Here is a 273,971-nt window from a genome sequence, read left to right as displayed (position 1 = left end):
CACCCCTGGGGCAGCCAATACCCTGCATTCAATTCTTCCTGCTTATATACTTGATATTTATATGGAGAGAGAGAGAACACATATACATTTTGACCCTTGAACAATGAGGGCTGCTGAACCCCTGCACAGTTGAAAATCTGCATATACCTTTTGACTCCTCTAAATCTTAACTACTAATAGCCAACTGTTGACTGGATAACACTTACTGGTAAGATAAACAGTCAATTAACACATATTTTGTGTGTTCTATGTATGATACACTGTATTCGTACAATAAAGTAAGCTAGAGAAAAGAAAATGTTATTAAGAAAATCACAAGCAGGGGCGCCTGGGTGGCTCAGTCGTTAAGCATCTGCCTTCAGCTCGGGTCGTGATCCCAGGGTCCTGGGATGGAGCCCTGCATCAGGCTCCCCGCTTGGTGGGAGGCCTGCTTCTCCCTCTCCCACTCCTCCTGCTTGTGTTCCTGCTCTCTCTCTCTCTCTCTCTCTCTCTGTCAAATGAATAAATAAAATAAAAAAAAGCAACAAACTTCAAAAAAAAAAAAAGAAAAGAAAATCACAAGCAGGGGCACCTGGGTGGCTCAGTCATTAAGCGTCTGCCTTTGGCTCAGGCCATGATCCCAGGGTCCTGGGATTGAGCCCCACATCGAGCTCTCTGCTCATCGGGGAGTTTGCTTCTCCCTCTCCCTCTGCCCCTTCCCCCTGTTCATGCTCTCTCTCTCTCTCAAATAAATAAAATCTTAAAAAAAAATCACAAGGAAGAGAAAATACATGTATAGGGTGCCTGCGTGTTGGTTAAGTGTCTGCCTTCAGCTCAGGTAATGATCCTGGAGTCCCAGGATCCAGTCCTGCACCGGACTCCCTCCTCAGCTGCTTCTCCCTCTGACCCTCCCTCTTCTCGTGCTCTCTCTCTCAAATACATAAATAAAATCTTTAAAAAAGAAAGAAAAGAAAATACATTTATAGTACTGTACTGTAAAAAACCCACGTTGCCTCTCATGGTTCAAACCCATGTTGTTCAAGGGTCAACTGTGTATGTGTGTGTGTGTGTGTGTGTGTGTGTGTGTGTGTGTGTGTGTGTGTGTAGTTATGTTTCCTTGTGGACTCTAGCGCAGGGTGCTACTTCTAGTAATGCAGTTTAAGATTGTAAACAGATGTGGGGGCTGGCACTTAAAATACCAGCTGCTGGGGCGCCTGGGTGGCTCAGTGGTTAAGCGTCTGCCTTCAGCTCAGGTCCTGATCTCAGGGTCCTGGGATCGAGCCTCGCATCGGGCTCCCCGCTCAGCGGGAAGCCTGCTTCTCCCTCTCCCACTCCCCCTGCTTGTGTCCCCCCCCTTAAAATAAATAAATAAATAAAATCTTTAAAAATAAAATAAGGTAAGATACCAGCTGCTGTTATATCTCTTTCTGTGTATTTTCCACATGTAATGCTCAAACAACTCCTCTGTGGGAGGTACCCATTTTGTGCAAGAGGAAACAGGCTGAGGAGTGATTTGGCTGAGCCCAGATTTGGGTGAGTGGCTGTTCCAAAGCCTTAACCATCAGACCAGTGTCCTACTCACCGGCAGGTAAGACCCCAGGTCCCATTGCTTTTCCAGCATTTTCCTGCTGGGTTTCTGGGACCTGAGTGGAGTTCTCTCTGAGGGACTCCTAGTTCCTGAAAAAGACCATTCAAGAGCTCTGTTTTACACTCAGTCACTGGCTCAGCATCTTTATTTTTCAAACGTTCCTGGGAACCTCTTTTCAGAGATTTGACAATGGGTGAACTCAGCACCAATTCTATAAATATCATTTTCTATAAATATTAATTCCATGAAGGCACCTGCTTCAGAATGACAACCACCTTGCTGAGAACAGCAAGTTTCGGGGTTATGGTTTATTCCCGTCTCTAATTACAGCTGAGGTGGGATTTCTTTCTTTCTTTTCTTTTGTATTTGTAGCCCCAAGGGAAATGTGGAAGCCAGGATGCTGACCCTACAAAGTCTGTAAGGTTTTTGCAATGAAAGAAAGAAAACCCGTGCAAAAGTGATGGTCTTAAAAAGCCAGCACAGATTTTTCTAATTGTCTCAGCGCATGCATAGCTGAGCTACTGTGGTCAATGTCAAGGTCTCCAAACTGCTTCTTGGTGGGGGCACTCAGACCCCTGAGGTCAGAGTGCCTGGGTTCAACTAGTAGGCCTACCATGTTCTAGCTGTGTAAACTTGGGGGGTGAATTCCGTTCCCTCATCCATGTTGGGGGTTAGTGACAGGGCCGCTCTGGCTGACGTGAGAATTAGCTGAGAAAATAGCTGTACAACGCTTAGTATGGTGGCTGGCACACAACCAGGAGGAAGACGTTGCTCTTACTAATACTACATAATATAGTTACTATATAACCTACGTGCTATGTAACTGCCGCTACTGATACTATGTGCTACTGCCTCTATATATTGTATAATTTGTCTACCTGGCATGGTGGGGGGGCCCCAAAGAGGCAATACTACGATATAGCAGGGGGTCGCACACACACTAATTTCTGTCCGTTGCCCATTTCCAATAACAGATTAAAAAACTTATTTGTGAGGTCACCTGGGTGGCTCAGTTGGTTAAACCTCTGCCCTGGGCTCAGGTCATGATCTGAGGGTCTTGAGATCTAGCCCTGCATTGGGCTCCCTGCTCAGCAGTGAGTTGGCTTCTCCCTCTCCCTCTGTGATCTCTCTCGCTCTTACCCTGTCTCAAATAAATAAATAAAATCTTAAAAAAAAAAAAACTACTTGTGTACTGTCTTAAATCCCCTCCTTCCTGGCTGACCCCCTTCTTTTCCCCTGCTTAATATTATAGGGATGGATCTGTCCAATGCTGGTCACCCCCCCCCCACCCCTTTCCTGAAATACCACCTTTCCTGGGCTTCTTTCTCACTCTGGAAAATCCTTCTCCATCCACTTCACTGGCTCCTTTTCCCTTAAGTGCTAGTCATTTTGGAGGCTCTGCTATAGACCTTCTTCTTTTACCTAAGCATCCTCCCTGGGCCAACTCAAACACCCCTGGTCTGATTACTCCCCACCCAATAGACTCATAGCTTCCAGATCTGCACCTCCGACCCGGTCTCTGTCCTGTCTCAGACCTGTGGTTCTGCTGGTCTCCACTTTGATGTCCCATGACCAACTCAAATGCCACCTGTCCCAAACTGGACTCATTTCCTCCACCTGCCCCACTATTCAGCCCCAAGCCCAAGAACCTTCCTTCACTCTTTTAAAAAAACCTCATTAAACATTTTTTTAAGAGGGCGCCTGGGTGACTCAGATGGTTAAGCGTCTGCCTTCACCTCAGGTCATGATCCCAGAGTCCTGGGATCGAGTCCTGCAGTGGGCTCCCTGCTCCTTGGGAGCCTGCTTCTCCCTCTGCCTCTCTCTCTCTCTGTCTTTCACGAATAAATAAATAAAAATCTTAAAAAAACACATTTTTTAAGAGTACAATTCAGTGATTTTTCATATTCACAAATTGTGCAACCAGGAAGTGAAAACCTGAATGTCCATGAGCTGATTGATAGATACACAAAATGTGGTCTAACCATGCAATGAAATATTATTCAGCCATTAAAAGGAATGAGTCACAGATTCATTCTATAACATGGAGGAAACTTGAAAACATTATGCTAAATGAAAGAAGCCATAAAAGACCAAATGGTAGGATTCTATCTGTATGAAACATCCAGAATAGGCAAATCCATTAGAGACAGGAGGTAGATTTGTGACTGCGTGGGGATGGAGAAGGTGGCAGGGAATAGAGAGTGACCACTGGTGAAAATTCTGGAACATTGGCTATATGAACAATACTGCTGTGGACATTCACTTGCTAGTTTTTATGTAGACGTAGGTTTTCATTTCTCTTGGGTATATTCCCAGGACTGGAATTGCTGGGTCATATGTTTAACATTTTGAGGAACTGCCAAACCATTTTCCCAAGTAGCTACAGTATTTCACATTCCCACCAGCAGGGGATGAGGGTTCTAGTGTCTTCACAGCCTCAGCAGCACTTGTTACTGTCTTTTTAATTTTAGTTGTTTTAGTGAGTGTGGAGGGGTATCTCATTGCAGTTTTGATTTGCATTTCTGTAATGACTAATCTTACTGAGCATCTTTTCATGTGTTTGTTAGTCATTTGTATATCTTCTTTAGATAGATATGTATTCAAATCCTTTGACCATTTTTAGTATATGCGCTGCCGAAGGGAGCACTGCCTGTTTTTAAATTGGGTTAGGGGCACCTGGGTGGCTCAGTCGGTTAAGTGTCTGACTCTTGATTTTGGTTCAGATCATGATCTCAGGGTCGTGAGATCAAGTTCTGCATCTAATCCTGTGTGGAGACCTATGCTGAGCCCCCTGTCGAGCCCGGGGTCAGGCTCTGTGCTGAGCATGGAGCCTGCTTGGGATTCTCTCTCTCTTTCTCCCTCTGCCTCTTTCCCCACTTGGGCTCTCTCTCTCTCAAAAAACAATAAAAATAGATTGGGTTACTTGTCTTTTTGTTGTTGTTGTTGTTGTAAGAGTTCTTTTTTTTTTTTAAAGATTTATTTGACAGAGAGAGATAGCAAAAGCAGGAACACAAGCAGGGGGAGTCGGAGAGGGAGAAGGAGGCTTCCCGCGGAGCAGGGAGCCCGATGCGGGGCTCGATCCCAGGACCCTGGGATCATGACCTGAGCCGAAGGCAGATGCTTAACGACTGAGTCACCCAGGTGCCCTGGTTGTAAAAGTTCTTTATATATCCTGGATCCTTATCAGATATATGATTTGCATGTACTTTCTCCTATTCTATGCATTGTCTTCTCACTTTCTTGATGGTGCCTCTGAATCACAAAATTTTTTGTTTGGCGAGTCCAATTTATCTAATTTTTTTCTTTTGTTGCTTCTGCTTTTTGCATCATAGCTAAGAAATAATTGCTTAATCCAAAGTCATGTTTCCTTCTAAGAGCAGTTCTTAGAAGATCCATTTTGAGGGGCTCCTGGGTGGCTCAGATGGTTAAGCATCTGCCTTCTGCTCAGGTCGTGATCTCAGGGTCCTGGAATCAAGCCCCAGGTTGGGCTCCCTGCTCAGTGGGGAACCTACTTCTTCCTCTCCCTCTGCCCCTCCTCCCACTCATGCTCACTCTCTCTCAAATGAATAAATAAAATCTTTTAAAAAAAGGAAGATCCATTTTGGTTCAATTTTTTGTATATGGTGTGAGGTAGGGTCTGACTTCATTCTTTTGCATTTGCTATCAAGTTGTTCCAGCACCATTGTTAAAAGGGCCATTCTTTCACCATGGAATGATGTTGGCACCGTTGTTGAAAATCAATCGACCAGGGGTGCCCAGGTGGCTCAATTGATTAAGCGGCAGACTCTTGATTTCAGCTCAGATCATGATCTCAGGGTCCTGGGATTGAGCCCCACAGCTGTGCTCAGAGGGGAGTCTGCTTGAGGATTCTCTCTCTCTGCCAATTCCCCTCCCCCTCTCTCAAATAAATACATAAATCTTAAAAAAAGAAAAAGAAAAGCAATTGATCATAAATGTAAGTTTATTTCTGGACTCTCAATGGTACTCCCTTGATCTGTATGTTTATCTTTCTGCAGATTTCCCCTTCCTTGGCCTTTCCCTCTCCTTCGTCCTCCATCCATCCACTCAAAGGCAGTACACTCTGCATCTGTCTGGGATTGGTGTTGTGTTTGGACATGGGCCTACAATGGTAAGCCAGGCAGACACTGTCCCTGCCATTACAGACCTGATATTCTTCTGAGAGCAGATGCACAATATGCAAGTAAAGAGATAAATGAAAAAGATGATTTCAGACAGTGATTACTGCCATGGAAACCAAAAGGAGGTCATGTGATAGAGAATGACCAGTGGACATTACAGAGGGTCCTCTTTCAATTGGGGTGCTGGGGAAAGCCTCTCTGAGGCTAACACTGGAGGTCTGGATGAGAGGTCAGCTCTGCAGTGCTTGGGGCAGGCTGTGCCAGGCAGAGGGGCAGAGTTTGCATGAGAAGCAGAAACTGATGCACAAGGAAGAAAACTTGAGCATCAGAAACAGTGAGAAAGGGGCACCTGGGTGGCTCAGATGGTTAGGCGTCTGCCTTCGGCTCAGGTCATGATCCCGGGGTCCTGGGATCGAGCCCCACATCGGGCTCCTGGCTCAGCGGGGAGCCTGCTTCTCCCTCTGCCTCTCTCCCTGCTCATGCTCTGGCTCTCTCTCTCTCTGTCTCTCTCTCTCTCTGTATCTCAAATGAATAAAAAAAAATCTTAAAAAAAAAAAGAAACAGTGAGAAAGACAGAGGGGAAACCCTGATCATGACATGCCTGAAGCCCCCTTAGCTCTGGGCTTTTCAGTCTCTGAGCTATTACTTGCCCTCCACTGTGGAAGCCTATTTGAATAGAATTTTCCGTTGTTAATAAGCAATAGTGTTCATACTGAAGGGACTGTTTGTTCTCCTACTAGACTGTAAGCCCCATGAGGGCCATGGGAGCGTTTGTCTAGCTCAGATTTGCACATAGGGAGCTCTTGTATGTAACATCTCTATTGTCAAAGTTTAAGAATCAAGAGTTTTCATAAAGAGGTCCAGATGTTTTTCTTTTCTTTTCTTTTTTAAGATTTATTTATTTATTTGAGAGAGAGGGAAAATGAGCAGGCAGGGAGCGGCACAGGGAGAGGGAGAGAGAGTGTCTTAAGCAGACTCCGCACTGACCTTGGAGCCTGACTCGAGGCTCGATCCCACAACCCTGAGATCATGACCTGAGCTGAAACCAAGAATCAGACACCCAACTGACTGCGCCACCCAGATGCCCCTGGTTTGCTTTTCTTAGACAACTGGAGGGCTTGGCACCACCAAGCTAAGATTCCTTCATGGCAATGAGGGCAGAGCTGAAGACCAGTGGTCCCCTTTTGATGTCAGCTCCGAGGATGAAACTGACAGCCAGAGGAAGGCGGAATAGAGGATCACCTTCTCCAGAAAAATTTTCCTTATGGAGTGCATCTTAGCTCATTTACATTACGTGCCTGCCCCCTGCAGGTAAGTGAGTTTGTGATCCCCTTGGACACATAATAGGCCCAGTGCCAAGAATGAATGAATGAATCAATGAACGAATGAATGAATGAATTTATAACACTCCCTCAATTCTTGACACTGTACATTACACAAAGTGTCAAAAATGTTTATTTGATTTCTAAAGAAACATGAATTAGATTGCTTTTCATATTGTGTGGATTTCGATTTAAACCAATATTGACAGGCATTTAGTTCCGGTGTGAAGTTTCATTTTCTGCCTTAGCTGGGCAAGTTGACCTCAGGGCGCTCAGAATCACCTTCCCTTGAAAACCAACCCTTTACATTTTCCGTCCAGTAGGGGGCGACAGCAGCAATGAATAGAAGGAACACAACGTTAAAAGGCGAAATCCAGGCAAGGTCCCCTCTCCAGTGATGCTGAGCTGTGGAATCATATTCAGGATGGGGGCCACCTTTGCGAGGGACTGGGGGGGGCTTTACTTAATATGTTCTGAATAGATAATGCATTCACATGGTTCCGGAATAGAATGGAATAAATCGGTTGGCATTCGGTGAAATCTCCCTTCTATCCCCTTCCCCTTCTGCCTCATTTCCAAGCTCACCTGTACCACAGGTACAACGGTTACTTTTCTCTTGTGGGCTCTTCCAAAGGTTTCTATGCATGCATAAACAAATAGAAATATCTATTTACACCCCCAACTTTAACCAAAATGTAGCAACACCAAAAGGTATGCCGAACATATTGGTCTGTACCTTGCTTTGCCTGCTCCTGATGTATCTGCAGGACGTTCCACATCAGTCCACAGAGACGGTCGCAGCCCCCCCCCAACCTCCCTTCCCCCATCTCTCTTTCACAGCTGCCTTGGTTCTCCCTGGCAGACCTGTGTCATTTCTATTTGTCCAAGCCCCCTATTGATGGGCCCTCAGGTTGCTCCTAACTTCCTGCTACTGGAAATAAAGCTCAGTGAATAACCTTGAAAAGAATTACACACATGTGAGTGTGAGTATAGCAGTGGTTACAACCCCGCTGTGCATGAGAATCACGGGAGTGATCCCCACCCCAGTCCCTTTAAATATCCAGAACCTTAGATCAATTACCTCAGAATCTGAGTGTGGGACCCAGGGCATCACAGAAACCCCAGCATACAGCCAGCCCAGGGCACCCTGACCTCTAGGGGAATTTGATGGGTCAAGACCACAGAGAATCGCAAATTTGGTAGATACTGCCAAGTGGCCTCTGTTGGGAGTTATGTCCACATGCACTCCCACAGGCATGAAAGGGCCTAGGTCTTCCTAGCCTCACCGCAAAGCAGGCTTGTCGAACTTTGACCTTTGATGACCTGCTCGTTTATTTATTTATTTATTAAGATTTTATTTATTTGACACAGAGAGAGAGCACGAGCAAGCAGGGCAGCAGGCAGAGGGAGAGGGAGAAACAGACTCCCCGCTGAGCAGGGACCCCCCCCCCCACAGGGCTCCATCCCAGGACCCTGGGGTCATGACCCGAGCCAAGCCAAAGGCAGCTGATCAACCAACTGAGCCCCCCCCAGGTTCCCAGCTGCTAATTTATTTTGAAGGTATCTCAGTCCCGCCTTAATTTGGGCTGAGAGTCAGCATATGTTTAAGAGCCATAGGTCTGTCTGGGGGTGGCCTTTGCCCGTTCCGTTTTTGTTTTTGTTTAGATTGGCTTCTTTATATATAGACAAGAGGAATTCTTTGTTATGTGGGTTGCAAATACTTATGCACTGCTTCGTCTTTTGTTTTTACACGTTGCATGAGACACCATGGTTTTTTTTTCCCTTGAAGACTTTTTATATATTTGAATGTACCCATCTTTTGTTCTAGCTTCTGGACTTGGCTGAAGGACCCTTCCCACTCCAGACTTGTGAATACACCTTCCCATGCTTTTCTTCTGCAACTTCTGTGGTTTCCTTTATTCACATTTAAATCTTTGATGCTTTTAGATTTATCTCGATCAATGGTGTGAGGTAGGAATCCATCCTTGTTTTTCTTTCCAAAGGCCACTTGTATCTTTACCTTCATCAAGGAGTAAGATAGGAAATGCTTTGGGCTACTTCAAACTGGAATTTGTTTTTGTCTTTTTTTTTTTTAGAATTTGTTTTTGTCTTTTTTTTTTTTAAGATTTATTTATTTATTTATTTATTTATTTGAGAGAGAGAATGAGATAGAGAGAGAGAACATGAGAGGGGGGAGGGTAAGAGGGAGAAGCCGACTCCCTGCCGAGCGGGGAGCCCGATGCGGGACTCGATCCCGGGACTCCAGGATCATGACCTGAGCCGAAGGCAGTCGCTTAACCAACTGAGCCACCCAGGCGCCCTTGTCTTTTTATTTACAGCAACACTGGCTCCTATTTTTCTCAAAATGTGGTCCTATCCACTCACCCATTTACCCACCCACTGATTGATTCTTCTTGTTTGCCACTGAGAATTTTATTAATTGGACATCATCCCTGACTTTTTGGATTTCTATTTAGGATTTATCTTAATTACTTAATAACCAACAACAACGACCTTTTATTGAATATCTAATATATATGTTTTTATGTATGTTTCCATTAAACCATAGACAAACCCATAATGTTAGTACTATTATCATCATCCCATTTGAGGAAGGTAGTCTCAGAGCGTCCGAGGCTTGCCCAAGGGCCCACAGTAAGAAAGTGGCAGCGCTGGATATAATTCAAAAGCCTGGTTTCCAGGGTCCGACCTTTTTACCTGCCTCGACACTGTAACTGGTCTTTGCGGAATGGCAGGATGAGGAATGAATGAGTGAGTCAGTGAGGGAGTGAGGAAGACGGAATGAGTCAGCTCTCGCACTCAGAGGAACCCAAAGGGGGAGATTAGACGTGAATGCAAATAACCGGAATACAAAGTAAACAGTGATCCCACCAGCATTTTGGAAGCAATCCACTTTCTATCCCCTCCTATTTGAAATGCTTAATTCTTTCCAATTCCTCCCCACCTAGAAACCAAAGAGCCAAACACCGGGGTGGGAGCTGACTCCTTTGGCTCGCTGCATTAAGTCACCCACTTGGAGGCTCCCTTCGGAGGCAAGGAGCTCTGCAGCCCTGCAGCCTGGGTGGTGGGGGAAGGGAGGAGGGGGGAAGGGCGGAGGGGGGAAAGGGAGGAGGGGGAAGGGCGGAGGGGGAAGGGAGGAGGGGGAAGGGAGGACGGGGAAGGGAGGAGGGGGAAGGGAGGAGGGGGAAAGGGAGGAGGGGGAAGGGAGGAGGGGGAAGGGAGGAGGGGGAAGGGAGGAGGGGGAAGGGAGGAGGGGGAAAGGGAGGAGGGGGAAGGGAGGAGGGGGAAGGGAGGAGGGGGAAGGGAGGACGAGGAAGGGAGGAGGGGGGAAGGGAGGAGGGGGAAGGGAGGAGGGGAGGAACAGGCCTTGAGGAGGAGCGGACAGGGAGGAAGAAGACTGGCTTGGTGTTGGGGACGATGGGGAGGGGAAAAAAGGAAGAGGGAAGGGAGAGGAGATAAAAGAAGAGGAGGCAGAGGGGCTAGGGAAGTGGGAGGAGCAAGGAGGGGGAGGAGAGGAGAGGTCTACGGAAGGAATAAAGAGGGGGAGACACAAGTAAGGGGAGGGGAGGAGGCAGAGGGAGGAGAGAAGGGTGAAGGAAAGGAGAAAGAGGGATTGGGGAGGAGGAAATGCGGGGAGTACGAGGGGGAGTGGGAGACCACGAAGGGGGTTGGTAGGAGCACAAAGCCCCTCCTCCAGCCCCCGCCACGGAGTTGCGCAACCCGCCCGGACTGGGATTGGTCGCAGGCAAGTCAAGACGCCCCGCCCCCGCGGTCAGGCAGCCAATGGCCGGGGGGGGGCGTGGCGGAGCCGCCCGGGTCCCGGCGCGCGCTCGACGCGCCTTCGGAGCCTCCGCCGCGCTCGCAGCTCGCCGCTCGCGCCCCGCGTCGCTGTCGCCGCCGCCACTGCCGCCCGCCCTCCGCGCGTCCCCGCCGCGCTCCGATCCCTGCGGCCAGCCCGGGGGGCGCTCGGTCGCTCCGGGCGGAGTGTTCCCGCTGCGGCCCTGCGGCCATGGCCACCAAGATCGACAAGGAGGCTTGCCGGGCGGCGTACAACCTGGTGCGCGACGACGGCTCGGCAGTCATCTGGTGAGGAACTTGCCATTGCTCTCCAAGCCCCGCTCCCCGAGCTCGCGAGGGGCCTGGTGCACTGAGCCGTCTTCCAGACGGGACGGATTAAGGGTCATCCCGAGCTGTCTCTCGCAGCCTTAACTCAGGACAGCGTGGAAGGCCAGCGCTGGCTTCCCCCTAGCCAGAGCATCTTTTGCGTTGTCCTGCTGGAAGCTCGGCGCCGTGCAGCTACTACCGTCGCTCATGTGTGTGTGTGTTTTTCTTCTCCCAATCCAAAGGGTGACTTTTAAGTATGACGGCTCCACCATCGTCCCCGGCGAGCAGGGAGCGGAATATCAGGACTTCATCCAAGAGTGCACAGGTAGGGAAGCGCGCCTTCTGGGGGAATTCCTGATCTTTTGGGAAACTGTCAACGCGGGGGCAGGAGGGGGGAGGAGCTGCAGAGGCCAAACCGGGAGGAGCTTGGCCACCCCGGGTGCCTCTGGCGCTGGAGGAACCAGATTTGAGATTTTTAAAGCCTCAGAAAGCGTGCTCCTCTCTGGACATCCAGAGCCACAGAGGTGGCCGCCTGGCTCGTTGCTCCCCGCAGTACCCGGTCCAGAAGAGACAGCTCCTTTGCCCCTGCGGGTCACTGGCTTTTCAAGGGTCAACTCAGTGTGGTTCTAACCTCGCGTTTCGCTCTCCCCACCATCCCCTTTCATTGGTCAGTAAGCCAAAATAAAAACACAATCCTGGAGCTTATTGTAGGAGAAAGAAACTGTCAGCTATATCCTCCCTTCTCCCAAGCTCATTGTCAGTGTGCTGGTGACATGTGTGTGTGTTATTTGTAGAATATAGACCAAGATATGACTCCCTATGATGCCACTTACATGAAACTGTAGAAAAGGCAAAGCGAATCCGTGGTGTGAAGAGTCAGAATAGTGGTCACCTTTTGGAGTAGATAGCCACTGACCGGTGTGGGGGGCACACAGAAGGCTCTGGGGTGTTGGAGATGTCTCATATTTCCATCTGGGAGGTGGGTACACACGTAGGTAGGAAATCATCAAGCAAAATATTTACGATTTGTAAACTTCTTCCATTTCCCTGGGGGTGTTTAATCCATTGAAAGAAAGGAACACATGGTGTATGGAACCACAGACCCCTCAGTAGTGGCAAAAGGCTCAGCCTCCTTGGTAATAGGACCCTTCCGGGCGGAGAGTGGAGAATGAACTCTTTCCGGGTCTCTGGTCCTTAGCTTTGAAACAGAGGTGCAGACAAAGGCAGTGTAGCTTGGAGGTTAGGCAGGAACCCTGAGCTAGCAAGTTGGGTTTGAATCACTGTGTGGCCACTTCCTAGCAGTGTGATTTTGGTAAGTTACTTAACCTCTCAGGCCTTGGTTTCCTTACCTGTAATCTTGGAAGGCTGTTGTGAGGATCGGTGAGTGGAAGATGCTCAGGACAGTGCCAATACAAAACTACGTGGTCATTTGTGAAATAAAGAAAAAGTACGAAATTGTGTCATGGATCACATGTCAGGTCCTTTCCTTAACTGTTTCCTTAACCGAGTGTTAGTTTGCATTTAGTCTAATTGAAAGAATATTTATGAAGTGTCTGCTCTGGGCTGGGTGGTACGAAGGTTTTGTTTTGTTTTTTAATGTTCTCCCAATTCAAATGTCTTCCTGAGAGCTGCCTCTAAATCATCACTCGTTGCTTTTGTAAAGGTTTGGTTTAAAATATAAGATGTGTAAAGTACTGTAACAACTCACGTTTAATAAGGCATCTAGGGCCTCTTGTGGAGAGTCAGTGGGTCAGGATTTGAACTCAGCCCCCTGACTCAGGAGCCCTGTCTCTCTGCCACCTCTACACTTCCTCCCTGGTGGTGGTGGCGAATGCTTTTGCAAGTAGACTAAGTGCAAACTCTTGGCTTTCCCCCAATGTGGTGCACATCTAGGAGATTCAGCAGTATTTTTTGCCTTGTCGGATCTGAGGCTTTGTCTCACAGGCCAGCCTCCCTCCTCGCTGACCTCAAGAACAGAAAACTAGCAGTTTCTTTCCTCCTGCTGACCATCCATCACCCGCCCCCCCCCCATCAGACTGGGTTTTGCTCCTGAAGCTATTGTTCTCCCCACCAAGTAGGAGAAGGTGACCCAGGGATGAAAGAGCATCCTGTCAATAGAATAGATTCTGAACAGATGCTCTGGGCCATTGGGCGAAGCTGGAAGGGCTTGGTGCGGTCAGAGAACACTTCCTTCCTCCCTTGGGCTTTGCAGGGGGTGGGGAGGGCCGTGTTACCCTGACCCTTCCCCCAACCAGCAGGGAGGCAGGGCTGGGAGTGCCTTGCCAGGGACTAAAAATGCTTCCCCTGCTGCTTGTTGATCTTATGAATGGGCTGTGGGATCTGAAGGCTCCGTCTGCTTTGGCTGGAAATCTGCCTGTCTTCCCCGGCCATCTGTTGGAGAAATGTATAGGCGAGTTACGGTGGCTGTGTCTGCTTTGGTTCGTCTTGGAAAAACACGTTCCTTCCCCCAGCCGTGTCCTCATAACCCACGACAAAGGACTCAGAATGCGGACTAGTAACTTTATACATGCAAGTCGCCGCCCTCGACGTGCCTTGTCTCCATGACTGAGATTGTCTCCCTTCCACAGATGAGTACAGCAAGACCCAGAGAAGTTAAGTGACTTGCCTGCAGTCACATAGTTAGGACTTGGCAGAGCTGGGACTTGAACCCAAGCAGACTGGCTCAAAGGCCCATAGTCTTGGCCTCATCTCTCCAAGGAAGTGGGTTTAGATTAAAAAAAAAAAATGTATTTTATATGTATTGAAGTAATCTCTATACCCCATGTGGGGCTCAAACTCATGACCCTGAGATCAAGCGTTGCTCGCACTTCTGAACAAGTCAGCCAGGCACCCCGGAAGTGGTTTACGGTCTCACCTCCCAGCCGTGAGGCTTCTCCAGTGCGGTAGGTTCTGGTCAGGCACCTTGAAATTGTTTGCAGGTTACAGGAGACATGCTTGCCCGCTTACGTGAGGCAGGGAAGGCTCTCTGGGGCCCTAATTCCCAGGCAGGTGTCCCGGCAAGCCCGAGGGGCCCATGCTATGAGGACAGGCTCCCCTTCTGGCCCAGCCTTCCTGTTTCCAAACCTCTAACAAGGTGCTCGGAGGACTTGGAAGCCAGAACCAGCACGTGGTCTCTCCCTCCATCTGCGCCGGGGGGTCGGGGGTGGGGCAGGGATTTCCTTCTGGGCTTTCTCTCCTCCCTGACAGCCCCTCTTCCGGCATTCTCTCTGATGCACCCTTCTTTCCCTGCCTGTGCCCTGCCTGTTCCACTTCTCATCTCTCCTCGCCCCCGGGTCTGGCCTCTCCTTGTCCACTGCAGCTGTTTTCTGGAAGGGTCTCTCGTCTTCTTGTTTCTGCTGGCAGGGTTTGGAGCTCTCTGTGCTGTTGCACGGGCCTCCCTGGCGCTGGACGCACCTGGCCCCCTCCTTCGGCACTAACCGTCCATCATCGCCTCCGCTCTTGGCTTCTTGCCCCGCACCTCAGTCCCCTGAGAGCTTGCAGGTGCAGAGAGAGAAACCTCACGCAGATTAGCTTAAGCCAGATGTCAGTCTGTCACTTCCATTCCTGGAAGGCCCGGGGAGGTACTTGCTGCAGGTAAGGCTGCCCAAACTCAGAACCCCCTCCCTGCTCCATCCCCCAGCTCTGCATTTCTCCTTTATTACTCTTCTTGGGGACAGGAGGTCCTGTTCTCCCTGAGTGGTGATATAGATGGCCACCAGCCGGCCCGGCTTCCAGGCCTTGGGCAGAGCCATCCCTGTGGGGAGAGGGACACCCTTGGCCAATGACTTCATTGGAAGTTTCCAGACTGGCGCACACTCCTTGCCCTGGCTGGGTTCATGTGCCCATCGTGGACCAGTCGGACTCTGGCTGGCTAGGCCTGAGTCAGTGCCCACCCCTGGAGTGGGGGAGGGGCAGCCCCACCCAGACCAGGAGACCAAGTCTCGGGGAGGGTGGCTTCTTAAGGGAAGAGTGGCAGTGTGTGTGTCGGGAGGCAGGCTGTTTCCAGAAGAGGGGCAAACCAAACACAGGTCCATTGCTCCTCACCTCCTGGCCCTTACTGCAACAATCTCTTAGCCCTTGGTCTTTCTTGTCTTATATCCATTCTAGTCCCATTGCTGGAGTAAATCTTCCTAAAGCTCATCTCTAACCAAGTTGCTCTGCTGTTTCTTAACCTTCTCTGGCCCCCTTCTGCCCATGGAATTTGGCACAGGCTGTCTGCTTGAAGGTCCAGTCAGTTTGTCCCCACCCACCTCTCCTGCCCACACCTTTGTTTGTGCACCTGCAGCCCGATACTTTTGGACCTTTGATTTTGGAAGGTCCCTCCAGGCAGAATTCCTCTTCCCCATCTCTGCCCGCAACGAGGCCAGTGTGATGTCTTCTTTATTTCAACAGCCCAGAGTTAGAAAGGCTCTTGAGTCACATCCCAACTGTGTCTCTTGCTTGCTGTGTAACCTTGGGCAAGGACATCCCTTTCTCTGTGCCTCAGTGTTCTAGTCTGTAAAATGGGGATCCTGGCAGTGCCTACCTCTGACAGTGACTGGGAGTGTGAGCTGAAATAACACATTTAAAACAGGAGCATAGGCCCCTGATGCACGTGGCTGTGGTTACTGTTACTTTTTATTATTTTTCCTCTTGTAGCTCTTAGGATGATACCGTGCTTTCAGTGCATGCCCCGGCTCAGTGCTCAGTAGGCACACAGCTCCTGATTAGCCCTAGTAGGTGCTCAACCCCAGGCTGGCAAGCAGTAGACATTCAGCCCCATGTGGACATGGGTTAGACCTTTGGCCTGGGTCTGCATGCAGTACGTGCTCGGTACATAAGCACCTATTGTCCGGTGGTTAAAGGTTTAGGCTGCGTTGGATGGCCTGGGTTCCAAGTCTAGTCAGTCGTGTGACTTGGGGCAGGTGAGTGACCCACCTGCTCACCCTTTGCTATAACGTGGTCATTAGGAGGATTAAGGAAGCAGTTCCACAGTGGCGAGGATATAGTAAGTTCTCCTTAAGTGTTAGTTACAGTGATTGTCCTCTTGTTGCTGGAATTTAATTGATGTGGAAGTAGACTGTGCTGGTCTGAGAGCACCAGAAATGTGGGAGGGTAAAGAGATGATGGGAGGAAACGGGCATGGAGCTGCATCCGAGGGCCAGTGGTACCCCTGACAGAGCCTTTGGGAGTCAGGAGGAGCCAGGAGGAGCCATTTGCCAGGCTGCCTGGACCCGTGATCTCTTGGATTGTGGCAGAAAGGGCTCGCAGATCATGGATATGTGACCAGCAGTGGCTCGCGCTGTCTCTGAAATCACTTTTTGCACCTTACAAATAACACGTGTTCCTAGTAGAATGTTGAAAAAGTACGACTAAGTGAAAAGAAGAGAAGAGAAACTAGGAAACTAGTTTTTGAAACTAGTTCGGATAAAGTTTTACCACTCAGAAATGGGCTCATTAATTCATTTGCTCAGTCTTTCATTCAGCCTCCTTCCCTCTTTCCTCTCATGTATATGAGTGGCTCCTCTGCAGGGTACTTTTCTAAGCACTGAGGATAAATAGAGAAACAGAGAAAGTTCCTGTCCTCAGGGAGCTGATGTTTTATTGTCATTGCTGGGCCTTTCCAATGGCTACATAATGTTCTCTCATATGAATGTAACATTGTTTAGTCAATTCTTTGTTGATGGACCTCAAAGTTCTCTGCTGCAAGCAGTTTTATTTTGGAACGAATCCAAGCACCTGGGAATGAATCCAGTTTTCTGTTGGTATATATTGCAGAGTCGATCGGTTACGAGCATCCCTGGTCGAGCCAGGGTATCTTGCCTTGACTCAGAGTCTTGATGCGCTGTGTGACCTTGGGCAAGTCTCCCAGATTTTGTTTCCTCCTCTGTAAGATGGGGATAATGATGGCACGTCACGCACGGCGTTGTTGTGAGGATAAGTTGACATGATATGTATTAAGCTCGTGGGGCAGCCTCTGGTAAAGAGTCAGTGCTCAAAACTATGGTTATTGTTAACAGAGTGCCTTCTTGAGGTGTTGCCCATCAGTGGATAGGTTGAAATAAACTTGGTGTGTGGGCTGGTTACCAAAAATGTGCGTTCATGGAGGGCAGTGTCAGCATGGAGCTTGATGGGGATAGATGCCCTGGGATGTCGGCTAGATGATGCTCTGGGTGCAGATGATATTCCCACGATGCTTTCTCGGGCCTGGGGTCTTCCACTCAAAATATCACTCACAGAGAAAAGTGGGGCTTGATATTTTTGTCTGTCCAGCATCCCATCCCAAAGTTGAGACCTAGTTGAAAAAGAGCTCAGAAGACCAGATTCGAATTTGGTCAAGGACGGACTCTTGGCCGTCACCAAAAGAACAGGGATGGGATGCAAACTGAGAAGTCCACTTGTCTGTGGCCTCTGTATGTGTGGCTATACAACACACACAGAGTTGGCGGTTGATTTCTCATGCTGTTCTGCCCTTGGGTTTTCTTCACCCTAGCGGCCCACAAACATACAGATTTCAGAAATTTGAGAGAGAAGGTGAGCAGCAGAGATATTGTCTAGTAGAGTCGAAGGGACTATGAGGTCGAAAGGAAGCCTGAAATATGTTGACCGTGCTTTGAACTTTGTAAAGTACTAAGCAGTCTATCAGTCCGTGCATTCAACACACATTGATAGAGCATCTCTTTTGTTCCAGGGACAATGCTGGGTTATGATTTTTAAGTGGCACCCTAAGGCTACTGAGCCATTACCTTCATAGTTTTCTGCAATATTCAGTGTCTCCTTGCCTTCTTTTCCCACACATTTATTGCTGGGAGGTTTCGAGCCACATTGCATTGTTTCTGTGTCATAAGATGCGTGGGCTTTGTGATAGCTCGTTTGGATTTGCCTCCTGGGTGATATTGGTGCTTGCTTTTGAGTTTGGGGTCTTCTCCTTCCCTGGGGAAGGCTGTTACATGTCCATCTTCCTGATCAGTAGGGTGTCCCTTATTCAGAAAGCGTGTTCACTTCATTGAATTCATTTGAGTTTTTGCTCCATGCAAACTTTTTGGAAGTATTGCTTGGGGATCGAATCCAGGTGTTCCCTCCACCCCCTCAAATCCCCTCGCTTTTTCACCTTGTTACATTCTGGTGCCCCCCCCAACACCTAGAGCACGGAAGCCCGTCCACCCCCCACCCCACCCCCCCGCATGGGTCTTTGGTAATCCGGTTACCAAAATTAGTGGTCATTTCTTTGTCTTTTTCCCACTTATGCCCCCCCAGCATTTGTCGGTGAGCACAACTTACTGAAAACACACTTTCCCCTCCCTGTGTTTCCCCTGCAAACTCAATACTTCTCCTTTTACGCCCCTCATCTCTCTTGTTCTCACTTCCTACTGCTGCTTCTCCTTTCCCTTCCTGCCCTCTAAGTGTGGGTGTTTCCCATGACTCCACCCTTGATCATGGCTTTTCCTTCTCCGGGAGATGTGGCGAGCGCCTACTGGGTGCCGAGGCCCCTTGCCGAACGCCGAGTGAGCCTGTAGCCCAGGCCAGAGGCAGCTTTCTAAACCTCACATCAGGTGGCATCAACTCTTCTCCCTTTGGAACATTTGGTGGGTTTTGCCCATAAGGTCCAAATGCTTAGAGATGATACGGAGTGCCCCTTATGAGCCCTCCAGTGCCCGTCCCCAACACGCAGGGTTCTGACCTCATGGATGCCCAGATGCCCACGTAGGCACTTTGCATGTAATGTTAGCACAGCTCATGCTTCTTATCTTTGACGGATGCGTATGAAAGGAGTAAGGAGGAGTTATCCCCTTTTACTGATGAGGAATCTGACCGTTTCCTTGGAGAGTCAAAAGTTGCTTGCTCAAGACGGCGTGGTAAGTGGACAAACTGGGCTTTGAACCCAGATCTGTGTCCGAGCCCCCCAGCTTCCCGCTGCCTTGCCCTCCCTCTTCCCTATGGCTTGTGGACAGCCCCCCCTGTTCCTGCACTCTCCTCATCCACTTTGCCTTCCTGGAGGACTTCTATACATCCTTCAAGGCCCAGTGTAAGTGTCCCCTCCATTCAGATGCCCTCCTTGCCTTTGTGATGCTCACCACATTGTGTGGCGGTTCTGTGTGTCTGTTTCTTCAGTTCCATGGCGAGGCCCTGGAGAGAGGGACTCTGGCTCTGGTGGTGGCCTCCTTGGTGGTGAACCGCCCCCCCCACCCATCATGGTTAGCCAGCCCCAATCCCTTTTTCTCCAGGGGTGTGTCGCTCCCTCGTGTGGGCCCGTGAGGGGCTACCGCGCTTAGCGCTTCCTCGAGTCATGTCTGTCGTCTGACTCTCCTGCTGGAGTCTGAGCTCCTCGGCCGCCATCCTGGTCTGTCAGGTTCTGGGCCGTACCTTCAGCACCTCGAACAGCACCTGACATTCTCCCCAGATGCTGGGTGAATAGATGAATGGATGACCGTCCCCTGAGAGGTTTGAGAGCTGGGCTCGCCCCTGGAAGGCATGCTATCCCCCTGCCCACGGAGCAGCCCAGTGACCCATACAGACGTCTGCAGGTGCCAAGGCTTCCTGGCGGCTGCCCCTGCCCGAGCTGGCCTCTGGCCAGGGTTTCCTGCCCCAGGGCCCCTGCAGAGCTGCATTCCTCGCCCACCTAACTTTATGTGTTTGGCTTTTCAGATTCAGCTCCTTGGCCTCAGCAGGGGCAGGTCCCCAGAGGCCTGTGTCTGACCTGATGGCAGGGCTATTCCCTCAGCATTTCATCAGTGCATTTTGAAATCAACTTTTCTTCCATCCTGATTTGGTTCTGGACTTAGTTTATGGTCACCTATCTCATTTTTCCTGTGCCTTCTGTAACAGATTCCCACAAACTTAGTGGCTTGAGATGATGTAATTTTATCATCTTGCAGTCCTGGAGGTCAGAAGTCCAAAATCTGTCTCACGGAGCTAAAGTCAAGGTGTCAGCAGGGCCATGTTCTTTCTGGAGGCTCCAGGGGGAGAATCCATTTTCTGGCCTTCTCCAGCTTCTAGAGGTACCCGTGGCCCTTGGCTCATGGCCCCTCTTCCACCTTCAAGGCCACCAAGAGTGGGTCGAGTCCTTCTCATGATGCCATCTCTCTGGTTCTGATTCTCTTCCTGATGTGAGGATGCTTGTGATTACCGTGGGCCCACCTGGATCATCCAGGGTGATCTTCCCACATCCAGATCCTTAACAATCACATCCACAAAGGCCCTTTTGCCCTATCAGCTCACACCGTCACAGGTTCTAGAGATTAGGACGTGGACATCTTCGGGGGCCGCTGTTTTGCCAGCCACCATGATCTAATGATTTCATTTAATCTACACCGTGGACCAGCTTGATCGGCCCTGTTGTAATTTCCGCTCCATAGATGGCACAACGGAGGCTCAGAGATGTGCAGACACTGGCCCAGGGTTGCACAGAGGCCCAGCTCTTCTCCTGTTCTAGTGCCTGCCTCCCTGGCCACCACTCCCGGCACCCGGCTGCTTCCCTACACTTGCCACTGAAATTCTTTTAAAACAAGGAGGGAAGACCACAAGCAGGCTCTTTTCTTTCCCCACCCCCAGCTTTATCGGGAGATAACTGACATACATCACTACCCGTGTGAGGCCTACAGCATGATGGTTTGATTTACATGTACCGTGAAATGACCGCCACAGTAGGTTTCCCGCACATCCATCATCTGATGTAGATGGAATAAAGAGAAAGAAAAGAAATCTCTCCTTGTGATGAGGACTCTCAGGATCCACACTCATAAATAGCTTTCCACAAGCTCTTGAACGCTAAGGGACGGACCTGAGGCCCATGTCTCTGGCTGGTGGCACACTTGTGGGAATACGCAGCTCTGAGGTAATTTTTCTGCTTTCCTTGAAGTGGCAAACCTGGGGTGGCCTCTGAGGAGCAGCTCCGTGATTCAAATGCCTCTATCCTTCCCAGGGTAAAATTCTGACTTGACGACTTTTGTCTGAAAGGATGTGCCTGGGAGGTCATCTGATCTGACCCGGAAGTAGTTTCTTCCCTTTTTGGGCTGTAGTTCTACCCCGACTATAGACTGGAGTGTATTATTCACAGTTGGCAAGCAAAGGAAGGTGACGCCTCAGGCAGGCCAGGGTCCCCTCTGGGTCACTCTGGGCTTGTGGGGAGGAGTGAGCAGAGCCGGGCTCCGGGCAGCCCCTGTGCGAGCCCCCTGCCCAAAAGAGGTGGGCCTGTGTTCACCCCCACGGGCCACACGACCCTGAGCGGGATGCCACTTGCCCTGTTTTCAATTTAGCGAAACCCACTGGCATATGTCCAACTCTGAGAAAGTAGCTTACTCTCTTCTAAGGCGGCTCGTCATTACTCACCCACCCAACAAATACACATCGAGGACCTGCTAAGTGTGGCCTCTCTGGGTGCTGGGGAAATTGAGGGATCTAAATCACAGGGCTAGCATTGTTTGGGGAGTGCAGGGGCGGATAATAGACAGGCTGGCAAATTGAACCACTCAGAATGGGATGCGTGCCATAAAGAAAATAAAATGAAGCCACGGCCTGGACACAGACCACAGGGGGGCCTGAAGGGGAGGGGAGCCTGAGGCAAGACCTGAGTGAGAAGGAGGTGGACTCTTGGGCACCTGGGTGAGGAGTGGGCCCAGCAAACCGGAAGGGCCTCAAATCATACGTTATCTGATCATATGTCCAGAATATATAAAGAGCTCTTATAACTCAACAAGAACAAGATAAACAACCCAATTAAAAAATGGGCAAGGGATTTGAACAGATATTTCCCCCAAGAAGACCTACAGATGGCTAATAAATGAAAAGATGCTCACCATCATTAGTTATCAGGGAGATGCACATCAAACCATTATGAGATAGCACTTCCCCCACACTAGGAGGCTGTGGTGAGGGTGTAGAGAATCGGAACCCTCGTGCGCTGCTGGTGGGGAAGGAAAATGGTGGCAACACTGTGAAGGACAGTTTGGCAGTTCCTAAAAAGTTTAAGCCTAGCAAGTCCACTCCTTAGTATTTACCCAAGAGAAATGAAAACACACGTCCCCACGAAAACCTGTATATGAACGTTCCCAGCAGCATTATTGGAAACCACCCAAATGACCATCGTCTGATGAAGGACAGACAAGGTGTGTCTCTCCATATGGTGGGCTATTATTCAGCCATAAAAAGGATGGAGTACCTTTTGAGATATGAATTACCATGTTACCCGGACGAACCTTGGAGACGTTATGCCAAGACACAAGAGGCTCATATCGTATGAGTGCATGTGTTCGGAGTTTCCAGAACAAGTAAGCCCGTGGAGATAGAAAGCAGATGAGTGGTTTCCAGGGTGGGGACAGGGCAGGAAGAGTGACCACTTAGTGGGCATGAAATCTCTTTTTGGGGATGATGAAATGTTTTGGGATTAGACCTTGTGATCATACTAAAAACCAGTGAACTATACACTGAAAAGGGTGTGTACCTTTTTATGGTATGTAAATGATATCTCCGTCTTCACAACGTGTAGAAGAAAGGGGGTGAGCAGGAGAACAGAAATCCAGCAGGGCTGTGGCAGCAAGCCTGTAGGGAGGTGGGGTCCAGGGCGGGCAGGGTCCGGAGCGTGGCAGGCCTCGTGGGTCACGGTGACAACTCTGGGTTTTGCTTGAGCGTTTTATTCCTATAGCTTCAGTTCTACAACCTTCTAGCATTTTGCCTTGGTCCTTTTTGTGGCGAACTCCCTGGTCAGTATGTTTAGCTCTGTTTCAGACCTGTTCCCTCTGTTTCAGACCTGCCCGTCCCCTTGGCGACCCTCTACCCCAAGAGCCCCTCAGATGCACTCAGCGCTGTGGGCCCCTCCACCCGCCATGGGCATTTGATCTCCTGGGTTTCCAGTCTCCTTGCCACTTCCATTCGCTCCGTGATAGTTGACCTTTTTTCATCACTGTCTAGCATTTTTTACCGCCAGCTCTGCACCAGGCCTCCTTCTGAGGGCGTTAGCTATCACTTCTGATGAGGATTGATATCCAGAGACACAGCACCCACGGCTGGGTCCTCATCTCCCCCGATCCAGGACCCGGCACCGGGCTGGTGCCGACAATCTGTTTGTTTCATTGCCTGAAACCCTGGCGTCGGAAATGAGCGCTTAAAGAAAAGAGGAGGTTCTGTCTTGGATATTCGGAAGGGGTAATAAATAAGTGAATGACTAAAAGTAAAGCGAGTCAGCTGTAAGTGTGCTGGCAGACTTGAAGGCTGGGATGTTAACAGCCATGTGGATAAAATCCGTTTGTGAGTTCTGCGCCCACCACCCAGGGGTTCCGAGGCAGCGGTGGGAAATCCACGCCCCAGCCCAGAGAACTGGGGATCCGTGGGGGAGGCCACTGGGCCATGGTCACTCCACGGAAAGAGGCGGAGCCGGTACACTAGCCTGGGTGTCCTTGCCCCCCCCCCCGCCCCAGGCTGGTGAGGTTTAGAGCTTGCTTTGCTCGCCTGTGGCAGCATCCTTGGTGACATGAACATGAAAGGTAGGGAAGACCCCATGTTATGCGTCTCTCGATAATTCTAGCAACATCATGCTGGTCTGCTTTTCCCACGTGCTTTTATTTAAAGGGCACATTTGTTCAGACCAGTCAGTCAGCTGCTATCTGTCTGTCCACATCGGATCATTTCTGCCTGTCTGTTCACTCCTGCTCCCTGGGGGCGGAAGCCACGCTTTTAAAATCCAGGAAGGGGATTGGTTTTATTTTTCTAAAATGGCATCTCCACTGAACTGAATGCAGCCGAAAACGGGGGACTGGAAAGCTTTCTAGCGGCCACAGAAGAGGGGACAAGGGCTCTTCGAGTACTCAGGGGATCTTTATTGAGCATGCACAGTGTGACTGGCACTGTCCTGGGTATTTGATAGAGTAGGCGACAGGACTCCTGCCCTCCTGCAGTGTAGGGATGAGCCAACTGTAGGAGCCTTCAGGAGAGCCATCCGGAGCCTTTAAATGCTGATTTTACATGCAGTAATAATAAGCCAGTTATATGCTCCTCTCGCCTGTGGCAAGTCAGAGACAGAGAGAAGGGCTTGTAGAGGAAGGCATCTGGACTTGCCCCCAGAAGCTGTTGCTCTTGCCTGTGGAGTTCTGTCAGGATCTCTCCCCTGAGTTGTTAACATGAGCCCTTTTGTCCTTATCTTGTTAGCTGGATGAACTCTAGGTTGTCCTTCAAGACCCAGATCAAACGTCACCTCCTCTGTGAAGCCTGCCTTGATTACCACTCCCCAGGCAGAATGAGTTTCCTTCTTTCTTTGATGTTCCCATTCGCCTTGTGACAGCTTGTTGCTAGGGCACTGACTCCATTGTGTAATTACACTTTGTCTTTGTTTGCCAGGCTAGACTGGGTATCTTTTGAGGGTAGGGACTGTGTCTCATTCAGCAAAGTCCCCACCTCACAGATTGTTAGTGTCTGTCAAATGACAGACTGATGGCCGTGGAGGACCCTGCAGCAACATGAATGCAGAGCCAAGCACGACAGAGGAGTTTTGCGCTGGGACAGACACTTCAGTGTCCCCAGGGTGTCCCGCTGCAGGGGCCGGAGACATGGGCTCCGTCTGGGGGAACTAGTTATGGCCTCTGTTCTCTAAGCCAGAAGGTAGAGTCCGGTGTAACACACTGACTTCCATTTAAGGAAGTAAAAGCAACCATTAAAAAAAAAAAAATCTGGTGCCTTGTCATTGGGGGAGAGCCTTCAGCTACCCAGGTAATTTGGGTATCCAGATCAGTCCAGTCCCGGAGGGTCCTACCGAAGTAATCAGCTTGCTTTTCCTCTGGCTATCCTGTACTCCATTTTCTCGTGTTCTCCGGCAAAGTAGGAAGCTGGGTCATTCGCATTTAATGAAAACGCAGTGAGTAAGGAATCACTGGAGAAGTCTCCCGCTTCGAGGAACGGGGTCACCAACATCCACCTGCACACGCACCGTGGCCTCAGATGTGGAGACGGTGTGTGCATCCACGTGCGCACACGCGGTACAGAGCTCGTAAACAAATAAAATCTCCATTCATGCTCTCTGAGCAGTGAACACAGCGGGGTTGTATTCCTAGGATAATGGGCTTTCTTTATTTTTTTTTCTTGTGCTTCGTGTTTTCTAAACATTTTTTGAGTGGGACAGGAGGGGTTTTTTTGTTGTTTGTTTTACCAATCAGGGCAAACAATAAAAATCACCTTGAAAAAGAAAGAGTGAGTAATTGGGGCTTTTCAGGAATGATAGGTCTCCTCCCTTTGAGGGAGGAACTGGGTCCTGTCACCCCCAGGCCTCAGTCCCCTCTCGGGGCACCCACCAAACCCTCTGTCCCCGGAGTGCCAGGGAGAACGCTTAGATTTCCCAGGCCCTGGTCTGTGACTGCTCCCCCCCCCACCCCGTGAGCAGCCCGCTGGGAGGGAGGGCTGCTGCAGCTCTTGTCCACGGTCTCAGCCCCTCGCCCTGGGCAGCAGGATGTTAGAATTCTTTCCCATTTCCTCTCGTCCTCGCTCCAGGGAGCTCACCCGGTAGAAGCTGACAGCTCAGCTTTTTGGTGTGTGGGTTGTTTTCTTCCTTACTGAATCTTGTTTGCATAACTTCTTAGGGAGTCTATATAAGGTAAGGTCAGCTTTAGAGCAAGCTGCAATCATGTCGTGCTCTGGGGCAATTTCCTCCCTGCTTCTCCTTCCCCTTTCTTTTGTCTTGCTCTGAAGCTCACTGTTGGGTGGAAATTATGAAATGAGGTAGTCTCTCTGTCTCTCTGTCGGCCGGCAGATGTGTAGTGGGCCTACTATGTGCCTGGCGCTGGGGGATGTAACAGCGACTGGACAGATATGAAAGGAGCTAAATAGATCCACAGGACATACACCAGAGTGGTTACTTAGGTGGTTAGACCCTTATTTTTGCTTATTTGTACAGATTTGCGGATTATTCTCCACTTTTGTGTTCTGGGTGAAATGAAAAAAAAAATTGTTCAGGGCATTTGTAAACAATTCTCAGGCTCTGGGTTTTGTCCCTTTCCAGCCAGGGCTGGCTTCGAGGAGAGGCAGAGGGAAAGACTAAGGTCCCTTTCGGGAGAAGGTGGGGGTCCTCGGTCCGTGCAGACCTTGCACCAGGGTCACCCTGGTGAGAATGCTGGGTGGCATGGTCAGAATCTGCCTCTCAGTGATGACCTGAGCCGAGGGGGACTTCACATTGGGGTGGGAGGGGTGGGGGAGTCCTTGAGAGCTTGGTGGAGATTCTGTGCCATTCGCAGTTTTGGGGAAAATACGGGGCGGCTCATCCTGGTGGCCACAGTGATTCCAGTGAAGTCTGACTCCTCCTTCTTTCCTTGCTCTCTTCCCACGCCCTGTGTGGTCGTCTCGGTCTTCGCCCCTCCCGCACCCGCCTTGTCCCAAGCGCTTAGCATCACCCCCTGGTCCTCCTGCCGTCCCCTCTCTCGCTTCTGAATCCCTCCTGCTAGTCCAGCCCCAGACAGAGCCGAGGAGGAGGTGGTGAGGGGTAAAGGTGGCCATCGGGAGAGAAGGAAGGGAAACGCAGGGTGGAGAGAAAGGCGTGAAAGGAGAGCCCGAGGCGGGGAGGGGCTGTGGAGGAGAGAGCGCACAGTGACCACAGTGACTATCTGGGTGCTTACTTGGTGCCAGGCCGCGCCTGCAAACGTGGCAGTGGCGGCCTCATGTTGTGTATTAACTTGCTTAGTAAATGAAGGCAAGGACCTTGCAGAGAGAAATAGGACGTGGAACCAGGTGGACACTGTCCGGCGTCTCTCGGTCCTGAGCTGGCCGGGCCGGGGGGCTGTGGGAGCTCTCTCGCACCGCGAGGCCTCACAGACCGCCCAGAAGGTCAAGTTCTTGTGCGAGTGGGACTTATGCACGCCATGTGAGGGCCATCTTCCCATGACTGAGACTCTGGCTGGGTGGCAAGGGGCAGGTGTCCACAGCCCTCCCTCAGGGACGAGGCCTGATGTGCAGTCAGCCTGGCCTCTGAGCTCTCGGCGCTAGCCAGGAGGCAACGGGTGGTGGCACTGACGGTCCTCAAGGATGGCGCTCTTGGCCTTGCTTTGTTGCAGGTTGGCGTCTCCTCCGAGACGGGGCTCTATGTGATCTCGTGATGCATTTGTGACTCCTTGTCAGTGGTGGCTCATGTCTAATGGGCGATCTGGAGGGGTGGGACCCCCGCACCCCATGCCGCGGCTCAGTAGCTCTGTTCCTAAAGACGGCTCTTCTCTTCCTTGGACTGTGGGATTTGAGCCAGGGAGAGTCTTGGGGGAACCATCCTGATGGTCTTTGGTGCTGAGGTACTCAGGAGTCCTGCCTAGATGCCTCTGTGTCTGTAAATTCTGATGTTGAGAAGCCAGGCCATACAGGAAGCTCCTTTTCATGATCACTTCCTCAAAATAAAAGAAGTGTGGGTGGGAAGGAAGGGGGTGGGTTGAACTTGGGGCTCTTCAGCTTTTCTGCCCTTGAGCCCTTCTGTCTCCCCCCTCTCCTGCCAGGGCTTGTGCAGGTTCTCTTCCCCTCCCCTGCTTTCTCTAGGTCAGTGCTTCTCAAGCTTTGAAGGCACCCGATTCCCCCAGGGGCGCGGCTTCCCAGAGCTTGTGAATCAGCAAGTCTGGGGTGGACCCTGAGCAGCCACGTTCCCATGGTTTCCTGGGGGATGCTGACGCTGCTGGTCCGGGGGCCCCTGCTCTGGGAACGGCTCTCAACCGGTGCTCCAGCGGGCAGGGAAAGTGGTGTCTCGCTGCTTACCACGTCAGCATTCTGAGCCTCAGTTTCTTCAGTTGTAAAATGGGCCTGGGAGCAGAGCTGACCGCACAGAGAGCTTGGGATAAAGAAATGTGCCAGCTCGTGTCTGCACTTCGAATGATGCCCGGCAAGTCGTCGGCGCTCCGTAAACGGCTTCTGTTATCCTTAGCATGCTCGTTTGTCTAATCTGCCTGCCACTGTGCTCGGCACCTAGTGGGCCCGCGAGTAGCGCTCGCCAAGCAATGGCTGAAGACTGTGTGCCTGGGAACGCCCCTGCTTTGACGCTCAGAGGAGCGAGTGTAAGTGGGGGGGGGGGGCGCAGAAAGCCAGTGGGGAGGGAGAGGCAGGAAGGCCACGGTTGGGTCTGGCGGGTTGGAGGCACTGAGGCCCCCGGGGCAGTTTTAGCGGAGAGGTGGGGACCCAGGAGCCATGCCCGGCGCGTAGCCTGTTTCCTGTCATCCTCACAGCCGCGTCAGGACTATGCAGTTGGGGGACACTGAGGTTTAGAGCCGCAGGTGCATCTGGTGCAGGTCACAGAGCTGGCATGAAGGTGGGGGAGCTTCTAATGATTTCCGGAACTTGGGCTGTTAACCTGGGTGCTGGGGAGCAGAAGGTGAACGGCTGAGGCGGCAGCCGGTGTAGACAGCTGTGCAGAAGTCTCTATAGAAGGCAGGGAGCTCAGGGGTCTGTCTGTAACCCCACCGGGGTTACCTGGAGCTGCACCCTCAGCTCCTGAGCCTCAGGCTGGAAAGATGTGCCATTGGCCCTCTGGGGACTGAGCGGCACTATGAAGGTGACGGCCGTCTCAAGGACCCACGTCCTCCCAGCCAGATTCCATCATAGTGCGCACACACGGGTGTGCACACACACATGCAGGAGCACGCATTATCCACGTGTACGATGTGGCTTAGCTCTGCCTTTCCGTTGGTACACCCACGTTTTCCTGTGTGTGAGCCGGGTACCAGCAGGAGAAAAGGGAGGGGAGGGCTCTTTGTCACTCAGATGCCATGCTGTGGCCCCGTTTGTCCAGAAGAGGGAAGGTGGCCCAAGTCATGACTAAGGTCAAGAACTTCTCCCTGCACCAGCCGGCTGGAGGTCAGAACAGGCTCAGAGCCTCCTTCAGGGTGAGTGGGATAGAGAGGCTTCAGGTCTGAGTGGGCAGCTGCAACAAGGTCGCTTGGACAAACCGACTTTCCCTTGCAGACTCAGCTGACTTTGCAGGTCGGGCCAAATCTGGGGCCGCAAACATTTGTAAGCATAACGTGACCCTTGGATTTTCAAAAACGTCAGCAATCTCGTTGGCCAAAGCATTGTCAGATAAGCCCCAGCAGCCACCCAGGAAAACTGTCCCTTTGCCATTAGAATGTAAATGACATTGGGGAAGGTCCACGGCTGCCAGGTTCCCCATGCCCTTGCGGGGGGAGGCGGGGGGGGCTGACTCACTTCTTGTGCGTCTGTCTCACACCCGGTCCCAGGCTGGTACGTGGGGCACACGGTTTGCAACTTTCCCACCTGGAGGCTTTGGCCATTGATGGGGCGCTGGGGGTCCAGCAGCGCTCACGGGCACCCAAGCCTCCAGGTTTCCAAGGTGGGGCTGGGAGACACAGAGTGGTTCCCATGGAAACGGGCTGCTGTGCTTTTGCTTGCATTGCCTTGGCATGAGCATGTCGGGAGGCGCCCGACGTGCAGCCCTGCCTCCCCCTCAGATCAAGGCAGCGATTTCATTAAATGCCTGCCACGGCATCTCGGTTTCCTCCACTACGGCTGCTTGGCTGCTCAGAGGAGCGTGCTGGCTTCCCACGCGCAGCTCCGGAACCGGGGGGCCTCCCCCAACGCCGTCCGCACCAGCCTTGCATGGCTGCGTACATTCAGTTCCTCTGTCCCACCACCCTGTTTCCTGTGCTCACTGCCCACCTGGCAGCTCACGGAGACGTTCCCACCGTGGTGGGCCTGGCGGGTTGCACGCTGTTCCTATTTAATCCTTGTGGCTGACTGATGAGGGAGGTGCACAATCACCCCGATTGGGAGACCTCCCAGACATGCATCAGCGGGTGAATGAATGAGGAGAAGGTGGCATATCCATAACCTAGAATATTATTTGGCCATAGAGGGAATGAGGGACTGATGATGCCACAGTTTGGATGAACCTTGCCAATGTGCTGAGTGAAAGAGGGCCACAGATTGTGTGCTTCCATCTATGTGAAATGTCCAGAGTAGGCAGATCCAGAGGCAGAAAGCAGATTAGTGTTGCTTCAGGCTGGGCAGAGGGGCAGGGGAAGGACTATAATGGGTAGGGGTTGGGTGGCACAGCACTGTGAATGTACTCAATGTCACTGAATCGTACCCTGTAAAGTAGTTACAATGGTGAATTTTATGTTTTGTGACTTCTACCTTTTACTGTGACTTTTTCTTTTTTTAGAAAAAAAAAAAAGGACCAAAAAATATCACCCCATTTTACAGATGAGGCAGCTAGCTGAGCCTCCAGGCTTGGAGATTAAGTCAGAGCCCTTGAGGATATAAGAGATGGAGCCCTTGCCCCCACGTGGGAGTCCCTGGACTCCTGCTTCCTTCCCTCCCATGGCCAGTCTGCCACCAAGCCCTGTTGATTTGGCCCGTGAGATGTCCCTGAGACTGTCCTTCTCTGTCCCCACTGACCCCCATGGTCCATTCCCACAACGGGTGTCCACCAGACTCCTGTGGCTGGGTGGGGGCAGTTCCCCCAAGGAAGGGGGCTGGGCAGACACACCCAGGCCACTCAGGCCACGCAGGCCTCGGCTTACCGTCACGTGTCACCTCGGGCACATCCCATGACCTCTGAGCCTCATCTGTCACAGGGTGAAGTGCATGTTGGTGAAGGCAACAGTGCTGTCCCCTCCTCACCCATGGCCCACCTCACAGCATCATTATAAAGACCACCTGAGATGGTAAAACATCAACGTGTTTTATAAACTGTGACTGGGTGATTATGACCTGTTCCCTTTAAGACATCGACGCCGTGGAGCCACCTGGCCTGGACCGTAGGGTCTGAATCAGGAGTCTGTAGGGTCTGAATCAGGAGTCTGTGGTCAGCTGAGAACCATTTTCCTTGGCTTCCCTGGCCACCCATGAGACAGCACCCCTTGTAGGCCAGCATGTGCTCAGGCTCTGATGTCCTAACCAGGCAGCAAACTTGACCGGCTCCAGAAGATCTCCTTTATATGCAGAGGGCGTGGGGCCTTGGGTCTTGGTGTAAACCTATACGCTGTGTGGGATTCAGCAGGGAGGCCCTGGGAAGTCTAAGGAGGAAGAGACCTTGATTTACAAAAAAATGAAAATACAGAAAAGCTCCCATGTGGTCCTTTGACCCATAGCATCAGCATCACCTGGGAGCCACTTAGAAAGTGCAGGCCCCGAGGCCCCATCCGAGGTCTGTGGACTCTGAATGTGCATTTTAACGAGATCCCCAAGTGATTCAGATACACACGAACACTTGAGAAGCACAGCTCTCAGGGGCACCTGGGTGGCTCAGTCGGTTAAGGGTCTGCCTTCGGCTCAGGTCATGGCCCCAGGGTCCTGGGATCGAGCCCCGCACCCGCATCGGGCTCCCTGCTCGGCGGGAAGCCTGCTTCCCCCTCTCCCACTCCCCCTGCTTGTGTTCCCTCTCTCACCATCTCTCTCCGTCAAATAAATAAATAAAATCTTTAAATAAAAAAGAGGCATAGCCCTCCACTCGCTTTGGGGACTGAGAAATCCTAAAGCCAGCAGCTGGATGCCCTTTGAGAATGGAAGAGCTGAGCCGAGCAGCTAGCCAGAGGTGAACACCCTGAAGCCGGTACTGGGTCGCCATCTCCAGTAAGGGACAGTGATGAGCTCTCCCCGATAATCGCAATTAAAATATGGACTATTTAGGAACTAAGCTGAGTAAGGATATATGATTTCCTCAAAGAAAAGCACAGAATGTTGGTGGAAGACAAGAGGGTCTTGATTCAGTGAGGACACAAACTGCCCAGTTCATTCTCAGCTGGGGGCAGTTCTGCCTCCAAAAGGACACGGGGCAATGTCTGGCCACGTTTTTGGTTGTTATAACTGGGGCGCGGGAGATGTGATATTGGCATCTAGTGGGTGGGGGGCCAGGGATGCCGCTCAGCACCCTGCCTTGCCCAGGATAGTCCCCACCACTAAGAGTGATCCAGCCCCAAGAATCAGGAGTGCCAAGGTGGAGAAACCGCAGCTCATCCTAGTGGGAAACACGCACACACACACGGGTCACTCTAAAAACTCAGGACTGTCGCAAATATTTTGGTAATGCATAGCAACGGCGGGCTATCTGAAGGGACAATGATGAAAAAAAGCATGGTAATGAAACAAAAGGTAGATAGATGTGGACCAGTGGAACAAACCCCCTCCCCGCCCAGAGGCCTTTTAATAACAACAGATCTGTAACGTATAACCAACAGGACAGGCCCAGCGGTCCTAGAGCCATACCCCACGCCAAGATCGGGGCTACTCTGTCCCCCCACCCCTCCTCCCCCCTCCCCCCTTAGTTCCCATTCTGAGCGGCACCTCGGGGGTTAAGAGGGCTTGAGGAAGGTTTCACTAAATCAGATCCAGAATCTGAGCCTTCCTTGACCATGTGAGGCATGCAGGGTGGGGTGGGGTGGGGGTGGGGGTGTCTCTGGCTGCTAAGCCTGTGTTTCCATGCCAGTATGGCCTTGAACTGCCCCCACGGCCTTGGGAGTGTCACGTGCCCCTCCGTTCCTAGCTGTGAACTGGGTCTCAGAGCCTGCGGGGCCGTTGCTGGGTTACAGGAGGGGATGTTGGCCAAGGTCAGCGTCAGGCTCCTGCTGTGCTGCTCTGGGAGCATTCTGGCTCACAGCTCCTCCTCAGGAGCAAAGTCTTGGGACATTTTCATTGAGCACCATGCCCTGTTTTTGCTGTTGACGACAGATGATGTCCGGTTGTTCGCCTTCGTGCGCTTCACCACCGGGGATGCCATGAGCAAGAGATCCAAGTTTGCCCTCATCACGTGGATTGGCGAGAATGTCAGTGGGCTGCAGCGAGCCAAAACCGGGACGGACAAGACCCTGGTGAAGGAGGTCGTGCAGGTAATTGGTCTGGGTTCTTCCTGGGTCTGGGGCGGGGGCGGGGGGGGCACGTCCCACAGAGGATCACCATCCCCAGGGACGGGGGGGCTGGGTTTGTCTCCTAGGATGTAAAGCAAACTTCGCCACATCTCTGGACCCCCAGAGCCATGGAGGAAATGTTCCCAGAGTTGTTTGCGGGGCGCGGGCTGTGGGCAGGTAGCCAGGTTTGTGACTGTGACCACCACATAATGGAAACGTGGCAGCTGAGGGCCTGCCTTTGAGATGGGGCAGGTGGTTCATGAAGAAGGGGGCTGGAAGGGTGATCAAAATGGTAGCCACTGTCTACTTGGATCATGGGTGATCGTGGTTGACTTCCAGTGGTGGCCATGAGGACCCAATGGGAGACTTCATGCATGGCCTCTAAGCTGCCTGGCATGCGGTGGGTGCTCAGGAATAATACTTATTCCCCAGTCCTTGCTAGGTTAGTAGGAAGAGGGGTTTTGTCCCTGAGATCCTGAAGTTTTAGTTAGAGAGCTCTCTATTTCCAGGTGTTTCTCTGGTCCAGATGTAACCAAAATTGGTACTGTTGGAAACTTCCAAGGTGGTTCAGGTGGGGCGAGGGCTTGGGGTCACGCCGAGAAGAGAAAATCTGATTTCCAGAAAGATAAACCAGGGGAAAGGGGAGGTGATGGAGAGTTCTCTCCTTACCAAAGGGTTCTCTCTTTTACAAAAGGGTTTCTCAAAGCCCACGATCAGGAGATGATAGCTCACAGGTATGGGCTTGCTTTCTCAGCGGATGACGATATTCTTGAATTGACTACGGTGATGGTTGCACATATCTGTGACTATGTGAAAAACCATTGAATTGTAAAAACCAAAAACAGAACAAACACAAAAATAGGCTATATAGAACATGGTATCGTGGATTGGATCCTGGAACAGAAAAACCGGTGAAATTGGAATGAGTTCTGGAGTTTAGTTAACAGTAATGTTTCAGCGTCAGCTTCTCAGTTGTGACCAACTTAGTGCAGGAACGTAAGATGTTAGCCCTCATGCACATGGAGTGTGGGGTATGTGGGAACTCTCGTACTGTCTCTCCGTAGCTTTTCTGTAAGTCTAAAATTATCCCGCAAATAAAACTTTGACTTAAGAAATAATGTTAGGAAAGAAAAAAGAGTTCTCATCCTTGCATTATCGCGGCCTGTCTTTTCTGTTCTCCCTGCCAGCTCTGGGGGCGAGCGCGTCTCAGCCTGCAAGGCGCGCTCTAGGTGGGCATCCCCCCCGCCACGACTGCCAACCTAATTTCATAAATGATGCGGCTGCAGTCTTTGTAATGAGCGTTTTTCTGGTGGCTGAGTTTGGTGCTATTTGGTATACAAGTGCACCGTTATGTACTAAATGTTCCCCTGGTTGTTGGCCTATTGGGTTGCTTCCCGTTTTTATTTTTATAAATAATGTTCCAACCCACATTTTAATACATACAGTTCCTTTGTCTCTCCCACTGAGTTATTTCTTTAGGATACATTTTCAGGAGGTGGGGTTCCAGAGTTAACGGATGTGAAAATCATTTTTAAAAGGTCTGAGTTGTCAGATGATCTTCTCTGAGCACGTTAGTACCAGGTCTGGGACCCAGTAAGTGTTTATTTAATAAATGTCATTGAGTTCACATCCTAGTGAGCATCACCGGCTAACACTGCTCTGCACCCTGCTCAGCACTGACACCCTTGCTCTGGAAAGCCCCCTACTCAACCCCACGGGCTATTTTTCTCCAGGTCCCTTTGGGGTTTAGTGGTTGCCCAGCTTTCAGGGGTCTCCTTTGTGGCAGGAGAATGAAAAATGACAGAATGCCTGTTCTGTGGCCAAAGGTCACCTGCTGAATTCCACCTTCCACGCGTGTTCCTCTTCTGTTGGCCGGCCCGGACCTGTGTGGCCAGCAGGGGAGGGCGTGTGGGGAGAGAACGCCTGCCAGTGGGGCGGTCTTTTGAATCTTGCAGGGCTCCTTTTTTCTTTCCATTTAAAAAATTGTGGTAAAATGCAGTAACATAAAATTGCTCATTTTGCCCATTTTAAAGCATATGACTCAGTGGTGTTAAAGCACATTCACTGTTGGGCAACCACCATCCCTGTCTAGTTCCAGAACTCTTCCGTCACCTCCAAAGGAAACCCCGTCCCCATGAGCAGGCTACAGAGTTCCTTTCAGGTCTAGAACTCGGCTCAGTTTGGTTGAGTGAGCCAGGGGCCGAGGGTGATTTTTCGGGAAATAGAATTCTTCGGTGTGAAGTTTCACTTGGAACTGTTGGTCATAATCCATTTGTTTGCGAGCTCAAAGACCTTGAAGCAGAAAGGGGAATTGCCTGGCTCTCTAAACTGGGAAGTGCAGGGTTTCCGGCCTTCAGGTGTGGCTGGATCCAGGGGTCCAGCAGTAGCTTCCTCTCATCTCTCTTTTCTCTGGGTTTGGCCTCAGGTGGCCTCTGTACAGCAGCAACGGGCCAGGCTAGGGTGCTTCTTCTGGGTCTTGATCCCAGGGGAAGAGGGAGCCCTCAGTGTCAATCATTCCCTTAAAAGGACCCTGATTGGCTCAACTTAGGTCACATGCACATCCCAGGGCTTCATGATTGGCAGCTCAGGCATGTTCCCAGGTGTTAAAGGAATGCTGGTAGATGGAAAGACCCCCTTGTCCACTGTGGTGGGGGAGCTGGGATGCCCTCTCGAACTGCAGGTGCAGTGTAACATTTTGACCATTACCTTTTGCCTTTTTCACTTCTGCGTTTAAAAGGGTTTATTATCTGAAGCTATCACAATACCTCACATTTATGCTACAGTTGCAAATACAGCCATTTAAGTTACAAAGGGTCAATTATGCTGGCACAATGTGTCTTTCCACAGTCACTAAAATCCCGCTGATCCTGGCGCACCAGCCAGTTTCCCCTCTGTTTAATAGGGACTCAGAACAGATGTTCTCTAAGGGACCTTCCCAATGGGCCATTCTGGATTCTGTGTCTTGTGGACTGTGGCACTTCTCCACATGCCTCTTGCCATGAAGTCCATGTGAAAAATAAGTGGATTGACTATAAGATTGCTGATAAACCCTTGGGTTTTATTGTAATGAAAGTAATAGACCCACATCCTTGTACTTTGCCTGAAATGTAGACAATGTAAAAGGACATAAGAGACGCTAGAATCAAGAAAGGCTGATCTTTGCGCCCCGTGCCTGGCCATGGCCAAATCTCTTTCCTTCCCGGGCTGTAGTTTCCTTACTTAGAAAATGAAGAGTTGAGTGGGTTGACTTGCTAGGTCCCGTTCCGCTTTGAAACATTTTCATTTAAAAAGTGTGGCACTTTGTTTAGGGCATCATTCCTTTAAAGGAACCTCATTTTACTGTGTTGGGCAGAGGGGCATTGCAGTGCTGTGGTCTGCAGTGGAGCTCTTTGAACCAGATGGTGTGGGCTCAGATTTCAGCTCCAGCACTTGCTGTGCAGCCTTGGGTGCGTTGCTTACCTTCTCTGGGCCTCAGTCGTCTGAAGTCCAAAACAGGGGTAATACAGTATCTGACTCTTAGGGTTGAGCAAATAGAGGGCAATGCTTAGAAGCATGTCTGGGAAAGACCTGGCTGTGGTGGCTGCTTATTCCTAGCTTCCCCCTTTTTGACAAGACCCGTGAGGCACAGCTTTCTATCCTCCTCATGCATTATTTCCGTAGAAGATGCTCAGTCTGAGGCTGAGCCACATTGCCTCATTGTCCTGCACATGGCTCGGACCAGAGTCCCCGCCATCAGCAGCACCAGAGGTCCCGCCCGGCCTTGCCCACCCTTGCCGGTGCTGACGTCAGCCAGTTCATCCCTCCCCCGGAGCCTGCTGCGTAGGTGCATTAACAGGTGGGGAAACTGGGCCCAGGGCAGTGCTAGGACTTGCCCCAAAGCCCTGGCTCGCAAGCAGCAGACCCAGGCCGGAGCAGAGAGGAGTTCAAAATCAGCAGGTTTGACCTGGGGTCTCTAGTCTGTGCTCAGTGCCAGGCTGAGAAACTGAGACAGGTCTGTGCCCAGGGGAAAGCGAGCGAGACAAAACAAGACAGGCTCCCGGGCAAGTCGGACTGGACGGTGGTGACTCCCGGACTGGGGTCGGAGGGCTCGGCCGGACGGACAGCATGCCTGGCTGCCCCGCCCCGGCTGTCGTCTGCCACACAGAAGGGCCCGGCTGGTGCCGGGGACAGAACACCCGGGCCATTGTCCGGCGCCTGTGCGGGATTACGGGGACAAGGCAGGCCCCACTGTCAGGGGCCTGCTGTCCGGGTTGGCCCAGGCTGGCTTGATTTAGAGCAGACTCAGTCTGTGATGCATCGTGCTTGCCTTGCAGAATGGCTTTATTCATGTGATCCTTTCATTTATTTGTTTATTTATTTTAAAGATTTTATTTATTTATTTGACAGAGACACAGTAAGAGAGGGAACACAAGCAGGGGGAACAGGAGGGGGAGAAGCAGGCTTCCCGCTGAGCAGGGAGCCCGATGCGGGGCTCGATCCCAGGACCCTGGGACCATGACCTGAGCCGAAGGCAGACATTTGACTGAGCCACCCAGGCGCCCCCCTTTTATTTATTTTTTAACATCCTATAAATGTTCATGGCGTGGAGTGACAAAGGTCCATCTCCGCTTTCAGCCTTGGGAAAGTAGGGCAGTCCTGTGCCCCCAAGGAGCAGTGAGGACCGCATCTGTGTACCCCTGTGCTAATAACATGCCTAATGATGGTTTTATTGTGTTCCGCTGTGTGCTTGGCATTTTGAAGGACTTTCCCCATATTGAAATCATTAATTTTTTGCCACAAGCCTGGTTCTTTCCCTCTCCCCATTTTATAGATGAGGGACTGGGGGCCCAGGGAAGCCGAGTCACTTGCTCAGGGTCCCCAGTGCCTGGACATGGTGGAGCCCTGCTTGGCGCCCAGACCGCCTGGCCCCAGAGCCCCGATGCAGTCACCTGGCCCTGCTGCCCGTTTCCAAAGTCCTCAGCACCAAGAAAATGTTCTGAGGCCACATGCGGTTTGGAAACCCTACTTCTGTCGATTTGCATGGCCCATTAAAGGCTCTGAGAAGTTGTGCGGGAAATAAACCTCTTAGATTTATTTTTAAACTTAGTCTTCTTGATGGTAGAGCCTTTAAAATAAAAACTGGAAACGGAATATCATTGCTCAGCACTTGTTTGAAAAAAAAATAATGCTGCTGTGTCAAATGGGAAAGAGCATGGGCTTAAGGGGATATGAGACCCAAGTTGATATTCCAGCTCCGTCAACTCTTTGCTTCAGGACCTCAGGCAAGTAACTTTGTCTTTCGAATCTGTGAAAAAGATGTTATAAAAAAGAGAATGTAAATTTCCGTGGTGCTGTTGGAAGGATTAAAGAACTGCAAAGGGAAAAGGGTTTCTCTATTTTGGTGACCCATGAACTTCTATTCATCCTTCAAAACCTTCCTTCTTTATGCCATTCTCCTACCAGCCTCCATCAGAATTAATTGCTCCTTCCTCTGTGTTTCTACTATGATCCCATGAATTATAGATTCCATGAATTATAAATAAATGACCCTAGATGGTAATCTTGAGGGCAGGGACCATGGCAACGTTATTACAGAGCTAGGAAAACAGGTGTTAAAAAGTGAAGAAACAAATCTGTTCACACAGGCCTCAGACCGTGTCTTACTTTTTGCATATTCCTAGAACAGAGGAAGAACATTCCTAAATGTTCAATAACTGGTCTCAGGATTGCATTAAATTGTGGAAGCCAGTTACACTCAGGGAGGGAATTGGGGGTGGACTGGAATTTCCAAACACTCTGCTTTTGTTTCCGTAGCAAGCAGAGGTGCGAGCTGGCGGGGTCGGCCGGGAGAACCCACACTCGTCCGTGTCATGAGATTTATGGGGCTGCTGCCGCCCTCACTCTGGGGACCCGGCTCTCTGGGGACCGACTGTGGCTGCTTCAAGGCTCTCCAGACGGTGTCAGCTGTTTGTTTTCATGGAATGTTGATGCTTCTTCAGGCTCGTGGTTTTATGGAAAGGCCCTTTATTCTCCGAACCAGAAAGGGCCTTCTGTGCTCATGCATTTCACCTGGGCCTGGGCTCAGGCAAAAGGGGGCTTTTTGTTGCTTGTGTCCTATGTTTAAGACACAAACGACCTGATCAGAAATACAAAGCCCCAAGCAGCCTGTGAAGGGCGGTGTGGGTATCACGGATGGGGGCCAGGCTTAGTCATCATGGACCAGGTGCTGTTACTACCCCCATTACTCAGATGTGGAGGCTGAGGCTCGGATGCATGCGTCCTTGAGCCAAGGCAGAAGCAGCTGATGGAGGATCAGAGGCCACTTTCACGGTGGGGAGCCATGGGACCTAGTCTGTGCTCCTGCTACCAAGAAGTTACAGCTCTTAGGAGAGAGAGGAGGATGCCCCACATCCTGAGCGTGGCACATAACTGGCCGGTGCTTGCATAAGCCAAGAGCTCTGCCTGGCGGACTGGGGCCTGGGTGCCCCTCGCTAAGCCCCAGATGGGTCCCAGCCCTCGGCCAGCCGGTGGTGGCACGGCCACTGGCATACGGTTTCCCCACAGCAGGGACCTAGCTAGAACACGGGGAGGTCTTCACCAAAGGAGCCCAGAGCACTGAGACCAGTCCCCTCCTCTTCACGGGTGACATGAATGTATCCCACGATCTTGTTGGGCTGGAGTTGCCTGTGCTTTTTGCAGCTTGTGTCCTTTGGATTTTTCCTGTTTCTTGTCCCTTCTGTGGACCACACCTCACTTTTGTAAAGACCTTGGCATGGGCTTCATTGTGGGGTCCAGGCCCAGCCCACCACTCAGCAGGTGTCACCTTTTGCTGACTACTTACTTTGTTTCCCTGAACTTGAGCTTCCTCCTCTGAAAAATTGGGATGATAATATCTAACTCATGGGATTATAAAAATTAAATAAAATATGGCATAAAATTCCTGATGTATATGAAGTGTTCGGTGCAGATACTATTTACTTATTCAAGTTTTGTTGAAATGGGGAAACAATCTGGTGTTTACTGACAATGAACATCTGTGAGTATATATTATAATTACAAAAAAAAAAAAAGTCTGTTGAATTATTTCCTGGGAAAAATTCTCCAAGTGGGTGTGGCTGAGAAGAAAGGCTGGGCACAATTTTGACCAGGCGGAAATTGAAAACGTCAGCCTGGATTTAACTGTGCTTGTCAGTCGATCAATAGCAGGGGCTCTGGGTTAAGAAGGCTTCTGATGCTGGGGCACCTGGGTGGCTCAGTCGTTAAGCGTCTGCCTTTAGCTCGGGTTGTGATCCCAGAGTCCTAGGATCGAGCCCCGCATCAGGCTCCCTGTTCGGCGGCAGGCCTGCTTCTCCCTCTCCCACTCCCCCTGCTTGTGTTCCCTCTCTCACTGTCTCTCTTTCTGTCAGATAAGTAAGTAAAATCTTAAAAAAAAAAAAAGAAGGCTTCTGATGCTAAGTCTGGACTTGTGAGAAAAGTGCCCTGATTGATGATGATGTCTGCTGTGGATGCAGGAGGAGTAAAGCATGTTTCCCACATTCCTGCCATTCCACATCTAGATGTAGCCATAGTCAGACATCAGCAGAGGGGTGTCGGGGCTTCTGTAGATGTCCACGGTCAGGAGAGCAGGGGTCAGACTCCAGGCAGTCACCCAAATGATGAAGAGGTAGGTGGCCCTGCAGGGGTCAGGATTCGAGGCATATGGACAACTGCCCCTGTTTGGTGTTGGCCCAACCCTATGCACAGCATGCTCCAAGATGTCGTGCCTCCTTGCCACCTGCTTTGGAAGATTGGACAATTCCCTGGTGCCCCCCTGAAATGTGACCGAATGCCTCTCCCTTGTCCTCTGTTTTCTCCCTAGTGAAGTAGGGTCATGTCATTCATGAGCTGTGTGGGTGACGCAGGGGCCTTTGTTCCCGAATCTGCCAAACACTAGACGGTGCCATTTTGCTATTTGTTTTTTCCCTTTTCTATGATGACTCATGCCTGTTACAAGAACCTGTTCTTTTTGAGTAAATTACACCTTGCTGGAAGGATTTTGAAAACCTGGGTCTTTGAAGCCCATTAGAATGATTGTAGGAGGTCAAGTGTGGGGGGCCCAGGAGGGGTTGGCAGCTGAACACCCAGCGGGCTTGGCGCTGTGCATTTTCATCTTGCACTTGTTTCTCGGAGGTGTCCTTTCTCCTAGCATGATGTAGGCTGCAGGACACTGACTGCTTTCCTTAGCATACTGAGGTCTTTGGCTTATAATTAATCTTCACCCACTTGGGGAAAAGATACATTATTGCGGCCAGCATGTGTCTTGTCCACCCCCTGCCCCAGCTCACACACATTGGAGGAGAGATTCTATTGCCCACACTTCTCTGCAGGGGTTGGGGATGGACCTGAAGCTAGTACACGTCTTCCCTTTGAAAGCCAGTCTCTGATCCTATAGTTGACTTTCCTGTGCCAGTTTTCCCCACTGCCTCAGATTCTGGCACCTGAGGTGGAATTGTGCCCCATGTGCTCCAGGGGCTCAGGTGCAAAGCCACAGATGGCTGGTGGGAAGGTGCCAGGAGAAGCTGTTGTGTCTCCCTCTTCTATCACGGAGATAGAGACCAGGGCCCAGAGCCATTGACTGCTTCCCTCGAGGCGTTTTAGAGCCCCCCTGGTTCTCTTCCTGTGCTCTCAGACTCTCAAAGAGAGCCCGAAGCACCAGACTTCTGCCTTCCCAGGACCTAGGAGAATGTCTGGTATACAACAGGTGCTTACTAAGCATGTGTTTGCTGGAAGAATGCATGACATTAGTTCTCCTTCTCTTTGGATGCAATGAAAGTCACCTCTCTTCCCTCGTCCCACTTTGTAGAAACGTGCATTGCTGACATCACAAACTTAACTGCCAAAGACTCCACACTCGGTTTCTCTTCCCAGACCTTTCTCTGCACCCACATTCTCTGCATAGGTTACTGACCCACCCTAGTCCTAGTGTTCTGGGTAGGATACCCGACGCTTCTACCCCAACAGGCTTCCTGCCTATCCTGTGGCTAACCCTGTGCCCAGCTTTTGGGTGTGCAGCTGGATTTGCTGTCTTCTCTCTGCAAGAGCCGGGAGATGCCGATGTTGCTGCCTTGGTTATGCTAAGGAATCGCCTGGACTTTCCTTCATTAAAATAAATGGCAGGGATGAAGAAACCATTGTGGGTGAGAGAAGAGGAACCAGCTGCTCCCTGTGCCTTCACTCTTGAGTGTTTCAGGAAACTTTCCATCTCAGATTCCCCTGACAATCTTGAGAACAAAGGTGAACCCAGGATCACTTAAAATATCACCTCCTCATTCTTGGGAACCCTCATCGAGTGTCCAAACCTTATGCACACTCATCAATCAGCTCCTCCTGACAGCCCCAGGATGTAGGTCTTATTGTCCTCATTTGCACATGAGGAGACTGAGTTGTGGGGGTGGAGTGTGGGGGTGGTGGAGTGTGGGGGGTGGAGGGGTAGTAAGTCCCAGGGTGGCAGGGGAGAATACCCTGGGGAGGGCCAGCTGCCTGAGATGCAAATGAGATGCAAATGGACAACTGTTCCTGTTTGTGTTTGGACCAAACCCACGCCCAGCACACTTCAGGACTGAAGCTGGGGTTTAAACCCAGGCAGTTGGGAGCCATTTAAAAGTGAGATGGTTTAGGGGCACCTGGGTGGCTCAGTCAGTGAAGTGCCCAACTCTTGATCTTAGCTCAGGTATCGATCTCAGGTTGTGAGTTCAAGCCCCACATTGGACTCCACACTGGGTGTGGAGCCTACTTAAAAAAAAAAAAAAAGTTGGGGCACCTGGGTGGCTCAGTTGGTTAAATGTCTGCCTTGGGCTCAGGTCCTGGGATCGAGCCCCGCATGGGGTTCCCTGCTCAGCAGGGAGCCTGCTTCTCCCTCTCCCTCTGCCTGCCACTACCCCTGCTTGCGTGCTCTCTCTCTCTCTCTCTCTGTCAAATAAATAAATAAACAAAATCTTAAAAAAAAAGTGAGATGGTTTAAAACGAAAGACAGGCAAATATTTAAGCACTTTTTAAACCAGCCTCACAAATAGATTCTGGACTAAGTACAGAGCCTGGTTCTAACCTGTCCTTCTCTAGAGTTGTCTTCCTAGGGACAGACCATTGGAAGCTTCTAACGGAAGCAATGTCTGTCTTACATCTTTGAAATATGAACATATATGCACTTGAGAAAAGTCACAGGGACAAATGTGTCCTGAACTTGGTATTGCATGTCTCCAGGCCATCCTGGAGTCAGGTTTAGACGCATGGGCCTCTTCCATGGAAAAGAGGGAGGAGTGACCCTTTCTGGAAGCTATCAGCCAGGGACAGAGTGTTCCTAGATATGACAGAGAAGATCTTTCTAGAACCACAGGTGACTTTGCCTCCAGAGCGGCACCTTTTGCTTTGGGAAGCCATTGCCATGTGGCTTTGGTGGCCTTGAGGGTATGACAGAGGCTGTGGTGGGAGGGAGGGGCGGTCTGGAGCAGAGGAAGGGAGAGGACAGAACAGACCAGGGTCAGAACCTGCCCCACGGGGCCGCTGCCATGAGCTGCTGTGTGCCCCGGGAGGAATGCCTCTCTTGCTGCTTTTCAGTCAAATGAGGGGGTGAATGTCAGAGTTTTAAGGGCTTTTTTTTTTTTAAGTTCTGGATCAAGATATGGCACATTTCCAGGCCTCCAAAAGCTCCCCCTCCTCTACTCATATCAGCTGAGCTATTTTATGATTAATGATTCTCCTTGACTGAGCACATTATTCTTTCAGACTCTTTCCTGTTCTGTCTAGACCCGCCCTGTCACCAGCCACACGTGGCTGGTCAGCACTTGATGTTTGGCCCGTCTGCACTGCTTTGTGCCGTACGTGGTAAAATGTGCACTGGGTTTCGAAAACTTCCTACGCAGAAAAGAACGTGGAAGGTCCCATTAATGATTTTGTATGTTGGTTACATGTTAAAATGGCAGCATTTTGGATCTGTAAAGTTAGATAAAAATCCTATGAAAATTGATATCACCAGGTTCTTTTTTACTTTTTTCACCGTGGTTGCTAGAAAATGAAAAATTCCCTATGTGTTAGCACTGCTCTGGGCCCTGTCTCCTTCTGACAACTGCGGCCTTCAGTGTTACCTGCCTCTGCCCTGTAGGCATTTGGTGACAGGGGGAAGGTGCTAGGGACAGTGGTTAAGGGTAGAGGTGTGAGCAAAGGGGGGTGGTGGTCATGCCCTGCTCAGATGTGCTCTTTGTGGTTCTCAGCTGTGGGCTAGTCCTTAGGTAGGCTCCTTCCTGTCTGGTGTGTTGCTCCCAGGTTGGGTTTCCGGCTGCCTACAGAGCTGGTTTTGCTGTTTCTGCCTCTTTTTGAAATGTCACAATGAAGCCCACTCCCTGGGGGCACTGGTGTTCACCCTGCCAAGTGGAAGGTACCTTCTGAGGATTGCTGGAAGGAACCGAGATGGGGAAGGGAGAGGTCGAGGTTGAGCTGGGTTTTGGCTGACTCAGACCTTTTGGGGACTTTTTGTAGCATCCACACCCTGAGGGGAAGTGTCAGTTCACCTTCGAAGCCTCTGGGGGTGCTGAGCATCCTGTGTGGGGGAGGCCCCTCCCCATGTCTCCACCCCCTCCCACTCCTTTGGCCCCCTGGAGGGCAGATGCTGCTCCCATAGTGCAAGCAGGTGAGGTTGCCTCTCTGTGTACTTTTTTTGATATAATCATTTTTTACCTCACCTTTTGGTTTTTAAATCATGTCTCTGGTATCTAGCATAGAGTTTGGGGGGTTGTTTTTTGATAGTCTAAGACATAGCTGTTTTAGGGGGCAATTTTGCTCATTTACATTTATTATGTTACGTTTTTATTAGATTCTGTTATTCTGGATTGCTCCTTATTTTGGCTGTGATTTGATTTCCCATATGCTCGTGGTTTTCAGCTGGACTCTGCATAGCTCCGTGCACAGTTTCACTGCAGATTTCTTAGTGCCTTATCAAACTTCTTGTTAATCTAAATCTCCTAATGGCTAACAGACATGAGCAGGAGTGTTCTTACTTCTTTTGTCTCCATATATAGCTATCACACGGCAGGGGAACTTTGCACTTCCTGCTAGAGGCATCTCGAGCTGTTCGCTTCCTCCTCCTCTGCTCTCTGCCCCTCCCCCCACCGCCACTGGGGCTCAGGTTGAGAAACACGTTAATTCTCGGTTCCCCTTCCTGGCGCATACGTCCAACTTGTGTTCACTCACTATACTGAAGACAGACACCGATGCTTAAAAGCACAGGATGGTGGATGGGAATAGAAAGGGTCGGAAGGATGTTTAGTCATTCTGGGCTAGTTACACAATCTCTTCAAGGCCAACCCCGTGGGTCTTATCTTAAAAAAAAAAAAAAAGCTAATATACTGAGGGAGGATTAAATGAGAAGATGTATGAGGCTGCACCTGGCACATATTAGTTGCTTGACAAATATTAACCTTCCCCTCTCCCCTCCCTGTTAGTATCTTAGTGGCTTGGTATGGCAAACGGTTTGTCTTTATACTGTGAAACTTGACCTTGAGTGTTCTCTTGGTTTACTCATTCTTCTTGGAGGCATGGTGACTTTGTGTGTGTGTGTGTGTGTGTTTTTTAATTGAAGTGAAATTCACATAACATAAAATTAGCCATTTTATTTTATTTTATTTATTTTTTAAAAATTTTATTTATTTATTTGACAGAGAGACACAGCCAGAGAGGGAACACAAGCAGGGGGAGTGGGAGAGGGAGAAGCAGGCTTCCCGCCGAGCGGGGAGCCCGATGCGGGGCTCGATCCCAGAACCCTGGGATCACGACCTGGGCCGAAGGCAGACGCTTAACGACTGAGCCACCCAGGCGCCCCAAATTAGCCATTTTAAATTATATGATTCATTGGCCTTTGGTACATTCACAGTGTTGTGCAACCACCTTCCCAAACATTTTCATCCCCCCTCCCCAGGAGAAACCCCGTCCTCATTAGAACTCACCCCCTATTCCCCATCCAGTCCCTGGAAACCACAAATCTACTTCCTGTCCCTGTGGATTTACCTTTTCCAGACATTTCATATAAATGGAATCATACAGTACGTGGTCTTATGTCTGGCTTCTTTCACTCAGCACAATGGTCTTGAGACTCATCCATGATATTGTGTATCAACACCTCATTCCTTTTTATGGCTGAGTAATATTCCATCGTGTGGACAGACCATAATTTATTGACCCGCTCTTCTGTCCACAGACATCTGGGTGGTTTCCACTTTTGGGCTGTTATGAATAATGCCCCTGTGAATATTCATGTACAAGTGTTTGTGGGGATGTGTGCTTTCATTTCCCTTGCGTAGATCTCTAGGGGCAGAGTTGCTGGGTCATCTTAAAGGGTTTTAAGAATTAAGTTTGCCAATGTATGACTGTGTCTGGTACCCATAGGTGCTTAATAAAAGGTGGTCATTGTTTACACTATTTCCTTGTGGATTTCGTGTGTGTGTGTGTGTGTGTGTGTGTGTATGGATGATTTTCTGACCTTCAGACTTGTTATTCGTATTTTCGTAAATTTCTGTGTTTTCTTCTCTTTCACCATTCTTGTTTGGTGAAGTCTCGTGATCCACATATCAAAATAACTGTTGATTCTCCGTGGCTCGGAGTTCTCAGATAAGCCAGATCACCTCCCTCACACGTTCACGCCACAGGCATTTATTGAGTACCTCACATGGGCCAGGCCCGTGGGGACTTATCGTTGAAGTCTGTGTGCTCTGAGGGCGGACAGTGGCTGCACCGGTTCAGCTCATCACTGTGGCTGAAACCCACCTTGGTGCAAATGTTCACACCATGGAAATGAGCACAAGCTTCCGTTCAGGACTCGCCCCCACCCCTTGTTTTGGACAGCCTGATATTAAACCCTTCCCAGCACACCAGCCTGTTTTCCAAGCCCCTCTCCTATTATTCTGACAGGTTGGTCTTTCACAGACCAGGAAACTAAGGCACAGAGAGTTGAAGGAACTTGCCCAAGGTCACAAAGCCAGAAAATGACAGCGCCAGCATTCGAACCCGGTCTGACCTTGGTCGGGACTACACCGTACCCTGACTTCACCATTTCCTGATCTCCAGTCACGGTTTTTCCTCTTCTTGCCAAACCACGCTGCCACCAAATTTTCATTTTGATCGTTTCTTAGTATTTTGGGTGCCAGGACTTTCTGGTGTGTTTTCTGAGCAACACTTTGAATCTGTCCCTTCACGGGAACTCTGTGTTTTATTTTGTTCTTGCAGAATTTTGCTAAAGAGTTTGTGATCAGCGATCGGAAGGAGCTGGAGGAAGATTTCATCAAGAGTGAGCTCAAGAAGGCGGGGGGCGCCAATTACGACGCACAGACGGAGTAACCCCAGCCCTTCCCCTGCCCCTTGCAATGTCATCCGCCTGCTCCCCGGGGAAGGGGACCGCGGCCTCAGCCACCAGCCCGCCAGCCCACCAGGGACAGGAGACGCCGTGCGAGGCCATGCGCGCCACCCTGTCTGCGGCTCATCTCCCCTTCCCTGCTTCCCTCCTGAGCCCCCCTGCGCCCTATCTCCCGAAGCTCATGGAACATCTTTCTTTCATCTCTTTTTCCTTTTCCGCCTCTTGCTTGTTCTAAGGAAAAATCATTTTGATGCCAAGGCCACACACATCACCAAGATCTGAGGCTCCTGTGGTGACCCCTTTTTCTGGCATTCTCTTACACTGCATCCCGCCTGGCCTCTCCCGCCACCAGCTCGTGTTGCCTGGGGGTCTGGGCCACCGTCTGGTGACCGTGGTGCCCGCCTGCTTGGTGGAGGAGGCCGCTGTGCCCGTTGGGGGGCCACCTTCGCCGGCACACACGTCGATCCCATGCATCAGGCTCAGACCACCCCCACCCCCGAGTGTGCTCTGGGGTCCCTCACCCCCTGATTCAGAGTTGCCTAAGCTACGCATCCGTCCGATGGGGATGGTGCTCGGCAGTGAGACACTCAGGCCTGACTCCGACCCAACGGAAGAGAGAAAATTTGCCTTAACAGTTGCCCAGCTGCGGCTTGGGCACACGGTCTGGAGTGGCTCATTCCTACCCTTGGGCTTGAGGTCTCATCGTGGCATGGAGTGGGGGCATGGGGCCGAGGCCAGCGGGGACGAGGAGTCTTTCAGAGTTCCCTTCAGGGGCTCCCCCAGTGAGGACGCCTGGGAGGGAGGCCAGGGTGCACGGCGGGAATTCAGGTAGAACTGGGGGCTGATTCCTTGCTTTCGGGGTGGCCCTCTGTGCCGGGGGTGGGGGCAGCTCTGCCACTAAGCAGGTCCCCGCCCTCGTGGCACGAGAAGGTCTGTGGTGTTCCTCCCGGGTGGACACCACGCGTTCAAAAGGATTTTTTTTTTTTTCCAGAGAAAGATGAGATTGGCTTGGTTCTTCATGAGCACAGTTTGTGTTGTTCTTTTTCTTCTTTTCCTTGCTCATTTCATTTGGGGGTAGGAAATCTGTGCTGTCTTGGGGTCGTGAAGAACATCTGCCCTCAAACAGTTTACAGAAATAAATTTTTTTTTGTTTTTCAAAAAACAGGTTTGTCTGGCGTCTGTGAAGATGCTGCTTTCTTGACTGAGCGCACGAAGGCCGTTGTCATATTCAAATCTAACAGACATTCGTGGCACCATTAGGGGCGAGGCACATTCATATTCTGTTGCTTATTTAATTTTTCACAACAACCTGAAGAAAAGGGTGCCGCTTGTGTCCCTGTTTTATGGAAACTGAGGCTCACTCAGACAGAGTGAGTCTCCTGAGGCTGCCCAGCTAGCAAGTGCAGAGCTGGGATTCGAACCCAGGTCTCCCCGTGCCCCTGGTGCTGTAGCTGGGATGGTGACGGGGTGCGGGACTGTGGGATCTCCTGAGTGGCTAGAATCCTCCACTCCATCTTCAGGAAAAGCTGAGAGAAAGCCGCTTTTCAGAGGTTGTTCTAGAGCTCAGAGGCTGGACTTGCAGCACTCCAGCCCCGGTGGAAACCCAGAATCAGGCTGGAGGAGTCTCAGACATACGGACGACCGGGTGTGAGGAGCTGAGTGTGGGGTGGGGACGGGGCAGAGCCTGAAATCAGAGTGGGAAGGAGCCCTGCCAGGTGTGGGCGAGGCCGCCCTCCAGCCCGCCCCCAGCCATGATTGGGGGCCAATACCTCCCCCTCCCTCTGCTTGCAGCTCTGTGGCTTCAGGCAAGTGAGTTAACCTCTCTGGGCCTCGGGTTTCTCATCTGCAAAATCAGCAGCAATGGTACCTGCTGGGATGGGTTGCAAGGCCCAAGGGGCAACAAGGATCAGGAAGATGTCCTGCAGGGGCTCGGGTCTCCTTACGTCAGGCCCACCACTAGGTCTTAGCTCTGCGTGCCCCAGATTTTTCCTACACCCAGAACAGAGGGAGCCAAACTAGGTCTCCGGCTTTGTAGCATGTGGGTTTTAGCTCTGGTCAGAGAACTTGGGACGATTACAGATAAGGATAAGCCCCTTCTGGAAGAAAAGCCAGGCTCTGGGAGGGAACATTGTAAAGACACTGGGCTTGGTCAGAGGCATCAAGGAGGGCTTCCCTGAGGAGGTGACACCACCGGGGAACTGAAGGAGAGGAGCAGTGAGGTGGGCAAAGGGGGTGGGGGTGGGGGGACAAGGGAAGTGTGGACAAAGGCTCCATGGGGATGTTTGCTCCGGGCAAGAGCAAAGAAGGTGAAGCTGGGTTTATGTGTCAAGGAGCTGGGTTTGAATCTAAAGTAGCAGCTCAGGCCTTTGCTGGGATTTCAGAGGGCACCTGATGGGATTGTGAGGTCTTTGAGGGCAGAGCGGCCCTGCCTCTACATGTCTTTATCCCTATAACCAGCACCAGGTATCGGGTAACAGCGTAGAACTACCTCCACCTGCTGCCCTCTGGGCCCGCCCTGAGCCCTGAGCCCTGATGGAGGGGTTGGGGATGGAGCTCTGCGGACTCAAGTCTCTGCTTAGATGTGTTCTGAATTACTTTACCTGGTCATTCAACACGTGCTCCAGATTACCCCAAATCAAATGATGTACAACAACCACCATCTTATTTTCCCCTTGATTTTGTGAGGCAGGAATTTAGGAAGCGCTCAGTGAGGTGGTTCTCACTGGCAGGGGTCTCGTTTGGTTGAGGTCAGATCCACTGGTCGGACGTCCTGGTGGCTGGCATCTGATGCGGGTGGTTGTCCAGGAGCTCAGCGGGGCGTGGATCTGAGCGCCCAGCATGGCCTCCCCCGCTCTGGCCCTGCGGAGTCAGGGTTGTGGACCTCTTCCCCCAGAGCAAGCGTCCTCGAGGACCAGGGGGAGGCCTTTGAGCCTCAGAAGTCCCATGGCAGCATTTCCACGAGACCCTACTGGGGAAGGGGTCATGAGCTCCCCAAGTTCGAGGGGAGGGGACACTGATCTCACCTTTCAGTGGGAGGAGTGCCAAGGCATGTGTGACCTTGTTTGTGGCCAGGCATGCTGCCAGGCCTGGGGCACCCTCCTGCTCAGGGGCTGACATAGGTGGGGGTGGGACAGAGGCGACCCCGATTGTTGCCCTTGTGTTTCTGTGCCCTCCCGGGAGGTCGCAGCTCCTAGCTGATTGATCCTTGGGGGAGGCTTCTGTTTCTCCGCTTTCCCCGGGCTCCCGATGGCTGTTGACTCTCCAGGGGGCTTTGCGAGGCTGGAAGGAGCTCAGCCCCGGGTGCCACCCTGCTGGGAGCAGGCCTCCTGCTGCCCCCGTCCCAGGACAGGTGGTCCTCATCACAGTCACTTGCCGCTTCCTGGTCCCCATTTGTCAGTGAGCTGCAGAAGAGAGGCCAAAACAGGAACCGAAAGGTCCCCTGCAAAGAGGGGACCACCTCGGCCAGGAGGCAGCTCTATGCTCAGGCCGAGCTGGGTTGGAGGTGGCCGGTTCCCTCACCCTCTGAGCTCCAGTCTCCTCCTCTCAAAGCCGGGACTGTGACCACGGTACTTCTCTGGCTTAGCCGGACTGCTCCGCACAATACTGCGGCCCGAACGCTTAGGAACAGCAGAGGTTTACTTCTTCGAGTCTGGAGGCCGCGAGTCCAAGGTAGGGGCACCAGCGAGGTCGGCTGAGGGCCCTCTCCTGGTTCTCGTAGTGTCCGCACCTGGAAGGAGCGAGGGAGCTCCGTGGGGTCTCCTTTACAAGGATGAGTCCCATGCCTGAGGGCTCTACAGTCACGACCCTTTCACCGCCCCCCCCGAGGTCCCACCTCCTAATGCCATCACACTAGGCCTTAAGATTCCACCATGTGCATCTGGGGGACACACACATTCAGACCACACTGTTCCCTCACACATTTCTAGGACAACAAATGAGATGGACCGCGCCAACAACGCAGCACGAGGATATTCTCTACGTATTACGATGGCCACTCTTTAAGTGGTTCCAGAAGACCATCCTTGCTCTGGGGAAGGGCTGGGCTGTGAGCCGCTTCCAGCCTGACACCAAGGCAGTGACAGAGCATCTAGATCCTTCTATGCCTGCTGGTCGGTGCCACTGTCCAGAGTCCCACCATTATAGCTCTGGGTCTGGCGTGGAAGAGAACACAAATGCCTCCTGTGGTGGTGTGTTTTACCAGAGCAGGCTGACACCTGGATGGGGCTTGAGAGGGGCTCTCAGCCGTCCCGCTGGGGGGAGGGGCTCTCAGCCGCCTGATGTGGGGAGGGGCTGGCGCTGGGAGCCAGCACGAGGTGAAGTGGGAGGGTTCCAATCCCAGCTCCACGACTTAGAGGCTGTGTGATCTTAGGCAGGGCGCTTCACCTCTTTTTTTTTTATTTAAGATTTTATTTATTCACTTGAGACACAGATACAGAGAGGGAGAGAGAGCATGAGCAGGGAGAGAGGCAGAGGGAGAGGGAGAAGCAGGCTCCCCACTGAGCCAGGAGCCCGATGTGGGGCTCGATCCCTGAACCCTGGGATCATGACCTGAGCCGAAGGCAGATGCTTAACCATCTGAGCCACCCAGGCGCCCCGACACTTCACCTCCCTATGGAGTAGCCAGGGCAAGGCGTATGGCTAGGCTGAAGTTCAGTGGGGCAGGGATATATCATCCAATATTTGTGAACAGAAATACAGTCTGCCACATACCCCTAGTAAGTGAGGCAGGATTTGAACCCAGGGAGTCCATTTTTTAAAAAGATTTATTTATTGAGAGAGCACGAGAGCGAGCAGGGGGTGGGGCAGAGGGAGAGGGAGAGAGAATCCCAAGCAGGCTCCATGTCCAGCTTAGGGCCCGATGCGATGCAGGGCTCCATCTCACGACCCTGAGGTCACAACCCTGAGATCATGACCCTGAGATCATTGGACACTTAACCGACTGAGCCACCCAGGCGCCCCAGGTTGTCTTAAGCAGCTCCTCATTAGCCCCTGCTGTGGGTCTGCCACTCAGGAATGAATGAGTGAGCACCAACCTTCTGCTCCATAGAAAGTGACTGGTTGGCCTCACCTGGCTCCGCAGAACCTCACAGGACAGAGGCCGCAGGACACAGGGGAGGAATCCCACCACACCTGTGCTCGCTCGAGACGTGGAGGAACCTCGTGTGTAAGCCTGCCTGGCACCTGCTGTTGCCCTCAGCACTCATGTGCCTCCCAGCCCGGAGCGGCCCAGGCGCCTCCAAGACTCGCTTTATGTTTGAGTGTAAGTTCTTAAGTCATAAAACTAAGAGAAAGACATTTTTAGAACTTATTTCTTTCCAACATTATGCTTCAGTTTCAGGGCTTTTCTTGCCCATCAGAAAAGCTCATCCTAAATTTAGAAGAGAATTTCACTCCCCAGACTGCAGCTCCAGATCAGCCCTTTGCTAACATCCCCCCACCCCCGCACCCAGGAGTGCCTCCTGGCCCTGGGGTCAAGTCTAAGCTTCCAGGGAACGGGGCCAGGAGGCCTTGTTGGTTTCTCAGGCCAGGCCTCTGTGCACTTCCCTCCCCGGACCCCTGATCCAGTTGTCCTTCCTTCGCTCCCTCCCTCTAGGCAGCGACTGGTCTCTGCTCTGATCTGCTTCTTCTAGAAGGTCCCCCCACACTCGGTCGTGGGCTGAATGGCGGTCCCCAAAGGTACATCCGTGTTTGGCCGTAAGGTCTTTGAGATGAAATTAAGTTAAAGGATCTTCAGATGAGATCATCCTGGATTTAGGATGGGCCCTGAATGCAATGGCAGGTGGTCCTCGTAAGAGAAAGCAGAGGGAGACTTGAGACAGAGGCACAGAGGAGGAGGCCGGATGAAGACGGAGGCAGGGATCGGAGGAGGGATGCCTGAAGCCCCAGCAGCTGGGGGACGGACCAGCAGTGTCCTCCCCAGAGCTGCCCGCGTCTGGAGCTTGGGCCACACCTTGATTTCAGACCTCTGGACTCCAGAGCTGTAAGAGGAGACATTTCTCTTGTTTTCAGCCTTATAGGAGCCCAGGATACTTCCTTATGTTATTTGCTTCTCCCCGTCCCCCACTAACCGTGACCCTGTCCAGGGCAGGGACGGTCTCCCCGGTGCCTCTCACATAGTAGGTGCTCAGTCAACAGTCGGTGTTCAGTGCACTGGAGCAGGGTGGGCCCCACCCTGCTTTCCAAGCCACAGAACCCAGACCTGCTCCCACTCAGTCAGATCTGTTCTGCACCCAGCTGGGCAAAGAGGCCGGGGCGGGGGGTGGTGTCCCGGCTTCCTCACCCTGGGAACTGGCTCCCTCCCGCCTCTGGCTCTGTCCCTGGTCGGCCCCTGGAGGACAAGCACATATCTTATGTATCTGTCTACCTATCTGGTGCACCCGTCCAGGTCGGCCTCCAAGGGCTTCCAACCATCCCCTGTGTTCCTCTCTTTTAATTCTCTGGAGGGGCCTTAAGATACCACTAGAGAGACGAGTGCACCCCAGAGCTGGGGCAGGTGGGGGACCTCGGCTCCCTCTGGGTGGGGCAGAAGGGGCAGGTGCAGCAGATATGCCCTGAGGCCAAGAGCCCTACCAGTCATTCCGTAGAGACTTGCAGACTAGGAGCCTGGGGAGGAGGCTGGCTGAGACCTGGAGCGGGGGGCTCCATTCCTGGTCTGGGGGTGGAGGAGAGGTGCTACCCTGCAGTTGGAGGATGTGGGAGGAAAGAGTCCCCTTTGAACGGAGCGCTAACTCGGCCATGGGTTATTTTGTCAATTCGAGAGAGCTAGGGCAGACCCCGACATGTTCTTGGGTTGTGGCTTATCCTAGCCGTTCCTGAGTGTGAGGTCACTGCCGAGGATCTGCCAAGCCGTGGTGGCGTGCACAGGCAAGGTGTAATGGGATTATGCCCATAAATCCCAAAGCATCAAGGTGGGTGTAAAAGGCAATTTGCGAAATGATAAGGCTGTGGGATGATTACACCGGAGCTAAATTTTCAGTGAGATGATATATTGGTTTTGAATACATACGAGCAAAAGTACCTCGAGTGCTGGTAGAAGGGGTGCTGAGTCCCAGGGAGCGAGGTGGCGTCGGAGTGAGACTCTAGCTGCATGTCTTTGGTTTCATCTATTTTTAAAAGAGTTGAAGAAAATACGATAAAAGGTAGGCATCTGTGTTACAGGCGGGTGGGGATTTGTTAGATTATTTTTTTCTATTTTCCTGTCTGGAATACAGACGTTGAGACAGATTTTAAAACAAAGAATTCACAGAGCACACCCAGCAAGCTGGGGAAGACGTGTCAGACTTCTCACCTTCAGCAGGTGACTTTAGCTGAAATAGAACTGACGGCAAAGTCCGGGGAAGTGAAGGGACAAAGCGAGAAGCCTGTTGACAGAGGTCTAACCAGGAGCCAAGCAGGCGGATTGCTGCCCAGTGGCATGAGTTTTGAGTTTGAAGGTCCAAACACCAACTGAAAGGAGGCTGGATGCTGTTGAGACCCACGCTGTTGGTCTGAAAGATCGAGAGGGAGCATGTCTCCAGAGGCTCCCAGCACCCTCTGCCGGGCTGCCTCTCCCAACTCTGGGGGTGCTTGCTGCTTCTGGCTCTGCCCCATGTCACCTCCAGAAGGCAGAGGCTTGTCTCTGCAGCTGTCCCGGTCTGCCGGCTCCTGGCACAGTGCCTGGCATACAGTTGGAGCCCAGTGACTACTCAGCAAATGGGTGCCACCTAAAAGGGCTTGTACCTCAAAGGGTGTCCCCAGACAGGCCACGGCAAAACCACCCGGCATATTTGCTAAAAGGCAGATAAAATTCCCATACCCCACTCACCCACCCAGTGGGCCATGATTTGGGGGATTATCCTAGAACCTGTATTTTTTTTTAAAAGATTTTTATTATTTATTTATTTATTTGAGAGAGCGAGAATGAGAGAGAGAGCACATGAGAGGGGGGAGGGTCAGAGGGAGAAGCAGACTCCCTGCTGAGCAGGAAGCCCGATGCGGGACTCGATCCCGAGACTCCAGGATCATGACCTGAGCCGAAGGCAGTCGCTTAACCAACTGAGCCACCCAGGTGCCCACCTGTATTTTTTTTTTTAAAGATTTTATTTATTTATTTGAGAGAGAGAGAGCGAGCGAGCACAAGCAGGGGGAGTGGGAGAGGGAGAAGCAGATTCCCCATTGAGCAGGGAGCCCGATGAGGGACTCAGTCCTGGGACCCTGGGATCATGACCTGCCTGAGCTGAAGGCAGACGCTTAACCAACTGAGCCACCCAGGCGCCCCTAGAATCTGTATTTTTAGCAAGTTTGCCAAGTGATTCTTAGCTACTCTAATGAGAAAGTCTTTGCTGAGGTAGAACCTAATGATGGCTTTTCCTGGTGGTTCATAATGTGTAGGGTCCGGGCCTGCATTAGCATCACCTGGAAGTGTGGTGAAGGCAAATTCCACGAGCCCGGTCCCTGGGCGGTGGAGTCACAGGTGGAGGGTGGGCAGGAAGTCTTCGTCCAAACACTCAGGGCAATGTGGATGCACATTTGGGTTTGGGGACCACTATTTGTGACCATAAAAAGAAACTTTGATTGCATTTCAGAAGAATTTTTGAAATAAACTAAAAACATTTTCCATTTTGTAAGTATTACTTGCCATCATCAAAATATTTAGAGAACAGAGATTAAGAAGACAAAGATCGGGGGCGCCTGGGTGGCTCAGATGGTTGAGCATCTGCCTTCAGCTTGGGTTGTGATCTTAGGGTCCTGGGATCGAGCCCCGCGTCAGGCTCCCTGCTCGGCGGGAAGCCTGCTTCTCTTTTTCCCTCCCCCACCCCCCCTGCTTGTGCTCTCTTGCTCTCTCTGTCAAATAAATAAATAAAATAAAAAAAAAAAGACAAAGATCAAAATCTGATCTTCCACCTCCCAGAGGTAACTGTTGTCACATTTAGGGGTATAGTCTTTCACTTTAACTGAGAATACACATTTTATTTTCAAAAACTGAGATTGTATCCTGTTGATGTTTTTGTAACCTGCTCTTTCCACCTACTAATATATGGTGAGGGCTTTTTCACGTTCGTGAAAACTAGAGTCATGGCGTTTGTCTTCTCCTGGACGGTTGTACGATCATTACTTTGGTCAGACATCTATGGCTGGATATTTAGAGTTGGGATTGGCAAGCTGGCCACCCACCAGCCAGACTTGGCCCCTCTGTCACAACTGGACCGCTCAGTTGGCCAGTGCACAACTGCAGAGAGCACTGTCCCCTTGAATTTACACAAGACGGGTGACCCCAGAGCAGTGCACGACCTGCACAACAGTACTCAGAAGCCCCACCCCAAATTTTGAGTTGGCTATCAATGCCTAAAAATGGAAAGATTTCACATAAAAACCCAGCTCTTGACTGTTTTTGACAAATCCAGAGACCATCTATAACACTGGGATCACATTCTCGCTGGGCTGGGAGGGGCTGGGACTAACATGAGTGCCCATACGAATTGGGGGCAGGTGCACTTTCCAGGGTCCTACAGCCCCCAATGTTTGGTTAATCCCCTGCTACCCTTTTACGAAAACTCCTCGATGTTAACAGTCTGATTCCCGTAAGCATCTGAGTTTGCCACCCCAGGATGCCACTCTTAAGTATTTGTTGAATAAATGAAGGAATCCCTCTTCAAAGCCACAATAGGCTGGAAGCAAAAGATGCTTCCTATATTTCATTGAAATAGCCCAGATGGGGAGTTGCTATGGCAACCCCGGGACCATATTGCAGGTTGCTTCAAGAGCGATCACAGAGCATCCTCCAAGAAGCAGCACCCCCCCACCTCCCCGACCCCATGGGTAGTCACTTTCAGCTCAGCGAAGGTTCCAGCTGCTGTGTAATAGGGGAAGCAAGCTTGCTTTCAGAACAGAATGCTAGCTCTGAAAGGGAGCCCCAGGGATCTTTAGTTCTGTAGATTCTGGCTCCTCCCCGACAAAGGATTCCTTTTATTGTTTATGGCCCCGTGCAACCCATATTTTGGAACAATTGTCTGCCAAACAAACTGCATTTAGAAAGCACAGATTTGTTTTCTCCTTTAAAAAGAAAATCAAAGATGAAGTGTGGTAGCTCCAACGTCGCATCGTTAATTAAATGTCATGTGGTTAAATAAATGGGTTCTTAATCCTGTCTCTGCCATTCACTTGCTGTGTGACCTCGGGCAAGTTACAAGACTCCTCTGGGCCTCTGTTTCATCACCTTTTAAATAATACCACAGTCCCCATCCTTTAAGTTTGCTGTAAAGTATCTGATACATGGTGATGCATGAAACACTCAGCACAGAGCTTGGCTAATAATGGCAGCCCCTGGATACAGAATGACCGATACAGCTTGGATGATCAACGATAATCAGAGTGTGAGCTTAGCAGGAGTTAATCTTTGTAGCCACACCAAGGCTAAAGCAGAGAGACCTGAATCCCACCACTATACTTAAGGACCCCTGGGGTCATCTAAGAAACCTAAACTGGGGGCCGTGGCGAAGTTCTTGCCACTGAGGCTGGGAACCTTACTCCCAGGGCCCTGGCTGGATCCTTGACCTCCTGCGGCATGTTGTCACCCCTCCTGGCTAAGGATCCTTGGAGTCAGCACAAGTTCTAACTTCGTTGAAAAGTTAAAAATGAATTCCCCAAACTCTCTTGCCATAGGGTTCTGGTGTGCCAGTTAGATGTGCTCACGTGAGATTTGGAAGGTGGGGGGACATGGAGCTGTGTCTCTTTGGCCTGTTTCCTCTTGGCCCCAAGGTCATCGGGATGCTGGTATTGGGTTTCCAACTCTATGGGCGTCTCAAGGGAGGTGCAGGGCAGCCGTGGGGGCTCTCAGCCCCGGGCTGCAGGTTTAAGGGTGTGTCCTTGACTCGATGGTCTCTTCCACAGCTTTCTGATGCTCAGTCCTCAAGTGTGGCAGTTCCCGTGGCAGCTCCCCGGGCAGGTCAGTCCTGTGGCATCTGGGGGTCCTGAATGTGGCCATCACTTCTATAAGCACCTAATACCTTGTACCCAACTTTCTGCCAGAAATACTTAGAATCTTTTCTACTTCCTGCACTGAGCCTGACTCATGTCACCTCCCGGGGTCCCCCATCCCTGCCGGCCACCTGGTGTGTGTACACCTGCCCTGAGCTTCCAGGAGTAGCTTGGTCTTGCCTCTCAGCCTGACTCTGATCTCCGGCTGCTGGTCACCTCCAGTGTAGACAACCCACTTTAGCCTGCCACCCACCTGCACAGAGGCATTTGGTCCCTGCTCCTGGAGAAGAACACTGTGCCGGGGGAATGGTTCCAGGTTCTCACCACACTGATTTCTGGAATCTCTCACTTAGCAATGAATAAGTTCAGGAGTCACTAAGGAGTAGTTCAAAGCTAAAAAGAAAGAGCCTGGTTTGAAAAGGATGCCCAGGGTCATCACATCAAAGGGCCTGTAGGGGTGGACCAGTTTTCCTTTATGTGCCTTAAAAATGTGGAAATTAAACTAGTGACTACGTCGTGAGCTTTTTCTTAATGCTTTAATCTTTTTTAACTACAAAAGTAACAGATATCCCATGTAACGAATTCTAGTAGTTCAGAAGTTTATAAAATAAGAAGAAAAAAGTCTGGAAGGATATAGACCAGACTATAAATGGTGGGCTGCTCAACACCTGTATTCTTCCAGACTTTGTGTACACATGCACGCGCGCGCGCACACACACACACACACACACACACACAAACACACGGGCATGCTTAGATATAATTTTCTTGATAAAATGAAATTATGTGTAAGTGAAATGGTACACATCTGTGAAATTTTATTTTTATGTATATATATGTCTAGTTCTGCAATGTGCCTTTGCTGCATCACGGGAAACGTTCACCAACAGTTTGCATAGATAGATCTCCTTTTATTTAAAATCTCCTTTGTGGGCGCCTGGGTGGCTCAGTTGTTAAGCATCTGCCTTCGGCTCAGGTCATGATCCCAGAGTCCTGGGATCGAGCCCCGCATCGGGCTCCCTGCGCCTTGGGAGCCTGCTTCTCCCTCTGCTTCTCTCTCTCTCTTTCTCTCTTTCATGAATAAATAAATAAAATCTTTAAAAATAAATAAATAAATTCTCCTTTGTGTTTGAGATCGTGGAGGTATCCTAGTTGACTGAAGAAGTCCCTCATCGATGGACACGGTGCCAGGCAGAATTCTCTGACGACCTCCAGTGACCCACTGGGGTGTCCCTTGCCCTTGAGTGTGGAGGAATGACCAATAGGAAGGGGTCTCACTCCTGGGCCTGGGGCCTGTTTCACATAATGATTTTAAGAAAGGGACCTTATCCTCAGTGGGCCTGACCTGAAAGGGATGGGGCCTCCCTGGCGGGGACATTCAGAGTGTGAGAGGGTTTGGTGTGAGGGAAATGCTCCATCACTTGGGGGGGGGGGGTTGGGCAGGCGGCTGAGAGAGGCTCCTGGCCTATGGGCAGCAAGAAGGTGAGGATCTCAGTTATAAAGCCACGAGGAAGCGCACCCTGGGGAAGCCCTGTGCTTGCCTGCACGCCCCCTTTCCCCACACCACCCCCCAGCCCTGGAGAGGATGCCTTTTTTTAATTGAGATAAAATACACATAACATAAAATCTACCATTTTAACCATTTTAAAGTGAACAATTCAGTGGCATTACACACATTCACAACAGTATGCAACAACCAGCACTGTCTAGTTCCAGAACTTTCCATCACCCCAAATAACACCTCCTACCCCTTAAGCAGCCTCTCTCTACCCCCACTGTCTGCGCCCCCCCTCCCCCGCCCAGCGCAAGGCAGCCAACTCTGCTTTCTCACTCTTATGAATCCTTTTGCTTTTTTGCAGGTCAGATATGCAAACGGGTATTTATTTCAACTGCTCTGAGGCAGGATACGCACGTGGAAGGAATCACAGGCTGTCTGCTCCTCAAGCTCCAACTTGTGTTGAGGGGCTCAACAAACAGCAGATGAGTGCATCCCTGACCCTCCGAGCCCTCCCTGCCTTCCTCGTTCCGCGGTCCGTGGCTCCTAACGGGGAGAGCCGCCTGCTTCTCGTCGGGCCCTCCTGTGCCATCTCCGGGCAGGGGGCAGCACGGGAGAGGTGGGCACTGTGGCCAGGGAAGAGGTCGTGCCCTGCTTCAGAGGGCAGCTCTCGTCCCACATGGTGGTGGCCCTGTGTTCTCAGACCCTTTGATTTTAAAAGAGGCCCCAGATTTGGATATCTAAGGAAGAGGCACTGACATCTTTTCCAGAAAGCACATTCTAGTTGTTCTGGACAGCGTGGAGAGGCGGGGGCGGTGGGGGGCAGGGAGCCATTTTGCCCCACAGGCTGGCTCCTTTGCCAAGGGAACAAGGGGTGCAGGAACGCCCCAGACAGACACCCCCAGCTCGGTCTCCAGGCCCAGCTCGCTCCTGCCAGGTTCTTTAGAGATTCCAGAACATTCTCTTTGGCTGCCTGTGTCACTGGCTGTTACCATAGCACTGCAGAGCATCTAAGGAAAAGCAAGCCTGTGTGTATTGCTTTCCCCGAGGAGCAGCTCGAGGCCCCCTTTGGGCCCAGCACCCCCACCCCGCGTGACATGGAGATGCCCCCCTCCCCCTCAGGGGATTGTTCGCTGGATTTATGCTCACCAGGAGCAGATGCTGTGGGAGGGCTCTGACCTCCCCAGCCTGGTGCATTGTGCTGAGTTGGCCTTGGGGGCTGGGGCTGTTCCTGGGCTGAAAGAGGGAGCGAAAAACCCCACCCACCCGGCCAGGCCTTTGGGAGCAGGCTGGGGACACGACAGCTGTCAGGGAGCAGGGAGGGGTCCACCCGCCGCCAGGGGAGTGCTGGAGAGTTGGGGGGGGCTGCCCTCCCTAGGGCTGCCTGGCTGTGGGGGAAAATGCTGGCTTTAACAAGCCCACAGGGGCCTTAAAACCTGGCTCGGGCTTGAAAGTTTTTCTAAAAGGCTCTTCTTGACAATGGCCATTAGGCCCGAAAGTCTGCAGTCACATTAACTTAGGCTCTCAGGCTTCATTTCTGTGTGGGAAAGCGCTAGCTCGGGGCCTCCCATGCAGCCTGGCTGCCGCCAAACCTCCATGCTGACAGGGGAAACTCTGGGGGCGGGGGTTGGGGAAGGGGAGTGAGAAGCCTTCCCATGCAGGAGTGGCTACCATTTTAATCGAGGGCCTACGATGTTTGTGATAAGCATACACCGTGCTCATCTGTGAGGGCGGCAGGATTGGAAAATACGGAGGCTCAGAAGCTATTTGCCTGCGATCCCAAAGCTGAGTGATGAAGCCTGGACTTGAACACAAGTCTGTCGGCAAAGGCCCTTCATCAGAGAGGCCTGCCTGACTCCTGTTCTGAGGCCGCACCCTGGGTTCTTCTCGAGGCACTGGGCCTGGGTCACATTTCCTAGCCTGAATCACCACCTGAGAACGGAGGGGTCTGCCTGCCTGCCTGCCCCCCCCCCACCGCCGTCTGCCTCCCTGTTCACCGCTGGCTTCCCTTCTCTGTTCCCGGGACCAGGGAGGGCACCTGGGCCATAGTGGGTGCCCCGTAAACAGGGATTACTGTCTTTGTCCTAAAATACTGGCAGTATGACAAGCACTGGGAGAGAATGGGAAAATACTGAAACCTTGTGTTGATGATGCCTGTGACATAAACACTGGAGGAAATTGAGAAGGGTTGTGCATACTCTCCAGAGGTCCCTGGGACATCACCAGTTATGTGCATTGCAGCGAGAAAAACCTTCCCTAATGTGAAAGGGGAGGGTCGGGATGGCAGGGGAGTGGGTGCTGGGTCAGGAGGAAGAAGGTACAGATGCTGCTTGGGATAAATGTTCCCTCCTAGGAACCCTTGGCGGTGAGGACCCGATCTTGGGGACCCCTGGCGGTGATGATCCACATCTCCACATTCCGCAAATGGAAACCCCGGGGAACCCATTGTAAAGACAGGACAAGATTGCTATTTAATTATTTATGATGCGCCCTTTCCACTGAAAAAGGAACAGCTCACTCCAGAGGCCACTTTCACGGTGCCCTGAGGTTCCACTCTGAAACGCTGCTTCTAGGCTCCTGTTTCAGGGTTTCTGATTTCCACCCTGGGATGGCCTGAGGGCCCCTTCCCCTGGGGCCCTGGCTGGCCAAGGGAGGAGGCCCCATGACTCCATCTGCCGACTGAGGGCCGCACGCAGGGGACGGCCAGCCCGTCTGCCCAGGTCACGCTGTGTAGCCTTGAGGTTGTCCCTTCGCTTCTCTGGCACTCAGCGTCCCCTTGGGATGAGGTCAGTCTTCCTAAACGTGATGGATATGAGACTGGCGACTTGGGGCAGTGACGTCAGGGCACAAGGAGGAACAATTGTTATGTTAATTGCTACATAGTCACTGGAATGTATTAAAACATATGCAGACCGAAGCTCACACTTCCCTCAGCACTTCTGACACCTGAGCATGCACAGAACCACCTGCAGGGCATGTTACAATGCAGATGGCTGGGCCACCCCCAGCATTTCTGACCCAGGGGGCCCGAGGATCTGCATTGCTAACAAGGCCTCAGGTGGTCTGGGACTGCACTTTACACCACCGACTAACAGAACACTCGGGCGGGGGGGGGGGGGGGGGGGGCTCTGCGCTCAGTGGTGTGCTGGAGCCGGCTAGAATCGGTTTACACGATCCAGCAGTGCTCACCCCCTCCCAACTCCACGTTTGGTGACCTCACATTGTAGCTTGCAACCAGCCATGATGGAGGTATTTGCACCAGGGACACTGGGCAACAGCAAACATCAGGGCTTCCCTCACAGGCAGCTGAAAAGCACCTTGGCCAGCATACCTCTGCGTGCCCAGAGCTATTCTAAGTTCTTTACAGGGATTAACTCATTTACTCCTTCCAACCGCCCTGCACAGTAGCTGCTATGATGGTTCGGTCCCATTCTACAGATGTGGAAAGGGAGATCCGGGAAGTGTGAGTAACTCGCCCCGAATCGCACAGGGGTATTGGACCCAGGCTTTCAACCTAGACATTCTGAATGCACTGTCTGCCTTGTTCATCACTGAACTACACAGCTTGTCAATACCCAAATGTCATGCATTTTTCCTAAAGCTAAGAAGAGACCAGCTACTGGAGGCTGATTTTTTAAAATATGAACTAAATAATAGTACTGCTGTGTTGCAGAAAATAGTGTTAGCTCAGATGGGCTTCCCTGGGTTTACTTACATGGGAAGGGTATGCCCTCCTTTGGAGAAAAGATTCCAAAGCACCTCGCAGTGTAGAGGTTCATACCAGTGGGGGAGCTGGGGCTGGTGTCCACAAGCAGGGGACTCTGGGAAATCAGCGTATTTATACGGTATTTTTAGATGTCCGAGTTGCATATTCTGGCTTTGACTTTTAAAACAATGATGCCAGCTCAAATTCATCCTCAAATTTGGATCTATGCACATGCCTTCAAGATCTTATTGATAGGTAAATAGAAAACAAGGAGATTGAAAAATCCACCCTAGGTTGTGCCTGGAAATGAGAAAATCTGTCAGGGTGGCCTTGGATGGGAGGTCTGTGAGATGCATGGGCTCACTGGGCCGTCCAGCTCTGCTGGTTTACAAAGCTCCAGCTGCAGCTTCCCCACGGTGGTTGAGGGGGGGAGTGAAGGCAGGCCCAGAACCAGGGTTGATTGCACCCCTCAGATGTGCGGGGCTAAATTGCTGACATCACGTCACATCATAGGGCCAGCCTGCTGACTGAGGCTCGGGGAAATTGACAAGAGAGAAATTACAGGGAAATCCTCCAACTCCACACCCTGACCTCAAATTTCTGAAAAGTCCCCTGTGGAGGATAAAGTTTAGGCTGAAATCGCAAGGCTGAGGAGGCGTCCTCCAGGGAAGACGGCATTTGGGGGAGAACTGTGATCCGCTGAATAATGGCCCCTAAGACTTCCAGGCCTGATCCCTGACACCGTGAATGTTATTTTTCTCTGCCCAAAGGGACTCCGGGTGTGAGTGAGACTCTTGACATCCCCATGTCCGGCTGGGACCTAGTGTAACCCATTCTCCTAGTCCCCCATTCTCCAGGTGGGGAGGCCTAGTGTACCCACAAGGGTCCTTGTAACAGGGAGGCAGAGGGATATGCAGCTTTGGAGGGGGAACTGTAGGGATGGAGGAATGTGGCCGTGAGCCGAGGAATGTTGGCACCTCTAGGAGTCAGAAAGGCGGGGGTGGCTTCTCCCCTGGAGCCTCCGAAGGAACCAGCCCTGCCGACACCTTAATTTTGGCCCCATAAGATTCTTTCCAAACTTCTGACTCCAGTGTAAGTGTTAATCCACTCTGTGTGTGGTTATTTGTGAGAACCCAGCAAAGGTTTATCCTTGACCAAATTGGCTTTTGTCCTGGGAGGTGACCTTAACACCCTCAGAATGTTCTGCTTGATAAGAGAGTCTTTATCGAGAGCCTGGGGCCACAGTGTATAATTTATGCAAAAATGTGATTTATTGTTGGAGGGTGCACAGTATCCACTGGAGACCTCTGCGGGGGCCGGAGACTCAGGTTAGCCGGGCAGGTGGTCAGCCATGCCTCCGGTCACCGAGCCCCAGTAAAGCTGGACATCAAGGCTCGGGTGAGCATCTCTGGCAATAGTCCCAGCATGTTGTTGCCTATTAGTGCTGGGAGAAATACGTGCTCTCCACACAGCTCCTTTCAGAGGGGACGAGTGGATGCTCGGCCCTATGCAACTCTTCCCTCTGCTGATTTTCGTCTGTATCTTTTCATTGTAGGCAACGGTAATGGTATGAGTATAATGGCTTTTCTGAGTCCTAGCAAATTATCAAATCTGAGGGTGATCTTGGGGGGCCCCCAAACACTTGCAGTTGGTATCAGAAGTGAGGAGGCCTTGGGACTCCCGAACTTTGCAAGCAGCAATAGGAAAGCGCTACGTTATGCAAAGGCCCTGTGGTACAAAGGCAGGCTCTGCACTGGGAGCTTCCACTGGGCCAGTGTAGCCAGGATAGAGAGTGATGGAGGGTGGGGTGAAGTGCTAGCCACTGAGACACCTGCAGTGCCTCCACCACTCTGATGTTTAGTTTCCCCCCAGCAGCTATCCCTCACTGGAGGGGGAGAACTCAGGCGTCCAGCGCTGAGCTATTGAACACAGATCGCCCGCCTCTGCCTGGCTCTTTCCCTGAGATCCAGGAACTATTCCAGGCTGTTCTGTCAGAACTCTGCTTCTGCAGTGGTCGTCGGAAAATATTCACATGGAGTCCATTTCAGACAGCTTGTCCGCCAGGCCTTCCTCACCTGGAAGGAGGCCCGGCTCTGTCTGGTGGGTACGTCCTCTTGTGTGCCAGGCAAGCACGAGCCTGAGCCCCCAGGCATCTGCCCCTCGTGGTGCTGACAGTCTCACTGTGAGACTGGGTGGCGGGCGGGGGGGGGAGGGTGTCCTCATGTCTGGGTAGAGGAGATGCCAGTAACATCAGTGGGAACGCCCCCGCTTGGCCTCCCAACCACGCTGTGGGGCCAGTGAGGGGTATTCCCATTTCACAGATGAGGGGCCTGAGGCTCAGAGGGGCAGTAATGGACCCTGGCAAGTGACAGAGACGTGCTGGAGTCCAGGTCTGACTCTGGGCCCATGGGTGCCGCCTCTCAGCCAGCAGGAAGACTTCACATACGTCGGGAAACCCGCTACTTCGCGGATTTGCTCAAAAAGGCTTTCCCGGGTGCCCCTCCGCATGCTGGGGATTGCGCGGTTGGCTTAATTTGGGTTCCCAAACCAACAGAACCCAAGGCAAGGACTCTGTGCAAGGGGGTTATCTGGGAAGTGGTCCAAGATATATGAGCAGGAGAGCCGAGGTGAGACAGGGGGGAAGGAGTTGTGATGGGAGGGTTGTGACCACCATAGACAGTAGGCACTCAGTCCTGCAGGGGACCCTGGAGGCCACCCTGTGTGTCTTTTTCCCCCAAGGTCAAGGCAGCGGCTGCCGGCCCTCTGTTCCCTCAGACCGGCTCACGGCTGCTCTCAGGAGCACCGGGCCTCCGCACTTCCTTCCCTTACAGGTGGGCACAGCAGGTTGTTAGGGGTGGAGAGCAGGTGGGGGCACCACCTGCAACGGGGTCAGGGGCTAGAGTGGCAAAAGAATGGGGGGCGGTGTATGATCAACATATTGTTAACATATCATTAACAGGGGGTCCCCCAAACTCCAATTCCAGAGCCAGACAGGGAGTACAAATGAGCAAATGGTCTGGGTGGGGACAAGGGTCACCAACCGCCCAGGTTTGGCCTTAGGGCTATCTGGTTTTAAAAAACTGAAAGACCCACATCCCAGGCAATTCAGAATGCTTGGTCCCTCCTGTGTAGACTGTAGTGCTATGCAGAGCCGGTGCTCCCTCCAAAGTGACAGCCACCACCTAGCTCAGCAAACTTCACCGTGTTAGGGGTGAGCCTCCATTTCGCCAGATCATCCAATATTTCAAGAAGAGTCAGAAACCTGGATCCTATGTGAAATTTACCAATTTTAATTGGAATGAATCCACATCTAAAAAGCTCTAGGTGGGTCCAAGGCTTTGCGTCCAGGGAATGATGGAGACAGCTTCCCTGGTAAATGGTCAGAAGTAACGGCTTTAGTGAGCAAGAGGCACCACGGAGGACTGGGACAGAGCTCTTAGTCCTTCGCTCTTTTGTTTTCTTGGCTGTATTGCATGTGAGGGGGTCCACGGCCATCTGTGGGTGCCCAGGAGGGAGCCCTCAGGCAAGGATGGACCCTCTCTGGATCTACAAAGCCCCCACAGAAGGGAGCTGAACATACCTGAGTCCAGCGCATTTCACCAAAAAGGCCCAGAGACAGGAGAATCTTGTCTAAGGCCACACAGCAACTATGCACTACCATGGTTCACTCCTCCCTGCTTCTCTCTGACCCCTGCCCTCATAGCCCAACCCAAACACAAGTGGCCTCTTCAGTCTAGCCACTCCTTCCAGAGTTTCTATCTATTACAGAATCTGTTTCTTTTTTGATGGCGAGAGCCTCAGAGAGAAAAGTAACAAGATCTTTCGACAAATGGGAAGGGCTGAGGAACATGTTGCTCTCGTGATTTTGTTGGGGAGATCTGCCCAATTAAAGAGGGGCTGGTTGATTTTTTTTTTTTCTTTTTAAAGGAGGCTATTAAATGCTGTCTTTAGGACGAGGGATAAATATGCCCCTTCCCGGTCTATTTCTCAAGATTCCTGTTAATGCCTAGAAGCCAGATCTCCTCTGATGTTGCTTTAACACACAATCACTTTGAATTACAGAAGTGTGGGGTTTCCTGCAGCCTAGACCATTAGTTCTGGACGCTTTCAAATTAAAGTCACCTACTTCGTGCTAACCTGGGAAGTGTGGTGCAGTTGTTAACGTTGTTAGGGACCACCTTGCCTGCTGAAGGGGAAAGGGGAGACTTAATGGAAAGATGCATATGGGGCATTCCCACTGACCAAGGGCAGCAGGGCCTCGGGAAGGAGTGAGAGCCAGATGGAAGGCCCTCAGAGACCCTTCTCCGTCTTCCGTCACTGCCAATCTGCTCACTCCCCATCCAGGAGGCAGATGGCTGCCCTCAGCACCTAAATTGATGCGCCGCAAATCCAGGACCCAGCATGGAGGAGGCACGTGCTAAGGGCAAGCGTCTGATTGGCCCAGGTTGAGTCAGGTGACCACCCTTGGTCTAATCAGCGGCAGCCAGAGCAGCTGACTTGCAAGGTGCACCTCCAGGGGCCGAGGTCCGCTCCTGTGGGACCGGGGGGCACAGCCACCGGGAGGTAGGCTGGGTGGGCTCGAGGACTGAGCCCCCGCCCATGCTGTCTATCATCTGGTGATTCAGAAAATGCCCAAGGACAAAAGTCGGCTGCCGAGGTAAGACAGCAACGGGAGAGGAGCAGGTTTTATTCCTTATGACTGCATTCATATGAATTTGTGAAGTAGCAACTATGCACTGGACCCATGTTTAAATTCTGTTCGCTGAAGGATTGGCAGAACCCTCGCCAGGACCCCACCTACAGCCTGAAGTTGGGGAGAGGGCGCCTCAGGCGGCTCGCTCCATCCCTTAGCCACCAGGCTCCCTGCCCGTGTCCTCAAGGATCCCTTCCTGCTCTGACCCAGGAGAGGAAAGAGCTTGCCTGGCCAGCTCTTTACATGACCCCTCTGAGCTGGAATGGTCCCCGCAAAGCCAGGAGGCAGGGAGGACCCCCTTGTTGTTTCTGCATCCTAAAGCAGGTTGTGGGGGGCAGGGAGGAACCAGGAAGGAAGGCCTCCCCTCGGGCCACAAGAGGCTCAGCGTGTGGATCTGTCAGCAGATCCTTTACCTCCTCGTTCACTCTCACCCCACCTGCTCTCCCGGCCTTTACTTGGTCCACCTGTGTATTCTTTTTTTTAAATTCAATTAACATATAATGTATTATTGGTTTCAGAGGTACAGGTCTGTGATTCATCAGTCTTATATAACCCCCAGTGCTCGGTCCATCACTTGTTAATGCCCATCCCCCTGTTACCCCATCGCCCACCCCCTCCCCTCCCCTCCAGCAACCCTCAGTTAGTTTCCTATGCTTAAGAGTCTCTAATGGTTTGTCTCCCTCTCTGATTTCATCTTGTTTTATTTTTCCCTCCCTCCCCCTATGCTCCTCTCTTCTGTTTCTTAAATTCCACGTATGAGTGAGATCACATGATCATTGTCTTTCTCGGATTGACTTGTTTGGCTTTGCATAATACCCTCTAGTTCCATCCACGTTGTCGCAAATGGCAAGATTTCATTCTTTTTGATGGCTGAGTAGTATTCCATTATAGATTCCTTCTGGCAGGTTCCGACTGAGCCCACACTCCAGTACCGGGTGCTGGGTGGAGAATACTCTGCTCCTGCCCTTGACATGCTCACGAGGGACACAGGGGCTACCAGAGCCCAGGGAGGGGCAGGCAGAAGCTCCAGAGGGGAGGTGCCCTTTGAGCTGGCCTTGAAAGAGGCATGTGTTCAGTCACCACTGCAGACCTTATCAGTGCCGAGGATCCACCGGGGAGGTAAGCAGCAAGGTCCTGCCCTCCTAGAGCTCGGGGCTGGGGAACCGAGTTCCCCAGGGAGGGAGGGTGAAGCAGCTTGTCAGCGTCTGGGCCAACGACACTCAGCTGTGAGACAGGCTGAGAACCACCAGGCCGGGGCCAGCCCCGTGGGCAATGGTGAGACCTCCTCCTCCCTGGCATTTATTGAGCACCTACTGCATGGCAGGCACTATGCTTAGTGCCTTACCTGATTTTCTTCTCCCATCCCCATGACCTTCCTCCTGCACAGGCACTCCCGTCACCCACACTGTGCAGATAAGGAAACTGAGGCTTGGCCAGAGGAAGCAACTTGAACCCTCTTCGCATCTGGGTAGCTTGCTCTCTCTCCTGCGTGCCCAGGACGTTTGTGCGCCACGCCACCCTTGTTCACTGTCCATCTCCGGAGGGCAAGGATTGCACCCAAGCACAGAAAGTGCGTGATCCGTGTTCGTGGAGGGGACTAGAGCCTTCCCTGCTCGCCGCTGTCCTGTTCTTCCCTGACCCCTACCTTCAGATCTCAGGTGTCTAGCTGTCTATGAGGGCTCTTCCTCCCACCTTGGAGAACCTGCGGACAGCGTTTCCACAGCGAGGTGCCAAGGACTGATAGTAACAAAGCAGGGCCCTTCTGGGGGAAGAGCCAAGGCCGCAGGGATGGAAACTTCCGTGGTGGGATGGCAGGCATCAGGTAGGTGCGAAAACTCGAAGCCCCGCTTGCTTTGCTCCCAGAAGTCACCCCCGGGAAACTGGTTGCAGGAAGAGGGCCCAGGTTGTGGAGGGAGCTGAACCCCAGATTTTCCATTTCTGTGTTGCTGTGATCCACTGGCCTCCATGAATGGCCCCAGGTCTCCTGGATCTTGGGAAGGGTACCCAGGGCTTCTGCTCTCAGCCGCCGTCACCTTTCTGCTTAGAACTCACCCTGGGGGGCCAGTTGCTTTAAAAATGAGAGAAAAATCGAGAGCAGCACGACTTGAAACAATGCCCTGTCCCTGGCCGTGTTCAGAATTAGCCCCCAGAGGGGAAGGGCCAGCTGGTCCCCATCGCTGTGGCCGTAGAAAGACTTCAGCGTCAGCTTGAAGGTGACTTTTCCTCCCTCCAGCCCAAATGACATTAACCTGCATGGGAAGATGGCCTGAAGGCCCTGAAATTGGGTTTCAGCCACTGCTCTGTCCCCCATGTGGCTGTGTGGCCTCAGCCAAACCGCATCCTCTCTCCAAGCCCCAAGCCCTGGCTTCTGCTCCTGGGAAGTGACAGCCTGCAGACACAGGTGCCAGGGAGGTGGTGCTTGGGCTAAGTAAGCCCTGGGGCGGCGGCCCACAGCCAGCCTCCCCTAGCCTCCCCTTACCACTGGGAACAAATGAAGGTTCGGGTTTCTAGAACATCGGATTTTTTGAAAGAAACCACAACTTTGGATTTTTTTTTTAAAGATTTTATTTATTTGACACAGAGAGCACAAGCAGAGGGAGAGAGAGGGGGAAGCAGGCTCCCTGCTGAGCAAGGAGCCCCATGTGGGACTCGATCCCAGGATCCTGGGATCATGACCCGGGCCAAAGGCAGCCGCTTAACCGACTGAGCCACCCAGGCGTCCCTGGATTTTTTTTTTTTAATGTTAAGATTTTTTATCATACTGGCTTTTGTCATTTTGAGGTTTTTAAAGTACAACATTCATGCCCAAAAAAGGTGTTCAAATGCACCTTATCCCCAGCCATCACTGTCGCCCCAACCCCCACTCCCCCCCAGCCAGGTCCCAACCTCTAGTGCTCACGGTGGCTTTGACAGTTACGCTGACACCTTGCACGCAGGGTGCACCCTTGTGTCTGGTTTCTTGCCCCCCACCCCTGCATTCTAGCTGAAACTCAAACAGGTGTTGGGCGTAGTTGTAAATCATTCACAGTCAGCTTCTGTACCGTAGTTCATGGTGTGAAGACACCACGTATATTCAGTCTTTCTACCTTGATGGGTGTTGGGTGGTCTCTTGGGGTGGGGGGCTGGAATGGGTAGGGCTGCCCTGAGGACTCTAGCCCACACCTTTTGGGGGGCACGCATGCACATTTCTACTGAATCTACCCCAGTGGTGGGACTCCCGGGTCAGCAAGGCAAGTATTCCGAGAAACATGGATTTTTATCTGAAATCTCCCTATTTTCCAGTGACAGAAAGCAATGAATATCTGTTTAAACAAGGATTCAGTTGGGGTGGCTGGCTGGCTTAGTATAGAGCATGTGACTCTTGATCTTAGGGCTGTGCGTTCGAGCCCCAGTGTTAGGTATAGAGATTACTTAAAAGTAAAATCTTAAGGGGCGCCTGGGTGGCTCAGTCGGTTAAGCGTCTGACTCTTGGTTTTGGTTCAGGTCATGACCTTGGGGTCCTGGGATCGAGCCCTGCATAGGGCTCTGCGCTCAGTGGGGAGCCTGCTTAAGATTCTCTCCCTCCACCCCTCCCCTGACTCGTGCACGTGTGCATTCGCTCTCTCAAATGAATAAATCTTTAAAAAAATAAAAGCTTAATGAATTAATAAATACACCAGGATTCAGCCAAGTGGTGAATCCTGTCTGGGCTGGGTTGGACTTGACCTCCCTTATCCCTCATAGCTTCCAATCAGCCTCATTTGTGCTTTATCATCTTAAATGTGTGTAACTTTTTTCATTATAAAAGAATTATAACTGTTATAGAACATTCAGAAAACAGAACAGAAAGACACATCTCGGGGAGTTCAGCGCCTGAGAACGAGCACCTCGGTAGCCTTGTAGATCATGTTAGCGCTCCCCTCCGTGTGTGTACGGGTTTCTTATAGATTTGCAATACCGCTGTACATAAATTAGGCTGCCTTTTTGACTTAATCCTGAGCGTTTGCATGTTATTACACAGTCTTCCTATCCAGCTACGATTGGTTTTAGCTTCATTTGATTTTTCGGGGCGGGGGTCTTTTTGTCCTGTAATAATAAGGCATAGAGGAAAGTGATTTTGTTTTTTGTTTTGTTTTTAAAGATTTTATTTATTTAACAGAAAGAGACCGCGAGAGAGGGAACATAAGCAGGGGGAGTGGGAGAGGGAGAAGCAGGCCTCCCACTGAGCAGAGAGCCCGACGCGGGGCTCGATCCCAGGACCCTGGGATCATGACCTGAGCCGAAGGCAGATGCCCAATGACCGAGCCACCCAGGTGCCCCTATTTTTTTTTTTTTAAGATTTTATTTATTTGAGAGAGAGAGCACAAGCAGGGGGAGGGGCAGAGGGAGAAGGAGAAGCAGACTGCCTGCTGAGCAAGGAGGCCGATTCAGGGCTCAGTCCAGGACCCTGGGATCATGACCTGAGCCAAAGGCAGACGCTTCACCGACTGAGTCACCCAGGAGCCCCAGAAAGGGCATGAAGTCTGTGGCCACACCACCTGGATTCAGAATCCAGCACAGCTGGACCTCTCCAGGCCTCACTTAACTTCATCTGGAAAATGGGGATAATACATCGCACCTGCCTCAGAGGTTGTGCAAGGGTTTGTGCTTCTATAATATGCATGTGTGTATCCCCAGAACTCAAGGTCATGCACGACAAGGGGGTTGTTTTGTGAACTGTTTCTCGGTGACCCCCCAGTTTCTCTGTCATTTTTGGGGCACAGTTCTCCATGGCTCTCTCAGGTGTCTGGATGTCTGGCAAGCAGAAGCACCCACTCTCTTTTTAAGGATGTTTGTGTAGCAAAAGGCTTTGTTAGATGTAGTGTCTTCCTCCGAGCCAAAGGCAACGTGGTTTTCTGCCCACTATGACACAAGAGTCTCACTCCAGGACAGAGGTCAGGCAGGCTTCCTGCTCAGCAGAAGAGGCCTGGGTTTCCTGAGCTCAGGGTTACTCTGTGGGGAGGAGCATGCTGGGCCGCTTCTCATCGCCCCCCAGGGGCCTGGGGCGAAGGGGACAGATGCAGACCTGAAGCTCGGGTTGCTGCGGGGGTGTGAGTCACGAACCCCTCCTCTGACCCAGAGGGCTCGTGTCTTCCGCCCGCAGCCTTGGAACTGGTAGGCTAGCTCATTGGCTGGCACGCGGGGTAGTCTCTGCTTGTCCGCGGTCCCTGGGCCACTCCGAGGTCCTCCCCAGCTTTACTCCAGTGACCGCGCAACATTCCCTCATTTTGCTTTTCTGTCCCTCTTTGGACCAGTCTTCCATTGTCAGAAATACAGGTTATTTCTGATGTTTTCACTATTTATCCAATGCTGCAATGAGCAGTCTTGGAGCTAAACTTTGCTCTCGTGTGACTGTTTGCATGCCATAAGTCGGAGGGAAGTAGAGCAACAGGACCCCTGGTATTGGCTCATCATGATCCCATCACAGATTGAGGCCTGATGGATCTGAGCTGCTGGGGTACTGCCCACCCCGTTCCCCACTGGCCCCTAGAACCGTGCCGGCCTTCCCATCTTCCCGAATCCCTCTGGGGAGCACCTAACACACTGAACTCTACAGGAAGAGTCATCCCTCTGCCGGTCACCAGACCCCGAGCTCTTCGAGGACAGAGATTCCTTATCTTTGTGTCCATAGGACCTGGCACATAGTAGGTGCTCATCTAATGTGGCTGAACCTCTCCGGGGGCCATGAATCAAACCAAGACGATGCCGAGACACTGTACCTCCCAGTATTGAACCCGCTGTCTCTTCCCCTTATTGCACGTTAAGAGGTGTTCTGAGGGTCATGAAATCACATCTAGTGTGAGGACCAAACAGGAGACAAAGGAAAGCTAGGACCTCGAGGGCTGCCCTGAGTCAGCCCCTTGACCCCCTAAGTCATCCCCCCGGTGGGCCCCTGGGAAAGGCTGTTACATTTTACTTTTACTTTCTGTTGATAGAATATACACGGAGCAGCGCGTATGTCCGCACCAAACACAACCACGTCGTTGGCATTGAGCTCGACGTTACCAGCCCCCCAGCCCCACCTCATGCCCCCCCCCCGAGTCCCCCTGCAGCGGTAAGCATTATCCTGACTTCTAAAAGTGTGGACTCATTGTCCTGTTTTGGATGCAGACCACACACATGCACGTGCTCACACCGCGTGCTCTTTTGTGTCCTGTTCTCCTGACTCGGCGTGACGTTCGTGAGACCCAGCCCTGTTGCCCTGTGCACTTGTCAGCTCTCCTTTGTGCTGGGTGGTTTTCTGTGCTATGGATAGACCACATTTTTTTCCCCTCACCATTCTGTCGTTGATGGGCATTGGGGTCATTTCCAGGGTGAGTCGTGCTGCTAAGAACATTCCAGGACAAGTCCTTACACGTGTACCCATCCTGCTGGGTGTGCCCTGAGGAGTGGAATGGCTCGTGTGCATCTGAGTTTGGCTGTACTAGATAATGCCACAGGGTCAGGAGCTGTTTATCCAATGAACGACTTGCTGGAATCAAAGAATCCGGGGCGGGGGGGGGGGGGGGACAGATCAAGAGAAAGCACGGCCAACAGTCAGGGCTGGTGTCTCGGTGGGTACTTGGCCCCCTGCTGGGGTTTAATTCCTGGTGGGATTTAATTCTCTGCGGCAGCTATCTTGAAAGTCTTGATGATTTTAATCTTTGCCTTTGTGTTTTGTAAGTGAAATGCAATGGGGACAGTGGAGCACGGGTGGAGGGCTTGGTGGCCCTGCCTGCCGCCACCTCCCTGCCTCCCCGCCCCCCACTGCAACCGCCAGCTCCCTGGCCCTCCCCGGTGATCACTGCTGCTCTCCACCGACTTGTCTGAGAGCATCCTGTGCCCCCAGGAGCGCGTCATTAAATAATAAATGAAAAACACCGCGACAGGTGGCGGGGGGGTGCTGCAGAAGAAAGGAGAAAGGTTTTTTCCTGCCTTTGAACGAGGAGGCACAGAGTTTCCCTTTGCCCTGGCGGCTGCTGGCCAGAGTTCATCCCACACTTGCTGTGGCCCGGGCCCTCTGCCAAGCACTCCGCACACGTGACTGCATTTAGCCTCTCAGCCCCCCTGGGAGCTCAGCCTTATTGTCATCATCCCCCTCTGCAGACAAGGAGACAGGCGGGTTGCGGGGAAGTCACCCTCCCGAGGGGTAGCCAGGAAGTGGGCACTGGGCGGGTTTGAAAGCCTGTGCTCATTATCTCTTCAGGGTGCCTGGCCTTCCTGCAGGGCAGGGTCCCCTTGCCCAGGGCGATCATCCAGGGGAAGCAGAAGAATGTCATGAAGAAGGCTCCCCCCGCCCCCCCCCTCCGGCCTGGATGACAGCCAGGGTGGCCTTAGCAGGAGGCCTGGCTGCATTTATGGCGGGGGGTTGGCAGTCCCCCGGGGCTGGAGAGGGGGCCGTGGGTAGGACGGCAGTCTGGAGGCACCCAGGGGTGTCCTGCGGCCCACGGCCCGAGGATGGCAGTGGCCACTGCGGAGCCTGGAAAGCTTTGTGAAATGATCATGAGGTCATGACTCGTAATGCAGAAGAGGTCGGGTGGGGGGCGCCTCGCTGGACACTGGGCTTTTGTTCCGGCAAGGACTGCTGGAGCACTTTGCTCATAATCCTCTCCGAGAGGAAGGAAGTGAAGAAGATTTATCTCCCAGAGGCTAATCTACTTCCTTTGGAGAGGCCTCTATCTGTCCCGCACAGAACTCTGAATGCCCCCCAGAGAATGCTTTGCAATGAGTTACTAAGGATCAGACATTGAAGGGCCAGGGATCTAGAGCTTGCTGAGAGTCTTAGGAAGCGCACATTCGTGTGTGTGTGTGGGGGGGGGGGTGGGCACGCTCGTGCGTACTCAAGCGAGAGTGCATGTGAGGCTTCTTTCCAAATAGCATTTTCACAAACACCTGTATAGTTCATTCTCCCAGCCTGCTTGTGAGCTTTTGCTTGCTCAGTTTGGTTGGTTGGTTTTTAAACAAGAGAAGGAAAATGACAAGAGGCCGTAGGATTTTTCCTAAATCAGTAGCTCAACTGGAAAGGGACTGAAGGTTGAGTTGAGGACCTCGCTCTGGGAGGGGAGGCTCTCAGTGGGGAGGGATGGGCAGGAAATGGTTAAGCAGTGTGCCGCGGGCTGCCCCTGCAGCCAAGGGGCTATGGAATGTGTCTGGCTGCAAGTTTCAAGGCAGGCTTGTTCTTTGCCAACTGCTGACTCTGGTTTCTGCTTCGGCACGGGAGCTGGGTTGGTGCTGCGGGACCCTGACCCCTCAGCCAGACCCGGTTGCACCAGGACTGGATGCCTGACCCAAGCCGGGCCAGTCAGTGTCTGTCCCTGGAAATTGCTGGCGGGACAGATCCTGAAACAGAGGAGATGAAATCTTAGGTGAGGCCAGCGACCCTGTGTCTCCCTTGAGGAGGCGGGTAGGGGCCTCCTGGGCTCCTTGGAGTTCTTAAAAATGTTCGAACGAGAGGATGCACCGTTTCCTTTTGCCCTGAACCCCACCCATTATGTAGCTGGTCCTTCGTAAAGCCATTCAGGAAATTCGAATTACCAAAGGAGATTTATTGGAAGGACCAGGGGGTGTGTCAGAGAACCCAAAGACAAGACTGTGGTCGGGCCTCACGCGGCTGGAAGCAGGGCTCGGAAAACTAAGAGGAGTGACAGCAGAGCCCCGGGGCCCCATGTGCCTAGCCAGGTTACGCACTCCTGATGGAGACGAGCCTTTGTTACCTGCAACTAAAGGAACCTGAGGAAGACAGACCTCGTTGGAAAGGTGGTCTTCCCTTTCAAAGGAAGGGGGTTTCAGAATCCTCCTAGAACTTCAGGGGCCAGGGGAACCACAGAGGACAGGAAAAGTCCAGGATGATTACAAGGAGGAAAAGGCATCCCCGGGGGCAGATGTCTGGCAGAGAGCACCCCGCCCCCAGGCTGGGGGGGGCGGGGTTGGTGGGAACTGGGAGCAAACTCCCATACATGCCATGTTACTAGGACGTGTGCAGACAGAGCCCCGGGGTCCAGGGAGGAGTGCTCTAGGGCAGAGCACTGCAGCCCAAGAACCCCAAAGGGGGTGACTATAGGTGCCTGACAGGGAAGAGTTGGGTCTGGACCCGATCAGAGCAAAAGAGAAGGTTCTCTTCTCTTCACCCAGGGCAGCCAAGGGGCCCCATCAGCAGCACACACAGAAGGGTCACAAAGCACCCTTGGTACCTCTCAGTAAGGTTTCTGCACGGCTGCCTTTTGGTGCCGATTGTTGTGTTTGGAAAAACTGTGGAACCAACTGAACCCTGTTCTTTCTCCATCAGGAGTTCATATATTCCCATCCCCCCCTGAACCCCCAAAGACCCCTATCTCCAAGCACAGGGACGGGGGTAGGGCTTCAACAGATGCACTTTGAGGGGACACAAACATTCAGTTGGAAACACTCTTATCTGTGGGTTTTTCCTTTGGATCTGGCTGTGTGTCCTGGCCGCATTGCTGCAAATCCATCTTAGCCATGAATACAACCCCATGCTGAAGATGGGCGTCCTTTTAGTGAATCTCTGAGGGTGGTATGGTCCTGGGGACCCTCAACACAAGGTTTGTGGGTGATTTCTTGCTTTTTGTTTCTGGAAGGTGGTCATACCACTTTTATAAGGAACAAATGAATATGCATGAAAATGGTCGAATGAACGTGCAGCCGTGATGCCACGTCGGCAACGAGATCAGGTTCTCGGTGCAGCATCTACCCGACATTTCTAGCAGCCACTCCGCTGTGGGGCTTCCTGCCCGCTTCTGGCCCTTGGCTCCATATATCCTTCCCCGTGATGAGGGTGGCGGGACCCTGCCCGCCTCTCTCCAGCAGCCAGGAGACGGCCGGGGTGTCCCTGGGAAGGGACCGAACTTGTGCCCAACAAGAAACCAGGACTCCCAAATCCGGAGATGAGATTTTGAGCAGTGGAGGAAGGTGCTTCCAGAGACGCTAGCCACCAAGGTTCTCAAGGCGTGTCTGGGGAAGTCCTCTCAGGAATGCGGAGGCAACTGGCCTTTCTGTTCCGGAAGGGTCACCGATTGCGTCACATTCCCTGTCCCAGGGACCGCCCTGGTTACACTGGTGAGCGACGGAGTCAGAAGGAAGTGATTTAAGCAAGCAGAGCGGGCAGAAAGGACACTTGGCTAAAAATGCCAACCTGGCAGCCCCGACTGCCCATGAATTTGCAAGTTGGTGACATTTTGGTGTATCTTTGTTCAAGTTCTGGCTTGTCTGCTTGGTGGGGGGGGGGGCGGCGCGCGTGTGTGTCCAGACTTCCCAGGGTGGCCCCAGGGGGCCCGGTTCCCGCAGGACGATGCCGCCTCCCCAGGCCGTGGAAGTCGTGGGGACACAAGCCCATGGTGGAGATTGGGAGCAGGCAGCGCGCCAGACCTGGAGTCCCAAGGGGCGCAGGCTGGGAGACTGCAGGGAGGAGAGCGCGGTGGTCTCACGAGGGCTCCGGCATCACCCAGCCTGCCTCAGCTTCTCCTTCAGAGGGGCGCTGTGGGGATGACCCATTGTGCATCCAAAGCGCAAGCACTGTCCTTACTGCCCCTGGCCCAGGTTCAGAACAATCGCATGTTCCAGAGAGGGTGGAGTTCCTACCTTCCCGTGGGCAGGAAAGAAGGTCAGGGGAAGGAGTAACCTTTACGTAAAGTCAATCATGTCCTGGGAACTTTACGTTTTATTTACTCCAAGAATCCTGTGAGGCAGGGCAGGACTTTTTAAAATTGCGTGACATTGGGCGCCTGGGTGGCTCAGTTGGTTAAGCGACTGCCTTCGGCTCAGGTCATGATCCTGGAGTCCCGGGATCGAGTCCCACATCGGGCTCCCTGCTCAGCAGGGAGTCTGCTTCTCCCTCTGACCCTCTTCCCTCTCATGCTCTCTATCTCTCATTCTCTCTCTCTTTCAAATAAATAAATAAAATCTTTAAAAAAATAAATAAATAAAATTGCGTGACATCCACGCAAATTCCCCGGGGGGGATCTCGTTAAATCGTAGATTCCGACTCAAGAGGTCTGGGGGGGGGGAGCGGTGGTGGCCGAGACTCCGCATTTCTTAGACTCTTGGCCCAGGCTGGTGCTGGTCCCCGACCACACTCTGAATGACAAGAAGGTAGGTGACTCTGACAGCGGAATTGGCTTTGGTGTAGAAATGAGAGAAACTACCCACAGAGACAGCTACAACCCCTTTCTGACCTTTTAAAAAAAGTCATAGAAATCACAAGCCGCCGTGGTCCACACGCGGTTGTCGCGAAGTGGGCCGCGCCAGCCTCTGGGGCGGGGCCTGCATTATCTCTGCAGATTCACCCCTGCTTGCAGCGAGGGGTGAGTGGTGCCTCTTTGCTGGGTGTGTCGAAATGAGCAAATAAATGGGAACAGCAAAGGCTAACCTCTGCTGAGCGCTGAGAGCCAGGTGCCATTTTAAGAGCTGTCCTTAATGCCTAGAATACAGGGTAGGTACTACCACCCCAATTTTACAGATGGGGAAACTGAGCCAGTTTGAGAAGCAGCCCGGGCACACAACTAGGGGGTCTGCAGCGTGCCCTGTCTTTACGCAGAGGCTCTGCCATCTCGAGTCGATGGTGCGTACATCACAACCAGCCATCCGATGCTGCAGGCGGAGGGCCTTTTTGCCCTTACATTCAGTGAGTTTTGATACCGTTCATAAGCTGGACGGGCTTCTCCTTTCTTTATGGGGTCTGTCTTTGCTGCAGAGGGCAGCGGTTAAGTTCACGGATTCCAGAAGCAAATCCCGGCTCAGACATTCTCATGGGATTTGGAGCAGGTCAGTGAGATTTTCTCTGCCTCAGTGTCCTTGGAAGTAGTAAGACTTGGCTAATGCCTGAGTCGGCCTCATGGAGCTGGGGTCTGATTAAATGATCCAGCGCTGGTGACGGGCTCAGAACAGGGCTTGGCGCATAGAGAACGCCATTTGTGTGCTTGGTCTGATTGCCTTTTAAAATAGCAACATCCCCATTTGCTCAAAGAACAGACTTCAGTTGGGAAATTCTTTTAATTGGTTCCTGGGGGACCAGACACGCAGTGTGCTCTGATTTGAACTAGGAGACTCAGGCTTCAGCCTTGGCCCTGCCCTTCCTCACTGTGTGACTTGGCACAAGTCACTAGATCTTTCTGAGCTCCGATTCCGATGTCTGTGAAATCAAGTGTCATCCTTCCACACCCGATTGCTATGAGCGTCCCCAGAAATACTGGCTCGAAAGCAATGGCTGAATCTGAGCCTCTTCTTCCTAAGCAGTGAATCTGAGGCTCACACAGCCGAGGAAACATCGGAGGGGTGATTGTGTTTCTCGGGCGCCTGGTGCATGCCACCGTTGGAAAGCCCTTGGAGTCGCTAAATAGCACGGCCTCAAAAGTCGCGGCTGCTGGCTTTGCCTGTTTGCCACCTCCAGGGCTGCTGAGGGGCTGGGACTGCCATCTCCACGGTGGGGCTGGGGGAGGTATCCACAGGGCGTCAGCAACGCTCAGCCCTGACAAACGACAGTGTGCCCGTGCTCTCTGAGGGCCGTGGTCCCCACCGCCAGTGCAGGAGGGCTCGGCCCCCTGTCCCCACTCCGGGGCGTCACATGATTGCTGAGCCGGAGCCTCTGGCCCGTCGGGGCAGCCTCTTGGGCTGGCTGGGCTGCCGGAGGGCGGACCGTGCTCTCTAAGGGGCATTTACACAGAACCTGCTTATGCTCTTAGCTTGGCTGGCGCAGCCGAACAAAGATGGAAGCAGGGCCATGGGACCAGTGGGGCTGCAGGCAGGGAGGAAAGGGGCTGGGGAGGAGCAGGAGAGGGGGAAGCCACCCCCCGCCCCCCATGGCCCATGGGTTGAGACGCTTCTCTGCTCAGACAGGCCACTGGTGGGAGGCTGTCACTCCCTGCTCTCGCCTGGGAGAGGGGGCCATGGGGGGCGGGGGGTGGCTTCCCCCTCTCCTGCTCACCCCCCCTCAGCCGCTGGGGTGTTTCTAAGGCCGAGTCCGTGCGTGTGTAGCCTGAGGACCCCCTGCCGACCAGGACCTTCCAGAGGTGCGTCTGGGCCAAGGTCAGCAATGCCCAGGACCTTCATTTTTCCATGCCAGTAAGGGATGCTTAGGAGTAACACAAAAAGTGAGTCATTGAGGTAAGGATTCTAATTACTAAGTTGCTGTCTGTGGGACAGGGAAAAAATATTAACAAAAACGTATGCACGGACCACCTGGCTGGCTCAGCCAGAGGAGCACGTGACTCTCGGTCTCGGGGCTGTGAGTTCAAGCCCCGTGTCAGGTGTAGAGAGGACTTAAGTAAACAAAACTTCAACAAAAGGTACGCACGTCCTTCTCTGCCCTTCCAGGTGGGTCTGATGGTAGCACTGATTGGCCCCCTCAGATGGTGATAGTTTGGACCAGGGAAACAGGTTACGTTTATGAGAAGGGACACAGCGACAAGATGCAGGCAAGGGAACAGAGCTTAATGGCAGGACAGGTGGGAGAAGGTGGGACTCTGGGACAGAGATGAGCACAGAGGACACTTGTCACACTGTGGCCACCATGTCTCCTGAATCCCATTCCTGTTCGTGGGGGCACACCCACCTGACAGCTTGAGCTCTGAGCCCATTCGGGTCCCGTGGGAAGCAGACGCCCAGTTGGAAGACACTTACGGGGTGTGACCCCCGTGATGGATCCAGGGACGGAGAGCAGCAGGGGGGAAACCTTGTGCCCGCATGGCAGCTCTGACACCCGAGAGAGGAGAAGCGGGAGAGGCTCAGCCTGCAGGGCAGCGAGGAGCGAGGCTCAGCCAAGCCACGGGGAGCCCCGTGGTGAGTGAAGATGACCGTGCTGCGGTTCCCGGCTCTGTCATTGTCTGGGATCAGGAACACTGCCAGGTTCTGTCTTGGAAGGACAGCTGAGCAGTGCACCCCCATGTCGCCACAAACCCGAGAGCAGAGTAGCCCCAAAGAGGGTGGGTTCTGGAAGCAAATGTGCGTTGCAGGAGGTGAGGAGGGTCCCCAGGTGAGGGCTGCTGGGAAGGGGTGCCCAGGGGACAGAGGCAGAAGTGCACTTGCAAACAGGCTGCCACCTGGCTGCCCCTTTCTGGCCCTCGGGGCCCCAGGGGCGGTGGTCTGGCCGGGGCTGTCGCAACGTGGCAGGAAAGGACGCCGCAGTCCCTGCTTCCGGATGGCTGGGATCTCTTGGAGGACACAGTCCTTCTTCCTCCCAGAGCGGGGGAGATATGATGAGCATAGACTCCTCAGAGAGGAGCCAACCGCAGACGGACCTGCGGCTGGTCAGACAGCGACCCCCAAGAAGGCATGTCTGAGCCCTAACCTCCCGGGACCTGTGCACGTGACCTTATTCGGAAAGAGGGGTTTTGCAGATGTCATGAAGGATCTCAAGATGAGCTCATCCTGGATCAGGACAGGCCCTGAATCTAATGACCAGTGTGTCCTTCTAGGAGACAGAGAAGTCACAGATGTGGACAAGGCCGTGGCCTGGAGGCCAGCCGGCAGCCACCAGAAGCCAGGAGAGGCCCGGAGTGCATTCTCCCCCAGGGCCCCAACAGGGAACCAACCCACCAAGTTGATTTGGGACTCTGTCCTCTGGGACAGCGAGAAAATACATTTCTGGAGTTCGAAGCCACCCGGCTTATGGTCCTTTGTTAGAGCGGAGCCCGGAAGCGGCCCAATACCCAGGCCCGAAAAATCAAGCTTCAACCCTGGAGGACGATCGTTGACACCTGCCGTCTGAGAAGGGGCAGAGCAGGTAGAGAGGGGTGGGAGACGCCAAACCCTGGAGCCAAACCACCTACCGTCCCTGCATTTTGCCTGTGGTGAACCCGAGGTACAGGGACCGCCTAGGGAATGCTTGGTCACCTGGGGATCTTGTTAACATGCAGGTCCTGAGTCACTCGTCTGGGGCAAGCCTGAGATCCTGCATTTGCAAGGGGCTCCCAGAGACGCAGCGGGTCCGTGCACCACACTGAGCACAGAGGCCTTGGGATGGTGTGTGTCTGAGTGCTCCCTGGACGATGGCCCGAGGCACCAGTCCTGACAGATTCAGACTTTCTGGGACCAATCCCTGGAATCCACATGTTTAACCACTTCCCAGGACACTGAATTTAGTGTGTAGGACTATATGGGTTTCTGCGATGGTCCAAGCTGGGAAGACAGTGGTCTCTGAGGGAGTCTGAGTCCCCTCCTGATGGAGGCAAGGAAAACAGTATCCATGTTTTTTGAGCATCTATTCTGTGCCAAGTCCTGGGATAGAAAGCCTTATATTCATTAGTGTATTTAATCCTCAGAACAGCTCCTGGGAGGCAGCTCTTGTTCTTACCCCATTTTATAGATGGGGAGAGTGAGGCTCAGGGTGACAAAACATCTTGCCCGGGGTCCCACAAACACGTGGCAGAGTGGGATCCCAGCCAGCTGTGTGACAATGCACAGTGCCCCCCAGCTCATGCCATCTGACTGCACCCCTTCCCTGGGTCTTGGTGGGTTTAGCTCTGTTTAGGTCGGAGCTTCTCAAACGTTGATGTGCCCGTGAATCATCTGGTAAAACTCAAGTTCTGGCTCCAGGTGATGCCGACACCGTTGCCCTCAGATCTGCATGGGTTAGCAGCCATCTGCAGGGTCCATCTGCAATTACGCATAGGGGAGGAGAGACCAGGGGTCCCTGGGGGGGGGGCAGGGTCAGACCACAGGCAAACCCATTTTGTTTTCCAGCCATTTTAGCACCTGGAATTATGGAGCAATTGGCATTTAACAGAGCTGAGTTGATAAGCACCTGCTAAGGGATTTGTTTTGAAAACTAAACAGCTGTCCAGTTGCCTCGTTAATCTCATTAGGCACCTGCTTATAGTTACCATCTCTGGCAATTCAGTGGCCCTGCCTAATGAGGATGGAAGGGCTCACTCCACATCAGCAGCAGGTCGTGTCATTGAAGACAGAATGGGGGGAAACCTGGTGGGGCCCCTCTTTACAAAACCGTGCCCTCGGAGATGTCGGTGGATGAGCACCCGTGTGTGATTCCGGCCCCCTTCTTTCCTCGAGAAAGGTGTGGAGAACCCGCCAGTCCAGCGTGAAGTCATCCCAGGTCTGTAGTAACACAAGAAACGCGAGCATTCTACAAAACGATGCATTCTGTTTATTGTTTTTTAAAAATCTCCTTTTTCTAAGACTTAGTTGTTGAAATGGTTTTACTTGAAACAGAAGCAATGGTAGACAGTATTATTCTTAAACAGCCTTTTAACATTGTAGCAGCCCCTTGATGTTTCAACTGGCCTGTGAAATCCACAAGTCCAGAAACAACCGGCCATTTGTGTAAAGGCGTGTGTCCAGGAATGGTAAAATGCAGGGTTGTCCATAGAAGCAAAAGATGGGAAGCAACCAAAACACTCGTCCGTAAGGGTTTGGCTCAATTATATATTCTTGGATGGCAGCACATTATGAAAATGGTTGTGTGAGCTCCAGGGTGGGGCGTATTTGTTTAGTACATGGAGGAAAGAGACAAGGTGGGCCGCTGGTTGTCGGCTCCTGGTGTGTGTGTTTAAGGGGTGTAGATGCAGTCGGATGCGGTTTCCCAGACCAGCTCTGGGAAAAACCCTGAGAAGCTTCTGGTCTTGGCTGCCTTTGGGGAGCAGGACTGGGAAGGAGTATCGAGATTTCCCTTTTATTATATCTTCTCTTAGGATGTTTGAAATTGTTACTGTGTTAGTGTGTTAATGTTTCAACACACAAGTTAACAAAGTGAACCTCTGGGAGCCCTAGCTGGATGGAGATGCTAGTTTGAGGTCCGGGAAGGAAATACACAGGCTGAGGCTATTGACATGGGATTTTGCTGCTTTACACCTGGACAGTAGAGCTGAGGCTCTTAAAGTCCCCACAGGGTGGTACAGATGGAGGTTGTCAGAGCACATGCAGAGTTTGGGCCCACACTTCTTTAAGACTGTGGTTCTTAGGCTTGGGTGTGCATCAGAATCGCTGGGAGGGTTCCTTAAAACATAGCTTGTCCGGCCCCCCACCACAGTCTCTGATTCCTGACGCCTGTGTGGGACACAAGCATCTGCATTTCTCACAAGCTCCCCGGTGATGTGGATGCTGCTTGCTCAGGAACCCACATTGAGGGCCACAGGTCTGAGGGTGCCTACCCTGATGTTGGGTATTTCTCTCCCCAGATAATTCACTAGCCCTTCTACACAAAGCAACCAGCCCCGGGGGGGGGGGGGGGGACATGCTAGGCTGTTTCATGGTTAACAAGGAAAACAGAGCAAGGATTTCAGCCCAGGCTGCAGCTGAGAATCCTCGGCGGTGTCCGGAGCACCCACGCCTAAGCCGCACCCAGATCAGCGATGCCGGAACCTTTCAGCATGGCCTCAGCCTTGGGTAGCTGAAAGACACTGCAGGGGAGGTTTTGAGTATGGGTTGTGCGTCATGTCCCAGGGCTGCTGTGGCCGAGTACCCCCAGCCGCGTGGCTAAAACAGCATGCACATATCCTCACCTGGCTCTGGAGGCCCGGAGTCCAAAATCAAGGTGGCTCTCAGCAGCGCTGGTCCTTCTGCCTAGGATCAGTCCCAGGCCCCCCTCCCCCAGCCTGTAGACGGCCACCTTTTCCCCATCTCCTCACATCGTCCGCCCCGTGTGCGTCTGTCTGTGTCCAAATCTCCTTTTTGTAGGAACACCTGTCCTATTGGATTAGGGGCCCACCCTGCCCCACTGTGACCTCATCTGAACTAATGACATCTGCAATGACCCCATTTCCAAATGAGGTCACATTCTGAGTCCGGGTGTTAGGACTTTGGCATATGAATTGAGGGGATAGAATTCGGCCCACCCGGGAGCCTGGGTGCCTCAGTCAGTTAAGCCTCCGACTCTTGGTTTCAGCTCAGGTTGTGATCTCAGGGTTGTGAGATCGAGCCCCGTGTCAGGCTCCACACTCAGCGTGGAGTCTGCTGGAGATATTCTCTCTCCCTCTGCCTGCTCTCCTCTCTCTCAAATAAAAAAAAAAAAATTCAGCTCATAACAGACTGGGCATAAAGTTTGCTTTTCAAACTGTAATGTGCAGCCAATTACTTGGGGGGAGCTTCTTAGAACACAGATTGTGATTCAGTAGGTCTGGGGCAAGACCTGAGACCCAGCTTTTCTAACCAGAATCCCAAGATTGAGGATCAGGTGACGCTAAGGATTTTTGTTAATGGTGTTGTGGTTGGGTATGAAAGGGTCCTATTTCACAAAGAGATGCAGATGGACCTATTTAAGGGTAAATGTCAGGATGACTCTGGTTTCCTCTTAAATACTATGAACACGTAGGAAATATGGCAAAATGTTAACAATTGTTGTATCTAGGTAGTGGGTATAAGAGGATTTGTTTTATTCCACTTTTCCTTATGTTAAAATTTTTTTCTTAATTGAAAAAAATCTTTGCAGGTGAGTCTAAGGGGGCAGTGGGGGCTAAGTACCTCTGGAAATGGATGGGTGGAAAGACGGGTGGGGGGTGGGGGATGCATGAGAGGGGTGTTGGTTTGCAGGGGGCCCCCTGAGTGCTCTGGGAACAAGAGTGATGCACACCAGCACCTTCTCCAGGAGGGTACCGAATTCTTCCCCCAGCGCCCCTGCCTGCTGTTTGCCTAAGTCTGAGCTCGGGGAGGTATTGGGAGTGCGGCGGCCTTCTGGGGTCCCCCTGCCTGCTTCACTCACTCTGGGGGCAGGGACACTTGATGTTTCTGAGCAGCAGGACTTGCTTCTGTGTCTGCACCCTTAGCACAGTGCCCCCCACACAGCGGCCACTCAGCAAATGGGTTGAGTGCGTGAACGGTGGCACACTTACTCCAAGGAACTGGGCTCCTCCAGAGAAGCCAGGTTCGGGGAGGTCCGGGGACTTGGGGTCTGAACTCCGCCAGGGCTGTCCAGTGAAAACAGGATGCTGTTTCCCGTACGGGAAGCGTCTAAATGTTCTAGTAGCTGCATTCTAAAATGTGAAAAGAAACGGGCGACATGAATTCTAGTTTCTATTTAAGCTGATACGGCTAAGATATTTCAACATGTTATCTCCACTTTAAATTTTGGAAAGGTAGCATGAGGGAGAGCCTTGTGGTCAGGGACTTGCTCTGCACTTGATGGCATGATGGCTGCGCGCATCGACACACGGGATGAAGGGACACATCCTACGCACATCACGTCCGTTTCCTCGCTGTGACACTGTACCGTAATTATGGAGGGTGTCACCAAGGCAAAGCTGAGTGAACCTCTGTCCTGCCCTTGCAACTTCCTGTGAACCTATAATTATTTCAAAATGAAACTTAATGAGATATTTTACAATTAAAATATTTGTCTTAATTTTATTTTTATTATTTTATTTTTAAAGATTTATTTATTTGACAGAGACAGACACAGCGAGAGAGGGAACACAAGCAGGGGGAGCGGGAGGGGGAGAAGCAGACTCCCCACGGATCAGGGAGCCCGATGCGGGGCTCGATCCCAGGACCCTGGGACCATGACCTGAGCCGAGGGCAGATGCTTAACAACAGGCGCCCCTGTCTTAAACAATTTTAAAAAATGAAAAAACAAAACAAAACCCAAACTGGTCTCTGAACTCTGGTGGGTTTCCTGCTGCCAGCACATTGGGACCAGCCAGCGTTCCTGTGCCCCATGGCACTGGACACAGCTCCTGCAAACTTTGCTCCTTCCCTCTGGCACAGTGTCATGGGGGATGGGTTCTCAGAGGCTTGGTCTGTCCCTCCCACTCACCAGGTATCTGGTAGACCACTTAGATAAGTTACTGCCACCCTCTGAGCCTCAGTTTGCCTTGTCTGCAGAGTGGGACCAATAGTGGTGCTTTTCCTGCTGGGTTGTTGAGATGCCAAGTGCCGGACGCTTCCCACAGGCCTGGCCCATGGCTCCCTGGTGGCGACATTCACCACTATTGCAGTATTTGAGATCCAAAACAGCAGCTTCCTCTGGTTCCCTTCCATTTATAACACCCTACTGCCTCTCTCTGCTGGCCTTCCCAAGCCCCAAGTTCCCCACGCATCTCTGCTTGTTTTAACGGTTGGGCAGGAAGTAGGATAACCCCCTATGTATCTTTGACACCTAATTCCTGGTTGCCATAGATACAGTGTCCCTTCCAGAAAGCTAGTGAGCATGCTGTGGGCTTGGAGGCCAGACCTTCTGCAAAAAATCCGTGCAAAGCCTCTTTTGAAACTTTGGACTTCCTTTATGAGGCCCGTGGCGCTCCCAGCAGAACGGCAGCTTTTCACCATATAAGGCAATCCCCTGAGCGGCCCTGGGTGCACAGGTGAGCGGCTGTGACCCCGGCCTTGCTCAGCTCGGCTGCAAGGGCACCTCCAACTGAGCGTGTGCACAGAGGATTTTAGCAATGAGGAGATCTTGACACCTTTTATGGTTTTAGAGGAAGAAAGACCTGTGACCACAGCTTGGTCGTGGTGAGAAATGGTGGGTTGTCAAACCAGGATGTAACGAACACTGTGGAGTTTACAGAATACTGTGAAGGGACCGTGTGTGTCCCCAGGTCACCACCACGTGGCGAGAGGCAGTCAACAGGATGGGGCATAAACCCTCCAAACCGCACCCCCCACCAAGCCCCAGGGCTCATCTGCGGTGTCTTCTCCATTTGTCCTAGAACCCGGTTCTGTTTTCAGAGGACTTTACCTCCTCTGCCTCCAATTTTTCATGCCAGCATCTGGGGGGAAGGGGGTACAGAGGGGCAGGCAGTTCTCTGGGAGCTGGAACTTGAGCCGGGGCCTGAAGGGTGAGGCTGTGGAGCAAGTGGGGGTGCTTATATCTGGTCGAGTGGAAGGGCCCATGCAAAGGTTCAGAGCCGGGGGCTCGGCATGCTCTCAGAGTGGCTTGGCGTGCGTGCAGGGAGAGATGGCCAAGCTCAGGGTGTGTGGGAGCCGTGGGGTCTGCTTGGGAGGGTGGAATTCACTGTAGGGTCTTTAAGCAGGCGAGGGGTGTGACTTGACTTAGTGGGATCTCGCTGACCGTTACAAGGAGGCTGGCGAGGACAGAGAGGAGAGCAGACATCTCCCGAGTACCTCCTGCCAGGCAGATACAGGGCCCGGTGTGGGGGCACAGGTGTGGGGGTGATGCTCACACGGCACCCCTTTACCCTTCTCACACTGCTGTTCTCCAGCTGCCTTCTTCCTATGACCCCTTTGAGGACACTGATGAAGGGTTACTTGGAGAACTGGAGAGGCAGGGAGCGGCTAGAACACCAAGTAATTGTCATATGCTCCAAACCTCTAAAAAACACATGATTCAGAGAAGGAGGAAGGTGAAGGGGAGACTGTATGATGCAGAAACCAGATGGACATGACCTTGGCCAGCTAAGTCACAGTGATGGCCTATGACCTTGATACGATGGATGAGAAGGTGCTTTACATCTGGAGTCTTCATTTCCCCAAACCCACAACCCTAGTCTAGTTGTGAGAAAAACCTCAGACAAATCCCAGCCGAGGGGCCAGCACACCTCAAACTGCCCTGGTCATAAAAACCAAGGAGAGTCTGAGAAACTGTCCCAGCCCGGAGAGCTCATGTAACGAGGAATCAGTATTGGTTCATGAGTGGGGACACATGTGCCATACTAACTTAGGATGTTAATCACAGGGCCACTGGGTGTAGGGCACACAGGAATTCTCTGTATTCTCAACAATCTTAAAATCTAACCTGCATCTGAAATTTTTATTTTTTTTAAATATTTTATTTGTAAGTAATCTCTACACCCAATGTGGGGCTCAAACTTACAACCCTGAGATCAAGAGTCACACGCTCTACCAACTGAGCCAGTCAGGTGCCCCTAAAATTTTTATTTTATAAACAAGGACTGTAGCAAGGTATCTTGTGATCGTGAGCGCCACCTTGTGGGAATATGGCCACATTGGAAAATGCGTGGAAAATGGGAAGAGCCTGTTTCCCCGCCCAACAGTGGCTCCTAACTCAGCGGCGGTGGGGGGTGGGGGTGGAGAGGATGCAAAGCAAATGCAGGACTCTTCCTCCGGGCTGACTGTTTGCACCTTGACCTTGGACTAGAGACTGAGCTCATCTGTCCCACTGTCACTGGTCCAAGACTGCCTTGCAGGTGCAGTCATACCATCTCCTTCATTTCTGCGGCCCCTTGAACATGCTCCCTGGTGATGGGGGGAGAGAGCCACCCTCTTGATCCTGGACGAAAGGTCCAGAACTTTCCCCTGATTTTTTTCTGTCCATTCCTGGGAAATTAGGTCCTGGGTCACTTGGGATGGCAAGTGGTCTCAATTTATTAATTAAAATGTCCAGTCTTGGCTAATAAAGCTTGGACCTTGATTTAATATTAAAACTTCTCCCCTCTTTTTTGGAGTCCGCTGTGGACATCAGGGGAATGTGGTGTTCCTCCTTCTTGCTCCCTTCCCTTACGGCTGCTATTAAAAAAAAAAAAAATTTGTGAGAGAGAGCACAAGGTTGGGGGGGAGAGTCAGAGGGAGAGGAAGAAGCAGACTGCGGAGGAGGGGGCCTTGATCCCAGGACCCTGGGATTGTGACCCGAGCCTAAGGAAGACGCCCAACCGACTGAGCCCCCCAGGCGCCCCACAGCTGCTATTTTTTGGCTAGGGTTGCCAGGTAGAACCAGGCTGCCCAGTACCATTTGTGTTTCAGAAGAACAATGAAGAATTGCTTTTCAGTGTAAGGATGTCTTATGCAATACTGGGGACTATACTAAAAACTGTTTATCTGAAATTAAAAGTTAACTGGGGGTAGGGGCGCCTGGGTGGCTCAAATGGTTAAATGTCTGCCTTTGGCTCAGGATCAAGTCACAATCTCCAGGTCCTGGGATTTTAGTCAGGTTCCCAGCTCAGCAGGGAGTCTGCTTCTCCCTCTGCCTCTCCCCCTGCTTGTGCTCTCTGTCTCTCAAATGAATAAATAAAAAATCTTTAAAAAACATTTAACTGGGTATCTTGTATCTTTCTTTGCTACATCTGGCAAGCCTGTCTCTGACCCCTGCAGGCTCACGGCTGAGGGAGGGAGGAGAGATGGGGGGCAGAAATTCTTTTCTTGATGAACAGCAGTGTGTTAGCTTCCCATTGCTGCTGTAACAAACTACCACATGTTCAGTGGCTTAAGACAGTATTAACTTATTCTCTTCAGGTCAGGTGACTTCTGAAGTCAAGGTGTCAGCAGGGCTGTGTTCTTGCTGGAGATTCTAGAGGAGAATTTCTCCCCTGCTTTTTCCAGCTTCTAGAAATCCTTCCTCCATCTTCAAGTCAGTAACCCAGCATCTGTCTTCCCTTCCATCTTCGTGTCCCCTTGTCTGCCTCTGACCCTCCTGCCTGCCTCTCAGGAGGACCTGTGGTGACATTAGGCCCACCTGGATCATCCAGGATTATCTCCCATTTTCAAGATCCTTAACGTAATCACATCTGCCAAGTCCATTTTGCCACAGTAAGGTCACAGGTTCTCAAGATCAGAACGTGGATGCACGTGGCAAGCTGGCTCCGGCCACCTGGGGCTGGCCCGTGTTCACAGCTGATGTGGATCGCATGGTCACTTCTGTCTGTCCTTGGGAGGCTTCCTTGCCCACCGCAACTCCCTGGACTGGGCAGTGTTCGTCCTTGCTCTGGGGCTCCTCCTCTGCCCTGGGCTGGCTGATGCCCCTGCAGGCAGTCGGCGCTGCGCCCTGGGGACGGTCTTTTCCACGGTGACTCCAGGCGGCCGTGCCAACCTTGCCTTCTGAATCCTATCCTAGATTCCGTCCCTCTAATGAAAAGCTGGGTGGCAGGGTGGTCACTGTCAGGAACAGACCCTTCTCTGCTGCCCCGACAACCTCTGGTAATGCACGTGTGACGTGGACATTGGCTGGCACTCTTGGAGAGGCCGCCACCCCCACTGGCCCTGAGGTTAGAGGCTGGCTCCCCACGTAGTGCTGGGGAAATGGCTTCAGTGTCCCCAACAAGTCTCCCCCCACTTCACCAGATCTCCCCTCTTCTCCATGGCCTTTAAGACCCTCCTTCCGGGAGGGATTAACGCTCCCTGGAGCAGAGATATGAGCTCACGGAAGGGACTGGGGTGCAAAGGTGCGGAGCAGTGTAAGAAGAATAGGCTGGTGCGGTGGGAGGAGAGGGTGAGTAGGTAGAAGATCCCAAGAGAAAGCTGAAACAGGGACGGACTGGCGGGATGGTTGGGAGTCCTAGCCACGCAGGCCAGCCTGACTGGATGAATGAGCTGCGCTTGCCAGGCCCATGGTGGGCTGTGGTTCGGGAGAGGAGGTGTTCACCTCACCTGGGGAGGGGACTCCCCAGAACAAGGGCATTCTCAGCCCAGAAGGGCCCATGGCATCAACACAATTCATCACTATTGATGTTGACCTTGATCACACGGCTGAGGTCGCTTTTGTCGGTGTCATCCTTACACTGAAAAGTAATTCTTCAATTACTTTGTCGGTCCATTCCAGGGTTAACCCCTCCCCTGTTTCCATCATGTCCCCTTTGGAAGTCCTTGTGCCCAGCCCACCTAAGGACTGGGGACTTAGGCTCCACCTCCTTGACTCAGGATCATCTATGTAAATTATGGTTTTTTTTTTTGAAGGGAAGATTTGCCTCTTCTACATTTATTAGTCAATCATAGGTATACATGTTTTAATAACTTCAAATTTCTTCATGACACGTAGCTCGACAGATAGGGAAAGATGGATCCAAATTTCATTACATAGTACATTCCAGAAATTGAAAAACTGTTCATACCTTGGTGTGTTTGGGATTCATTCCAAAGGCTTTTAGGCTGCTCTGTCATTGAGAATTGCTAATCACAAAAACTCTGAGTGGTCATGCAGAATGAGGTCATCCAAGTAGCCCAAGGTCCATTTCTTGGTCTTTGGCATCACTATGTTTCCAATGTTTACTTCAAATTCCACTCTTTTAACACAAAATGTACCCCAAGAGGGGCTGGAGAACCAAGCCACACCCTAAGGGAGTTTGGAAAATTCTAGATATTTCAAACTTGCTCTTGAGAGGAAGGCCTGCAGTGGAGTCCATGTGTGCTGGGGGCCAAAACTGACTGGGAGTTCTCCCCCCCAAAACCCCAGTTTTTTAAGGGTATGTAATACAAATGTGCAAAATTGAAGCTTATATAAATATTATTAAAACACAACAGGAACTGTACTAACTTGTAAGCCAAATCTGGCTGGCTGCCTGTTTGGGTATAGCCAGTGAGTGACCAGTGATTTTCACATTTTAAATGGAAAAAAATCAACAGAAGAATATTTCAGGATGTGTGAAAATTACATGAAATTGACATTTCAGCCGCCTTCCTGAAAGTCCTACACACAGCCTTGTTCAATGGTATATTGTCTGTGGCTGTTTTTGTGCAAGGACAGCAGAATCCCATAGTTGTGACAGAGGCTGAATGGCTTGAAAAATGTAAAGTATTTACTATCTGGCCTTTCACAGAGTAAGCCGGCCAACCCCTCATTTACTGCTTAGACCAGTAAAAGCCTTTTTCGTGGAGGACAATTGTATCAATGATGTGGCTTAGCCTCGCCGGCTCGTGGTGAGGGAGAACAGGAGGACCTTGTGGACAGAGCAGCCACCGTGGATGTTACCAAGGGATTTCCCGCCGGCCAGGGCCCAGCCAGGGCAGGGGGTGGTGGCACCGTCCCAGGTGCAGGCAATGGGCACAGGGGGAGTCCCTGGTTTTAGAGATCAGAACACTATCAAACCAACTACGTCGGTCTCCCCCTTATTCCCCTGAGCCGGCATGTGTGCATAAATACAGGGGGACCCAATCCTTCTACCACCTTGACTGCAGGTGGCAGAAAGCTAACTTGAATGAGCTGGAGAGCTGGGACCATTCACTGTCGTCGTTCTGCAGGACATGGGGTTGGCTGGGCTTTGGGACACTTGGCTTTCCTGGATCTGCCTCACCTGGCACATAGGCCTTGGTGCTCAGACCAGTTTTGCTACAAGAAGCCGTGCCTAGCAGGCTGCTATCAGCCAGGTGCAGCCCTGAGGCAGGGCCCATGGAAGGAAGGAACTCCCATGTCCAGGTTAAGAGTTGGAGAATGGCCAGGAAGCATCTGATTGGTAGGGATGGTGGAGACAAGGATGGGCAGAAAGAGCTTGGAAAGGGGCGCCTGGGTGGCTCAGTCGGTTAAACATCTGCTTTCGCCTCAGGGTGTGATCCCAGGGTCCTGGGATCAAGCAGGGAGCCTGCTTCTCCCTCTGCCTGCCGCTCCCCCTGCTTGTGCTCTCTGTGTCTGTCAAACGAATGAATAAAATTTAAAAAAAAGTTTGGAAAGGCAATACATCTTTGACCCAAGAAAGGAAAATGTTCAGATGGCCTTTGAGTTCTTTTTAAGCCTAGACCTCCTTGTATATTTCCCACCTGTTTCCCCCATAGCCTCTCAATATGCTTGTTTTTTGCCCTCGATCAGTTCCAAACCTCTCTTTTACAGACCCTCCCCCAGCCAGCCCCTCCCTTCAATGTAATCCTCATCCCCCACCTCACATGCCTTCAGCAGGTGCAGGTGATGATGATGATGAAGCACGAGATGTTGAGAGCCTGTTGCTGTTCCATATGTATTTATGAACTGGAGAGACAAGTACTGCCCTCCCTCTTTCGGACTGAAATTCCACCAGCCTAAGAACCCCAGGATTAACCCTGGCGTCTGGCTAAGCAGGTTTCTTTACCCACCGCACCAGGAACCCCGAGGCAGCTCACCTGACAAAGGTAAAGAGCGAGCTTTCATCGGATTTTGTGGAAAGTGGAGTTTGGGTGAAGGCTGAAAGAAGCAGTGTTTCCACGGGCTTGGGGGCAAAGCAGGGCCATGTGGGAAGGGATCAACATCAGGTCAGGCCTGCAAAGTGGACCGGCTTCTGTTCTCTTGGGAACCGCAAAGCTATTCTGGAGCTCTGCACCTGGGTTGCAAATCCAGGCTCTTCTCTGGCAAAGTTGGTTTAAATTCTCCAGGCGGGAGCAGGAAGTTTCATTCCTAATGATGGAATGTCAAACAGCAAAGTTGTTGCTGATCTATGATTTTGGAGTTCAAAGTTTTTTCAGTAAAACATTCATTACTCGGGGCCCTTGGGTGGCTCGGTCTGTTAGGTGTCTGCCTTACAGTCGGGTCATGATCCTGGGGTCCTGGGATCTGCCCCTTGTCCCGCTCCCCACTCATCGGAAAGCCTGCTTCTTCCCCTCCCTCTGCCTGCCGCTTCCCCTGCTTGTGCTCTCTGTCAGGTAAATAAATAAAACCTTTAAAAAAAAAAACATTTATTACTCAAAGGGATCGTTATGATACTTTACAGGTGCAGCCATGTGTCCTTGAGAAATAATCTTTGTGAACTTTAGGAACAGTTAAAAACCATCAGCTGGCTTTCCCTACGTCTGTCATTGGGGCCTGATGAATAGCCCAGCTGATCTTGGGCTACTAGCTCTCAGTCTAGGGGCAGGACAGGTATTTGGGCATTAAGTGCTCCATTGGCTCCAGTAGGGAGCAGGGGGAATGGGCTGGAGGAGACAAAGAGGCCAGGAAGGAGGCTGTTCTTGCAGTCTGGCCTGGAGAGGGGCCTCCTGGGGACTTGGAGAGAAAGGGGGTGGATGCAGGAGCTATCTTGGAAGTAAAACAGAACCCGGAGGAAGAGGGAGGAGGCGTGGGAGGTGCTGACATGCACTAAGGAAGGAAGTAAAGAGCGGTTTTGGAGGGAAGAGGCTGAGTTTCGGCTGGGCTGAATTTCGGGTGCAGCCTTGTGGAGATGCCAGATAAGCAAACATATGGGGTCAAAGTGCAGGCTTGGGGCTTAGCACAGCAGACAGGTGGAATAGAAGTCATGAGGAAGGCTGTTAGGGAGGGATGCGCAGCCTGGGGAGAGCAGCGGGAGGACCTCCAGCAAAGCAGAAGGCAGCGGAGCCTGGGTGAAAACTACCTGGGAGAGAGGAAGAGAGAAGCCAGGGACTAGTGACTCGGATGCCCAGAAAGGAGGGCTTTAATAATGAGGATGCGCACTGTGAAAGTGCCTGCTGGACTTAGGGACAAGCTGCTGGGGCCAGGTTTCAGGGGTTTGAGGAATGAAGGGAAGGGAAGTGGGAATGAAGGGGGTGGGGGGCAGGGAGAGTCTTTATCAAGGCTGGAGCAGACGTGGGCACGTTTTTTTCTTCTCTGTTTTCTTTTAGAGAGAGAGAGAGTGGGCTGGGGGACAGCAGAGGGAGAGAGAGAAGTGGACTCCCCACTGAGCGCGGGGCTTGACCCCAAGACCCCGAGATCACAACCTGAGCTGAAACTCAGAGTGGGACGCTTAACCGACTGAGCCACCCAGGCGCCCCGTGGGCACGTTTAAATGCTGCTGGGAAGGAGGAGATGAGAATGCAGGCAGAGGACCTGGTTACCCGGAGGAGGTAAGGGGGCGGGGGGGGGGGGGAGGAGAAGGGGCGCAAGCTCCGGCTCAGGAGGCTGCACTCTGTTTAGGTGGGAGGGGCCCCTGGCCAAAACCAGAGGTGGCAGGGCGAGGGGTGTCACAGGAGAGCTGCCTGGGTCCGGATCCGCAGGAGCGTCCCGCAGCGGGTTACCCGCCTCTTCCCTCGCTGTCTCCACTGGGCCCACTACCCTCTGTCCCAGCCGTTCCCACGGCCCAGCTGCTTCTCTCGACCCCAGCCCAGACTCCCCCCCCCTCTCCCCAGCTGCTACTCTCTTTCCTAGTCCGCCTTCCAGCTCCTCCCCAGCCGCACCCGCGGGAACCCCACCCCGCCCAGGCGCTCCTTCCGGCCTGCGGGCCCCGCCCCCCGCCCCATGAGGTGCATGGCCATTGGCTGGGTTCCTTCTAGGGCTCGGCCCCCTCAGCTTCCACGTCTGCTATTGGGATAGATAGCTGCCCGTCAGCGCCCTCGCCTGGCAACGGGGGCGGGCTGCTTCAAGGGAAAATCCATGCCGGCGACCCGACGGGCCCATTCCGGTGGGTGCTGGGGCGGTGGGCTGCGGTGAGCTGAGCGGGGGCGCTGGCCCAGTGGCCGGGAGGGAGCAGCCGATCCCGGGGAGGCGGGGGGGAATCGGGGGCGATGGCACCAGACACGGGAGAGAACGGTGCCTGGAGTGGGCCTTGGCCCTGCCCCCCTGGCTGCCCGCTCCTCTTGGCCCCAGGGTGGGAGAGGTGGGGGGCCCTCGGGACAGCTGCGAGGGAGGGAGGGAGGGTCTCCCCGTGTGGTCAGTCGGAGCTCAAAATCACCCCGCATCTTCTGCCTTTCGCGTGGTCAAGATCAGAGGGTTCCCAGAGTTGCTGCCCGTTTGGGGGAGGGGCAGTGAGAGAGGCGGCATAGACGCGGGAAGACCTGGGGAGCATCTGTGGGAGGAGGCATCAGGGGGTTTATACTGGACTGTGGGTGGGGTTGGGGGTTGCTGTACTGATCGCATTTTACTAGTTTTGTCCCAGGAGAGTGGAGCTGGTGGCTGAACCTAGCACAGAGGGGAGAAAAACAAAACCACTCCCAGGCTAACACCCGGGCAGATGAGTCAGCGGGGCTCCCTGGAGGAAGGGAAGCCAGCCTGGGGGAGAGCAGGACCGGTCCAGCACCTTTCGACCAGCAGGGAGTCTGCCCCCGCCCCAGCTGACCCTTTGCAGAAGGGCTCCTGATGCTGGGATGTAAACGGCTTGAAGTCCGGATGTCCAGATACGGTGGTTGAACTCTCAGCAGAAAGGGGGCACTGAGGGCCAGGTGACTGCGGTCAGGACAGTGGCCCCTTGGATGTTGGCAGGCCAGAGGGGAGAGCACCCCGAGGACAGGAGCCAGGTGGGGAGGCTCTGAGGACTGACAGGTATCCTAGGACGCCAGCCGGAACCGCAGCTCTGTTCTGCAGGAAAACTGTTGGCTCTCCCCCAGCACTGAGGGCGTTGCTTGCTTCCAAGCTGGGCTGCTTCCCTTGTTCCTGCGCAGGGATTCAAACTTGCCTTGCTTGGGCCCATCTGTCTCCATCTCTGGACCCCAGAAAGCAGAATTAAACGCCCTGCGTTAACCTGGTTTAATCGCTTCTACCTCATTACGGGGCTGGTGGTACTTTCCTCATTATACTAAAGTTGGAAAAGGCTTAGTAACTTGCCCATAGTCCTCAAACCAACTAGTGTCAGAACTTGACCTCAGGGCTGCCCGTCTTTGCTTCCACCGTGAGGGCAGAGCCCGGGGCCTCTGTGCCGAGAGGCAAGCATTAAGGATCATCTGTGCATTTCAGTGCCCGCCCTTCAGCTCTGCCCCACTGCTCTGCATCTTGGAAAACCAGTTTGTCACCTTAAGCCCTACTAACATTTGGGGCCAGGTAATCTGTGGGGGCTGTCCTGTGTGGTGTAGGATAGTTAGCACCCCTGCTTTCTACCCACTAAATGCTGTTATCACAACCAAGCCTCACTGCCGGATGTGCCCTGCGGAACAGAACGACCCCCAGAGGAGAACCCCTGATGCAAGGAGTCTTAAAGTAACATGGAGGTGCTTCCTCCTGAAAGAGAACTTGATATACGTAAACTTCCAGAAGGCTCAGGCCAGCGTAGGGTGGTTTTGTGCACAACTTGCCAGGAAAACGGGCTGTCCTACTTAGGGAGGCACACCTGGGGTGGTCCCAGGAGAAAACCATTGACAGGGACTGAAAGTTCAGGAAGTTGTATTTGGGGAGACATAGGGGCGCATCACAGGCCTTCATTTCTTCCCTAGAGTTGATTGGAGAGACTTTGGGCAGGACCACCGTGACTGAGGCTGGGATGGACGAAGTGGGGGGTGGGGACGCCTGCTGCAGTTGCTGTTCCTTCATCCTGCCCCTGCCCCTGCCCCGGGAGCTGTTGGCCATTGCGTCCCCTCCCGAGCGCTCCGGGGACGCCAGGAACACTGGTACGGAGCCCGGGGCCCTTCTCTGAAGCTGCTGTCCTCCCTGCCCTCCTGACTCCAGGCCTGTAGCTCCTGCCTGAGGCTTCTCTCCCCCTTCCCCTCCTGGATTGCTAGCATGCCTGTTCCTGAGCCTTCCCTGGTGTCTCCTCCTGGCGCTGCCCTGTGCCCACCCCACTCTGATGGTCTGCACCTCCCCTGTCTGTGTGGGCAGCTTGCCCGTCCCTGCTCCTTCCCCGCAGCAATCAGGGCCACCAGGAGGGCTGGCCAGGCTGCTCTGTTTTCAGCCAACACTGGAGGAACCTGTTCTGGCGGGTCAGCGGAGGAGGTTGGGGTGGGCTGGGCAGGGACAGACCAGGGGACCTTGCTCTGTAGCCTCTGGTTCCCCTCCCCACACCAGGCCTCAGTGATCATGGTTTGCACCCGGCCCCTTTGCGCACACAGTCCCCACTGCCCGGGTGAGGCACCTGTGGGCACCTGAAGACCCAGCCGGAATGTGTCCTTCGGGACATTTTCGACTCTGGACTCCTGTGTTCTGACCTGGATCCCCACTGACCCGGCTGCGCTTGTCTGTCTCTCCCCGGTGAATGGAACGTTCCTGCAGGCCGGCGCCTGCCTGAGGCTCTTCTGCTCTGTGAGGGGGCCTGGCCCTGGGGGACACGGAGTCACTGATGCAAGGAGTAGATGCAGGAGGGCCTGCATGCTGGAGGAGGCGTGATCTGTGGCCCCTTAGTGGCACAGCCCCCACGTGCACTGTTCCCTCCCCTGGGACATGGAAACTAAGAGTGGTCTTTTAGCTCCAGGTGTCCCCCTTAAAGAGACTGGCATCCCGCTGGTAGAGCGATTCCCTGACTTTGAGCAGGGCGGAAGCTTTCTCAGGATTTGGGGGATTGGGAGGCAAGGCGGTCAGATGGCATCAGGGGTAAAGCGAGCCGGAGGTGGCTCGGCTGGACCTCCCGTCCTCGCCGCTGGCTCTCCCTGGTGGCTTTTGCGCTAGCACATGGAATCGCATGTGTGGAGCCCCTGCTGTGGTTTGGGCCTGGTGGGGGCATGGGATGCAGGAATGAGGGCATCCTGGAGCCCATCCCTGGGTGGGGGACGGGTCGTGGTGGTTGAGCGAGTGGCGCTAATCCAAGGGGCCTCTGAGTGCAGTAGGGGTTGGGAGCGGTCCCGGTGGGGGAGCACTTGGGCTCTTTCAGCACCCGGGGCCGGGCCGGCCTGGAATTTGTATATGGGAGCCCGGCAGGCAGGTGGAGAAGGGGCTAGTGCACCTGACCGGCTGGCCCGGGATGCCATGGCGCCGGGCCTGCGTGCCCCAGGTGGCTCAGGTGCTAGGCCGGTGGTTGGAGGACAGAGTCTCTTGGGACTTTCAGGTTTGAGCAGGCAAGTCAGGCATGAACCTGGAGAGGGGAGTGGGGAGAGCGAGAAGAGTCGGGGGGGGGGGTCCTGTGCCCCATTTCAGTTAAGACGACTGTCCATCCTAGGAAGGTCAGGAACACCGAGCAGGCTTGGAACCCGAAGGCTATGTAGGGTGGTGGTGTGCAGAGGTGGACGGTGAGGGCCTTCTGAGCCAGAGAGGGGACTAGACTCTGATGTCCCGAGTGGACCACATGCCTCCGTTAGAGTCCAGCTCTGACGTGACACTGTGCTGATCTCTCAAATCTTCCCCCTCCCAGGTGCTGGCAAGACCTTCATCCCTTCTAGCGTTTCGGTGAGTCTCGGGCCTTCGGTCACAAACCTTAAGGTTTTTTGGGAGTGAAAAAGTTGATATCTTTGGCAGGAAGCCCCCATCTGAGTGAAATAGAATCACTAGGGTTGCATTTTTATATATTTACCATTTTCGGGACTTCAGCAGAATAACAAAACGAGGGGCCCAGGGAGAGTTGGGTGACAATGATCCGGTGTTTTCTTGGCGGTTGGTTGGGCCGTGCCCCTGGAGGGGACCAAGCACCAGCTGACACAGTCCCCACTGTGTCAGAGACAGGGAGAGCCTCACACAGGCTGGCCCTTGAGCCCAGGGCTGTAGGTTTTTCTTCTTGGCTGTCATGCTGCTGAGAACCTTGAGGAGTGGAAGCATCTAGATCAGGTGGCCTGTGAATGAGAGCCCCAGGCTGGCCTGTGTGAGCTCTCCTCTCTAGCTGCCTGTGCACGTGGGCCGAGGTCCCTTCCGAGTCCTGGCCGGCGTCGTCCTCTGCAGGGCAGATGGGTCCCCTGCCAGGATGGCTGGGTGGTAGCATCACGCAAGATACGGAGAGATTGGAGCCCTTGTGCTTTGCTGCTGGGAATGGAAAACGGAACACCGTTTGGTGGCTCCTCGCAAATGAAACATTGGATTACCGTACGACCCGGGGCCTCTCGGTTCCCAGGTCTGTACCCCACAATCTGAAAACAGGGACGCGAACAAGTCTGTGTGCCCTGTGTTCATGGCAGCACTATTCACGATACCCGGTAGGTAGAGATGGCCCAACTGTCCAACAACAGATGAACGGGTAAACCCAACGTGGTTGGGCCATGGATGGGCCTCGAAAACCATATGCTGATGGGAAGAGACCAGACCCACAAGGCCACAGGTCGTGTTGTTCCATGTATGTGGACTGTCTGGAAGGGGGACACCCACAGACACTGCACATGAGTGGCCCCAGGGGCTGGGGGATGGGGTGGGGAGTGACTGCTATGGACACGAGGTGTCCTTTGGGGGCGACGAAAACATTTCGGAGCTGGGTAGAGGTGGTGGTTGCACCACACTGTGAATGCACTAAATGCTGCAGAATTGTTGATTTTAAAGTGGTTAGTTTCACGTTAAGTGAATCTCCCCTCAGTAAGAAGGAAGAAAAATTGGAACTGTACCCCGTTTCCTTTTGGGGGATTGATCAGCCAGATCTTGGGGGCCTGGGCTGGCCTGCCCTCCCCTTCCCGGCTCCCCGCCTTGACGTGGCGGGAGACTGTTCACTCCTGGGCTGGGGGAGAAGGTGTTTTTCTCTCCAGCAGTTTCACCGACGCCGGCTTCCAGATGAAGTCTAAGGATGGAAGGAATAAGCCACTGCACTTGGCCTCTTAAGATATTTTTTTTCCTCTCTGTGCTTTTCTGTTTGACTCCCAGATCTGACAGCACTCAACCCCTTTCTGTAATGGGGTCTGTGACAATGAACAAGGCCCCTGGGCCTTGGGGTGCCTGTCTCTGGCTGTCCCTTGAAGGTCACGGGCACCTTCTCAGCCCTTTGCTTGGACTAACTCACCCAGTGGTCACCCCGACCTCTGTCGGAGGGTGTGCTGATTGCCATTTCACACAGGAGGACGTGGAGGCACGGAAGCTTCTGGAGCCCACCCCAGCCCTTGTAGCTGCTGGGGGCGGAGCCAGGATCACAGGGCAGAGCTGGCCCAGTCCCACGCTTGCTTCCTAGGTGGTATTTTCAAGGTGTCGATTTTACTCAAATACGTGTGATCAGCCAGCCTTACAGACTTGTTTCAAGTTAGGTTTTGAAAATAAGAGTATTTCGATGAAGATACTGATTTTTCTACCTTTTAGGTACATTAGTGTAGGAATTGTGTTTTCAGATAAGGAAATCCAGACTGCTTGGCGAGCACGCGTGTGCCTGCAGAGACCCCAGGCCTCGGGGGCCGGTTTTCTCGCCAGATTTGCATTCACTCCCTGATGTAGCTCTGATGAGTTTTAGCCACTTTTTTGCAGCTAACTCAATATTGAGTAATTGACCATGTATCCTAACCAACATTTATTCTCTGTGAGCTCTCTAACTTGATCTCTAATGTGGTGTCTTCTGCAGAGAATTGTGCCGGATACGAGGAGAGATGGGGAACAGCAGAAGCCAGTCGGGGCAGAAGTTTTGCTCACGGTTTCTTCCTGAGGAGCAGGCGGAGATCGATAGACTCTTTGATGCTCTGTCGTCGGAGACGCACAGCCCCAGTACCTCGCCCCGATCCTTCTCTCTGAAGGCGCTAAAGGCAAGAGCCACACGTGGCTTTTAGTGGGTGGTCTTGAGCCGGTGCTGCGCGCTGTGGCCCTTGGGCCCGAAGCAGCTCTCTGTCGTGGTCCGACGCAACACTGCCAAGTGCATTCTCTGGAAAAGGCAGGTGGTCTGCATCTTCTGTGTTGCAGGATGCAGGGTCTGTCTCAGCTGCTCTGCTCCGTCTCTGTAGTGCCATGTTTTGGGGGACACTTCTACCTTGAGATCGACCAAAGGGGCCAGCCCTGTCTCCCGTCTCTTAAAACTTTGTCCCCTGATTTCCCTCTGAGACCGGGTGACCGGCTGCTTTAGCAGGGTTCGTGGGTCCAGTAACCACGGTTTCAAGTGTACTTTGCCTTCAGATGTATTTGTGAATGTTTGATGTCCTAGGATTTTTCTGGCACTCCTAACAAAATAATGAAGTTTCACATTTAAGTTTTATCTGCCAAGGGGTTAAAATTGCCTGTTTCCCCCATCTTTTCACCCTGTTCCATGGGGCTTTTTTTTTTTTTTTAAGATTTTTATTTATTTATCTGAGACAGAGCGCACAAGCAGGGACGAGGGTCAGAGGCGGAGAGAGAAGCAGACTCTCCGCTGAGCAGGGAGCCTGATGCAGGGCTTGATCCCAGGACCTGAGCCAAAGGCAGACACTTAACTGACTGAGCCATCTAGGTGCCCCTCCATGGGATTTTTTTTAACAGCATGTTTGAGTGCCCAGACTGAGCAAGACAGTGGCAAAGAGACTCCACCAGCCCATCTTCCTGGGTGATGGGGAAGGGCTGTATCAGGGGAAGCCAATCTAGTAGCCGCCGCCTCTAGAATGTGCCGAGTGGGAGCTGGTGGGGGCCTTGGGGATCCCCCAACATGCTCACTTCAAAGATGAGGGAGGTTATCGGGGTCATAGCCACGTGGGTGTGTGCATGTGCGCGTGTACATGTGGGTGTATATGGATCTCCACTAGACCCAGGCACCCACGAGGCTGAAGCAGGCAGGACCAGCAGACCAATGAAAGGCCTGAGGGCAGGGTGGGTAACAGTGTTCATGTGTGTGTATCACCGTACGGAGGGTGAAAAGTTGGTCAGAAAACCCTGGTGACTGAAGAAAGTTTCTTTGGGAGTAGCAGCAGAGGTTGCTTTTTCAGGATAACCTGGAAAACACTGACAAATAGGAATGAGCTTGGGAACCTGCCTTACGAGAGCCTCTGAATATCCGTGCTGTCCCAGACTCCAGACACAGCGAGCCGTTGGAAAGAACCCGGTTTTCAGACCCTGCTCGGAGGAAGCTCATGATTCAGTTTGTGATTTGCTGTTTCTGTCCATCTTTTTGTAATCCCTGGAGCAAATCACAGTGCATGTTGGAGTGAAAAAGGAAAACAGTATTTACATTTACGTTACTGGCAAGATGTTAATTAAGGAGATTTAAGGGGCACCTGGGTGGCTCAGTCGTTAAGCATCTGCCTTCAGCTCAGGTCATGGTCCCAGGGTCCTGGGATCGAGTCCTGCATCGGGCTCCCTGCTCGGCGGGAGGCCTGCTTCTCCCTCTCCCACTCCCCCTGCTTGTGTTCCCTCTCTCGCTGTGTCTCTGTCAAATAAATAAATAAAATCTTAAAAAAAAAAAAAAGATTTAAAATCCGGGCACCTGGGGTGGCTCAGTTGGTTGAGCGTCTGACTCTTGATTTTGGCTCAGATCATGATCTCAGGGTCATGAGATCAAGCCCTGCGTCAGGCTCCACAGTCAGCGTAGAGTTTGCTTGAGATTCTCCCTCTGTCCCTTCCCCCATGCTCGCTTGCTCGCTCACTCTCTGTAAAATAAATAAATATATCTAAGAAAAAAACCAGAATTAGATTTAAAATTTAAATGTGTAGAATGAAGAGGTGTGAGCAGAGTGAAGAGCAGGCAGTGACCAGAGGCAGGAATGATGTGGCCAGTCGGGGGGGGGGGTGGGGACTGGAAAGTTTGGAGGGCAGGATGGGAACAGATTGTGGAAGAGTCTGATGGCCATGATGAGCCACAAGCCAGGACACATCAGGCATGTGCATTTTGGGGTGATGTGATTCCCTTGGGTTGGGAAGAGAGGATACATATGTGGGGTTTAGGAAGGTTGAGGGCTGGTGGAAGCATTTGGGAGCGGCAGTGGTTGGTCTTGGTCCCTGGTTCTTTTCCTGCAACCCTGCCACGTGTAGCTCAACCCCGTCCAGGCTTTTCTGCCGCTTGTTCCCAACAGAGCCACATTGGGGAAGCTCTTCCCCCGGAGATGGTCACCAGACTCTATGACGGCATGCGGAGGGTTGACCTGACGGGGAAGGCCATGAGGCCCAGCGACAGCGTCTCCCAGGAGCAGTTCACCGTGTCCATGTCCCACTTGTTGAAGGGAAACTCGGAGGAGAAGAGTCTTGTGATCCTGAAAATGATTTCTGCCACAGAATGTCCTGTGAAAGCAAGAGAAGTCCAGAAGGTAGAGAGGCCACGAGGCCCTTTGCAGCCATGCGAAGCAGCCTTGGGATCCTAAGGTGGGGACTTGGCATGACTGCACAGCCGGTGGAGGCACAAGGAGATGCCCCCTCGGGGACCCTAGACCACATCACTGGTGAGGTCAGGACTGCTGGATAGAGGCCTTGGTGAAATAGAGCTTGAACACCTACCTAAGTAATGTAATCTCTTCCCACATTGTGACCCATTGTAGTCGGCATTGAAAAGATAAAGCGCCCTTCCCTGTATTGATATGATGTAGGTTGTGGGTCACGGTGGAAATGTGACGAATGGTAAAACTGTGGTCTTGCAGTTTACAGAGGATCTGGTTGGCTCTGTGGTTCATGTGCTCAACTACAGACAGGAGCTGAGAGGCTGGACCCAGAAGAGAGGCCCAGGGCCCCCCTCCAGGGTGCAGGTGCTGGCCGCCCAGCTCTTCTCCGAGATGGACCTCCGAGGCAAGTGCCCTGCGTGCTCACCCACTGAGTCCTTGACACGTAGACTGGTACCACGCGGTCTGGGTCACTGTAGCTTTGGATCGAGGTTTTGAAATCCGATACGTGAGTCCTCCCGATTTGTTCTGATTATCGTTTTGGCCGTGAAACATGCCTCGTGATAAATTTAAAAGGACTGAAATCATACAGAGTATGATTCTTCAATGACAGTGGAAAGAAATTACAAATCAGTAAGGAGGCATTTGGGAAATTCACAGATATGCAGAAATTAACATAATTGTTCCTAGTATTTTTTGTAATACTTAACTCTGTAAGATCATTAGTGATGTCCCCAGTTACGTTTTTGTTTTTGTTTTTTTAAGCTTTTATCTATTTGAGAGAGAGAGACAGAGTACCAGTAGGGGGAAGGGCAGAGGGAGAGGGAGAAGCAGACGCCCCAGTGAGTGCAGAGCCCAACCCAGGGCCCGATCCCAGGACCCTGAGATCATGACCCGAGCCAAAGGCAGATGCCAATGGATTGAGCCACCAAGGCACCCCCCACCCAATTTCATTTCTGATTTTAGTTATTTGAGGCTTTTTATTTTCTTGATCCGTCTAGCTGAAGGTCTATCAGATTTTGGTGGATGTTTTCAGAGAGCCAACTTTTGATATAGTTGGTTTTCTCTGTCTCTTCATTCCTCTCCACCCTAGTCTTTTCTTACTTTCTGGTTGCTTCACATTTAGGTCTACTTTCTCTAGTGTTCTGAGGTTGAAGGTTAGGTTATTGATTTGAGATCTCTCTTCTTTTTCAATATAGGTATTTACAGCTATATATTTACCTCTAAGCACTGCTTTAGCTGCATCCCGTAAGTTTTGGTGTGGTGTGGTGTGTGTGTGTGTGTGTGTGTGTGCGCGTTCAACCCTCTCAGTATCTTCTAATTTGTGATTCCTCTTTTGGTCTGTTGGTTACTTAGATGTGTGTTATTTGACTTCTACATGTTTGAATTTCCTAAGTCGCCTCTTGTTGATTTATAATTTCTTACCATTGTGGTTGAAGAACATACTTTGTATGATTTTAGTTCTTTAAAATTTACTGAGGCATGCTTCATGCACTAATGTACGATCTATTCCGGAGAATGTTCCATGTGCCCTTGAGAATAATGTGTATTCTACTATCATTAGAGGAGAAACCGTATACATTTGAATTTACTTGGGATTTGAAAATACCTGTGGTGAATCTCTTTGCAAAGTAGATTTGTTTTTATAAAAGCATTATTTTATTATAAAGCTGGATTTTAAAATGCAGTTTGAAAATAGGTCCTATTTCAAAAATCAAGTGATGAATTTGGAACTTGGACAGGAGAATAACATAACATATGTAAAATACCAGTGGTCGGCCTTCTGGTACCACCACCGTGTCACCTCCATTCTTGGTGGGTAAGAGAGAAAACAAGACTATGGGGTTAAGCATAATTCTTTGTTAATGACACCCGTTCTTCCCAGATAACTGGCGGTGGGCATGTCTCGTAAGTTACAGCCCCCACCCTCACTCACCTGGAGGGTGTCATGCTTCTAGGGCCTTTCGAAATGGCTGTGTTCGGTGGAAGACCCTTGAAGAGTGTTTTTTGGCGTGGCTCTCTCGGGAACACCTGCAGAGGGCTTCAGGGCTGGGCACAGGGGTGAGGCTTGGCTGTCTCCTGGGCACCTCACGTGCAGCTTGCAGAGGAGAGAAAAGATGGGTGTGGATGTCGAATTGTTGAGATCAGTGCAGGCGCCAATGCAAGCCACGTGTGAAATGTTAAATACTCCAGTAGCCACATGAAAGGAGCAAAAAGGAACGGGAATTACTTCTAAGATGTCCAAAGTATACTTGAACATCGGCAATCAATGTAAAAAGTGAGGGAGATCTTACACTTGCTTTTTCACACCGGCTTTTTGGAATCGGGTGTGTGTTTTATACTTCCTGCACAGCTCTGTCCAGACCAGCCAGATGTCAACCCCTCAGAAGCCACATGTGGCTCCCACGTTGGGCTGCACAGGTGCAGGGAGTGGATGTCAGGTAATGTGGCCACACGCCTTGGGTCTGTCCCTCCCCTAGGTGGCGAGAAGATTCTGGGGCCTCAGCAGCTGGACTGTGAGTGTGACCGAGCCACCATCGAGGACTGGGTGTTCAGGGCCCCCCACGTGGCCACGTTTCTGAGTGTGGTCATCCACAGAGGCTTCCTCCTCCTGCGCTCCTCCCTCGACCTGACCACCCTGGTCCCCGAGTGTCACGTTGACCAGGAGAGGGTGTTTGAGAGCATCCTGGACGTCCTGTCGGTCATCTACATCAACTCCCACCTGCGCAGGGAGCAGCAGGGCCGCTGGCACCTGCTCTTCTCGTCTGAGCTCCATGGGCACAGCTTCGCGCAGCTCTGCGGCCACATCACCCACCGGGGCCCCTGCGTGCTGCTGTTGGAGGACCACGATGGCCAGGTGTTCGGCGGGTTTGCCTCCTGCTCCTGGGAGGTCAGGCCTCAGTTTCAAGGTGAGACTGGGTCCCCTGCCCCGCACGCGGTCGCACGGTGCTCCTGGAGAGTTCGGTCTCATGGCTTCTGCCTGGGGACCCATGAGCTGACCCAAGGCATGCGTGTCCGGAGCCTTTCTTCCGGCCCCTCCGAATGCTTCTCAGGACACGGTCGGGAGGACAGTAGGAGATGCTGCTCTGTGTGGTCTAGCGCTTCCTGGGTTTCTTGTGATTCTGGCAACAGAGGAGGGGACACAGGACAGGCCCACCCTGGGTCTCAGGCGAGGAGGCGGGGGCTCGGCGTTATTAAACCACACAGGGTCTAGGCCACGGGGGAGGCTGGGCTGTGGTGCTTCCACTGGTCAGTCCGATGGATGGATGTTCTTGCGGGCCGCCCCCCATCCCTGGACAGCCCTGTTCTCCACTGGTGCATCTGCCCTGCAGGGTCTGCCTTTCCCTTCTGCCGTGGTCACCCGGTCTTGTGTTTTTTTGTTGCAATTTGAGCACTCATTGTGTGGCTTTCAATGCACTGGATGAAAGTCTTAGAAGTAAATTTTTGCCCTTCCTTAAAGAAATGTGTTCGGTCAACATTTTTTCTTTTCTTTTTAAAGACTTTATTTATTTGACAGGGCGAGAGAGCACAGAGGGGGACAGGCAGAGGGAGAAGCAGGCTCCCTGCCAAGCAGGGAGCCCAGTGCGGGGCTCAATCCCAGGACCCCGGGATCATGACCTGAGCCGAAGGCAGATGCCTAATCATCTGAGCCACCCAGGCGCCCCTGATCAACATTTTTCAAGGGTCATTTATCCCCTGGGCAGTGGGCTGTTCTCGGACTCAGAGCTGTACCTGCCTTCCCAGGTCTGACATCCCCGTCGGTGCCTCGGTGTGTGGCCCTGGCTGCCCGAGCCCGTGTCTTCAGTGAGTCTCCCCAGCGGTGAAATGGGGGGGCCTTTCCCAGAGGCTCTGAGACCCGATGCAGCCCCGCTCTCACACCCAGGAGCCAGATGGTTAATATCCTTCCTGTCCGGGTCCCTAGATGTGACAGACCAATGCCACAGGGTCCTCCGGGACAGGGACCGCGAGTCTGAATGGGAGGGTCCTCTCGCATCCCCCCACCTTCTCTCGTGCTGTTCCGTCTGCGTTGCTGTGGGGGCCTCCTAATGAGCCCCCCTGGTTTCCATCTTGTCCTCCAATCCATTTGCCACATCCCAGCACGTCTGACAGGGCGGCCTCTCTTGAGACCCTGAATGCTGCCTGCAGGAGGCGCAACTCCTGTGCGCAGCCTCATGACCTGCGCCTGTCCCCTGGTGCTCCATGCTCTGTCTCCTCAGACTGCCTGCAGGCTGGGCTCCCTCTCATTCTCAGACTTGGCACATGCTGCGCTTTCTCTCCTCCCGACCTGTTTGCATGACCAGCTCCTTGTTGGGACTCAGCCCAAGGTCACCTCCTCCAGGAAGCCTTCCCAGACCTGGGAGGGCCGTGTGTGTCCTCTGTCGTACTGCACACCTCTGCACACCTTCCCTCTATGAGGCAAGCTTCTGCAGGCCGGGAGGCCGCATCCAGGTGCAGAGTTGACATTACGAGGGAGATCATAGTAGCTGCGGGTTGGGGGACGGGAATCAAGCAGAATCCCTGAAGTCCTGTTGTTTCTAGGGTTTCGTTTTTCCAAGGTTTCAGAATATGTCAGATCTTTAATCCAGTAGCTGCTACTAGCTCTTCCCCACTGTGTCCGGGATCCCCAAGACCACCCACATGTTGGGGACTCCCTAGGAGGACCTGCAGGACTCGGGGTACAGTCACCCTCGTGGCCACGATTAATTGTAGCAAGAGGACCTGGATAAGATCGGCAGAGGGACAGGCACCAACTTCCAGAGCCCTCTCCCGGGGGTCACACAGGACGCACTCGATTCCCCAGCAGGGTTCTCCAGCAGCGATGCCCGTTAGGGGCTCAGCGCCTGGGTTTTCCTGGGTGCCGGCTCTGAGAGCACCCAAATCCCAGAGTCCGGGAGGAAAGCAGGTGTTCTGCATCAATCACACTGTTTGCACAGGGAGCCCCCCTTACCATTTCTGGGAGTGGGGGACCCTCCCCGAATCCACGGTCCCAGATGCCAGCCCAGGGGCCTTTCTGGGGGCGTCTCAACCCTGCTGCGTTTGCTCACTTCTGCACCCCCACCTTCCTTGTCACAGTGTCTCGGGGCATGAATGGGGGAATGACGAGCTGCTGTCTGCAGTGTTGGAGGCCGTGCTTTAGGGCACGGAGAATCCTAACAGGTGACCTTCCACTTCTCCCAGCTCCTTGGGTATTAACTCCATGTTGGCTCCGCTGGTCTTAGTGTTAGATTAAGAAGCAGGATTAGGCTCCCCGAAGAACAGTGGAAACACACAGTTGGCAGGTTTTCAAACTTGAGTCCATGCTGTCCTGAGACATGAGGGTGGAATTCCAGCAGAGGGCAGCCTCGCATCACAGATGCGGTCATGTTCGGCGCCTTCCAGTCCGTTTGGCCTGGAAGCTGTCCTAACCTTGCAGACGTGAGGTGATGTAGCAGCCGGGGAGTCCCTTCCTTGAGGTTTACCGTTTCTGCGGTGCGGTGTGCGGTGGAAAGACCCACGGCTTTGGGCTGAGCGGCAAGGGGCTTGCTTTGTCCGGGCCCCGGTCCCTCAGAATTGTGCGAAATGGTGCTGTGTGGGATCGTTGATGTGAGCTTGTCCCCACTCTGGTCACTTCCAGGAGATGACGCATGCTTCCTGTTCTCCATCTACCCCCGCATGGCCGTGTACACCTCCACGGGTTACAACGACCACTACATGTACCTGAATCACGGGCAGCAGACCATCCCGAACGGACTGGTAAGGGCTTAGGGAGAGCAGGGGCTGTCCCACCTGCGTGATGTCCTTCCTGCCACGGGGTCAGTCCCGACGTGCCCAGGCTGACACTTCCCTACAAGTCAGGGGAGCTGTATGCCTTTGGTTATAGGCGTGGGCCGTGTTCACTCCATTCTGCCTGGGTCTGAGTGCCATGGCACGTGACAGGACAGAATTCTCTCCTGCAAGGTCGGGCTCTGCTGAGGCATGTCCGTGGTTTGTGTGCAAACAGTGGATTCGCCACTTTTTCTGGGGTCAGCTGGTTGGGCTGTGGCCTTTGTGGCTGGAGATGAGCTGGGAGAGGGGCACGCCCAGATCTGGGCTCCCTGGCCCCATCCGGAGTTGTCCCCGCGTAACTCGTAAAACGGGGGCTCCCATCAGGGTGAGTGCACCTACCGTCTGCTCCGTCTGCAGCCCGGAGACTCAGCCACGGGAGGAAGAGGGCGAGGATGCAGGCGAGGGGTGGGCGCCAGGGCCAAGGGGAGGAGCTGGGTTGGGTGTCCCCGCGTGTGCACCCCCCACCCCGCACCTGTGAGCCTGCTTAGTTTGGGTGAGACATGGGTCTCCTGCCAGCACCCCAGCCGATTCCTTTGCTGCTTAACACAGAGCACCTTTTGGGAAATTCCAGCTCTGTGCTTGCAGAGCCGAGGAGCCCAAGAAGGCTGGTCCAGCTTGTCAGGTTGGAGAGGGCCCCAGTGCTCCTTCCCGGGCTCACTGTAAGGCACCTGTGGGCCCCCTGAGGACCCCGGACACCTCCCAGAAAGGACAGTTGGGTGGCCTCAGGAACAGCACCCAGTAGGTCCTCAGGAATCGCCAGTAATCAGCCCAAGAGAGAAGCCGCCCTGAGAGTCGTCATTTTCTGGTCTGGTCTCCCTCTCAACCTCAGTACCTGGCCTGCCAGGGGCCCGAAAAGGCAGTGGTAGAGGGGGCATCGGGGAAGGTCATCTGGAGGCTGAACGGTGGTTTTGTCTTGCCGGCCACAGGTGAGCGTGACGGTGGAGCGATGGATGGTGGAGAGATTGGGTGTGAGTCACCCCCAGGTCTGCGTCTGTTGGTTGTCCCTGCGGTTGGCCCCACGCAGGAAGTGACTCCCGGCTGAGCAGCACCCTCTCTGGGGGCCCAGTAGCTGGTTTTCCAGCGTCAGGATCGGTGCTGACCTCTCCCCCCTTAGTTGAATGCTTTGGGTCTCTGGGCCCTGGTCTGAATCCTTTTTTTTTTTTTTTTGGTCTTCTGCTGTCACCTATGCTCTCAGCCAGTGTGGCCCCAGGAGAAGGAGCCGTGGGGTGGGCGTCTGGACGCCTTGGTTATTTTAGTAGCTTGGACGGGATGTTTAAATTGCAGCCCTCTGTGTGTTTCCAGTTTGAAAAAAGGGAAGAAAGCCGCGTCCACCTCTTACCGGCCCTCCTGTCAGCCTGGGTCTTGCGGCTGATGCAGGCTCGGAGGGTCCGGCAGCTCTGACTGAGGCGGCCCTGTCTTCCCCCCGCAGGGCATGGGAGGACAACACGGTTACTTCGGGCTGTGGATCGATGTGGATTTTGGGAAAGGACACAGCAAGGCCAAGCCCAAGTGCACCACATACAACAGCCCTCAGCTGTCGGCCCAGGAGAACTTTGGCTTTAAGAAGATGGAGGTGTGGGCAGTGGGGGACAGCTCAGGGTCGCAGCAGGTGAGCGGGGTGGGGTGGGGCACTGCTCCACTCTCTGCAGGCTACCTTTTTACTGCTCCGTCTGGAGGTAGTTTGTTCTAAACTCGGGCCCAGCAGTTGCTGCTGGACAGAGATGCTAGTGGGTGCACAGCAGGGCTGGGAGTCCTGTCGAGGTCCGTGGGGTTTCGTAGAGTGGACCCTCCTGGAGGCAGGGACCTGCCCAAGGTGGGAAGCTGCTGGGCACATGGCCCGTCTACCAGATGAGGAAGGTCCAGGCTTCCTTCTCATCCCGTGGTTCTGTAGTGAGCCATTCTTGGGCCCTCTGCACCCCAAGACCTCCCAATGATGGTATCCCGGGGTCAGGGGCACCTCCGTGAGAGTGCCGGAGCCCCCACGGTGTTTTCCTTGTGGCAAAAGTAGGGGTCCTACTGTCATGAGCTTGGAACCGGCAGGACGTCCCTGCTTGTTCTTGGCTGTGAGGGAGACGTTCATGTCCCTTCCCTTCTTCCCAAGGCCAAGAGCAGCAAAAGCATCCTGGATGTGGACCCTGAGGCCCAGGCCCTGCTGGAAATCAGTGGGCGGAGTCGCCACAGCGAAGGGCTCCGGGACATCCCAGAGGATGAATGAGGAGGTGCCCCCGAGCTCAGGCCTTCCTAGAGCTGGATGCTGGCCCCCTGGACAGAGCGCAGCCTGCGGAGCCCTCCCCCATCTCACGTGTTCAACAGGGCTGCACTGTGCGTGTCCAGGCGGTCCAGGACATGCTGAATCAGAACACAGTAAAATTCCTTTGATGTTATGTATGGATTGGTGGGTGCATCTTGCAGAAATCTCGAGTGTCCATTAGCAACTTAATCCTTGTATGCTGTTCATTTTTCGTCAATGAAATCCGGAGACATGGACAGGACCTGTACCTGCGTTAGCGTCCGATGGGCACGTGCGTTCCTGCCATGCAGGGCGGGGCTCTGCCTGCTGGGGGTCACCTGGCCCCTGCTCGAGCCATTGCAGTTAAAAACGTGCCTTGATGTTCCATTCCAGCTGATAAAGGGCAGAGGCATTGGGATGTGAGTCTCAACGCCTTTTGGGAGCAGCTTCCTACGACCTGAAATTTCTGTATTTATAAAAAACAAACAGCGAGAGAGCAGGTGTCCCCGTGGGGGGGAGGGTCCTGCATAGGTGTTTGTAATAAGGTTCCTCCCCCACCTTTCTCAGCTGCTTTTAAATGAGTCTGTGCCACGGTCTGCGGGGGTTCCAGGTGGTTCTGTTACTAACCTAAAGGGGGAATTCGCAAGCTCCGAGACATCCCGTGGCATGGATTAGTGGTGAGTAACTTGACCGTACTGGCCTGGGTTCCTGACCCTGGCACCACCTCCTCAGTGTCTGCCTCGGGCTCAGTGGCCCCCAAAGGGGTGACGGGTCATTTGACAGCAGGGACTCACTTGAAACGGACTCGAGTGACCCCGGCATGCTGACCGATGACCTGGGTGGGTGTCTGAGGCCGGGCAGGAGAATCTAAGCCCGCCGTGAGAAGTCCCTCCTTCACGGACAGAGCCGTGGGCTCGGCTTGGACACCTGCGCCGCCTCCTGGGTCTTTTGCTGTAAAATTGGACCTTCTGCACATCTGATGAGAATGGGGCCTTTTACTATAGAATGGGCCTGCTTATAAGCCATAGTAAACCAAGCCGTTTGCATTTTGCAGGTGCTGCATTTTCTCCCAGGAGGCTCCCCCAACTTGGCACTTAGCAGTAACCCTGATTGAGCAGAAGGCCTTGCAAATGAGCTTTAAAAAAGAAAAGTGCGTGCCCAGGCAGTATGCGGAGGGGCAGCAGACTGACATGCACAGACGTAGTCATAATTGATTTTCCTCCTGAAAAGCCAGTTTTTAATAAGCTGCTCGGGGAACATCGTGTGATCCCCCCAACCGATGGGTTAGCAGATGGGAGGGTGAGGCTCCTCAGATCCTTACCATAAATCCAGAGAGTTAGGTCAGTCCTGCACCTTTCATCTGTTCTGGAATTTCTTTTTTTAAAAAAGCAACTGAATACCTCACTAATAACAGGCCTGTTGGTATTTGTACCTTAAGTCCCATTGCTGCTTCCTCTGCTCAGGGCTTTCAGAGAGGCTTGGATTTTGTTTGTGGGCACACTCGCCTTGTGTCTCTTCTCATCAGAGGGCAGGTGACAGGCAGGGACCCATTTCCCAGGACGGCACGCTCACACAGAGAAAGGCGGGTGCCCAGCCCAGGCGCTTGGCCACCTGGAGGGTGCAGCCCTGCCAGTGGGCTTCTCTCGCTGTGAGGTTCTCCGCACACAAACCTGTCAAGGGTGTGGCCACGGTGAAGGCCACCAGACCTGGCCACCCTCCCTCCGCCCGGGCCTGGGAAACACGCGGTGCTGGTTTTAACAGTGAAGAGGTGGTTCTTTTATGCAACAGAAATAAGAATTCAGGGCCAGTGGTTTTCCTGTGAATGAAGACCAGTCAGGGCCCCGGAAGGTGCCGGAAGGAAGACGTAAAGGGATGGGGCTCATGATGCAAACAGGGCTACCGTTACTCCCCCCACCCATGTTGTCTTTATTAAAACAATGGCCATAGGTGGACATGGTAAAAAAGGTTGAACTATGAAGGATGTAACTTGAAAGATAAATCTTCCTGCAGCCATTTTCCTTCCCAAAAGGCAAAGCCACTCAGGAGAAAACCGCTTAGGTCTCCGGCCAGAGGGGACCCACTGCGCGCCCAGCAGAGTTGCGTCTGCTACAGTGGTGTGTGCCCTGCTTGTTGTTGGTGGAGGTGGTTTCAAAGCGACCCATCTGTCTCCCTCTCTGACGTCACGGACCGTGCCATGCCCCGGGATGCGGACGCCCCATTGTTGCTGGCGCCCAGCCTCTGCGGCCGGGGACTGTCTGTGGCTGGTCCGGATGTGTGTCTCGGTGTGCGTTTTGTCCGGAAGAATGAACTCGCAGAAGTTGAATTGTTGGATCAAAAGATGCTTCTTAATTTAGATGCTGACAAATGAGCAAACCTCTTGAGTTCAGCTGATACTCCTGACGTCCCTCTGTGCCTGTTGGCCGTGTATATGCCGACACTCCGTTAAAGCTTAGTTTTTGTGGACCTGGTATTTTCTCTGAATGACAGTGAAGGGCTTCAGGTTTCAAACGCCGTCTGTGTCCTACCCTTCACCTGCTTTTCTGGGATGTGGGTTTTCTTCTTGCTGATTTGCAAGAGTGCTTTTTCAAATGAAGCATTTGTTTGCTAAGTGTTTTTTCCAGTTTGTTTGGCTTTATTTTCCTATGTGTAAATTACGCATTTTGTCCTTTTTTATCAGCATTTCCTCTTAAGGCTTCTGAGATTTGTAGTTTGCTTAGAAAGTTTTTTTCCCCACTCTGTGATTAAAAAAAAAAAAAAAATTGTGTTTTCTTCTGCTTCTTTGCTTTCCATTTTTCCTTCTAAATTTTTGATCCATTCACAATGTAATTTAAAATGTACCTCTATCTTGCCCCCAAATGAATTCCAGTATCTTTTATATTTAATGGTATGTTTCTTTCCCACTGACTTAAAGTACACTTTCTTGGGGCGCCTGGATGGCTCAGTCGGTTAAGCCTCTGACTCTTGATTTTGGCTCAGGTCACGATCTCAGGGTCGTGAGATCAAGCCCCATGTCAGGCTCTTCACTGGGCATGGACCCTGCTTGGGATTTTCTCTCTCCCCCCCTCTGCTCTTTCCCCACCACCCCCAAAGAAGGGGAGGGGGAGGGGGAGGGAGTAGAGGACCACTTTCTCAAGCCCTGCATTTCTATATGAACTTCAGTCTCTGCCTCATGTTTTAAATACTGGAGTTTGATGAGAAAAAGAGGTAAGAGCTATTCACTGATGACTTCTCTGTTTTGGAAATTTCCTTCCTATGCTTGCCTGTTTGTTTTCTCTGACCTTGGGTAACTCTTCTAAAAAGTTTGATGGTTGCATTTTGGAGATGGCCTTAAATGTGGATCAGTGTAGGCAGAACTGACACCTGGCAGAGGTGGCTTCCTCCTGCCCCCAAGGACGGGAACATCTAAGTGTGCCACCTAGATTTCGTTGTTACTGCTGGTACCGTACGTGGACTTTTTTCCCTGATGATTGATTGAACATAGGAAGGTTTTTAAGTTTTTCTACCTAGTTTTGTACCCAGCTACCTTGCTGAATTCTTTGATCTGGGGGTTTTCAACCTTAGGTCTGTGTCAGAATCTTCTAGAAGGCGTGCTGAAGGGCAGGTGTCAGGGCTCCACCCCCAGAGTTTCTGACTCCTTAGGCTGGGGAGGGAGCTGAGAGTGGACATTTCTAATGAATCCCCAGGTCCGGTGCTGCTGGTTTTGGGCTCCCGTGATTTCTTCTTTTTCCCTGCAGCCTAACTGAGCTATAACTGATACCTACAACGTGTTGAGTGCACTTCCTATGATTGTGTACCTGGAAGTGGGGATAGCTTCCCTGCTCTTGCAATTTCTAGACCTTTTCTTTCTCTTGATTGATTGTATCAGCAAATACTTTCAGGATTTCAGTAGCAGTGATACCCCCTTCCTACTCCTGACTTAAATGGAAACGCCTCTGGTCTTTTGTCACGAAGCAGGATAGGTTTTCGTGTAAAAGAAATAATCCTTTGTTTGTATTTATGTTAAGAGTTTCTGTCCAGATGTTGAATTTTATAAAAAGTTTTTTAACACCCATGATTGTCTGATTCAGAGTTTTTAAATAAGGAATGCCAAGTCAGTAGGGCGCCAAACACTGAGCTGCGTTTGTATGTTAACTGACGCGCTTCGAATGTGTGAATTCAGTCAGACTGTGTTCGGTACTTTTGTAGCCGTGTGTACAAAGGAGTTGGTGTGTAGTTTTGTTTGGGTCTGATTTTATGTAAGTCATGCTTTAAAGTTGTGCTGACTAAGCTTACAAAAACAATTTAGAACTTTCCTTTTCTGCAGGAACTTTTTGGTTTGGCGGGCAAGGAGGGGTGAGCACTTGAGAACCTCATCCATGTCTCTTATCATCTGGGTGGTTTTAGATGTCTGCTGGGGTTCATTCTGACGATTTTTAATTTTCCTTTTTTTTTTTTTAAGCTTTTATTTATTTATTAGAACGCAGGAGCAGGGGGAGGGGGGAGAGGCAGAGGGAGAAGCAGGCTCCCCGCTGAGCAGGGAGTCCAACTCGGGGCTCGATCCCAGGACCCTGGGACCATGACCTGAGCTGAAGGCAGACGCTTCACCGACAGAGCCACCCAGGCGTCCCAGATTTTTAAATTTCCTGGTAAGTTTTTCATTTTATATAAGTCTTCAAATTACGTAGGATTGACCGAAGTACGTGAAATCTTCTGTAGTTGTGGGTTTTTAATTGCTGTCACTTTTCCTACATGACGTTGTACCAGTTTTGTTTTTTGAAGTTAATTGTGCTTGTATAGTATCTTCTCCAGCTTGTTTGTTTTACAAATTTGAGTTGATTGTCAAATTACTAAATAAAAAAGAGTGGAAGTAAGTATATAAGTAGAGGTGTCACTTTCTTCTTCGAGCTCTGTCTTCTTTGGCACTGCGTCGATTCTGAGGGGCGTGTGTTCATGGTTGGCTTCTAGATTTTCTGCCATTCTTACTCCGATTTCTACTTAGACCCAGGAGGTTTAAAACTTTGGTGTGCTGCAGAATTTTCCTACAAATGGTGGTGTTGATTTTCAGTTTTGCTGATTAGTGATTCGAAGAATTGAGTTTTAGCTGTGTCCTTACACGTGGCCAGTCGGTCTGCTACTGAATTTTCTGTACGCTTTGCTACATTTTCCACATGGTGCTCTGTGAATTTGGACGCTGTGTTGGTGCATGCCCTGGCCTCTTCAGGTTTTAGTGGTGATTGCGTCTCATTAAATTCCCTTCCTGGCTCTCCTAATGCTTTTGGCCTCGATTTTCACCTTGTCTGACATTGTGTCACCCCAGTGTGTGTGGTGTTTGCCTGATGATTGTAGCTCGATTTTGAGTCTGTTTTGTTGTTGTTGTTTTTTCTTATAAACTTTGAAATAATGTAGATTGACATAGAGTACCGGGAGTTCCTGTGGACTACTCACCCAGCTTCCTCTAATGAAAACGTCTTCCCTACCCCTAGCACAGTTACCCAAGCCAGGACGTTGGCGTTGGTACAATACTCTCAGCTAAACACCAACCTTGTTTGAATGCCACCGGTTTTTCCACAGCACTTGATTTTAGGCCAACTCAAGGCTAAGGGCACAGTCCTCCTGGTTGGCAAAGCTGCCCAAGCCTTCTGATACCCACTACTAGTTCAGAGCGCTCCCAAAATTACCCTTGGGTTGGACAGTTCACTAAAAAGAACTCACCGAAACCCACTGTACTGTTGGTCAGGCTTATGACAGGGAAAGGTACAAATCAGAACGAGCCAGGGGTAGAATCTGAGAGTGTTCCGCGAACAGGGCTCCTGGGCCTCCTCCCCCTGAGTCCTTCTAGAGAATCACCAAGCCTGAGGGTGGCCCTGGGGACCTCCGGCACCAGCCCTGTGAAACTTGATCTCGTGTATAGATTCATGTGACCATCACTGCTGTTGATGTGAACTCTTCCATGGCCCCCAAAACTCCCTTCTGCTCCGCTGCTTATAGGCACGCCCTGCTAACCCTGCATCCTGGTGGCCTCTCCTCCATTCTCCGTCACCCTTATTGTCACTTAGAGAATGTTAGGTCAATGGAACCATACAGTACGTAACCAGTACGACTGGTTTCCTTCACTCGGCATGATAGCCATGAGACCAACCCAGGATGCCACGCATCCGCTCCCATGTCCGCTCTTTCTCATGGCCGGGGAGTTGTCCATCGTGGGGGTGCTCCCGAGTTCCTCCATCCGTTCCCCCACAGAACGATGTTTGGGCTGTTCTAAGATTTGGCTCGTACAAGTAAAGCTGCCCTGAGCATTCATGTACAGATTTTTGTGTGCACGTGAGGGTCCGTACGTAGGACCCTAGGACCTAGCATTGCTGGGTCACAAGCTAAGTGTGTGTTTAACCTGACGGGACGCAGTCAGCCTGCTCTGCAGAGTGGCCGTGACACGCACCCGCCCTCCAGCAACATGCGGGAGCTGCACCTGCTGCTGTCCTCGCCAGCACTTTAATAGGTGTGTAGTGTATCTCCTTGCAGGCTGAGGCGGAACATCATTTCCTGTGTTTATGTACCATCTGTATGTCCTCCTTGGTGAAGACTCAGGTCAAGACTTTTGCCCTGTTCCTATTTTTTTTTTCAGTGTTAAGTTTTAAGTGTTTAAAAAATATCCTGGATTAAAGTCTATTTTTGAGTATGAGATTTGAAAATATTTTTTGTCCAGCCTTTCCCCCCCCCCCCCCCCAATTCTCTTAAATAGTGACTTTCCTGGGCAAAACATTTTGATTTTTGATGAAACTCAATTAGCTTTTCTTTTTTCCTGGATTTTTAAACTTTTTTTATTCAGGTATAATTTAGTGTTATATTAGTTGGAGGTGTACAATATGATTCAACAATTCTATGTATTTCTCAGTGTTCGTTAAGTGCAGTGTCCTTAAAAAAATTTTTTTTTAATTCCAGGATAGTGAGGATACAGTGTGATATTAGTTTCAGGTGTACGATATGGTAATTTGGCACTTCTGTACATTCCTTTGTTCTCATGGTAAATGCACTCTTAATCCCCATCCCCCCCCATCACCCCCATCCCCCACGCCCTCCCCTCTGGTAACCATCAGTGTGTTCTCTATAGGTAAGAGCCTGTTTTTTGGTTTGTGTCTTTTTTTTGTTCATTTGCTTTGTTTTTTAGATGCACTTATGAGCAAAATCATATGGCATTTGTCTTTCTCTGACTTACTTCCCTTAGAATTACACTTGCTGGGTCCATCCATGTTTCTGCAGATGGCAAGATCTCATTATTTTTTAAGATTTTATTAATTAGAGGATGAGTACAGGGGTGGGGGCGGGGGGAGGAGAGGGAGACTCCCCCCCTGAGCAGGGAGCCCAGCACGGGGTCGATCTGAGGACCCCGGGATCATGACCTGAGTCGAAGACAGACGCTTAACTGATTGAGCCACCCCAGGTGCCCCCAAATCTCATTCTTTTTATAGCTGAGTAATACTCTCGGGGCCCCTGGGTGGCTCAGTCGGTTAAGCGTCCAACTCTTGATTTCAGCTCAGGTCACGGTCTCGGGGTGGTGAGATCGAGCCCCATGTCAGGCTCCATGCCGGGTGTGGAGCCTGCTTAAGATGCTCGCTCACTCCCTGCTTCTGCCCCCCTCCCCTGTGCATGTAAGCACACGTGCTCACTTGCTCTCTCTCAAAAAAAGGGCAAGATCTCATTCTTTTTCTGGCTGAGTAATACTCCATTGTGTATGTACTAACCTTCTGTATCCATTCATCTGTGGAGGGACGCGAGGCTGCTTTCATGTTCTGGCTATTACAAATAATGCTGCAATAAACATAGGGGCGCAAACATCTTTTTGAATTAGTGTTTTCATTTTCATTCGTTCCTCAGGAAGTTAAAAACAGAATTACCATATGACCCAGTAATTCCACTACGGTGTATTTACTCAGTTTCTCTTTCAGGGATGGTCTCGTGGGGTCAGGTCTAAGAACTCTGCCTAATCCTAGATCCCAAAGATTTTTTTCCCTGTTTTTATTCTGGTTTAGATCTGTGGCTCATTTTGAGTTAATTTTTGTGGAAGGCATGAGGCTTGAGTCGAGGGTGGCTCTTTCTGCTGTTCCAACACCATTTATTGAAATGACGATGTTTTCTTCATTAACTTCTAAATTGTCCAGAGTCACAACATTTCCTTTTTGGGGGAATGGTTTAAACTGCATCACTGTCCTCAGAAGTTTTGGGACTAATCAGATTACTGCATATTAATGTGTTGCAATAGTTTGTGGTTTTCAAGGAATTGGTTTATTTCCTTGTTGAATTTCTGTGCCTGCGATTTTCAGTATTACTGTTGGAGTATCTTGAGGGAGCTGTTGTGATCAACCACCTTCGTCCCTAATGTTGACGATTTGTATCTTTTTCCCTTGGATAAACCTCTAGCAAGACTGGCCATTTTATTGATATTTTAAAAGAACTAGCTCTTGGATTTTTTTCAAAATCAAAAATCTTTGACTTAACTGATTTCTGCTGTTTCCCATTTTTATTTTGGTGAATGTCCCTTTGCTGCTGAGGGGTGAGCATTCTATAAAAATGGGAGTCAAGCTAAGTTGCTTAACAGTGTTCAAGTCTGCTATATTTTGATGAAAAGATGGTTTACATTTGGGTGTGGTCTGATTTATCTGTTTTACTTTGTGGTCAGCGTGTTGGGTCTTGGGCAGTAAGATCTCACCTGTCCCTCACCTGTCCCTGTTAGTCTTTATTTTATCTTTGACCTTGACAGTGTACCCTGGGCTGTTCTGTATGGTATTTATTAAGGATTGAGTACTTTTTTATGTTGTTACTGCAAGTATCCGTCGACCCTGATTGTTCTTATTTTTTAAGGGGCAGCATGGTGCTTGGAGGTGCCCCTCAGAGCCACGGTGTGTGGCAGGCTGCGTGTGTGGCAGCTGCTGAGCCGGTATCACCCCTGCCCGAATGGCTTCCTCTTGGGCAGCCCCCTCGATCATCTTTTTGGAGGGATGGCCCGTGTGTGTCTTCCTTTAGCTCTGGTGTCATCAGCGGGGGTTGTGGAGGGAGGATAGTCACCCCAGGCCATGCATCTTCCTTCCAAGGATTCCAAACTTTGCCTGGGAGCTGCAGGGGTCCACTCTGACCTCCCTCTCCCTGGTCTGGCCCAGGTGTCTGTCACCACCCCAGGCAGCCCAGGTTTTGGGCGAGAGGGTTACTTTACTTTTCTGTGTCAGTTTGGCCGGGCTGTGGTGCCCAGCTGTTTGGTCAAATACCAGTCTGGCTGTTCCCGTGAGAGATTTTTTAGGTGTGCTTAAAATTTCAATCAGTTGGCTTTGGATCACAGAGGTTGCCTCCATAACATGGGTGAGCCTCATCCCCTCAGTTGAAGGCTTGAGAGGGAGGCCTGGGATGCCCGGGAAGGAAGGAGTCCCATGGCGGCGTGCTCCTGAGCCGCCGGCCCCCGCAGTAGCGTGAGCCGGTCTCTTAGAACACGGCTGTGTTCCTCTTTGTCCCCATCCTAATAACGGGGGGGGGGGCAGGGGCTGGTGGTCACAGCTGTGGCCTCATGTCACAGACGCTCCTCCTCCGTGGTGGCTTCCTGCCTGGCTGCTGCCCTCCCTTACGAACAAACAGTCCTGGCTCTCATCTTCCGGCAGCTGGGAAACGTGCTGGGTCCTGGGGCCCAAGGGAAAGGCCCTTTACTGTGGATCGTAGAGGACGGGGGCTTGGCTCAGGCCTCTCAGAGCTGGACCGTTGGTTGCCCTGGACACGGTTGTGAACAACAGGCTTCGTGGATTTCCAGAAGCGGCATAAGGTTTCCCAGGTGGTCGCTTGTAGGGAAAACGCGAACCAGGCGCGGGCCCAGCACTCCACAAAACGCCTCCAAGCCCCCACCTGACGGGTGAGGAGACAGGGCCTCAGAGCAGAAGCCGTGGCCCCTAGGCCGGGCCCCCCATCTTACCCATGATGGTTGATACAAATCACTGTGGTTTAATAAATAGCGGGGTGTTTCTGTGCCGTGTGCTCCCAGCCCGTCTCCGAGGCCAGGGGCGGAGCCGGGTGAGGGGCCGGCCGCACGGTGTCCTAAGAGCACCCCTCTGACGAGGGGCTAGGGGAAGGGCCACCGTCACGACAAAAATAGAGATTTAGGGATTTTACACAGGTGGGGGCCACTAGATGTCTTCTGGGTGAGTCTGGGCTTTCTTGGCTCTGGAGAAGAATTTTTCACATAGTTTGAGGAGCTCTGACAAAATGAACACAGATGAGGCCAATCCAGTTAAAAGCAACAAATCTGCCAAAAGGGGAAAGGAAAAAAGGAGTCAGCACAGGTTGGCCTCTGCCCACCAGCTTGCGGGAACCTCGGCCCGGAGCTCCTTTTCCTCCATTTTGTCTTTAGTCACAGAGACCCCAGAGGTGAGCGGGGAGGACCCAGGAGCTGCGGACCAGACCTTTCCCTTCCCGGAAGCAGATCTCAACCCAGCGCGCACGACGCGGCAGAGCAAGCTCCACCGTGACCACCCTCTGTTTCCAGGTGGCTTTGGCGGAGGGGCAGGTGTTACCCACCTCAGAACAGGACCCTCATCCCTCCTCTCATCCAGCATGAGGGCAGATGCCCCAACCCCTGCTTCGGGCGCCCCGGGCACCCCACACTGACTCGTTCCAGTGGGTCAATCCCTAGACCTTGCCCGGACCCCACAGAACCTTCCCTGGCTGCCCGTTGCCAACATTTCAGTACGAACATGGTGCCCATTGCCACTGGGGGCAGAATGAGCCCAGACTTGCCCCCCACGGTGCAGACCCGGGGCCTTGCTGTATATGCTCCAAGCTGCCAGCCTTGGCACAAGGCCAGGAGGCCGCGTCCCCTGCTGCCCGTGGTGCCTCTCCGTGCCCACCACAGGGCACAGGCGGGGGCGGGGGGGGCAGGTGCTGACCCCTCCCACTCACCGAGTGCGCCCAGGTTCTCCGTCTGGAAGACCTTCTGCAGGGGCGGGATGTAAATCACGGCCAGCTGCCCCAGAATTGACCCCAGCACCGAGTACAGGAACATGGGGTTCCGGAGAAAACCGATCTCAAATATCAACTTGGTCTGCGGGAGGAGGAGGGCGCGTGTCGTCAGCGCTTCTGAGAACAGGATTGGGCCCTGCCGGGAAGGGAGGAGAAGGCAGCCCGGGGCTCACCTGAGAGCGGCAGGTCAAGGCGTTGAAGAGGTCAAAGAACACAAAGCAGGTGAAGGTCATGGTCGTGGTGCGTGGGGTGCTGGCCCTGTCTGCGGGGATCTGGAACACAAAGGCACGGGCTGAGCGGGTCCAGGAAGGCTGTGCGCTTCCCGCAATGAACTCGTCGTCGTCCTGGAGCCAAGGGAACAGCAACTCCAGCGTGGGCCTGAACTGCCCCGCGGGGAGCACCCTTACCGGGAACTGACCGGAACCTCCCCTCAGGCTGGCAGCGGCTGATGTAACAGGGGACATGGGTCTCAGGACCCTCCCCATCAACCCCGACAGCTGGGGGGGCCAGCAGTCCTCCTTCAGGAACTTTGGCTGCCTCCCACACCCGAGCTGAAACCTTGTGCAGAGAAAGGGAATGTCCCTCCCTCCAGCAGGTGACCCTGTCTCCTGGGAGGGGACATTGCTACAGCTTCAGCCCCTGAGCAGAACATCCCTTCCTAGAGGAAGATAGGGAACGGAGACCCTCCCTGGTTCGCGCACTGCTGCTCAGGACCTGAGGCAGGTCTCGTTCCCCTTGACCTCTCAGGGCCGGGCCTGGAGCCGCAGGTGAGAGAGACGCACATTCTCACCCAAACTTCTCCCTGCCTGGGCTTGTCGGCTGGACCAGGATTCTCTGCAGACTCCCCTGGTGGCGCCTGGTGGCGGGGGGTGCATGTGAGTTAGAGCCCGACTCCGGAGTCCTGGTGGAGGCCTAAGAATCTGCATTTCCCCCAAGGTCCTGGAGAGGTGGAGGCTGCTGTGGGGACCCGATGCTGAGGGCCGCTGTGTGAGCCCAGGAGGGCCTGGGTCCCTGTCCCCACCAAGTGCAGCACACAGGCTGGAGGAAGGTGAGGCCTCACCTGCCTGGCAGGTGAGAATTTGGGAAAAAGCAGGGCCGCTCCTTTGGAGAAAAACTGAGAATCTGTGGGGGACCCCGTGTCCCGTCCCTCTTGTTGCACATGGCACCTGCCCGGTTCTCCAGCCAGAGCACTGCATGTTGGCACGGGGGCCACCAATAGGTGGCCCATGAGTTCCTGCAAATAATCCCCTCCAGGGAATAAACTTCCTTTCCGTAAATTTCAAGTTGTTGCCGTGAGAACAGAAAGTGGTATCGGGTCCCGTTTAGAGTAAAATCTCATTTCTTTTCCACGCCTGGGAGGCCTCCTGCCCCCCCCCCCGCCCCCCCTGCGGACAGCTCCTGCTCCCCTGCCTTCCCTCGCTGACAGCCCCTGTACGTGTACACGCGTCTCCCCGGTCGGAGCCTGTGCCCCACGGCGGGGCAGGGACTGTCCACAGCCCCGGCCCCGAGTCTCGCACGTCAGGGGCTTCGCGAATACCGGCTTAATGAGTCAGGGAGGACTTGCCTCACCTCTTTCCAGAAGATAAAGAGGGTCCCGCTGATGATGACGGCAGCCGACAGGAGGATCTTAAGGATGAGGGCTCTACCGAGGATGGTGTCCTTGACATTCCGTGGGGGCTGCTGGAGGGTGTCTCTGTCCACCGGCTCTACCCCCAAGCTGCTCGGAACAAGACATGGGGCGCCCTGACATAAACCACTGAGAAGAGTCACTTCAGACAGCTGGGCAGCGGCTGAACAAGCACATCTGGAGTGGAGCACGAACCTTCCAGGCTCCCTGGTCAGTTCCATAGGCACAGCGGGGCTGTGGGGCTCAGGGAGCTGGGTCCCAGCGCCTCCAGGCTGTCCACGCAAGCCGGGGCCCTAACAGCCCAGCCCCTTCCATGGTGCGCGCCCCCCCCCCCCCAGCCTGGGCCCCACGGGCAGCCCTACCCTCCACCCATCCCTGAGCTCAGTGGAAGAAAACCTCCCCTGGGGTTGGCCACACCACGGTCCTGGAACCACCCCGCGTCCCCCAGCGGGCTGGAGAAATGGGATCCACCACAGAGCCCCTTACTGACTGAGCAGACTGTGAAACAGTGGTGTTGGGGCTACAGCAGCGGAGGGCAGTGGGGGGGACCCCGCTTCACTCCTGGCCCCATTCCTAGCATAAAAAGAGGACTCTTGCCCTTGGCAGCTGTAACTGGTGATACTGAATTAATATTAGTAACGTAATATGTATCAAATATAATCAGATGAAACAACACTGTGCCCCGGCAGACGTCATTCTCTCTCCTGCACCATTCGGCTAGCCTAACACTCCCTTCTGATCCATCCATCCAACAACTCACTCATTGGCCGGCCCGTGTGTGCCAGGCACTCTTCTAGGAGCTGGGGATACTGTCAGGAACATAACCACAAACCTTGCCCAAGGGGAGACGGATCTTAGAGACAAGCAAGGACATACGTGTATATTTTCTCCCCTAGGGAAATATAAAGCAGGGAGATGAATGAGAGCCAGGAGGCTGCTTGTTAGAGTACTCAGGGAGGACTTCTCAGAGGTGGTGACCTGAAGAGAGGGGCTGAGCCCTGGAGCTGTACAGGGACAGCATCCCCCACCGACCCTGGCTGCCCACACAGGCCCTTCCTCCCACGCCCAGGGCATGCCGCTGTCCATCTTCCTCATGCACCATAGTCAAGTGTTCTAGGACTCCTGGGGACAGTGTTTGCACCCACACTCTGTGCAGGGGCCCGAGGCTGCAGAGGGGGGCAGCCCGGTGGAAATGGCGCACTTTCCCGGCCAACCCGGAGCCTCACCTCTGTGCTGGTGGCCCGTCCATGATGATGTTGATCCACAGGATCTGCATGGCGTTGAGGGGGCTGGGCAGGTTGCACACCGTGGACAGAGTGATGAGGCTCAAGGCTGAGATGCTCCTGCGGGGCACACACAGGGCACGGTCGATGGCTGCTTGCGAGACGGGCGCACAGCACCTGACGGCACTAGGAGCTGCTGGCCTCGACTTACGTGCTCAGCTGAAACCGGACGAAGTTTTTGATGTTATGAAAAATCCCCTTGCCTTCCTCCACCGCATTCCTGCAGGAGAGGAGAAAGTGCTTATGCACAAAGATGGCCCTGGTGGAAAGGTTCAGGCACCTGCGTTAGCCGCAACAGGAAGCGATGTCACCAGAGATGGCCTCGTGCTTGGGCACCACTTCCTGTTTCCCCTCGCTGCTCCAGGCCATGCCCACGGAGGACAATGATGTCCTGACCGGCGCCCTCGGGCTCTCCCACCCCCAATTACTTCAATTCATTTATGAGGAAAGACTTAACTAGAACGGATTAAAATTAGATCTAGAGGGCAGGCAAAATTTTTTTTAAGAAAACAAAAAAGTGAAGCAAGAAAACAGGTGCTTTGTCATCCTGGCAGCTCGAGATCACATCAGCAATGCAGACATTCCTGCCTCATCTCCGTCAACGCGTGAAACATCCGTGTCGGTGCAAACACGACCCTAGACTCAAACCACGCATATTCACTTTTAGTGGTTTTTACTTAACACTACAGTGTGAGCATTTCTGTGTCTTTGATACATCCCTCAAAGCATCATTTTTAATAGCCTCGGAGTACTCCTGCTCTCGCTGTTGGCAGCTAGGGTGGTCTAGGATATCCCCATAAATGCTGCTGCAGCGACCGCACGGGCATGTGCCTCCATCTGCGCACCTGATCCCGGCCCTCCCGCCAGGTGCACCCTCGGGCTGCAAGTAGGGTCTGCTGCACGTGTCTGTAGCATCCCCCCCAGGTGCTGTGTGTGCCTGGGACACCCGTATCTCTAGCAGAACAGATCTGGGGGGTGGGCAGCTGGTTACGCCGGGCATTTCTGCCACTAAAAAACAAAACAAAACACCTACGGAGCAACTTACATGATGGTTGAGAAGTCATCGTCCACGAGGATCATGCTGGCAGCCTCTTTGCTAACGTCTGTCCCCGTCTGCCCCATGGCAATCCCGATGTCCGCGGACTTCAGGGCGACCGCATCATTCACCCCGTCCCCTGTCATGGCTACGATTGCCCCCGATTCCTGCAAAGCCTTGGTAAGGAAGAGGCGAGTGAAGGTTGCAGCCCTTCCAGAACCTTGCTTCTCTCTGGATGCTCTGCCTCTCCCACCGCATGGCCAACAGCAGAAGCCCCTCTCTCGAGTCAGCTGGCTGGAGTCTGAACCCCAGCCCCACCTGCACCAGCTGTGGGAATTGGGCAAGCCCTGAACCTCTCAGCCTCAGCTTCTCCATTGGCAAAGTGTGGGCAACTTGTCCCTCCTCCCCTGAGAGCGACAGTAAGACCGCGGGTGTGAGGCTCATGCGTGTTGTCCATCTCCATTAAGAAAGAAAAGTCACCTTACCCCTGAAACCATGCAGTGCCCAGTAAGTACTAATGTTTTCTCTTAGGAATACTGTGCAGAGAGATTTGCTCCCGAGAACTAAAACCCCCCAAATAGCATAAAGGATAAAACGGCCCGGAGCTACAGAGCACATCTTCCAAGCGCGTGCAGGTGGGAGGCCGAGCGCAGCAGCAGCAGGGCCCTCCTCCCTGCACGACAGAAAGCCACACCCGTTCTCGGCTGGGTGCCCGCCGCGTGCCAGGCACTGCACCAGGCACTCCCAGGCCTGGCCTCCTCTCATCCGCTCACCAGCCTTGGGAATTAGCTGACATCATTCAAACTACCCTCTGTTTACAGATGGGGAAACTGAGGCCTGGAAGTAAGTAATGAGAATGATGCCAAAGAGCACTCGGCTAACAGAGGCTAGCTGCTTTTTATTTTTCTCTCTGCACCACCCAATCCCCGCTCCTGTTTTTGGTGTATGTGGCAAAGGTCCCCCTGTTCTCCTCCCCACAGTTTGAGGATGGCCGAGGCTCCCGCCAGCTTGGGCCCTGGACCAGCCCTGGAGCAGAGCCCTTCATCGTCCTGGACTGACCCTAACAGACAAATGAGGCACCCAGCTTACCTTTATGATTTTGAGCTTGTGCTTTGGGCTGGTCCTGAAGAACACAGATACCTGGACACAGAGGCGCAGAAGAGCGGAATCCATGAACTTGGAGCTGAAACTCCCCCCCTCCCCCGCAGTGAAACCCCCTAGGAGGAACCCACCTTTCCGACGCGGTCAGTCAGCTCTTCCTGCTCCATACTGTCCACCTCTTCCCCGGACATGGCTCTCAGCTTCCCATTGCAAAGGCCGATGTTCCTTCCTGCACAGTGCCGAGAATCCATTCTGAGCACTTGCTCCCAAGCCTGAGACTGCTCCCGCGCCCGCCCCTCACTGCCCCTGCCTGCCCCCCGGTCCCTGCCCGGGCCACAGAGAATGACGAGAAGAAAACCATGATGGCATCATGCACTGAGCACCTGCCCTGTCACATGATCTCAATGCCATCCACGCAATTAACTTGCAACAGAGGCCTTGTTATCCCTGCTTTAAAGGCAAGGCAAGGGAGGGCAGGGACTTCCCCAAGGTCACAGAGCTGGTGAGGGGTGATGCTGGAACCAGATGTGGTTTTGTCTGATTCCAGAGCCTCCGATCTTTTCTCGGGGCCGGGTGCCTTGAGATAGGGCAGGGAGCAGACCAAGGTGTGACTCCCTCATTATATCAGTAAGTAGAATCACAGGAGGGCTACTGGCCCTCTGCAGGTGAAGAGCCTGGAGGTCAGAGTGGTTCAGTGACTTGTGGGCACACGGCGCGCAGCAGGAGCCAGCCCAGAAGTGAACACCAGGAATGACGCTGCCTGGGAAGAGGAAGCAAGCTTGGGGATAAAGGCTCCCAGCACGCGGGAGGTTGTCAGTGGGCACTAAGGCTCTGCCCCCTTCGGAGGACCTGCCAACATTGTAGGGCCAACTGTGTGAAGGTGGAGCGCTGGTCCTCGAAGCTCACAGTCACCGTGCGCAGTCCCGACGAGGACCCACCGGCCACCCGCCCGCCCTCCCCGCTTACCTATGGCGTAGGCGGTCTCCAGGCCGTCGCCCGTTATCATCTTCACCGACACGCCCGACTGACAGAGCACCTGCACTGCTTCCTTCACGCCAGCCCTCGGAGGGTCGATGATGCCGACGAGCCCCAGGAAAGTCAGCCTCCCCAGCTCGGGCCCAGAGGCCAGGGCCAGCACTGAGGAGACACCAAGAGCCACAGAGGGTCCACCGGGGGCCGAGGGCCGTGAAGTCCCCAGTCAGCCCGGCCCCTCTACAGCCCTGATCCTCCTCTGCCTGCGCGGGGCTCCCCGGGGCTCTGGATGGCTGGCCCCGAGGTAGAGAGAAATGTAGAGACAACCTGACCAGCAGAAAGTAAGACACTCGTCCGCTGGTGGTATCAATCCCATCCACACCCCAACCAGAGGGACCAGAAGGAAATCTGCGAGCTGACATGCAATGGCACGGTCCGAACAGCTCTTCTTGTCTTTGCTGTTGCCACCTGCCCTTGTAGGGGAGGAGCTGCAGGGGAAGAAAAGGTGCAGGAGGGCACTACGGGGTACAGGCTCTGTGTGCTGGCTTGTCCTGGCCTTGATTCTGGGGAACCAGTGCTCCCAGAGGGGGTGTTGTGAGAATGACCTTACTTTGTCACTTTCCTGATACTGGAGGGGCCATGGTGCCCTTCCTCCCTTTCCCAAAGCTACCCTCCCCACCCTGCTTGGCTCCATCTCAGACTGGGACATCCTCACCTTGTACGCTTGTCAGCAAGCTGCTAGCAATTTATCATGTCTCTTTCCTGAAGGGAAAAACCAAGGCAACTGGCACCCGGCCCAAAGCTTCTCATTTTCCCCAGAGAGAGAAGACAAGGGTTCCAGAGTGTTTTTAAATACTTCCTCCGACAGTGGACGGGCTGACAAATGGCACTCTGGGAAACGTGAGCTTTAATGTTCGGCTCATCAGGGGAAGTGTTGCCCCTGGTGCGGAAAACTGGAAATGGCCAAGGAATGAAATGTCTGCCTTGATTTCAAAGAGCTTTGGGTTTTCCTGATGGTAAGCAATGAGCAAGAAGACCAATGAGGAAAATCAGTGTTTCTGGTACGCCTCCTTCATCTGTCTTAGAAACGTCAGCAGGGAGGCACCAGCCTTTCTCACACACATGAGCTGCGTCTGGACTAACAGGTGTCATTTGGTGGCTGGGCTTGCTGGGGGTGGGTGGGGGGGGTGGCTGTCTGTCTTTCATCTGCCCATTAATTCCCCGTTTGCCTTACTTTCATTAGCACACCACCTGACTGCTGCTCTGATCAATCCCCTTACTTAAGAACCCTGCATCAATGCACTTTAAAGTCAGTGGTGCACTTGAACTTAAAGCTCGGGGCTGGGGACCAAAGGTACTGACCACGCAAGCCAAGTGACCCCATCCTCTTCTCTTCCTGCTGGCAGAAGGATCTCTGTTGGGGTGTCAGTGGCAGGGGGATGCCTCCATTGTTGTACATGGTACAGTAATTAATCACTTCTTGAAAGGCCCCCTTCATGAAGTAAATGTCTTCCTGGTCCTTGGAAAAGAAAAAAAAGTCCGCTGTCATTGGATGCTTCAGCTCTTGGTGACTGTCACCTCGTGCACACAGCGATGCTCACGGTGGGGCTATTTCTAGTGGACCGTTATTGCTTACCAATACAGGATGGGTTAGATAAATTACAGGAAAGCCACATGACAGAATACCACACAGCCCATAGAAGGATGGAGGTGGATCTTTGATCCGCACCCGACTCTATGTGAAGTCCCTTGTTAATGTCAGTGCATTTCACGAACCGGTCAACCCCCAGGCACCGTTACACCTCTATGTGTGGGATTGCGTGCTAGATGTCTATTTAACGGGCACGTACCATTTCTGTTGTGCTCACCGCTGCCCATGGCTCATAAAAGGGAACCCAAACAAGCCCCTAACTGTTTTCCTGTGTATTTAAGCTCCATCTCCTGTAGATGGTAAGCTCTGGGCAGAAGGTGCTGTGCCAGTGTGGGTCACTCTGTCCCCGGCATGAGCACTGAGCCTGAATGCTCACGGCGGGCAGGGAATGAGCTTGTATGAACGGGATACAGAAAGGTGTCTAAGACATCACCGTAAGGGAAAAAAAAGCAAATTAAAAACACTATCTACAGCACGACCTAGTTTTAAAACTACCACCCCATATGTTGCTGTGTGCATATTTAGAACCTGGAATATTCCATCCCAGACTGCTGGGTCCGGGGTGGGGGGGTTGGTGATGGGTCAGGAGAGAAGAGGGGCAGGGTTATAAGGAGCTCCCATTCTTAAAGTCATACTTCCATAATTTATTTCAATGAGAATATATTACTATTGTCTTTGGAGAAAAAAAAAGATTTGAAGTTATTAAAACATTTAAAAAATCTGTAACCCCTTTTAAGCAGAGAGTATTTGTACACCCATCTACTCATAGCAAAGGTCTGAAACGTGCTGGCCAAGCCGCCCACTACCCTGAACAACAGAGGAGGAATCTCAGCACGAGCAAGATGTGACAGGTTCCAGAAAGAATAGGAGAGAAGTAAAGGGCTGGAGAAAAAGGTGGAAAGCAATACAAAAAAACTTAAAAAAAAAAAAAAAAAAACCCTTTTATTGTAGAAGATCTGAAAAGCTACAGAAGGTTAAAAAAGAAAAAGAGGGGAAAAAGAAGTCAGCTGTCATCCCCAAGCAGGGTAGCCATGAATAGTTTGGTGTATGTTCCTATGGTCACTCAAACCAGGTGCACACACATGCGCGTCTATATGCACCCATGTGATATGTGAGCTCACTGTTCACACCGTCTGTGCTGGGTGCTGGGATGTGCCTCCTGATCCCCTTCAGGAAGGAAGGACTGTCCCCACCTGGTGATGATCAAAGGTGCTCGTACCTGTGAAGAACTCGGCACCAGGGTGTGAAAAAAAGACCCCCAAGGTAGCAGGGGGGGTGGTCACTGTCAATGGTAGGAGCGTGCATCAAAATTCCCAGCAAACACAAGTTACTGGCTCTACTCCTGATTTTCTTTTTAAAGAGTTTCTCTTTCTTTCTTTTCTTTCTTTTTTCTTTCTCTTTCTTTCTCTTTCTTTCTCTATCTTTCTTTCTCTTTCTTTCTTTCTCTTTCTTTCTTTGTTTCTTTCATTCGTTCGTTCGTTATTTATTTTAGAGAGAGAAAGAGAGATTGCGAGCAGGGTGAGAAGCAGAGTGGGGAGAGAGGGGAAAGAATCTCAAGCAGACTCTGCGCTCAGTGTGGAGCCTGAGAGAGGACTCAATCTCATGACCCTGAGATCATGATCTGAGCCAAAAACGAGAGTCAGATGCTTGACCAAGGAACCACCCAGGTGCCCCGCACTCCTGATATTTCTGACTCTGAGGTTCTGCGTGGAGCCTGAGAATCTGCATTTTAACAAATTCCCAGGGGATGCTGCTGGTCCAGAAACCCCACTCTGAGAACTACTGTTTCAGACAAAAATCTCAGAAGAGAACCCAAGATAATCAATGATCTAATTGCTATCAAATGTATTTTCATGTATTTGAAACTTCATAGAAGCTAGGAGCTTTAAACTCTCCTGCTTGATGCCTGCATTTTCGTTCCTCTGGGGTGTAGGGGAGAGGGTGGGAAGGGGCAGAGAAGCAAACTCACCTCATTCTTGGGGCTGCACTTTACTGCCATCCATTTCTGCTCCGAACTGAATGGAATCTCTTTTTTTCTCACATATGAATCTTTAGTATCACTTAAGTCCATCTAGGATAATAACATGCAAGCTCCCAGAGAGTCATCCTAAACCAATCTCTATGCAAAGTGCAGTCCACTTAAATTATTCATGATTCAAACCATTTCCGGCAGATGAGAAATCCAACCTCACAGAGAAAGGCCATTTGCTTTCAAATGAAATGTCCCACCCGGAGAAAAAAGGTCTCATTTCTCTTGTTCGGGGACAGAACCAGCTTGGTCTTCGTGATAGCTTCTGGCACCCCACCCCACTGCCCACCCCTTTGGCATCCAGGGGTAGCCATTCTGCACGTGGCACTGGCCACAGAGTGGGGGCATTTCTGCCAAGTCCCAGACTCAGGGTCTGACCTCAGAGTCCTGCAATCAGTCGGATGTGCTAAAAGGACGGGGTCTTTCCTGGAGGGGGGCCTCAGGGGCTGCCAGGTGGGTTGCATTCCTCTGTCTCCCCAGCACCTCCATGGGATCTGAGCCACAGGGCACCCGAGGATTCGTACGGGATTGCCAGGAAGGGTGGCATGGAGAATGTTCCAGAACCACATGGCATGTCAGTGACTGCCCGAGGACGTTTGAGGCCACTCTCTCCCGTTATTACTAAGCTTCCCCATTCCTCATCTGCTCAGACACGAGCTCAAATTCTGCCACTAATTCAGCCCCAAGTGCAAGAACTCCCGGTGCAGACCATCAGAGGGTCCCTACCTTCATGGCCAGGGCGATCAGCGCACCTTCCGTGGGCTGTCCCATCACGGCGTTTTTTCTGATGATGGCGTTGTTGGCCACACAGCCTGCCTGAAAGGGGGGATTTCTGAACGTCTGTAGTTAATATTCAGAGCGGGCACCCCTTGGGGTCCTGGGCTCACTCATCCACGTGAAAAAGTCACATGCTGAAGGCTTGACCTATTTTGGGGGCGGGGGCTGGGCTGGGGGTGAAGGACAAGATCTACTCCTCAAAGTACATCAGAGCCCCCACTCTTCAAAAGAAACACCGTAAATATTTACTGATTCTGCTGAGCGCTGACTGTCACAAGGCCCTTGTAAGGCAGTATCATGGGGGGTGGGGAGGCTGGAGTGATGGGGTGACCACTAATGGGTACGGGTTTCCGCTTGGGGTGATGAGCTATCCTGAAATTAGACGCAGCCGTGGCTGCCCAACTTTGTGAATGTACTAAAGCCACTGGACTAGTACAATTTAAAGGGGTGAATTCTGTGCTATAGGACTTACATCTCAATAAAAAATGATAATTAAAAAAAGGAAAGAAACACACAAAAAGAGCGTGGAGGTGAATCCCGGCTCCCTCCCTCACTGGCTGGGTGATCCTGGACACTCCCGTCACCTCCATGAGCCCGTTAGACAACATCTCGATCTGGACCTCGGAGGGCACCCCGCGTGTGGGAGGGACGAGTCCAGCTAATATTGCTCATGTCGACAACGCAACCCGGCTCACTGTCCAACCTTCGTTGAGTACCTTCTCTAGGCAGGTGTCTCTTTAAAGCTTTTCCAGCAGGTAGGGAGGACAGAGAATATAGCTCTTCTCTCACCTCCAGGGTCTCCACCTGTTTCTGGGCCACTGAGACACCTGACCCCCGGGGGTGTGGCCCAGGTGTCGCCAAGAACCAGCTGGCCATCTCTTCAGGGCGAATCCCCATCAGTTCCTCTTAAAAGCATATTTCCACCGTGGGGCTTTTGACACTCACCTCTACTAATTTGCCCACCGAGACGTTGCTGAACTCCTTAATGACTTCCCTTGAGGGTAACAGACAGACAGTCCCTTTGCCATCATACCCAACTCCGCTGACCTGCAGGGCAAAGCCGCAGAGAGGATGTCACCGCGTGTCAATAAGACCCTTCCCCCCGGGGTTGTCCTATCATCTCTTTTCTGGGGGACCCACCCCAGGGACAGACTCCTACCCACAAACAAGGCTTTAAGCATGAGGATGTTCCCTGCACTTTTATTCATCAGAAAACCTCAAAAAGGGCCATGCTTTAGAAACCGCGGAAAGCTTCCTCAACGGGATATTCAGGAGCCAGGGAAAATTGTGCTTCAGAAAACGAAGTGATAGCACACAAGAGAGCTTATCTAGCACAGAGGGGGGCAAACCTTCCCCTAGGGAGCCAGAGAGCAGATGTGTAAGCCTTTGCAGCCCACGCAGCCTGTCAGGGCCACGCTGCCCTGTGGCTGGGGCACAAAGGGAGCCGTCGACGGACAACATGTAAACCAAAGGGTGCGCCAGCCGGCCGGCAAAATTCTATCTACGAAAACAGGCCCTGGCCCGTGAGATGTCACTGCTGACACCTTCGTCGGGAAGTTCTGTGAAACGCCCCGCAGGATACACAAGCACGTTCCGGGGGCTTGCGACTGTGCCAGAGGCACAGGGGAGAGACTGAAAAACCCCAGGGGACCATCATGGTTAGTTTATCACAGGCTGTTACGGGCAACTGCTTCTTTGCTTCTACGTCATGTAACGAGATTATTAAAAGATAATCGCAAAAAAATAAAGTAGGCTCCCTTAACTTGGTCACGTTCCTTGCTGCTGTTTGTAGCAAGGAAACTGTACAATAACCCATTTTTGTCTCTTCCTTATTGCTTTCTAGAAGATTCCATGTACTTTTAGGAAGGAAAAGGTCCACGGCACGGGGCTCACCTCAGCATGGAGCCCATCGGACGTCACCAGCTGGGTGACGGTCATCTCATTGGCGGTCAGCGTCCCTGTCTTATCCGAACAGATGACACTGCAGCAACCTGGCACGAGGCAACCCCGGTTCAGAGGAAAGAGAAACCAGCACTGTTCATCCTCAGGCTAATGAAACAGCCCGGCTGAACGGCCACTCCTTCAATCCCATTTACAAGATTCCAACCAGCAGAGTCCCTTACCTAAGGTCTCCACGATTGGTAACTTCTTCACGATGACGCGCTTCTTGGCCATCCGCAGCACTCCCAGGACCAGCGTAACCGTGACGACAATAGGCAGACCCTCGGGAATGGCAGCCACAGCCAGGCTGGATCAAAAGGCCACATGGGTCACCTTTAACACATGCACTGAAGGAGGACGTGACTCCCAACTGGGGTCGCCAACACTTTGACCTGGTGAGGCATGTCTCTGGTGCCCCCAACATCCCCATTCTAGTCTCTGTTCCCAATCCCATGATGCACCCGTCTCCTCCAGCATCCACGGCTCTGAGTTCTCCTGTTGCAAAACCCTGCTCTTGGGAATGGACCTCCCCTATCAGACATCCACACTATAGCATAAATTAGTCCCTCAGTTGTTTGGCCTCTTAAAGCACTTTTGCACTTAAATTACTATTGTTTATTAGAGAGAAAGGCTTTTGGGTCCTATGAAAGAAATTTCCAGAATTAGGCAGTAAGTGGTATATATAATTTTTTGGCTCAGAGGATCCTCCCTGACTCCCCTGATTTTCACTTTTCACTGGTCTCGTTGTTTAGACGCTTCTGGTGAGGAAGCCAAACGAGGAAATTAAGGTTGAAGGGAGGTAGAGTGACAAAGCTGTGCCTCTGACTATTGTAGCAGAGCCATTTGGGTGTCCGTTCGTTTCATCATTATCGCTCCAACTCTTTCTGTACCGTGTGACCCCACCCTCACATAGCCACGGCTGATTGGTTTAGAAGACAACATGTGATCCCAGCTGAACTAGTGAGCTTCTCTCTTGGGAATCTGAATTGGGATAAAGAGGGTGGATCCCTTCTTGTGGGAGGTTTGTCAACAGGTGATGGGATGTTAAGGAGGGGCTCTTTCTGCCTCAAATTCGGTTCCAGAACATCATGGCAGACTGATTTCCCATTCCACACCCCTGAGCAGTTGCAGTGGGGCTTCAGGCTGACCTCAAGCCAGTGGGGGAGGCTGAAGTTTTGGGGCCAGACTGGAGAGGGTGCCTCTGGGCAGAGCTGTGGGGGAGCGCGGCCAGCCACATCCCATTACGGCTCACCCTCTGCACCAGGACATCCAGCAAAGCCCTGTAGGCATTCAGCAAATATTTGCTGGACAAACAGATAGGAATGAGTGAATACAGGCACGCCTCACAGGTACTGTGGGTTCAGCTTCAGACCCTCACAATAAAGTGACTGTCCCAATACAGTGAGTCAGATGAACCTTTTGGTCCCCGGTGGCCATAAACGTTATGTTTATATTGCACTGTCATCTATTAAGTGTGCAAGAGCATCATGTCTAAAAACCCAATGTGTAGAATTTAATTTAAAAATACTTTATTGCTAAAAACTGCTGACAATCACCTGAGCTTTCAGCACACCGGGCCACTGATCACAGATTGCCATAAAAAATGACAATGAAAACATCTCCGATATTGCGAGAATTACCAAAATATGACAGAGATGTGAAATGACCTAATACTATTGGGAAAAATGGCCCAATGGACTTGTTTAACACAGGCATGCTACAGACCTTGACATGGTGAAAAACGCAGGATCTGCAAAGCACCATAAAACGAGGGATGCCTGCACGTATACAGCACGGGGCTAGAGCCGCGCCGGCCCAGCACACGACGAGTGTCCTACGGGCTTGCCTCACCGTCAGAAAGCCTGGCTGTGTCACACATGGCTATCCTGTTTCATCTAAGCTAAGACATGGCTGATGGTGAAGGGGACCATTATCTGTGTACCACTCAGAAAGAAAAAATGCTGCCAATTAATTAAACACAGGGCGCTCTCTTGTCTCCTCATTTGTAAGAAGCAGTCTGTCCTCAGAGAAGTGTGAAAAAAGAAAGTGCATCTTAGAATCAAAGAAATACGGTACATGAATGGAGGCCTTTTCTCTGGAAACAATGGAACATTCAGGGGCAAGTTCTATGAACCAGGATTACTGAATTTGGTCAAGGGGCTGTGCCCAGTTTCTATGGTGACAGCAAGAAGGCTTCCTTGGTTTTATGGCACAGGTTGACAAGACTAGCTAAGCAAACATTTGCAGAGGGCTAGCACGAGGACTTTCCCCCCATATGGTGTGGGAAGGGCGTTTTTACAGGTACTTGGACGCTTGCATGATAATAAAAAATTAATCTACAAACTAATAAAGATTAGCATGGGCCAGGAAAAGCGAGTATACTTTGGATCATCTTGAATGTCACTTGAGGCAGAGGGAATTAGGATAAAGTGTTTAAAAGACCAATTCTCAAGTTACTTCTTTTGGAGAATCTCTTCCTCACCAGCTATCCTGCTATTTCTACCTTCTGATGCAGTGATTCCGAGCAGCTGACTCCGCTAAAAATGTTCATCTTTGCAAAGTCACAAGTGAAACGGACAGAGTAAGTTTTCTCTGGATGGCAAGCGTACCGTGGATCTAGTGGGAGAAGTGGGAGGGAAGGGACGTGGAGACCTGGAACCAGAAGGAACCAGCAAATGGTACTGGGAAGGGCGGGCAGGGAGGGTCATGGGGGCCTTTTCTGTTACTTGAAAACAGTCATCTTGGCTCATAAAGAACTTTCTATGGTTTATAAAGTGGGAATGGAAAGTGCCATTATTTGGGGGACATTCTTAGGTGTCACGGCTTCTGAGTGCTCTGCTTTTTCTGGAAGTCCACCCCAGGGCTCAGGCTCCTCTGTCCCTCCTCCACCACACCTGCCTCTGAAGGCTTAGTCACCTGAGCACTCTTGTCAGGGGCTCAACCTTCTTCCCTGGCCCTGCCTCTTGCAGGAGCTGCAACTGGGCCACCACTTACCGCAGCATTAGTACCCCAGGGAGCTTGTCAGGAATGCAGAATCTCAGCCTCTCCCCCACCCCAGACCCACCGAATCAGGGCACCAGTGAACAAACTTTCGCCGGGACCCTCCCATCCTTAGGCTAATTCTGGAGACCCCTACTCTACACTGACCCACTCTTCCAGGATGCGCGCGCTGGCCTCGAACCCCACATTCCACAGCCAGCTCCCCATGCCCCCCCGGGGCCCCCTCTCGGCTGCAGCCAGCTAGGGCTCACAGCCCTGTCACCTCCTGTGTCTATGTCAAGAATGGCCAACACGTTTCCAAAACAAGGGTAGCGATGGCCCAGCATGCCATGTGGAGGGCTCGGCTGATGTTTTTTAGAATCAGGAGTAAAGGGACCCATAAGCGACTAGCGCCATGTGCCCTCTACCCAACTCCACTGTGTAGTTCTGCTCATGGAGCCCAGCCAGTCCCTCCTGGTGTCCCCAGAGGCCCCCAGCTCGGTCCCACCCCCCACCGCGGTGGGGCCCTCCCCGTTGAACCCCCTTCCTGCCTTTTCGAGCAGGCTTCTCCTCGTTTCCGCTCCCACCCCTCAAAGCACCTTCCCCGGCCACCCTTCCAGGACAGGTCTCTTCCTGCCCCCCCTTCTACTCTCTCTGCAGCTTTTTCTTTTGTAGCCTTGACTGTGAGCTATGATGACCTTATCAGCGTTCACTTGACTCGTTCACACTTACTTTCTCTACCAGCCCGAAAACTCTGATCTGGCTCCAACACCCTGGGTCAACGGGCGCTCAACGAGTATCTGCAGGGCCAAGAACAGTGGCCGGGGGGCCAGCTAGGGGGTGGTGGCACGCGGGAGAGTTCCTGCCCTGCCCCAGAGGCCGCGCTCGAGGGCACCACCGTGTGCGGTAGGCCGGCCTCCGCTCTGTTTAGGCCAACACACTTGCCCAGAGCCACAGAATCAGCCAGCAGAAGAGACAGTTTCAAACAAACCCACAGCATTCTGACCCAGGGCCAGGGTCCTGCTCCCCCATCGGTCCACCTTCCCTGCCACCCTGGCGAGGCGAGGTCGGCGCTGTGCCCTTACCTGACCCCGATCGTGAACATGCTGAGGAGCTGCTTCCCTTGCAGCCAGCCAGTGAACATGATCAAGCCTGGGGAAGAGACAAGAAGTGTATGTGCGCACACACGCACGCACACATGTGCACACGCGTACGTCCTCAGACATGCAAACGTGTTTCTAACTCATTCCCTTAAGAGGTTCAGGACTAGATGCATAAGGCGACGAGTAAGAACCTCAAGTATTGTAACCATTCTCCTGTTTCTTTTTAAGACCTTCCACACCTGCAAAAAAGAATAGTTTCACTTTTTCAGGCAAGGACCAAGCCAGCTCAAGAAGGAAACGATCAGCCAGTTGGTTCCTCTCGGGCTGTTTGCAAATGTTTACAGGTGATCCCCACGCTCTCCCCAGGTGCCCCATGTGTGGGGACACCCCCACGGCGTGGGATGCGGCAGCTGACGAGTGCTCCTGCTGATGCGCAGATGGGCCCGTTGCTTAGAGGACTTTCCAGAGAGGGACCCTCGGGTCACAGAAGGGGTGCAAGTCACGCTGGGACCCATGAAAATGCACAGGACGTTCCAGCAATGGGGAGAAGTTCTGGGGCCGCCAGGTGCAGCCTCAGTGTCTGGATCTGTAAGGTGGGGATAACGACCATGTCTTCCTCAAAGAGTTGTTTCGGGATTTAAGAGGCAACAATCCCCTCCAAGTGCTCAGCACAGCTCCTGGGGGCTGCTATTGTCTTTGCGGTCGGTCGGAAGAGGCGGGAAGGTGAGCGGAGTCACCAGCTTCAGCCTCGGAGGACTTGCCAAGGAACAGCAGCTTCACATCACAGGGAACGGGAAGCCAGGGCAGGTTCTGTGCTGGGTGACAGCCGTGTGTGTACGTGTGTAGGGTGTGTGTGTGTTGGGGGGCGGTGTCACAAGACCTGATTTGTTAGGGTTTTTTTCCATACCGTAATTAGTGGTGGTAGGCAAATGAAATCTCAGCTGGAACCCAAATGAATCCAGATGCAGAGACTGGAGGGGCAACTCTATTAGAAATAGGGGTGGGGTGCTGAGCCTGCCGCCCCAGGCACTGGGCCCCGACCCTGCCCTGGAGGCCCCTGCCGGAAGCTGGAGCATGCCCACGGGACCCCCAAGGGCTGGCGCAGCACATCTCTTCCCAAACCCACACTCAGTGACTTCAGTCCATGGGTGGTTTGAAAGTGGCCACGTGGAGGGTATTTACACCACGGAGCCTGGCAAACGTTCCTCTCCTGGGAAAGTCGGTTCTTAAGCACTGACCAGCCCACCACAGCTTCCCTGCATCTCCCCTGTGGGCCCTGCAGGGATCGGCGGAACCCAGTTCCAAAACGCCCACAATGCTAGAGCAGCTCTTCAAATATTTATTAAGGGCACCTAGGTGGCTCAGTTGGTTAAGCGTCCGCCTTTGGCTCAGGTCATGATCTGGGGATCCTGGGATCGAGCCCCGTATCGGGCCCCCTGCTCAGCAGAGTCTGCTTCTCCCTCCCTCTGCCCCTCCCCGTTTGTGTGCGCACGTTCTCTCTCTCTCAAACAAATAAAATCTCTAAAAAAAAAAAAAAAAAAGAATATCTTTGCTTGTGGGCCATACAAAAACAGGTGGCAAACTCATTTTGGTCCAGGAGTTAGAGTTTCCAATCCCCGCACTAGAGAGCAAAAGAGGCCTCCGGGCAGCCAGGACCGCGTGGGCATTCTACCCTTCCAGAGATGTCTGGTCAATATGCAACCCCGAGGATGGCCAGTGAATGGCAATGCATGGGCCTCATTCCCCACCCGTGTCCATGGCAGCCATCACGAATCTGTCACAGTCCTCCTTGCCACCACGCAGGAGCATGACCTCAAAATGTTGTCACAGCTCAGACCCCCACTAGTCGAGATCAGACTTGGCAGGTTAAGATAGGACCCATCTTCCATTATGGCTCCAGGACAAAACAGGATGGGAAGGAGGGAAGAAGGCATAGAGCTCCTTCACAACGGTAAAGTTAGTGGTTTAGCCAACTCTGAGCACTTATAGCCAAAGCTGAAATTTGGAAAGGCGACTAGACGCTGCAATTTTGGGAAGGGGTGCCTAGGCAAGAAAGGGCGAGCAGGTCTGTCCCCAGCATGGCAGAACTGAAAGCCCTGACTCCAGACCACATCCTCTTAACTTCTCTGCAAAATTTACTACCTCTTAGAAGTTGCAAAGGAGTGCAGATCCCCTCCATGCCTTTGAGTATACCCTTTGCTCTGCCTGGAATTCTTAATTCCCTCTTTTTTCACTTGGCAGACTCCTACTTATCCTCCAAGACCCAGTTTAATGTCACATTCCCCTTGGAACCTTCCCAGCTCTCCCACTCAAGATTAACCACTACCTTCACAATTCATGCTTGTTTGGCTGCCTCTCTCTTACTGGCCTGGGGTCCTTCAGAGGGCAGAAGCTGTGTCTGGTCCATCTTGATAGCCCCTGACCCTATCCCAATGACTAGCGTGTCATAAGACACTTGCTAAATGAATTCATGCATCTGGGTGGCCCAAGGCACAATGAAAGTGCTTCCAGGAGGGAAAGCTGTTTCTCCCAGGAACTTTTTCTGGCTCCACAGTTTTAGGGAGACTCACTGGTACAGCCTCTCATCATTGCCTGTGCTACGGGCAGTGGTTTGTTGGTTGATCGAGAATCTGCCATGGGCCAGGAGCCAGTGGGTCTTTAAAGCTGGGAATGGAGAACACAGAATCAAAGCCAGAGCTGGAGATAGCAGGAAGGAGTCAATGAAGGGACCAGGGTGGCCCCATGGGGATATTCAGGCTTAAGACCTACATTTAGGGCCGCAGCATCATGTGGATACTGTTTGGTGTGTTGCCAAAGGCCAAGAGGCACGAGCCCAGGGATAGCCTGCTCAGTAGCAGGGAAATATGGCTGGATGCACCACTAAACCACACCTCCCAGTCTCCCCTGCGGTTGGGTGGGCCATGTGACTCCATTCTGGCCAATCAAGACTGGGCAATGGGCCAAGGTAATGACCTCACTTGCGGGTCCATGCCTTAAGCATTTCTCCCACAAGCCTCTGCGTTCCCACTTTGCCCACTTGCTGGCTGAACAAGTGGGGAGAGTGGCCAGCCTCTGAGGCCCTGGAGGGAGGGAGAGCAATCATACGGTAGGGGCCCGAGATCCTGAGTTGGTGTGTAGAGGGGACCTACCCAGGAAAGCCACTCAATCAGGAACGTGCCCATGGACGGTGGTGAGAGCAAGAATTACACCTTGACCATGGGAAGCCATTACAATGTCGGGCTGCATGTCACAGTTGGCCTGGGCTGAGAGAGAAACCTCTTGGTATGATCAGAGTCTCCAGTCCCATCCCTCGGTCCTCACCCAAGTCAGCAGCAAGATATTCGAGAAGCAGCCACGGCTGCTCAGGACGGCTCCCCTCCGTCCCCCGGACCCAGCACAGATGCTTCACTCACCAATGATGCCAAACGAGAAAAGTGTCAGCTGCTTCCCTAGCTTGTCCATGCTTTTCTGTAGTGGGGTTTTAGGCGTCTGAAAGGATGAGAACAATGGGTTTGTGAGAGGAGATCCCAGGAGTGCCCCTCAGCTTCTGCCTGGCTTTCTTTATACCTTGAGTGGAGTGACAATTCCACAGCGGGGCACATATATACAAACTCACTGACCTCTGCACTTGAGGGCTGTGCATGTTACTGTCTGTAACATATCTTGACAACAAAATCCTAATAAATGTTGTTCAATAAAAATAAATTTTTAAAAGCGTGAGAAGCATGAGCTCGTATTAACCACATCGTCCTCACTCCCAAGGAGTGGGCAGGGCCGGTATAGGTAGCTAAGAGGAATCTCAAACCCCAGCCTACCAGAAAACCAAAGCCACCACTGGCCCTTACCTCTTCAGCCTGCATCATCTTGAACACTTCTCCGAATTGGGACCTTTCCCCTGTTCCAATCACGACTCCCTGTGTTCAGGAGAGAGGAGTGTGAGGTGTGAAGCTGGAAGCCCGCTGGTGAGGGCGGCCAAGGTCCCTGGGGCTTACCTGCCCCTTCCCATACTGCACCAGGGTCCCCATGAAGACAATGTTGCTCAGAGTGGTGAGGTCCCCTCCACTTGTCAGCGGGCTGTCTGTCTTACTGCACGGCTCGGCTTCTCCTGTGAAGCTGGACTCGTCCACCAGGAGGTCCGTGACCTAGAAGGGGAAGAGACGATGGACTCTGCCCCTTCACCCTGAGAACGGATTTTAAAAGCACAGAATGGACCACCCTTCCCCTGTAAAACTTCTCAACTGGGCAAAGTCTCCTGTGCATAAGAGATCGTGCCCCTGACTGCCAAGAACGAAGTCTGACCATTGGGCATCTATATAGCAGGCATGCATCTCTAAGCAGAAAACATCCCTCTGCTAGGACCTAGAGTTGGGTGGTAAACTACTTTTTCCCTGGGTTACCTGTACTGACCTGGCAGGATATTCAAATGAAGTCTTTCCTGAACAAACTCCTAAGACTGTGTTGGCAGGGAGAAAAAATTAGATTCTTGGGGACCATCCCTGATACTAAGGGTCATTTCTAAAATCACAAACAAGAAGCCCCTGAGTTTGATATAGAATTCAGGAACTTCAGACATTTTTCTTAGGTGCATTAAAGAAAGCTTGTGTCTATGTTTACATTTGAGCGTGATCTTTAGGTTCTGAGAAATCACTGTCATTTTGCCAATTTATCAAAATGACTGGTCTGGCATTGACCATGTCGAACAGAGGGGTGGCCCGGGAGATGCCTTTGGAGAGCAGCTGGGACTGCTGGTACCCAGGACAGATGTGCTTGCCTTTCCCGAACAGCTGTCTTCCAGAGACGCTGGCTCTGATGTCTGGTTTGGAAAGTGAGCCAGACTGCCCTCCTCAACCTCGGCCATAAAGTTATAGCTGTTTTCATGAGGATGTTCTGCCACTGAGTAATCCAAATCACATTTTAGAATGTAACAAAGTTTTGTGTTTTTTTTTTAAATGTTGCCACAATTAAGCAAAGAACACATCGAAATCAGGGAACCAGGATCAGAACATGGCCTCAGATGCCTCGAGGAACTGAACAAGCTTTGAATGTGTAGCCCTTCTTGAAAAACATATCTTCTGTAACATTAGTTAAAATTTTAACTTAATGTTAGAAGAAACTTAGGCAATGGTTACTTTAGAATGTACCTTTCAAAGCACCTGTGTCATTCTCCAGATACTCCACGTCCTGCCCACGTCGGAGACCCCCACACAATCCCTGTGCTTTGAGCATCACTGAACCAGGTTATTCAGTGACAGCCTGAGGTTACGTTAACACCAGAAACCACACACGGGCACAGCCCGCACACACACCAGGAAAGGAGGAGGGAGGTGCTCCCATTTCCAGAACTCCTATGATGTGCTAGGCCTTGCACAAAGCACTTCACAAGGCCTCTTAGTCTCCACCCCCTCCAAGAAAGATGCTCTTGGTTTCTCCATTTTACATATGGGAAAACGGAGGCATGAAGCAATTAAGTAACGTGTTCCAGGTTATACAGCCACTTCGTGTCAGAGCAGAAGTGTGACCCAAGACTCTGGTTCCAGAAACTGCACTCTTAACAATCTTGCAAAACTAACACAGACCCAGTAGGTATCACTCAAGAGGTGAGTCCCCTGTAACCAGAACTGTGCCAGATACTATGGAAGACATAGAAGGGGTCCAGGGTGATCTCTGCCCCTCAGGACCTTGCCATTTCAGCAAAGAAGACCAACTTAGAGAAACCCTCTTCCTACAAACTCCCAAGAGAACAGTTAGATCAGCACTATTCAAGTAGGGGCTGGTGAGTTCTCTACACTCGCAAATTTTAAAAATTCATAACCCCCTTTTACAAATACGCACACTGCCCTGGGAGCCCAGGCCCCAAGGACGACAAAGGTTACTCACTGAATGTATAATAACCATGCCCCCCCTTCCTAACAGAACCCCCACTGGGAACGGTATCGGGGGTTGGGGGAGGCCAGGTGCCCCCCCCAACACACACACAATATTACTTCCCAGCCTCCCTTGCAACTCACAGTGTCTCTACCTTCTGGACAACGGGACATAAGAAGTCACCAACAGTCCTGGGTAGGATCTGTGAAGGTGGCTGAGTTGACAGGCCCTGTTTACCCTTCCAGCTTCCTCCTTCTCCCGACCTGGGCCTTCATTATAGTAGCTCCAGGAGCCATGGTACAAGCATGGGAGGGCAGAATGAGGCGGCTGGGAGAAGCCCTGGCCCTTTGCTCCATGCTGGAGCCACCATATTGGCTCTGGACACTCCAATTCCGGTCTCTCATTATTCGAGAGAGGAGTAAATCCCTGACCCATTGAAGCCTATATATTTCTCTTAACTCTATTAACCACAAAGACAACCACCAACTGATCTTGAGTTTGTGTTTTTTATCTCCAGGACATCAAGGGCAAGTCAAAGGACTTCCTGGAGTAGCTCCTAACACAATGAAGGAAGAAATGGGGAGATGGAGTCACCCGGCACCACCGGCTGCCGACACCACAGACTGCAGGAAGCAGAAATCAGCACATCCCCATGGAAAGCAGGGATCTGGTTTCCAGAAAACACTGTCTAATGGGACATGTGATAATTTGAATCAGTTGTACTTACTTGGAAAATCTGGCTTAGGTTTACAGTTGCATAAAGTCTGAAGCACATGGAATCTGTACCTAAATTTATGTTTGTTCACATTTAAGTAACCCTATAACAAAAACAGTAAGTCCACAGTGGGAAGGGAAGCCCTCTATTGACTGAATCTGGGAGCCGTATTATTACAATCTGATGTTCTTGTCAGGTCTGATCTGCAGCAGAAGGCTTGGGAATGGGGTTGGGGGGATGATCTGGAAGAGGAGAGTGCCTAGGGAGCCGGGACTTGAAATGGGTCTTGAAGGATGACCAGACGTTCGGTGAGTGAATCAGACAGGGAAGCAAAAGAAGGCAAGGTGGGGGACTGACGATGCTCGAACTTGGTAATAACACGCTGGGTCAAAGCAACTGAGAGGAGGGGGAGGCAAAGAGAAGACCTCTCTTACCCTAGTACCCCACCAGCATTGACAGGGCAGCAGCCCCGTGTGCTGAGCATGGGCACCGACTCACCCTCTTTGGGGTACAGATTCTTGGGGCGTGTGGGGGCTGCGTCCCTGGTGAAGCCATGGCGGGATGGAGAGCTGTCCCTGCCCTTGAGCAGCACTGAATGGAGGGGGCACAGGCAAGAAGACAGGGGGCTTGGTCCCCGTGGAGCAGAGCACCTGTGGAAGGTGTGGCTGAACTCAACTGCATCTGGCATTGCTTAAGAAATTTGGATAGCACCGTGTAAGTAATGAGGCACCAGGAAAAGTCTTGAGCAGAGAAGAGGGGTGAATGAGTCACAAAATCATGTTAGATGTTGGAAGAGGTAGCTGGCCGCAATGGGATGGGAAGCCTACGGTCCAAGCGATCCAAGTCAAGCGCGACAGCGGAAGGCTCTCGATGAGGGGTGGCGGGGGGCGTGGGCAGAAGAGCCAGCCAGGAGGAACAGGAGAATTGGCAGTAAGTGGAACTAAGTAGGCACGTGGAAATAGGCAGAGGTAAGACTCAGAGCTTATTCTGGTCTGCAGAACATCTTTCAATTAAGCATATTTAATCCTGAATATATTTCATTAAAGTCCATTTGGGATGGGCAGGAATCTTATAGGTTGAGACTCGACCAACACCCCAACCTTCCAAACCAAGACATGAGCTTTAACCCTTCCTCAGGTTTATTTGTTCTGTTTTTAAATTCCAACACCTTGATTTTTTTTTTCCCCATCCAGTGACATGATTTTCGTTCTGACCTCCAGAACTGTAGGAGAATACACCTGTGTTGTCTTACACCACTCTGTAGGTAGTCATTTGTTACAATAGCCATAGGAAACAGAGATGGGCGGAACCCAGCGGCAGAGGCAGGGAGCTGGAAAAAGTCAGAAAAAACAGCTGATCGCAGCAGGAAAGCACAAAACGTGGGTGGTGACGGATGGGGGCTCTGCAGCCCCCAGACCTGAATTCAAAACCTCCTCCCCGACTTACGGCTGCATGACCTCAGGTCGGCTGCTCAGTCTCTCCAGGCTTCTGTGTCCTTGTGCTCAAGTCAGAAAATTGAGTGGTGTTCCCTTAGGTTGTTGGGAGATGGAGGGAGGGAGTTTCTACCCAATGGTTAGCACAGACCTGACTTCATATACACACACATATACATACAGACATACATTAGTTCTCTCCAGGGAGGCAGGGAGTAAGAGGGAGTGTCTGGACCAAGAAGGAACAAAGCTGGTTGTGTGCGTGTGTGTGTGTGTGCGCGTGCGTGCTTGTGAGTAGTTTCTGGTGACCTCCCAGGCACCATGTCAGCTGAGGGGGTGAGTGGCTGAAAGTAGTCAAAGCACAGAACCCACACGATACCAGTGGTCACCCAGAGGAGGTTGCACCTGAAGACAATTAAGCGCTCTGGTCACTTCCTGCTCATGTGCAGGCAAGACTTCTCCTGCCCCTCACACCCAGCCAGCCTCCCACCTCGGACACAAAGCATTACTTGGAGCCCTGACAGATCTCATTCAATACCCTTTTCATGCCAGAAATGGGGGAGGAAAAAGAAGGAGCAGTGTCCCTGCTCTACTGGCTGGTCCAGGTTAGCCTGCCCCCTAGGCCTTGACCTTGGTTAACTGTGGGAAGAGAAAAATGTTTTGTGACCCCCTCCCCACAGGATGCAAAAAGCACTAGTATTTGGGGGACTTATTTTAAGAACGTTCTTGAACCTGCCGTTTCCTGGACTTAAATAGCTTTACACAACATATAAAGCTCTCCTGGATCTCAGAATTTAATAGCTGACACAAATATCCCACTGTGAATAAACAAAGCTATTGATTGTTCAATGGAGCTGCAAAATGCCAAAAGGGAAATCCGTAGTGTTTGTGCCTGGTGGCAAGGAAGAAAGCATTCTGTGCTGTCAATAGCATTTAACAGAATAGAATAGAATTTAACATAAGCAAGTCAGGAAGAAAACTCGTTGAAACCGAGAGTTACCTGGGGGGTTAAACGCTGTTTCAGGAACTGCTGGGGAGGCGGGGAAGAGAGCACAGTGAAGCAAGCCACTGCTGATACGCAATGACCGGTCACCCGGCTGAGCGCGTGTTGCAGGTCTTACCTCCTCAAGGTGGAACAAATGCTGTCCCCTTTCATAGATGAGGAAACCAAGGCCCAGAGCGGCCAATCCTTCCCCAAAGTCATATACCGGGAGGTGCAGGGCAAGGGTGTGAAACCCAGGGCCCCCTGATTTCCAACATATGCCCGTCACTCACCCGTGTCAGGCACTGCTCGGGGCACTCCCCATCTCTGACGTCATGTAATGTCACCCTACAGGCACTGTCATCCCCCATCTTACACATGGGGAAACCGGGGCACAGACAGGTTAACTAACTTGCTCCAGGTCACCCAGCTTGTGAATGACAGGCCCTCGGTTCAAACTCAGGCCAACGATCCTACAGTTCCTGAAAACACATCCTCCGGAAAGAAATACATCGGGGAGATAACCTGCCCAATCCTGATTCACTGAGAACTTTCAACAACTCTTTAGTATTCTTGGAAGAATTCATAAAATAGATTACGCCATCAACAGATCCCTCTGACCTGGACTTAACCTTTTCTCGGGAATCCGGGATTATCTCTGAGAGCCTCAGGGATTGTCCTGTAAACCGGTGACACCTGGACACCCACAAAGGTCAGGGAAACAGCTTGCCCCCCAACCCCGCCTGATGTCCCCAAACTACACAACTGTAGAAGCTTGGGCTACGAGTTACATCTTCATCGGTCTGCTTCCCTCCTCGTCATTCAGCAATCTGGTGTCTCCTCTTTCTGACATCAGAGTAGCTGTTCCTAGAAGCAACTCTTACCTCATCTGTCAGCCCCAGCCTGGCTTAATTTGCTACTGCAACCTGCTGTAAACCAGAAACTCACGTCACCAAACTTTGTTAGGCTTTTACTGAAAATGGGAATAAATATTTTATGAAATACAATTTGAGGGGCTTTGTGTTTACAATGACCTTGCTTGCTAACTTCATGCCTTGCATATGTGCATGTGTGTCAGCACACGTGTGTGTGTGTGTGTGTGTGTGTGTGTGTGTGTGTAACAGAGAATACCTGCCTCAGATAAGCTAAGAGTCTGCGTATCGCCCAGACCAGGGTTCGGGACCCCTCACCTCAGTGAGACGGATGTCTGCAGGGATCCGGTCTCCGATCGAAAGAGACACAATGTCTCCGGGAACCAGGTCTCGTGCAAGCAGATGCTGGAGCTTTCCTTCTCTTATGCTGCATTTGAAATGGGAAAAGGCAAAAGCACACTGATCACATCCCATTTTTGCACAGTTTAATAAACCTGAGCAAAGAATAGAGAATCACACTTTTTCAGTTATGGACAAACCCTTGTGCCTTTATGGTTTTATTATATTTTAAATTCACATACCCTGAAAGACTTTTGGAAACGTGTGTGGCTTCTGGGAGACCCCGGGCCTCATCTGAAAAATGGGGTGACTACTGTTTACCCTGCCTGGAAAAAAGGCGGAGCCGCATGGCCTCCAGAAGCTTCTGTAGGTGTAGGTCAGCGGCTCTAAAGCTTCCTTAATGGAGTCAGTAGCTGGCAGCCCTTCTGTCCTCAAAGAAGACAGCACTGTGGCAATGGAGAGCTGAGTAGCATGGAAGAGCCTCATCAGAGCCGGGGTTGGGGGGCGGAGCATCGTAAGTACCGGAGGAGCCTAGGACCTCCTTTCCCATCGGGCCATGACCCCTCCTCCCGGCTGTGCCGGGGACAATGCACGTGCTTCTGTGCACAGGCTCCGGCTACAGTCCCCCCCCCCTCCTCGGATGCTGCAGCGCCAGCTGGACTCCTGCCCCACCCCTGGCCCTCTTCGATTCGCCCCCTACCCAGTGGCCAGAGAGCTCTGAAAATGCAAAAATCAGGTCACAACCCTCTCCTGCTCCAAACCTCCAATGGCTTCCAATGACCTTGGACTCAAACCCAAAAGCCCTGCTCAGACCCCCTTGACTGAGACCTGCCTCCTCCCCTGTTCTTGCTGCTCCCTGTCAGGCCATCCAGCCTTTGAACACACCCAGCTCTTTCTAGTCTCAAGGTCTCGGCCAACCCTGGACGTTGAAGAGGGCATTCCCTCCTTCTTTGTTAACAGAACTGACTCATGTTCAGACATCCACCCTTTCCCCCAGAGCCGTCTGTTCTAGGGAGGGGGTCCTGACCGACTGAGACCATCAGGGTGACCCCATCCCCTTCCCATGACTGGCTTAGGCACAGGCATGTTCCATAACACCGGTTTTTGAGACATGAGTGGACATTTGCTGGGGGCTCAAGAGAAAGGTCTCTTCATTCTGTAGACACACACACACACACACACGACCCCTTCTTCTGCTGGAGCTTTCCATGTGTGCCTCTGACGCCAGGAGCTGTGGCAAGGGTCTTGAGAGCACGAGGGGAGCCAGCCAGAGAACAGAGCCAAGGAGCCGAGGATGGACGAGTGAAGAAATCAAAGGACCTGGTCCTTGGTGCCTTCTCAGACTAACCGACCTCACTGGCCCTCCCACCTCACATCCCTTGCCATGAGATGACACGATTTCTCTGGTTTGTGCGGCTGAGCTGTCCGTGTAGCCAAGAGCACCCATCAGAGATTCACCTGCTGTTCTCTCAGCTCTTCCCCTGGCTGTCTCCTGCTGTTCCTCCCGTTTCAACCTAAATGTCAGTTCCTCCCCAAACGTCAGGTCAGGGCAGCCCGATCAGCAGCTCTTCAGAGCCATTCCCACTCTTCTACCGCGTGCTATGGCATCTCCGGGAGGTTTTTCTGAGGCTCCGGGTCTCGGGCCCCATTTTGGCTTTAATGTACCTGCCACAGTCCAAAGGCACTTGCTCCTTCACTGTATTATCTGCCTCCCCCGGGAGGAATGTGAGCGCTCCGAAGGGCCAGCCCTCGCCTTCTGGTTCACCCGTGTAACCCCGGCACTATTCCTCCTGGCACACAGCAGGCGCTCACTAAAGATGCACTGAGGGCACAGAGGATGGAGGGAACCCAGGAGGGGCCTATGTGGTAGGTGTTTCTTCTGGCTCGTACAACAGGCCTCAGATGCCGAGGCGGAGGCTGTTCATCTTCGGTGCCCCACCTGCCTGCCTGCCACCACTGTCCTTGAACATAAAATCATCTTTTAGAAGTGACTTCCGGGAACATCAATAATGTGTACTATTCACCTGAAAGGCCAAGATTTGATATTTAAACTTAAGATCAGATCCTCAAATCACATAAACCATTTACATTTCTGCTTGTTCGTATGATGATGTCACACATCCCACATCTGGATTTCTGACAGCCTTGTTCGTCTACTTATTAAGCCCAGACATTTTTAGTGTCCCCCGTGAACCTTCTAGAATTGACTCACCTTCTCTCATGCTTCCACATCATCTTTTTTGTCTCTGTTATTCATTATTCTCTGCCTCGTATTACACACACACACACACACACACGCCCCTCGCTTGCTGGCTCCTTGAGAGGTAGAACTCATCCCACCAGATCTTTCTATTCCCAGCCGTGGGGCACAGTTGTGCCATTTATATCCAAATATATGTGAAGGTTCAACCCAAACATCACCTTTCAGGAAACAGAGTTACCATATGTTTAAAAACCCTTCTGAAGCCCCTGGGGTCGTGAGATACTTTCAGTTACTGTCTTTTGAGCAACAGGTGCATATCTGGGAAAGACACACAGCCCGGACCTGAGCAGAGCTGGTCAGCGGAGGGGGCGCAGACCTGGACCTTTTCTGAAATCAGTCCATTTCTACGAGGAGAGTAAGCATGTGGATTACTGGCGTACTAGAAATTACATGGAGAAAAAGCCAGGCACCAAACCCTTTCTCCTCCGTGTGGGGGGCCCTAGCCGCTGCTCTAAGCCTCCGCTGTGCACGACTGCAGCCCCGAGCCCTCGCCGGCCAGTTACGCTAAGGGAGATGAAGAACTCACTTCCCCCGTCACCCCAGCCACAGCCGGGTCCTCGGGGGTCATATGTGAGTAATGGTGCCGCACTAGACAGCGCGGGTTAGAGAACAACCCAGCAAGTTCTAGCACACAGCACTGCGGTTTGGTCCTTCCTTTCTCCTTTTTAAATATCTCTGGTGAGGGCTGTGTGATGGATAACAGGAGGCCCCGTGGAAACGACCAGGCAGGAAAGAGGCTGGTGGGGCTGCAGGGCACGTGGCCAGCTGGCGGTCACCCTTGGGCCATCTCGCCCCACAGTCCAGCGGCCTGAAGCCTTGGCCCGTTCCAGCCCTGCATCACCAGCTCCTCTCATTCCCTCTTGGAGAATTTATTGCAACCTCTGAATGCTCTCTGCAGGAAAAATGGGCACAGCTTTGCCCACCATACCGCCCTCTTCCCCAAGCCATTCCCGCTGGCTGTGGCCCCAGCCCAGGCACCCTGATTAGACCCTGATGGGAGACTCGAGGCCCAGAGAGGTAGAATGACATGCCCAAGGACACACAGTAATCTGTTGGCAGGGCAGGCACCAGGTCTCCCAACCCCCGGAAAGACATGGTCCTCTTCCATCACGCTACAAGGGACACAAACTTTGCCCAACTTTTGCCAAACTCACCAGCCCACCGGCTCCTCCGATGAACCAGAAAGTTCCAGGGAAACTCTGACTTACCAGTTACATTCGGGAGGAACCAGCTTGCTTAGCTCTTCTAGTGATTTCTCCGACCTGTATTCCTGGCAGGCAGCACATCAAACATGATAATCAAGGGTGGGAACTCCACACTGCCACACCCGGGTTACCCTGACCAAGACCACAGGAACTAATTACACACCTGGATGAAGGCGACAGTGACCACGATCATCACGGCCTAGGGAACAAACGAGGAGGCGTCAGCACCCAGCTGTCAGGTGAGTGAGTGAATGAGTCCATGGAAGGTGGGGCACAGCACCTCCCCTTTCCAAATAAATTTCCTTTCTTCTTGCAAACCAAGCACAAAGAAATTTATAAAACAGATGAGCCCCCCCCCCCCCCCGCCAAAAAGAGGAGAAAAATCATCTCAAAATCTGGCATCCAAAGGTTCACATTTTAGGGTACCCTTTCAGATTTTTCCACATAGACATACAACACAGGATCCTATGATACAGACACATTCTTTTCTAAACAGCCTTTTCACACAACATATTGTAAATATTGTTCCACAATATCAGAAGATATGGACGAAGCTTCAGCCTTTTAAACAGAGGAACAAATACTATTGCTTGGAAGAAGCCTGCTTTTGTATTTTTTTTTTTTTTTTAAGGATGTTGCAGTCTTTTTTTTTTTTTAATGATTTTATTTATTTATTCATGAGCGACAGAGGTGGGGAGAGAGAGAAAGAGAGAGAGAGAGAAGCAGAGGGAGAAGCAGGCTCCCAAGGAGCAGGGAGCCCGATGCGGGACTCGATCCCAGGACCCCGGGATCATGACCTGAGCCGAAGGCAGACGCTTAACCATCTGAGCCACCCAGGCGCCCAGCCTGCTTTTGTATTTTAAAAGAGCACATGACAGACAGAGGGAAGCAGGAATGACAGTCATTGAAAGGTATTCGGTAGGAGCCAGATATAAAGGGTCATATATTGTATGGTTCCATTATATAAAATATCCACAGAGGTCACAGAGACAGAGCGGACTGGGGTTTACCGGGGGCTGGGAGGTGGGCTGGGAGGGGTGGGGAGGCGGAAGGGGAGGGGTCTGGGGAGGTGGTCTGGGAGGGGTGGGGAGGGGTGTGGGGAGGGGGATGGGAGGTAGGCTGGGGGAGGGGGACTTCCTTTTAGGGCCGTGAAGTATTTCGGCGCTAGCTAGAGGTGGTGGTTGCACAGCGCTGTGAATGTGCTAAATGCCACTGGATTGTACACCTTAAAATGGTTAATTTTTTAACCATGTGACTTTCACCTAAATTAAAAAAAAATTCTTTTTAAACAGGTGCTCAGCGGTTACATCTGGGGAAGGGCTTACAAATGATAGCTTTGTGCGGCATGCACAGCAGGGTCATGGAAGAGGACTTCACTGCAACGTTGTTCCCCAAAGCAAGACACTAGAAGCCCCCCGGGGGTATCCACCAAGACAGTGATGGCAAAACGACCCAGGACACCCCCGGCGGTGGGGAGGGGGGGGCACAGAAGGATGACGATTTGTCTTCCTTTCTTCCTGCTGTTATTTCCTGTTTTTTTCTCCACAGCCACGCTCTTTTTCCTTGTATAATAAAATATGCCAAGACTCTGCAAGGCCCCTGGCAGCGGGGTCTGGGAGCCGGTGCAGGCTCTGCCCCGCCCCCACCCCACCCCACACTCACCAGGGCGATGCTGATGGCATCCTCATACTCCTTCGTGAGGACGCTCACCAGGGCGGAGGCCAGGAGCAGCAGGATGAGGGGGTTCTTAAACTGCAGAGAACACAGGGTGGCCGGGTAAGGGTGCGGGGCTCTCTTCCAGTCCCTTAGCTCTGCGCTCAGGGCCGGGCTTCAAGACCAGCACTACAGCGACCCCAGGGCTTGGGAGGAAGACCACCCCCTCCAAAGGTTCTCCTCCACCTGAAATCCGCTCCCCCCACCCCCGCGGTTTCATTGACACTGACTTCCTGGGGGGTCCTCCAACACTGTGCCTGTCCAGACAGCAGCCCTGGCCCTGCCTTGGAGTTCTTGGTCTCCACGACACTGAGCCTGTCGCGTCTCCACGACACTCCAGGTCCCAGCCCCTCTGGTGGCTTGCCAGCTCTGGTCCAGCATGGCCAAGGGGTCCCCTTTGCTACGCCAGGTCCCCAGGGCCATGAATCCCAATCACACCAACCTGCTCCTGTCACTGCCTCTGGGGGCTCCAGGGGTGTCCCTCCTGAGAACGGGTGCCGCAGAAACTTCCCAAAAGGATTTTTACTTTATTGCCTTATGTATCTACTCCCTCATTTCACAGATCTATTACATAGTAGCTCATGTTACAGCCCATCGAAAGGAAACATAAAGGCCAACTCACAAAAACAGGGAGAGAGAGAGAGACTGGACCAAAGATCAGGATCAAAGTAGGAGTTAAAATACCAATATGCTAGTCCTATTTTTGTGGTTTCAAAGGGGGCTGTGCATTTGGCCTTGAGCTTCCCAGCAGCCAAGGCAAAAAGAGAAACAAGATCAGATGTGTGATTCATGCTGCTCATGAAAAGAAGCACATCAATGTCATACCAGTGTGGTGCATGAAAGGATTTAATGCCCCTTACTCCCCACCCCAGGCTTGCTGGGCTTCATCTCCTCTGAACGAGTGACAGGACATTTTGGGGTAAGGTCACCAGGAGCCCTGAGTTAGCCACAGCATCTATTTTGAATCCTCAAGACTGAACAACTTGAAGACATTCCACCTTCTTAGCTACAATCTTTCTATGATTGTATCAAGAACTTGAAACATGCATTAAAGTTTCTGAGATGGACCTTATTCAAGTAGCTACAGGCTTCTCCCGAAGGGTGAAGACTTCCGGATATAAATAAACCATCAGTTAATTTTGTGGACTCCGTAAAGCATTCCATGAGCATGAAGTCACAGATTAGAAAAAGGCCTTAGATTAAGACGGTTTCAGGGACACGTCACCCAAAAGCCAAGGGTAGGATTTGTTCAGACTTCGCTTTGAACAAAACTGTAACACGGCGTCTTTGAGGCCTGTGGGGAAAACGGACTGCGGACTCGGCACGTGAAGGGGACCAGGCCAATGAAGTGATAATGGTACTAGCGGGACAAGAGTATTGTCGTTATGGTTTAAAAAAAGGGGGGAGGCAAGAAAAAGGAACACGTCCTCTAATGATAGAGATACATAGCAAAGTACAGATGGCAAAAGGACTGAGTATCTTGAATTTGTTTTAAAATGCTGCAGAGAAAAAGGGAAGGATAAAAGTGGGTCAAATGGCAGATAATGGACATGTGCGGGTCATTATATTATTCTACTGATGCATATTTTTGAAAATTTCCCTAATGAAAGATTTTTAAAAAGGTTTTGGCCAGTGAAGTCCCAATTTCGGTTCTGAGAGCATCCGACAGCGCTGGACGTGAGTGGGTCTGGGGGGCCTGCAGAGGGAGGGGCTGCACTCAGTGCTGCCTGGTGGAGCTCACGGCCAAGGCCACACACTTGCCGGTGGAGGTGGACACACCCTTTCCTCAGAAATCCGGGTAGGATGAAGTCTAAGAGCAGAGGGAAACTCGAGCTCAGGAAAGCCCAGCGGAGGGTGCATTAGGTCCAGGGCTGCTGTGGTAAATGACCACAGCCTGGGGGCTTAAAAGAACATTGTAGGCAGATTCTCTCACACTTCCCGAGGCCAGAACTCCAAATAAAGGTGTTGGTAGGGCCAGACTCTCTCTGGCGGTTCTGGGAGAGAATCCTTCCTGCAACTTCCAGCCTCTGGTGGTGGCCAGCCATCATGTTGTTCTTGGCTTGTGGACACACCCCTCCAGTCTCCGCCTCTGTGGTCACATGGCCTTCTCCTCCCTGTGGCTGTCTCCCTGTATCTCCCCTCTTCTTATCAAGGACACCAGGCATTGGATTTGGGGCCACCCTAATCTGGTAGGACCTCATCTGAACGAGTCACACCTGCAAAGACCTTATTTCCAAATGAGGTGCTATTCTGAATTCCAGGTCGACATGAGTTTGGTGGGGACACTATTCAACCTAGTACAGAGAGGAAAAACACCTCAGTCCAGCAGAGCGAAGAATAAGATTTCATTTCAGCCCTGAGCCCAACACAGACTTGCCACCCGGTTGGATAGAAGTGAGGTGAGAGATGCACAAACAGGGGCCGAACACCCAGCACGCACCAGGCACCGGGATTCTCCACGCCACCTTCTGAAGCTCGGTTATCCTCACATGAGCCCGGCCTCTCCTGCCTCAGGGCCTTTGCACTTCCCCCTCCTGCATATCCTTCCTCCAGACCCTCACGCAGCTCCCTTCTTCACTTCATTCAGGTCTCTGCTCAAAGACCGCCTCTCAGGAACCAGTCAAACGGCTCCCCTGAGCACACAGTCCAAAACAGCTGCCCCGCGATCACTTCTCCTAGCACCTGTCCGGACTCGTTTCTCCCCACCACACTCACTGGGTGATGCATGACATCTGCCCCAAAGCAAAGCTGGTCTGGCTGCCGCTCCCTGCACAGTGCCTTGCCCATGGCCAGGAACATGAAAAGCTCTGACCTAGAACGAATGAGTCCATGAAATTGCAGGCACCCAGTTTGGGGCAGGGAAACCTGAGGCTTGGTGGGGTGAGAGCTCCCACTCAAGGTCACCTAGCAGAGCAGAGATCAGCACAGGTGCAAGTCCTCCTGTGCAGGTCACTTCCATAATGCCACCTGGCTCCCTGCCCTCCCTTCCCTTCAGGCTACACCCACCCAGGACTCTGGGAGCAGCAGGTCTATTTCTGGACAACAGGCCCCTCCAGCCATGGGCTCAGGGCTAGCTCAGGGGTGTGCAGTCCTGGCTGGGGCCACTCTTGAGTGCTGGGACCAGGTGCTGGTCTCTAGCCAGGCCTGGATCAAGTGCCACCTTGAACCCCGATTCCAATCCCATAGGCTCAGCCCTCGCCTGAGCTGGACCTGGACAGTCCTTCAATACTGACATCACCAGTTCCCCTCCTTCCCCATCTTCAGACCATTCCAAGCACCTGCCCAGTCTCATCCAACACAAGCGAGTCACCTGGAGACCCAGCAAACAGATGCCAGGCCCAACGGGAAGGTCCTACCACATGCCACTAGGGCCGTTCTGGCCATGGATGGCTAGACTCTTCCTGGCTTGGGGCCCTTCTAAGCCCACACATAAAGGAAGACAGGCAGAAAGGTGGTCTGCTACAGTTAACAATAAAGCCAACCGCCATTTTACTGAGCGCTTCCCATGTGCCCTGCTCTGTGCTAAATGCTTCACCTGCACCATTTCTTAGCTTCTTCCTAACCCAATGACACAGGTACTGTTCAGTATCCCTGCTTGAAAAACAAGCAACCTGAGGCTCGGAAAGAAACTGAACTGTCCAAGGATTCACGTAGGTTAGCCCGATCCAAAACCTGTGTTCTTAACTGCTACACTTCAATTAGGGCCAACTGATAGACATGGCATGGGGGGTACATTTGTTAAGTCCTTAACATGTGCTAAGCTGTCCTTTTCTCATGTAAAACTCAGAACAGTGGGTATGAGACCCATTTTCTGGACAGGGAAAACTGAAGCTCAGGGAGGTTCAATAACTTGCTCCAAGTCACAAGGCTAGAAACTGGGATTTGGACCCTAATCTACCTCTGCCTTATGATTCTGGGGCAACATGTCTTGGGTCATGCCAAGGCAGAATTCCTAGTGGTGATTCTCTTGAGACAGAGAGGTAGGGCAGCCTTGTGGAGAGCTCCCTGTCACTGGAGGACATGGGCAGAATGATCATAACACCTGGCACAGAGCAAGGGCTCAGCGAATGTAAAGAATTACTAAGTGAGCACAGACGATTTTCCGTACTCGTCGAGGATGGAAAAACACGGCCATCGGGAGCAGCTTTCCAATGATGAATATGCCATATATATATATGCCAATATAAGATGAATAAGCAGGTTCCCTGCTCTAAGAAATTTAAGAGATCTCACTCCTGGAAAGGCCCTGGCTGGCGTCTGAAGGAGTGTTAACAGGGCAGAGGCAGGAAGGAGCACGGCTGCGGAAACGGGAGAGCGGTCCTGGTGGAAGGGGCAGCCAGAGCAGGGCTGACCGAGGCCCAGGGACAGAAGGGAGACCGTCCATCCCCACCGCCTGTGTCAGCTTGCTTCCGTGAACTCCAGCTTCCAGGAGCCGCCGCTGCTTCCTTCCAACCCTGGGGTTCCGGGAAGCTTGCGGGCTGGCTAGAGCCACCTGCGCACCCGGGAGCTGATTTGGGGCCAAATGCGTCAAGCAATCACATCCCCGGTGGGCAGAGACCTACCCAACGAGTGGCGTGGGGACTGGAGGAGAGTAGAGCTGGAGGATGCCGCAAGGAGGGCTGTGATTGGTCCCCCAACCGACCAATCACGAAGCTTTAAACGCTGAGCCAGTAGGAAGGCTGCTGAAGCCTGGGGCAGCCCGGGAACCACAGGCTGGAGCGACAAGTGTCAGGGATGGGAGGGAGTTCAGGAGACCAGGAGGGGAAAACGAGGCAGTCTGAATGCCTTCAGGTATCCGGGGTAGTCAGCCCATTAACTGGGGTTTCTGAATGGATACTGGGTAGGTGGTGGGGGTACTGACTTCTAGACCAGAACTTGCAGCCATGTGTCTTTCAAATTTTTCTTTCCTCCTCCCAGTGGCTTCCAGGCATCCGACTTGTGCCATCCATTCGGCACGGTGCCAGCACCGAGGGCAGAGGCCAAGAAGGGCAGCGGCTCTGGAGCCAGCTGCCTGGCTTTACTCCCTAGCATACCACTTAACTGCCGTGGGACATTAGGCTCCAGCTGCCAAACAGACTACAGGACAGTCAGTTAAATTTGATTTTCTGATAAACAAGGGACAATTTTTTTGGTATAATTATGTCCCATGCAACATTTGGGATATATTTATATTAAAGTAACTGTATTCATCTGAAATTCAAACTTAACAAGGCATTCTGTATCTTTATTTGCTAAACCTAGCAACCCTACACAGCCTGGGGGAAATAGTTCAACTTCTCTGTTCACCCTCCTCATCTCAAAATGAAGGTTAAGAGGAAGATGAAGTGATGGGGTGTCTGGGTGGCTCAGTCTTTAAGTGTCTGCCTTCAGCTCAGGTCATGATCCCAGGGTCCTAGGATGGAGCCCCGCGTCGGGCTCCGTGCTCCGCGGGAAGCCTGCTTCTCCCTCTGCCACTCCCCCTGCTTGTGTTCCCTCTCTCGCTATGTCTCTCTCTGTCAAATAAATAAATAAAATCTTAAAAAAAAAAAAGGAAGACGAAGTGAGTTAATGCTTACTTATTTACTCACTCAGCATGGTGCCCAGCATGTGAAAAACCCTCTATGAATGTAACAACTATTATTCATGATCAAGGCTGCCTGGGTAGTTACAGATCTACTCATGGCCATCCCTCCTGCTGGCTAAAACCAGCCTGAATGAGCAGGGAGCCTTCTTCATCTTTGCACCCCTGCACCCCAAGACTGGTCCAAGGACACCCCCAATCAATATTTAAAGAATGAATGACTACTCCACCCTCTCTGGCTTACACAAGTCAATGCAAGGAATGACACCTACCTGATCAAGATATTTCTTCCACACGGGGTCGGTGTTATCAGCGACAAATTCATTCCAGCCATGGACCTGTCTCCGTTGCGACACCGAGAACTCAGACAGCCCATTTTCTAAGTCCACCTGGAATGACACGGTTAAGCACAGGCTCACCTTTGGGCCCTGAGCGACCAGGGTGCCCACCTCACAGAACTCCCACTTCAGAAGCCAGTCGTGTCCAAAATGGACCAGGAAATTGGACTGTCCACAAAGGAGAAGGAACTTGTTCAAAGACCCCGAGCGAATAGGAACAGAGAGAGAAGAACACCCACAGGCCAGTTCTTTCTCAATTAAGACTGCACTTCTGCCCTATAATTACAGCAGAAAAGACAACCTTAAGCCTAAATTTCAATGAGTGGGATTGTAGCAGGGAATTCCAGAAATACAGAAACACTTATATTTTCTTCTTAAAAAAAAAAAAAAACAGGCCCTGGAAACCTGAAATGCTGCAGCTGCTATACATCATGGTATGGGGATTCCTCAAAGAATTAAAAATAGGGTCCCCACACGATGCAGCAGTTACCCTTCTTGGTGAAGAGATAGCAAAAGAGGTGGGTCTCAAAGGGATGTGTGGGCACCAATGTTCACAGGACTGCTATTCTCTCTTTTTTTCCCCCTAAGATTTTTATCTATTTATTTTAGCGCGCGCGCGCGCGAGAGAGAGAGTGTGAGTGGGGGGAGGAGCAAAGGGGGAGGGAAAAGGAGGGGGTTAAGAATCTCAAGCAGATTTCCCTGCTGAGCGTGGAGGCGGACGACACAGGGCTCCAACCCATGACCCTGAGATCATGATCTGAGCTGAAACCGAGAGTCAAGTCAGAGGCTTAACCACCTGAGCCACCAGGCGCCCCTAGCAGCGCTATTCTCAATAGCCAAGAGGTGGGAACAGCCCAGGGGCCCCGTGGTGGCTGAGTACACCGGTCAGGAAAAGGCGGACTACACGATCCCACTTCCATGAGGCGTAGTCAGATTCCCAAAGGTGAAGAGGCGGAGGCGGGTGCTTAGGGGCTGCGCGGTGTGCAGCAGGGAGTCACTGTTTCATGGGGACAGAGCCTCAGTTTTGCAAGATGCGAAGAGCTCTGGAGGCTGGCTGCACAAAGTGGGCTCAATACTCCTGAACTGTACATCAACAATGCTTAAGACGGCAGATTTTACGTTGTGCATTTTACCATAATTAAAAATTAAAAAGAAAACAACAGAAAAAAGGCCCCTCCTTAGAAATAATAGCTAAAATTATTAAATCGTACATACACTGTGCCAGATACAATTTCAAGCCCTTTACACTAACTAATATTAAATTGATAATTATGTAAGGCAACTTTGTTGTTCTGGTTGCAGCACAGCTATCTTTGTTTTTAAAAAGTCGGCAACAAGAAAGTTGTACGGGGTGAAAGAGATGACAGGGAAAGCTGAACTGATTTCTAGATTCATTTCAAGAGAGAAAGAAACCCAAACTTGTTTGCCGGACAGGGAAGACATCTAGGTGAGGTAAGACTATTTCCCTCCCTTAATACTAACAAGCAGGACTTGACTTTAAACAGATGTTTGAATTACTCTCAAGAAAACGCTGGCATGATGGGGCGCCCGGGTGGTTCAGTCGGTTAAGTGTCTGACTCTTGCTTTTGGCTCAGGTCATGATCTCAGGGTCGTGGGAACGAGCCCCACATCAGGCTCTGGGCTGGGTATGGAGCCTGCTGGGGACTCTCTTTCTCTCCCTCTGCAACCCCCCCCCCCCGACTCTCTCTCTCCAAAAAAGAAAGAAAGAGACAGAGAGAGAGAGAGAGAGAGGGAGAGAGGGAGGAGGGGGGAGGGAGGGAGGGAGGGAGGGAGGAAAAAAGGCTGGCACGAAACACTGATTTCTAATTGTCTTGAGAGTATGGCCTATGCCCCTTTATTAGTGGATTTTTATTTGCTTTCCCAAAGTGTGGTGGATTATGCGTAAATACACACACAGACACACACACACACACACACATCACTATGCTCAGTTTTCTAAGTAAATTAAAAACAGAAGGCAAGCAACATTCTTTAGCCTCAGAGAAGAGCGTCATGGAGGGAAGATGTTGTTTGGTTGGGTGTTTCTGTGTATGTTTTCTTGCATTGGCCAGGAAATCAAATTCACTTGAGAAACATGTAAGGGTTTGGTTTCAGTAAGTGCAAACACCCTGGATTATAAAGGAGGAAGTGTGTGAACAGGGGGTGATTAAAAGTTTGAACTTTCATGTCAGACCACCTGGATTCGAGTCTCACTGTGCTCCTCTGGAACCATGTGGGTTCCCATGTTCTCTGGGTCTCCGAGTAAGAGAAACAAGGATATAGAGATGGGGGAGGGTGTCTGTCCTCTGGCAAGGGCGCCATGAGGGTTGGTTCCGTTGACAACAATGATGATGACAGTCCACGTGGGATATCAAAACAGGTCAACATCAGCAGCATTTTCTAGCAATGATGATAAAAATGTATAATTTGGGTTGCTTTCTTCTGAAGCTAAAAACCTTACCATACTAGCCTCAAAGGCAAATTCAATTCTTACATAAAATGCTTTGGCCAAATCTTCTTTGTGGCATTTGCTTGCCTCCTTGGGTGACAGGGCTGCAACTGTTTTCTCTTTTTCGATGGCTTTCAATTCACACTGCCCACCAATCTGTGAAAAAAGTAGGATTGCTATTAAGTGAATTGTAATTTTGTACTGATATGCTATTTTCAAAGTATTAATGTACACAGAGAAAATGCACATATCTTAAGTACGGCGCAAATTCTCACAAACTGACCCATACAGCCAGCCTCCAGATCAAGAAACAGACATTACCAGCCCCTAGAAGCAACTCGTGCTCCCCTCCCACTGGAGGAAGGGTTACGGCTGTCATGGTCTCTGTCACCCTAGGTGAGTTTGGCCAGGTTTGAACTTTATATATAAAAAATAACCTGCAGTAGCTACTGCAGTAACAGTTGGCCAGGTTTGAACTTTATATATAAAAAGTAACCTGCAGTACCTACTCTCCCATGTCTGCCTCCTTCCACTCGGCGGTGTTAGTGAGATTCACGCATGACCTACACGCAGGGATGGCTGCTAATTTTCATGGCTCTTTAGTATTCCACTGACTGAGCCTATCACAATTTATTTATGTTCTACTCTTGATGGACCTTTGGGTTGTTTCCAGTTATTGGTTATTACTGATGCATCTATTTTCTTTAAAGATTTTATTTATTTACTTGACAGAGAGACACAGAGAGGGCAGGAACACAAGCAGGGGGAGTGGGAGAGGGAGAAGCAGGCCTCCCGCCGAGCAGGGAGCCCGATGTGGGGCTCGATCCCAGGACCCTGGGATCATGACCTGAGCTGAAGGCAGACGCTTAACGACTGAGCCACCCAGGTGCCCGCTGATGCATCTATTTTTAAGCAAACTTATTTAACAGGCAGGAATGTACCAAGCTGACAGAGGAGGGCAATAATGAACACATTTAGAATCCTGATTCCTGAACTTGTGGGATCTTGGTCAAGTATGTGCCACATTGTAGAGGAAGCCCCCTGATGATGATAGGTGATATCACGGCCTGTTCTGTGTTTCATCTGCAATAACCCAAGGGAAGGGAGGAACCCAGCTGAGTTCTGGGTATCTGGCAGGCCTGGGAAGCTCTCATATGAAATACCTGAAGGGCATGGGAAGACACCATAGCACAGGAGATCTCAATCAGGAAAATGCTAGGTATTTTTGCAAAGTGATTCCTAGTATTCCAATCCCCCAGGACATGATAATCATCTTTTCCTTTTCCAGCAGGTTGTCAGGCACTGGGAAGGAGGAAGGGGAGGGAGTCAGTGGCCAACCTCTTCCTTCAGCTAGAACAGAGATGGCAAATTCCCCTCTTCCTTCTTGCTGGCCCCCCATCCCCAGTAGGGTCTCCCAAATGCCTTGTTGCTTAGAAACGCTATGCCAACCACATCCACTTCCTGGGATTGTTCTCACTTGTGCCATGACCACAAAGCACGGACATGATTACATTCAACAGGCGCCCCCAACTTTCATGAGCTCTCCTTAGGTCAGCATTTAAGAGTATCGTGCATCACAAAATGAGACAGAACTTTTTTTTTCTGTTCATAAGCTCTGGTTCCATCACCCCAAATCAGACACTCCGTTCTTGTTCACACCACACGTGGACTCAGTCCTGCCCGGCTGGCCATTCCTGGTCTTGCCATTTCTTTCTGGCCATAACCACACCCAATTTATTTTTTATATAGCATCGGAATGACCCTGAAAATCATAAATCCAGTCCCCCTGCCCCACCCCCACCCCACACACATGCACCATGCTTGAAACATTGGATAGATTCTACTTGCTGTCAGGATAAAACCCACGGTTTTCCATATGGCTGCAGCAGACCCCACCTCATGTCCACCCTCCTGCTAAAACCCTAACTCTTAGACCCATGAAACACAATGCTGCCTGTTGGAGGAGTCCTGTGCCCCCCAGGAATAGGCTGCTCCAGGGCTCCTGCGGGGGGTCCTGGTGGCACATTCATGGTCACGACACTGTTACTTTCAATCAGGGATTCTCAGCCAGGGGCAGCTTTGTCTCCAAGAGACTCTGGCAATGTCTGGAGATCATCACTGGGGGACAGGGGTGCTGCTGACCAGAGTGAGTGAGTGGAGGCCAGACAGGCTGCCAAGCATCCTCCATGCATCGGGCACGCAAAGAATGACGTGGTACAAAACCTCAGTAATGCGGAGGGTGAGAAACCCCGTGTTAGACGTGGAAAGATTACTCTGTCTTGATGTCTTCCCAGGCCAGATCAGAGCCCGCTCCACCCTCTCAGCATCCTGGACCTCTCCCTGATGGCACCTGTACAACTGCCAGCAAGAGATTATCACTGAAATGCCGCTATCCGCGGACAGTGCGGCCACTCTGCAGGGTGGCAACCAGTGCCTGGGGGACGTGGGGAGTGCGCCATGAGCATTTCTCAGTCATAGCAGAGGACACCACTCGAAAGGCGCACGCCCTCAGCTCCACTGAATGGATGACTGGATGCATGCTCTCAACCACAAGCCTCAGTTTACCCTCACCCTAGTGTTGTCCAGGTCACACAGCCCAGCTCCACTTGCCAGCACGTCCCCTCGGGCAAGTGACAACCTCTCTGATCACAATTCCCTCATCTGCAAAATGGGCATGATGATGCCTCCCTCATAGTGCTTTTGTAGAATCGAGCAAGCATGGGCACGTGGAGGGCTTGATGCAGTCTAGACCCACCTCCTTTCTGGGCTACACATTGGAGACGTACGCACTCACTTCTCTCATTCACTATAGTGGAGCTTAGGAAGGAGTTGTCTACACTCGCCTTCTGGCCTCCCATCTCCTTCCCAACCCATTTTGGCCAGCTCCCTCCCAGGTTCCACGGCTGCTGGGGCATGGTGTGGACCAGAACACCATCAGTCAGGGCTCACTCTATCTTGCTGTGGGGCTGTCAGTTTCAGAAAGCAGAGCCCTTGGATACGGGGGTGAGCGCATGCCCCCTGAGCCCCACCTGCGTGCGGGGGACCTCTGCCCGGGATGCTCACATGTGGCTGGCTCACTCCCTCTAGAACACACACTCATCTACGTCCATCTGGTGAGAATCTCAGCGTGTGCCCACTGCCACTAGAGTGGCTCATCCTGACTGAGGACAGGCGCTCTCTCTGGGAGCACCCCTGGTCCTCGCTTCCCATCAAACCTGATGCGGGGGGCAACTCTCCCTTCTCCTTTATTCTCTCTTTTTTAATTAAGATGCAATTCACATAACATAAAATTAACCATCTTGGGTGGGGGGGATGAGTTAGCCTGGCGATGGGTATTAAAGAGGGCACATTCTGCGTGGAGCACTGGGTGTTATGCACAAACAATGAATCATGGAACACTACATCAAAAACTAATGATGTAATGTATGGTGATTAACATAACAATAAAAAATTAAAAAATAAAAAATAAAATAAAATAAAATGAAAAAAAATAACCATCTTAAAGGGAACAATTCTGTGGCATTTAGTATAGTTCCAATGTTAGGCAGTCACCCCGTCCATCTAAGTTCCAAGACATTTTCATTCCCCCAAAAGGAGAGCTGGGGTGCACGATCGATTGGTCACCCCCCCACCTCCCCGAGCCCCTCACTGCTGCCACCGACCTTCTCTCTGTCTCGAGGGATTTACCTATTCTGCGTATTTCATATAAATTGAATCATACAATATGTGATCTTCTGTGCCCCCTGGGTGATATCCAAAGTGCTGTTTGCCCATGGCAAACAGACCCACGCGGGCCTGCCAGGGCTGGTGACGATGTGGGGCTTTCCCAACCCCTAAGGAAATGGTCTGGAACTTAAGGACTTAGAGTGTTCTTAGGGTGTTTTTACTAAGCAAAGATGGCTCAGAGCTGACGTTTAACCTAGGGGGGGCTTCCAGAGGAGCCACCAAGGACAAATATGACATTTGCTGAAAGATGAGTTGGCTGACAGAGTGAGCTGGGAGCTCACTGCGGGGCAGGTGCTCACGTGGCACCTTGCAGGGCAACCAGCCTACGCTGAGCCAGAAGCCAGGCTTTCTCTGCCTTCCCGTCCGGCTCAGGGGATTCAGTTCATTGCAAACACTTACTGAGTTAGACCCCAGTGATTGCTTCCCTGTTTAAAGGGCTTAGACATTGATTTCTTTAAGATATTTGTCCAAAACCTCCCCTGTGCCTCCATTTCTCCCTCTGGAAAGAGAGGGTTTCAATAGCAGAGACTCATAAGTTTCCAGGGGCTAATAGAAAACTGGACACGGAGCTCCAAGTGCAGGGTCTGGCCCCTGGGAAGCATAAGTGAACAGAAAGAAGGGGAGCTTGCCAAATATTGCACAGGACACACATATACTAAAACATTACTCACTCTTTATCAGAAATGCAAATGCAACTGGGTGTCTGTGCAAATCTGGTGACACTGGGAAGGAACAAGCCAAGAGACACTCATGCCCCAGGTGGCAGTGTTGTGATGGGGACACCTCATTCTAGAAAGGAGACATGCAGGGGCGCGATTCAGAGTGGGGGTGGGGCTCAGGCCTTGAAGAAGGTAGAGGAGTGAGTTCCCTCGGAGGGAAGAGGGGACCAGCTGGGCTCTGGAAGAAAAGGCGGAAAGGTGCCAAGCAGAGCAAATGGTCCATTTGGGGAACCCCAAGTGCCCTGAAGTAGTGACACAGTGAGGCTCTGACAGGTTTCAGAGGGAGGGAGGGAGCCAGAGAGGAAGTCGAGGGCCCAGGGAGCCACATAGCCCTGACTCTGCAAGAATTTCATAATGTGGGTGGATGCAGTCATTGGAATCAAGGCACTTGGGGAGGAACAATGTAAGGGTCACAGCAACCCAAGAACAATCAGGCAGCCAGGGTCATTAAGGAGGTGACATTTGAGAGGAGGGGCCAATGACCCAACTCAATGCAAATTCTTCCTTCTTTCCCAGACTTGTGCAACGGTCTCTCCTAAGGCACATGTCTGTGAATTACCCGGTTATGCATTAGCCTGGTGGTTCTCAATGAGTGGTCCTCAGGCCAGCATCACCTGGAACATGTTAGAAAGGCAGATTCTCAGGCCCTACCCTGGATCTAACGGATCAGAAACTCTGGGCATGGATCCTGCAATCTGTGCTTTAAGAAGCTCTCCAGGGGACAGCACTGCACTCCAAAGTTGGAGAACCACTGGGGTCTTGTAAAAATACATTACTGTGGCCTATCCCCAGGCCAACCAACTAAGGGGTGGCACTCAGCCAGCAGGAGTCCTAAAAGCCCCCCCCCTTTTTTTGGTGATTCTAATATGCAGCCAGAGCTGAGCTGAGGATGCCTAGCTGGGAGATGCACTCAAAGAGCAATTCTATACGGTCCTGGTCTTAAGGGGCTGCCATCTTAGAGAGAGAAGGCCAGGGCCAGTGGACCAAGCACCAGACTGGGAGCACTGGGCTGGGAGAGCTGCGGAGTCAGTTCAAGCAGGGAGGGTTCCTTCTGCTTCCCGGGGGAGGGGTGAGGACGAGACCTGAGGCAGCAGGTGCCCCCACGTCCTTCTAGAAGTTGGGCAGACAAGAGAAGGAGATGCCCAAGGAAGGGGTGGCTGAGAACAGTTAACAGGTCATAATGAGGATAATATATCACAACCCCAGCAATAACATGTAATGCAATGATGCAGCAGATATAACAGCTAACATTTTGATATCAGACATCTTACCCAGCATTTGACATCCACAGTCTCATTAAATCATCCCTGCAGCCCTTTGAGGTGGGTGCACTTTTTTTGTTTGTTTGTTTTTTTAAAGATTTTATGTATTTATTTGACAGTGAGAGACACAGCGAGAGAGGGAACACAAGCAGGGGGAGTGGGAGAGGGAGAAGCAGGCCTCCCGCCGAGCAGGGAGCCCGATGCGGGGCTCGATCCCAGGACCCTGGGATCATGACCTGAGCCGAAGGCAGACGCTTAACGACTGAGCCACCCAGGCACCCCAAGGTGGGTGCACTTTTAATCCCCATCCCACAAATGCGGAGATGGCTAAACTGGCCGCCTCCCAGACCAGCACTTTGTCACTGTGCCATAAAAGACGAGAAAGCATCTTGGCAGGAGTTGTGCTGAGCAAAGGGCAGAAGGGAGAAAGCACATAGAGAAACACGACTTTCTGGAACCCCCAAGGGGAGTAGGGGTAGAGGCTGGTGGGAGCAGGGGAGAAGCTGAGCCTGAATGATGCCCCCAAGAGATGTCCCTGTCCTGATCCCTGGAGCCTGTGACCATGTGCCCTCACATAGAAAATGGGACTTTGCAGGTGTCCTGAAGGAGATCTTCAGCTGGGGAGGTGATCCTGAATGATCCGGACGGGCCCCAGGTGCTCACGGGGTCCTTGTCAGAGGGACGCAGGGGGTAGAAAGGAGGTGTGAGGACAGAAGCAGGGGGTGGGGAGGCAACAGGATTCCCAGCACTGAAGGTGGAGGAAGGGCCACGAGGCAAGGGATGTGCGCCACCCTCAGAAGCTGGAAAAAGGCAAGGGAACAGATTCCTCCCGGAACCCCCGCAGAAGGATCGCAGCCCTGCCCACACCTCGATTTTACCCCAGTGAGACCCGTGTGGGACTTCTGACCTCCAGGACTGTGAGACAATGAACTTGTGTGTGTGTGTGTGTGTTTTTAAAGATTTTATTTATTTATTTGAGAGAGAGAGAATGAGAGAGAGAGAGAGAGAGAGAGAGAGCGCGAGAGAGAGCACATGAGAGGGGGGGAGGGTCAGAGGGAGAAGCAGACCAGGGAGCCCGATGCGGGACTCGATCCCGGGACTCCAGGATCATGACCTGAGCCGAAGGCAGTCGCTCAACCAACTGAGCCACCCAGGCGCCCTGAACTTGTGTTGTTTTAAGCCACTTGTGTTGTTTGTGGTCATTTGTTAAAGCAGCCCAAAGGCACTGACACACCAGCCACCATGGGCCCCACAAGGAACCCAGGCTCTGAGCTCCCAGACTCCCCGTCCTCCCTACAGCCTGCACACCGCAGATCCACCTGCCCGCCTCCAGCACTGGACCCACAGCCACACGGGGGAGCGGCTGCTCAGATCGGTGTACACCCGAGTGCCCCGCACAGTGCTGCAAACAAAAGGTGCTCAAAAATGTTTGTGGGAGGGAGGGAGGGAGGCGGGGAGGGAAGAAGGGGCACACAGCGGAGCCGCCTGGAAGGTCTCCATGCCCCCAGGCGCCGGGAGCCATGACGGGAGGGAGGGTTGCCAAGGACAGGAGCCTGGGCGGACGGCCAAGGGGGCAGCAGCTGGAGGTCTGGTCACACGTTACGGAACGAGTGCTCCCAACTCGACGGGCTTCCCCTTGGAAGCCGAGAAAATGCCCCGCACCGTGGCCCGTGCATCCAGCCCGAGTTCTCTGCTGAGCGTCCCCTCTTCAAGCCCTTGTTGGTCCCCTCATCCACTCCCCAACCGCTCAAGGTGTGCAGGAACCCAGGCCTGGTACCTCAGGAAAGCAGACATGGTCCTTGCCCTAAATCGAGGAATTACACAGGCAAGTTGGTTCCAAAGAATAACCAGGACAATTAGGAACAATTAAGAGAAACCCTAAAAGTACGAGAAGAAATCACGGACTATGTTTTTTGTTTTGTTTTGTTTTAAATCTCAGCACGGAAAGGACTTTCTGAGCACAAGACAAAGGCAGAAGGGGACTGTCTTCTGCAAGGTCCGAAGACAAACACCACGCTGGGGAAAGTACCTGTGGTTCCTAACACTGACGATGAATAATTCTGCGCACAAACCAAGAGCTCTGACTCATGAAGGAGCAAAAGACCACCAGCTCATGTTTTTACAAAAGGGGCGCAGGATATTAACTAAGAGTTCCCAGAAAGGGGGCGATAACTTCGACATGTAAAAAGAGACTCCAACTCACCGAAAACCAGAGTGCGGCTGAAAACGGCCCGAGGGCGTCACCTGTCTCCTGGGGGAGGCGCAAGTCTGGCACCCGGTGCCAGGGGACAGAGCTTTCAGAAAGGAATCGGGCAGTCTCGGGCTCTAAAACTGCCCAGTTCCAGCAATCTCTTTTTCCCACTTATTAACCGCAGCGCAGTACCTGTTCAAAGTCATCCACGGCAATCCTGTTCACAACAGCCAACTTTTGGAAACCCCCGTGTCCATGAAACACTGTGCTGCCATTAAAATCAGATGGTGAAAGCTTTTTATTTACCTGTATGGAAAATATTAAACATATGTTGAAGTATGACCTACATATGGTTGTGTGCACAAATATTAAGTGTGCACCTGGATGTCTTCTGGCATACGTGGACCCCTGAGGGACCCCCCACGCTGATGCAGGGGAGAACCTCTCTGGCACCCGGAAGGCTGCCCATGCCCACTCTCCGTCAGTGGCCCCTTGGAAGATGAGCCACATTTGGATTTCTAGCCACGTGGACTTACTCTGTTTTGGAACACCACAGAAATGAATATAAATCATACATATGTCCTCTTGTGTCTACCTCCTCTTACCCAGTGTTACCGCAGCGAGATGCACCTGTGTTGCTCTATGAACGACAGGGATGAAAAACTGTAATCCATCCTCTCTTGTTGCTCTGTCATATTTCCAGAATTCCACTGATCCGATATGCCAGAATTCACTCAACTATTTGCATGTGGTTGGGCATCTCGGTTGTGTCTGGTTTGGCCTATTACACGTGACACTTCCACCAACAGTCATGTGCAGGTCTGTGTAAGCAGGTACAAGCCCTCATTTCTCCCGGGTGGGATGCTGGGTCATCAGCACATGAGACTGGAGTGATGCTGGACACTGCCAGGCGGTTCTTCCAAGCAGTGGTCCCATTAACAAGAGAAGGGGCAAAGGTGCATGATACTGTGAGTACTAAGTTAGCCTACAGATAATGAAAAGGGAAAGGAAACCAGGGTGGGTCGCCTTTGGGTCTGGGAAGGGGGTGGCTGGAAGACAGAGGTGGCCAGAGACTCCTAAGGTACTCCCTTTTGCACCTTCTTGAATCTTGAGTCACCAGCCTGAAATGCTGATTCAAAGGAGGAAAGGCAGTACAGACCAAGCCTGGGGGGCAGAGCCTGTGCAGGAGGAGAGGGGGCTGCCTAGTGGAAGGAGTGCTCGAGAATCCAAGACCACGCAGGGGCTCGGGCAGGCGGGTAGGACAAGCCCCCTGGGATGCACAGAGCAAAGGGAGGCTCACATGGGGACTCTCACATCGGGGAGGACAGAGGCAGGTAACCCAAGGGGCCCGCCCAGGACTCCTCAATGTTACGGGGAAACAACCCTGAATGAGCAGACCAGGCAGAGGGAGGGCTGCTTGGCCCACGACTCACTGATCTGGGCTCTCTTCTACTTCCCCCAGCTATCAGCTGTGCAGCCCCCCTGCCAGGCCCTCGACTTCTCTGAGGCGGTCTTCTCCTCTGTAAGATGGGAATCATCAGACCCCACACCCTGGACTGCGGAGGCAGGGTTCTTAAATCCCAGCCTCAGGTCGACGTGGGTGCCAGATGCATTTTCCAGCCCCTGAAATTCTATCTAGGCAGTGTTTGCGATCTGCGTGTGTGGGATGGCATCGTGACCCCACGAGACACACGGCGCACGCATCTTTTGCGGGGATGGCCAGGGTGATCAGGGACCCGACGAGGAGACGCCCGAGCGAGGTGGTGGCCAATGTGACTGGGGGCCACCAGGAAGGGGAGGAGAAGGGGTACATGCAGGGCAATTGTGCGATAAGTAAACATGCCGCCACTCTCACTGGGGAAGGGAGTGACGGATCTAGAAAGAGCGGCACCAAGCTGGCGGTATCCACTGGATTGGATGGAATCGATGCACATATAGGTATTTATAGTACACACACAGAGCTATAAATGCGGATTTCACAGTGTACACACACACACACACACACACACCGCACCCCCTGGGAGAGCCCAGCCGCCCCAACACCGCAGGAGCGTGAGGACACCTGACATCAGAGCTTGATTTGTAACGACCACTCTTCTACCAAAAAAAGCCAAGAATCCGGGGAGAAATGGCTGCTTCTGGGGTCTGGCAGGGAAACTATCCAATGAGCCCGGACTTTCTTGTGATGCCAGGAAGCAGGGACGTGCTCAGAGAGCAATGGAAAGAACATCCAGAGGGCAGAGCGGGCGCCCTGCAGAAGCTCCCATTCACCAGATCTGGGACATCAAAATAGAAACGGTGTTAACGAATGTTGGCACACTTCTTAAAACAGGAACTCGTGAGTTCATGATAAGATGAATGAATGAATGAATGAATGAATGAATGAGTGAGCGAGCATGCAGAGGGGCAGCTCTCCCTCCTCCCAGCACACCAAAGAAGAAAGGAGCGAGCGAAGGAACTAGAAGATCAGCAAGTAATCGATCCCCGCAGGGACCATCCACAGATGCTAGAACCAGAGTGAAAAGGTATGAGAAACAGGGTACTGACACAGCCTTCACAGGACTCTCCGTGAAATACTTACTAACTATCATGGGGGAGGTCAGTAACTTTATGGAAGAGAAAGCTGACCAGGAGGAGGTGGGAGAACTCCAGCATCCAGTACATGCCGGCTGACCCAGGTCCCAATTCCCGGGACAGCTGCGTGACCCCGGGCAAGCTGTGGCACTCCCCAAACCTCAGATTTCTGCAGGGCTTTTTGTAAGGATTCAAAATAACGTGGTGCACCCATAGATGTTCCCTGGAACATTCTTCTAAACATTAACAAAAAGGAAACCATCTAAATGCCCATCAGCAGGGGGTGGGTTACATAGAAACACTTATGTAGCCCATTGAAGAATGTTCTCCATCTGTATATACTGCAGGGGCATGGAAAGGCTGGAAGGGTTGCAGATGGTGTGCACAGGATGATTTTATGGTTTGTTTGTTTGTTTAAAGAGACGCTACGTAATTGTATGTAAATAATAATTACTGAGATGGGGGCTGCCCTAAATGCTTTCCGCATACTGAATCATTCCCTTCCACAACGGATCTGGATCACTGCAGTGAATACTGCTGTACAGAAAACTAAGGAATTTGCTCTGGGGCTCACCCCTGGCAAGTGGCAGAATAGAATTTGCACGCAGGTAGCCTGGGCTACGGGTGTCAGTGGTCAGGTGTCAGTGCTCCTACCCAGCCTCTCAGGAACTGCATAGCAAATGGGGCCTCCAACGCCCAAGCAAGCAGTCATCTGATCAGATCCAACAGTACCTCCCTCCACCCCCCACCGAGGAGGAGGAAAGTGGGAGCAAACAAGTGCCTGGTGGAGGAGGCATCTTCCATTGTGCACATTTTTATTGTGGCTTATGGGAAAAAAAGTTTAGAAAGGAAAAAGAGGGAGGGAAGGAAAGAAAAACATGTATAGCTCCCGGTTCATAAAAGATAGTCAAAGAATAGCAACTACTATTAGCGGATTTCAGTGATCAAGGAAGGCAAACTACCAGTCACATTTCAATGCTGGAATGTGGGGGCGGGAGGGACAGAGAGAGGGACAGCTGCAGGGAGGGGGTTCCTGAAACTGGAGAATGAGAATTCTGCAGAATCCCCCTGGGCGTCAGGTACCTCCCAGATCAGAGGAGGGAGGCCAGCTTGCCTTGGGGAAATCTGTGGTAGCTTGAATGCAAGTCTCCACCCTCCAAAGCCCTGCCACGAGAAGTCTCCCCGGATTGCACCCAGACCGCAGCAGTAAAGTCCCCACCACTCCCCCGTACACAGGCTGTGGCCAGCCCCCGTCTTACATGTGCTTTCCTTCATGGGGCTTATCTCAGTTTGTAATTCTATGCCTACTGCTAAAATTATTTGAGAACGATGTGTCTATCCCGCCAGACTGCAAGCTCCACTCGGTAAGGTGTTTTGCTCACTATTTTGTCTCCAGCGCCTCCAAAATGGTCTGGCAAACAGGAGGATGCCTGTCCAAGGAATGGAGAAGCTAACTGTGCTGAGCAGTGGTTTTCAAACTCCAGCATCAGACCCACCCAAGGGCTTGTTAAGACTCAGATTGCGGGTACCAGACCGCATCTGGAGAATAGCTGATTTACAGAAAGAATGGACAAAAGTAGGGGAGAGCCAGAAGTATAGTCTGTGTGGGGGCTGAAAAGGGGGAAACCAAACAGTAAGAACTTGTTAGCATGTCTGACTACTGACTTCATGCCCAGGGACCCCCAGCAGGGCCAGCCCCATGGGTGTACTCAGAAGGGTGTGTGCCTCATGGAATGCCCTGCTGTTGTCCTCTTGAAATTCTCGGTCATTTCCCCCCCATTTTCCTTTTGCACTGGACCCCACACATGATGGAGCCGGTCCTGTCCCTAACACTGGGCTCTTCTCTGGGCACAGGGCCACACGCTTGACCCAAGTCAGACAACAAGAGAGTGACAGATTTTTTTTTTTTTTTTTTTAGAGAGAGAGAGCATGAGCAGGGAGGGGGGAGAAGCAGACTCCCTGCTGAACAGGAAGCCCGTTGCAGGACTTGATTCCAGGACCCTGGGATCACAACTAGAACTGACGGCAGTTGCTCAACCAACTGAGCCACCAGGTGCCCCAAGACAGTGACAGATTCTTAATAAAAATTGCTGTCACTTTTTGAACTAAGCATTGTACCAAGAGTTTTAATAAAAATGATCACTTTTTGGATGAGGCATATGCAAAGAGTTTTAAACAATGCTCATTTATTCTTTTTTAATCGCTACATTCACCGAAGGAAGGCATATTCCTGAGCCAAGAAGTGTGTCGAGCATTTGCATACATTACATAATCTAATCGGCTTCACAGAAAGCCAGTGAAAGGCACTGGTGAGGAACCTAGAAGTCAGAAAGGGAATCCAACATTTTCACAGATTCTTACAACAAATGTCTCCACTTTCAGGCAAGGACACTTGAAATATGCTTAATTTGCATTGCCATAAATAATGGACTCCAGGCTGGAACTCTGGGCTTCTGGTCCCGGTCGAAGCCCTAACCAAGATCTCCTGGTTAGGAATGGTCTCCCGGGTCAATATTCTTTCCCCCTACCCACAAGGACCCCCAAGCTCAGCCTTCCGCAAAGAAAAGGGGTTCCTGAGGAGTACGTGGTATAATCCTGGGGTCAGCTGTGAAATAACCAGATCTAATTAACATGGTGGTTTGGTTTCAATGGTTTGAAATATAAAGAATGATTATATGTAGTGCCTGCTTTTGTTCCAGATGATTCAAGTCTTCCTTTCCCCAGCAACTCTGGAATCATGAATCCTGAGCAATTCTTCCCCATTGTGTACTTGAGTTTCAAGTTGGGCAAACATGTGTTTTGCTGGGCTCTGTTCCCTACCAATGGGAAGAAGAGTGGGAAGATGGTGGAGCTTCAAGAACACAGTCCATCCATATCCTACCTAGGGACTTAGGCCAGATGGGTGAAGTTAATAACACAATTTCAAGAGCATCTGTAACCCTGGGTGCCTGGGTGGCTCAGTTCGTTGGGCGACTGCCTTCGGCTCAGGTCATGATCCTGGAGTCCCGGGATCGAGTCCCGCATCGGGCTCCCTGCTCGGCGGGGAGTCTGCTTCTCCCTCTGACTCTCCTCCCCCTCATGCTGTCTCTCATTCTCTCTCTCTCAAATAAATAAATAAAATCTTTAAAAAAAATTACTAAAAAAAAAAAAAAAAGAGCATCTGTAACCCCTATAGAAGATTATATATTTCCCCATTACGGCCCACAGCCCCTCCTCACCAATACCCTTCAAGATTCTATAAGGAACATAGATAGTGCTGTGGGCTGAACTGTATCTCTCCAAAATTCATAGGTTGAAGTCCTAACCCTTAGTACCTTAGACTGTGACTGTGTTTGGAGGTAAGCCCTTCAAAGAGGTGATTAAGTAAAAATGAAATCATTAGGATGGGCCTTAACCCAATATGACTGGCATCCTAGTAGGAAAGGAACATTTGGACGCATACACACGGAGAGAAGACCACGTGAAGACACAGAGAGAAGACAGCCATCCACGAGCCTTCTAGTTCCTTCCCCAGAGGAGCTCTGGGGTGTTAGGATCTGCCGCCCTTAAGAACAAGGCTCATGACACTGGGATTTGGGGCAGGATTTCTAAGATGGCAGCTTTGGACATATTCTCAAGAGCCCACAGTTTTCTAAGAACTTCTGAACTTTGACTATGTGTCTCAACGATTACCCTAATTAATACAGACCTTCTGGGGGCCAATTTATCACAAAGCACTGTCATGTGTGCATCTGTGACAACAATCACAGGACATCCTGCAGGGATGAAAGGTTCTCCACGGCTCAGAGAGAATGGAACTGGCAGGAGAATGGAACCATCACACAACACACAGTATTGACAAGTCAACTTGACAGTATCGAACCACTGAGTAGTGTAGTCACATTGCAAGTGGGATTTGACATGAATCCAGTCTGCAAACGTAGCTACTTGCCATAGCTGATGAGCACCAAGTGTGGTAATCAATACCAAGGGAAGAATATTTTTCCCACAATACCCGACACTCACCTTACCTTCAAGGTCACGAGCCAATTCTAGAGTTACCAAGTGACAGCCTTGAAAACTGACATTCACAGGTCGCTTGCTGTGCCCTGTGCTTAAGTAAGAGGCTGGTTATCCTAAACTAGCAAACTCTGGACATATTTAAATGGCATTTTGTACACATACATGTAATTAGACATTCTCAGCATAAGCATTATCAAAATCAAAATTCAAAAGGAGCCTAAATAAAGATTAGAATTCAAGAGCAATGAAAACAGTAAGAAAAAGATAACTATTGAGCAGACGAAGCACCTGGCGTGGTTCTGCTTTTTCTGTGACAGATCTCATATAAGAAACTCTTCCTTTCAACCACCGGCAGCCTTCACCCTCAACCATCCCTGCCTCTTGATCTTCAGGCTCTTGTATAATCCAAACCCCTACCCTGCCCCGAGCATGGGCTAGACCTAGACTCACTTCTTCTTTTTTACTTAAGTAATCTCTACACCCAATGTGGGACTCAAACTCATGGCCCCAAAATCAAGAGTTGGATGTTCTATCGACTGAACCAGTCAGGAGTCCCTAGACTCACTTATAATGAATAGAGCATGGCAGAAGTGATAAGATATCACTTCCAACACTGGGTTATAAAAAGCCTGTGGCTTCTAGGCTTTTATGGATGCTTTCTCAATCTCTCTTGGATCATTCACTCTTGGGGAAGCCAGCTGCTGAGCCATGAGGCAGCTCTGTAAACGGGCCCATACAGTAAGGGTCCAAGGCCTGCAAACAACCACAAGAATGAGTTTGGAAGTGAATCCTTCCCCCTTCCACACCGTGAGCCTTCAGATGAGACCACAGCCCCAGGCAACAGCTAGACAACAACCTCATGAGAGACCAGATCCATGAGCACCCAGCTGAGATGCACCCAGATTTCTGACCAACAGAAACTGAGAGATGATGATCGTTTGTTGTTTGAAACCACTGCATTTTGGAGTAATTTGCTACACAGCAATAGATAACCAATACAACCATTCAACATCAGTGGCTGAGTTTGAAAAAAATTACTAGTCATGTCAAAATTTAGTTGCTACATTTGTACTTTGTGATTTTATTATAAACTTAGTTTGATTTTTTGAGTTGTGTTATACACACACAGCTACATTTATTGCAAGTTTTATGTTTATACTTCTTTAAGTCACTTTTTGATACAAATAATTTAAGACAACACTGGGGGTGCCTGGGTGGCTCATTCGTTGAGCGTCTGCCTTCGGCTCGGGTCGTGATCCCAGGGTCCTGGGATCGAGCCCCGCATCGGGCTCCTTGCTCAGTGGGAAGCCTGCTTCTCCCTCTCCCACTCCCCCCGCTTGTGTTCCCTCTCTCGTTGTGTCTCTCTCTGTCAAATAAGTAAATAAAAACTTTAAAAAAAAAAAAGACAACACTGGAAGGCTGCAGTACATTACTTCAAGAAGAAGTCCTATCTTGCTATATTTTGAGAAACACTAAGGATTTGTTTGTGTGTGTGTGTCTCATAAGGCCCTCCTGTGCCTGATTCTCCTGTAACCCAGGTGTGATCTCTTCAAAACGCAAATCGGATTGTGTCTGTTTTGTTGATTGCATTCTTAATGTTTGGCGCATCTGTGAATGAGTGAAATGACTGTCATGACCTGTTTAAACCCTCCAATAATTCCCTGTTGCTCTAGGGATAAAGCCCAAATTCTTCATGATGGCCCAGAGGCTTTTCATGGTTCACCTCTGCAACCTCCTCATCCTCACACCCACCCCTGCCACTCACCCCCTTGGCCCAGAACCGCCATGACCTCTGTCCCTCTCCCAGCGCGCTCCTCCAGATCCTTGCCACTCTTAGGAATCTTAAATACCCCTCACCCTCCCAGCTGTTACACATCTACCATTAAACAGTGCTCTGAAGTTTGGTCCCCATCTCTGCCACCAGGAGAGCAGGGAGCGTGTGCTTCTTCTATGCCCCATCCCTGGCGTGCAGCACTGGCCCGACACACAGTAGATGCTCCGTGAATCTGGGCTGAATGAATGGGTGACCACCACGTCAGTCTGCTGGAACCCCATCTTCACCCTGGAGAGCCTTAGGAGGATGAATCAGTTCACCAACCAGGAAGGCAGCACAGGGTGGAGCCCAGCCAGACTTGGTTAAGAGATGGGAGCCCTGAGGGTCAAAGATAACTTCCCTGGAGTTGGCACCGAGTCATTGGGAAGCAGGAATTTCTGGTCCAACATTCTCCTCACCCACCATTCAGGTTAACACAGAGAAGGTTTTTTTCCAGTAGCTGAATGAAGAGGATCTCTCAAACCCCTTCCTTGTCGTGACAAGGCAAGAATGGAGATCTTCAGAGCCATGAGCACTAAGCTCAGATTCAGCCTCTGATGCTGCTAACTGGGTCCTCCTTGGCCCCTGTCTCGACCACATGTCCCCTGCCTGGCCACTCTGCTTTCTTGTTCCCCATCATACCCCAGACCCTGGATTTCCAATTAAACATCTCTTGGTTTCTCTGTCATCTGTGGGCCTCCCCCACGAACTTAGTTTTGTACACAGCTGGATCCTTAGCGCCTGGCCCCACCTGTGAGCCTCCATGTCCTCATCTATCATATGATTATAGTAATAAAAGTGACCTCGGCACAGAGAGACCCAAAAGAAGACACAGCAAGTTCTCAGTAATAATTAGTATTATAAGTGAGGTGGCTGGGCAAAGTGGCGGGGGGTTCAGAGGCTGCCCAGAACACTGCATACAACAAGTGCTCATGAGAGAGAGTTACAGCTCTTGTAGAAATGATCACTGTGATCACACTTGGCTTCTTTTTCCATTTTTCTTGGCAAAAAAAGGTTGAAATGGGGGGAAGTAAGTTTGAGAGCAAAGAAGATTCAGGCTCTGAGCTGAGCTGGTGGGAAACAGGTCGCCTCCCCACCCCATCACACCCTCAGCTCCTTTCAGTGCAATCTCCGGGGTTTGTACCAGGAGCCTTCAGAGATAGGACATTTTGTTTCTCACCCAGCCTTTGCTACCGGCCACCTGGGTCACCAGTCTCCCCTCCACTCCCCGCTGCCATGTCACCTATCACCCACCCTTCAGGGTGCTACAGAGAACATCCAGGTCCACGACCAGATGGGTGAGACCCCTCAGGCTGAAGACCTGCCATACTCTCGAGGACCCCTCGCAAAAGATCTGGAGAAATCCAGAAGTCTGAAGTCCACTTTGGTGCAGAGGTCAAATTCACCCCAGCATCTCTAGTCATGTTACATCATCCTCATACCTGGCACAGCTGGACACCTGGGACACCTGGCCATCCTGTTAAATCTAATCATAACCAACTACACACCAGCAGTGTTTGGAAAATACCCAGCATGATGCAAAAACCAAAAGATAGAAAAAAATAGAAAAAGTAATGAAGAAAAGGCAACAGTATTGGCAAACTGACTTCAAACTCATTTAGCAGAACCCAGGGCGTGACACGTGGGTAGAGAAATCGATTTCAGCAAAATAATCAAACTCTACCTTCAATCTCTGTTGAACCCACACGTCACTTCAGAAACAGAGAGATGACGTGAGAACTGCTAGTTACACAGCCCTGTGGACCTACCACCCGGGAGCCGGAATTCTCATGCTAACCTTCATGTATAAAATACTATTTTTCTAATGCACAAATATTTAGGAATCATACCACCAAATCGTTTTGACTGTTGTCATTCTTTGGGAGGAAAATTAAATAGTTTAAATCAAGTTTTTTTTTTTCCATCTGATCTTTTCCATTAAAAAGTAAATGTAAAAAAAAAAGTAAATGTAATGAGAGGTTTCCCTTCCCCAGTCAGACCGCCATGGCAAAAGCTGTATTCTCCTGAGCACACCCAAAGCACTACTTCAGGAATTTTATTTTTGAATGACTGATTAGGCTGAAAAGAAAAAGAGTGAAATGCCCCCGAGATGCTTCTGCAGGAATTCAGTGCTCTCTGCTCTCATATCCTGCAAGATGCAAAGCTTATACTCACAAAGCTATGGAGAAAGGGGCCGGGTCATCCACTGACCCTGGCTTCACCAAGTGGAAGGGCTTTTTTTGGACAGCTGTGTCAGTTCAGCCGCTGGGAAACCCCTCCTCTCCCCAACCCTCCCACGCCCCAGCCTGATAATCCTGTTGATTTATCCTAGAGGGTCCCGTGAAGGTTTCAAAATCAACACACAAACCTGAGTGCTTTTCAAAACTGCGTTGGAGATATAGGAAGCAAAGCTGGGAGGCCTGGCTGCTCTTTACCCGATTTCCACCATTATTACTACTATTACTGCCAGAACATGTTCCCCAGGTGTTTTGGCTTTTTTTTTCTTCATCACTTTGATTTTTTTTTTTCCAATTCAAGTAACTTAAAAAAAAAAAAATCCATATAGCAGCCCTAGTGCGGAGAACTAGGAATTTAAATTGTCTGGAGTCAGAGAAACCCAGGTGAAGTTCCTAGCTGGGTCGTTTGCTAGCTGGGTGCGTCTTAAGGGACACGTGTAACCTCTCTCTGCCTCAGTATCAAATCCACAAAATGGGCTGTCGTTAGAGAGTTAAATGGCGCGAGCCCGGCTCAGGGCAGAAATGAGAGCTGGCGTTGCTCCGAAGTCGGTTTCTTTCCAGAGCCAGGGGCAGAGGGGCGAGTTGCTGGAGCGCAGCCCGCAGCACGCGGACGGGGTCCCGGGGGAGGGCGGGCTGCGGTGGGGCGGAGAGTCAAGTCGCACGGCCCGCGCCCGGTCGCCCAGACTCACCAAGATTTCCAACTCGCTCCTCTCCAGGGGCTCGTACAGGTGGCCCGCGCCCGAGAAGGCGAGTTTCTGCAGGAACTGAGAAAAGCGTCTTTCGACCATGATGACCAGGCGGAGCCCCCTCGCTCAGCCTCCCGTCCGCCGGCGGCCGCCCTGCCCGCGTCCCTCGGTCCCTGGCGTGGCCGGGACTGGCTGCGCGCGCCCAAACCTCCAAGGCCAGGCCTAGGTTACCAGGTAGCCGCCTACCTGCCCGCCGCAGGTGGGGCCCCGCCCTCGGGGCGGAGCGGCGCGCCCGGCCTCACCCGGCGCACCTGGCCCCGCCCCGGGAGCTAGCCGTGGGCTTAGCGCCCGCGTCTGAGACCTCCGGCTGTTTCCCAATCTTGCCAGATCCTAAGAATCACCTGGAGCGAGGGATGGGGTGGAGGTGGGCGAGCGAACACTTCTTGAAAATGCGGATTCCCGGACGTCGCCTTACCCTGTGTCACTGGGTCTGGAGCTGGCCGGGGAGCTGGACTGTAATGAGCGCCCGCTGGTTCTGGGGGGGGGGGCGGTGGGGGGTGGGAAGCGGAGGGCGGTCGGTCCTAAGGCCCTGGGAGCACCGCGGACCCGAGCGGAGTCACACTCCTACCAATGCTGTGCGGCTCCGGACGAGCCACGTGGCCCCTTTGAGCCTCGGTTCCTTGTCTGTAATTGAAGGAGAAGGCTAAGATCTCACCCCCAGGGAGGGCCCAGGGAGTGCATCCCAGGATGGGGAGGAGAGCTTGAGGGCGCCACTGCCTTTGGGATCCGCGTGGGTCTTGGATGATCTCTAAGCCCTTTATTTTCCTTTGCAGAATGGGCTCCTGCACTTGCTAATCATGGGACCCGGGGCAGGCGTCTTACATTTTCCGAACCTTAATTTACGGATCTGTAAAATGCCCACCATGTTAGCGCTTCCTTCATAGTGAAATGGAGGGTATGCTGGTGGTATCCTCATCATCATAGGGAAGTTGCTGCACTCCACTGGCTCCCAGAGTAGATGCGTGAATGTGCCTCCAAGTGGATGTCTTGAAACTGTGAGGAGCTTTGGCTCCAGGTGGCACTGGAATCCATAACAAGACCCACCACTTAGGAGGGAGGTGGCTTTGGGGAAGGCTGTGCCTCTCCTCTGTGCCTCAGTTTCCTTATCTATAGAGTGGGCTTCTTAACTATAAGAACTATAAAACATGACATGGGCGTTTGTCCATTAAATTGTGCTGCCCTTTTTGAGCAAATATATGCCACCTCTACCTCAACTCCCCATCGCGTGTCTACCTCACCTGCATTCAATCCAACAGGCACTTCTGCTGGCCCTTCTTGTTTCTCCTGCATCTTGTCCCTTGACTGCAAGAAAACAGGCTACCAGCATGATGCTGCCCGGCTCCACCAATTTCAACAAAGGCCTAGGAATAATAGAAAAAGCAAAATTCTGGCACGAGTTGGTCCAGATTTGAATCTCAGGCTTGTTCCTTCCAAATGCATGGCCTTCGACAACTTTCTTCACCTCTCTCTACCTCAGTTTACTCATCCACAAAATGGGGATGGCACTACCTACCCCTGAGTAGGGTCCCAGCAGGAAACAGGTGGCACCTTCAAACTGAGTGATTTGGGGAGACTTTGATAACCATCCTATTTACAAAAGTGTGGGCAGGGTGCCGAGAAACATGAAGGGATGGTGCAGCTGCCCAAGATTAGCAACAGTGAGAAATTGCTACCATCCAAGGCTTGGAAGGCAAGAGGAGGGAGCAGTTACCCAGAGAAGGTAGCTGTATGGAGCTGAGAACTGCAGGGAAGGGAAACGGAATGGATGCCACAGACGCAGATTCCTGGGTTGAGAATCCGAAGGAGAAGGCAGGAGGGTGGAGAGAGGGTCTGGGGGAGCAAAGGGAAGATACAGGGAACCAACCGCACGGTCCTGTAATGTTTGCACAGGTAGAGTTCCTAATAGTACTATCTAGTCCCTGACATAGTAGGTCCTCAGGAAATTTTATTACTAATATAAAAAGATACATGGGAACTCAGCTCACTTATTTCTCAGGTCCTTTCCAACTGGCATTCTGAGATTTTGAGGTAGTATTGGATCCAGGGAGGAAGAATGCCTTGTTGGCATAGAACTTCATATTCTCCCAAGGGTGTCAATCAGGCGTGGTTTCTCCGGGCGGTGCAGCTTCCATGAGCACGGAGTGATGTGTTGGCCAGGTTCCTTTCCCTTTAAGCCCAACCTCTTGCATCCCATCACAGTGGTCTCTGCTCCAGCTCAGAGATGTCAAGGCAAGAATTTGTGGATCAGGTTTAAGAACACCCAGAGCATTCAGGAAGGAAACTCTGGGTAGATGATATTGTGGAAGACCTGGACCTGTTGGTATGAAAAACAAAAATGGAGTGGACCACAGAGAAAGCGGTTAAAGTGATGTGACTGGGAGCAGCTGAATGGGTGGGTACCTTTAGGCTTAACCTTATTTGATTTTCATTTTTGTGGCATTGTGATCAGCCTGCATACCTGTCTGCTAATTCTCTTAATGTGTTGCGACTTTGCCTGGTTTTTATGCAATTTTTATAAACATTTCAATGGCACTGGAAAAGTTGGTGTAGGGCGCCTGGGTGGCTCAGTTGGCTAAGCGACTGCCTTCGGCTCAGGTCATGATCCTGGAGTCCCGGGATCCGCTCCCTGCTCGGCGGGGAGTCTGCTTCTCCCTCTGACCCTCTCCCCTCTCGTGCTCTCTCTCTATCTCATTCTCTCTCTCAAATAAATAAATAAAATCTTTAAAAAAAATAGAAAAGTTGGTGTATTCTTTGTAAGGGTATTGGTAAGCTGCGCTCTTCTTTGCAAATCAGTTCTGTAGCTATTCATCCTAACTTTCTATTGACATTGTTCATGTCCTTACTTTTGACTACTTGATCTGACACAGGAAGAAAATGAAGAGTTTAAAATTTCCCGGTCTAATTGTTTTCCTGTCCACTTGTTTCCTTGTATGTCTGAAGTTCTGCTTTTTGTATTATGCTTCCCTGTTGGTTAGTGCATATAATTTACCTGCTCATGATGACTCTTGTAATTGTTTAATGCCTCCTGTATCTCATTAAAACATATCCCTTAAATTCCACTTTGTAGAATTACTATTGCCAGTGTTTCTTCTCCATGGTTTAAGTCTGCATGATCTAAACTTGGGATCTTATTTTTATCTGTTTTGTTTCATTTCCCCCTAGAATGTAAGCTCTGTGAGAGCAGGGGACTATTACGTCTTCATCATTGTGTGTCTGCTCAGTGTTTACCATGGTAGATGATGTTCCTGCAACATGTTAAATGCCCCCCAAATATTTATTTGGTGTGTGTCTCTCTCTCTCTCATAAACTGTAGCTCTTGAACTTTATTCTTAATCTGAGATTATTTCCTTTATAATGTGGAAATGTATTGTGTCTACACTGTTATAGTTGTTACCATTAGACTGACTTCCATCATCCTCTTTCCTGTTTTATTTCCATGCCATTGTGAGGCAAGCACTCTGCTATTTGCTGTCATCTTTTACTTTGATTTCAGAATAAATATCCCACTGAAAATTCTATCAGGAATCTGAAAGCATTTCAGAAATAGAGACAAATATTTATACCATCTGTTTTGATTTCTTTTTACAGTGTAAAGGAGTTTTTTCATTTTCATTTTTCTTTTTCTAACGTTTGCTTTTCTTCATAATCTTAGTAATTTAATCTGATTACATAAACCTTATGTTTTTTCTTTTTGTTGTTGTTGTTGTATGTTCTCCACTTTCCCCCAGAATCATACCTCCTCTTTATATTTGTTTTTGAACATCCATTCTTAGCTCTGTCCCTTTGTTTGGATTCCATGATCCTCACCACTGACTTCAAGATTGTTTCCTTCAAGAGTTTTCTTACTGCCTTCAGCTGGCCAAAATCTGAGTCCACTCTGAAGGAATCAAGTCAGGCAAGATGGTTTGCTGGGAAACTTTCTGAGTTTGTGGCTCTGACAGTGATGCCCATGCTTTGGCCTGTATTGAGAGTCAAGGGCGGGACTCAGCCAAAAGCATCCAGCCTTTCCTGAAATATCTGCTCTGGGCACCTTGAACAATGAGTTCCCACTCTTCAACTCTCATTCACTATATGAAAGTGGTGTCATTTCATTTCCATAAATTATCTCCCAACAATACACCCTATTGGAAAGATGTGATGCAATCCTAAGGCATCTGAAATTTATTTGGTAATAAACTTCACTCACAAATCATAAGGTTGGCATTTTGAAGGCATCCTTTTCCAAAAGGGTACGCCATACAAAGGGTATTGTGTGGCATGTGTGTGCATGTGGGTGTGCATTTAATTTTAAGAATTAGTTTTAAGTTATGGCTCTTTATGCAAACCCTCAATTGTTTGTTTTTTTAATGGCCATGCACACAGGCAATAATATAATCATTTCAGAGATGAAGAAATTGGAATTTTAGGGGGGGGAGGTTACTTTCATTCATTCGGCAAATAGTTTTTTTGTTTTTGTTTTTCTTTTAAGATTTTATTTATTTGAGAGAGAATGAGAGATAGAGAGCATGAGAGGGAAGAGGGTCAGAGGGAGAAGCAGACTCCCTGCTGAGCAGGGAGCCCGATGTGGGACTCGATCCCAGGATTCCAGGATCATGACCTGAGCCGAAGGCAGTCCCTTAACCAACTAAGCCACCCAGGCGCCCCTCAGCAAATAGTTTTAAGCACCTGTTATGTGGCCATGGACCCCTGAACACAAAAGATTGTTCCCACACTTTTGTATTTTCTCTCCTAGTAGGTGTGATAGGCTGCAAATAAATTGATGTGTAACGTAGTGTCAGGCAATGAAGGTAGTGGGTTGAGTAATGGTTACCCCAAAGACATATGTCACATCCTAACCCACAGAAACTGTGACTGTAGCCTTATTTGGAAAAACAATCTTTGAAGACATCATTAAGTTAAGAATCTCAAGATTAACTGGATGTGCGGTACATCCAATGACTGGTGTCCTTCCTTATAAGAGACAGAAGAGGAGGGGGCACCTGGCTGGCTCAATCCGTGGAGAGTACAACTCTTGATCTCGGGGTCATGAGTTTGAGCCCCACTTTGGGTGTAGAGATTACGTAAAAATAACGTTTTAAAAATCTTAGAGAGAGAGAGAAAAGACGCAGACACAGAGAGCAGGCCACATGAAGGTGGGGCAGAGGTGGGAGGGACGCAGCCATAAGCCAAAGAGCACCTGGGGCCACCAGAAGCTGGAAGAGGGAAGGAAGGATTCACCCCTTGAGCCTTTGGAGGGAGAACGGCCCCACCCACACCTCGGTTTGAGATCAATTTCTGTTGTGTGAAGTGCACCAAAACTATGGTCACACACACACACGGCCAATTTCTGAGCATTGTTCAGGTCACACTCTCCTTGTTACTTCTTCCATAGTCGTTTGCCGAAATGAGGGGGAATGTTGGCTGAGTACTTCCTATAGCTGCAGGCATTTCTGGGCTTCCAAGGGACCTCATTTAAGCAGGAGGGAGCAGGCACAGTCCCGTGGAACAGGACACCTGGTGCTAAGTGAGTGTGCCCTGGGACTTGTTTAATCCCAAGAGGTAAATACATAGCACGGATGCTACAGCTCCTCCTTTTACACACCCATGGTGGACACTGCCACTCACTCATGGGGTGACACCTCCCCGTTGGCTGGGACAGGCCTAGGAAATCTTGTCCTTGTCATTTTCCTTACCTACAGTTGTTCGGACCTGGCACATGAATAAAGCTATTTACCAAAAGATTTCCAGAAGAGGAAGGAATGATCTCAGGCAGTGGGAGTCATGGAAACTTCTAGAAGGTTCCATATGCATGGTATGGCTGAAAGAGAAGATTCCTGTGCATCAAGTCCATCATCTACACTAGAGTTCGCTCTTGGTGTTGTATATTCTGTGGGTTTTGACAAATGTGGAATGTCAGGGATCCACCATCATAGTATCATACAGATGGTTTCACTGCCCCAAAAACTCCCCTGTGCTCCACCTTCCCTCACCCCAAACTGCTGTCAACCACTGATCCTTTCACCATCTCTATAGTTTTGCTTTTTCGGACTGTCTTACTGTTGGAAATTTGACTCTCCTTCAAAATCTACTCTCCTTTAAAAAATTCAAGAGCAGGACGCCTGGGTGGCTCAGTTGGTTAAGTGGCCAACTCTTGATTTTGGCTCAAGTCATGATCTTGGTGTCGTGCGATTGAGCCAGGCATCAGGCTCCGTGCTCAGCATGGAGTCTGCTTGAGATTCTCTCTCCCTCTCCCTCTCCCCCTGCTCTCTCTCTAAAATAAATAAATCTTAAAAAAATTTCAAAAGCATTCAGACCCATCACCCAGAGTCAGAGAATTTCAGTCCGAGGCAAAAACACCCAGCGCCTTCCATATCTCCGCTCACCAGCGTCTGCTCCCCGTGGTCACTTGGAGGTGACCCCCGTGTTTGGCTGGGAGGGTCCCAGCTCTAGCACTGATAGCCCTGGCGTCCTGGAGAAGCTCTCAATCCCAGCACGGTTAGCTTTCCTCCCCCACCCCCGTGCTGTTCTGAGACTCTCACCTGCTCCTGCCGCCCCCTTTTCCTCAGTTACAGTCTGGACTCTTACACACCACAGCAGGGCCACCAAGCCCTAGCCCCTGGCTCTCTCCCCGCCTCCCCAAGCAGGCCCTTCTCCTGGGCCCCAGGAACAGGCACCTCCCCGGCAGCCTCTGCCGAGAACACTACCTGGAACACTCCCCAGCAGCCCCCTCACTCCAAACCCTTGCCCCAGGTTTTAACTGGCTGTGGCTTCTCCCAAGAGGCCCCTCTGGATCTCTGGACCAGGTGAGAGGGGAGGGATGGACCAGGTGAGAGGGGAGGGATGGACCAACCAGGTGAGAGGGGAGGGATGGACCAGGTGAGAGGGGAGGGATGGACCAGGTGAGAGGGGAGGGATGGACCAGGTGAGAGGGGAGGGATGCCCCTGACTCAGGGGAGTCAGGGGCATCCCTCCCCTCCCTGCGGCTCCCACAAACTCACGGCACGTTATTACATATATGAGTTTCAAAGAAGGTGCAGAGCACAAACAGCCCAGAAACAAGGACAGAATGTGGCAGATCCATGCAATGGAATAGTGTTCAGCCATAAAAAAGGCAAGAAGTCCTGATCACGCTTCAACGTGGACAAACCAGGAAAATGTTCTGAGCGAAAGGAGCTAGACCCAAAAGGCCATGCGCTGTAGACTCCATCCTTATGAAACATCCAAAATGGTCAAATCCACAGAGACAGAGAGCAGATGAGTGGTTGCCAGGGGCTGGGAAGAAAGGAAAATTTGGAGATAATAGAGTTTCTTTTGGGGGGTGATAATATTCTGAATAAAGTAGAGGGGATGGTCACCAGACTCTGTGAATATACTAACCCACTGATCTGCGCACATTAATGGTGGAAATGGTGAATTTGATGTTACATGAATTTTTTTTTAAGATTTTATTTATTTATTTGAGAGAGAGAGAATGAGAGATAGAGAGCATGAGAGGGAAGAAGGTCAGAGAGAGAAGCAGACTCCCCGCCGAGCAGGGAGCCCGATGCGGGACTCGATCCCGGGACTCCAGGATCATGACCTGAGCCAAAGGCAGTCGCTTAACCAACTGAGCCACCCAGGCGCCCTGTTACATGAATCTTATCTCAATAAAGATGTATATAACAAGGAGACCCTGTATACGTATTTACTGAATGGAAAATGAATGAGTTTATATGTAGTTAAACTGGGAAACCTGATCGGAAGTTAAATGAACAATTCCTATTGGCTTTTTTTTTTTTTTTTGATTTAATAAAGTTTTATTTTCCAAAATGTACAGTTGGTGGGATCTTGTTCATGCATCTTCACCAGCAGCTGGGGCATCTCCACCCTTGGTGTTTCTGGTGTAAATTACTTGAGCTCTGTGCTTTGAAACCACTTTAATAAGTCCTTTACTAAGGAGCTCCTGAAGGGCTGCCCTGGCCAGGGAACCTCGAATCTTCAGTCTCTCAGAGACAACAGCTGGAGTTATAAGCTTATAGTTGGGAACTTCCTTACAGAGTTTGTCATATGTCGCTTTGTCAAACAAGACCAGATTATTGAGCTTGTCCCGAACTTTGCCTTTGGACCACTTCTTCTTTTTCGCCTTGCCCCCAGATTTGTTCACTGGGTCTTTGTCTTTCTTGGCCGATCTTCCGGCATCTTTCTTCTTCTTGTCATCCTTGGGCGGCATAGCGAAGCCGGGAGAGCAGCGTCCACCCCTGCAGCCTCGCTAAGATGTCGGACAAAAAAAAAAAAAAGCTGGCTTTTTGATATAATAAAAAGAGTTCAAAGTTCCTGGTGACTCCCTTTGAAAACTCCTAGGGCCCTAGGGTTCCCAAGCAGGGTTGTGGCCTGAAGGTGGGGGACAGCGGTTTGTGGAGAGTTCTCAGTGAAGTAGCTGTTGGAATGGGGCAGAAACTTCCTTTCCCTGGTTTGGTGCAGTCTGGCCTGGGCTCATTCCCTGAGGGTGAGAACTTCAGGAGGGTCTTGGAAATCCTCCTAGCCAGGGAACAGAGAGGTGATGGTCTTCCTACTCCCATTCTGGCTCCCCCTGAACTCAGTCCTTTGTGCAACATTCTGAGTGACCCTGCAAAAATAAACAAAGATCTGAGTGTGCCCCTCCCCTACCCAAGCCCTGCTAGCCTTGGCTTAGCAGGGCAGCACTCACCCCAAAGTGAAGCTTGCTTACTGTGGCTCTTTGCATGAAGGGTTTTATTTTGGCATACACTATGCCAGAAATCGGGGTTAATGTCCCGGGCCCAGGGAGAGCCCTGAGGATTGTTTGGAGTGTTTCCCAGGACCCTCCTAAAGGATCGGGATCCAGATGCTCACAGGGGTGCCTATGCGGAGTACACACCCTTGATCAGCTTTACCTGTCTCTTCCTCCCACTCCCCTACTTCTGTTTCCTGTGGGGTCACCTCCAGAAACGTTGGGACCTCATCCCTAGGCTCTGGGAGCCCTCACAAGAACATCGGACTTCTCATACCGGCTTCTGCCAGCAACCCCCGGCTGCACCCTGCCTCCTGGCTCTCGGGGTCCCTCCCCAGACCTGCTCTCCCCCCAGCTACCCACAGGGATTCCTCTTTCTTCCACTGAGGCTCAGGCTTGAGCCCCTCCCCAGAAAGCACGCCCCCAGCACCTGATTAAATTGTTCTTCACATTGTCCTGCTGCCTGTTCGCTTTGTAATAGTTCATTGAGCACTTTGTGTACTTTTCTCTAGGTAAATTTTGCTTCAGTAAAAAATTCTGTTAAAATTTAAACAAAAGCAGATGAAAGCTTAATGAGAAACAAGATATTGACACAGTCTTACAGCATGTCCCCGCAAGATCCTTATTAATTACAGAGGGAAACCAGTCCCATTACAGGGGAGGAAGCTGGCCGACCTCACCTTCACTGAGGGACCAGCGATGGCAGATGACATGGCATGACCCTGGGTATGATGCTCTAAGGAAAGTGCACTTTGCTTCTGGGTGTTGCTGCTGAAAGGTTTAACGTTAATCCTGTCGTGCGGAAATATCACACCCAGGATGACGGGGATCCAAGGAAAAAACTGACTTGGGACTCTTCAAAAATGTCAGTGTCGGGGAAAGACAAGGAGAGGCCATGGGATGCTCCAGATCAAAGGACACTAAGGAGTTATAACAATCAAATGTCACTGTGATTCTGGATCAGATCCTGGGCCACAAAAAAAAAAAAAAAAAGTCTTTATCTTTTGCTCTAAAGGACATTAGGGGAACAATCAGTGGATTTGAAGCAGGTGTGCAGATAATGGAATTCTATGATTGTATTTCCTGGTTTTGCACTCTCGTTATATCAGAGAATGTTCTTTTTTGGAAATGTGCCCTGACGTTTTTAGGGGTGAAGGAGGGAGAGAGGTGGGCAGGGGGAGCACATGCAGAGACCTGGAGAATCTGGTGACAAATATATGCAAATCTGAAAAAGTCACAAGTGATATGAGTCGGCTTCTAGAACATTCTTGACGGCATGCTCTCACGGAAATGGAGAGCTACCGAGTGGGGTCCGGGGCCGGAGGCGAGGAGGGTGGGTGTGACTGTGTGGGTAGGAGAAGGAGCCTCTGTGGGAAGGAGCAAGTCTGTGTCTTGGCTGAGAATCTAGGGAATTTGCGGGAATCTAGGCATGGGATCAGATAGCTAGAAACCTCGCACTGGAGTTGTAGCTGCATTTCCCGGCTCTGACATGGTGCCGAAGTTACTAGCTACCTAACACGGAACCATGTGAGAAGCAACCGCTGGGGGATCCCGAGTTAGGGGGACACGGGACCTCTCTGTACAATCTCTGCAGTGTCCTGTGAATCGGAAATAATTTCAAAATAAAAAGTTCAAAAACTAAAAGAAATGGTGCCCCATCTTTGTCGCCCAGTGTTCCCTGTCCTGATTTGTTCACTCGCATTGTTGTTCACTGACTTCACTGCTCCGTCCCTTTACCTGCGGTTCCCCACCCGCCCCCGCAGTGGAGGGTCAGCTCCATGAGGGCAAGCAGGAACTGTGGATCCTTCCTGCTTTGTTCCTAAGCCTGAACAAAGGTGCTCGCAGTGTGGCTGAACTGATAAACGAGAAAGCGGTAGGCACAGGCAACAGAGGGCCTCAGACGCGGAAGGGAGGCTAGGCCCCGAGACGACGGCCGTGTTCCCCTGGACAACGGGGGTGCCTCCAGGGAGCAGGGCAGATGCTGCAGGGACACCCACAACAGCCAGCTTTCTCCTGGCGCTCGGCCCCGCTGCCGTTTGTACCCGCCAGCCCAGCCCCAGAGGCTTCCAATAACCAGCCCGGCCGAGAAGGGGCCCTGGGAGCCTGGTTCACCAGGAGGGAAGCTTGTTCATTCATTCGACGCGTACTTAGAACCTGCGGAGAGGAGAGAGGCCGCCCACAGCGGGGTGACAATGACACGAGCCAACAGCTCAGCCGACCTGGTCCGGGGTCCACGCTCACTCAGATTTCTGCCCTCATGTAATCCTCATCACACACACCTTCCCCGGCACCCCCTGCCACGGAAAAGGAAACTGTAGCTGGCGACGTGGTCCCAACGGATCCCTTGGGATCCGTTTTCCCCATTCTGGGGCTCCCCTCCCTCAGCGTTGGGGGCTTCCCCTTCTAACATTCAGTAGCTGCGGGTCTTTGTCAGTTGGAAGACCCAGAGTGGTTGAGTCATCTGACCACAGCTGCACAGCTAGAAGCGGGAAAGACAGAATTTCTGTCCCCGGAGGTGGATGCGAGAACCTGCCCACGGAACCACCATGCTATAAGCCTCCACGCAGACACTCGTTCATTCACTCGATCATTCACCCATTCAACAATCCGACATTGAGGACCTACTACATGCCTGCACCAGGGAGATGGGTTACACAGAGTTCTTGTCCTCTGGGAGCTCTGGGTCTCGGGGAGAAGGAGCAAACCACATGGCGCACACCACAATGTCACTGCGTGCAGGACCCTGCGGGGGCCCAAAGGGGCACGTGACAGTCTAGCCAGGAGCTCAGGGAAGACTCCGGAGGAGGTGTGCAGAGGAGCCTGGCTGGGGAGAAGGGGAGGGGATGCACAGTCCAGGAGAGGGGCAGTTGCACAATATCTGGGGCTCCGGGCTGACACGTAATCACAGCAACCATGCTCTTGGCACGGCCCTGGAGGAAACGCCCGCAGGGGTGGCCCTCCACCGTTCACGGGCGGCGCCATGCGTCACACCGTCCCGTGGGAAGCCCATCGTGTGATGCGAGCACTCAGGCCCCAGTCTAATGGCTTCTCCACTTCTTTGGGACCTTGGGCCTCATATCTCACCCTCTGAGCCTTGGCCTCTCTCATCTCTAAAAGGAAGAAAATTATACACACCTTGCAGGTGGTCATGAAGAATGACCGGGTTATGGGAGAATTACCGGGCCCTGAGTGTACCCGGGAAGCCCCCAGCAGGGCTGCCCGGCCAGCTTGGGCAGGCTGGGGAGAGCCTAGGGGGCGCCAGCCACCCCATTACAGATTTGCAGATGCGCCTGGGGGCGGGGTGCAGGCGCCCTTTTCAGACCCCCACCTGTCTGTGCACCAAAGAGCCCTACCCAGCAGAGGCTGTGTGCAGAGCCGGGAAATGGGGCTGCCAGCCGGGGCAGAAGCAGCCAGGTAAACAGCCACAGGCATTGTCTACATCCGGGTGTCTCCTCCCACCCGGTTAAACCTTCTCTTAGTGTCTTGCCTTGGGTTTCCCCAGAAACAAACCTTTGTTTGAGAGCAAGTGGTTTATCTGGGAGGTGACCCCAGGAAACCCCAGCCAAGGGAGCAGGGAAATGAAGCAGGGGAGGGAGGGAAGGAACCAAGAACGGGGCCTCGTGGAGCCCGTCACCATGCTGGGCACCCGGAGCACCGTCTTGCCAGGAAACCTGAGGCGACAGCACAGGACAGTTCTCCCCACCACCGAGAGGGGCATTTGGGGCGGGGGCACTGAGGCTTACAGGGACATGTGTTCCGTTCACTGACAAGTCTGCTCTGTCCCGCTTCTGGGCACAATGTGAGTCATGAGCTCGGCAGAGCTGTTTTTCTTTTCTCTCGGTGCCATTTCCTGTGCTGTTGGCAAAAGAAATCTCAGCAAAATCGGGAGAAAATGCCCATCTTCGGTGGCTGCAGATGAGGTCCGATTCTACCCTATAAAACCATCCTTGCAAATGTTATTATGGTTACCTTGTTAAGTGCAAAACAGAACAGTCTTAAAACACACACACACACACACACACACACAAAACCAGGTGCAACTTAATAAATGATTATCAGGTGAACCCCATGAAGCCAGCAGCCAGCTGGGACAGAGAGTGGGGCATGGTCACCCTCCCCGGGAGCTCCGCCATGTGCCCTCCGCCGGTAGCAACTGACTCCTACCCCACAGATGTGCCCATTCTCCTGACTTTCACGTTCACATGTTCATGGCTTCCTTACCTGCCACTCTAGTTTGGTCTTGTGCATGTTGCTAACTTGGTGTGTCCTTTGAATTTCTTTTTCTTTTTTTTTTTTTTATCAGAGTTCAGCCTGAGTACTTTTATATAACTGAAAGAAATTAAGCCACGTATGTTGAAGATGAACTGTTGAGAAAATAGTACATTTTAAAAGAGATTCCTATAATCAAATGACCATTCCATTCACATTAAAGCACTCATAATTGGAGTATTTTTTATTTTATGTACAATGAGTTGACATTAAAGTAGGTATCTTGGATATCTGCAGTTAAGGTAGGTTATCTTGGATGACCAATTCAAGGAAGTTCACTTAATCCAGCTTAAGGGAGCCTATACCCTTCGCGTACTGACGGAAACACTGGTAGCACATATTGAGGCTGTGTTTCCAGATCAGACCGTGCCGGTTTGAGCAGACGCAGCAAGAATGAGAACCCTGGCCAGATTTCCTCGGGTGGCTCCAGTACAGCTGCTGGTGACCCATCTTGCTCTCTCGGATGCAACGAGGCAAAAGGGCCCTTTGAATTTATTTAACCAACAGGTTTCCTATCTGCATTCATTTCTTTTTTTTTTAATATTTTATTTATTTATTTGAGAGAGAGAGAATGAGAGACAGAGAGCACATGACGGGGGGAGGGTCAGAGGGAGAAGCAGACTCTCTGCCGAGCAGGGAGCCTGATGCGGGACTCGATCCCAGGACTCCAGGATCACGACCTGAGCCGAAGGCAGTCGCTTAACCAACTGAGCCACCCAGGCGCCCTGCATTCATTTCTTGTTGCCACGGTGAAAGACCATCACAAGCTTAGTGGCCTAAAATGACACGATCTGATTCCTCACAGCTCTGGAGGCCAGAAGTCTGAAACAGTCCCACTGGACTGAAACCCCAGCGCTGGCAGGGCTGCATTCCTTCCAGAGGCTTAGGGGACAACACATGCTCTTATCTCTTCCAGCTGCTAGAAGCCTTTGCATTCCTCTGCTCGTGAGGCCTCCTTCCATCTTCAAAACCAGAAATGCCTGGTGCCGTCTTGCTCATGCTGCTTCGCCTTCCTTGTGACCCTCCTGCCTCAATTTTATGAGGACCTTTTGATTGCCCTTAGCCCATCTGGACGATCTGGACGATCTCCCTCTCTCAAGATCCTTAACTCTGCACACCTGCAGAGTCCCTTTTGCCACGTGAGGTCGTATGTCATATGGACATCTTTAGGGGCCATTTTGCAGCCTGCCACTCCATCTACCCCTGCCCCCTTACAAGTTACGTGTTGAGGAATCCAGGCCATGTGGCCTGTAGAATCAATGCCCCACTGTCTACATTTGGCGGATCACAAACTCCAAGTGCAGCTCTGTGCGTTCCTCTGTCCTCCGACCTTCCTGCAAACTGGCGCCGTGATTGTGATCCGGAGGCTGGATCGGGCTCGGGCGCCATCCCCCTGGCTTCTAATGTCTGGTTGTCTCTTTTTGTGATGTTGGGACTCACTGGCTTTCAATGTCTAGATTCACTAATTCATTGGGCAAAACCGTGATAGTCTAATCCCGACATTTCCTTCAAAGTATCACTTGGAATACTTTCCCAAAGAGATGCTTTCCCTCATCTCCAATCGGGTTACCCACTGGAACAGGATGGGGAGAGCCGCTCCTTGATCCATTTCCTTTACCAGTGTTCAAGGAAACACGTTGATTCCTCATCATCCTCTGAAGAAGGTCCACTAGATTTTTAAAAATATTTTTGTGAACTCATGAATTTAAAGATAGGCTTTAATGGATAGATTCCTAGATTTTTTATAGCAAATATTTTTTTTTTAAGATTTTATTTATTTGAGAGAGAGTGAGGGAGCACGAGCAGGGGGGAGGGGTAGAGGGAGAGGGAGAAGCAGGCTCCCCACTGAGCAGGGAGCCCGACGAGGAACTCGATCCCAGGACCCTGGGATCATGACCTGAGCCGAAGGCAGACGCTTAACCGACTGAGCCACCCAGGTGCCCCTAAATGTATTTTTTAAATGAAATTCATGAGCAAAAAAAAAAAAAAAAAGGAAGTGGGACTACATCCAACTAAACAGTTTCTACACAGTGAAGGAAACCATCAACCAAACAAAAAGTCAGCCTACTGAATGGCAGACAATATTTGCATATTGCCTAAGGGGTTAACATCCAAATATATAAAGAACTCTTAAAACACTACCAAACCCAAATAATCTGATTTTTTGAAAAATGGGCAGAGGACCTGAATAGACATTTCTCCAAAGAAGACATCCAGATGGCCAACACACACATGAGAAGATGCTCAACATCATTCATCATCGGGGAAATGAAAATCAAAACCACGAGATATGACCTCACACCTGTCAGAATGGCTGGTATCAAAAAGACAAGAAATAAGCGTTGGCGAGGATGTGGAAAAAACGAAACCCGTTGGTGGGAATGCAAACTGGTGCAGCAGCTGTGGAAAACCGTATGGAGGTTCCCCAAAAAACTAAAAATAGAAGTACAATATGATCTAGTAATTCCTCTTCTAGGTATTTACGCAAAGAAAAGAGAAACAGGAATTTGAAAAGATATACACACCCCTGTTTATTAGAGCATGATTTGCCATAGTCAGGATATGGAAGCAACTTGTGAGCATCGGTAGATGGATGGATACAGAAGGTGTGGGGTGTATACAGACAATGGGGTCTTACTCAGCTGTAAGAAGGACATCCTGCCATTGGCAATGACGTGGCTGGATCTGGACCTGGAGGACATTGTGTTAAGTGAAGTCAGAGAAGAACAAATACCATATGATTTCACTCATATGTAGGATTAAAAAAACAAAAACAAAAACCCAAAAACCAAAACAAGCAAGCAAACAACAAAAAGAGAAATAGACTCATCAGTATAAAAAGGAAACTAGCAGCCTCCAGAGGGGAGGGAAGCAGAGGATCAGCAAAACAGGCCAAGGGGAAATACTGAAATCCCCGGTGAGCTCATACTGTGAACTCTCACAATGCCCACACGTGGGTCGGTTGTCTGACTTCAAAGCTCATGCTGATTGTGCCACTGGACTGGCATCTCCCCCTTCTCATAGGTTAAGTCCTGTGACTGCTCTCTCAAATGCATGGACAAGGAAACAAGATTTCTGTGACTCTCTTCCATTTCTCATTTAAACGAAGGGTCTGGGAGTCTGTCCTCTTAAAATTAACACTATGTAACTCCTGTTTCCAAGCCTTGGGGACAACCACACCCGGGGCGATTGTACTCAGTGTTTGCTCTGAACCCAGCCCCAGCCACCTGGCCCCGAATCTTCCTGGAGTCCAGACGCGCGCCCCCCCCCCCCCCACCTTGACTGTTTGTCCCTGTTTCCTCACTGGGCCCTGGAGGCCCCGGAGGACCGGAGAACCTTCCTGGGGCTCCCAGAGGCATCGCAGCTCATACAGCGGGGCGGGCCCCTCCCGTCCTCCCTCTGGGACTTTGAGAAGCCCATCACCCCGGGCAATCGTGAGCTCCTTCCCCTCCATCTCTTGCCACGTCACTGCCTTGCGGCCTTCCTGCCTCAGGGGAGTTCCCCGCTTTTCCCAGCAGCCCCCCAATCTCCTTCACACCTCCCCAGAGGCCCACCCTCAGCCCTGAGCCTGAGAATCAGGCTCCTCCTCATCCTACCTTGGCCTTGCCGCCCCGTGTTTGGTAAGAACAGCTAGTCCTTCCCTCACACTTGCTGTGCACCAGGAAAAATTCTAGGTGCTTTCTATACTTTACCTTTTGCCCTTCTCATGGCCAGCCCAAGAGGCCCGTCCTGTCAGCTGCACATTGTATGGATGAGGAGGCTTGGGCTCAGGGTCCCCTAGGAAGTGAGGGGAGGAGCCAGATCCCACCCACTAACCATCAGGCTCCAGAGTCACCAATTCTAACCAGAAAACAATACCACTTGGGACCAGCCCCTCAGCATCCTTTGGGGGCAGGAGTTAGAACCTGCATAAGTAATAAACTGACAAAATGCAAGTATGGAATCACCTCCATGGGCTGTCTTTCTCCAGAGCAGAAGTTCTCGAGCTGGAGCAGGACTCAGAGTCCCATGGAGGGTGTGTTAAAACACACAGGTTGGGATTGCTTGCCCAAGCCCAGAGTCTCCGACTCAGTAGGTGTGGGGTGGGCCTGAGAAGCTGCATTTCTAATGAGTTCCCTAGCGATGCTGCTGGCCTGGGGAACCTGCTTTGGGAACTGCTGCTCTAGGGAACTTGCTCACCTTGGAAGAACAGGACTTACCTGGGACTGTCTGCCCCCTCCCAGGACACGTGGGGTGGTGGTTCCAACATCAAATTTCCCAACCAGTGGTCTTGTGACAATGAGCACATGGTGATGTTAAAAAAAAAAAAAAAAAAAATTCTTATCTGTTAGAGATGCATTCTGGAGCCTTCTTAGTTGATGTACAGGATGTCCAGGATTTACTTTAAAATACTGCAGTCTCTGCCTTGACAAAAAAGTTGAGGGTGTAGACGAAACAATGGTGGTTGGCTGGTAAGTCCCAAGAGGTTCCTTATAGCACTTTTCTACACCTTGTTTATATGTGAAGGTATTAATGATCAGTCTTGCTGATTTCATGTAAAACAAAACAAAACAAAACAAAAATCTCTGGCTCCCACATGTAGTAACTGGACAACCTTGAGCAAGAAGCTATCCATATCCGAGCTTCAACCCTTTCTGCTATCAATGCAGATGATGGCATCCTTCCAACCCAATGGCTGAAGAGGTGACGGATGTTAGGCACTCATCTGGGCACATAACTCGGGGAAATTATGACTGCCCCAACTTACTCCCCTCTCACACGTTCTCCAGCCTGAGCCTGGATGGGTAGAGCGTAATGGGCAGGGCACTCTCCCACCTCAAAGCACTTGTTCAGCAAGTTCCTGAGTTGAATATGGAACTTGCTAGAAGCCTGCCCATCTGGAGCAGGAGGTGTGGGTGTGGCATGTGGGGCAGCAGATCACCTGCGTGTTCCTTGGGAGGTGAGGCCTCTCAGGAGCCTCAGCGGCTGCCCCACACTACACTTGGATCGGTTTCTTTATGTGGTAACCAAGCCTGGGGCAGGAATTTCCTGGCATCCAGTTCAAAGACTGTTCCGGTGGATTCCAAGGGGGCTTCATTTTGCCAAAATGTCCCAATCGAGGTGTTTGTTGTTTTGGTTGGTGTTTTGTATTGCTTTGTTTGGGTTTGGTTTTGACGGCAAGTAACAGAAACCCATTTATGCCAACCGAGGCCAGAGTCAGGGGCGACGGGAACCACGGAGTCTTTCCTGGGACCTCAGGACAGGGAAGGCAGCCAAGACGCTTATCAACTGGATTCAAGTTCTGGAACGCCGTCAAGAACCCCTATGGTGGCTCTCTCTCTGGCTCTTGCTCCGTCTTCCTCTTTCTCCTCATACACAAGGCATCAGGTGGCCTCTGCACAGCACCGAGGCCCCTCCCTCTGTTCCCACAACCATCAGAGCCGGCTGCCATTTGCCCAGGGTTTCCTGCGGGCCAGGCCTTGGGCAAAAAGCTTCACCACCCGGATTTCACGGTATCCCACAGTAGCCATGGAAGAAAGTGCTGTTTTCATTTCTCCGACTTCCAGAGAAGGAAACTGAAGTGGAGGGAGGTTCAAGAAGTTTTGTGAGGGGCGCCCGGGTGGCTCAGTCGTTAAGCGTCTGCCTTCGGCTCAGGTCATGATGCCAGGGTCCTGGGATCGAGCCCCGCGTCGGGCTCCCCGCTCCGCGGGAAGCCTGCTTCTCCCTCTCCCACTCCCCCTGCCTGTGTTCCTGCTCTCGCTATCTCTCTGTGTCAAATAAATAAAATCTTAAAAAAAAAAGAAAAGAAAAGAAAAAGTTTTGTGAGGACACACAGCCCGGCACAGAGGCCGAACCCGGATGTGCAGGTCTCTCTCACTCCTGAGCCAGGCCCCTGGGCACCTCCCGGTGTCAAAAAGACTCAGGAGCACAGTCGGATAGGGGAGTCTGATTGGCTTACCTTGAGTCAGGTGGTCCAGACCTGGGCCAATCAGCTGTGGCCAGGGCGGGATCTCAGCTTACCAACATGGCGTCCCCCAGGGCCAGCGTCAGAAAACCGTTCTCAGGGCGGTGGGCCTGGTGTCTGCTCCCTGCGAGAGCTCACCTCTGTTCCCTTCCTCCTTCCTGAACAGCCTTATGTGGACACGCAAAGCTCTGCTGCATTCATCTTCTGGCTTAGGGGGTTACATGAGGCTCGATTTCAAATCCTCTTTCTGACATTTTCCTAATGGTCTGTTCTTGGGCGAATGACTTCGCCTCTTTGAGCCTCAGTGTTTCCAGCTGTAAATGAAGATAGTATACTGGCCTCCCAGAGATGTGGGGAGAATCAAATGAGATAGATAATAACCCAGGCAAACCCTTCTGTGGCTCCCCACTGTTTTCATGGTCAAGTTCAAACTCTAGCAGTGAACTGGCTGGCACCTGTTTTAACGACCTATCCCCCGCTTTTCGAACCTTGAACTCCTCTGGTCTGTGCCTTTGCCTGAGATGCCTCTCCTCAACTTCCTAAATCTAAGTTAGCTAACTTACTCCCTATAGTTGGTTAAATTGTGACCCCCCCCAAAATGAGGTATCCACCTCCTAATCCCCAGAACCCTGGAACCTGTGTATGTGGCCTTATTTGGAAATAGGGCAGATATACTTAAATTGACATTAAGATGAGATCATCCTGGATTTAGAGCGGGCCTCAAATCCGATGAAAGTTGTCCTTATAGAAGAAAGGAGGGGGGGGCGCCTGGGTGGCTCAGCCGGTTAAGTGGCTGCCTTCCGCTCAGGTCATGGTCCCAGGGTCCTGGGATCGAGTCCCCGCATTGGGCTCCCTGCTCAGCGGGGAGCCTGCCTCTCCCTCTCCCTCTGCCTGCCTCTCTGCTTACTTGTGCTCTCTCTGTCAAATAAATAAATAAAATCTTTAAAAAAAAAAGGGGGGGGCGCCTGGGTGGCTCAGATGGTTGAGCGTCTGCCTTCGGCTCAGGTCATGATCCTGGGGTCCTGGGATCAAGCCCCACATCAGGCTCCTGGCTCAGCGGGGAACCTGCTTCTCCCTCTGCCTCTCTCCTTGCTCATGCTCTCTCTCTCTCTCTATCTCTGTGTCTCAAATGAATAAATAAAATCTTTAAAAAAATTAAAAAAAAAAAAAGAAAGGAGAGGGGAACTTGACACAGAGGGACGAAGACACTGAGCGGGAGGCCATGTGAAGACAGAGCAGAGATCACATGATAATGCTGGAATTTTAGGCCCCAGTCCACAGCTGATTGCAGGAAATCTGTTTTGGCCTAGGTACCTCTCACCTTCTCATCCAGGAGCCTAGTCACCTCTTCCCAGGTGAAAGCCTGAGGACGCCTTTCCTGGGATTCTAAGATAGGATTTGTCCTATACTGTCTTCACCTGAAGGGCCCCACCTGCCTTCTTTTTAGACTACCTTGCTGATCTCTGTGTGAATGTTCTAGAAAAGACTTGGGGTGGGGGACTTCGTTCATCCTGGCAGCTCAGATGGAAAATGGGCCCAGGAAAGACTGTAGCTAAGTCGGTCAACCCAAGGAACAGGGTTTGCTCTTTTGGAAGAGACTTCTCAGTGGGTGAGACCCCTGGCCAGCCCCTGCCGTCAGCCAAGTGCCCCCAGGGTCCAGCCACCTTTCAGGGGCCTTGCATGAGGGTCTCTGTATCCAGCAGGCAGGGCTGGAGCAGCCCCCGGGCTTGCCCGCTGTTTCCCAGCAACCCGTCCCCTCCTCGAGGCCCTGCTCCGAGGCCCTGTTTGCTGTCAGAAGGGACTTAGCCCTCTCAGAGCCCGGGCCACCCCTGCCCCCGTGGCGGTGGACCGGTCCCCAGGCAGCCACGGAGGTGGCCGCAGCCTCTGTGGCCTCTTCAATATGGCAAGAGAGAAAACTCCAGACTGTGGATTCGGAGAAATGGAGCTGGGCTCCTCTAGTTCTGGAAGAAGGAAAATGGGAGGTGGGGCTCCTGATAGGCCCGTTCCAAGCCGTGAGGCCTTGGGCGAATTGCTTCAGCCTATGGACCGAGAACAAACCTCCCGAGCTTGGCAGAGGCTCCGGGCTCATCTTCCTCATGGTGCAGTGGCTGGTTACACAAGCTGTCACCGCGGGGGAGGCGGGCCTCCTGGACCGCTCGTCTCTTCGCGTGTCCGGTAAATGCAGCATTATTGCAAATAAAGAGTGTTTAAAAATGATTTTTAAATAAGAAAAACAGGTAGACAACCTTAGTATAAGGTATAATCTGACTCTGACAATTAATGGGGAGAAAAAAAACAAATGTGTTCTTTCCTTTCTACAGTCTTTTCCAGAAAGGCTTCCTGTAATTTGTACTTCCTAGGAGAACAACAGTAAGCATGGAATATCTCTCTGCCCTGAATGACTGTAGGCAGGAGAATGTCATAATCAAGTCAAATATCTTATTCAAATCTCAGTACCTGTATGTGTTCATATAACTACACGAATTACAGGCTTAGTCTCTTTGATAAGGAAAAAGAAAAAAATCCCTACCTCCCAAAGACTAGGATCCGATTACTTAGGTCTGCATCCTTCCCCCTGCCGTTTACTAAGCTGTGTGACACTTGCTAGTGACTTTATTGCTCTGTGCCTCAGTTTTCCTAATCTGTAAAATGGGTGTTGATAGTGTCTTCCTCGTGGCTTGGGAGAGTTCAGATGAGGTGCTTGTGTCTGTAGAGGGCTCCCAGAGGTGCCTGCAACCAGTAGGTGCTCAGAAGGAGCTGCCTTCTGTGGTAAGGTTGCCGTGAGGAGTAATGTTATAACGTGGGGCAAGGGCTCGGAGCAGAAGGGATTCCTCCTGAGGATTAATTGCCCACCTATCACTGCCTGGCTATGTACGACCTTGGACAAGTCACAAGACATTCTGCGATCTGCTGTCCTCCTTTGTAAACTGAGGTCTCTGGTGTGGACGTCTAGGAGACTGTCTGCCCGGCCCTGATGTGTGCGTTTTCCTGGGACCCCCCTCCCGGTGCACCATCCCACCGCTCCACTCATCGCCATTGCTAATGGCAGAGCTGCCAGTTCTTTCTTCAGCCTTCCCTTGGCCTCGGTTGATGGGCCTAGAAATGGGTGCCTTCCCCAGGGTGCCAGAGGGGCGGCAGGCTGGGGGCTGGGGGGCAGGGTGTGCAGGATGGAGTCTGGAGCTGCTGGGGCCACATCTCACATCATGGGGAAGACAGTCACTCTGCTCAGAGAAGACAGAGAGAACTGGGAGACTCTATGCCTGGGTCCTGCCGCCCCTCAGGCCCAGGTGAGGCCCTGTCTCCCCAAGCAGGGGCCGTCAGATTTTCCGTCGAGGCAACAATAGTAACAACAATAGCAGGGAGCGCTAAACATACATACTGTGAGCCAGGTGCTGAAAGCCGCATAGGTACTAACGCTTTTACCTCTCCTAGCAGTATCAAGAGGTAACTTCACCCCCTTTTACAAATGGGGAAACTGAGGCACAGCGAATGACCTGTGCAGGGTCATGCAGCCAACAAGTGTCAGAGCCGTCACGTACCATTCTTACACGTACCTCACAAAGGAAATAAAAGTGAAATGGATGGAATAAGGTATTTCCTAGGAGGTCATCACATGTGGATCCAACTCTTCCAAATCGAATCGCTCTTCCACTCCGGGTTGCCAGTGTCCGAGTCTTTCTGCCGGTATGGTCCTGTGCAGCCCCGAGAGTGCTGGTGACACAGAATTTTCCAGAAGGCTGTTCCTCCGTTGTTCCTGGAAGTTTCCACCAGGCTTGCTTATGCCTAACCTGTATGTTTCGACATACTCGTGTGTGGGCAATGATGCACGCTGCCTGGAGGTGACGACTATGACACATCGCAACTTCAGGGACACGGAAAGGTGAAAAAAAACAAGGCATCTTGGATTCACCAAGCAAGCGTGGTTAGTGCTTGGTAAATATTTCTTGCCAGAATGGATGTGTGAGGGAGGGAATGAAGGAGGGACAAGGGAGTGGGGAAGTTAGTGAGTTGCCCTGCACCTGAGGGGCAGCGCGCCGGTGCAATTTACAGATGGAGGAAGTACCAGGCACACACAAGTCTCTGCTGGTTGTACCCGTTTACTTCCACTGTATGCAGCCAGCACGGAGTGGACAGTCCCTCAGCCCTGTGCCCTCAGTCCAGAGCGGTCTGGCTGTTCACTGGAGCCCCCACCCCCAGAGGCTTCAGCCAACCTCAGGCCCAGGTCCCTTCCAGCCCAATGAGATCAACCCTCCAGGAACCAGGGGGCTACTGGGGATTTTACGAATGACCCAAGCTGCGACCCCTGTAATCATGTCACAAAGTGGCTCATGCCTGACATGGACAGACATGATCCTCACTCCCCAAAATGGAAACCAGATCTGTCTCTTGTCGGGCTTGACATTCTTGGAGAAAGTCGTCTTTCTATTCCTTCAGTGGGAAGGTCACAACCTCCACCACCCCCATGCCCCCGCATGATGTAACAAAGGCACACTTTGTACAGCTTGTATATGAATCGCTGGACTCTTTCTTTCATGTTCCACACACAAAAACAAAACAAAACAAAACAAAAACCAAAGTAGTCCTCAGCAACCTGGATGCACTGAGACCCGTCCGTCGCCTGTCTCCACTTTAAAGTGGGCTTGGAGTGTTTTCTAAGAGAGTGTGGATTTTATGGGAGAAAGGATGCGTCCGTGGTGAGGGAGGTGCAGGGGCCCGGGGTGGGGAGTGGGAGCTGCTTATTTTTTGAAATATGGGAACGTGGATGTTGTCTTCACATAAGCCCACTTTGGAATTTGGAAGTTCGAGCCCTCCAAAGGACTGATCAGTACCAATCACCTCGGGCTCTTCTGAGAGGGATGAGTTATCGGTAAATGGAGCCATTTCTCTCCACGAGCCTGCATTGTACAGCCACTGTTGAGATGTGTGTAACGAAGCTCCAGGGCTCTGCCCACAGCCCCATGGGCTCACCTCCCTGACAGAGGTGGGCTGCCCCTGGAAGTGGCCACCCCTCCCCTAGGGGCAGCCCTTACCTGGTCACTGAAGGGTGCGGGAGCCCCACACAGACTTGGCTCCCATGCCCCCCACCAGGGGGGGCCCCTTCCAAAGTGTGACTCAGGGCCGCCTATACTATTTGCAAAACGAACACACGGGCCCCTTGGTGGACAATTGCTAAGATTTTCATTAAAGCTAAGTGTGGACCCCTCTGAGCAACTGTCCCTGGAGCCCGCCCTGGGGGATCTCACCAAAGTCGCCCTCTGTGGGACCTTGACGTTTCACCTTGGCTGACCTCCTACTCCTCCCCCCCCACCCCAACCTCTCCTCCCCACGTCCCTACCTTTCCCCCAGGAAAGTTAGGAACTTTCCTAACAAGTCACTTTCAACAAATCCTCCTCCCAGGTCTGCCTCAGAGGGATCCGACCCAGAGCAGTGCACACGTGGCCGGATATTCCACGGTTCCAGAAGCAGAGCTGAGCAGACACTTCATCCCAGTACCCTCAACAACCCCCCTCCACACACACACACTACACACCCGCCCAGGGCTCAAGGGCTTCAGCACATGCAATTTAAGATCAGCGGGAGTTAAAACTATGAATCCCACCTGAGTAGCTAAGTTCATTTCCATTTTGTAAGGAGCAATTTATTCTGAGAACATCTGGGATAGGTACATGGCTCCCGGAGACAAATCTGGAAGAAATGTGTAGTAAACAAGATGTTGAACTCTCTCTGAGAAAGGGGCTTCGCACAGCTCACAAAGGCAGTGACCTCTTCCCAAGGTGGGGTCTGTGGGGCCGTCAGGTCAAGTGGGACTACCAGGTGTGCTGTATCTTCAGGACGGTAAGACAGGGACCCGGAGTTGGCAAGGGGCTCCCGCAAAGTCACCCAGCCGGTTGCATCGTGCTGGCATCGAGAGCCAGCTGTCTTGCCTCTCAGTAGTTTTGGGGTCATGCTCTGTCAAGCTGGGCATGACCTCCGGGGGTCAAATCATGTTTTATCCAACTGTTTCCAAGACTTAGCAGAAAAATGGAGGAACGTTCTCACAGTTGGCTGGAAGAGAAGCAGAGAAGGAGGGAGCATGAGCCGCTGCCGGGGCAGAACATGAGGTCACAGTCCACGTCGTCCTTCCTTGTCACCCCCCACATACACCAGTAAGATTCCAGTTTCCCTAACACTGAATTCTTAACTGACTTTCAGTCTCTCTGGCTATCCTCCTGTTTAGTTACTAACACACCCCTCCCCATCACTCCCATTTTATAGATAAGGAAACTGGGACGTGGAGAGCTGAAGTCATCCGCCTAAGGTCACATACGGTGGGTCAAGAATTTAAGCCCAGTTTGGGCCGGCCGGCGGCTCCCAGACACCACCGCCAGCTGCCTCTCATGGCCCGCTCTCGCCCGCCGGCCCCCAGTGCTTCCCCGTGGAAGCTTGCTGTCCTCGGCGGGTCAGACCCACTCCAAGGACCGGTCCTGTCATCAGCAAGTAATAGACACACTGGCACCTATCCCCAAGGACTCAAGACTTTCCCAGAGGGACTTGCACCAGAATATTCTGGAATCTGAAACCCGATGTTTGCCTTTCAAGGACAGGGAAATCAGCTGCTTTCAAGGGCCTTTGTTTGCCCTGGGCAGACATTTGACTTTCACAGGGGTGGGCGGGCCATTCAGGTTTTACTGGCACGCATGTGGCCCCGGAGAGCATCTGAAAGCAGGGCCCGTGCCTTCCCCGGGACCCCCCTCTGGTGCCAGCCTCACCACCATCATTCTGTTCCTACCCCAGCGGCCTCCCTGTGGCTCCTCGAAGCCAAGATCTCTCCGGCCCAGGGGCTTTTGCTCTTCCAGCTCCTTCTGCACGGGCACCTGCTCCCCGGGTCTTCCCAAGGCAGCTGCTTCTCCTTGCAGATCTTGGCTCAGATGTGACCTCCGCACGGCCCCTCCCCAACCTGGCTACTCTTCCTCACACCCCTGTCCGGTTCCTTGACAACACTTACTGCAGGCTGATTTCCTTGTTGACTTACTTAGCCTCCCGGAAGGAGGTAAGCCCCTAGGAGCACGAGTTGGCACTTGAGAGGATCGTGTGACAGAGGGAGAGACAGAGGGGTGGACTTCAGGGCACAACGGAGGACTCGTCTGCTCTTCACCGAGGCATCAAGACAAGGAATGGAAAGGAAAGTTGCAACCCAGTCTAGTGTTTGGATTTAGGTCCACATGGTATAGAAACTTCCACTTCTGGCTACACACCAAGTTCTCATATTACTTACTTTGATATTGTTAAGAGAATTTTAAAATTCTACCCCCAGGTAAAGCCCCAGTCGCCCCTCCCACTGTCAAGTTGGTGATTAAAGCTCCCAGGACACCTGGCTGTGCAAACCCTCCCCCTGCCATTGGCCACCACTCCACCCACTTACCGGCCCCGCAGACTTATTGAAAGTGCCTCTGGGGCCCTTTCCCAGGCTCCGCCACATTCTTGGAGTCACCCTCTGCAAAAAGACCAGGGCTGTGTGAGGGCAGGCATGTCTTCTGCTGCTCAACTGCCCCTGGCTCACCAGCCACTGCCAAACGACGTCCAAATACCAGGTGCCCCGGCCCTGTCCCCTCTTCTGCCCCAAAGGAGGTCACCCAATCCCAACCTGCAGCCTCTCCTCTCTCCTCACCACGGCCACACCTGCTCTCCTGTGCGGTGTGGTCCTGCTGGCGTTTCTGGCCCAATCTACTGCCATCCCCACCTTGCTCACTACACACCAGCAGCAGTGATGGCCAAGCTGCTTCCAGCCTCAGGATTTTCACGGTGGCTATTCCTCTGCCAACTATTTCTTGTTCTCTAGGCTGAGCTTAAATGTCCCTCCTTAGGAAGCCTTCCTTGACATCGAAGTCTAAGGTGTCCTTTCCATAGGGTCCTGTATGTGACCTCAATCACCCTAATCCCTATTACTACTAAATAGCTACTTGGAGGCTATTCATGTCCATATTTCCTGCTTGGTATTAGCTGTAGGAGGGCAGGGATTGGGTCTGCCATGATCACAAGTGTAGCCTCAACTTCTAGCACAAAATAAAGAGTAATGCTTGATAAATATGTGCTGTAAATTCTTAATAAAGATATGATGGATGGAAGGATGGATGGATGGAGGGATGGATGGACGGATGGAAAGATGGAAGGAAGAATGGACTGTTGGATGGATGGATGGATGACTGAAGGATGGATGGGAGAATGGAAGACTGGATTGATGGATGGGTGGAAAGATGGATGGATGGATGGATGGAGGGATAGATGGATGGATGGATGGATGGATGGATGGATGGATGGTTAGAAGAATAGATGGATAGATGGAAGGATGGAAAGATGGATGGAAGAATGGAATATTGGATGAATGGATGGATGGAAGGATGAATAGATGGAAGATTAGAAGACTGGCTGGATGGATCAATGAATGACTGGATAGAAGAATAGTGTCAGCCATATTTTCAATCCCCTGAATGAAAGTAGGAAGGACTTAAGCATATCCAGGCCCAAATTCTAAGATTTAACACAAAGCCATTTTTCTTCCCTGAGCCCCTCTTTGGCTCCCACCCCCTCTGCTCACCATCAGGCCACAGGGCTTCTACTCTACTTTCCAATCCTAGGTCTCATTTTATCCCCCGTGAGACATCCCTAAGCTGCTGCCTCAGTCCCAGGCTGCAGCCTAGAATGGCACCTGCGCATGTCAGATGCCACCTAGAGGGCTGCTCAGGACGGAGGAGAGGTTTTCACACCAGAAGCATCTTGGCATGCCACCACCTCACCCCCAAAGGGCCGTCTGGTGGCATAAAGGTAACCAGGAAGCGTATGGACATTTCCCTTCACAGCAGCTTCAGACTGGAGCTCTCAAAACAGTCATCAACAGGAATCAACAGATTCAAACAGAATCAACGGGATTCTATTTTTCTTTTTCACCCAAGAAATCCTTACTGTTCCTTTTAGCACCTTCTGCAGAGGAAGAGTGGTTTCTTCTCTTACCTGGGTATTCTTTGTAAAATTTGTGTTGGAGGAACCGCCCATCTGGAAAACACATGAGGGGATTAAACTCCTTCAGTGAGTTCATACAGCCCAAACCACTTCATAATAACACCAAGGGATTATTTATGTTTTCACTCTCATTCCCTCCCAAGCGCGCATGGAGTTCTCAGAGGCTGTGTGACGTGTGATGTCACGGCTGATGGGATGCAGAAGCAGGCGTGAGAATCGAACTCTCTTCTCTTCATGTGCATATTAGAACTGTGAAAATGTAAACCCGTGCCAGTCCTCCATTTTTGTGTGTGTTGGAAAGTATAGTGACTTGTAAAAGGAACGTTCTTTCTGTTTAGTGCATAATGAGTTTATCATCGTCATTCTTAAATGAATTAACACATAAATATTTTTAATGCCTTGGCTTTAGTTTCTAATATGGTCATTACCCAGAGCCACACAGAGGAGAGCTCTCTGGGGTCCTCAATGTTTTTGGAGTGTAAGGGGGTCCTGAGGCCAAAAAGTTTAGGAACCACCATCTTAACAGATGAACCAGAAGCAGAATTTGAACGTATTATTCAGCGAGTGTGATTTCAAGCTATGTAATTCACATGGGGAACACATGGTACTTTTCTGAGTCTGCTCATAGGAGTCTTGAATGTCCTTACTGCGTGTGACCAAGTAATCAGTAACTGTCTCCTTGTGCTGCTTCACTAATCCTCTCTGGGCCTCAGTTTGCCCACCTGGAAATGGGCATAAAATTAGCACCTCGTGGGGTGCCTGGGTGGTTCAGCTGGCTAAGCGCCTGACTCTTGGTTTTGGCTCAGGTCATGATCTCAGGGTCCTGGGATCGAGCCCCACCTTCCCCACCTTGTTGTCGGCTCCGTGCTCAGCAGGGAGTCTGCTTGAGATTCTCTCTCTCTCCCTCTCCCTCTGCCCCTCCCCCTGCTCGTGCTCTCTCTCAAATAAATCTTTAAAAAATTAGCACCTCATAAAGTTATTGTGAGGACGAAAATAAATAATTTCATTTAAACCATAGATATGCAAATAATAGGAGGAACCACACGAAACTGCCATTTTTGTTTTTTTAAGATTTTATTTATTTGAGAGAGAGAGAGAGAGAGAGAATGAGAGATAGAGAGCACGAGAGGGAAGAGGGTCAGAGGGAGAAGCAGACTCCCCGCTGAGCAGGGAGCCCGATGCGGGACTCGATCCCGGGACTCCAGGATCATGACCTGAGCCGAAGGCAGTCGCTTAACCAACTGAGACACCCAGGCGCCTGAAACTGCCATTTTTGTACGTGAAAAGTGGTCGACTCTTGGGACCTTGGAACCTCTGGAACTACTAAGGATTCCCACTGTTGGTTGTCATCGACCCCGCGCCACCCCCCTCCCCCCAGCCCCCAGCCTATCATGGCGGCGAACCATTTGTGCCTGAGAAGTCCGGCCAGGTCATGCAGAAGTTTCTCTGAGCAACACTGCCAGGGGTGAGCTCACTCCTTCAACCACAGCACGTCAGCTTTGTCAGCAAAGCACACTTATGCACCGGAAACTCATAGAAGGTTATAGATCAGTTATGTCTCAATTGTAAAGATCACATTTGTGCAATGGCTAGACATTTTGTTTCCTTTTGTGTTGTGGTCATCCTAAAAAGCATCAGGGTGTTTGGGGCCAGCACTGACATTTATAGTACGGGGTGACAGAACCCAGCGGAGCCGATTCACACCCTCAGGTTGATAACTTATCAGCAACTTGGGCCACAACTGTTTTCTCAAGCAAATGGCTGGGTTTTTTCCAGGCTGGCGATGATGAAGCATTCCTGTGCCTTCCTTCTCCTCGGGGACCAACGCTGGCGCCACAGGAAGGAGCCAGAGGTCTTGGTGGAGCTGGTCACCCCCCTCATGCCTCCACGTTTACCAAACACGATCACAGGTCATTTTAACAAAATAGATTTCCCTGCTCGAGGCTGCACGATCGTCTGTCCTTCGCGTGCAGCATCAGCCATGGCACTCTGTCAGAGGCAAGCCTGGGGGACACAGACGCTCCGCCTCTGAGTGACTTCAAACCCACTCAGAGAAATGCACTGACTCCCCGCACCCTGCTCTCCAAAGAGGCAGATTTACTGCCTGTGTCAACGTTCATTTTCCTCTCGGGAAAGACATGAACCCCGCAAATGCTGGGTTCCAAGCTGATGGACTGTAAAACCCGAACAATCACTGGCACCCTCCAAACACCGGCTCTGGGAGGAGACTCGCGTCCTAAGGGGTGGGCATGAGATCTGCAGCTTATTCTCGAATAAGTCCCCAAAATAAATATGCAGATTTATACGGAGAGACAGTGGGGACGAGGGAGAGGAAGAGAGAGAATGGTAAAGCGAATGTGACCATATTTTAATAACTGCTGGGTCATCGGGGTGGAGGGTTCAAGGTCCTAATCTTTCCTCTTTTCTGAAGTCTGAAATTATTGGTTTTTAAAATTTTTTTAAAGATTTTATTTATTTATTTGAGAGAGAGAGAGAGCGCGCGCACAAGCAGGGGGAGGGGCAGAGGCAGAGGGAGAAGCAGGCTCCCTGCGGAACAGGGAGCCTGACGCAGGACTCGATCCCAGGACCCTGGGATCATGACCTGAGCCGAAGGCAGACGCTTAACCGACTGAGCCACCCAGGCGCCCCTGAAGTCTGAAATTATTTCAAAATGGAGTTTAAAAAGATAAAACGTAAATAAGAGGCTTCTTTGTGCTTAACCTGGGACGAGTGCCCCTGTTCCTCCCCGAGGCTACTGTTCCAAGGGAAGTTGTTGGAGATCAAGACACATCCAAACTCCCATATAATTACCAACAATTGTTGCTCCCTGACAGCCCCTGGGAGCAAGGCTAGGAGGAATTTCGCTTACATTTCCATCTGGAAGGCTCTGATCATTCCTGGGGGAGGGGAGAACACACCCCCCGACACGCACCCACAGGCTCTGCAGCCCATGGACAGGCTCAGAACTCCCCGCTGCTCCTTGTTAGCTGTGCACCCTCTAGGCAAGTTCCTCTTCCCTAGGACAGATGACAGCATGAAGTAGCCTAACTATTATAAGCCCATTTCACAGGTAAGGAAAATGAAACCCAAAAAGGTTAGGCTATTTGCCATATGCAGCAGTGAGGGGCCAAGGGGCCACCAGGGCCCAGGCTGCCTGGCTGGAGAACAGGCTCTTAACCCCAAACAGCAGGTGGACTGTAAGAGAAACTACCGAGATGCCTACTATGGGCAATTTTTTTTTTGAGAGAGAGAGAAACAGAGAGAGCTTGAGTGGCAGGAGAGAGGCAGACGGAAAGGAAGAATGTTAAGCAGGCTTCATGCCCAGCACAGAGCCTGATGCGGGGCTCGATCTCACCACCCTGAGCCTAAATCAAGGGTAGGACGCTTAACCGACTGAGCCACCCAGGCGCCCCCTTTTATGGGCAATTTTTTCAAAGCTCAGCATTCCAGGAACCAGGCTTCTTGAGATAGTAGTAATGTCTCATATCGTGTTATTTGCAGTGACGACGATGCTATAACTGCATGGCACTAAGTGTGTTCTTCCTGAAACACTTCCGGGAAATACATTCTCCATTCAGGAAAAGAAATGCTCTGGCGGATCACGTGCCCTGTTGTGTTCTTTGGGCCTCGGTGTTGACCGAAGGTGCCAGCCCCCACTCTCAGGGCTGAGAGATGCAGAAGGGGGGACTGGGCCCCGAGTCTGGGCTCTCAGAGTCCCATGAGCTCAGCTGTGACAAGGCCAACTCACATCTCCCTGAAATTCCAGATTCTTCGCTTGCCATGCATTTCTTCCAAGTCCTGTGGACCTTATGCCTTGCCTGAGGCTCGGGGGGCTTTGGTTAGGTATCACCAGCAGTCCGTGCTCTGTGGCCCTGGCTCTCCTTGGGAAAAATCACGCAAACTAAAGCAATTCCATCCACGCCCTTCCCTGATCGATTTGCTGTATACTATTCACCTCCAGGGACAAACATGAATTAAGTCGCACTAAATGCTCCTGGCAGAGACCCTGGGAAGTCAAGAGTCCTCAGACAATTTAAAAAATAGATATATAGATGAATATAATATATCTGATGTTTACCGAGCACCTATTATTGCTTGGCTCTGCTCTGAGGGCTTTAGTATATGTGCTGTCAAAGTGAGCGCTGCTCTGAGGGCTTTACACATATGATTTAAATGAATTCCCATAACAGCACACAGGGGCCCCATTTCACAGATGAGAATACTGAGGCTCAGAGATTTGAAGCAACTGATCCCAGCTAGGAGGTGGCAGGGCTCGAAGACCTGTGTCTCATGCAGGCGACGAGGGGAAGGATGGAAGACTCAAAGGGAGAAGCACGGAAATAGGAGGACAGGGGGAGCTCTTGGCCAGGTTTGGGGGTGCTGGTGGTTGTCTCTGGGACAGGCGTCCCAAGTGGGGTGTTCTAGGGAGAGGGGGGCAGGGGCCAGGAGCATGGCCACTCACCTGCTTGCCGGCGCTGCTTGACACACTGCCCGCGGTTTGGGATGCCCTCGGCTACATCCCCAGGGCTCAGGATGTGACACTCGTAGCCCGAGGGGCAGAGGAGGGGTTCCGCCCCATCCTCTGTGGTGCTGCAGGCCTCAGCTGTGGGACAGACACGTGAACCAGAGGGTCTGCCTCCCATCTGCAACCCACCTTCCAGGCTGTGCCTCGGGTCTCACTCACAGCGGCGTGTTCATGCACACGCACACATGCACACACACACACGCCAACACACAGGGCAGTCCAAAGTCAAACAATCCCAAACACCCTCGTGTGCAGTGACCTACCTACACGTTCACCTACACACATGCTCACACTTACGGTCATGTGTGTGCACGCACACACTCAGATACGCACTTGCGCACACACCCCAATCCTGTGCCCGTACACATGAATCCTGACACACATATATGCACTCACATCTATAGCCACAGGTGTACACACGCTCATGCACAAATCCTGACACACACATTTTCACCACCATGGCTCTTAACACACACACACACACACTCACACCTACAATCACACACGTTTGCACGCACGCAGATGCACAAATATTTACCCAGCACAAGAACAGCCCCACAGGTGCACGCACAGCCGCACACCCTCCCAGAGGTGGTCGTGCCCACGGATGTGTGCAGAGTCACGGGGAGAGCCACACATACACAAGTGCACACACTCGTACCCTCCAGTTCTCTAAACCCCAGCGCTGCCTGCCTGCTCTCCACCCACCCACAGACGACCTCATCCTCAGGGAGCAGTGAACCCCTTATTATGATTTTAGGGATTTGAAAACCAACCCCAATCCCCTCCCTCTCAAGTCTCCACCCCGGCGTGGTGGGGGGAGGGGGAGGCCCCATTTGCAGGGAACGTCAAGCCCTATACTGTTCTGGGGATTGTGAGAGCTGGGCCAAGCCCCAGCCTCCACCCTTCTACATATTGAGGTATTTCAGAGCAGACAGCCTGCTGGAGCAGAGGCAGCCTGAGAAGGAGGGACCCTGGCTCAGACGTCAGGTTGGGCTTCACCCTGTAGGTACCTTGCAACACCTCCTCAGGGCCATCCAGAAGCCAGCCATTGCCACCAAGCCATCGAGGTTTCGGCTGCACTAGCCAATCTAAAACTAACAAAATAATACATGGTTAACTTGAGCCCTCCCCTCGACCCGGTCAAGCAGCCGAGAAATGCCCCAGCCTCTGGGAGTGGGGGAGCCTACACTTCATGAAGAACACAGAGGCTGCCTGCCATATATTCGCCCTGCCTTTCAGTAACAGAACTTTGAGTTTCCTCTAGGCACTGGGTGGCCAAGCTGGAGACTACATTTCCCAGCTTTCCTTGCAGCTAGGTACGGCCACATGACTGAATTCTAGCCAATGGGATGTGAGCCAAGGTGATGACACAACTTCCTGTCTTGCCCGTGCATGGATGCCTGTTTGCTCTCCGCCCTCTGGCTTTCCCTCTTCCTGCAGCTGGGGAGCCACTTTGATCATGCAGAGCAACCAGATGGAAGGAACCTGGGTACCTGGATGACTGGAGTGGAGCCACATACCTGCCGTGAACCACCCGTCTACGCTGGCCTATTAACCAAGAGAGGAGTAAATGCCTGATAGGTTGGACTCCTGGCTTCGTGGGTCTTTGTGTCATAGCAGCATAGCCTGCTCTGTGGCCAATATATTTTTAACAAGAAGAGCAACCCACATGGTAGACTGTAAGGCGTTCAAAATGCCACAGCAGGGGTGGGGAGCCCAAATGTTTCCAGGGAGCAGGTAGGTAACATACATAAGAAAAGCAGGTCCCGTAGGACCATGGCAAACTGGAGACAGTCCCTGCCTCAGTGGGTCAGCTGCTGGTCAGCTCTGGCCAGCCAGTCCCCATGTTCCTAGAGCTTGTATTTTTTTTTTTAGACTTTGTAGATATTTTTTAAAATACAAACTCCTGGTTTTTAAGTGTTGGCAATTTTTAAAAATTTTATGCGCTACAGGGGCGCCTGGGTGGCTCAGTCAGTTAAGTGTCCGACTCTTGATTTTGGCTCAGGTCATGATCTCAGGGTGGTGGTATCGAGCCCCACGTCAGGCTCCATGCTGAGTATGGAACTTGCTTGGGATTCTTTCTTTCCCTCTCCCTCTGCCCCGGCCCCCCCTCTTAAAAATTGTTTTATGCATTATGTAGATCAAATAAAACTGGTCTGGGATCACATTTATTTATGATCTCTGCTTTTGTTGGACTCCAAAATATGACAAAAATAAAGAGGTTGGGGTGCTGTCTAGTGCTTTTGAAGGTACATAGGTGGATTTTGGTAAAAATGCTGGTTAGCCTTTTCTTTAAAAGAGTGCAACATGGGGCACCTGGCTGGCTCAGTCGTTAAGCGTCTGCCTTTGGCTCAGGTCATGATCCCAGGGTCCTGGGATCGAGCCCCGCATCGGGCTCCCTGCTCCGCGGGAAGCCTGCTTCTCCCTCTCTCACTCCCCCTGCTTGTGTTCCCTCTCTTGCTGTGTCTCTCTCTGTCAAATAAATAAAACCTTAAAAAAAAAATAAAAGAGCGCAAGATGATCGTAAGACAGTTGCTCACAGCGTGCAAACTGGAACAGAGGAGCATATGAGCAGTTTGCAACTTCCAACCGGAGGGATGACGTGAGGAGTTTCTGCAGGCTGATTTCCAGTCTTCTGCTTCTTCCCTCCTCCTTCCTACCACCTCGGACCCCGTGATAGAAAATGCTTTCAATGTGAATTTTTACCAAATAGGAAACTATTTTTTTTTAAGATTTTTATTTATTTATTGAGAGAGAGAGAGAGAGAATGGTAGAGAGAGAGAGCATGAGAGAGGGAAGAAGGTCAGAGGGAGAAGCAGACTCCCTGCGGAGCAGGGAGCCCGATGCGGGACTCGATCCCGGGACTCCAGGATCATGACCTGAGCTGAAGGCAGTCGCTTAACCACCTGAGCCACCCAGGCGCCCAAATAGGAAACTATTACTATTTCCTGTTGGTACTCTTTGCCTTGGTCAAAGGCTCCTGGGTAACGGGAGATGTACATACACAGTTTACTGCAGTTTTAGAAAGTGAAACTTGGTCAAGGTCTCTCCTTAACTTGCAGATGCCTAAAGGCCTGGAGGCTCAGGGTCTCCCCTCTCCGTGCCTCAGTAGAACTTCCTGGGATCACCTGTTAAATGAACTCCCTGCACCCAAGTCCTTATCTCAAAGTCTGCTTTGGAGGGAACCTACCTGAAAATTGCAATGAAGTGTGTAAGCTGCTTACAGCAGGGCCTGGTGCATTTCAGGTCATCTGCTCACATTAGATCAGTGGTTCTCGGTTTGGGGTGATTTTGTCCTCACGGAACATACAGCAAAGTCTAGAGATACTTTTGGTTGTGACAGTGTGGGGTCGGGGGAATACTGGCATCTCATGGGGAGAGGTCCAGGGATGCTACTCCACACCCCCACAGTGCCCGGGTCAGCCTCCATCCCACCCCAAACAAGAATTATCCAACCCCAAATGTCCAGGGTGCCAAGGTTGAGAAACCCTGTGTTAGATGTTATTATTATAATTGTTACTATGACTAACGAAGAGCTGGACTGCTCTGCCTGGTCAGCAAGAGCTAGGCGTTCACTGATTCATTGATTCATTCAATATTCATTGAGTACTTTTCAGGTGCCCAGAGACTAGTTCAGACGGTGGGCATCCAGCAGTGAATGAAACGGACCAAACTCTGCCTTATGGGGGCTGACCTGCAAGTGGGGAGAACAGTCAATGAACAAATAAAACACAATGTTCTAGCTTGTACTATAAAGAGAAATTAAGCAGGGAAAGGAGGGTAAGGAACAACTACAGGAGAGTTTGCCATTTAGAGAGGGAAATCTTCCCTGAAAAAGTGACCACCTCTGGGCAAAGATCTGAAGCCGGTGAGGAAGTGAGCTGTGTGGGTGTCTGGGGGAAGGATGTTCCAGGCAGTGAGGGATGCCCATTTATGGGCCCAGATGCAAGAGTAGAACCCCACGTCCCTGCAGTCAGGGCCTAAAGCACTGGACACTTCTCCACAGTCAGAAGATGGGATTGAAATACCAGCTTTGCCTATTGTGTGATCTTGGTCAAGCAGCTCTGCTTCTCTGAGCTTCTGTGTATTTAGCTGTAAAATAGGGCTGGTAACAGTCTCCACACCATGGGGCTGCGTGAGCATTAAATGAGATGAGGTAGGGAAAGGCTATTGGGAATGTCATGAACAGCTGTATAGTTTGTGCACTGCTCAAAATCTGCTGGCATAGGTGGCAAGTGAGGCTAGAATCCTTGCTCACTGTCACAGTCCAAAGGAAGGGGCACCTTTTTTTACTTATCCACCCAGAGGGAAGTACCTTTATGTGCTCCACCAGGAGGGGGTGCCATGTTGTCATTTTTTATAAAGGGCCCTATAGAAGCCTTCCTGGCCCTGCCTAGTCCCTGGCCAAGAGACAGTGCTCAAACGTAGGTAGACTGTAATTACGAGCATTATTGAGGGTGTTGACTACCTTGTCACCACTGTGACCTTACCCCGAAGAAAACAAAGTGCGGTCATTCTTGCTTGGGTCTTGGGAGGGGGCTTGGGCCTGCCTTCTCAAGCGGCCTCTAGCAATTTAGCCCAGGGCCCCCAGAGGCCTCCCGCTGAGAGGTGCGGTCCAAGCAGGCTGTTGTCACCTAAAGGCTCAGCCCCAAGCAGAACCGAGAGGGGAGGAGACTTTACTGCCCCCATCCTACCGACTTAGGGGCACCTTTTCTCCACCCTGGGGGACACATTGCCCACCCTCTTCTCAGTATCCCCACAGGCTCCCTCCCCCCCCGCCCCCCACAGCCTCTCCAGAAGGGATCTAAAACTCTTTCCCTTCAAAGAGAGTCCCTGGGGGCTGTTTCTCCCAAAGAAATCGCCATTAAGATTCAACAGACATCTTATTGATTATCTGCTCCCTGCCAACACAGCGAATGTTCAGAGCCCTCCAGGAGCTGCATGGTCTCATTTCAGTCCTGTTTTACAGCTGGGGGGATTTCACGGGGGGGGGGGGGGGGAACTGGGGGGACACCAGCTGGGCAGTGGACTTGAACCCAGGAGCCTGCACCCCCGCTGCCTCTCCGGGGCACACCGCATCCCGACTGCTGAGGTCCCAGGTCTCCACCCCAAATACTCCCGGGGCCAGGATCGCGAGGGAAGTGGGCCTGGTGGGGTCCGGGGGAAGCTGGAGGACCCACTGCCATCTAGGGGCACCTGGGGTCCCAGCAGATGGTGGCCCAGGGAATGCGGTCCAGGATTTCTAAGAAAAGCTGGAGACCTGGATTTTTTTTTTTTTTTTTTTAAATGATAAATCGTCCGCCTCTTCTCAGGAGGGGGCATCTTCCCCGGAAGGGGCCCCTCCCGGGCTGTGCGCGCTCAGCGCAGTGGCTGCTCCGCGGGCCCCTCTGGCACGCAGCGGCGCCCCCCCTCGTTCTCCGGAAGCCCCCACCACCCCAGCCCCCTCTCGCCCCCCCGGGGCCCGGGCGCCTACCTGGCGGGGGCGGCACGGCCTCCAGGCAGGCGTAGGCACAGCCGTTGTAGCAGCAGCGCCGGTGCCGCGGGCACTCGGAGTCGGCCTGGCAGCGCGCCGCCTGGCAGGCGCCGGGGGGCAGCGAGCGCGGCGGCGGCGGGCAGCGGTCGGCGCGGGGCTGCCGGGGGCCCGCCGCCTCCTCGGCCTGCGGGGAGAGCGCGCGTCAGCGGCGGGGACCGGGGCCACCAGGGCCGCGCGGGGGCCGCTCGCCCCTGTCGCCCCCCGCCGGCGGGGAGCGCGCGCCCGCCTGCCCCGCGCCCCTGCCGGTACAGCCGTGCACGCTCGGGGATGCGTGTGCACGGGTCTGTGCGCTCACACACACCTAGACACATACGCACGCAGGTTTCTCCGTGTATCTCTTACAATCCCTGTGTTTGCGCGGAGCTTGGGCATTTCCAGATCACAGAGACAATGGATAAAACCACACCACTTGGATAAAAATCACACACAGGATACTGAGCGGAAGAAAAAAAAGGCCAGCTCAAAAGAGAACACACAGCGTGATTCCATTTACACTTTAAGTTCGAACACAGGCAAAGGTGATGTCTGGTGTGAGAAGTCAGCAGAGTGGTCACCTAGTGGGTGGGGACCAGGAGGGGCACCTCGGGTCTCTGGGGGCCGGCTGGGTTCTGCTTCCTGATCTGGGTGCTGGCTACATACACGTGTGTTCACTTTGTGGGAAGCTGGACACGAGCTTTTCCCACTTTTTGATATTTTTTTCAATGAAAAGTTAAAAATCAGATACAGTACTTAACAAGTAGGAAATATGGGCACATGACCAATAAAATAAGCATTTTAGAGGTGAGGTCGGGGACCTCTGTCACACCAGGCAACTCACACTGGGTCCCTCTGACACCAGACCCTGTCCATGCTGGGGACATCGTTCTGCTTCTGGATTTGAAAGTGGGCTGTGTGGAGGGCAGGTCTTACACATCCCTACACACACACACACACACACACACACACACACACACACACACACACACACAAGAGGTTCATTGGGAGAAAAACACCCTGGCTTGCCCCGCCTCCTGGCCTGTGCCTAAAGTGCTCCTGTCATCTAAATCCCTACCTACCCTCTACCCCGCTCCCCTGCAAATTCCGTATTTCAAATTCCTGCCCTCCTGTACAAGTAAGTGATGCTCATCTACAAGACTGGGATCCTGTGCCCTTAGCCCGCTTCTGAAAAATTACCAAGATACAGTGGTGGGTGAGGAATATTAAGGTGCAGAACAGTTTGTACGCTACACACTTAACAATGTTTTAAAGTAAGCACATGCACACTCATGTAAGACGTATAGGGTTCGCCTAGAACATTTTCAGAAGGATATCACAAGAATACACAAGACACCGTTTTCACAGATTGCCTTAAGGGAGGAGCATTCAGTTCTGAAGCCAAGGAGGATTTCTCTTCATTGCCTGCTCGTTTGCCCTGCTTCAGTATGATTTTTGCCACGCACACACTCTTTTTTCAATTTAAAGAAGGCAATCAAAAATTTTAAAAACAAGAGAAGTACTTCTGAAGAATTTTTGATGACAGGAAAAACACTTGCGTTAGTTAAAACAAAAAAAAAAAAGAGCAAGGAACAAAATGGCATATGCCCTCTGACCTCAAGGGAGTAAAGAGAGGGAAGGCCAAAGATGTGTCCACGTCCTCCCCGAGCCCCGGTACCCTACCGCTGTTCCCATGGCGGCCAAGTCCATGCGCTGCTCCCAGTGCCCTGTAGGGGGCGTCGGGTCGCCGAGGACAAGTACCAGACCAAGGCGCGTCTTGGAATTTGGGCAAGCACAAGGACCTGCGGGTTTTCAAACCACCTCCCAGGGAGCCCAGTGGGCTTAGAGGCAGGGAAGAGGGGGAAGAAAGCAGTGACCCAGTGGGGCAGGGGCAGCCAGGGGCAGCTTCTCCCAGAGAATTCATCTTTTCTCCCATAGATATGTCGGTCATTTAATTCGTGAAGTGTAAAAACGAACACAAAGCCAAGAATTGGTTTCTAAGGAAACGAAGGCTTCAGGAGATTGGTGGTTCTCCCCCAAAACAAAGGGGAGACCAGAGCCTGGATTTTCAAACTGGTTCAGCCTTTTCACCACCCCCTGCTCAGACCAGTCCTTGTAATTCCTGTATCATCATGAATAATTTTCAAGCTGCAAGCAGGGGACATAATCCCACACCATTAGCTCTTAGTTCATTTTCTTCAGAATTAACAAAATTGGACTCATGTCGGGGCCCGAGCATTTTCATCCTGATAGAATGCGACAGCTATCCTGGCCTCCTCGGGACGGGGATGAGGCCGGTGAGCACGTGGTCGGGAGGCCCGGCGGGACTTTCCGGCTGGCCTGTTTGTACACGAGGCCTCATTTACAGACCCCGCTGGAGCCTGCAGATCAGAAGTGAAACACTGTTCCCCACCCCAGCCCCCCTCCCCGCACCTCGCAGTCTGGCTTCCCGGTCCAGGGACGGTAGGAGGCCCATGGGGTGGGGGGGGCGGTGCAGAGAGATTAATTTTAGATGTGCCCCTGCTCTCCTCTCCCAGGAAAATTCAAACGTTCGTCTCCCAGAATTTGGAGGGAACGAAAAAGATAAGCGCCTTAGAAGTCAAATCTCCCGAGTTATTTACGGTGAAGCCCAAACAACAGATGGTCGTGGGTGATAAAGAACGGATTTCACCGAGGGGCCCAGATTAAAGGATTCAATGTTTGGGAAAATATTTCATGTCATGCCAGGTGATGCCCAAAGAGGGTCCTGACAAAAGATGTTTCCCGGAGTTCTGAGGAAGATCTAACTTTTATCAGAGAGATAAACAGATCGCCCTCCCACCCCCAACCCGTGGTGTCCCAGCCCAGGGAGGACAAAGGGTTAAAGGTCAGATGGAGCTGGCCGGCCCACCCTACCCCCAGCCCCCCCACTTCCTAGACTCACCCCTTCCCTTGCTCATTCCCGGTTCAGCCGTCTTGGCCTCTCTGAGGTCCCTGGAACAGTTCCACTCCCGGGCCTTTGCGCCGGCTGTGTCTCCTGCCAGAGACGCCAGCCCGGCTCTGCCCTCACTTCGCCCAGGTCTCCACTAACACGTGCCCTCCCCCTGCGCGGCCCGTTCCCCTCCACCTGGGTTTTGTTCCCACCTGTGACCCTGGGGATGACGTTGTTGAAGATGAGGCCGCCGCTTGCTGGTCGTTCCCCAGGCCTCCCTCTAAGGGCATCTGCGTCCGGACTGACCAATCCGTATGCACAGTGGCCCTGTGTGGTGGGCGCTCCTGTCCGGGGGGGCCTTCACTCACCGGGAGCCGTCCCTTTGTATCGGATCCATGTGGCACCTCTTACCCAGCATCGGCACCCTCCTCTGGTCACGTGAGGCCAGTGGGGGAGGTCCTATTTACTATGCACACTGAGGGTGAGGCCCCTGAGGCCCGGAGAATGAAAGGTCTGCTCAAGGCCGCAGGCTGAGAAGGGTCCTGAGCCTAAGGATTCCACTCCTCTGTCCCGAAGCCCAAGTAATGGATCCCAAGCATAAATCTAGAATCAGTGGCCTTGATTCCTGAAGTCTGCTCAGACCCCTTACTCCTCCTGGCCCTTCCACACACTGTTCCCTCCCCTCGCAACTTTCCCCAGCTGAAGCCTCCTCCTCCTTTGGAGCAAGAACTTAGGAGCTGCATCTGACGTTCGAAGTGTACCCAGATGGATGGAGCTAAGCCCGTGGCTCATAAACAGTACAGGCTGAGTTCCGCAGGGATCTAACTCAGGCTTAGGAACTAGACAAGTCTGTGCTTGTTTGGAGTTTTTTTGTTTTTGGTTTTTGTTTTTGTTTTTAATTTATTTAAATTCAATTTAGTTAACATATACTGTATTGTTAGTTTCAGAGGTAGAGTGCAGTGATTCATCAGTTGCATACAACCCCAGAGCTCATTCCATCACGTGCCCTCCTTACTGCCCATCACCCAGTTACCCCATCCCCCCAGCCACTTCCTCTCCAGCAAATCTCTTTCCTAGAGTTAAGAGTCTCACGGTTTGCCTCCCTCTCTGTTTTTGTCTTATTTTATTTTTCCTTCCCTTCCCCTATGTTCATCTGTTTTGTTTCTGAAATTCCACATATGAGTGAAATCATACGGTATTTGTCTTTCTCTGACTTATTTCACTTAGCATAATACCCTCTAGTTCCAACCACGTCATTGCAAATGGCAAGATTTCATTTTTTGATGGCTGAGTAGTATTCCATTGTATACATATACCACATCTTCTTTATCCATTCATCTGTCGATGGACATCTGGGCTCTTTCCATAGTTTGACTATTGTGGACATTGCTGCTACAAACATTGGGGTGCAGGTGCCCCTTCGAATCATTATGTTTGTATCTTTGGATAAATACCCAGTAGTGCAATTGCTGGATCGTATGGCAGCTTTATTTTTAACTTTTTGAGGAACCTCCATACTGTCTTCCAGAGTGGTTGCACCAGTGTGCATTCCCCCCAACAGTGTGGGCTCCCCTCCCTCCGCATCCTCGCCAACACCTGTCGTTTCCTGACTTGTTATTTTGAGCCATTCTGACTGGTGTGAGGTGGCCTCTCATACAGGTCTGGGTTTGAACCCTGTAGCTCTGTGATCATCAGGAAAACCGCTGATGTACCGGAGCTTCGGTTTCCCTCGTCTGCAAAATGGGCAGGAAAATCACACCTGCTGCATGCGTTTGTGGTGGGAGCCCACGCGCTCGCACCTGTGCCACCAGCAACACCAACCTGTTGGAATTAGGCTTACTTTTCTTATTGTCGACTTGGCAGCCTTGGAAGCCTCCTGCCCCACAGCCAGGGGTCTGTCAGCTCAGGGTAGCTTTGGTCTTTCACCTCCCCAGGTCTTCCTTTCTTCCTGCCTCCTTCCTGCCCTCTATCACTCACAGGATGGTTTAGGTCTGAGGCTGAGGCAGATGCTAAAGAAAGCTGAGAGCTTGTCCCTGCCCCCTAAGGAGTCTGGACCTAGCTGCAAACTGAAGACACACCTCCAGGAGATGCTCAAGCAACAACACCATGTGGCACTTGACAGCCTTATCGTGTCTTTGTCAGATGAGGGCAAACAACCGGCAGAATTCCTAAAAGGAAGGGAGCATGTGGGAACAGCCTCGCCCAGCGCTGGGGATGCCCTGAAGTAGCGTCCACCCCCACTCTGTAGCTGCGATCACTGTCCTCATTGTACAGGTGGGGGAACTGAGGCACACAGTCACCACCCCGGGAGGTGTGGCCAGGCCCGGAACCTGGGCATCCGATCCATAATAACAGCAGGGTAGGCAGCATTTACGAAGCTCCTACTGTGCGCCAACGCTGAGCTGAGCTAGGTGCTCACATACTAAATCTCACTGAATCCTCACATAAGCCTCCAAGGCTGCTTCTGTTATTAACGCACTTGACAGATGAGGAAACGGAGGCACAGAAACGTGACGGTCACATGCCCAAGGCCGCCCGGCTGGTGAGCAGCAGAGACGGGAGTCACACCTGCGTCTGTCCTGCGCCAGGAGTCTGGATCCGAGGAGCAGCTTCCCACCCTTGCCTGTGAGTCTCCTCCTGCTTGGTCAGCTCGGGGGACTGACCTCAGACGCCCCCACCACCTGCCCGCCCGTGGGTCAGCCCCAGCTCAGGACGCATAGAACCGCCTCCCCCAGGTACACATTCCAGAAAGAACTCATCCTAGCCCTCATCCTCTGCAACCCCGTCAGCCCTACCCTCCTGGCCACTCAGCAGAAAATAAAATAATGGCACGTCAAGTCCCCCGGACAAATGAGGGGGCTCAGCCCAGACTGACAACATCCTTCATGAAAATCCCAGGGCAACCTGTGATTTCCATCTCTTATTTTCATTCCTGCTAAGGGAGGGTATCATAAGTCCATGTCCAGACAGCTGCTGGACACACATTTACGGTACAGTGTAGACAAGAACTTTCCAGTTCTGTATGCCTTACCTGGATAAAAATGACTCCCTTAAGGTTTCCCACTGGGTGGCTATGTTTTTTTCACTCCTCAGGGAGATCGTTCTGGAGGCCTCTGTGGGTCTGCATTGCCATTCTGCTGCTGATACCCTCAGGAAGCACATTAAGGAGACACCAGGTGTGGATTCTTTCAGTGGAAAGCCCAATTCTCCAAGTTCAAGTCTGGCTTCTACTGAGGCAAACAGCCTGGTGTCCAACCAAAGGAGGCTGGATAAAGAAATAATTGCCCACCTGTACCGTGGAACACCACAGAAGCCTTTGAAAAGAAGACACAGAGCTACCGGATCAACATAAGGAACAATATATCAACATACACTGTTCAGTGAAAAACACAAGGAAGAAAATAGTACCAATAAGCCAGACACAAATTCCAGAGAGCGGAGGATTGCGTTTACACGAAGTGTCCAGAACAGACAAATTCGTAGAGACCGAGAACAGATTTGCAGCTGCCAGAGGCTGGGGGAGAGGGGAGGGGGAGCCCCTGTTAGTGGAGACCGGGCTTCCTTTCGGGGTGATGGAAATGCTTTGGCACTAGATAGAGGTGGTGGTCGCACAACATCGTGAATGTGCTCCATGTCACAGAATTGTACACTTTAAAATGGTTAACTTTACACTGTGTGAATTTCATCCCAATAAAAATTTTTTTCAACAGTAGGAATAAATACCATTAAGGAAAAAAATGTGTGAGTCTGTTTCGTGGAAAAGTCTAGGCGCACACACGCCAAAATGTCAACAGAGCTTATGTCTTGGAGGAAGAATTTAGATCTTTCTTACATGGTTGTAACTTTCTGTATTGTCTGACTTTCTTTTACAGTAAACATTATTTTTATAACAAGGAAATAATTTTGCACCGCTTCCATTTAAGGAGAAAGAATCCAATCTCCAAAGCTGCCCCAATTTACCCATATCCCTCCCTCTGCGCTCTCCACCCCCTTCATTCCGCATGCAAGAGCTTTACCCTTCTTTGGAATGTTCCAGTGACTTAGCAGCCAGACCAATAAAAGTGCACCCCAGGACTGATGTGCCTGGTGCCGGAAGAAAGCCAATTTTCCTCTAAGCATTACTTGCTCTTCCTCTGGAATTTGGATGTCAAAGTTCTAAAAATATGTCTCTCCTTGGAACAGAGGCTTCGAGTTCAGTGTGCCTTGATGAATGCCATTTCCTGACGCCCTGGGACCTCAGCGCTGGGCTCGGGGAGCGGAACTGAGTGCACCGCTAAGGGGACTTCCTCAGGGAGGTACTCAAAAACCCCGATCTCACGCCAGGGAGGACCCCATCGCGGTGCCTGACCAGAGGAAACCAGCGTCCATGCGCCCTGCTGTGCACAGGAAGTCTTCTGGAACTTTCCAACCCCTCCTATCCTGTTCTGGAAGGTTTTAGCATAATTTATTCCTTCACTTCATGGTACATTCAAAGTTCCCAGGCCGAGGCACTGGGAATGCCAGGCACCGGGCTAGCTCCGAGGGCAGCTGAGCTGGACCTGAAGATGTCCCTACCCTCACATGGCTCAGTTCTGGGACAAGTGACCGACCCCAAACCAGACCTCACACAGTTAAAGCAAATGAATTGCTTTTTTTTTTTTTTTTGGTTTGTTTGTTTGTTTTGGTCATCTGCAAAAGTAGTTAATGAAAAACTAAAGCCACAGTAAAAAAAAAAAAAAATCATGTAGATAAAATAATGGAGCTAAATGCTATGAAGAGGTCGGGACGATATGCAAACGTGTAAGGGAACGGCCTTCTGAGGAGAAGAGCGTGAAGCTAAGACCAGTTATGACCAAGGTGGGTGCCTGGAGCAAGCACTGGGAACACATGCCTGGCATGCTGGGGACAGTGGGAACCAGGGTCCAGGGGCCCGGCCGCATGGATCCCGTGGACCTTCAGAATCCCTAAGATGTTGTACCTTGGGTTTCCAATGTGCCCTTTCTTTAAAATGAATGTGGTAAAATATATATAAAATTTGGCATTTTAACCATTTCTAAGTGTACAATTCAGTGGTATTCCCAATACTGGGCAACTTTCACAATATTGTAAGATGTTGATGCTTACATCACCCGAACAGAAATTCTGTTCTCATCAAGCAGTTCCTCCTCATTCCCTGCCCCCGGCCCCTAGCACCTCTAGTCCACCGTCTCTATGGATTTTCCTCTTCTGGACGTTTCGTACAGATGGGTCATACGGCATGTGGTCTTCTGTGACTGGCTTCTTTCACTCAGCATGTTTTCAGGGCTCATCCATCCTGTCGCAGGTGTTAATACTTCATTTCCATTTTCATGGCTGGATAATATTCCACTGCGTGGAGAGGTCATATCTCGTTTCCTCATTCGGAGCTTCTGGACCTTCGGGCTGTTTCCAGCTTTGGCTGTCTTGACTAGTGCTGCTCGAACAGTCACGCACTTTCCCTCTGCTCGCCTGCCTGACTCCCTCCCGCATGCACACTCCCAGATTATAACCACACACGGCCTGGATGCTTCTTCCCTTGCTCATTTCCACCTGGGATTTATTTCAGGACTGGAACCTCAGATGTGGGAGTCGGGTCCAGAGAGGAGAAAGTGATTTGCCCAAGGTCACCCCCAAAATCACACTATCCAGTTACTCTTTCTTCTTTCCTTCCATCTACCCACTCACCCAGCCCACCAGCTCACCACCCCCCCATTCTTAAAATGTTTCTGCATGCCTATGATGTGCCAGGCTCTGTGCTAGACGCTAGGCCATGGCCAAGCCTACGGTGGGGTTGTCTCCCCTCCGCAGGCCTCGGCCCCTCCCCCACCCCGGCTAGGAGCCACGGGGCCTCGGCCAGGAACACCCCAGGGCCCAGGTGCAGCCCCTGCTCCTCTAGGTGGAGGCATCCTAGAGGTCCTGTTGATGGGGTCCCGCAGGGGTGTGATCTCACATCTTTCAAGGAGCAAGGGAGGTCCCCAGCCAGAACACTCCTCCCCAGGGCCTCGATTTCCTCATCCGGAAATGTCTATCATTGGGCGTGCTAGTTGTAAGCCCCAGCAGCCGACTATGTTGGTGCCCAGAAGCAGACTGTAGGAGTATCCCAGGGCTGCTCTAACAAAGTACCACAAGCCAGGGGCTGAAAACAACAGAAACGTACACTCTTGCAGCTCTGGAGGCCAGAAGTCTGAAATCAAGGGGTTGGCAGGGTTGGTTTCTTCTGGAAGCTCCGTGGGAGAATCTGTGTCACACCTGTCTGCTGGCTTTTGGTGGCTCCTGGAGACCTGACACGCCTTGGCCTAAGAACACACCCCTCCGATCTCTGCCCCTGTCTTCACCTGGCCTTCCCCCTGTGTGTCTGCTTCTGTGTCTCTTCTCCTCTCTTCTCACCAGCCACGCTGCATTAAGGGAGGGATCCCTTACTCCCATAGGCCCTCATCCTTTATAACAACCTGTTTCCAGATAAGGTCCCGTTTACAGGTACCAGGGGTTAGGATTTGAACATGTCATTTTTGAGGGACACAAACCCACAACACAGACCTGAGACTAGGACTCTAGTGCAGGCATGCACTTGGGAGGGGTCCCGGGAAGCTCCAGCAGGCGGGCAAGTGAGGCAGCGAAGGGGCAGGGCCCACCCAGGGAGGGTTAGTATACAGGAGACTGGAGGGGGCGCCTGGAGCTCAGACCCAAGGGGAAATGCTGAGAAAGTGGACAGACTGCTCCTCAGAGGTGTCTCACCCAAGGATAAGGCGCTGGGGCCTGTGCTTCAGTTCCATTTGCTCCCACGGTGTGAACCCCCCAGCGTCTTGGCCTGTGCTGGCTGCAAGCTGGGCGAGCCCCCCTCCCCCCACCCACCAGAGAGATTGTCTTCCGTCGACTCTTGCTACCTGAGCAAAAAATAAGAGATGCGATAGAAGGTTCTGGAGCTCCCAGAAGTAACAAGGGGAAGGAGAACCAGCCGGAGGAGACTGAGGAAGCCGGGTCGCAGGGCAGGGGTTGGTGGCCGGCTCCCACAGGGCCCAGAGCTGCCCGCACGCGCGAAGGGGTCCTGGTGGGGCAGCACGCCTCACAAAGCATCCTGCTGCTGCAGGCCCTCAAGGCCCCCTCTGCTGGGCAGGCCCTCTGGGGCAGGGTGCAAACTGCCCCACCGTTTCTAGCTGAGCGGATAAAGCCGACTCAGCCACAGTGACACGCTGCTGTGTCTCGAAGTCCTCGGGCAGTCAGACGGACGCAGTGTTCAGGAAGAGCCCGGGGCTGGACGACCAGCCTCGCTGTCGCCCTGTGCTGAGACGGCCCCCCGTGAGTGCGGGTGGGGGGCCAGGAGTGGGGCGGGGCCGCACAGCAGCCCCTCCGTGCACGGTGCTTCAGCACACAGACAGACAGACACTAATAACCACGAGAGCAGACAGAGTGGTAAGAAGTAGCACAACCACAGGCAGGTGATACAGTTCTAACAAGGAGCACCTACTTCCTTTTTAATATAAATTATATAATGATAAGCTTACAGGATTTAATTTTAATAAGAGCACTGTTGAACTCTCCAGAGTAGGTACGAGCTGGCTTCAGCACACGGCCAGACATCTGCCCCACAGCCCTCCAGGGGCCACAGCCAAGGCTCTGCAGACCTGCCTCAGTCTGGGATGGGGGTGGTGGGTGCTGCATGCGAAAGTCATGCTTCTGAGTGTAGGGGAGCTGTTTCCTATATTCCTAATTTCCCTGTTGGACATTTGCAAGGGCCCTGGAGGTCATCTGGTCCTCTGCCTTCATTTCCCAGGTAATGACCAGAGAGGGGCAGTGAGTGGCCCAAGGCTGCACAGCTCATTAGAGATGTCACAGAGATGAATCCCTGGGCCTGGTGCCCACAGGTCAACAGCCTGTATCCTTCCCCAGGTGCTTTTTCTGAGGCCGGCTTTTGGCACAAACCTCTCCTGTGTCCAAGCACTGGGGAGGGACGCTGGTGTCTGCTGATAACCGGGGAGAGCTCCAATCCATGGAGGGGCAAACACGAAGCACTTGTGTTCTGGCAAATGGTGGCTAGAAGCAGTGTGGTTTCTGAAGCCCACCTCCCCGGCCCCCATGCACATTGCCCCCAACCACCCCACCTCCCCATTCCTCCTAGACAGATACCACAGCATCGGCTTCTATGACATGCTGGGACAAAGCAGGGATCAGACCAGATGATGTATTGAAAATCCCTTTGTGGTCCTAGAACCAAAGTGCTAACTACCCTGGAGGACTAAATCGTCCTGTCGGGCCAGCAAAGAGCATGGGGGTGTCAAACCCGAGAAGGGTCTCTCTCCCTCCTTGCACAAACAAACCCTCTCCTGTAGTGAGGACTGCCCTCTCAGGGGCTCCCAGATGCACTGTTTTTGCCTCAGTACCTCTGCCTACATTGAATCTTCTTCCAGGAATGTCCTTCCTCCTCCTAATTCTTAAAAGTTCTTCAACATCTGGCCAGGGTCTCACCTCCTCCAGGAAGCCTTCTGTGATCACACTGCCCCATATAAGCTCTCCCTTCTCCAAACAACTACCATCATTTCACTTGCTACCACTCCCAGCGGCTGCCTGCCTGACCTGCAGAATGTGAGCCCAGGGGGCTAAGATCAGTCTCAATACATTTCCTGCATCTCACCATGGCAGCAGTCATTAAACATTCCCCTTTCCCACTTATCTGGCAAACTCCTATTCATCCCGCAAAGCCCAATGTTGAATGCCCCCCAACCCCGGAAAACCCTCCCCGACTGTTGCATAAATGCCTGGAGTTCACTTACTGGCTCCAAAATCCTGAAAGCCCAGGGGGAGAAGGCCAATGGGGCCGCTGGTATTTTTGAGGGGTTTTTGGTCTCCTGACACTTGCAATGCCTCCAGAGGCAAGCAGAGCAATCCCCGAATGCAGCTCAAAGTTGGCTCAGGTCAGTCCCCATTCCCCGGCACCAAATTCTGGGCCAGGAATCTATTGCTGTTAAACAAACCGTCCCGAGCTGAACCCATTCTTCTGTGCTTCCAATGCATTTGCCCATAATTTACTCACATGAATGTATTGAGCACCAAGTTAAAGGCAGGCACCTGGCACGGCATCAGGAACACTGCACTGAATGAGACAAAATCAGGCCTCACCCTGAGGAGCCTACATTCCACCTGGGGAGGCAAGCACCAGCCAATTTCGTGATGATTAAATGAAGTCACCAAGATGCTCTGAGCACTTGCTAGGTGTTAAGTGCTTCATGCATCGTGAGGCATTTCACCCTGAGAGCACCAGAGTCCATTCCTTGAACCCTCCATGCCCCCACGCTCCCTGTGCGGGAGGGGGAGGACGCTAAATTTACGCCCTCCCTCCCCCACTCTCTCTCCTAGTCCCCTCCCTGCTTTACTTCTCTCCTTGGCACTTGTCACCAAACACACTATGTTTTCCTTATTCCTCACTCACTCTCTGCCTCTCTCACTAAATCACGAATTCCCTGCAGCAGGAGGGATCTGCGCTCTGTGTGCCCACAGCCTAGGACGGTGCCTGGTCAACAGCGGTGATCAAACACATTTGTCAAAGGGAATGCCTCGCTCTTTCTTTTTCAGATGAGATCACTGGTGCTCAGAGATGTCAAGCAACTCACCCAAAGTCACACAGCTGGTGAGCAGCAGAGGCTGGGTGCAAACCCAGACACCTGCCTCTAAGGTGCATGTTTCTTGCCACTTGCTACATTGTGCCGTCCCTTCCTACGTCCCTTCGTACCGGTACCACGTGTTACCTGACTGCCTTCCCCACTCGACTATGTCACCCCTGAGGGTGGGAGCTGGTATCTCCATCTCGTCCCCACAGGACCGCACACAGTGCCTGGCCTGGAGCAGTTTCCACTGTTTACTGAATGAGTAAATAACCTCATGAATGTCTAATTATATTTCATAAACATTTGGTTATTGATTGTTGAGACAAAACACTCAGTTTCAAGTCCCTGGAGTCTTAACCAGGTGCTGTCAGGAGAAAGTCTATTTGGTAGGCGAAAGCATGTCCCAATCCCCCTGCACAATTTTGGTGCACCCTTTGCTTGTCTACTTACAGCCAAGGAGCCTTCTGAGGGCGGTGAGTTCATCTGCCAAGCCCCCCCCACCCCGGCACAGTCCCGTAAAGACGCTGCCCTGCCTGAGTTTGGGGGGAGCATCTGCAGATCATACAGCATCTGGGGGTCGCCTAGCCAGCCCCTCCCCGCCTCTCCCTCCCAGGCACTTACGCGGGACTTCTCGGCCAGCCTAGTGTGCAATGCCCGTTTCCAGAGATTCTTGGCAGAGCCAGCTTCAAGGAGAAGCAGCAGGAAGCACAGAGCCCAGATGACCTTCCTTCTGCCGCTGCCCATCCTGTGGCTGGAAAAAGGCATTTCCTCCCACATGTTCGGAGAAAAGGGGCCCTCTGGCTGGCTGGGTCCTCTAAGAGGGGAGCCGAAGTGTGCACGGTCCGCCGGACTCTTAACTCCACTCAGCAGGGTCGCTGGGATCATGTGTCAGCGCCCAGCACGTGCCCCCACCCTTACCCCACCCCCGATGGTGGCCGGCCCGCCCGGTTATTTTTAGCTGGCCCCTATAACATCTGGCCCCAGAGGCTCCACCGTAGATGTCTGCAGCCCAGGCAGTTCAGATGGTGGAGGCAGGAGGAGGGGGCACCGGGCTGGCTTGGAGACGTGGCCGGGAGTGGCCCTGTCCCACTGGGATAATGAGCACTTCCTGGCAGACTGGGGCGGTCTCTCCTCCCCCCCCCCGCCCCCCCCCCCGCCCAGGAGGTGTGCTGGCTGCGGGGCTTGGCGGGGGGGCCGGGGCCAGGTGGGGGCAGGCACACGGGGAACCAGCCCAGCAGGGTGGGTGGGGGCTCGCAGCTTCTACCTCATCCAAGTTTTGAGCTGAGCTGACAAACTGTCTGCCCGTAGAAGCTTCTTTGGGAGACTGGTGCTGGATGGGGACTGGCTGAGCACGTGACCGTGGGAAGAAGACACCCCCTTGAACCCTGCGGTCCTCCTCCCTCGTGTGTGCGTGCCCACAGTTATGTCGTGTGGTCCTAGGGAGAGTTCAGTGACGTTTTGACTGTGACCCGGGTCACACGCATCGTGAGTGTGTTGTGTTGGCCTGTGTGTGTTCTGTACACATACATAAAGTGCTATGCTCAGTATCTAATATTCTTGCCGCCTGCTCGCAGCAACCCCTACTGTGATGCCCATTTCACAGATGGGGAAACAGAGGTACAAATCTACAAATACTTGTCTGAGGTCAGGCAGCAGGTAGCCGAGTTGGGGCTCGGCCCCAGGCCCGTCTGACCACTGTGACCTACCGTCAGGAAAGCAGAAGGGACCCAGGCCCCAGACTTAGCCACGCCTGGGCGGCATCCCAGCTCAGCCGTGTCTGCGTAGTGCTGGGAAAGCCTCCCCTAGTTCCTTCATCCATGACACTAGGTTTGTGGTCTTAGCTACGGTGGCAGGAGGAGCTCCGACACCCCCAAGGGGTGTCAGGCATCTCTCATTGTCTGCACAGGGCCTGGCCTGCATCAGCCCTCAGCAAGTTCTGGCTCGGGGCACGGAATAAGTTTAGCCATCAGGACGACCCTACAAGGAAGTATGCCTCGTCTACAGTTGAGAGATGGAGGGCAAAAGTCAGTCCCAGTACAAGACACAGGCCTGGCACACAGTAGGTGCTCAATACATGTTCTTCAGCTGAGAAATCAGCTCCACATAGGTATTCGGATCCCAGGGACCCAGGCGCCGAGCTGGGACCCGTCCGTTCATTTCTTGCAGAGATTAACTTATAAAAATGAACTTTCAAAGCCTTCAGGACAGGAGGGGTGACACCCGGTGACACATGCGCTCCAGGTTTGATATGGAAGGAGACAGGCTCTGAGGAGAGAAGTAAACATTGAACAAACCTGCCCAGGAGACCAGCCGCTTTCCTTTGATCAGATACAAGGCGGGATCCTGGCCTGACAGGCAGGCTGGACGGCCCTGCGGGCGCCGATGAAACCAGCCAGCGTCTGCGGCCTGCAGGCACTGCGGGGCCGTCAGCTCCACCCGGGTTTCGGCCAGGCCTCAGAACTTTATGTTCCAGCCGGCAGAGGTCTTTCTAGTTTATCTGAGCTCTGGAGACCTGGATTTGATCCCAAGCTTCGTGGGCTGTTGTCCCAGGACTCACCGACCCATGAGTGTGACTTCCTGCAGATCTGGGGCAGGGAGGTTTCCTCTGGGAAAGCCTTGGAGCGGGAGAGGCATTTATCAAGTCTGCTCTGAGTGAGGGGCCCACTGGGGTCTGATTGCGGCTGCCTGCCAAAGGCTTCTCTCCCTCTGGAAAAAGGGGAAACAGTATCCTTAGAAATATAAAGGGCACAAGTGCGTAGGAGCCTCCCTCTCCAGAGCAGAGGACAGGAATCACAGTTGCAGGGTCTAGGAAGAAATCCTGCCCTGATAAAACCCCCCCACCTGATCACTGAGGCTTTCCATGGAAGGCCAAACATGTTTTCCCTGGCGATCAGATCAAGCAAGTAAGTGCTCTAGGAAAGGGGCCAGGGTGGCATTCATCCATAAATCATACTAAAGTGTGAATGACTTGCAGCAGAAAGAAATAGAGGCACTAGAAGGAGGACCAGGATACATTCATTCATCCATTCGAACATCTGAGTCCCTCCTGTGTGCCTGGCCTGGGGGGACTGGGGCCAGTAAAACCAGGCCCAACCTCTGCCCTTCTGGGGCTTCCTGCCGAGTGGAGAAGTCAGGTATTAATCAAATCGTGATTTCCATCAACAGTTAGAGGACACTTTTCAGTGCCTGGCATGGCTTTGAGGGCTTTAAAAATGCTCACTCATTTAAACTACCCGAACTCCGTGAGTTGGGTACGCTTACTATCCCCATGTTACAGACAGGGAAACTGAGGGTCAGAGACACAAACAGCTTGCCTGAATATACAGCACGGACAACTGGCAGAGTTGGGAGTCACTCCCAGACGTTCACTTTCATAGCCTGTGCTCAAAACCACCGCACCATATGCTCACAGGGGAGCCAAGCTGCAGGTGAGGGGGCAGGGGGGCGTTAGACAGAGGAGTCCTCGCGGGGCTCCCTGGGGAAGTGGTCACACACCTGAGCCCTGGAGGACGAGGCCGGACAGATGGACTCCGTTAGAGCGTGCTGCTGTGGGGCCCGCCCTCTATGTAAAATAAGGATCAAGGATCTATTACAACTGCATCGGTGAAAAGACAAACAGAACCCAAGCTGGAATATATTCTTTGTCTGGTTGTTTGTTCTGATTTTAAGAGAAATTAGGACACTTTCCTGAGCCCCTAAAAGTCTCCTGGACCCTAGGCAGCGAGCCTGAGAATGGCCCTGGGGCCAAACAGCGCTGTGTGACATGGGGCAAGCCTCTGCACTCTCTGAGCCAGGGAGCTGGGTGGTGTGGATGAGCCCACTGGGCGCCCAGGAGGTGCCCGGTCTGTGCGAGCCCCTCCTGACCACGTGTCCTCTGCAAGCCAGGGCGGCCCCGAGCGGAAGAGGGCCTCAAGCGGGCAGTCGGCTGTGAGCACGGCCCCGCCCAGCTCTGCTCCCGGCTCTGAATGAAAACAGATGTCCCCTGAGCTGCTTGTTCTTGGATAGCTAGACTCGGGCCTCCGTTCACACCCCACCCCGCCGCCCTGTTACTGACCTCCACCCACTGTCTGTCTCCCCCTCCACTCACCGCTGATGCCCTCCCCGTTAGGGAACTCCCAGCTTCTGTCCCTGCTCCAGCAAGCCTGCTCGCCTCCTCCCCCCGCCCCTGCCCCAGAGTGACCGGTGGTCCCAGGGCCAGACCTCCCAGGAGCTGACCCCTTGGCTCTGGCCAATGGGACCTCCCCCACTTCCTGCCCATCCAGCGTGGCTGCAGGAGAAAGTGTCCCCTTTCAGGCAATAGGAAGACCTGAAGCCAATGTCCGCGGGTCAAAAGCTCAGGTCTGAAGGCCCGCCTGGCTCTCTGCACCCTTGACCCCCGGCCGACGCTCTGGCCCTCTCAGCGCCTCTCTAGCTGCTGGGCCAGGCGGGCACTGGGCTTCTCCGGCTTCTTATCTATGTGACTCAGCCACGTGTTTTTGTTCCTCCCTCCAAAGCAAATCTGATTGTGAAACCCCTCCACGGCCCGCTCCTAGGCCCCACACCATGGCCTGGTCCTGTTAGGACAGGGACAGACAGGTGCAACCCCACAGGCCTTGCAGGTCCAACCTGGACTCAACTCACTCAACCTGGCCGCACGTTAGCATCTCCTGCAGCAGGGCGGTTGAACCAGCCCCACACCCGGGTCAAGCCCAGACCAAAGATGTCAGAACCCCGGTCAGTGAGATCACAAGTGGTTTCCAAAGGTCCCTGGCTGATTCCAGTGAGCAGCCTGGGCCAGGAGCCCTGACGCATCCGGCGTCTCCCGGATGGGCCCCCAGCCCCACCTCCAGGCTCCCTCCGGCCTCCCTGCTGCAGCAGCCTGGCCTCCCCCACAGGCTGCTCGCCTGCCCCTTTGCTCTAGGGCCTTTGCATGCACTAGTCCCTCTCCCTGAGACCCCTCCCTGTTGTCTTTGCTGAGGAAACTGGTTCAGGCTTCCGCACATCTCCACTCTCATCAAAACACTGGGTTGCTTCCTCCCAGGAACGCTCCCTGAGCTCCAAGTCAGCTTGGTTCCCCCGAGAACAGGCTTTCATGGACCATATGCCCCTGCTGGACAGGACCCATGCGACGGGACAGTAGAAGTGACGTTTCTTGTGACCATGCCTGACTCTCCCAATAGGTAGTGAGAACCCTGAGGGCAGGGATCGTCTCTTCATTGTTTGGGTTTTTTTCTTTCTCACCTCCTAGGCCCACAGCACATAGTAGGAGCTCAGCAAACACTCACTGCGTGGCTAAAGGGATGCTCCCACGCTCCACCCAGGGCTCCTGCCCAGGTGACTTTGCTGGGACTTCCTAATGGCAGTCAGTGTCCCTAGAGCTCCCCACCACCCCCCACCGCCTGGCACCGAAGTCCCCTGAGCTGATTGGATGGATGTGAACCCCTGCAGCCACTCCTGCCCCCAAAGTGTCATCCTGCCCCAGCCACTACCTGTGCTAGACAGTGTGCTAGGAGCTGGGGACACATCTGTCCCTCTCTGCCAGCCGGGCTGGAAGGCTGCTCGGCATCCTTGACATTCGGGGCTGGCTCATCCTCTGTCACGGAGACCGCCCCGTGCACTGAAGGACACTTAGCCTCCACCCACGAGATACCAGCGGTAGTCTCCCTCCCACCAGACATTACCAAACGGCCCCTAGTCTGGGGATCAAATCGCTCCCAGGTGAGAATCACTGGAGAGAATCACTCCTGCATCACTGGAGCCGAGCGTGGTAGAACAGAGTGGAGTCGGGACGTTGGCTTATAGAGATTGCCGAACCGTGCACGTCTGACTGTCTGTATAAATCACACACACATGCACACACACAAACTCACACTCATAATTAAAAGAAGAAAACAAAAAGCAGCACCTAGTAATAAACTCGGCAGGAAACATGAGCCGAGGTTAGGGGCTCTGCCTGAGCTTCTGCTCCTGCTGTGGCCGGTGGCCACAGCGAGACCCTGTCCTCCCTGGGTCTCGGCTCCTTGTCCACAGCAGAGACCACAGCAGAGACCACAGCCGCCCCTCGGCCCTGGGTTACTGAACTCCCAGTGGGGTGCAAGTGCCACTGAGCACCCCCTGCCGCTAGCAGTTATAGAGTTACAGAGATGTGCCATTCAAGCAGAACAGATGGGACCAGATGCGAGCTGTTGGCGGATTTGGGTGAAGGGTGTGTCGACATTTCCTGTAGTATTCTCACAGGTCTCGGTTTGACTGACATCAAGATAAAGAGGTCTAAAACATTAAAAGGGCAGAATATATCAGGAGTTCTTGCAACTCAACAAGAAGACAATTTAAACCCAATTTAAGGGGCACTTGGGTGGCTCAGTCGTTAAGCGTCTGACTTCAGCTCAGGTCATGGTCCCGGGGTCCTGGGATCGAGCCCCGCATCGGGCTCCCTGCTCCGCGGGAAGCCTGCTTCTCCCTCTCCCACTCCCCTGTGTTGTGTTCCCGCTCTTGCTGTGTCTCTCTCTGTCAAATAAATAAAATCTTAAAAAAAAATAAACCCAATTTTAAAAATGGTCCAAGGATTTGAACAGACATGTCTCCAAAGAACATGTACAGATGCTAACAGGCACACGAAAAGATGTGCAGCATCATGAGTCACCAGATGAGTGCGAATCAAAGCCACAGTGAGACATCCCCTCCCGCCCCCCGGGACGGCAAGCACCACGCATGCGCACACACGCACATGCACGCGCGCACATGCAGAAAACAGCAAACAGCAAGTCTTGGTGAGGATGTGGAAAGACAGGACCCATGCACATCGCTGGTGAGAATGGAGCATCCTCTGTGCAAACACCTGCCGGTTCCTCCAAAAAGGTAAACACAAAATTACCACATGACCCGCCAATTTCACTCCTACCTAAATACCCAAAATAACTGAAAACAGGGGTTCAAATAAAAACTTGTAAACAAATATTCATAGCACCATTTACAAAAGCCAAAAAGTGGAAACTCAGCTGTAAAAAAGAATGAAGTACTGATTTGCACCAGAACACAGATGAGCCTTGAGAAGATGTCAAGTGAAGGAATATCCAGGATGGACAAATCTACAGACAAAGCAGACTGGTGGTTCTGGGGCTGGGGGTACAGGGGGATGGGGCATGACGGCTAATGGGGAGGGGTCCCCTTTGGGGGTGATGAAGATGTTCTGGGACTGCACGGAGACGCTGGTTGCACAACTATGCAAATGGGCTAAATGCCACTAAATCAAACACTTTAAAATGGTTAAAAAAAATTTTTTAGAGAGAGCCTGAGCAGCGTGGGAGGAGGGGGAGAGGGAGAGAGAGAATCTTAAGCAGACTCCATGCTCAGTGTGGAGCCTGACGTGGTGCTCGATCTCACGACTCTGACATCAGGACCTGAGCGGATATCCAGAGTCAGATGTTTAACTGACTGAGGCACCCAGGTGCCCCTAAAATGGTTAATATTTTAATGCGAATTTTACTTCAATAAAAGTAAAGTGGAAACAAAACTGAGGAGGACGAGATTAGCGGAAATGGATTTGAGCTCTGTGTGTAGCTTCTGGCTGGCCACTCAACCCTCTGCTTAGGGCCCCCTCCTGCCTTTGTGGTTCAGGTGGGGGCTCAAAGTCAACCTGATGGAGGGGGTCAAGGTCAGGCAACCCAGGGAGACGCTGATGTTGGCTCCACAAAACCTGAGCCAGGCCAGGCCATCCAACATGTTATTTGCTAAGGGTGTCCTTAAAAAAACACAAAAACAAAAAAACACAGAAAACAAAAAACCTCTGACTTCAGACCAGTTGGGCATCAGAACATTCCCTCTCTGCTGATAGGATTCATGGCCTGGAGGTGAGCTGGAGATTTCAGAGCCCTTCCCCAGAGGAAACTCTTCACCCTCCAGGGAAGTAAATGCTCCCCCTGTTCCTGTACGGCAGCCTCATCTTGTGTTGTCCTGGGATGTCTGAAACACAGAAGGCCCCGGTGACAGGTCCTGCTGCCCAGTGGGACCCGGATAAGGCGTGAGAGACATCCCCTCTATCAGGAAGGAGACGATCCGGTCAGAAGACACAGACCAAGAAAACAGATAAATTGTGCTAAATGCTCTAAGGACTCAGAAGTCTAAGGAAGACATGGTGGCTGCTGTGTCAGATGGGGAATCTCCTTTAGAGAGGGTGGAAAGAAGCAGCACCCAAGGGGTGACATCTAAACCCAGAGATGAGAAGGAGCCCAGCAAGTTGAGGGGGTGGGGTGTGGTGGGAAGAATCCTCCAGGCAGGGGCCACCTGCTTCTGGCCCCAAAACCACCGCACCGTAAACTCATGGGGGTCTGAGGGGCAGGGGGAAGCTCTCACTGCATCCAGAGACAAGGGGAGGAAGTGGAGAAAGGGGAGATGGGAGGAGAATTCCAAGGGAAAGTCTTCTAGGAGTGAGGGTGCCTGACTCCCCCACAGGCCTGAGCCAATCACGTATCCCACCCACCCTCTTACTGGTGATCCATCCAGTAATGGGTCGGCCATCTGCTCTGGACCCATGAGGTGTCAGGGGAAGGCAGGTGCGATACTTCTGGGAAGGAGGTCTTCACACCTGGCAGACATGCAGGAAAGTGATGTTTACTCTGTGCATCTGGACTTGACCCAGTTAGGATGCAACGCCAGGATCTTCAGCAGCCACTTTACCACCATAAGAAGACATCTGGGAGAGGGAGGCCAGTACGAAGACGGCAGCATGGGGGAAAAACTCCTGAGTCCTTGCTGACTTTGCTGAACCGCCGAATGAGGCCAATCCTGGAGTCATCCCAGCTGGGCTCCGTGCTACGTGGGACAGACTCATCTTGCTTGGGGTTAAGTAAACTGATTGAGTTGGAGCTTTTTGTTACTGACTGCCAAATACATCCTGACTGATATACACCAAGTTCACGTCCAGCCTGGCTCACGAGCATCCATGAAAGCAGAGGCTGCAGGGGAAAGAGTAGAGGAAAATGGCCTTTCTCGAGAGCACCTGCTGCATGCTACACTTCGTACCAGGCATGTTACGTAGGACCTACCTTAATCTTCAGGTCAGCCCTTTGAGGCAGCTACCACCCAATTATCTCCACTGAAGAGAAAAGGAAACAGGCTCAAAGGTGAAGACACTTGCCTGATTCCAAGGGGAGGGACCAGGACGTGAACCAGGTCTGCCTTGGCACGTGGCCAGCCCCTTTCCAGAGGTGCAACCTTGCTGCCCCAGCAGGGGAGAGGCCTCACACTGAGCCGAACACTGTTGTCTGCCAACATGTCATCACGTAAAAAGGTGCCGATCTGCCCAGTGGCTAGCAGCTCCCAGAGCCAGGAGCACATCAAGAGAGGCGGGGAACCTGACTGGGGCCTCTCTGACTGCCGAGACACCACTGTCACGACCCACGTAATAATTCCATGTGAACACTTCCTTCTTCTTCCCTGGGGTCAACGAGTCAGGCCCCGTGGCCAGGAGCGGTCAATGGGGACGGTAGGACACCCTGAGCTGCTGCTGCTGCTTTTTTATTTAAATTTATTTATTTGAGAGACAGAGAGAGAGAAAAACGTGAGCACATGAGTGGGGGAAGGGGCAGAGGGCAGGAATCTCCAGCAGACTCCCCACTGCTGAGTGCAGAGCCTGAGGCAGGGCGCAACGCAGGGCTCGATCGATCGTAAGATCACGACCCGAGGTGAAATCAAGAGTCGGACGCTTCACCGACTGAGCCACCCAGGCGCCCCAGGACGCCCTGAGCTTCTTGCAGCCCCTCCTGGCAGGGACCCTGGAGAATGCTTTAGCTTGGCAGGAATGTGGGAAAAGAAGAGAAAGCAAGACTCCTTGACCCTTATTATTCAGTGCCTGGTGCAAATAAATCTATCACTTGGCCAACACAAGCTGTCCCGCCGTAAGTCACCATGTGACAGGCACATAAATTCAGAAAGTGATTTCTGCCTGGCTGAGCATGCAGGGCCCCAGTCCTGGCGGACAGGAGGGAAAGGTGACAACCCACCCCCCGGGCCCACTGTCCAACCGTCTTCTTCGTCCGTTCCTCGACAATCAGCAGCTTTCCTAACTTTTGTTCACTTACCGCTCATATTACAAAGGCACAGGTTTTGCATCCGTGGGAAAGTAGAAATGACGGTGGGTATTTACAACAAAGTGATTCCTGCAGGACCTCTGTTACACAGGGCAGCAAGCAGCTTGCAGACTGACAATAACAAAGATGCCATCGTCCCCAACCCCAGTGTGGGGCGGGGGGCAAGCAGAGGGGGTGGTGCTTCTCGGGCCCCGGACCTGGGGTCATCCCAAAGAATGTGAAGCACAGGAAGGCTGCATGGGGACGCTGGAGCCACAGAGGAGACTCAGCCACTGCTCAAGGCCCATCCACGGCCCAGAGACAGGGGGGAAACACCCAGGCTTCTCCCTTCCTTCTGCCCTTCAGCCTCCTGTCGGGGCCCCCCACAGGCTAAGCCCAGTGACATGAGAGCAAGGGACATGCTGCCGGAGGAGTCAGTCCCCTGGGAACGTCCCCAGAGTGGGTGAGGAGGGTCGCTCCAGGGGCAAAGAAGCCCAGGCCCAGCACAGGTGGTCACCCCCTCAGCCACCCAGCCCCACACACAGGTGACTGCGTTCTCTCCCTTCCCCTCCCTCTTTTCCTTCCTCTAATGAGATCAAAAGCTGATAGAACCCAGAGTGATGGTGGAAATTTTCCACTCGTTTGTTCAACACTTATTCACTGGGCAACTACTAGGCGCTAGACATTCTTCTAGGCCCTGGGATCTGGGGAGCTTGTATTCTAACTGGAGGAGTGGGGAGTGACAAACGACAAACAAGAAGCAAATGAATGAACAAGATAATCCCAGAGTGGTGGGCATGGTGAAGAAAGTAAAACGGTGATGAGCAGTGAGAATGAGCCGGCTAAGGTGGTAGGCAGGAAGATGTCCCTGAGCAGGACATCCTAGCCAAGACTGGAGTGATGAAAATAAATCACCTGTACAGAGAGAAGGTCAAGGCATATTCCAGGGAGGGGGTAGAGCAGGTGCAAAGGTCCTGGGGTGAACACTGGGTGGGCTGTGCAAGAATCATAATGTAATTGACACTGTAAGAGCGTCTCAACTTAAGGGTGCATAAACAGGAAACATCTTAATGGTGTCATGTGGAATCTCCCTGCTCCACACTACCAGGACACTTTGTTATAAAATCCTGTCCAGGCCTGTGCAAACTCCAAGCTCACACCGAGCTCAGAGGTCTCCTGGAGAGGAAGCTAGGCTTGAGACTCAAGGGGACCATACACCAGGCTTGTCCCTCCAGGCACTCAGGCCCTTTGTCTTCCTGCCAGAGACTCTTGTCTCTCTTCTTTCAACCAAAATAGCAGAGCCTTCTCAACTACATTAACAAATGCAAACTGCTAAGGGGTTGGTTTGAGAGCTGTGGTGTTAGCGGGCACCCAGCTCCACCGACCAGAACAACGTGCGACACATCAAGTGGGCAGGAAGCAGGCCCCAAGCAAGAGGCACAGCGGATACCATTTATACCCTTGGATCTCCCGTCAAAAATGCTCATGGTGACTTTTTCCTGATGGCAGAACGGGGGGGATTGAATCTTACCTATAGTTCTTGATTTGTCTACAATGGATCATGTATTACTCAGAAAATGGATGGCCTTGGGTTCAAATCCCAGCTCTGCCACTTTCCAGAAACATCCCCTGAGCTCTGAACTCATCTCCCACTCCAGCCAACAGCACAATGATGGCACCTGCCCCATAGGACTGCCATGCAAGACAGAACAGAAACCCCACGGAAGTCCTCCGCATAGAACACGGCACATGGTACTTCTGTTAGTATAAATCGTGGTGGTGTCATCATCGGAAGCTCTAAAGAGAGTCTAAGTAACAGACTTTCATGGTGCTTGTGATTTGGGGGCGCACAGTGACTCACTGAGGACACCGGAAAAATCAAAGGCTGAGGAGTGATCTCATGCCTGCACATCAGCCAGAAGGAATGTGCCTCAGGAGACGTGTGTGTCAACATCAAAGGTAGCCCCCAGCAAAGCAGAAAGCTTCAGCACCAAGAGCGAACAGCTGCTGAGCAGAGGGTGCCCGACCCCCCACCCTCATGAGGAGGGCAGGTGGCAGGTGGGGCCCCAGGGGCCTCCAAGCTGATAGAAAACGTGAGAAGTCCCCCCCACCCACCTCTTGTTCCCCTGAAAGGGAAGTTGTGAATTCTGCATCCACTGGGGGCTGGGGGCTGGGGGCAGGGCAGAGGAGGAGGAGCATTATAATAATAATTCTAGTCATAAAAATAATAATCACACTTAGTCTTTCTCTAAGCCAAAAACTCCACACATTCACTTAGTCCATATGAAAACTCAAGGAAGCAGGCACTGCTATTATCCCCATTTCACGGATAGAGAAACTGAGGCTCAGAGGTGGCTTGCCCAAGGTCACCCATCTGCTTAATGACTGAGCTGGCTCCATTATGATCAGAATCCCTCTCTCACCTGCCCTGACATCTCACCTTGGAGATAAGCCCCAAGTCACATGATGGCCCAAGACCTGGACAATCCACACCCCCCCCCACTCCTCGCACGCACGCATGCACGCGCTCACGCATGCACACTCACACAGGTACCTCTGGTCACCTGAGCCCAGGATTCCCTGAAACAAGGACCCCACTTCAACACAACCGCCCAGGCCCCGCGGCCAGCCTGGCCTAGCTGAGGAGAACTTTCTCTCCCAGAGGCTGGCAGAAGGGCCCACACCCTGCTCTGCTCCCCGAGGACTGCAAGGGAACCTGGACCCTCGCTGAGCGTCTTCGTGGTGAAGTCTCAGCGCGTGTTGTGTGCCGGGCACACTCCCACCAATTTGCTGGTGCCCTTCCCTGCTCCTAATTCCTACTCCCCGTCGTCAAGGCCCGGAGCCTCTTAGGGTTGGGGAAAGGACATGGCAGCTCCTGGAGGACAAGTAGATGAGGCCCTCAGTCACGAACCATGAAACCCTTTCTTTCAACCAGAGCAGCTGTGCAATCACGTCCTTCCAGTGTCACCTGTTCACTGAGCGAGGCCCCTCCCAGGGCAAGCACCAAGCCACCTGCATCCAGCACGTCCCACCCCTGGAGGAAACTGGGCAGTTTTCCTAACTTTTGGGGGACAATCTTAGTAATTAAAAACAGCCTCATGTATTTTTTACTAGAGCGTCCATGAGTCAGCCACTGTTCAAGGCATTTATATTACCTTATTTAATTCACCGTGTGGGTTTTTAAAGTCCCCTAGCGATCAAGGAGGAACATCTCTGATTCTTGACAAATGTGCCTAACAGAAGTCTGGGAAAATTGGTCCAAGTTGGGTAGAGGAAGAGAGCACAATAGAATTTGCAGGAAGAGTAAGAGAAGGGAGGGAGGAAGGAGATTTATCTGAGCTGGAGTTGCCGAGAAATCTAGCGGCCCCGGGGAATATCTCGTGGGGCCAGGAACCAACCACTAATTATGGAGCTGGTAGCCGTGTCGGGGACTGAGGCAGGGCTGGCTCACGACACCACCTGCTGGAAGCAGCCAGCCACTGCTGAAGAAAGGAGTGGGTATTCACACTAACGGCCGATTAACACTTGTTCTAAGCTAGAGGGCCTGGTTAACTAATTTCCTACCTTAATAAAATGAAATTTGGGGGCACCTGGGTGGCTCAGTCGTTAAGCGTCTGCCTTCGGCTCAGGTCATGATCCCAGGGTCCTGGGATCGAGCCCCGCATCGGGTTCCCTGCTCGGCGGGAAGCCTGCTTCTCCCTCTCCCACTCCCCCCCGCTTGTGTTCCTGCTCTTGCTGTCTCTTTCTCTGTCAAATAAATAAATAAATAGAATCTTTTAAAAAATAAAAAAAATAAATAAAATGAAATTTGTCTTAACTTGGCTAGCACCTGTCTACCTTTTATCTATCACCTCCATATATTTAGGCAGTGGAATTCCATGCCCCTACTAAAGTGGTGCGTACCTCCACCGACTTCAGAAAATGTTCATAACATATTGCTAAGACATATAAAAGAGTTATACAACAGAATGCATATTTCAGCTTTTGCAAAAAAAGTGTATTTTTATGCATGTGTGCACAGGAAAATGTGGAAGATGTCTCTGAACACGTGACATCCTAGTCAAGATGGGAGTGATGAAAAAGAATCACCCGTGCAGAGAGAAGGTCAAGGCATATTCCCAGGCCAGGGACACAGCAGGTGCAAAGGCCCTGAGGTGAACACCAGTTTGGCTTACTGTAATTGACATGTCGAAGGGTCTCATTTTAGTGGTGCCCTTAGCCCTGGCTCCATCCTCCTCCAGCCCATCTCCTTCCCAGTCACACTGGCCTTGCTGTCCCCCAAACAACCAAATCTATTTCCGGACCAATTGTTTTCATTTGCTATTCCCTCCACCCAGAACGCTCTTCCAAAAAAAAAAGTGTTTGCCTCTTTGACCCCTTATCATTTAAGCTTCGGTTCAAATGTCAACCCCTCAGAGAGGGAGGAATTCCTGCTCACCCTAGTGAAAGCAGCCACCCATCACTTTCACTGCTATATTTTAATTCTCCTGCCATACCTATCACTCACATTTTCCTGTTTCTTTTGTGTGTTGCCTGTCTCCTGCTCAAGAAGATCAGCTGCATGAGAGAAGACCTTGTCTATCTTGCACACTGATAACTAGAAAAGAACTTGGAATACCGTACACATCCATATATTAATGGATGGATGACTGGATGGATGAAAGGATGCATGGATGAAAGGATGGATGGATGGATGGATGGATGGGTGGATGGGTGGATGGGTGGATGGGTGGGTGGATGGGTGGATGGGTGGGTGGATGGGTGGGTGGATGGGTGGGTGGATGGGTGGGTGGATGGATGGATGGATGGGTGGGTGGGTGGATGGGTGGGTGGATGGGTGGGTGGGTGGGTGGGTGGGTGGGTGGGTGGATGGGTGGATGGGTGGGTGGGTGGATGGATAGGGAGATGTAAGCATGGGTAGATAGCTGGATAGAAGAATGGATGGGCAGAAAACTGGTGGATGGAAGGAAAGATGGAAGAATGGATGGGATGTTGGATGGGTAAATGGAGAATGGGTAAATGGATAGAAGGAGGAGAGATGGAAAATCCCCCAAGAGGTGGTTACCAGACTGAGCTGATACGGCTGATGCTAAACACCTCCCATCTGTGTTTGAAGGGGCCTGGCTGCTCTATACTTTTCTGATTGGGACTTTTGTTGCCAAGTGACAGAAGTCAACAGGCTGTTTATGCCCCTAATCTTCTGAATCAGACTCCATAATCGTCTTAACTCATCAGCAAATATCTATATTTAATGAACTCCCCACCTGATGCCTGGCTCCCCACACCCAGCTATTGATTTAGCTGCTTTATCACAGTGCTTGATAATCCCTGTTCAAAGCATTAGCACTAACTTCTCCCACCACCAGCAGGGTCCCTCCATGCTCTGGCCTTCCAAAACAAAAACAAAACCCCTGCTCACATCACTTCTCTGCTTGCAACCCCAGGGAGCAATCTGTGGCTCACAGAACAGGTACAAATTCCGGGGCACTCAAAGTCCTTCACATCCTGGCCCTCGCCCACCTCCCCAGCCCCATTTCTCAGTTGCCACCATATGAGATTCCTAATTTGAGAACAGACCCTGCTGCCCCAGGCCTCCAAGCACCTATACACACCTATCCATCAGGATAATCCGATCCCGTCCCCCAGACCAGAGACCCAGCAGGATCCACACCAGCCTTTCCCTCAGCCTTCTTACCCCCAATAAATGCCAAGTGTCAGCTGCCCCAGCTCCTGCAGTGCCCAAGCCCCCCAGCTCCCACCCTCTCTGCCGCCACCAGCTCCCTTCCCTCTGATACCGATGAGGCAGAGGCCCCCACGCTCACTGCCCATACCCATCCTGGTTCTGTCCACTCAGCCCTGCTGCAGTCAACCAGCCAGACCTCAACAGAGCCTTAACCTGGTGCCAGCAGGCCACTGCTACTCTTAGAACAAAACCCCTAAACCTTTCCTTACCCCACAAGGGCTTTTTGGTCTACCCCATGCCTACCCCTCCAGCGTGTGACCACCATCCCCCCAAATTCTGCCCGTTGCTATGTCGGCTTCCCTTTAATTCCTCCTAGGCTTCAGGTTCTCTCAGCTACTGGTGTTAGCAGAGGCTATTCCCTCTGCTCAGAACACTCTTTCCTACCCATCTTAGCCTGGATAATCTTCCTCAACAACATCACATCATCAATGTCATGTTAACCAGAAATGTTCTCCCCATTTTACAGGTGAGGAAACTGAGGCAGAGAGCTCAAGTGATTGGTTCAGGTCTTGGCAACAGAAATTGGGACCAGAATCCAACAGAGAGTCTGACCCCAGAGTCCCCCTCTTAGCCCCTTGACTCTAGAGCCACCCCAGAGGAGGCCTTACCTTCTCAGGAAAAAAGGGGATACTAAATTCCTACCTTTGGGGTTTGATATGAGGATTAAGCGAAAGTACCTTGCAACTGAAGATGGTCAGTTGTCGGCTGCCAGTTTTTAACTTTGGATCAGCCAAGAGAACAACGGTTCCTTCTAACCCATGTCCAGGCTACTCTTACGTGCCCCAACTGCCCAGACGCACAACTCCCTGTTGCCTTCCCTGCCTTGTCCTTCTGTGTCCTGCCTGGCACTGGGCTGTCCCGGCCAGGCACACGGGGACGGGGATGGGGACGGATGTCTTCCACTCACCCAGAGCAGCGGGCCCTGGGGGGCCAGGGAAGGAGTCCAGAGAAATGACTCCGGCCAGTGCACATCCACTGTCCAGGGAAAGCCACGGCTTGGGTGCAGGAGACAGACCCACGACAACATCTGGCTCTAAAACGCATCCTCACTGAATTCTCTAAATGAAAGCATGATGTGACCGAGACCTGCTCCCACGCAGGAGAAATGAGAAAAAAAGAGATATTCCCTTTGGAAAACGCTCTCAAGATCATCCATTCCAGAAGTCACAGTTTTGAATGGTTACAGGGCCAGGCGGGTGACTGATTATGCAACGCAGCCAAGCGCACGACATAGAAGTTAGGAGCATAGTGCAACGCCTATGGTTATTTCAGTGCCTTGTAAATCTAGATTTGCCCTACAGATACACATCCAAAACATCTAACTCATACAGTAGATTAGTGATCACCCGGGGTTGGGGGAGTGGGGGTAAATGGGGAGTGATGACTAGCAGGTGATGAAAATGTTCCAGAACAGGATGTGGAGGTGGTTACACAACCCTACGAATACACGGAAATCCATGAAATCTTACACTGTTACGTAGGTGGATTGTACAGTAGGTGAGTTCCATTTCAATAAAGCTGTTCGAAAAATGAGAAGGATATAGAAGAGAAAGGACGGAGCCCAGTGGATTTTCACAGAGTAAGTGCATCCAGTTACCCACCACTCGGCTTAGTGGCAGAACCTTGCCAGCAGCCCAAATCGCCCCCTGCTGCTCCAGCTCATTTTCTGCACTCTCCCCCGCCCCTCTTAAAAGGTAATCATAATCCTGACCTTGAACAGTGTGCCAGTTTTGCCTGTTCTAGTCCTTCCCGCGAATGAGCTCATTCAGCATGTGTTCCGTCATGTCTGGCTTCTATCACTCGGCGATGGAGAGAATCACCCCTGTGGGGATCTGGCTGAGGGTCCACCTTCATGGCTGCAGAGTACTCCATTGTATAAACACACAATAATCCACTTATCCGTGTGGCTGGGCGTTTGGGCACATCTGTGCTGGAACTACTCCCAGGAGAGCTGCCATGGATGTTCTTCTGGGATGTGTCTGTTGGTGAGAGTATTCACTATGCTGAGTGAGGAGGTGGCAGTCATGGGGTGGGCATATGCTCGGCTTAGTAGATACTGCCAAACAGGTTTTCACAACGGTTGTTCCAAATTCCACTTCATGCACATTGTGTTTTAATAACACCGCACTCACAGGCACGTTGTTCGACCCTCCAAACCTCAATGTACTCATCTCTAAGATGGGGCAATAATAATACCTCTTACATGGGGTTGTTGGGAGGATCAGGTGGAATGCTGCTTGGAAAGCACCTGAGCGCTTAAGAGACGGGACTTGTCATTGCTGCCGCCGCTGCTCCTGCCCACCAGAACGTCTCACTCTGAGTCCGCCCCCTACCATCAAAACCCATGCACACTGGTAAACACTGGCTGCTGACACTTCTTACTGAAGAACTCACAGGGCTAAGTTATAATATCAACCCGTGCAAAGTCAGGCCCCATCATGTTCCTCCAAACCCCGAGGAACTGCATTTGGCTGGCTGTGTTCTGGTATACCCACGCCACTTACAGAAGAGTTCTATGAATCATGAGCTCCGTCTCGAAACTTCTGAATCACACATCTGTTGTTTCAACTTGTTGTTTTCCAATTTTACTAAGGTCCAAGTCAATCATAAAAATTTTAATTTATGCTAAAAGCAAAAAAAAAGCAATTCTTTAATTTTATTTTTTTAATTTTTTTTTTGCAATTCTTTAATTTTATTAAAGTCAAGCTTACATTAATTAACATCAAACACCAAAAAGAAAACAAAGGCATTCACCCTCCAGTTTTGGGAACCTGCAAAGCCCTGAGTAGTGTCCACAGTGTCCTTCTACAGAAGGTTAATGTTGGAAATGGCTTTCTAGTTACATTTTGAAATGGTCTCATGCACCATTAACCACTTTGTAGAGGCATGAATTCTCCCAGGACACCGTTTTTGCCACAGGGACTGATAGCCTGCTAAGGGAAATGGGAGGCTGGAGGCTGCAATGTCCCATAAAACCTGGGTTTCATGACCACCGAGAAGATTAAGCTCCCGTGCGCCTCACTGTTCATCTCAAGTGGTCTCAGGGGGAACGCCTTTTAATCTCCAGGTGAAAGCTGCTGATTGGAAGGTGATAAGCAATTCTGTTCCAAATGGTCCAGAAAGGAAACCCAGCCTGCCCCGATGACAGCTTGTCTTTTCCTTTCCTTTCCTTTTTTTTTTTTTTTTTAATTCCCTCTCGTTGGAGGCATCTGATGAGGACTTAGTATAATTAAAGTGGTGGCAAGGGCTGGAAGATGAAACAGCTATTTGAGGGAGGGAATTTTTCCAGCTGAGCTTAAAGGATCAATTAAATCCCTGGGCTGAGATACCAAATCATTAGCACCTTCCTAATCCAAAGGCGGCTCAACCCTGCCAGGGAGTGTGGAGAAGGAGCATGAAGACCCTAGAGCTGGTGCTGACCCGGGGAGCCAGTCTGGGAGTGCAGATGGGGCAGGTGCGCCCTGGGGTCAAGGTCCCGATGCATCTGTCTCTGTCCTGGTGAACTCCAGGTGCTAGGCCCACTGAACATGCCTACTGAGCCAAAGGCGCTCGGAGGCCAGACGCCTTCCCCATTTTTCCTGGGGTACCGTAAGGGCTGCCTGGCGGCACAACTCCCAGGCGCCCTCAGTCTCCCGATCCTACTCCCCTGCCGTCTGACAGGGTGGGTGCTTAAATCCCCGAGTTCACTCGCCGGCTCCAAAATCCTGAAAGGGGTACCAGTCCCTCTGGTTGCTGTTTCCTCATGTGCAATATGAAAGCAAATAATAAACCCCCATCCCAGGGAGCCGGGGGAACTCAGCGAGTGCCACAGCCCCTGGTCCACGGTGGGGCTCCTCAGGCATCATCTCTCGCCCTTCATCTTTCATCTGAATGGTGCCTGTGTTTTATTTCTTTAAACTCACAGCAGAGGGAGAGTTTGGAGGTAAAGGACGCTCGCTCTGCAGACCCATTCTTCCAAACCTTCCCAATGTTGAGCAATTTCTACATCTCCCTACTCAAGGTGACATGTGGCCCATGCATACCAGAACAGCCATACAGGTGATTAAAGTACTGAAATCTTCCCACATCAATTAGCATACAGCCCATCCCCCTCCACCCCCAGGTGCCCCCTACTCCAGCCTCCATGATCCCACCCCTCAGGTTCCCCACGGGAACAGAAGGGCTCACCCTGGACAGAAGGAGCCTCTAGGACTCTACGGCCCACTGGATCCAGTGATTGGTCAGTGCCATGTTGTTAAGCTCACCAATACGCTCAACAGGGATGTGGGCTTGACCATCCCCATTGATAGAGTGGAAGTAACTGGGGGGCCGGAGGGGAGGTAGCCAGCTCAAAGTCAGTCTCCCCGGGATCAGCAGAGCCAGGACCTGCACACCCATGTTCATAGCCATGCTACTCACAGCAGCCAGAGGTGGGAAGAGCCCAAGTTGGCCAGCGAGAGATGAACGGATAAACAAAATGTGGTCTGTACGGACAGTGGGATACTGTTCAGCCTAAAAAAGGTGGGAAGTTCTGACATCTGCTAAAACATGGATAAACCTTGAGGACGTGATGCCAAGGGAAATAAGCCAGTCACAAAAAGACAAGGGTATGCTGGACTCCTGCACATGAGGTGGGGACATGCAGGGTGTTTGGGGAACCTATTGAATGCATCCATGCCCTGCTCACGGTGCACACCAACTTTCACCTGGTCTGAATCCTGACTCTGCCATTTACAAGCTATGTCACCAAAGGCAAAGGACTCAAGCCCTTTGGCTTTAATTTCCTTATTTGTAACAAAACGAAAATCAGAGCTTTACAACGTCGGTACTATTGGCATTTGCAACCACACAATTCTTGTAGTATAGGCTGTTGCTATGCGTGGGAGGGCGGTGAGCAGCCTCCTGGGCGTCCACCCACTAAGGATCATAGCACACACCCCACCCTCTGGTCAGGACCATCAAAACTGACCCCAGACGTTGCCTAATGTCCCCTTGGGGCAAGATCATCCCCGGCTGACAATCTCTACTTTATTAAGGTTATTCTGAATGCTAACAGTTTATAGAGAGGGCCCGATATAGTTAGCTGCTGTTGCTACCTTGTTCATTAGTGAAGACCGGATCTGCCCGCAAATAACAGTGGCTTGAACCAGACAGCAGCTCGGTTCTCTTTCACATAAAAAGTCAAATGTTAGCAGTTCTGGGCTTCGTGGTGGCTCTGCTCCATTCCTCCATCCCTAACCTTTGACCTCGTCTTCAGGGACCACGGTGACAGCTGCACGCAACAGTACGGAGGGAGAGGCGGAGGGCACTTGCATGCCAGCCGTATCTTAAAATAGATCCCCAGGTGCTGCCACGTTGACCCTCTACTGACATCCCATTGGCCCAGAACTTGGTCACATGACCTTATATAGCTGCAAGGGAGGCTGGGAAATGTAGTCTTTATTCTGTATGGCCACGCACCCAGCTGACATTACATTACTGCGGAAGAAGAGAGAATTGGCTGCAGGAGGTCGTGAAATCTCCTGGGCCTGCTGCAGTCAGGAAGCTGATTGAAGCTAAAGGCTGTCAGCGCCACCAAGCCAGGAGGGCGTATAATCCTTGGAACATCTGGTCCATTACATTTAATAAACCGCTAGACAAGAAATATTGGCACAGCACACAGGAAATCAACACACAGGCTACTCGTCTTTAAAAAGAAATCCTGAGAAATGCCGTGGAGCCTGTACCCTTTGTAACCTACTCCCTCCCCTCACCCGCCTCCATGTTCCACGTGAGCTTGCAGGTGGAGGGGGCGGGGGGGGGGGTAATGGCATGCTGGCCCAGGAATCTGGGAGACTCTGCTTTGCATCCTGCCAGATGTGGCATGCCTTAAATCAGTCTCTGTGCCCTCCACGCCTCAGTACGCTCACCTATAAACAGGGCCAATGTTAAGTCTCAAGCATCAAAGAGACATATTTGCATGAATGCATCTTGTAAATTCCATAGCAGCACTGTCCAATAGAACCTTATGTGATGATGGAATGTTCTAGATCTGCACTGTCCAATACGGCAGCCACCAGCCCCCTTTACCCAGCCCCCCCACCCCCTGCCACGTGGCTACTGAGCACTTGAAATGTACTGGTACCATCCAGGACCGGGATTTTTAATTGCATTTATTGGACAGCACAGCTCTGGAGCTCTTGTCACATGTGACCAAGTGGTTTCTACGGCTTCCTCTTAAGCACTTCTTCAGAGAAGGTTCTTTAAGGGCCTTCATGGTCTCTCCCTCTTCCCCTTATGTTGAGCCTTAAAAAACGTACCCCACCACACTCATTAGGATGGCTACTATTTTTTACAAAAACGAAAAACAGAAAATACGAAGGGTTGGTGAGCATGTGGAGAAATTGGAACCCTGTGTATTGCTGGAGGTAACGTCAAATGGGGCAGGTGCTATGGAAAACAATAGGGTAGTTCCTCAAATAATTAAAAATAGAACTACTTAGGATCCCAGGAATGCCCCTTTTAGGTCTATCTCTAAAAGACATGAAAGCAGGAACATGCACTGATGTTTGCACACCCATGTTCATAGCCACGTTACTCACAGCAGCCAGAAGGTGGAAAAAGCCCAAGTTGGCCAGCGAGAGATGAACAGATAAACAAAATGTGGTCTATACATACAGTGGGATACTATTCAGCCTAAAAAAGGCGGGAAATTCTGACACCTGCTAAAACATGGATAAACCTTGAGGACATGATGCCAAGGGAAATAAGCCAGTCACAAAAAGACAAATACTGTATAATTCCCCTCACAGGAGGTACCTAGAGTCATCAGATTTGTAGAGACAGAAGGTAGAATGGTGGCTGGCGGGGGCTGGGGAATTTAATGGGGACAGAGTTTCAGTTTTGCAAGTGAAAAAGTCTGGAGATGGATCGGGGTGGTGGTTGCACGACAGTGTGAATGTACTTAATGCCAAAGAACCATACACTTAAAAATGTTGAAAATGGTAAATAAATTTTATGCTATGCATATTTTTGTAAATATCTATTTATAAATATATTTTTATATGATTTTTTAAAGCACCCCAAAGGACTCTGAAACTCATCAGTACTAATGTAAAAATGTCCGGTAACAGACTGGGGTGGGAGACCCTGGCTGGACCCAAGGAGGTTGGAGGCGCTAGCACAAATCGTGGAAATGCAGGTGTCTGAGGAAGATTTAGGGGCACCAGGACCTTTCAGCTTCCCTGAAACACTCTGCATAGAAGAGCAGCCCTGCAGGATGATGTCATCAACCACGCTGAGCCCAGGAGCTAAAAACAGATGAACTGTTTCTAGAACAGGGACCTTTTTTGTCTCCCCCTTGGCGCTATTGAGGCTATAATGTGGGTCTTAATGTTAAAATAAAACAATGTTAAAATAAAAGATCACCAGTCCTCAGGGTGATCTTGCCTGGACATGATGATGCTGGACTGGAGATGTGGCTGTTTCAGAGACCATAGATATGGGCTAATTCTGAACCTGGTGCTCAGACAGCTTTGGGATGTCAGGTCTTTCGATTTTCATTTGAATTAGCTGCCAGCATTTAAAAATGCAAAATTTCACACAGAAATCTGTCTTTCCAGTTCTCTTGAACAAACAAGAAAATCTGGCATGATGGAGCCTGCTCTTCCATGTAGCAGCTCGGAGTAGTGGTGACCCCTTCAGCTGGGACTCACCCTCCTTAGTTTACCACCATCCCCACCCCTCCCTATATCGCCTCCCAGTCCCACACAGCCCATGGTTGGTTTTTGCCCCTTCCCCATTGGTGAGGTTTTTGCCAACTATATGAGATGGAACAAGAATGACAGATTCTAAGAATGTCTTATATAGACAAGAAATTTACAGATAATCTCAATTAAGTCCATTTTATAGATGGGGAAATTGGAGACCAAAGAAGATAAACAAGGTGCCCAGGGTTTCAGAGTTCTCCATGAGCTGTGCTGAAATGAGAAATCAGGTCTCTGGGATCTCATTCCTTATTTCTAGTTGTTGTCATGGCCTTAAAACACACGTGTGTGCAAGCACGTGCTCACACAGCCCAGGGCCCTTGGCAACAGTAGCAGCCATTGAAGGTTTACTGATCATCTGCTATGAACCCAGGAGGCACCCATCAGGCCTCCCCCTACTACACTACTACCATCCCGAGGGGAGGACCATGAGATGGAGGCTTAGCCCAGGAGTGAAGAGTCCTTCCTGAAGCCATACCTCCTGGAGGGGGCTCCGCGGAGTTTTCTGTGTGGGTCTGTCCAATTATCCAGTGCTTAACCACAGTTGCAAGTTCTACGCCATTAAAAGACAGTTACCATCTCACCCTCTAAAAATTACATCAGCCCCAGGCATTTAATAGCTTCAAGGCTGGAAGACAATTGGACTTGACGATTCTGAGCTCAGATGGAAATCTGGCTTCTCCGCGCGCCCAGGATCAGAACTGGGCTGTGGGAAACCATTTGGTTGCCTCTTTATGGTGCTGTTATCATCCGTTGACTCTGTAACGAATAGCCCACATTCTACCCAAAGCAATAGTAAGTCTTCCGTGCAAATCCTGATAGCTTAAGTGTCCCTATCGACATCGTGGGATTTATTTTTCTTTCTAAATACATTGGCAAATTGTTGTTTCTCAACCACAAATCAATACATCATGAATAGGAAAAGCAGAGTCACGGAGACCCTCACTGAACACTTTCTGCAGTAACGAATACATTATTCTATTGAACTGGCCTCAGAGAAACAGTGAACCTTCGAACTTGGGTTCCATTTTTCTATTCTGGTCTTTTGAAGCTGCGTGACCCGGGGCCAGACACTCAACCTCTCTGGGTCTGGACACCCTCATCTGTCAGATTGGAGTGCTACCACCATATCAGAGACCTGCCAAATCAGATAAGACTGAAACACATCGTCCAAGTTTGTAAATTATAATGCATTTCGCCGATGTGAGCTGCTACCCATCTTTTGTCAAGCATGAAGAGCATTTGGACCTCCTGGTTTTTAATCTAGGTTTATTCTGTCTCCAGTTCCAGTGCTTTTCCTTAAATAATTAATTTCTCTTCATACTTTAATCTTCAAAGCCCTCAACACCTGCCGTCGGAGTAAGGCGGTGCAACTTAACACGATTACATTCCTGCTACAGCTAAATTGAATCCCACCCGCACAGCTTGGGAAATAGCTTCTGAAGGTATCAAAATGATTACTGACCCCCTGGAACGGAGCTCCATCCAAATGACCGAGAGGACGGGCTGGACCTGGGTTTCAAGACTTAAGGAGGTGCCACTCTTCTGCCTGTCAGCCTCCTCAGCCAGTGCGCCCAGGTGGGCGCCCTGCTGCACCTGGGCCGGCTGGGGTGGGGGTGGGGGGGCAGGATGGGGGCGGAGCTGTGCGTGGGGCGGGGCTCGGGGGCGGGGCTCGGGACGGGACGCGGGCTGGGGGCGGGGTTGGGCATTCCTCTGGGGCCGGGCCGTGGGCTGAGCTAGAACCTTCCGTACCTTCTTCCCACTTGCCGGCTTGGCCACCGGAGAGGGCCCTGCCCAAGGGCCCCTCTGTGACATCATGTGCCTTCTGGTTGGACGGGCCACAGAGGGCACCAGGAAGCAAAGGAGGGGTTGGACTCAGAGGTGACAAAGCACAGAAATAAACAGCCTGGTGTGCCAGGGAGAGCAGGGTCTCTGGAAGAGGTGGCCATCCTGGTCTTCCCAGCCCCAAAGGCCCACCAGTATGTTTATTTCTGTGCTTTCTGTGTTTTCCATGGTGATCATAAAAGTCTAGTTCCGGGGCGTTCCAGAAGGCCTCTCTGGGCAGGTGGTCTCTGCCGTTTGCGAGATGGCTCACTGCCATTTTCAGCCACAAGAAAAGAAGTGGTCAGGTCCTCTGCACCTGTCAGCCGCCTCTAATCCTCACCTTTACTTGCAAAAAACACACAAGCAAAAGCAAACACATTCATCTTTTAAAACATAAAAAAATTGCAAATTAATTTTGTTATATTATGTTTATAAGGATGGAACAGTATAGCAGGATATTTAAGGGCAAGGACTCAGGTGTCAGACTCACCTGCCCACCCCCCCCTCCCCCGTCTGACCTCGGACAAGTTGCTTAACCTCTCTGAGCATGTTTCCTCATCCATAAGATCACATCTCACAGTTGTTGGGAGGGCTGAGGACGTGATGAAAGGTGTACAGCAAGCCCTCAGGACTTTACTATGAAGGAAGTGTGTCCACACAGGTCTGGAGATATGCATGACAAGATGGGAGTGGATTCTTTTTTGAGAGGAGGGTGTGTATTTGGATTTTTTTACATAGATATATTCTGTACAAATATATGAAAGCATCATATGCTCATTGTAGAAAATTTAGAAAATGTGGAAAATTATTTGGAAGAAAATAAATCTTATTTCCTGTAACCCCCAGCACCGTCTCTCCAAGGTAGAGATGTTGGGCCATTAATAAGTATCCTTATTATTAGCCAGGTAAGCCCTACATGGGATGTAGAAAAATGAACAAAAAGTATCCTTTCCTTTGGATTCTGGTCCTAGCATCTAAGCATGATCTCCTGGAGACGGAGGTCAAGAGTTTCCTCCACTCCATTCAATTCCTCTGCATATGCATCCATCCAGGGCTTACCGTACCCCATCCCATGTTGGCCCTGGGCCGGGGGCATAACTGGCAGACTTCCAGCTCTGGCCCAACTTTCTGCTCTGCAACCGAGGTAGGTTCAAGTGCACCTCCTTAGACCCAGGCCAGCCCGGGTCCCCAACACAGTGCTGCTGGGGTCCCAGTCTTCCCTCTTGCTGGCTGAGGGGGCCATCGCCCTACTTCTGCACCACTGTTTCCTTGTCCAGGCTTGCTCTAAATAAGCAACTGACAGTGCTGTCTGTCCCTCCTATTTATTTAGCCTTGAAGGGTGTTGAATGCAAACGCCAAAATTTCTGCTGACAGCAAGGCAAGTCAAAGAAACGTTTCCTTTTAGGGTAATAAATGTTTCTGTGTTCCAGCAGAGAACAAAGCTTTTGCACTTTTTAAAAAATCAGGTCAATTATTCTATTGCTTTTAGCTTCTCCATCTTGCCTGATTGAGTACTTACTCTAGAAGACTGAGGATCCGTAGGACAAGTCGCTCTCATGGTGACCTTCTCCCTCCCTTCTCAGGAAAATCACTGCCCTAGATTTTTCAAAATCTTCATGAAAGCAGAATGTCTGGAGCAAACAGCCCTTAAAAGATGTGAAGGCAAATTATGAGATTTTTCCAGCAATACCATGGGGTTTATGCTTCTGATAAAACATACATACACACACAAAATGCTGTTGGCAAGACATTAGAAAAAATTAAGACTCTGTTCTCTTTTGACTTTTAAAGGTTCTGGGTAATTCTATGGTTTGTTTGCTTTTTTTTTTTGGTATAATTGCACAACCTTCGATCAGTCATCTCTTTAAAAAGTTATTTTGAATAATACCACTAAGAATAATCCCTAACTTCAGTTGCTCACTTTCTGCTCGGTGCTCAGTGCTTGTCCCTATACTCAGTGCTCTTGTGCTTGTCTTGCGTATTCTTTACAATAATCCTCAGTTGGAGGCAGGTACTGTTGGCCTAATAGCCCCATTTTACAGATGAGGAAACTGAGTTTCAGAGAGTCAAACTAACTCTCCCAAGGTTACAAAGTTAGGAATGGAAAGAACTGATCTGTGAACCTAAGCCGTGTGACTCTAGAGCCCGCAAACTGAATCCCCACATGGTACCTGAGCTTTGTATAAAAAAAGGAAGAATTATATATGCAGCAACAAGACAGAATTCATGTCTAAAACTTCTATCCAGAGATAACCACTTAGCACCTTGATATTCTTCTGTTTCAGTTTTCCTTGGTTTTCTTCACTTACCGAATGCAGTATGAGCTCTCTCTCCCGTCAACATAGGCATGTTGTCCGCTGTGTATTGAGTTCCATGGGCAGATGTTACTGGAAGATCTACATTGCCCCCCCCCCCACCACTGCCAAGATTGGAGGAACCAAGAAAAAGAAGGAACATGATTATATAAAAACCCCAAGGACAAACTGGGAGCAAAGATCACATGTAGAGGTCTGCTCTTGCCTTGGCTTCTGTGGGTTGTTAGAAGTCATCAGAAATGACCAAAGAGGAAGGACATTGTAAAGGTGCGGTAGCAGCTTTGACATGACCACAAATTCTTTGACACTCCTCCCACTGGGAGGGGGGCTGTGCCCCCCCACCCCCTCCAGTGTGCAGGCAGGCTTCTGACTGCTCGGACCAAAAGAGTGCAGCAGATGTGGTGCCCTGTGACTTTTGAGGTTGGGTCATAAAAGACCATGGAGCTCCCACTCGGCTCACAGGAGCACTGAGCTGCCATGTTAGAGAAGTCCAGCCACCCACTGCGGCCACCATGCTGGAGAGGCCAGCTGGAGGCACTCTGGCCCCCTGTCCAAGCTGAGCCCAGCCTTCTGCCAACCCCACCATCTTGGAAGTGGCTCCTCCTGCCCCAGATGTTGGAGTCACCCCAGACTTCGGGTCTTCCAGCAGAGGCTCTAGACATCAAGGAGCGCACCAAGCCCTTCTTGCACCCTGCCCAAATTCCTGTCTTACAGAATCCATGATTCTTTTTTTCTGTCCATAATGAGTAAGTTCAGGACGATTTGTTTAACAGCAATAGATTCCTGGACCAGAATTTGGTGCCTGGGAATGGGGACTGACCTGAGCCAACTTTGAGCTGCATTCGGGGATTGCTCTGCTTGCCTCTGAGGCACTGCAAGTGTCAGGAGACCAAAAACCCCTCAAAAATACCAACGGCCCCATTGGCCGTCCCCCCCTGGGCCTCCATGAGCAGGCTTGGCTAGGAATGGGCATCAAAAAGTAATTTTTTTAAAGATTTTTTTTTTTAATTCTCTCACACCAATATAGAATGAACATGTGCCAAAAACCTAGTGTGTACCTCATGGAGGGAGCGGGCATGGTGGGAGCTGGTCAAGGAGTGCCTGAGGCCCCCCTGCTTACACGGGCACCCAGGAAAGGTGGGGAAGGGGCTGAGTGAGACACAGACCTGGGGAGGGTCCTGCAGGGAGGACAGAGAAAGCACAGCCTCTGGTTTTCTTTGCCAACAGACAGAAGTCATGGGCACCTGGGCCAGACGCGAGTTCGCCAGCGAACAAGGTTCACTTCAAAATCGGGACCCTAATGAATAGTTAAGAGGAGTCGAACAAAGGCACAATTCCTTGGGGGACGAAGTATAAATAACTCCCCGTCAGCCTGCTTGTGGGACTGGTGTCACATTGAAAGGACACGCAGGCATCCATTCGCCTTATTTTCAAGTTTCTCCTCACTTCCCTGTTGAGGATCCGGCAGCGGAGCCCTTACCACCTTGTCCACACACTGCCAGGTGGCCCCGGACCCTAGCACCTTCCTTGGAACATCCTGACCTTGGACAGGAGCCAATGGCCCAGAGATGCAGGCTCTCAGCCCCTCCTGGTTCCCCAGGGCCCCCAGTCCACCCCCACCCCCCCTTCCTGCATTGGCGCCTCTAGCCCCCAGGACCCCCGGACCCTCACTCTCTTCAGAGACCTAGTAAAAGATGGATGATTCTGGAGACAAAGTACCCAAATCAGGAGAAAAAGCCAACAGCTATTAATAGGGTTAACATAACCATTTGTTCATTGGCCAATTTCACTGGCCAATTTCACAGCCAAAATATTTCATTACCTTTAAAAACACTGTGTGGCTTTATTGTCTCATTCTGAAGAGGCCTGTCTGCAGCAGGTGCAGAATGCAGGAAGGAGGAGCCTTACGGATCATAAATTAAATGAGCCCCTAAAGCCCAATAATAAACATCTTGCCACATCTTTGCAAAGCAAAGCACTTGGATGTGGGGTGAGGGTGCATGCTGGAGGTTGGATGTCACCTGAGATGCAGCCTCCAAAGGCAAGACCGACCAGCAATGGGCGTCTGTCCCTCCCTGTGCCCACCCCGGAGCCTCCCAGTGCCAAGATCTCAGGCAGGCCTTGGGCCTCAGCGGTCCCATTTCCTGCTATGTGGCATTTTCACGTTCTGCCACCTTCATCCCTGGACAGACCTTCTCCCGCAGAACGGCATGTCCCAGGTGCCCCCTCAGCAATGGAGAGCAGAGAGGGGCCTGTCCCCGAGGGGGCATCCAGGAGGCAGGAAGCTGGGGGGGGGGCGGAATGACGCTGCAACCAGCCAGCCAGCCTGGGTCTAGAAGAGGCATTTGGCACATCGGCTTGTTCGTGGGGCTGAGCAGATGCCCCCGGGAACCGCACTTGACCCACTTACCCCAAACGGCCCTGGAATAACACCCTTTTCCTTAGAGACCTTGTGGCCACGTGTCCAGGGAGGGTCATCAGACCACAGGCCATTGAGGACAGCTGTGCAAGCACAAATGTTTCTTGGGCTGGGGTGCATGGAAGGGAGGGGGTGTGAAGGAGAGAACCTTCTAAGGCCCCCTTCACACTGTACAGGAAATAATTTGTGACCTAAAATGTGCTGTGACCCTGTGGGATTTCATTTGCTTGGTCCACAGACTCTCAGCCAGGCTGCTCTTGAGCATCCCTGGGACACCCTACCAGGACTGCAGGTGGCTCTTCAAGGCAGAGGACCCGGCCTGGCCCCCCATGACCAGGCATGAGTGCTGCACCGTCCCATGAGGGACATGCCGGGATCAGCCCACTTCCACGCCCTTCAGGCCCAAACCCAGCTCACCCCCACCTCTCAGCCTCTCAGTCGCTGTTCAAACTCCTACTCATACCTCCACACCCAGCTCAAATGCCCCTGCCTGCAAAAATCTTCCTCGGATTCTCTCCATTAGAATCCATCTCAAATTTCCTTGTACTCCCAAAACTCAATGGCTATACCCCATAAATATTTATCTAAATCTGCCTTTGTTATAGTAAGTTGTGTCTGTCTCCCTGACATGCAGTCCTTGAGGCTACGACTATGTCTTATTCGCCACCCCCCCCCACCCCCCGGCATCCCTTAGCTTCCGCCTGGGGCACGACTCGGCAGGGCGAGACCTGGCAGGAGCTGAGCATCTCCACAAGATGTGTGTGGACATCTCTGCAACAGGCTCAGGGCACTAGCCAACCGTCCTGACTAAAACATACATGAAACCATAACTTCATTATGATCACCAAGATCTGTTGTATTGGGTCATTATTATCATAAAAAGGTTTCAAAACGATACATGAAGATTTAAAATGGTTAACTAAACAGTAAAATGCAGGATCCGAGGAAACTTAAGGTTACCAAACACAGGTGAACGTTCACCTGGCCTCACCTTGAGTTTCTTTCTCAACCTTGAACCCCTCTCCTGGGCTCTGCCCTTGCAAGGCAGGGACACAGCCCCAGAAAAGCTAGTCTCGGTGGAATGTGAAATGAGGGTGAGGTCTCCCAGAGCAGTTTGCAGCAGACATACCAAGTGTGGTATGTCCCAGATGCCAAGGACAGGTTCCTTAACCTCTTCAAGCCTCAGTGTTTCCATCTCTGAAATGGAAGAATAGCTGGATCTGCCTGATTTCTGGGCTGTTGGAAGGGTGAGAATGTGTATTTGGTTCAGTGTGGGGTACACAGAAAGAGTTCAGAGATCAATGGTGGTGACGACGTGCTGGCCATTCTCCGCCCCCCAGCCTCGCCCTGTCTGAGCCTGGAAGGAGAAACCACTACACCTGCTGTCTCTCAGCCGTGAAAATCGTGTCCATGAGCGCCAAGAGCTCACATTTTGGAAACACAGAAATCTGATGATGGACAGAACATCAGATGACATTAGGGAATTTTTCATTATTGTTAGTTGGCATTTGATATGATAATGGTTTTGTGGTTCCATAGAAAATTACCTTTATTTTTCTGCATGTCTGTGCTGAAGAATTCAGGGTGAAAGGCCATAGTGTCTAGTTTGCTTCGAAATGCTTCAGAAAAAAACCATACATTCATATATAACGTCAACATGACAGAATGCTAGTAATTATGAGCCGAGGCAGGACTCGTCTTGCAATTTTTCCACCTGTTTGAAAAATGTCCTAACAAAAAGCGACCAGCACCTTGGCGGGGTGGGGGGCTGAGGTCCCAGCTCATGTTCCACTCTGTAACCTTGCAATAATGTTCCGACTCCGGCTGAGGTGGGGGTGGGGCGCGGGGGAGGGGCGGGCAACCACTCCTCCAACAGGAAGACCTCAGCTGCCGGAGCTCAGCAGCTGGGCATGCACACCCCTCGGTAGCGACAGCCCACAACTTCCACAAACTGCCTGACGACTTGCATCGTTTGCTGGGGATGATTACATCATGAGCAATTTCTTTTTTATTTTTAAAGATTTTATTTATTTATTTGACAGAGAGACACAGCGAGAGGGGGAACACAAGCAGGGGGAGCGGGAGAGGGAGAAGCGGGCTTCCCGTGGAGCAGGGAGCCCGATGCGGGGCTCGATCCCAGGACCCTGGGACCATGAACTGAGCTGAAGGCAGATGCTTAACAACTGAGCCACCCAGGCGCCCCTTGAGCAATATTTTTAAACAGAGAGCTGAAGTGGCTGCAAATGGCCCAACCATCTCTCTCGTCCCTTCCAGAAGAGGTAGAGGGAGGTGGAAGGTGGCAGGGCCGACCTTCACCGCTGACTTCTCTCCATCCTTGGGATCTCAGGATTCTAGGAGGGAGGGTGGGCGGGAGGGCAGGACTGTCCGGGTAAAAGGCACAGAGCTGGGGGTACCTGCATGCGTCGGGGTTCCGGGGCTGGAGCCCGGCCACTTTCAAAGCCATTCTCTGTGACAAACTGGTCATAACAGGGAGCCCAAGGCTGAATCCAGCCTGTCCATATATCTTACCGGGCCCTCCACAGCTGTGGGCGCTCAAAACAAAAACAAAACCACTTTTCCGATTTAAACACAATACAAATACTGAAGTGCAGCTGTCTCTTGCACAGATTCAACTCACTGTGTACGCACCCCCCGAGGAAAACAGATCATGAGACATGACCCGCCCTCAGAATCCGCTGCAGACCCCCAGAGGTAATTGAGCTGACTCGGATCACCACAGAGTAGTTCTGCCCATTTTCGAATTTTCTATCAATGGAGTCATTGCTGGATCTGCTCTTTCTGTGTCTTTCACTCAACCTGATGACTTTGAGGTTCTTCGAGTGGTTGCCAAGGGTCATAGTCTGTGCGTTCTCGTTGCGGTCTGGTATTCTATCATGTGGACCCAGACTTTATTTCCTCCTGGGGTTAGGTGTTCCGACCTGGGCCTGCCGTGACAGGGCTGTGACCAGCATTCCAGCCCGCCGTGCCACTTGGAGAACATGTGTGCAGGTTTCTCGTGGGTATCCACCTAGGACTGAAATTGCTGGATCATCAGACAGGTGCATGTTCAGCTGTGTGGTGCTTTATCAGCTTCTGAGTCAGCTGGTACCATTTAGAATTTAAGAGATTTAGCCTAAAAACCAGGATTGCAGCTCTTCTTTCAAAATGTAAAGATACGCAGCACTGAACCCACATTCCACCTTCGTGCGTTGGGGGTTTGTGCTCCCCCAAAGCACCCAGCCGGCCTGTCTTGTGTCCTCCACCCCGCTCCTGGAGACTCCTCGACGTTGGGACCCTCGGTGGCAAAAGATCTGAGTGTGCTTTTAGGTCAAGTCCGTCATGAAAATATTGACCTGCCTCAGTTTCCCCAGTGAGGTCACGATGAATGACCTCAGAGGCCCAGAGACCGTGATCAGGTCACTCCAATGGGGTCCGTGGCCTTGGTCGCTAACCAAATCTCCCTGATGGGGTATGGCAGAGGCTGAGACAGCTGCCGGCAGGGTAGGGCCCGTCAGCTGCCATTCGTCCAGCACCTTCGGTGTGATTCCATCCGTCCATTCTCGCTACTCTCCTGGCCTTCCCCCACCTCCAGCCTCACAGCCACTGCCTTATTCACCCCCCTATCACCTCCTGCCAGGTCAAATAAATGATCTCCTCCAGGCTGGCTTCTCCCCCACCCCCACTGGTACCAGGATGCCTTTCAACTTAAAAAAAATTTTTTTTAAATCAACACATGTCATCGGTTTAAAAAATTAAACAGTACAGGGGCACCTGGGTGGCTCAGTCGGTTAAGCGTCTGCCGTCGGCTCGGGTCATGATCCCAGGGTCCCAGGATCAAGCCCCTTGTCCTCGCCAGGTTCCCCGCTCAGTGGGGAGCCCGCTTCTCCCTCTCTTTGCCCCTCCCCCCACTCACGCTCTCAATCTCTCAAATAAATAAACAAAATCTTTTTTAAAAAATAAAAAATTAAACAATACAAAATGATATATAGAGAAAAGGAAATCCCCTCTTCTTCTCATCCCTTCTCCAAACCTTTTGGTTTCCCTCTCCAGCGGCAACCCCAGTTTCCAGTGTTTTAACCATTTGTGAGAAATGCATATTCTATGCACACACACGCTCCTCTTGTCTATTTTTACACGAACTAGCGCCTTCAGTATGATCTGCTCTGCACCTTGCACTTTATGCATCTCGCTGGTCCTTCCGCGTCAGTTCGTGCAGACCCCCCGGGTTCTTTGTAACATCTGCAGTGCTCTCTGTTACCTTCACAATCACCATCTACCTAACCAGTCCCGCAACGAGGGATATTTCGGTCCCTTCCGATCCTTTGCTACCACAAACAGTGCTGTAACAAATATCTTTATATGTCTGTCTTTGCACGTGCCCCTCTGCCGAATAAACCCTAGTGGTTGTAGGTCACGGGGCACCTGCATTTCTTATTTTGATCAATAGGGCCAAACGGCCCTTGATGAGGCTTGTACCGGCTTATACTACCTCTAGCAATACCTAAGTGAGCTCGAGTGAGCTCTGGAAAATGCACACCTGATCATGTCACTCCCGACTTCAGGCACCCATTCCCACCCCCGGCTGCATGACAAAATCACCATGGGGAGCTTTCAAAGCCAACCTACAAGTAGGGCCCCAAACACTGAAATTCAGATTTCGCTGATCTGGACGTGAGCCAGTTGCCGGAGTTGAAGATATCTGCATTTTAATCCCCGGGATCTGCAGATATGTTACTGACGTGGCAAAAGGAACTTTAGCACATGCGATTAAGTTAAGGATCTTAAAATCTGGAGATGATCCTGGATTATCCAGTGGGCTCAATGTAATCACAAGGGTCCCTATCACAGGGAGGTGGGAGGGTCAGAGAGGGAGACGTGAGGACAGAAGCAGAGGTCTGAGTGAGGCGGCCACCAGCCGAGGAATGTGGGCAGCCCCTGGGACTGGATTCTCCCCCATCACCCCCAGCAGGAATGTAGCCCTGACAACACTTTGATTTTAGGTCCTCAGAACTGCAAGATAATGCGTTTGTGTTGTTTTAAGCCACAGTGCTTATCTTTTCTGTTACAGCAGCCCTGGGAGACTCACTCACACGTGGCCACTGTGGGCCATCCCTTATCAGAAAAAAATTGGCAGGCCGCAGCCCTTCAGAAGAGAGAGAGGACGGGCTGCCATAGGCGGTCCTGTATCCAGGACCTGCAGGATGCTGGAAAGGCCAGGACCAGCCTACCTTCCCTGGTTACACCGAAGGGAGGAACAAGGGGGTGGAAGGCAGTGGCATTAAAGTTAAAAGGTGACTGGAACTTTACCAAGCCACATGGAAGGACTCTGCAAGTGCTCTGGGGCAGGGGCTGGTGGGCTTGGGGACCAGGCTAAAGTTAAAGGTCCTCTAGCCCTGGGAAAGTGACAGCCCTGAGAGGCAGCTGCGGAAAGAGGGGGCTGTGGAAAGAGCACTGGACTGTGAGTCCTAACTGAGCCTGGCTCTGCTATTCCCTGGCCCTGAGAGCTCAGACAATGATCCCCTCATCCCCTCTATGAGATCTGAGGGGCTTGTACTGCGGTGTTCTTTTAAAAAACCTTTTTAACAGCAGTTAAAACTTTTTTTCAAACTCCTGTCTTCGAACAAAATCTTTCCTGTGTGACTTGGACAGAAGTTAAGATAATACTCATAATAAGAGCAAGAGCTTAAATGGGACTTCCTTCACACCAGGCACTCTTATAAGCACCTTATAAGTGAAAATTCACTTGTTCAGTCCCCACAACAAATCAGTGGGGGGAGGGGTGGGGGGCTACCATTTTCATTTCACAGATGAGGGAATTGAAGCACAGAGAGGTTAAGAAACTTACTCAAGGTCACCCAGAGGGGAAGTAGTAAATTCTTGATTTGGAGGTGCCTGGGTGGCTCAGTCGGTTAAGCACCTGACTCTTGGATTTGGCTCAGGTCATGATCTCAGGGTTGTGAGATCGAGCCCTGAGCCGGAAGTGCATTGGGCATGAAGCCGGCTTAAGATTCTCTCTCTCCGTCTCTCTCTGCCCCTCTCCTCTCTCTCCCCCTTCCCTCTCTAAAAAAAAAATAATAAAAAATGAAATAAATAAATTCTTGATTTGAACCCACGCACTCCAGATGAAAAGAGAACTGACAGGCTGGGGGCAATTATTCAGAGGTTAAGGTGAGATCAATAATAAAGAGCTAGAGGAGGTAGGGAGACAGAAAGAGAGGAAGGGGAAAAAACCAACATGAGCTGGAAAGATCATTTTGGAATCTGGTTTATGAGAAGCATGGGAGCAGCCCTGGAGTCTGAGAGAACTGGGGAGTCAGGGGATGGGGGCAGAGCATGTCCATCACTAACAGGTGCCCTGGAGTCTCCCTGAGTGGGCCGAGTGTGAAGACTGGGCCATGTGGGGCCCTGGCATTTTTGGAGTCACACTCGCTATGGGAAACCAGCCAGCCAGAAGCCGCCACTTTGAGGCAGGGAGTCTTATCCCCGTGTCCTACCCTTTGTCACCCTCATTCCAGACCCCGTGATCATTGCTGCAGAACACCTGGGTTTCCCACAATGCAGTGTGAAAGCCACCACCCTCGGCCACCTCTATGCCTCTGGATCCTCTGCTCCTGCCTGGATTGATCCCCACAGGCCGGGCCGCGGAGAGCCCACTGAGGCCACCAGTTGCTGCCACCCTTCCAGGCAGCTGTGAAAGGCCCACGCTCGGGCCATCCCCCCTCCCAAACCCTTGCTTCAGAACTCAAAGTCTCTGTTATGCGCAGATTCCCACTAGCAAGGTGACCTTGAGCGAACCTCTCGCCTAGACCTCCGGACCTCGTCTGCAGAATGGAACTGATAATAATTCACCTTTGGAAGCCAAGAGACAGGGCCCCGGAACCTCTTAAGAAAATTAAGAAGAGCCTGTGTACATGGCGCACCTACAGGGGAAGACAGCTCTGCGGTCTGCGCCATCGCGGCCCCCACTGTCCTCATCTGACCAGTGAGAAGGCTGAGGCCCAGGGAGGTGAGGGGCCTGACCAAGGACACACAGCAAGGTGGTGCAGAGGCGCGGCTAGGACCCGGGCCTCGGAACCGTGCCCCCTCCTCTTCACCAACCCGGAAGCCAAAGCCACAGTAGGAGCCTCTTCTTGGCTTCTGGTGTGCCCTCTCCGAACCCCTCTCATTCCCAGACATTGTACAAACAAGCCAACTGAGGCTCGGAGGCACTAAGTCACCTGCCCAAGGTCACCCAGCCATTCACATGGGAGCAGGGGATCCGGGTGTGTGTGACTCCACACTCACCACTCCTCCTAGTCCAGCCCGCAGCCTCTGGAGCTCCCAGCCAGCGCTCGCATGCTGGGCTTCTCTGACCGAGCCTGTCCCCGGGCCGGTGAGAAGCAGGAGAGCTCCTCCGACAGCCTTTACCTGAGCAGGACCTCCCCATCACTGGCACCCCCCAATCATCGGCACCTCCCCCTGGGAGCCTCCCGGGTGCGGGGACAGGTAGCTGCAGATGTCCCGGCCCCAAGTTGCCCTCTGCTCCTTCCGAGTTGTGCTCCTCCTTGGAGGGGAGGGAAGGACAGCTCTCCTTGCCTCCCAGGCGGTTGGCAGAGCGGCTGCCGCGGCTCCTCGCAGCAGCCTGGTGATGGAGAGATTATTTCTGAGCCATCCCCCCCACCCCGCCCGCCCCCGCTTCTCTGGCAGGACCACACCGGCTGTCCCCGTGGGGCTCGGAGCACAGAGCCCGCTGCTGAGGCCGGACGGCTGGCTGGCTCCCTCCCAGCAGGAACCCCTCAGACTCCCCCCCCCCCCGCCCCGGGGGGAAGGGGCTTCCGGGTCCTCGGGTCCTCGTACAAACCCCAGCCCAGTGCCCCAGGGCTGTTCCGCAGCTGCTGGAGAGAGAGATGCGGAATGAACGTACCTCTGCTTTCAGGAGGAGGCAAGGGGAGAAAGGTCGGAAACTAACTCCGCCAGAAACTGCCGTGCTTGGAATTTTTCTTTTCTTCTCCTTCATCTCCACCACGAACCTGTCTCTTCCCTGGCCATCGAGACACGGGCTCCCCTGGCCCGGCAGAGAAACAGCAAGAAAAGGGCTCCCTGAGACAGTAAGGTGAGTTAAACTTCGGGGGAAGAAGTTAGTGTTTGCTGCAGGGCTGGGGGCTCGCAGGACGCTGAACAGGCTTGTCCCAGGTGCCGTTTTGAATGCATACCTTTCCCGTGCTCGGGACGGGAGCTTTGTGTGCCGGCTGTTTCAGGGGGACAGTGGATCGCAAAGTTGGGTTTGTGCATTGAATGCAGACAGGGCAGAGGGTGTTTTTTTGGGGGGGAGCGTGTTCTGGAAAGAGCCTCAGGCTGGGAGACAGAGTCCTGGGTTGGATTTGGATTCGCTGTGTGACCTTGGGCGAGTCACTTCAGCTCTCTGGGTCTGGGGGCTTGCACTCGGAAGATGAGAACACTCGGGAGGGACTCCCCAGATTTCAAAACAGTCTTCTCTCTGCAGGCTGCTCCTCTTCCTCTGGCCATACGTTGTAAAGGAAGTCATGCATGCGGAGTACCAGAACGCTGCGTGGTGAGCGAGTGTGAAATGCACGGGCTGTGATTCACCTCTTTGCTGCCTGCCGGAATCCAACTGGCTCTGAAATTGAGAGGAACTTTTATTTCCATTCAGCTGCCGAGTTCTTCCGTTGATTGGAGTGCCTATTGGAATGTAAGGTTATAGATGCTCTGGAAACAGCTCTGCCGGAATGAATAGCGTAGGAAATGGTTGCAGGGTGCTGAGGAGGACAGAGGCTTAAATGCATGGGCTGAATCTAAAACTCTTATTCTCCCTCAAGCGCCTCAAATAGGTCTGAAATGGAGAGAGCATTAGAGGCCCCTTCACTTTGCAGATAACAAGACCGAGGCCCAGAGAGGGGGAGTAACTGGCTCGAGGTTACCCGGCAAGGGTGGCTGAGGCAAGCACCCCGTGAACACGGGGGACAGCAAAGTCCTCCAAAAGAGGAAGGAAGTAAGATCATTGTGGAGCTGCTCCTGAGAGGCGGGCGCTGTGCCAAGCACTGTCACATTCCTTGTTACTTAACCTTTCTGTGCCTCGGTTTCCTCATCTGTGAAATGGGGATACTGATGTTTACCTCATGTTGAGGTGAGTTAATATAGGGGAAGCACGTAGATTGGTGCCTGGCACCTCAGAAGCATCTAGAAGTGTTCCCAATAAACGCTTCATGTATATTACCACATGTAACCTTCACTGTGCCCAGTGAGGTGGGCCCTCAAACTACCCCAGCCTGTACAGGTGAGGCAAAGGGCTCAGAGGGGCTGAGTAATCCACCCGAGCCGGCAGTCCCTAAGGGATCAGAACCTGGCAGTGAACTTGAGAATCTCCTACACTCCTAAGCTCTATTTTACCAACTGTACCTTGTAAGATTGGTACAAGTCTTGTCATTGGTATGAACGAAGCTGAGATCAGAGAGGTTAGGCCACATGCCCAAGACCACAGAGCCTGGGAGTGGCACAGCTCTGACCAGGG

General features: G+C 51.8%; 4 protein-coding genes, 1 long non-coding RNA gene and 2 pseudogenes across 10 annotated transcripts; 3 read left to right on the top strand and 4 right to left on the bottom strand.

Annotated features, from left to right (window-relative positions):
- Positions 1–10,905: 10,905 nt before the first annotated feature.
- On the top strand, positions 10,906–48,453 carry COTL1 (coactosin like F-actin binding protein 1). Its single transcript, XM_028094281.2, has 4 exons — positions 10,906–11,135; positions 11,396–11,478; positions 32,760–32,917; positions 47,165–48,453. Exons 1-4 carry the CDS (start codon positions 11,059–11,061, stop codon positions 47,273–47,275), a joined length of 429 nt encoding a protein of 142 aa, XP_027950082.1. The 5' UTR covers positions 10,906–11,058; the 3' UTR covers positions 47,276–48,453.
- A 14,415-nt stretch (positions 48,454–62,868) lies between these two features.
- On the top strand, positions 62,869–113,617 carry MEAK7 (MTOR associated protein MEAK7). Of its 6 annotated transcripts, XM_088027509.1 has the most exons (13): positions 62,869–66,279; positions 67,793–69,260; positions 69,529–69,963; positions 94,609–94,820; positions 96,261–96,482; positions 100,622–100,656; positions 102,728–102,905; positions 105,132–105,362; positions 105,690–105,834; positions 107,909–108,337; positions 111,043–111,161; positions 112,663–112,842; positions 113,335–113,617. In XM_088027509.1, the coding sequence occupies exons 7-13, from the start codon at positions 102,753–102,755 to the stop codon at positions 113,446–113,448; spliced, it is 1,371 nt and encodes a 456-aa protein (XP_087883635.1). In that variant the 5' UTR covers positions 62,869–66,279; positions 67,793–69,260; positions 69,529–69,963; positions 94,609–94,820; positions 96,261–96,482; positions 100,622–100,656; positions 102,728–102,752; the 3' UTR covers positions 113,449–113,617. The 6 variants fall into 6 exon arrangements, with proteins under 6 accessions (XP_087883635.1, XP_087883636.1, XP_027948053.1 ...); XM_088027510.1 differs by having other exon boundaries at positions 62,869–69,260; positions 94,612–94,820; XM_028092252.2 differs by lacking the exons at positions 62,869–66,279; positions 67,793–69,260; positions 69,529–69,963; positions 94,609–94,820 and having other exon boundaries at positions 96,201–96,482.
- Positions 113,618–113,668: 51 nt separating this feature from the next.
- Positions 113,669–125,708, top strand: LOC114200220 (uncharacterized). The gene is made up of 2 exons (XR_015769154.1): positions 113,669–118,088; positions 123,824–125,708. It is a non-coding gene; the product is annotated as an uncharacterized LOC114200220 (long non-coding RNA).
- ATP2C2 (ATPase secretory pathway Ca2+ transporting 2) lies at positions 123,600–183,991 on the bottom strand. The gene is made up of 27 exons (XM_028092245.2): positions 183,878–183,991; positions 164,710–164,820; positions 162,150–162,266; positions 156,267–156,356; positions 154,768–154,803; positions 154,608–154,669; positions 151,116–151,224; positions 144,923–145,072; positions 144,776–144,844; positions 144,344–144,419; positions 140,913–140,979; positions 137,031–137,155; positions 136,801–136,898; positions 135,853–135,954; positions 134,857–134,946; positions 134,071–134,172; positions 131,813–131,969; positions 130,445–130,615; positions 129,610–129,707; positions 129,467–129,517; positions 128,387–128,553; positions 127,493–127,561; positions 127,285–127,401; positions 126,001–126,148; positions 124,605–124,703; positions 124,372–124,513; positions 123,600–123,718 (listed from the first exon to the last, which is right to left on the bottom strand). Exons 1-27 carry the CDS (start codon positions 183,974–183,976, stop codon positions 123,600–123,602), a joined length of 2,841 nt encoding a protein of 946 aa, XP_027948046.2. The 5' UTR covers positions 183,977–183,991.
- Positions 183,992–191,679: 7,688 nt separating this feature from the next.
- On the bottom strand, positions 191,680–192,182 carry LOC114202592 (small ribosomal subunit protein eS25 pseudogene; annotated as a pseudogene).
- A 5,007-nt stretch (positions 192,183–197,189) lies between these two features.
- Positions 197,190–197,360, bottom strand: LOC114199096 (small ribosomal subunit protein uS14 pseudogene; annotated as a pseudogene).
- An 11,522-nt stretch (positions 197,361–208,882) lies between these two features.
- Positions 208,883–235,157, bottom strand: WFDC1 (WAP four-disulfide core domain 1). Its single transcript, XM_028097370.2, has 7 exons — positions 235,014–235,157; positions 221,853–222,036; positions 217,390–217,473; positions 216,314–216,454; positions 211,843–211,884; positions 210,257–210,328; positions 208,883–208,899 (listed from the first exon to the last, which is right to left on the bottom strand). Exons 1-6 carry the CDS (start codon positions 235,155–235,157, stop codon positions 210,270–210,272), a joined length of 654 nt encoding a protein of 217 aa, XP_027953171.2. The 3' UTR covers positions 208,883–208,899; positions 210,257–210,269.
- Between the last annotated feature and the right edge of the window lie 38,814 nt (positions 235,158–273,971).

This window comes from Eumetopias jubatus, unplaced genomic scaffold (genome assembly GCF_037043125.1).
Source record: "Eumetopias jubatus isolate StellerSeaLion01/CBP00866 unplaced genomic scaffold, mEumJub1_p1.0 scaffold_10, whole genome shotgun sequence".
Classification (NCBI taxonomy): Eukaryota; Metazoa; Chordata; class Mammalia; order Carnivora; family Otariidae; genus Eumetopias; species Eumetopias jubatus.
Note: the sequence above shows the minus strand (reverse complement) of the source record. Positions and strands in the feature narration are given on the sequence as shown.

Bases quoted from the DNA above. Each gene is read 5' to 3' on its own strand.
- ATP2C2 (XM_028092245.2), bottom strand. From the start codon at position 183,976: ATGGTCGAAAGACGCTTTTCTCAGTTCCTGCAGAAACTCGCCTTCTCG. The intron at 131,970-134,070 runs GTGAGTTTGCTT...TTCTTTTCCAAG, and splicing joins AGTGCAGCCCCAAGAATGAG to GACCAGGAAGACATTTACTT. The intron at 123,719-124,371 runs GTGAGTGGGAGG...CCCTTTTGGCAG, and splicing joins GGAGAACCTGGGCGCACTCG to ATTTGTTGCTTTTAACTGGA.
- MEAK7 (XM_088027508.1), top strand. From the start codon at position 104,823: ATGATGTGGCCAGTCGGGGGGGGGGGTGGGGACTGGAAAGTTTGGAGG. The intron at 105,363-105,689 runs GTAGAGAGGCCA...GTGGTCTTGCAG, and splicing joins AAGCAAGAGAAGTCCAGAAG to TTTACAGAGGATCTGGTTGG. The intron at 105,835-107,908 runs GCAAGTGCCCTG...TCCCTCCCCTAG, and splicing joins CTCCGAGATGGACCTCCGAG to GTGGCGAGAAGATTCTGGGG.
- COTL1 (XM_028094281.2), top strand. From the start codon at position 11,059: ATGGCCACCAAGATCGACAAGGAGGCTTGCCGGGCGGCGTACAACCTG. The intron at 11,136-11,395 runs GTGAGGAACTTG...CCCAATCCAAAG, and splicing joins GACGGCTCGGCAGTCATCTG to GGTGACTTTTAAGTATGACG. The intron at 11,479-32,759 runs GTAGGGAAGCGC...TGTTGACGACAG, and splicing joins CTTCATCCAAGAGTGCACAG to ATGATGTCCGGTTGTTCGCC.
- WFDC1 (XM_028097370.2), bottom strand. From the start codon at position 235,157: ATGCCTTTTTCCAGCCACAGGATGGGCAGCGGCAGAAGGAAGGTCATC. The intron at 222,037-235,013 runs GTAAGTGCCTGG...CTCTCCCCGCAG, and splicing joins GGCTGGCCGAGAAGTCCCGC to GCCGAGGAGGCGGCGGGCCC. The intron at 210,329-211,842 runs GTAAGAGAAGAA...GTCTTTTTGCAG, and splicing joins ATTTTACAAAGAATACCCAG to AGGGTGACTCCAAGAATGTG.